Genomic DNA, 288,358 nt, shown 5'->3' with positions numbered 1-288,358 from the left:
GTACACACTGGCATTCTGTGTCAGGCTGTTGATGCCTGAGACAATAGGCCTCCCTTTTAGGGGAGAGGTCCCCTTATGTACCTTGGGGAGGGAGTAGAAGGTGGCCGTGCTGGATTTTTGTGAACACATGAAGTCAAACTCATTCTTTGATATGAGTCTTTCACTCAGTGCCTGATTAAGGATGAATGTAAGTTCCTGTCTAAACACATCTGTTGGATTGACTGACAGTTTTCTATAGCATTGTTGGTCACTCAGGATCTTCATACACATGTCCACATATTGATCTCTATCCAGCACGACCACATTCCCCCCTTTATCTGATGGCTTAATCACAATTGCCGACTCATTTTTGAGCTGAGTGAGCGCCTCTTGTTCATCCCTCGTAAGGTTGTATCGAGGGGGGATGGATTAATCAGATTTTTAAGTTGGTAAGTAACCACTTCCAAAAATACGTCAATGGGTGAACAATCTCCTACAGGGGCTGATTTTATTGATTTGGGTTTATGTTCAGTAAAGGGACCCTCACCCGGGGTTCTTTCAGACTCTTGTAACAGGGCTGTCAGATTATCAAAATCTGGTATGTCCGCTTCATCTAATCCCAGTTCCTCGCATCTCTTTTTGTCATAGAGTTTGAAAAACTTTTTCCATTTCAAACGACGACAGAACAGGTTAATATCTTTGACCCATTCAAATGCATCATATCTCGGAACTGGGACAAATGACAGTCCCTTCATTAGAACCTTTTCCTCAAATTGTGATAGTTCCCTTTTGGATAAGTTTATAATGTGCATATCTGTGGTTGGGGGGTCCGGATTACCGGCTGGATCCCTATATCCTAGGTTTTTTGCTGGTCCTTTTTTCCTCGTAAGAGGTATTCCGTGATTTGGGGACCCTGGGATAAAAAACCTTCCCTCTCAGAGGTCGCTCCTGGAGGGTTTGTGTTCCCCCTACCACCCCTACCACCTCTTCCTCTTCTAGTTCCTCTACCTCTAGGTGCTTTGGGACTTTTTGACTGTCTTCTCTTCTCCTTTGGGTCCCGAGATTGTGAACCCTCAGAGTCAGATTGATCGTATTCAGAGGAAGATTGACCCGTTTCTGTCCCTCCCTGAGCAGGGCCCAGAAATTCCAGGATCCTTCCCTCTTTAAAATCAAGGGTGTCCCTGCGGAACTGAAAGTGCTTTCTTTCTTTGATATGCGCAATAAATCTTTCCACTGTTTGTTGTAATATCGATTCCTTTTTGGTGAAATCAGGATGGTTAGAGAATCTCTTAATGTTCTCTATGCCCTCATTCAGGAGTTTTGTGTTTTCCGCTAGGAGAGTTTTTTCCTCCTCTAATAGTAGCCCCATCAACCTCAGAGATGACTCAATGGATTCCTTCTCCCACTTAACCATAAAGGCAGGGGATCTAATTCTAGCTGCCGGAAATAACCGGGAATCTGGAGACCCAACTATTCAGGAAGCCTACAGCTTCTAATAGCCTTTTGAGGTGGCAGAGCTGGCATCCGACACCCCTCAAGAGAGGAATCCCAAAAGGCCAATATTTGAGGGTTCGCAGGAACTGCTCTGCCATGAATCAATATCTCGAAGCCTCAAGGGACCTCCAGAAACGTTTCCTGGATAAGGGCTATCCATCTGATGTCCTGAGACAAGCCCATCATTACGCCCTGAACCAGAGGAGACACGAACTACTGGTCCCCAAGAAGAGATCTGATGTTGGACAACAGAAAATGAGGATCATAGGGACATATGATGGATGCCAGGATGAAGTGAAAAGGATTCTACGCAACAATTGGAACATCCTGAGGATGGACAAGGATATCGCTGACACCATTGACACGTTCCCCTCTATCACATATAGAAGGGGTCAGAATATAGGGGATAGTGTGGTTCAGAGCCATTTAAAACCCCTGACAGGACAAAGCACTTGGCTCCCAGATAAGCCCAAAGGGACGTTTCGGTGCAGTGGATGCAAGTCATGTCAGTATATCTGCACCGGTAACACCTTTCAGAGCACTAGAACAGGGAGGACTTTCTATATGAAACAGTTCTCCAACTGTACAACGAAAGGAGTGGTGTATCTACTCACGTGTCTGTGCCAGATCCAGTATGTTGGGCAAACAACCCGTGAAGCGAGAAGGAGATTTAGGGAGCACATTAACGACGTCAAGAATAAGAGAGATACGTCTGTCTCGAGACATATCTGGGAATGTCATGAAGGAAACCATAAAATCCTGCGGTTTCAGATCATTGAGGTGGTGGAGCCCTCACCCAGAGGGGGAGACTTTGAAAGGAAGTTATCCCAACGGGAATCGAGATGGATCTTCGACCTCGGGACAGTCCAACCGGATGGGCTTAATGAACATATTGCCTATGCCTGTTTCATTTTGACATAGAGGACCCTAATCCCCCAATATTTATTCATACATGTTTTGCCTGATGACAAGTTGTGACCAAGTAGGTCCGGGTATTACACCATCAACTTTGTCATTAAGTTATATGAGGGTTCCTGTTCACTCTATGTAATCAAAGGACTTTGCAATCTAATGATTGCAAACACTGTATGTAAATAAACACTTTGCTCATTCAATTCTCGACAGAATTTAAATGTTGTAAATAATGTTCTGACATCTGATTACCTCCTACCAGTGACATACCTCTGGGACCTTTGTGATTTGTATGTGACTCTGTTTACCTCTGTATATTTCCCCTCATTATGTTTACACCTCCGTTTCATCCAACCCACAAATGCAGTATATGTTGAGGGTTCATTAGGGACCGCGATCAAGTACCTCAAGAAACTTTATCGCGATGTAGCGAATTCATGAGGAGGGGGTAGGATACTTTACCTGTAGGAATGCATTGGTTGTCACGCTCCCTGGGATCGGTATGGGTACCCCCACGTTCGAACTCTGTGGCCCCTGATTGGGTCCCCGACCTGTGACGTGCGGAGGATCCCATCGATTGTTGTGGGGAGTGTCCGGTGACGTCAAGCACCCTGGGAACCGCCCCCTCTTCCCTCCTCTTGGTGGGCGGTGCTTAATCTTTAAATAGCCCGGGACGCCGGCATCACGCGCGGCCAAACAAACGCCGGCGTATGTCACCATACTAGCGTGACCGATCCCACTGCACTTTAAGTTAGCTAGCAAGCTGATATCAATGCCGAAGGCTAGTTAAGACAGATGCAGGATAGGGGATCACCATCGTAATAGTCCTCTGATGAACCGCTACCTCAATATACATAGCGGGGAAACGCGTCAGGCATCAATTGACGTATGGTCAGAATAGGTGCAGACCCTCATATGCGAACTGAGCCAAATGCCGAGTACGCGGGTCTAGCACCACTTGTATTGTAGATGAATCGCCTCCAACACTCAGTATCATACTGGCGAGTGGGTTGAGTGATGCATAATTGCACAATGCAGCTCAACCATCTAGCATACAGGAATGTTTAATGTGTTGGAGGGTACACTACAATAAGTGTATGTTTGTCCAGTTTATGTGGCCCTATATAACAATATGATTGTAGGCAGCTCCACTTTTTTAAAATACCTTAATAAAATTTATGAATTTTAATGTCCTTTTGAGATAGTTGTTAATTTAAGGAGTTGGGACATAAACCTTTTTCATTGATTTATTTTTGCAATTTACTTTTGTAAAATCCCTGTGAGGTATGGCAGGTTTCCTTTCGAATAAAGTCAACACAGATTGTTGGTTGGATGATGTAAAAGAGGTGTTCTCGGAGGGGGACTTACCGGTGCAGAGTTTAACCATCAGTATTGCATCGGCGTTTAGGAATCTTACTAAGACTTATAAGAACCAAATAAGGTCATTCTGGGAAACCCAAACTCTGGAAACATACCTTCAGCACAAAATAGTACCTAGAGGGCTGAGGATTGGGTTATTTCCGGCAGCTAGAATTAGATCCCCTGCCTTTATGGTTAAGTGGGAGAAGGAATCCATTGAGTCATCTCTGAGGTTGATGGGGCTACTATTAGAGGAGGAAAAAACTCTCCTAGCGGAAAACACAAAACTCCTGAATGAGGGCATAGAGAACATTAAGAGATTCTCTAACCATCCTGATTTCACCAAAAAGGAATCGATATTACAACAAACAGTGGAAAGATTTATTGCGCATATCAAAGAAAGAAAGCACTTTCAGTTCCGCAGGGACACCCTTGATTTTAAAGAGGGAAGGATCCTGGAATTTCTGGGCCCTGCTCAGGGAGGGACAGAAACGGGTCAATCTTCCTCTGAATACGATCAATCTGACTCTGAGGGTTCACAATCTCGGGACCCAAAGGAGAAGAGAAGACAGTCAAAAAGTCCCAAAGCACCTAGAGGTAGAGGAACTAGAAGAGGAAGAGGTGGTAGGGGTGGTAGGGGGAACACAAACCCTCCAGGAGCGACCTCTGAGAGGGAAGGTTTTTTATCCCAGGGTCCCCAAATCACGGAATACCTCTTACGAGGAAAAAAGGACCAGCAAAAAACCTAGGATATAGGGATCCAGCCGGTAATCCGGACCCCCCAACCACAGATATGCACATTATAAACTTATCCAAAAGGGAACTATCACAATTTGAGGAAAAGGTTCTAATGAAGGGACTGTCATTTGTCCCAGTTCCGAGATATGATGCATTTGAATGGGTCAAAGATATTAACCTGTTCTGTCGTCGTTTGAAATGGAAAAAGTTTTTCAAACTCTATGACAAAAAGAGATGCGAGGAACTGGGATTAGATGAAGCGGACATACCAGATTTTGATAATCTGACAGCCCTGTTACAAGAGTCTGAAAGAACCCCGGGTGAGGGTCCCTTTACTGAACATAAACCCAAATCAATAAAATCAGCCCCTGTAGGAGATTGTTCACCCATTGACGTATTTTTGGAAGTGGTTACTTACCAACTTAAAAATCTGATTAATCCATCCCCCCCTCGATACAACCTTACGAGGGATGAACAAGAGGCGCTCACTCAGCTCAAAAATGAGTCGGCAATTGTGATTAAGCCATCAGATAAAGGGGGGAATGTGGTCGTGCTGGATAGAGATCAATATGTGGACATGTGTATGAAGATCCTGAGTGACCAACAATGCTATAGAAAACTGTCAGTCAATCCAACAGATGTGTTTAGACAGGAACTTACATTCATCCTTAATCAGGCACTGAGTGAAAGACTCATATCAAAGAATGAGTTTGACTTCATGTGTTCACAAAAATCCAGCACGGCCACCTTCTACTCCCTCCCCAAGGTACATAAGGGGACCTCTCCCCTAAAAGGGAGGCCTATTGTCTCAGGCATCAACAGCCTGACACAGAATGCCAGTGTGTACCTTGACACAGTGTTGCGTCCGTTTGTAGTATCCCTCCCTTCCTATGTGAGGGATACTATGGATGTTCTCAGGAAGATTGAGGATCTCACGCTTCCATCTGGATCATTTCTGGCCAGTTTGGACGTGGAAGCCCTCTACAGCTCTATCCCCCACCATAAGGGATGCAATGCTGTACATGACTTCCTTAAAACCAGAGGATTACATTTTAAGGCCCCTAACGAATTCGTTATGAGACTTCTCGACTTTGTATTGACGAGGAACTATTTCCTCTTTGAGGGGAAATTCTTCCACCAGCTCAGGGGGGTTGCAATGGGGAGCCCATGTGCTCCCACATTTGCAAACCTCTACCTGGGCTGGTGGGAGAGAGAAGTTGTTTTCCAGGAGGAGATGGACAAGTGGACCTCGGCCGTAATTTTATGGCTGAGGTTCATTGATGATGTCCTTATTCTATGGAATGGACCGGTGGATCTCTTTGTTGAGTTTGTGGCCCATTTGAACATAAACGATCTGGGTCTTTTTTTCACATACGAGATTAACCCCAAAGAGATAGCATTTCTGGACATCAAGATTCTACTTAAAGACTCTGGGAATCTGGAGACCCAACTATTCAGGAAGCCTACAGCTTCTAATAGCCTTTTGAGGTGGCAGAGCTGGCATCCGACACCCCTCAAGAGAGGAATCCCAAAAGGCCAATATTTGAGGGTTCGCAGGAACTGCTCTGCCATGAATCAATATCTCGAAGCCTCAAGGGACCTCCAGAAACGTTTCCTGGATAAGGGCTATCCATCTGATGTCCTGAGACAAGCCCATCATTACGCCCTGAACCAGAGGAGACACGAACTACTGGTCCCCAAGAAGAGATCTGATGTTGGACAACAGAAAATGAGGATCATAGGGACATATGATGGATGCCAGGATGAAGTGAAAAGGATTCTACGCAACAATTGGAACATCCTGAGGATGGACAAGGATATCGCTGACACCATTGACACGTTCCCCTCTATCACATATAGAAGGGGTCAGAATATAGGGGATAGTGTGGTTCAGAGCCATTTAAAACCCCTGACAGGACAAAGCACTTGGCTCCCAGATAAGCCCAAAGGGACGTTTCGGTGCAGTGGATGCAAGTCATGTCAGTATATCTGCACCGGTAACACCTTTCAGAGCACTAGAACAGGGAGGACTTTCTATATGAAACAGTTCTCCAACTGTACAACGAAAGGAGTGGTGTATCTACTCACGTGTCTGTGCCAGATCCAGTATGTTGGGCAAACAACCCGTGAAGCGAGAAGGAGATTTAGGGAGCACATTAACGACGTCAAGAATAAGAGAGATACGTCTGTCTCGAGACATATCTGGGAATGTCATGAAGGAAACCATAAAATCCTGCGGTTTCAGATCATTGAGGTGGTGGAGCCCTCACCCAGAGGGGGAGACTTTGAAAGGAAGTTATCCCAACGGGAATCGAGATGGATCTTCGACCTCGGGACAGTCCAACCGGATGGGCTTAATGAACATATTGCCTATGCCTGTTTCATTTAGACATAGAGGACCCTAATCCCCCAATATTTATTCATACATGTTTTGCCTGATGACAAGTTGTGACCAAGTAGGTCCGGGTATTACACCATCAACTTTGTCATTAAGTTATATGAGGGTTCCTGTTCACTCTATGTAATCAAAGGACTTTGCAATCTAATGATTGCAAACACTGTATGTAAATAAACACTTTGCTCATTCAATTCTCGACAGAATTTAAATGTTGTAAATAATGTTCTGACATCTGATTACCTCCTACCAGTGACATACCTCTGGGACCTTTGTGATTTGTATGTGACTCTGTTTACCTCTGTATATTTCCCCTCATTATGTTTACACCTCCGTTTCATCCAACCCACAAATGCAGTATATGTTGAGGGTTCATTAGGGACCGCGATCAAGTACCTCAAGAAACTTTATCGCGATGTAGCGAATTCATGAGGAGGGGGTAGGATACTTTACCTGTAGGAATGCATTGGTTGTCACGCTCCCTGGGATCGGTATGGGTACCCCCACGTTCGAACTCTGTGGCCCCTGATTGGGTCCCCGACCTGTGACGTGCGGAGGATCCCATCGATTGTTGTGGGGAGTGTCCGGTGACGTCAAGCACCCTGGGAACCGCCCCCTCTTCCCTCCTCTTGGTGGGCGGTGCTTAATCTTTAAATAGCCCGGGACGCCGGCATCACGCGCGGCCAAACAAACGCCGGCGTATGTCACCATACTAGCGTGACCGATCCCACTGCACTTTAAGTTAGCTAGCAAGCTGATATCAATGCCGAAGGCTAGTTAAGACAGATGCAGGATAGGGGATCACCATCGTAATAGTCCTCTGATGAACCGCTACCTCAATATACATAGCGGGGAAACGCGTCAGGCATCAATTGACGTATGGTCAGAATAGGTGCAGACCCTCATATGCGAACTGAGCCAAATGCCGAGTACGCGGGTCTAGCACCACTTGTATTGTAGATGAATCGCCTCCAACACTCAGTATCATACTGGCGAGTGGGTTGAGTGATGCATAATTGCACAATGCAGCTCAACCATCTAGCATACAGGAATGTTTAATGTGTTGGAGGGTACACTACAATAAGTGTATGTTTGTCCAGTTTATGTGGCCCTATATAACAATATGATTGTAGGCAGCTCCACTTTTTTAAAATACCTTAATAAAATTTATGAATTTTAATGTCCTTTTGAGATAGTTGTTAATTTAAGGAGTTGGGACATAAACCTTTTTCATTGATTTATTTTTGCAATTTACTTTTGTAAAATCCCTGTGAGGTATGGCAGGTTTCCTTTCGAATAAAGTCAACACAGATTGTTGGTTGGATGATGTAAAAGAGGTGTTCTCGGAGGGGGACTTACCGGTGCAGAGTTTAACCATCAGTATTGCATCGGCGTTTAGGAATCTTACTAAGACTTATAAGAACCAAATAAGGTCATTCTGGGAAACCCAAACTCTGGAAACATACCTTCAGCACAAAATAGTACCTAGAGGGCTGAGGATTGGATTATTTCCGGCAGCTAGAATTAGATCCCCTGCCTTTATGGTTAAGTGGGAGAAGGAATCCATTGAGTCATCTCTGAGGTTGATGGGGCTACTATTAGAGGAGGAAAAAACTCTCCTAGCGGAAAACACAAAACTCCTGAATGAGGGCATAGAGAACATTAAGAGATTCTCTAACCATCCTGATTTCACCAAAAAGGAATCGATATTACAACAAACAGTGGAAAGATTTATTGCGCATATCAAAGAAAGAAAGCACTTTCAGTTCCGCAGGGACACCCTTGATTTTAAAGAGGGAAGGATCCTGGAATTTCTGGGCCCTGCTCAGGGAGGGACAGAAACGGGTCAATCTTCCTCTGAATACGATCAATCTGACTCTGAGGGTTCACAATCTCGGGACCCAAAGGAGAAGAGAAGACAGTCAAAAAGTCCCAAAGCACCTAGAGGTAGAGGAACTAGAAGAGGAAGAGGTGGTAGGGGTGGTAGGGGGAACACAAACCCTCCAGGAGCGACCTCTGAGAGGGAAGGTTTTTTATCCCAGGGTCCCCAAATCACGGAATACCTCTTACGAGGAAAAAAGGACCAGCAAAAAACCTAGGATATAGGGATCCAGCCGGTAATCCGGACCCCCCAACCACAGATATGCACATTATAAACTTATCCAAAAGGGAACTATCACAATTTGAGGAAAAGGTTCTAATGAAGGGACTGTCATTTGTCCCAGTTCCGAGATATGATGCATTTGAATGGGTCAAAGATATTAACCTGTTCTGTCGTCGTTTGAAATGGAAAAAGTTTTTCAAACTCTATGACAAAAAGAGATGCGAGGAACTGGGATTAGATGAAGCGGACATACCAGATTTTGATAATCTGACAGCCCTGTTACAAGAGTCTGAAAGAACCCCGGGTGAGGGTCCCTTTACTGAACATAAACCCAAATCAATAAAATCAGCCCCTGTAGGAGATTGTTCACCCATTGACGTATTTTTGGAAGTGGTTACTTACCAACTTAAAAATCTGATTAATCCATCCCCCCCTCGATACAACCTTACGAGGGATGAACAAGAGGCGCTCACTCAGCTCAAAAATGAGTCGGCAATTGTGATTAAGCCATCAGATAAAGGGGGGAATGTGGTCGTGCTGGATAGAGATCAATATGTGGACATGTGTATGAAGATCCTGAGTGACCAACAATGCTATAGAAAACTGTCAGTCAATCCAACAGATGTGTTTAGACAGGAACTTACATTCATCCTTAATCAGGCACTGAGTGAAAGACTCATATCAAAGAATGAGTTTGACTTCATGTGTTCACAAAAATCCAGCACGGCCACCTTCTACTCCCTCCCCAAGGTACATAAGGGGACCTCTCCCCTAAAAGGGAGGCCTATTGTCTCAGGCATCAACAGCCTGACACAGAATGCCAGTGTGTACCTTGACACAGTGTTGCGTCCGTTTGTAGTATCCCTCCCTTCCTATGTGAGGGATACTATGGATGTTCTCAGGAAGATTGAGGATCTCACGCTTCCATCTGGATCATTTCTGGCCAGTTTGGACGTGGAAGCCCTCTACAGCTCTATCCCCCACCATAAGGGATGCAATGCTGTACATGACTTCCTTAAAACCAGAGGATTACATTTTAAGGCCCCTAACGAATTCGTTATGAGACTTCTCGACTTTGTATTGACGAGGAACTATTTCCTCTTTGAGGGGAAATTCTTCCACCAGCTCAGGGGGGTTGCAATGGGGAGCCCATGTGCTCCCACATTTGCAAACCTCTACCTGGGCTGGTGGGAGAGAGAAGTTGTTTTCCAGGAGGAGATGGACAAGTGGACCTCGGCCGTAATTTTATGGCTGAGGTTCATTGATGATGTCCTTATTCTATGGAATGGACCGGTGGATCTCTTTGTTGAGTTTGTGGCCCATTTGAACATAAACGATCTGGGTCTTTTTTTCACATACGAGATTAACCCCAAAGAGATAGCATTTCTGGACATCAAGATTCTACTTAAAGACTCTGGGAATCTGGAGACCCAACTATTCAGGAAGCCTACAGCTTCTAATAGCCTTTTGAGGTGGCAGAGCTGGCATCCGACACCCCTCAAGAGAGGAATCCCAAAAGGCCAATATTTGAGGGTTCGCAGGAACTGCTCTGCCATGAATCAATATCTCGAAGCCTCAAGGGACCTCCAGAAACGTTTCCTGGATAAGGGCTATCCATCTGATGTCCTGAGACAAGCCCATCATTACGCCCTGAACCAGAGGAGACACGAACTACTGGTCCCCAAGAAGAGATCTGATGTTGGACAACAGAAAATGAGGATCATAGGGACATATGATGGATGCCAGGATGAAGTGAAAAGGATTCTACGCAACAATTGGAACATCCTGAGGATGGACAAGGATATCGCTGACACCATTGACACGTTCCCCTCTATCACATATAGAAGGGGTCAGAATATAGGGGATAGTGTGGTTCAGAGCCATTTAAAACCCCTGACAGGACAAAGCACTTGGCTCCCAGATAAGCCCAAAGGGACGTTTCGGTGCAGTGGATGCAAGTCATGTCAGTATATCTGCACCGGTAACACCTTTCAGAGCACTAGAACAGGGAGGACTTTCTATATGAAACAGTTCTCCAACTGTACAACGAAAGGAGTGGTGTATCTACTCACGTGTCTGTGCCAGATCCAGTATGTTGGGCAAACAACCCGTGAAGCGAGAAGGAGATTTAGGGAGCACATTAACGACGTCAAGAATAAGAGAGATACGTCTGTCTCGAGACATATCTGGGAATGTCATGAAGGAAACCATAAAATCCTGCGGTTTCAGATCATTGAGGTGGTGGAGCCCTCACCCAGAGGGGGAGACTTTGAAAGGAAGTTATCCCAACGGGAATCGAGATGGATCTTCGACCTCGGGACAGTCCAACCGGATGGGCTTAATGAACATATTGCCTATGCCTGTTTCATTTAGACATAGAGGACCCTAATCCCCCAATATTTATTCATACATGTTTTGCCTGATGACAAGTTGTGACCAAGTAGGTCCGGGTATTACACCATCAACTTTGTCATTAAGTTATATGAGGGTTCCTGTTCACTCTATGTAATCAAAGGACTTTGCAATCTAATGATTGCAAACACTGTATGTAAATAAACACTTTGCTCATTCAATTCTCGACAGAATTTAAATGTTGTAAATAATGTTCTGACATCTGATTACCTCCTACCAGTGACATACCTCTGGGACCTTTGTGATTTGTATGTGACTCTGTTTACCTCTGTATATTTCCCCTCATTATGTTTACACCTCCGTTTCATCCAACCCACAAATGCAGTATATGTTGAGGGTTCATTAGGGACCGCGATCAAGTACCTCAAGAAACTTTATCGCGATGTAGCGAATTCATGAGGAGGGGGTAGGATACTTTACCTGTAGGAATGCATTGGTTGTCACGCTCCCTGGGATCGGTATGGGTACCCCCACGTTCGAACTCTGTGGCCCCTGATTGGGTCCCCGACCTGTGACGTGCGGAGGATCCCATCGATTGTTGTGGGGAGTGTCCGGTGACGTCAAGCACCCTGGGAACCGCCCCCTCTTCCCTCCTCTTGGTGGGCGGTGCTTAATCTTTAAATAGCCCGGGACGCCGGCATCACGCGCGGCCAAACAAACGCCGGCGTATGTCACCATACTAGCGTGACCGATCCCACTGCACTTTAAGTTAGCTAGCAAGCTGATATCAATGCCGAAGGCTAGTTAAGACAGATGCAGGATAGGGGATCACCATCGTAATAGTCCTCTGATGAACCGCTACCTCAATATACATAGCGGGGAAACGCGTCAGGCATCAATTGACGTATGGTCAGAATAGGTGCAGACCCTCATATGCGAACTGAGCCAAATGCCGAGTACGCGGGTCTAGCACCACTTGTATTGTAGATGAATCGCCTCCAACACTCAGTATCATACTGGCGAGTGGGTTGAGTGATGCATAATTGCACAATGCAGCTCAACCATCTAGCATACAGGAATGTTTAATGTGTTGGAGGGTACACTACAATAAGTGTATGTTTGTCCAGTTTATGTGGCCCTATATAACAATATGATTGTAGGCAGCTCCACTTTTTTAAAATACCTTAATAAAATTTATGAATTTTAATGTCCTTTTGAGATAGTTGTTAATTTAAGGAGTTGGGACATAAACCTTTTTCATTGATTTATTTTTGCAATTTACTTTTGTAAAATCCCTGTGAGGTATGGCAGGTTTCCTTTCGAATAAAGTCAACACAGATTGTTGGTTGGATGATGTAAAAGAGGTGTTCTCGGAGGGGGACTTACCGGTGCAGAGTTTAACCATCAGTATTGCATCGGCGTTTAGGAATCTTACTAAGACTTATAAGAACCAAATAAGGTCATTCTGGGAAACCCAAACTCTGGAAACATACCTTCAGCACAAAATAGTACCTAGAGGGCTGAGGATTGGGTTATTTCCGGCAGCTAGAATTAGATCCCCTGCCTTTATGGTTAAGTGGGAGAAGGAATCCACTGAGTCATCTCTGAGGTTGATGGGGCTACTATTAGAGGAGGAAAAAACTCTCCTAGCGGAAAACACAAAACTCCTGAATGAGGGCATAGAGAACATTAAGAGATTCTCTAACCATCCTGATTTCACCAAAAAGGAATCGATATTACAACAAACAGTGGAAAGATTTATTGCGCATATCAAAGAAAGAAAGCACTTTCAGTTCCGCAGGGACACCCTTGATTTTAAAGAGGGAAGGATCCTGGAATTTCTGGGCCCTGCTCAGGGAGGGACAGAAACGGGTCAATCTTCCTCTGAATACGATCAATCTGACTCTGAGGGTTCACAATCTCGGGACCCAAAGGAGAAGAGAAGACAGTCAAAAAGTCCCAAAGCACCTAGAGGTAGAGGAACTAGAAGAGGAAGAGGTGGTAGGGGTGGTAGGGGGAACACAAACCCTCCAGGAGCGACCTCTGAGAGGGAAGGTTTTTTATCCCAGGGTCCCCAAATCACGGAATACCTCTTACGAGGAAAAAAGGACCAGCAAAAAACCTAGGATATAGGGATCCAGCCGGTAATCCGGACCCCCCAACCACAGATATGCACATTATAAACTTATCCAAAAGGGAACTATCACAATTTGAGGAAAAGGTTCTAATGAAGGGACTGTCATTTGTCCCAGTTCCGAGATATGATGCATTTGAATGGGTCAAAGATATTAACCTGTTCTGTCGTCGTTTGAAATGGAAAAAGTTTTTCAAACTCTATGACAAAAAGAGATGCGAGGAACTGGGATTAGATGAAGCGGACATACCAGATTTTGATAATCTGACAGCCCTGTTACAAGAGTCTGAAAGAACCCCGGGTGAGGGTCCCTTTACTGAACATAAACCCAAATCAATAAAATCAGCCCCTGTAGGAGATTGTTCACCCATTGACGTATTTTTGGAAGTGGTTACTTACCAACTTAAAAATCTGATTAATCCATCCCCCCCTCGATACAACCTTACGAGGGATGAACAAGAGGCGCTCACTCAGCTCAAAAATGAGTCGGCAATTGTGATTAAGCCATCAGATAAAGGGGGGAATGTGGTCGTGCTGGATAGAGATCAATATGTGGACATGTGTATGAAGATCCTGAGTGACCAACAATGCTATAGAAAACTGTCAGTCAATCCAACAGATGTGTTTAGACAGGAACTTACATTCATCCTTAATCAGGCACTGAGTGAAAGACTCATATCAAAGAATGAGTTTGACTTCATGTGTTCACAAAAATCCAGCACGGCCACCTTCTACTCCCTCCCCAAGGTACATAAGGGGACCTCTCCCCTAAAAGGGAGGCCTATTGTCTCAGGCATCAACAGCCTGACACAGAATGCCAGTGTGTACCTTGACACAGTGTTGCGTCCGTTTGTAGTATCCCTCCCTTCCTATGTGAGGGATACTATGGATGTTCTCAGGAAGATTGAGGATCTCACGCTTCCATCTGGATCATTTCTGGCCAGTTTGGACGTGGAAGCCCTCTACAGCTCTATCCCCCACCATAAGGGATGCAATGCTGTACATGACTTCCTTAAAACCAGAGGATTACATTTTAAGGCCCATAACGAATTCGTTATGAGACTTCTCGACTTTGTATTGACGAGGAACTATTTCCTCTTTGAGGGGAAATTCTTCCACCAGCTCAGGGGGGTTGCAATGGGGAGCCCATGTGCTCCCACATTTGCAAACCTCTACCTGGGCTGGTGGGAGAGAGAAGTTGTTTTCCAGGAGGAGATGGACAAGTGGACCTCGGCCGTAATTTTATGGCTGAGGTTCATTGATGATGTCCTTATTCTATGGAATGGACCGGTGGATCTCTTTGTTGAGTTTGTGGCCCATTTGAACATAAACGATCTGGGTCTTTTTTTCACATACGAGATTAACCCCAAAGAGATAGCATTTCTGGACATCAAGATTCTACTTAAAGACTCTGGGAATCTGGAGACCCAACTATTCAGGAAGCCTACAGCTTCTAATAGCCTTTTGAGGTGGCAGAGCTGGCATCCGACACCCCTCAAGAGAGGAATCCCAAAAGGCCAATATTTGAGGGTTCGCAGGAACTGCTCTGCCATGAATCAATATCTCGAAGCCTCAAGGGACCTCCAGAAACGTTTCCTGGATAAGGGCTATCCATCTGATGTCCTGAGACAAGCCCATCATTACGCCCTGAACCAGAGGAGACACGAACTACTGGTCCCCAAGAAGAGATCTGATGTTGGACAACAGAAAATGAGGATCATAGGGACATATGATGGATGCCAGGATGAAGTGAAAAGGATTCTACGCAACAATTGGAACATCCTGAGGATGGACAAGGATATCGCTGACACCATTGACACGTTCCCCTCTATCACATATAGAAGGGGTCAGAATATAGGGGATAGTGTGGTTCAGAGCCATTTAAAACCCCTGACAGGACAAAGCACTTGGCTCCCAGATAAGCCCAAAGGGACGTTTCGGTGCAGTGGATGCAAGTCATGTCAGTATATCTGCACCGGTAACACCTTTCAGAGCACTAGAACAGGGAGGACTTTCTATATGAAACAGTTCTCCAACTGTACAACGAAAGGAGTGGTGTATCTACTCACGTGTCTGTGCCAGATCCAGTATGTTGGGCAAACAACCCGTGAAGCGAGAAGGAGATTTAGGGAGCACATTAACGACGTCAAGAATAAGAGAGATACGTCTGTCTCGAGACATATCTGGGAATGTCATGAAGGAAACCATAAAATCCTGCGGTTTCAGATCATTGAGGTGGTGGAGCCCTCACCCAGAGGGGGAGACTTTGAAAGGAAGTTATCCCAACGGGAATCGAGATGGATCTTCGACCTCGGGACAGTCCAACCGGATGGGCTTAATGAACATATTGCCTATGCCTGTTTCATTTAGACATAGAGGACCCTAATCCCCCAATATTTATTCATACATGTTTTGCCTGATGACAAGTTGTGACCAAGTAGGTCCGGGTATTACACCATCAACTTTGTCATTAAGTTATATGAGGGTTCCTGTTCACTCTATGTAATCAAAGGACTTTGCAATCTAATGATTGCAAACACTGTATGTAAATAAACACTTTGCTCATTCAATTCTCGACAGAATTTAAATGTTGTAAATAATGTTCTGACATCTGATTACCTCCTACCAGTGACATACCTCTGGGACCTTTGTGATTTGTATGTGACTCTGTTTACCTCTGTATATTTCCCCTCATTATGTTTACACCTCCGTTTCATCCAACCCACAAATGCAGTATATGTTGAGGGTTCATTAGGGACCGCGATCAAGTACCTCAAGAAACTTTATCGCGATGTAGCGAATTCATGAGGAGGGGGTAGGATACTTTACCTGTAGGAATGCATTGGTTGTCACGCTCCCTGGGATCGGTATGGGTACCCCCACGTTCGAACTCTGTGGCCCCTGATTGGGTCCCCGACCTGTGACGTGCGGAGGATCCCATCGATTGTTGTGGGGAGTGTCCGGTGACGTCAAGCACCCTGGGAACCGCCCCCTCTTCCCTCCTCTTGGTGGGCGGTGCTTAATCTTTAAATAGCCCGGGACGCCGGCATCACGCGCGGCCAAACAAACGCCGGCGTATGTCACCATACTAGCGTGACCGATCCCACTGCACTTTAAGTTAGCTAGCAAGCTGATATCAATGCCGAAGGCTAGTTAAGACAGATGCAGGATAGGGGATCACCATCGTAATAGTCCTCTGATGAACCGCTACCTCAATATACATAGCGGGGAAACGCGTCAGGCATCAATTGACGTATGGTCAGAATAGGTGCAGACCCTCATATGCGAGCTGAGCCAAATGCCGAGTACGCGGGTCTAGCACCACTTGTATTGTAGATGAATCGCCTCCAACACTCAGTATCATACTGGCGAGTGGGTTGAGTGATGCATAATTGCACAATGCAGCTCAACCATCTAGCATACAGGAATGTTTAATGTGTTGGAGGGTACACTACAATAAGTGTATGTTTGTCCAGTTTATGTGGCCCTATATAACAATATGATTGTAGGCAGCTCCACTTTTTTAAAATACCTTAATAAAATTTATGAATTTTAATGTCCTTTTGAGATAGTTGTTAATTTAAGGAGTTGGGACATAAACCTTTTTCATTGATTTATTTTTGCAATTTACTTTTGTAAAATCCCTGTGAGGTATGGCAGGTTTCCTTTCGAATAAAGTCAACACAGATTGTTGGTTGGATGATGTAAAAGAGGTGTTCTCGGAGGGGGACTTACCGGTGCAGAGTTTAACCATCAGTATTGCATCGGCGTTTAGGAATCTTACTAAGACTTATAAGAACCAAATAAGGTCATTCTGGGAAACCCAAACTCTGGAAACATACCTTCAGCACAAAATAGTACCTAGAGGGCTGAGGATTGGGTTATTTCCGGCAGCTAGAATTAGATCCCCTGCCTTTATGGTTAAGTGGGAGAAGGAATCCACTGAGTCATCTCTGAGGTTGATGGGGCTACTATTAGAGGAGGAAAAAACTCTCCTAGCGGAAAACACAAAACTCCTGAATGAGGGCATAGAGAACATTAAGAGATTCTCTAACCATCCTGATTTCACCAAAAAGGAATCGATATTACAACAAACAGTGGAAAGATTTATTGCGCATATCAAAGAAAGAAAGCACTTTCAGTTCCGCAGGGACACCCTTGATTTTAAAGAGGGAAGGATCCTGGAATTTCTGGGCCCTGCTCAGGGAGGGACAGAAACGGGTCAATCTTCCTCTGAATACGATCAATCTGACTCTGAGGGTTCACAATCTCGGGACCCAAAGGAGAAGAGAAGACAGTCAAAAAGTCCCAAAGCACCTAGAGGTAGAGGAACTAGAAGAGGAAGAGGTGGTAGGGGTGGTAGGGGGAACACAAACCCTCCAGGAGCGACCTCTGAGAGGGAAGGTTTTTTATCCCAGGGTCCCCAAATCACGGAATACCTCTTACGAGGAAAAAAGGACCAGCAAAAAACCTAGGATATAGGGATCCAGCCGGTAATCCGGACCCCCCAACCACAGATATGCACATTATAAACTTATCCAAAAGGGAACTATCACAATTTGAGGAAAAGGTTCTAATGAAGGGACTGTCATTTGTCCCAGTTCCGAGATATGATGCATTTGAATGGGTCAAAGATATTAACCTGTTCTGTCGTCGTTTGAAATGGAAAAAGTTTTTCAAACTCTATGACAAAAAGAGATGCGAGGAACTGGGATTAGATGAAGCGGACATACCAGATTTTGATAATCTGACAGCCCTGTTACAAGAGTCTGAAAGAACCCCGGGTGAGGGTCCCTTTACTGAACATAAACCCAAATCAATAAAATCAGCCCCTGTAGGAGATTGTTCACCCATTGACGTATTTTTGGAAGTGGTTACTTACCAACTTAAAAATCTGATTAATCCATCCCCCCCTCGATACAACCTTACGAGGGATGAACAAGAGGCGCTCACTCAGCTCAAAAATGAGTCGGCAATTGTGATTAAGCCATCAGATAAAGGGGGGAATGTGGTCGTGCTGGATAGAGATCAATATGTGGACATGTGTATGAAGATCCTGAGTGACCAACAATGCTATAGAAAACTGTCAGTCAATCCAACAGATGTGTTTAGACAGGAACTTACATTCATCCTTAATCAGGCACTGAGTGAAAGACTCATATCAAAGAATGAGTTTGACTTCATGTGTTCACAAAAATCCAGCACGGCCACCTTCTACTCCCTCCCCAAGGTACATAAGGGGACCTCTCCCCTAAAAGGGAGGCCTATTGTCTCAGGCATCAACAGCCTGACACAGAATGCCAGTGTGTACCTTGACACAGTGTTGCGTCCGTTTGTAGTATCCCTCCCTTCCTATGTGAGGGATACTATGGATGTTCTCAGGAAGATTGAGGATCTCACGCTTCCATCTGGATCATTTCTGGCCAGTTTGGACGTGGAAGCCCTCTACAGCTCTATCCCCCACCATAAGGGATGCAATGCTGTACATGACTTCCTTAAAACCAGAGGATTACATTTTAAGGCCCATAACGAATTCGTTATGAGACTTCTCGACTTTGTATTGACGAGGAACTATTTCCTCTTTGAGGGGAAATTCTTCCACCAGCTCAGGGGGGTTGCAATGGGGAGCCCATGTGCTCCCACATTTGCAAACCTCTACCTGGGCTGGTGGGAGAGAGAAGTTGTTTTCCAGGAGGAGATGGACAAGTGGACCTCGGCCGTAATTTTATGGCTGAGGTTCATTGATGATGTCCTTATTCTATGGAATGGACCGGTGGATCTCTTTGTTGAGTTTGTGGCCCATTTGAACATAAACGATCTGGGTCTTTTTTTCACATACGAGATTAACCCCAAAGAGATAGCATTTCTGGACATCAAGATTCTACTTAAAGACTCTGGGAATCTGGAGACCCAACTATTCAGGAAGCCTACAGCTTCTAATAGCCTTTTGAGGTGGCAGAGCTGGCATCCGACACCCCTCAAGAGAGGAATCCCAAAAGGCCAATATTTGAGGGTTCGCAGGAACTGCTCTGCCATGAATCAATATCTCGAAGCCTCAAGGGACCTCCAGAAACGTTTCCTGGATAAGGGCTATCCATCTGATGTCCTGAGACAAGCCCATCATTACGCCCTGAACCAGAGGAGACACGAACTACTGGTCCCCAAGAAGAGATCTGATGTTGGACAACAGAAAATGAGGATCATAGGGACATATGATGGATGCCAGGATGAAGTGAAAAGGATTCTACGCAACAATTGGAACATCCTGAGGATGGACAAGGATATCGCTGACACCATTGACACGTTCCCCTCTATCACATATAGAAGGGGTCAGAATATAGGGGATAGTGTGGTTCAGAGCCATTTAAAACCCCTGACAGGACAAAGCACTTGGCTCCCAGATAAGCCCAAAGGGACGTTTCGGTGCAGTGGATGCAAGTCATGTCAGTATATCTGCACCGGTAACACCTTTCAGAGCACTAGAACAGGGAGGACTTTCTATATGAAACAGTTCTCCAACTGTACAACGAAAGGAGTGGTGTATCTACTCACGTGTCTGTGCCAGATCCAGTATGTTGGGCAAACAACCCGTGAAGCGAGAAGGAGATTTAGGGAGCACATTAACGACGTCAAGAATAAGAGAGATACGTCTGTCTCGAGACATATCTGGGAATGTCATGAAGGAAACCATAAAATCCTGCGGTTTCAGATCATTGAGGTGGTGGAGCCCTCACCCAGAGGGGGAGACTTTGAAAGGAAGTTATCCCAACGGGAATCGAGATGGATCTTCGACCTCGGGACAGTCCAACCGGATGGGCTTAATGAACATATTGCCTATGCCTGTTTCATTTAGACATAGAGGACCCTAATCCCCCAATATTTATTCATACATGTTTTGCCTGATGACAAGTTGTGACCAAGTAGGTCCGGGTATTACACCATCAACTTTGTCATTAAGTTATATGAGGGTTCCTGTTCACTCTATGTAATCAAAGGACTTTGCAATCTAATGATTGCAAACACTGTATGTAAATAAACACTTTGCTCATTCAATTCTCGACAGAATTTAAATGTTGTAAATAATGTTCTGACATCTGATTACCTCCTACCAGTGACATACCTCTGGGACCTTTGTGATTTGTATGTGACTCTGTTTACCTCTGTATATTTCCCCTCATTATGTTTACACCTCCGTTTCATCCAACCCACAAATGCAGTATATGTTGAGGGTTCATTAGGGACCGCGATCAAGTACCTCAAGAAACTTTATCGCGATGTAGCGAATTCATGAGGAGGGGGTAGGATACTTTACCTGTAGGAATGCATTGGTTGTCACGCTCCCTGGGATCGGTATGGGTACCCCCACGTTCGAACTCTGTGGCCCCTGATTGGGTCCCCGACCTGTGACGTGCGGAGGATCCCATCGATTGTTGTGGGGAGTGTCCGGTGACGTCAAGCACCCTGGGAACCGCCCCCTCTTCCCTCCTCTTGGTGGGCGGTGCTTAATCTTTAAATAGCCCGGGACGCCGGCATCACGCGCGGCCAAACAAACGCCGGCGTATGTCACCATACTAGCGTGACCGATCCCACTGCACTTTAAGTTAGCTAGCAAGCTGATATCAATGCCGAAGGCTAGTTAAGACAGATGCAGGATAGGGGATCACCATCGTAATAGTCCTCTGATGAACCGCTACCTCAATATACATAGCGGGGAAACGCGTCAGGCATCAATTGACGTATGGTCAGAATAGGTGCAGACCCTCATATGCGAGCTGAGCCAAATGCCGAGTACGCGGGTCTAGCACCACTTGTATTGTAGATGAATCGCCTCCAACACTCAGTATCATACTGGCGAGTGGGTTGAGTGATGCATAATTGCACAATGCAGCTCAACCATCTAGCATACAGGAATGTTTAATGTGTTGGAGGGTACACTACAATAAGTGTATGTTTGTCCAGTTTATGTGGCCCTATATAACAATATGATTGTAGGCAGCTCCACTTTTTTAAAATACCTTAATAAAATTTATGAATTTTAATGTCCTTTTGAGATAGTTGTTAATTTAAGGAGTTGGGACATAAACCTTTTTCATTGATTTATTTTTGCAATTTACTTTTGTAAAATCCCTGTGAGGTATGGCAGGTTTCCTTTCGAATAAAGTCAACACAGATTGTTGGTTGGATGATGTAAAAGAGGTGTTCTCGGAGGGGGACTTACCGGTGCAGAGTTTAACCATCAGTATTGCATCGGCGTTTAGGAATCTTACTAAGACTTATAAGAACCAAATAAGGTCATTCTGGGAAACCCAAACTCTGGAAACATACCTTCAGCACAAAATAGTACCTAGAGGGCTGAGGATTGGGTTATTTCCGGCAGCTAGAATTAGATCCCCTGCCTTTATGGTTAAGTGGGAGAAGGAATCCACTGAGTCATCTCTGAGGTTGATGGGGCTACTATTAGAGGAGGAAAAAACTCTCCTAGCGGAAAACACAAAACTCCTGAATGAGGGCATAGAGAACATTAAGAGATTCTCTAACCATCCTGATTTCACCAAAAAGGAATCGATATTACAACAAACAGTGGAAAGATTTATTGCGCATATCAAAGAAAGAAAGCACTTTCAGTTCCGCAGGGACACCCTTGATTTTAAAGAGGGAAGGATCCTGGAATTTCTGGGCCCTGCTCAGGGAGGGACAGAAACGGGTCAATCTTCCTCTGAATACGATCAATCTGACTCTGAGGGTTCACAATCTCGGGACCCAAAGGAGAAGAGAAGACAGTCAAAAAGTCCCAAAGCACCTAGAGGTAGAGGAACTAGAAGAGGAAGAGGTGGTAGGGGTGGTAGGGGGAACACAAACCCTCCAGGAGCGACCTCTGAGAGGGAAGGTTTTTTATCCCAGGGTCCCCAAATCACGGAATACCTCTTACGAGGAAAAAAGGACCAGCAAAAAACCTAGGATATAGGGATCCAGCCGGTAATCCGGACCCCCCAACCACAGATATGCACATTATAAACTTATCCAAAAGGGAACTATCACAATTTGAGGAAAAGGTTCTAATGAAGGGACTGTCATTTGTCCCAGTTCCGAGATATGATGCATTTGAATGGGTCAAAGATATTAACCTGTTCTGTCGTCGTTTGAAATGGAAAAAGTTTTTCAAACTCTATGACAAAAAGAGATGCGAGGAACTGGGATTAGATGAAGCGGACATACCAGATTTTGATAATCTGACAGCCCTGTTACAAGAGTCTGAAAGAACCCCGGGTGAGGGTCCCTTTACTGAACATAAACCCAAATCAATAAAATCAGCCCCTGTAGGAGATTGTTCACCCATTGACGTATTTTTGGAAGTGGTTACTTACCAACTTAAAAATCTGATTAATCCATCCCCCCCTCGATACAACCTTACGAGGGATGAACAAGAGGCGCTCACTCAGCTCAAAAATGAGTCGGCAATTGTGATTAAGCCATCAGATAAAGGGGGGAATGTGGTCGTGCTGGATAGAGATCAATATGTGGACATGTGTATGAAGATCCTGAGTGACCAACAATGCTATAGAAAACTGTCAGTCAATCCAACAGATGTGTTTAGACAGGAACTTACATTCATCCTTAATCAGGCACTGAGTGAAAGACTCATATCAAAGAATGAGTTTGACTTCATGTGTTCACAAAAATCCAGCACGGCCACCTTCTACTCCCTCCCCAAGGTACATAAGGGGACCTCTCCCCTAAAAGGGAGGCCTATTGTCTCAGGCATCAACAGCCTGACACAGAATGCCAGTGTGTACCTTGACACAGTGTTGCGTCCGTTTGTAGTATCCCTCCCTTCCTATGTGAGGGATACTATGGATGTTCTCAGGAAGATTGAGGATCTCACGCTTCCATCTGGATCATTTCTGGCCAGTTTGGACGTGGAAGCCCTCTACAGCTCTATCCCCCACCATAAGGGATGCAATGCTGTACATGACTTCCTTAAAACCAGAGGATTACATTTTAAGGCCCATAACGAATTCGTTATGAGACTTCTCGACTTTGTATTGACGAGGAACTATTTCCTCTTTGAGGGGAAATTCTTCCACCAGCTCAGGGGGGTTGCAATGGGGAGCCCATGTGCTCCCACATTTGCAAACCTCTACCTGGGCTGGTGGGAGAGAGAAGTTGTTTTCCAGGAGGAGATGGACAAGTGGACCTCGGCCGTAATTTTATGGCTGAGGTTCATTGATGATGTCCTTATTCTATGGAATGGACCGGTGGATCTCTTTGTTGAGTTTGTGGCCCATTTGAACATAAACGATCTGGGTCTTTTTTTCACATACGAGATTAACCCCAAAGAGATAGCATTTCTGGACATCAAGATTCTACTTAAAGACTCTGGGAATCTGGAGACCCAACTATTCAGGAAGCCTACAGCTTCTAATAGCCTTTTGAGGTGGCAGAGCTGGCATCCGACACCCCTCAAGAGAGGAATCCCAAAAGGCCAATATTTGAGTGTTCGCAGGAACTGCTCTGCCATGAATCAATATCTCGAAGCCTCAAGGGACCTCCAGAAACGTTTCCTGGATAAGGGCTATCCATCTGATGTCCTGAGACAAGCCCATCATTACGCCCTGAACCAGAGGAGACACGAACTACTGGTCCCCAAGAAGAGATCTGATGTTGGACAACAGAAAATGAGGATCATAGGGACATATGATGGATGCCAGGATGAAGTGAAAAGGATTCTACGCAACAATTGGAACATCCTGAGGATGGACAAGGATATCGCTGACACCATTGACACGTTCCCCTCTATCACATATAGAAGGGGTCAGAATATAGGGGATAGTGTGGTTCAGAGCCATTTAAAACCCCTGACAGGACAAAGCACTTGGCTCCCAGATAAGCCCAAAGGGACGTTTCGGTGCAGTGGATGCAAGTCATGTCAGTATATCTGCACCGGTAACACCTTTCAGAGCACTAGAACAGGGAGGACTTTCTATATGAAACAGTTCTCCAACTGTACAACGAAAGGAGTGGTGTATCTACTCACGTGTCTGTGCCAGATCCAGTATGTTGGGCAAACAACCCGTGAAGCGAGAAGGAGATTTAGGGAGCACATTAACGACGTCAAGAATAAGAGAGATACGTCTGTCTCGAGACATATCTGGGAATGTCATGAAGGAAACCATAAAATCCTGCGGTTTCAGATCATTGAGGTGGTGGAGCCCTCACCCAGAGGGGGAGACTTTGAAAGGAAGTTATCCCAACGGGAATCGAGATGGATCTTCGACCTCGGGACAGTCCAACCGGATGGGCTTAATGAACATATTGCCTATGCCTGTTTCATTTAGACATAGAGGACCCTAATCCCCCAATATTTATTCATACATGTTTTGCCTGATGACAAGTTGTGACCAAGTAGGTCCGGGTATTACACCATCAACTTTGTCATTAAGTTATATGAGGGTTCCTGTTCACTCTATGTAATCAAAGGACTTTGCAATCTAATGATTGCAAACACTGTATGTAAATAAACACTTTGCTCATTCAATTCTCGACAGAATTTAAATGTTGTAAATAATGTTCTGACATCTGATTACCTCCTACCAGTGACATACCTCTGGGACCTTTGTGATTTGTATGTGACTCTGTTTACCTCTGTATATTTCCCCTCATTATGTTTACACCTCCGTTTCATCCAACCCACAAATGCAGTATATGTTGAGGGTTCATTAGGGACCGCGATCAAGTACCTCAAGAAACTTTATCGCGATGTAGCGAATTCATGAGGAGGGGGTAGGATACTTTACCTGTAGGAATGCATTGGTTGTCACGCTCCCTGGGATCGGTATGGGTACCCCCACGTTCGAACTCTGTGGCCCCTGATTGGGTCCCCGACCTGTGACGTGCGGAGGATCCCATCGATTGTTGTGGGGAGTGTCCGGTGACGTCAAGCACCCTGGGAACCGCCCCCTCTTCCCTCCTCTTGGTGGGCGGTGCTTAATCTTTAAATAGCCCGGGACGCCGGCATCACGCGCGGCCAAACAAACGCCGGCGTATGTCACCATACTAGCGTGACCGATCCCACTGCACTTTAAGTTAGCTAGCAAGCTGATATCAATGCCGAAGGCTAGTTAAGACAGATGCAGGATAGGGGATCACCATCGTAATAGTCCTCTGATGAACCGCTACCTCAATATACATAGCGGGGAAACGCGTCAGGCATCAATTGACGTATGGTCAGAATAGGTGCAGACCCTCATATGCGAACTGAGCCAAATGCCGAGTACGCGGGTCTAGCACCACTTGTATTGTAGATGAATCGCCTCCAACACTCAGTATCATACTGGCGAGTGGGTTGAGTGATGCATAATTGCACAATGCAGCTCAACCATCTAGCATACAGGAATGTTTAATGTGTTGGAGGGTACACTACAATAAGTGTATGTTTGTCCAGTTTATGTGGCCCTATATAACAATATGATTGTAGGCAGCTCCACTTTTTTAAAATACCTTAATAAAATTTATGAATTTTAATGTCCTTTTGAGATAGTTGTTAATTTAAGGAGTTGGGACATAAACCTTTTTCATTGATTTATTTTTGCTATATCTATTCTTATATCATTTACCAATGGTTCTAAGGATTGAAGCGTCAGTGGGTGTATAACCCAAAAATCCCTGCTTATACTAGAGTCTATTAAAAAAAATGAACACTGTACTCTCATTTACGATGCACTGCCCCCATCCCCCTTGTTTCCACTGGACTCAAGAACCGAAGGACTCAAAGAAGATCTGAAGCAAGAAGAGGAGGGGGTCATCAGAAAGGTGAGTATAGTGTCAATTTTTTTTTTACTACAGGGGGCTGGCAGGCTATACATTAGGGGACTGGCAGGCTATATACTACAGGGGCTGGCAGGTTATATACTAGGGGGCAGGCAGGCTATATACTACAGGGGCTGGTAGGCTATATACAGGTGGGGCAGGCAGGCTACATACTACAGAGGCTTGCAGACTACCGGGGGGGGTCTGTGACCAATGCATTTCTCACCCTTGGTTTATACTTGAGTCAATAGGGTCGGCTCATATTAGAGTATATACAGTGTGTCATAACAGTTTTAAAAAATATTTAAGAAATTTTCACATGCAACTTTTTCTACAGAAATATGACAGTGTTATAGAGAGGAATTTATTAAGACTGGCACATTGACACAACAGTCTTAATAAGAAGTTCTTAGTTTCAGTACTTGTGCACCAAAATTTAATCCACACCAGGTCTGGCCTGTAGAGCTCAGCTATGTCCAGCACCAGAATCCTGGGACAGGCTTTAGTGAATTTAGAAATCCCTGTGCTCCCCCATGCCCGCTCACAAGCAACATGCAATCAACTCACGTAAATGAAATTTTGCACAGATAAAAAAATACAATAGGTTGTGCATTATTTAAGGACCAGGCCCTTCTTCGTCTTTTTGTTTTCTTCCCACCTTCAAAAATGTATAACTTTTTTATTTTTCCACGTAAAGAGCTGTGTATGGGCTTGTTTTTTGCATAACAAATTACACTTAATAGTGGTGGTATTTAATATCCTATGCCCTGTACTGGGAAGCTGGAAAAAAATTCTGAATGCAGTGAAAATGATGAAAAAACACATTTGCGACATTTCTTGTGGGCTTGGATTTTACGGCTTTCACTGTGCGCCCTAAAAGACATATCTACTTTATTCTTTGGGTCAGTGTGATCATGAGTATAAGAAATTTATATAGGTTTTATAATGTTATAAAATATTCAAAGAGAAAAAGAGGTGTGCCAACAGACAAAATTATGTAAAAAAGTGATAAATCTTTATTTCAACAATAGAAAAACTCCATCAAGGCATGAAGGACAAGTTAAAAATAATTAAAAAACATACATGAGTCAAAATGTTTGGCACAACCAGGTAAGGTTCACCAAACAAACACCTCCTCCATACAGTGGAACCTGGCCCCTAGTATTATGCAAGGTTTCATAATAAGGTCTTATAATGCTTTCATACATTTACAAAAATGAAAACCTCCTGTACAAAAAAAAATTCTTAATCTTCCCGTCTTCTGGCGATAATAACTTTTTCATACTTTGGTGTATAGAGCTGTGAATGGTGTCATTTTTTGTGACTTTTGATTATGTTTTTAATGCTTCTATTCTTAGGACTGTGCGACCTCTTTATCTCTTTTCATAGAATTTTGTATATTTTTCAAAATGGCAAGAAAATACCATTTGCAACTTTGATGAAAAACACATGATGAATCAACCAACTGCTTCTCACAAACCACTGGCTGGGCCGATGGATTGTCAGAAATGACGCCAGAATAAATCTACATTGACTTATGTGGTGAACTAGTTGGTTGGTAGCATATTCTGAATGGAGTTTGCTAATTGGTAGTTGTGAAGTTCCCTCTTCAAACAAAAAATGTTGAACTGATTTTTTTTTGCATTTTTTAAGAAAAACCACCTGTCACAATATAGCTTCTATTGTTCAAATATTATTTTCCCTTTTCATGATTTATAATTATTATTATTATGAATATATTTCATTTTTTAAATTAACCAAACAGAAACTGACTTACTTTGCTAAATACATTAGAGGAACCAAACCCCTTTCTAAATTACAGTTATTAAAATATTTAGTTTTTCCTGCTTTAAAATTTTGACTTTACAAGTATTTTTTACAGTTGCTTGAGTTATCAATAGCAAAAAAGACTAATTTATCTTGTTCATTTACTAAACACAGTCATTAGAATCTAAGTAATATATCCTCATTTATAATAATTTGTATGAGCAGAGAACCTTGTCAGTTGTTCAGATGAGATGGTGGGCTGGAGAACACCTGCAGGGACATATTAACAATTTATTGTTATTTTTTAATGGTTTGCCTAAATGTGTAAATGTTCTGTTTATTAGACAAGTTAGTGGTTAAAAATAACAGAGAAGGCAAAACTTCCTATTTTATTGATTGTTTAGTGAATGTCCACGCTTTGCTTTAGTTTCAGATTTTTCTTCTGTTGCTGGAGGTACAGTCCATAAAAAAAGCAAAACTATTTGGAAACTGTATGTCAGACTCAAACAGTTCTCAAATAATAGGGGTTTAACATTCTGATTACTTTTTTAAGTAAAGTTACAGTAATGAAAGTTAACATGTAGAATTCTTAATTTTCTGTGCTTGAAGAAACATACTTAAAGGGAACCTGTCATCAGCAATTGGCCTAATAAACCACTGCCAGAATATGGTGAAGCAGCATAACACCTTCTTGTCTTTGTTTGTCTTTCATGGCCCAATGTGGTGGAATCATCCAGAAAATCAACTTTGAAGTAAATTGGTTGTATCAAGTCAAGAGGGAGGAGTGTTTAACACTGAATTCATGGTGGGGAGTTCTGAGTGCCTCCTACTCTGTGATTGACATCCTGCATTGGACTTCAGGAGTTCTGGTTAGTGATGTCTCTGGATGCAGGACCATCAATTACAGTGAAGGTGGGGGGGGGGGGGTTCTAAGGAAAAAAAGAGCTTGACTTCACTGTTAAAATCTCCGCCTCTTTGACTTTAAACAACCAATTCACATCTCACTTCATAGTTGATTTTCTGGATGATGCCATGACACTGGGTCATGAAATAAACATGATCTGGAAAGTGTTCAGCTGCTTGACAACATACTGAAAGTGGTTTACTATGTCCCTTTCTGTTGACAAGTTCCCTTTAATAAAATCTACTGATGTAGATTTTGACAGGGTATATGTCATCATAATTTACATTACTGGTTCCACTCACTTTTAAAAGTATATAAAAAGGAATTGCAAAAAAACACATGGTTCTCCATAGTCTAATGGTGTCTAATAAAAAGAAATGGATGGAAAAAAAAGCACTGCTCACCTGATATATATATACGGTAGAAGGATATATGAACGGTGGCTGAAAAGAAACAGCTTGATTTGGCACTCTACTACAGTAACCCTTCAGTGTACAAGTAATTGCACGGGAGAAAGGGAGCAGCTCACTAGCTATGAGAGCTGTGAAAGCTGTAAGCGCTGTGAGGAGATAATGGTGATGATGAGAGAAGGATTCAGATGCCCCTTGACTCCAGCTAGGAGAGTTATCATAGAGCATTAGTGACTGCTCCTTGACCTGTGGCTGAGACTTCCTTGCTGTTGTGGGGAGTGGAGGGGTTTTCAGTGGGCCCCTTTGCAGTGAACTCATGTGACGGCATTAAAAATTCAGAAACTAACTAAAATATTCCCTAGCTTATCTTTCCCAAAAAGCCCTGTCATGGTTATTTTATAAACAGCCCCCTAAAGGTTCAACTATATACAGCCCCCTATAGTTTAATTATATACCGCCCCCCATGGATTCATTATACACATTTCCCTGTTGCTGCCAGGCTTAAGTACGGGGGTTATATACAGAAATACTACAGATGAATTTAATCACCTTAGTGCTTACTGCTGTGGAGCATGTAAGCCTCCACTCTCCGGCCATCAGCGTCCAGAATCTCACAAGAGCTGGCTTTATGTACCTCGACCCCCGACCCGAATCCAAAATTGGCGATGGCACCAATCATGGGTGTGTTATACTTTTCATGCTGTGGGAAAAGCATCATTTTTCCCTCCCATTGTTTTTTGTTGTAAATTATTGTTAGCTTCTTTGTATTTAACTAAGGGTCCAGGTCCGGGTACCCAGGGCACCTGAAATTGGGGGCTTTTAAAATGGGTTACTCATTAACCACCTTTAGTTACATTCTGTATGCAAAGCCACTTTCTGCCTGGGATCTGGTAGCTCTCTGTAACATAATGGGGAGAGACAAGCTTCTTAGAAGAGTGGTGGCAATGGCAGCTAGCAATTTCCCCCCCCGCATGTAATATGACAACATGTAGGTGTTACTGATGAGCACCCTTTCGAAGGACTTTTTGCTAAAGTGGCACCACCTGTCGCTGACGGCTTTTGTCTATTCACAGAGGCCAGTGGTCCAGTCCTGACTAATGCCACATACCTGATATACATTTAAACTGATCCTGTAGCAGGCATAGGATTTTCATTGTTTCTATAGCCCCCTCTGAGACTCATATAGTTTATTTTTTAAATCCCGGTTAAATGATGTTCATAATTGGTCAATTGCAACCAACCTGAGAGAAATATAACACTATGATTGGCTTAATTCCAGAAAAAAAAATTCTCCAGCACTTCGGGGGGAATGAGGTTTATAACAATCTTCTTTTTATTGAATTCCAAATAAAAGCATATTTCTTGGAAAGGTCCATAATCATACAACTCATGGTGTAACAGGAAATGACCTATGTGTTTGCTCATCTGACTTAATCATGGTCTACTTTCACTTTAAATTAACGATCTATGTGATAGTAACTTTGCCTACAGAACTGTCGCGGCTTCATACAAAATATTAAAACCTTATGAAGGAATAAAAGAACATCTTTAAAGGGACTGCCGCGATTCACTAAGCTCGTGCGCCCGAGTTCCTGCCGGAGTTCACCTGCTTCTTCCCGATGCTTGTAAGTGTGTGTCTTGCGGCACAATTCTAAATGCTAAATCCTGCGCATTGTCAGAATCTGTCGGGTTGTCCGGCCTGCCCCCCCCCCCTGATTTGTGTAACGTGCAAGCTGGCGCAGATCGTGTGAGCCAAAATCCCGGGGCAATTCGGCGCAAAACGGAAATCGTCGGGAAACCCGATGAAAATGCGCCCAAAGTAAATGCACCCCTTAGTGAATGCGTCCTAAGTAAATGAGCCCCAATGTATCGTTAATCACAATGTATCATTAATCGTGTATAATGTGCGTAAGGGGTCTACCAACTGGAAAGTGAGCTGGACTTTCTGGATTATTGTGCTGTGATTGGCTTATATGGTCAACACATCCAGTTTTTCTGCTTATGACTGTTGGCCTGTTATCCCACAGACTTCATCCCATAGTGATTAATCTGAGATATAGCTTGAAATGCATAACATGAAAGATAAAATGTGTAGCATAAAAATTAATTTCATAGTCAAAATTGATTGCACTTGTGTATGAGTGATCTCAAGTATGGCTCCGGTGATAAATTAGTAGTTCAGCATGTAAATGAAGCCACTTGTTCCAACAAATAAATAAATTATATTTTTAATCAAAGATAATGCCACTTATGTTAAAGTGGTTACAGCTTTTGCTAGTAAATTATCTAGAGATTTTCTTTAAGCATTTAATTTTCCAGATCATATTTGAAAAATATAGTGCTGTACTTATTCCTCTGTAACAAGCATGACATTTCACAAAGAGGAAGAATAATGAAGAAGTAGTACATGAGTGGTTTTCTTTCGTTAACTCAATTGACTAATGTCTATATTGACATACATAATATAATATTTTTATTTACTTAATTAGATTTTGAAAAATGAGACACTTTCAGTTAAGCCTAGAAATTCAAAATTTATGTTACAAAAGTTCTTACTTTTCTTTTTACTACCCCGTTGAATGTCCACTTGATGGGGTATTCCCATGAAGACAAGATTCTTAAATTAGAATAAGAACACATTCCCTAATTCACTGATATTAACAAAAATACAGCATTTCACTGATATAACTCCAACCTGTCTCTATCAGTCCTGGTTTATACAATTTTGGTTGCCCGGGGATCTGACTGTAAATCTTCTCATGAAAAGCTTCTCATGTCTGCAGAATGCAGTGTAATCTCTGTCCCTCTCCATTACAAGACAAGCTCACACACAGACACTTCCTGCTGGCAAGCAGCAGTGTGCACAGACTTACTCTATAAGCTACAGGCAAGATAATGTCTTTGTAGCAGGGGTAGAAGACATATAGCAGTGATGACTGTGTGTGGTATAGCTGAGATATATTACAGTTGAAAGTGTGTGGTACAGCTGAGATATAGGCCCAGATTTACTATCCTGTCTGTGCCAGAATTCTGACGTAGACTTCACATAAATACATGTCTAAAGCACCAATATACAGATATCTTACTACTACAAAAATATATTATATAAATATAAGTATTTAAAATTATTAGCAATATAATAGAGATATGTATACAAGTGATTGCAATTAATTATAAATACTTGTATATATTCCTGTATGTTTTATAGGGATTTTTATCTCTATTAAAGAAATAACTTTTTGAGAAACTCATTGTGACCTGTAATAGCATATCTGGATATTGGTGCTTTAGATATATTTTTCCTTATCCAAAATGCAAATATTTCAATCAGCAGTTTGGAGCTTGTTGTCGTGATAGAACACACATTGATGTGTCTTTATTCAGGGTCCTCAATTTCTTTTGAGCTTAAATCAGGATGGGTAGATCTAGGGTGCAGATTAAAAACATGTAGACTGCTTCTAAAAGAGTAATTTATTATAGTCAATAACATAAAAGATAAACCGCTTTTTCTGCATGCAGCCCCAGAGCTTGCTCTCCCGACCCAGGGTTTTGCGGGGAAGTTTTGGGGCTTTCCTATCCGGTGTAAGACATCCCCCAAGTTCCTCTTCCCCTCAGTATAACCTGCCCTCCCTTTCTTCAGTGACTCCCCCAACTCCTCAACCCCTCAGTATTACCAACAGCTCCATCTCCTGTATCTCCAATACAATGCTTAGATAAAAAATAGAAAAACGGTTACAAAGAAATATTCGTACAATACAAATGCAAACAGTTCTAAAATAAAAAGAATAAAAATAAATGACCCTCACTGCTGAGATAGAAGACTTATCTGAGCTTTAAGGGTCGGCACAAGAGATTTGGACAGACTGTCCCATTAATATTGATCCCACAAACACTGAGCATTTCCATAACCCGATAATTTATGCTTCATGGATTTTTCCCCTGTCTCCATCTTGTGATGTCACTGAGTGGCGGGGTGTTCACATGCTTATGTGACCCACCTGCCCCTAAGTTAGGTACATTTTAAAATTGGATTCTTATTAAATAGGATAACTCTACACAGAAAATTGTTGCAATGGTGCTGCTGACTCCAATCAACTGGGTACCCCATTCTCTATCACCCCATACCAAACTTGGTGTTACACCAAAAGTTAGAGTTGTTATATGATCTAGTGAGGTTCGTGGAGAGAAGAGAGGTAGGGAGGTCCCCTTGACCCTGTCCTGTTAGTGGGGGCTCACATCTATGGGTTATTCCCTAGTTATTAGGAAATATGTAATATTCCTTTGGCGTCTACATTCTTTGTTCTACTTTTGGTGGGAACAGACTGAGCCACCTTTCATACTAATGAACCTCCCTTTAGATCCAATGTGTGAAATAGTACATTGCCATTTTTGTAATAGCAAATTAAAAAATCTAAATGTGTATGTGAGAGAGTTTTCATATTAATTCCGTAATGACAGAAATTGCAATTATTTCCCCATCCAAGGGAAGTGGACGTGGGTGGGTGTGAAGAGGCATTGCCACTGCACCTGTGTACTAGCTATGCCCTGCACCCATTCAGATGCGATTCTAGGCCGAAGCCTCCTTACACCGGTATATCGGGCGTGTCAGAGGGGCGGGTGGAACGTACAGTATACACAACAACAAAATGAAGGTATAACTACATTTTAAATCTTAAATCAGTCAGTAATGAGGTCCGAAATGTGTCTTTTTATTATGCTCTATAATTACTCAAAGTACTTTAGCAAGGCTAATTTATTCTATTAAGTATTTTAGTTAAGTCTACAATGCCTTAAGCGTGATTCTTTCTTATCTTTTTGTGACTGTTTTAAATGAATGTAAATTAAGTCCCACTTAATTAATTGAATCTTAACTATATCTTAATGGTTCAGAAAGTAAACTAATGACTAAGTAATTAACTTTTTTGGAAAACATTGACCTGTAACTAGATTACAAGGCATTTAGAGCAGGCAATAGCACACATTGCTAAATATATTAAAATATTTACTTTCCAACTTCATTTAATACACTTGTTTTTTTTTTTCTCTAGAGACTTTGTATATACCTTAAGACACATCTTACTTATAGTAAAAAATTTAAAAAATATATAATAATTAGAGATGAGCGGCACTAAAATGCTCGTGTGCTCGTTATTCTAGACAAACTTTTCCTGATGCTCCTAATAAGAGACTCGAGCATTTTTCAAAGGGACCATGGTTCGGGAATAAAATGTGTTATTTAATTGAAAAAGAATGTCTTCTGATAAGTTAGCAGATGTATGCAAACATCTACAATCTTTTCTTCACTGTTCAGCACGTATATTATCTCCCGACAAGTTAGCAGATGTGAAGAACAGTGAAGAATAGAATAAAAACAGTGAACACAGTATAATTTAAGTGAAAAATGCAGTGAACAACACTGTGAAGAATATATTGCAGATGTTTGGCACATCTGCTTACTTGTCGGGAGATACGCTGTCCCGGGATCCGTGCTGCGGCTCCCCGGTGTCTCCTTGCTGCTGCTCCCCAGTGTCTCCGTGCTGCTGCTCCTCGGTGTCTCCGTGCTGCCCCGGTGTCTCCGTTCTACCCCTGCCCCAATGTCTCCGTGCTGCCCGATGTGTCCGTGCTGCCCGATGTGTCCGTGCTGCCCCAGTGTCTCCGTGCTGCCCCAGTGTCTCCGTGCTGCCCCTGCCCCGATGTCTCCGTGCTGCCCGATGTCTCCCTGCTGCCCGATGTCTCCGTGTTGCCCCAGTGTCTCCATGCTGCCCCTGCCCCGATGTCTCTGTGCTGCATGATGTCTCCGTGCTGCACGATGTCTCCGTGCTGCCCCAGTGTCTCCGTTCTGCCCCGATGTCTCCGTGCTGCCCGATGTCTCCGTGCTGCCCCAGTGTCTCCGTGCTGCCCCAGTGTCTCCGTTCTGCCCCTGCCCCGATGACTCCGTGCTGCCCGATGTCTCCGTGCTGCCTGATGTCTCCGTGCTGCCCCAGTGCCTCCGTGCTGCTCCAGTTTCTCCGTGCTGCCCCAGTGTCACCGTTCTGCCCCTGCCCCGATGTCTCCGTGCTGCCCGATGTCTCCGTGCTGCCTGATGTCTCCGTGCTGCCCCAGTGTCTCCGTGCTGCTCCAGTTTCTCCGTGCTGCCCCAGTGTCACCGTTCTGCCCCTGCCCCGATGTCTCCGTGCTGCCCGATGTCTCCGTGTTGCCTGATGTCTCCGTGCTGCCCCAGTGTCTCCGTGCTGCCCCAGTTTCTCCGTGCTGCCCCAGTGTCATCATTCTGCCCATGCCCCAATGTCTCCGTGCTGCCCGATGTCTCCCTGCTGCACGATGTCTCCGTGTTGCCCCAGTGTCTCCGTGCTGCCCCAGTTTCATCGTTCTGCCCCTGCCCCGATGTCTCCGTGCTGCCCGATGTTTCCCTGCTGCCCGATGTCTCCGTGCTGCCCCAGTGTCTCCGTTCTGCCCCTGCGCCAATGTCTCCGTGCTGCCCGATGTGTCCGTGCTACCTCAGTGTCTCCGTGCTGCCCCAGTGTTTCCGTTCTGCCTCTCCCCCGATGTCTCCGTGCTGCCCGATGCTCCGTGCTGCTGCTCCCTGGTGTCTCCGTGCTGCTGCTCCCCCGATGTCTCTGTGCTGCTGTTCCCCCGATCTCTCTGTGCTGCTGATCCCCCGATGTCTCCGTGCTGCTGCTCCCCAGTGTCTCCGTGCTGCTGCTCCCCGGTGTCTCTGTGCTGCTCCCCGGTGTCGCTGTGCTGCTCCCCGTGTTCTTCAATGTGTTCTTCACACATATATATTGTTCTTCACATACTATTTTGTTCGCACCGTTCCGCGCGTATCTCCTGACAAGTAAGCAGATGTGCCGAACATCTGTAATCTATTCTTCACTGTGTTCTTCACTGTGTTTTTCACTTAAATAATCCTGTGTTCACTGTGTTCACTGTTTTTATTCTATTCTTCACTGTTCTTCACTGTGTTTTTTTAATTAAATGCTCGATCTCGAGCAGGGGAAATACTCATCCGAGCAACGAGCCATTTCGAGTACCTTAATACTCAAATGAGCGTCAAGCTCGGACGAGTATACTCGCTCATCTCTTATAATAATATATAATATTTGACAACAATAAAAAATTTTCTAGTGGTGACACACACATCTATTTAATAGCTCCACTACATGCACACAGACATCGCTGGTTCATTCACACCCAGACATGTCTGCTACTTTCGTGCCTATAGATAGCTCTGTTATACTTACTTTTACTTTCATACACACCCTTCCAACCTGACATATACCATAAGCTCTCACCCGCTTATAATAACCAACCCCCCTGCATACCCTCAGCTCTCTGTTCATCATATTTTCTAAATCCCCCCATCATGTGCTCAACCACCCAGTGTACTCCCACACCATCAGCTTTCAACCCATTATAATTAATTCTACCTATCAGCCCTTTCTATCTTCTGTAAAAAAATTCCCCCAGCTGCTCATCCCATCAGTAAAACCTGCCCTCCTCTGCTTATGGGTCTTGTGACTTGAGACTGTCAGGTCCTTCTAAATTACAGACAGGGCAGCAAGATGAGGAAAGGAGAAGTGTAATGGCTCTGTTCTCGCAAAGATTGTGTAAAGCGTTGTCAGTGCTCAGGAGGGTCAGGAGGGTCTGGAGTGGCAGTGCTGAATTCTTCTCACTTCGAACTATGAGAAGCAGTCACTTTCTAGCAAAACTTTTCTTGCTACAAAGTAACTTTTTTTTCCAAAAAATACAACATTTTACTCAGGACACTTAAATATCTATATGTAAATGAAACACCCAGATTATTGGCAACTCATTTAAGATAGTATTTAACACTTTCAGGACAAGTTTTTCCAGGATTTCGCATTTCGCAAGTTTTTCACTAGCGATTTCTTGTTGATTTTTTGTTGATTTTTGTTTTTAAAGATGTTTTAGAAGGAAGGAGGCCATGGATAACAACTATACGATGATCTATGAGTGTCCCTGGTTTATTGTGCTTGGTTTTGATGGTAGATTTCCTTTAATAAAACAGACCAAACACGTCAGAGGTGATGACATATCCTTTAATAAAGTTATCCTTCAATGCAGTTATATTACATTGCAGTCACAACAAATAGACTTATTTTATTCCCCAACTTTCTCTTGAGAGAAACCACAGTACTCTGCTACCATGGAAACAACATTGATGTCACAGTACATTATTTCTATCTGCGTTAGTCAAGACATTGGCCAATACTGTTCATACATTGCTATGGCAGCCCACACTTCATTTGAGCCAATAGCCCTGTTATTGTCTTACACTGACCTTGCTCCATAGCAGTGATATGCATACATGTAATATTCATATGGTTACATAGATTTGTAATCTGTGTTAACAGTAATTGTTATAAAACTAATTTTGGAGGGTGTAGATAAAGAAATAGTAAATATTTTAACCCTTCTCCTGCTATGCTCATGGCAATTAGAGGGGGAAACTATTGCCTAAATAATTTTGTAACCGGCAAGTTTATCATCTAATTGGAGAGGCAAGACTTTATTTTAAACTTGTATAAGAACGCATCCTTTTTCATTTCTATGCACATCCGTTTTCAAATCCTTCAATATTCATAACTTAAAAAATGTTTCGAGAAAAAGTAAAGAAAGAGCGGCACTCCAAACTCCCACACCGGTACTATCCAATAAAAAGCTTTTCTTTATTCACAAAGAGGGGGGTCATCAAATGGAAAACAGCAAGTTGGATTGACGTGTTTTGATGCTACCGCTTCTTAATCATAATCCCCATAAAAACAAATTAAATTCAATTAAACAAATTATACTTCTTTGTGGCTTCATTTATTATTCTGTAAGAGTCCACAATCCCAGTTTAGCTGCCAAGGTATGACACATTTAAGCTCATGCTAATTTTTGGGTTCATAAACTAGACTCAGGGTTATGATAAATCCCCCCCTTAATGTGGAAAAAATGACAAATGAAACAGCTATAACATTTTCTAGAGAAATTTGTTTTTCAAAATGATGCATCCCTTTCATTCTGCGTGTCAGTCAAATTATGATAAATGTATAAAATTGTACCTTATTTTTCAGATTATAAAATGCTGTTTACTTTAAGACACAATCCAGTTTTAGTAATCAAAAAAAATCCTCACAAGCACAGCCCTGTTGCATACACAAACCTCTCCACTACATCCATTAACACAGAAACATGCACAGCTCTGCTACATCCATCCATTCACTCACTCTCACAGCACTGCTACATCCACCCATTCACACACAGTGGGGGTCATTTACTAAGGGCCCGATTTGCGTTTTCCCGACGTGTTACCCGAACATTCCCGACTGGCGCCGATTTCCCCTGACTTGCCCCAGGATTTTGGCGCATGCGATTGGATTGTGGCGCATCGGCGCTGGCATGCACACGACGGAAATCGGGGGGCGTGGCTGAATGAAAAACCCAACGCATTCGGAAAAACCGCCGCATTTAAAAAAAAAAAAGTGTCGCGAGACTCGCACTTACCTTCACTAGGAATAGGCCGGTGAACGTGCATTCCGGAGGGCCTCGGGGAACTTCAGCGCAGCAGCGCCACCTGGTTGACGTCGGAGGAACTACCTTAGTGAATCCTGGCCGGACCCAAATCCTCCGCAGAGAACGCGCTGCTGGATCGCGAATGGACCGGGTAAGTAAATCTGCCCCAGTATTTATACATACCTAGTTGAAGAGGTAGTATAAAGAAAACTTTTTCTCCCGTCCACTGGCTCCACCTTACTTGCAGGAAAAAGTTTATGGAACTTACACTAAAGATGATCAGTCACATGCTTCTGACATCACTTCAAGGTCCTGCAGGTAATATTAATGTTGGGATGCAGAAAAAACGAGGGAGCAGTGCAGAAACTCTGCTCTCCCAGTAACCGGGTGAAGTGCTTTGCCAGTGTTTCACTTAATCTCCATAACAGTGGTCAGGAGGGTCTGGAAGTACTGGATCCTTCTGATTTCGGACTATAGGATGCAGGCACTTTTTACCAAGACTTTTTCTTATAAATCGAAAAATATAATATATAGCTTTGTTAAGTTTAATAACTAAAAAATTCATAACCACCAGAAAAACAAAGTCCTTTGTTTTCAAGGATTCAAATGTATGGAGCTGTATAGGTGGCTTTCATATTTCAAGAACAGTAAAGAAGTTAAACAGATTTATAATTGTCCCCAATAGAATTTGCAGCTGTGAAATGAGCCATTTATGGGGGGAAGAGCTGAGATTTATTGATATGATTTAGGGTACTGAATGACCATTTGATTACATTGGCAAAGATGTGGATATTTAGACATTTTTTTTCTGTTATGAGGTCACCACATACTATAATTATTTTTATATTTTTATAGACCTGACATTTTAGAATCCAGGAAAACCTAACATGTTGATGGTTTTTGTGTGTGTATTATGTATGTTCTAGGGCAGTGATGGCAAACATTTTAGAGCCCAAACTTCAACCAAAAGCCACTTATTTATTGCAAAGTGCCAGCGCAGCAATTTAAGCAGTAATTTATTTCTCCTTGTTCTTTGACAACTTTCAATCCTTCAGCCTCCTAAAGACACTGACGCAGTTGAAAGGAGGAGGGCAAATTTGTCTATCATTGTAGAAAGATTCTGTAGAAAGATTCTTTGAGTACTGTCTGGTGAACTTCATGCTGGGGTGGTGGCCCGGGTGCCCACAGAGAGGGCTCCGAGTTCCGCCTCTGGCACCCGTGCCATACGTTCACCACCACTGTTCTAGGGAGTGGGATGATTTGAACTTTTGAAGTTTTCTTTACATCATTTTATTTTTCTAATCAGCCCCCTAAGGTGCTTGAACCCTAAGGGGTCTGATCACTTATACAATATGCTGTAAAATAGCATCTGGCATACATAGGTGCATGGGCGGCGTCTGGGTGGTTGACAACTCTTTCTGCTTCCTTTTGAGGCAGAGAGAGCCAATGGCAGAGGTAGGGAAGCTAGCCCTCTAGCAGATAATACATGTAAATTGCTGTCTGTCTGCAAGGCACAGTATTGATATCAAGCCATGTCCCTCCATGCCGCCAGCCTGGTACTTAGAGTTACATTTTGTACTGCATACTCAGCCTGCTATTTAGTTGTACGGAGGCTTCTTGCATATTGCCAGCGCCTCCCACAGTAACCTACTGTACAGCCGTCTGCAGTAAGAGCCTCTTAAAGCCCTGCACTGCACTGCAAATATTATGGCTTTTGGAAGGAGGGGAGTGAAAACAGAAATTAAAAGAATTAACCCCTTCGTGTCTATGCCATTTTAGACCTTCAGGACCAGGCCTGATTTTTAAAATTTGCCCTGTGTCATTATAGGAGGTTATAACTTTTTGACACTTTAACATATCCAGGGGATTTTGAGATTGTTTTACCGTCACACATTGTACTTCAAAGTAATATTAAAATTTTGATGATATCTTTTGTGTTTAGTTGTGAAAAAAATTGAAATTTGGCAAAAATTTCTAAAAATTCTTCATTTTCATAGTTCAAAATGTTCTGCTTTTCAGGCAGATAGTCATAGCACCCAAGTAACTTTATAACTAACATTTCCCGAATGTCTGCTTTATATCGGAACAGGGTTTTATGCATCTTCTCTCTTTTCTAGGTTGTTAGGAGGTTCAGAATTTTGGGAGCAATTTTTCTCATTTTTAGGAAAAACGCCAAAACCCTTATTTAGAGGCACATGCTCAGCTCTAACTGACTTTGAGAGGCCTAAACAGCAGTAAAACCCCATGTATCACGCCATTTTAGAAACTACACCCCTCAATGTGTAAAAAAATCAACTTTAAGAAGTATGTTAACCCTTTAGATGCTTCACAGTGGTTAAAACAAAATGGAGGTCTAATTTACAAGCTGTCATTTTTTTTAGACAACATATTAATTTTGGCCAAAAATTAAACCGTCACAAAGTATTACATGACAAAAAACTCCACAAAGTTTGATACCCAACGTCTCCCGAGTCAGAGGATGCCCCATATGTGGTGGTGACTGCTGTACGGCCGCACGGCCGGGCATAGAACGGAAGGAGGCACCATTCAGAGCAGATCTGCAATGTCACATCTTACAGGCTATAAAATGTTTATTTTTTTTGTAATTTGGACATATGGGGGATTATTTTTTTGTGGATGAGATCCACTTTTCAGGTACATAATTTACGGGGGGGCCGAATAGCTAATAATCAGATTTTATTAACTCTTTCTTGGTGGTGGTTAAAAAAAATCATTCTTGTTTATGGTTTTTAGCATTTTTTCCCCCCGACGTTCACCATACCATAAAAATAATGCGTTATCTTTATTCTACGGGTCATCACGATTACGGCGATACCCCATTTATATGGCTTTTTTATGGTTAACTTGTTTTGCAGAATATAGAACTCATTTTGTGAGAAATTTGCTTGTTTTTGTATCGCCATGTAACAATGGGCAGAACATTTATATTTTTTTGTTTACAGCGCTGGTTTAGAGCTTATTTTTTGCGGGACAAGCTGTACTTTTTCTTGGTATCATGTTGGGGTACATTTTACTTTTTTATCACTTTTTATGCACTTTTTATGCGGTCAGATGTGAAAATTTTATAATTTGTGTGAGGTTTTTTTGTGTGTTTTTTTTACGGCGTTCACCGTACGGGTTCAGTGACCATTTTATTTTATTGTACGGGTTGTTACGGACGTTGTGATACCCAATATGTTGTTTTTTTTGGTGATTTTCATTTTTTTTATGTTTTATTTGATTACTGCATGGGACGGGACTTAAGGGGACTTTTATTCTTTTTAGATAATTTTTTTTTAGTTGCACCTTTTTTTTAACGGTTTTATTTTGTCCCAGGGTGGGACATGAACAAGTGATCATTTGATCACTTGTTCATTGTAATATGCTGCAATACTAATGTATTGCAGCATATTACATAGTCAGCCTATGCGAATGCATAGGCTGACAGCTGCACTGTTATATCGTGCACAGTGCACGATCCTAGCAGGCAGCTGCCATAGGCAGCCCAGGGGACCTGATGGGCCTCAGGGTTGCCATGGCAACGATCAGCACCTCCGTGTCCTGCACGGAGGGTGCCGATCGTCGTGCCGATGCACCATAGACGCCGCGGTCACTATGACCGCGGCGTCTATAGGGTTAAACAGTCGGGATCGCGGCTGTTACTGCGGGATCCCAGCTACCGCGTACCGCTGGGATCCCGCGGCGATCGCAAGGGCTCAGCTTCTGAGCCCGGGTGATCGCCATGACGTGATACTACGTCAAGGTGCGGGAACGACCCGCATCCTATGACGTAGTATCACGTCAAGGTGCGGGAAGGGGTTAATAGGGCCATAAGTGTCACAAGAGGCACTAGCATTGTGTTTACAAATACAACCCTAGTGCCTGAGGGCTGCCCTCCAATGTATCGTATTGCATGAAAACAATGCAAGACACAGGGTGCTGGTTACCGATCAGGCCTTTTCCCAGACTACCATTTGTAAATTCAATCCCACGAGGAGAGAAGACACGGCACTCACCGGTATGTACAACGTTGAAATCTTTATTGGGACGGACACAGGACAGGAGTGATGCACGCCACGACTGGGCGATGGGCCGTTTCGCGAACAGAGCGCCTGAGGCTTGAGGAAGCGCTCTGTGCGCGAAACGGCCCGTCGCCCAATCGTGGCGTGCATCACTCCTGTCCTGTGTCCGTCCCAATAAAGATTTCAACGTTGTACATACCGGTGAGTGCCGTGTCTTCTCTCCTCGTGGGATTGTTTGACCTACACTGCATTCACACGTGCACCTCCGGGGAGCAGCGACCTTGATGCCAGTTCACACTCTGGGTCGCCACTTAGCTCGGGTTGTGTGGAGAGGGTGGTGCCGGTCCCACTATCTTTTTTGCTTATGGTACAGATGTACAAGGATTTTATGGTTGAAGGTCCTTCTCAGTTTAAAATTTGGTGGATGGTTTGGGTGACCATGACTCCCCTAGAAAGCTTGGGCCCCAGGCTACCACCCAGATCGCCTATTTTGTAATCCACTATTAACTCTGGTGCATTGCTCATTATATCACAAAGCTCTGATTATCACAAAACCATGGACTGATTTTTAATCGCTGCGAGTCAATAATGAATGACAGCAACAAACAAAATCATAAAAAATTTATACAGAAAGTATATATTATCACATTAGTAGAAACAATACAATTGACAATACAATTAATGGAGAGGTACGGTAACTGTACTTCGTGGTGGTTGGTATATTTGCACACAAAAAATTTAGCAATGGGTCCCAATCAATAACAGTTATGCCCCTGATTGCCAGTATAGTGTATGTTTAACTATCTATGTATCTGTAGATTTCATATTTTAAGAGCACTGTAAAAAATGATGCTGTCAGTATTATAATTATCTCCAATAATGTTGGCATTTGTTTTTAAAAATTGCCAATATTAAAGATAATATTAAAGTGTTTTATTATTTTTGTTATCACATAGCTAAAGCCTAAATTCTTTGGCATATATTTGAATAAAAAACATAACTCTGGAGAATTACATCAGGACCTCAGCTAGGGACAGGAGTGGTGATGGGGTTAGTAGGATTGTTGGTATAGTTTATTTTTCACTATTTTTCCACCAGTCATCCATTCCTGTTTGTACTGCACAGCAGAATTGGGCTACTGGACAATTGTTATGCGATTAATTAGACTTACAATAGCATCAATGTCTTTGATGATGAAGAATTTTTATCTTGCAATTTATATAACAGTTTCAGTATACTAAAAGAAACGGTACAAAAATAGTATTTGGCATATATTTTATTATAACTCACCCTTTCTACTTAGTGTTTGGCTTGATGAATGCCGTAAACGTATATGTTTTCAATGTGATGAGTCGCTAACTTTGCCAGAAATTAATTGAGATGTAGAACAAATGGAGCCTTTCACAAAATAATGACCATTCTCTTGACTTATGTTGGAATAGTAAAGCAAGGTACACCATTAAAGGGAATATATTGATGAGCTAATTAACACACTATCACCTATCAGCCAATGCACTTCTTAAATATTCACACAGGGATCCTGAAAGGAGTAAGGAAATAGTTTACAATCACATGTGTTTATCCTATGCATGTACAGGACGTGTTTACAGCAATGAAAGCATGTAGATATCTTGAAAATGGTGTGGAATTAAAATGTATGGTTTTTAGGTGATATTTCAGCAGAAAGGAAAGCTGTAATGACACTCCAGAGGCAATCTTCCTCCACAAAAAAACAGAAATTTTCATTTGTATTTCATGGCCCAAGTAACATCCATATTTTTGATCTCTTTGATCATCATAAGGCAAATTGGCCACAAGTTGAGTCTGAGTGATGGTGGGCTTTCCCAGAAACTCACTCAATGGCAACAGGCTTTATTAATAAAAGTGCTAAGTGAAAAACTGATCATACTCTTCTTTTTAGGGCCATTAGTATCTATTTTACCTTATCTGTTAAGCACTGAGAGGATAGTTGGATGTGAACTTGTCACGGGTGGTCTCGCAACCCGTGCCTCTGTTCTCCCTGCTGGTGCATCGCCGGCGCTCCTTACCTGTCCAGGCTCCTGTCTCAGCTCCCTCTGCCATGCGCGTGCATTCCCGACTCCTAGGGCGCTCCAGCTTCAGGAGATTTAAAGGGCCAGTGCACCGTTAATTGTTGCTGGCCATTTCCAAAACAACATTTAAGCCTGCCTTTTCCTGCACACTCAGCCGGATCTTCACACTATTGGCTATGAGAAAGCTGCTCCCTACACCTCGTGCTAGTGATTGGATTTCCCGTTGTGATCCCGGACCTGTTCTAGACTTCGCTCCTCCGCTGCCAGCCCTGACCTCTCGCTTTGTCTCTGACTTTGAACCTCTGCCGCCTGCTGCCTGTCCCCGACCATGAGATTGCCTGCTGATTGTGTACCTCGACCTTGGCTACCACCGCGGACAAGTCGCGCCTGTGGATCGACCTGGTGGTACCACGCCGCATCAAGACGTGATATACATTGGACCACAGCACATATTGATTGTCACATCTACTTTAGACCTAGCATTAGACTACAGTATTATTTGGTATATAAGGTGGAAAGATAGAAGGTAGCCAAACCTGACTGAATGGAATTGTGTTTATTTTAGTATTTCACCTTATATTTGATAAAAATTTGAATAGTTAAAAAAATTCAAACTTGTCTTGCAAATCACATACCCTAATGTGGTTAATCGAAAAGGAAAAAAAAAAACAGACAAAGGTTTAAACTGTCAATACGTATCTGATTAATGTGGGCCAAACGGATTTCGGCAGAGATGTCTTCCAATAGCTTGCTGGCTGTGTATGGGTTGAGAGGTGAGACAGCTACCTAATGTGTGTGGCCAGCCTTACTGACATACTTGACAAGAGAATAATTAAGATTATACCTTAGACACTGCTTTTCAAGGTTATGCTAAAAGCAGAACATGATTGAATACACACGGGCCTTGCCTACAGCCCAATGACATGAGTGTTTTATCAGTAGATTATCAGTGACTTCTTTAATTAGAAAAAACAAAGATCCGACAGGTTTTTTACCATGTTTTTTTTTTTTTGCCATGTTTCCTTTGGATTGTGCCTGGCAGCTATATATCTTCCTCTAGACAAATAACATGGTCCCTCCAATCGGATTGTAAGATACGATAAAAAAATTGGCTTATGTATAAGGGTATACTTAATACAGAGATGCATTTATATATATATATATATATATATATATATATATATATATATATATATACCTTGTACTATACAGAAAAGTATCTGTATGTAGAAGTAGAGAAAAAAGTTTTTCTCCCAATGAACAATAGACACATAATACATTGATTTTAATTAACTTCACATCAGCTACAAACTACTGGGCCTGTCATTTCTAAATGAGCTTTCTATAGAATAAAAAATAAATAAAAAGTTAAACATCTTCTTCTAGAACAAAAAAAAATCATCTACTGCCATTTTTCATTATGTAATAGTTCATTACCGCACGGTTAATTACCCGGAAGGGATCAGACCTGTCACGCATCACATTCCCTTCCTATTTTTCTTTTAATTAGCACACAAGGTCTTGCAGAAATTCTACATCTAAATTATTTAGTTACCGATCCAGTTCCAGTATTTTATTCTCGTTGTAACCAATCAGAATTGATCAGCTTTTTCCTGTAGATGTCTAGTCTCATGAATTTAAAGTGCTGAGGTTGGGAATATGTGGAATGAGTGAAGATCATATTGACAGATCTTTTATCGGAAGCACAGGAGGGAAATTAGCGCTTTGACTTGACTACTACCGAGCTCAGAACCAGCCATGAGTAATGGTAGGTAACATACTACAAATTCTTTAGACAAATGTAACAGCAGAAAGGCACTCACTTCTTCAGGAAAATATATAGCAAATACATTTAGGGTAATGGATAGTGAGTCAATATATTTCTTTTGTGAGGCCTTCAATGTACATGCAATCCTGATGAAGGCAGGAATTCATGATATACCTACCCTAACTGTGACCCCATTCTCTCGCTGCTTTACAAAAAGAATACCTTAGGTCAAAGTGATGGTTGATTAGGTTTGACCTTCGTTAGAATGCAACAAATTTATAGCAGCATGGCCCTGCCCTACTGCTGGTAAATGCTAATGTAATTACATGTATGACTCCATCATGTCAAATAAGTGATTTGTGTACAAGCCAGTGAAGCAATATTCTTCATTGTTATTCCGCTGGTGTCCTCTGTGCTAGGAATTCATTCTCCATAAAGGAAAGCAGTTTCTCTTTGCTTTTCCATAGAGGATGATGATTTCACTTTCAAGATTTCTTTCCCTTTTTGCATTATACCTAGTAAAAAATAAAGTATTAAAAAATTGCAGGTTGTGACATTAAATAAATTCTATATTCATATTTAGCAAAGATTAAAAGGTTCTTCCATTTTCACCAGAAAGCCCCTGGAGGAGCAGGGGGGGGATCAAATCATAAACAAATTGGTCATTCTGTCCCTGATTTTCTGTGTACATCACTGGCTGAAGCCGAATTGCAATGGGTCACATGATAGCTACGACCAATCAAAGCCCTCAATGGTCATAGAAGCAGTGGAGAGGGGGGAGGACTGTAGAAAATTATGACCAAAAACTACACTTGATGTTGGGTGTGTGTGTATCGGAAGGGGGTCATGATTATTATTCTAATATGCTTAATTAAGAAATTCTTATTTTGTCAATTTCATGTCAATGGGGAACATTTACTAAGAGTGTTGCAAACTGCACTAAATGCGGTTTGTCTGTGTATAGTGTAAGGGGCGCCTGATTCATGAACAGGCTTCAGAAATCATGAATCTGGCGCTCCCTGCACTAGCCCAACAGAGTTCTCTGACTTTTTTTATGGTGCATCTTTAACATAGGGCCCACAACACAATTCTAACGGATTTGCATGATAAATCTGGCATATGCTCCAACTGAGCACCAGAACGGCCGCTAATTTTGGAAAGGTGTAAACAGAACAAAAATACAACAAGAGAGGACGGCGCCTCGTGTAATACTGTTGGGATCAATGGTTGGTGAGAGAAGAGAGTACTGCTCACCTGAAAGCACCTTGTTACAGTGCAGTTTGTAGCCCACCCTGGGGAAGGGTTCCGGATCGTATGGATAATTAAAGCCAATAGCAGGAGTAGATGGATGGTTTGTTCTAAGCATCTCCCACAGCTCCAAAATACCTGGAGCTTGAATAGAGGCCGGTGTAGACAGTGGAGTAAAAAACGGAAAAAACAAAAAACTGTTTTTCCATTAATAGTTTCCTCAACTGCGGCTCAGACTACGTGATTTATTTGCTCGAATGTACATGTACAATGTATAGGTCGTACCATACAGCCACTCAGAGAGCGCCTAAACAAACACAGATCAAATATCACCAATGGTTTCCTGCTGCATAGTGTGTTGCGACATGCTGCAGTTCATCACAACCGCAATTACAAAGAGTTTAACATCAAACCAATCGAACACATCACTGGCTCCACACCACAACGTCACAACCAACTCAAACAGCGGGAAATGTTTTGGATCTACAAGCTTCAAACCCTGGTACCAGCAGGTCTCAATGAAAGTTTGGAAACCATATATATTCTAACCATATATATGTTGTTTAAGTTGTATTTAAGTTGTATCCACACTTTCATTTACTCCATATGCTCAAAGTATACTCTCTCGTATTAACTCTGTGAATATATATTTAAACCATATACCATATGAATGGATGTTGAAATATATACATATATTATTTATTTTATTATTATTATTATCATTATTATTTTTTTCTTTTAAGGTTTCTTTTAAGGAATATTTTGTATATAGCCTTTTATGGTGTATATTCCGTGATATATTTATTAATTTTACTTCCATTTAGTAAGTTATTTACTTTCTCACATTTTTACATTTATCCTTCTACCTATAATCTAATTATTTTACTAATCTAAGTATTTTATTTATCTATCCTCCTATCCTTGTGTGTATCCTAATTGTATCCCTGCATAATAATCCTAATAAAGAAGGGATATTGAAAAAAAAAAAAAAATTCCTCCTCATATAAGGCAGAGGGCAGACAGCTGGCGGCCCATTCTTTCTATCCTCCAGGCAGCACACTACAGCTACCTAGCTGGACCGTGAGTATATCTCTACATTTGCCTGAATCCTTGCCCCTTTTCTTTCCTAATACACTGTGTATGAGTATATCTCTTTGTTTTCCCCCCCCTGTTTATCTCAACAGATTATCTATATACTTCCTTTGTATCAGTTCCCATACTTAATCATGTAGCAATCTATTCATCTATTATGTAGCGATTCATTTATTTCTATCTAACTAAGTTATCCGTTTTGTGGCTTAGTTTTACTCATTCATTACATTCCTATTTACCTAGTTTATCTATTATTTTATTTATTTATTTATTTATTTATTTATTTTATTTAAAAAAATTAATTTATTATTTTGAGAGTTAGGCTACTTTCACACTGCCGTCGCCCGCCCGTACCGTAGCGGGCAACGGCAGTGCGCAGCTCATCCCCACCCCTCTCTATAGGAAGTTATGGCGCACGGCGCCGTATTACGGGTAAAGATAGGACAGGTCCTATCTTTTTCCCGGGTACTGAGCGGTACGGTGCGTCGGCCGTACATACGTCCTCAATACGTTAGTGTGAATGTAGCCTTATAGAGTATTTGAGACAGTAATTTTATTATACACTAATTTTGTTTACATCTATATGTGATGCTACTCAATGTATTTGCTTATTCCTTATATCATATTGCATTATTCATATAATGTAATTTGTAATTTGTTTTATATAATAAAAGATTTTCAATACAGATTATTTCCAGCTATTTATCAGTATTGTAGATATGATTTCGCCTATTAGCGCCCCACGGTAGCTTCTTTCTCCTGTTTTTTCCGTTTTTTACTTCACAATTTTGGAAAGGAACTTGGAAAGGGAGGGACTGCAGTACCAGCAACTTGGACAGGAGCATCTGTACCAGGAGATGATGTCAAAGACAAACAGCTCCTTTCGGCAGAGGTGCTGGAGCCTTGACTGGCTGAAATGGCATGTGTTCCACTAGGTGCTGCTGCTGTTGCTGCGGTGACAGGATGGACCACCAAATCTGAGTCACGTTTCTCCCAGGCCATTGGATGGTGATGCTGCATGTGTTGACCCAGGGCCGACGTGCCAACGTTAGCTCCCTGGCCACACTTCACTTTCTGCCCGCAGATTCTACATATGCACACGCTCGGCTGCTCTGGTGTCTTAACAAAAAACTTCCACACCGCCGAGGTGGTGATTTTACCGCCAACACTCTAAATGTGACTGATTGACTTCTAACACCGCTGCCTCGCTGAGCCCCTGTGCCACTGCTTACTTGGACCTGCGAAGCTTTTTAAAAAGTGTTTCCTGCCACATATGTGGCTCACGTGACTCATTTGTGTTGCAGCAGCTCTATAACCAACACAACATAAAATTCTGCAGAGAATGGGGTGTTCCAGTGCACAGTCTTGCAGAGTCCGATCGAAATTTGTTGCCCTAAGTTTAAGGTGCACCAAAAAAAATTAGTACACTCTGTCTGAGGAAAGTGCAGGGGGCGCCAGATTTATGCGGAACGGGTGTCACAATTCATGAATCTAGGGCACACTGCACACTACACAGGCAAACTGCATATATTCTCTGACCCTTTATGAAGGTTCATAATGTAAAATGCTGTATAATTAAAGGGGTTGTCCACTTTTAGCAAATAATTGATATTGTTGGTGCAGTGAAAAATTATACAATTTTACAATATACTTTCTGTATCAATTCCTCACATTTTTCTAGATCTCTGCTTACTGTCCTGTTATACAACGCTTCCATGCTTTCTTCCAGTTGATAGAAATCTGTCCATGGTCTTGCCATGGACACAGAGGTGCACAAGCCATTATATCACCGAGAGTAATCTGAGCCATGTGATACTAACTGCCCAGGCACCTGTGTGTCCATCGCATGACCGTGGACAGATTTAATGACTCATGACTGTATTTGTAACTTATCTACTCCTCCTCCTAACCCTTAGCTGCATCATGTGACCAACAATCAGACTGTCCTATGTGTAGACAGGAAGTCTTTTTGTTCAAATGGGAGCATTGATATAAGAGTTAGAGTAATACATAGAGAAATTGACTTCCTGTCCACACGTAAGAGGCCGTTTCAGGTGGAGAGTCTGATTAATGGTCACGTAGTTCTTAATGTAAGCAGTCTTTAAAAACAATTTGAATAATCATCTATCATTAATATCTTCCATCGAGAGATCACTACAGCCATCTATCCACGGCTGGCAGGGGAGGTATCTATCACCTACTATATATTATTAAGTGTGATTTAATAAATTCATAGGGGGAAATTTATCACTTCTTGTACATTTTCTGGCATAGAAGTAGTTAAAGGGAATCTGTCACCAGGAGACCCATTTTAGCACACCCCCCAGTCCCCACAGTATAGTACATACACTGCCAAAGAGTTTTTGTATAAAAAAATAGGTTTTATAGAAAAAAATATATGTTATATAGCACCTTTCAATATTAAGTGCTGTGTGACTAGGCAGGTCACCTGGGAGTGGCTGTAAAGGGGTAGTTTCCCCCCAATCTTTGGGAAACTGCTCCTCTATGTGTCCTTTTCAAATATATTCATATATAGAGGAGAAGATCTACATATGGGCCTGAAAAATTGGGTCTGTGACAAAAGAAATGATCTACTAGCTCAATATGAGGTAATCTAGTTTATAGGAAAACATATAAAAAATAGCACATAATACACTTTTTTGAGATTTTCTCAAGAGTTGGAAGCCGCATAATTACCAAAGCAAACTTTAAAAGGAGTTGTATTGCTCAAACAGAACACTTTAAGTCAATAACTAAGACAACTTTTCTAGCCTTCTCTAGCTAGCGCTGGTGGCCCGTTGAGAGCTTTTTACTGCTTAATGGTTGTCAGGTTGTTAAGGCCAGGTTGACAGTAGCCAATTACTGGCCCCAGGAGTCAACATCAACCATGTCCAAAGTTAGCAAGAGATGAACTATTTGTGTACAGGTAATCACTGAGGCCGGCTTATAATGGACAGTTGTTTTATATTCATCCATCAAAGAATTATTTAAAAAAAGCGAAGAACATAAAGCAAAAATGTCTACATGTAAAGAGTCTTCAACATCGTCAGATTTAGGCTCATTTCACACTACCGTTCTTTCTTTCTGTTCCGTCCCTCCATCAAAGGTAAAGAATAGGAGTTTAACGAAGGTTTAGCGGAGTTTTAATGTATCACTTAAAAATCCCATTGGTATCAATGTAAATTTTATGTCATTGGTTATATTCCGTTTAGTTCAGGGAACCGTTATCCATGCGCTTTTTATACAAAAAGAATGATGGAGGCTGCAATACTTATCCACTAATTGAAAAAAATGCAAGGAAAAAATGCAAGGATAATGGATTCATGACTGACTGACCATATCGGACGACATCACATTTACATGGGTTTTTTTAACTGATACGTTAAAGGGGTATTCTTGTCTGGGCATTCACATTCATTTTCATTAATCTGCCATATATAACCATTTATTCAATCAGATGTTATTAAAAAAAATGTACCTGGGTGAAGATAATTTCTCATAAATGTTGTCATATGGTCCCTTAGAAACGAGATGGCTTCCTCGGATACGGCCACCTCTGCTGCAGTGATTGCACACAGTAACAAAAGGTTTCTTGTTTTTATATTGTCCGGGACTTATTGCATGTCCCACATCAGTCTTGTGGTAATGATTGCAGAATCCAGGTGATCAGGCAGGACTCACTGCTGCCAAAATGTGAGGTGGTCGTATCTGAGGAACAACATGGCTACATTTATGGGAAATCATCTGCACACAGGAACATTTTTTTTAATAACATCCAATTAAAGAAATGTTTACATATGGCAGATGAATTCAATTAAATGTAAATGCCCAGATGGGAATACCCCTTTAAACCTCTGTTAAACCTCCATTCTTCACTTTTTTAAAGGAAGGAAGGAATGGAGAATAGAAACTGTAGTGTGAATTTAGCCTTATTAGTGTCTATTGTTGCATCATTAATTTACACTGCCTAGTGTAATTTCAATTCCATAATCTGGCTTAGTTAATGTTAGAAAATGTGGCAAAAATATCGCATAACATATAATTATTTACCCCATTTTCAATAATCAACAGCTTTTTCTGATATGTCATAACACTATATAAAAATGTAAAAGAGCAACAAAAACGTAAGACAGCATGTAAGAGGATTCTGCTACACATTGCATAGTTGATCCACCCCATAAACAGTGATTATTAGTTATATGTAAATTAGGTTCCCAAAATTATGTTGTTTAAAGTTTCAATTTATGATGAATACTTATCTACTGTAAAATGATTTCTTCTTGTAAAGCTGGGGACCACTGAAACAGAAGTGTAGTATTATATGGTCTATGCTAATGTAAAGTCAACCCATGTAAATCAATCAAGGGTACATAGTTAGCCCAACAGAGCGAATTGCAAAAAAACCTCCCCATCCCTGAGCAATTACAATATATACAATACCCTCAACCAAAATAAAAAAATATATAGATAATTATATTAGTATAATATAGTATATACATTGATTACCCCAAATTAATAATAAGTGATAATTCTACAATTATGTATTTTATAATAGAGTGTTCCAATAAATTATATGATTGCACACAAAAACAGCATCAGAACCAAGCTCAGTATAAAAATGCAGAACCAGTGCCAGGTCAATACATAAAGACAGCCTCACAACATATTCAGTACATAAGAACATAATATCATGAGAACCAAACTTTGTATATGGATACAGAAACAGAACCAAGCTTGATACATAAATACAACACCAGAATCCAGCACAGTATATAAATAGAGCACCAGAACCAAGCTCAGTAATTGTAAAGTGCCAAAACCAAGTTTTGTATATAAGTAAAACTTTAGAATTTAAGACACCTGAGACAATACATTAACTCAACATGTTATATTAGAGCTTGTAGACACTTAATTCTTAAGAACAAAGCAGAGTAAATTATTATACATACCGGTAACTGTAAAATGTAATGCAAAAAATTATGGATAATAAGTAGCATAAAAATAAATTTCTCTAATCTTGCAGAGTTTATCAGACCAGGATGGTTTTAATAATATATAATAATTAATGTGTAGAAAGTATTCAGCTAAGTCTGTAAAGCTCCTTATACTGAGATAATTATACAGTTTGCTAGAAATGTATCCTTTGATTTCCTCTATATTAATTTTAATAGACAAGACTGCAAACTGTGCTTCATCACAGTAAAATACTCAGCTCTGCCTCCGTTTCCTGTTTACATTACATTTTATAGGATTTTCTAATGATGTTGCCTGTTAACTAAATGTCACTTAATCCTCTTCAAACTATAGCCATTTATTTTCACTTACAGAATGTATAGGGGAATTATTTATACAGGCAGTCCCCGAATTACATACAAGATAGGTTCCATAGGGTTGTTCTTAAGTTGAATTTGTATGTACCTCCAAACTGTATATTTAGTTGAATATATTTTAATTGTAATTCCAGACAAAATTTGTTTTTGTCCAGGTGACAATTGGAGTTTCAAAATTCTTTGCTGTAATGGGACCAAGGATTAACAATAAACCTCTCCGGCACACGCGCGCCTGTGCAATTTAGCGCAGCCTGTTTCCCCGTGCTAAGTTGCGCAGGCGCGCGTGTGCCGGACAGCTCAGTGACGTCACCGGCTCTCCAGCACTTCAGAATCCGGCGCACGCATGGGCGCGCGGATGGTGCTCCGTGCCCTAGTGCGGTGCGCCGAGATATAAGTTAATATAACTTATAAATTGGCGAGAGGGGCTTTATTCTACTAATAAAAATATGCTCCGGCACCAGCTCACCCTGAGCTGGTGCCATGTATATATGTGTAAAAACAACCAATTTTAAATGGTAGGTTTCCTTTAAGACTGAAGTACTGAACACCAGTCTTAATCCCTTTCTCCATCTTCTCACTGAAGGGCTGGATATTTTAAGAGTCTCTGGCCAGGTTTGACCAGGTGAAGATTTCAGCTATAGGCCACAGATCTGTCCCAGTAGCTGCAGACAAGTTGGGCAGAAGTAAAGATGTCATCCCGTTGTCACCTGTCCCAACATTTCTTTTCTGTGCTTCGAGCTCAGGTGCGTACTGTGAAGATGTGCACTGTTATATACATAGTGGGCCAGATTTACTATTAGTACTAATCTGTTAATTAGTACTAATTACTAATGTGCAGCAGGCGACACGTTCATGATCTCATTCTTCATGAATGTGCCTGGATACGCCAGAAGTGCATGGAGTGTGTGTACCAGATTTTTTCTGGTGCACTCAGTTCAAGGGTCGTGCAGAGTCGTCCGCTGGACTTGCTGACATAAATTTGTCGGCCGGTGCGAATACACCACTTTCTGTGCACAGGATTGTGTTGCAGCGTGCATAGTGTAGCCATGACACAATACTAGCTCAAACACTTTTTGCAATTATATTTATGTGCAGAATTCTGGCGCAGACTGCATAGTAAATCTGGCCCATTAAGCTGTTCAATGTGCTGCATAATATTTATATAATATTGCACCTCATCCATATTTTAGTGTGTCAGGTGGAAGGGCCACCTGACACTGTGGGCCCTGTAGCAGCTGCTATGGCTGCTACCCTTGTAGTCATGCCCCTGCTTTCTAAAATAAGAAATACTTAGAATACTTTTAAACATGAATAAATTATTTGACTCATCGTCATTTCAAATGAGATTTATTAAATTACATGACATGTAAAGAATCACTATTACCCCAGAATTCCTGCAGCTCTTGGCATTCTGTACTCTATGAAAAGGGCAAATTATCAAGCAACGCTTGTAGATGAATTTTAATGTCATATTTCATTACAAAAAAGAGACATCACCCTGTACCCTTGCTTATTGAATACCTTATAGGCACTTTACTTCATGAAAGATAAAAAATGAGCCTTAAATTAAAATACATGGATTCAATGTTGAATTAGTCCATTCACAATCCACAAGGTGACATTGAGTCATAGACACTGAAAGCCAACACGAGTCTACAGTAATAGACTTCATCTGACAAAGGAAGGTTGATCCAGCTGCACAAGGCCCATTCAGTCCCTTGTGAACCGGTTTTCTCTACAATTACATGGAGAAAGATAATTCTACATGCAGTACATTCAGCTCATTACATGTGCAGATTAAATCCCCAACATATAGAAATCTGAACAAATTGGAGAAATGCTGATGTCAATAGTCTTGGGTTATCAGCCACCTGCTGGCAGCATGTATGACCGAGCGCCGATACCAAAACGTTTCAGAAGACATTAGAATATTCCCCAGATATTAATTACAGTAAGTCATGTCTGTGTATTAAGGGATGTTCTGCAATACTTACTTATGAATAACCTGCCAAGTCTGGAGTGCAGAGATGATGAGCTATTTATTTGCTCCTTGGTTGCTTTCTAACTCAGCTCCATTAGTAGCGAATGGAAACCTACGACTACGGTTTAAAGAGGAGCTGTCACCTCTTCTGACATATCTGTTCTGCTAAATAATTACTTGTGTTCCCCATGAAATGACAAGTCCAAATTGTTTTTTTTTATAACTAGTGCAGTATTGTCCTTTGTTACTTCCTACACATATATAAATAAACTGACAAGTAGGTGTTACCAATGATGTGTCCCTACATATGGAGAGTAACTTTCCAACAGTGCACATTTGCTACTGGCCGATCCATGCAACAGGGGTACAACGGACCCCCATCCTTGTGATCTGTAGGGTTACATCACTGAGGCCCCCACCAATCAGCAAGTTATCCCCTATCCTCGTTGTCAATGAACAACTCCTTAAAGGGGTTGTCCGAGTTCTGAAAAAAAAACTAAGGGAGGCCGGGAGGGCGCTGCTTAAAAAAATAAAGTCCTACTTACCTTCCGGTGCCCTCTGGTATCTAGTGCTGCTGTCGCTCCGGGTGCCATGTAAACAAACATGGCCGCCGGAGCAGCGCTGGACTCAGCTTCCGGCCACACCCGACAACCTTCTGGCCCCCATAAACAATGCTGTGTATAGGGACAGATAGGCGTGCCCGGCCACAGCCGGCCGGAAGCTGAATCCAGCGCTCCTCCGGCGGCCATGTTTGTTTACATGGCGCCCGGAGTGGAGCGACAGCAGCGCTGGATACTGGAGGGCACCGGAAGGTAAGTAGGACTTTATTTTTTTTAGCAGCGCCCTCCCTGCCTCTCTTAGTTTTTTTTTTCAGAACTCGGACAACCCCTTTAAAGGACATGAAGATGTCAATTCTATTGCTAAACAAGGATAACTCAAGTGCATTGAACTTCTCCGGTAGTTAGCAAAAAAAGCATAAATCCGAAACTGCGTAAAAAAAACTTGCAAACATTTGAGAAAAAGGAAAGACAAAAATATAATCACCCCTGTAGTCTGACAATAGATGCACTGATCGGTTATTGTGTGCAAACTACAAACACCACAAAATTAACATGCAAATATCTTTTTAATCTCAAATTTCTAGCTGAAATAAAGGGAACAAAACAGAGTTCAAATAATATTTTTTTTAGTATACAGTACTATAGAAAATATAGGTACCGTATATACTTATATAAGTATAAGCCAGGTTTTGCAGCACAAAAAATATGCTGAAAAACCCTAACTCGGCTTATACTCGAGCAAAAAAACAAAACAAAAGAGTACTCACCAAATCCCCCCCCCCCCCAACATCGGCTCAGTGTCCCGGCGAGGTCCGGCGCAGGCATAGTGACGTCAGCAGCACCATGACGTTCTAATGTGTCATCGGCATCAGCACACACTATGATGTCAGCGAGCGGCTGATGTCACGATGCCCGCGACGGACCGCACGGGAAGCAAAACTGATACCAGGGCCGCGATATATAGAAGAGGACCTGTGGGGGGGGGGGGGCTCGGAAGGTGAATACACTTTTAGTTTTTTTCCTACAGGATTTATATTGGGGGCAGGGGCTGCGGGCTATAGACTGGGCGGGGCAAATGCTGCAGACTATATACTGGGGGGCAGGGGCTGGCAGGCTATACATTACAGGGGCTGGCAAGCTATATTCTACAGGGGCTGGCAGGCTATAAACTACATGGCCTGGCAGGCTATATACTACAGCCCCCGGGGAGACCAATAATATCAGGTATTAACTCTTTAACTTCCAACCCTTCTCACTATACCGATATTTTTTTGCAGAAATATGTTAGAGGTCTCAAATCCTTTTTATTAGATACTTCGGATTTGGTAAGATATGTTAGAAAGGAGTTATGGGCAGACAACTATCTATTCATAACCATGGACATCTCTTCCCTTTATACCAAAATCCCTCATGACTTAGGCATCCACGCCGTATCCCATTTTCTGCAGAATGATGCATCCATCCCTGCAGTCCAGTCTAATTTCCTATTGAGAGCAATTTCTTTTATTTTGAAACATAATTATTTTTCTTTTCTCCATAAAATTTTTGTACAGAAAAGGGGTACCACGATGGGTAGCAAATTTGCACCCAGCTTCGCCAATTTATATGTAGGGCTCTTTGAGGAAGAGTTCATTTATCCACACAATGCTTTTGGTAAGTGCCTTCTCTATAAGAGATTCATAGACGATATTTTTATAATTTGAAAGGGTAGCAAAGAGGAAGCACTGGAGTTCGTGAGAGATATAAATGAAAACGAGTGGGGCCTTGAATTCACGTGTGAAATTACATCCAATAATGCTGAATTCCTAGACGTTATTGTCTTCCATACACCTGATGGCCAGATTAAAACCAAGACGTTCTTTAAGAAGGTCGATAGCAATAGCTATCTAGACTTCTCCAGCAGCCACTTCAAAAAATGGCTAACTAATGTCCTGTATGGACAATATAAAAGAATAAAGCGGAACTGTACTGAGGATGGAGACTTTATATCCCAAAGTGAAGTTTTAACAGACCGGTTTAGGGCCAAGGGCTATCCCCCCAACCTTCTAGCTACAGCGCAAGCAAGAGCAGGCTCTTTGAGCCAAGAAGCCTGCCTTCAACCAAGGTTGAAAACAACTACAGATGATATAGAGATTAGAGGGATCAATTTCATCTCTACCTATTCTTCTGATAGTTCAGAAATTCGGAGCATTATTAATAAACATTGGGGGATGCTATTACATGACCCGTTTTTGAAAGGAATTATTCCCGAAAGACCTAAACTGACATTTAGGAGGTCACGTACCATCAAAAGCATCTTGGCTCTTAGCCGTCTTCGCCCCGAATCTGGTAAAATACACCCTAGTTTCTTTCCCAAAGTGCTAGGCAGTTATAGGTGCGGCCATAACAGGTGTAAATGCTGCATGAGTATCAAACATAGACAGTCAAGTTTCATTTCTCATGCTAGAGGAGAATCCTTTGAAATTAAGAGCTTTATGAACTGCAGCTCGTGCTATGTCATTTACCTCATAGAATGTACCTATAAACTTCAGTACATTGGTAGGACCATCCAACCCCTGAGGGAACGCTTCAACAAGCATAGGTCCAATATAGAGCACGGTTTTGCTTTACATAGCATATCCCGACATGCTGCTACTCATCACAATAAGTGTTTTAGAGATTTTAGTTTAACCCCGATAGAATTTATTGATGCATCTGCCCCACAGAGATTCAACCATCTCAAAAGGAGGGAGATGTTTTGGATTTTCAAGCTCCAATGTCTTACTCCCATTGGTTTGAATGAGAGCCTGGAAGGTGTATATTGATTTAATATTAACCCTCAGTAAACACAGATACATCATTTATTTTATTATTTTAGTGTTACTGGGTGTTTATTTTACTTAATTTACTTCATAGTCTTCATCAGTATACCTTATTCCAGGTTATTCTATTGTATACTCTCTTCTGACGAATTGCACGGCTTTTGAGCTCACTCTGCGCATGCGCAGGTCCACACGCATCCGCAGTGATGGACTGAATCCTTGCGCACGCGCATTGGGTTGAGTGACGTCACTTCCGTGAGTCACTTCCGGTTCCGCGCCATTTACACCGCCGGTCACTTCCGGTCCTACTCTATTGATGCTGCTTCTAACAACCAATTAGACTTACAGGTATGTTTCCCTAAATGTATTTATTCCACTGTTTTAATAACTACAATATTGCATTACTGTCCGTAATTTTGATAAAGGGTCATAGTACCCGAAACGTGTTAATTGGACATTTTATACTTATATACTTATTTTATTTGGCATTTTATTGTATTTGATGCCTTGATATTTTATGCTTATTTAAGAATAAATTGCTTCTTTCTTGGACACATCAATTGTTCCTGGAATACTTTTAGCGCCCCACTAGTGCTCAGAGAATTTTTTGTCTCTAATTTTCTATTGTCAACGGTTATCACCATTTGATAACCGGTATTCTGAGCCCTGGGAGCTGCCTCTTGTATCCTGGATACTAGTGTCTGCTAACATCTACTCTGGACTACTCCAGCCGGACCCCGGGTTGGGCTACACTCGCGCTAATTGAAGGATTCACAAGGTGAGCACCTCTTTGGCATTTTCACATACTACTTCACCCAACCATATCACCCGAGGCGCCGTCTCCTGTGCCTTTTTTCCCTATTTATATACTACAGGAGGCTGGCGGGGTATATACTACAGGGAATGGCCGGCTATATACTACAGGGACTAGCCGGCTATATATTACAGGGGCTGGCAGGCTACATACTACAGGGGGCTGGCTATACAATACAGGGGGCTGGCAGGCTTTATGCTACAGGGGCTGGCAGGCTATATACTACAGGGGGGCTGGCTGGCTATATACACAGGGGTTGGATATATACTAAAGGGGTTGGCAGGCTATATACTGGCAGGCTGGGACTAATGCATTTCCTACCATCAGCTTATACTCGAGTCATTAGGTTTTTCCACAAGGGTTCTAACGGGCATTACCAGAGCCCCTCTGTGCTATAGCATGGAGAAAAAGATGGGCTTTGCTTGTACCCAACATAAAACACAAAAAAGCCTCATTCATTTCAGTGTTTATGACCTGAAAGGCCTTGTATTAGTCTTTTAGGCTAGATAAACCAAACAGATTAAGAAACCGATATACCAGCAGTGTTTAGTAAACTGTTTATGACGTAAAAAAAAGATTTCAACATGAAATTGTCTAAATGGTTTTAGCATGATTTTATACACTTTATGTAACAGTACACGACAGGTTTCTGAATGCCCCAGTTCTAAATATAAAAAGGAGATTTCTTTGTCTATTTGCCTTTTTTATCTTTTATGATAATGACCAGCCATGAATAATTGTCATATCTTTTGTTGCTTATAATTTTTATGACAAAGCAACCAACAGAGGCATAACCCACAGCCCTGAGAATAAAAAGCCCTGATATTTTATTCCTCACTGTGCATACTGAATATAGTAACTCCAGTAGTATATTCCGAACATGTAATGCTGCCACTGAAGCTTCTTTATTGTGCAGTCGTAAAACTCATTCTTACCAATGATTGAAAAATGGCAATGCAATGGCAACCACAGACCGAAAAGTACACTTACTGCTAAAGGTATAATATAAAATGATAATTTTCATTAATATAGCACCAACATATTTCCCAGCATTTTACAAATCAATGGGGTTAATTTATCATTAGGCCATTTCCTTGTGACATGTCTGTCCCTGTCTATGGAGCTCCGCTGTTGTCAGATTCGTTAAAGTGACTTTGGTTCCTTGATAAATTTATTGGCAGTGTTCTTATGCTATGTGGGTTGTTTGCGACAGATGCATAAAAAATTGTAAAAAAAAACACCAAAAATCACAGTGCATAGACCAGGGTGGGGACTGGAATCAATTTGCAGCAAAAATTGTGCCTAAATGAAAAGTCACAGTACATGAAGTCAGTCCTAATGTGAAAACTTGATTTTGTAAGTCTGATGAATTTGTTGCTAGCAGGGTCCATGTCTTATGTTCATTTGGCACCAGGGAAAGTTACAAAACAGCAATTGCAACACAACTGTGCCAAAAACCCACCACACAAAGACAAACAAATCAATGATACATCACCCATCAAAGAGCTGACCCATAGACTAATTCACATATTACATATTACAAACTGATGAACAATTAAAGTAAAGGGCCCTGGGAGGAAGAGCTTACAATCGGGTCATGGTTCAGGCATCTTTTATTAAATGGTAGTACAGCAGACATTTGTGAGAGTGCAAAATGTATAACTTATAGATGGAATGGAGAAGAGTATAGAGACATTTTGATTGATTTCAGCAACAGGTTTTTGCTTTTGCATTTTTCACTCCCCTTCTTCTAGAAGTCAAATCTTTTAGTTTTTTCTATATACAGAGCCATATGAGGACTTTTTAACAGAGGGCGAATTATACCTTCTAATGGCACCATTCAATATTCTGTGGAAAGCACTGAGAAGATGGCAAAAACATCCAAATAGGGTGGAATTGGCAAAGAAAACGTAGTCCTTTGTTGATATAGCGCACACAGATTACCGACTGCTGCACAGAGATTGCCAAATCAGTCCCTGTCTCCATGGGGACCTACCAGCATGTTTTGAAGTGTGGGAAGAAACTGGAGGACCCGGAGGAAATCCCAGGTAAGAGATAACCATTTTAATATTTTGACAAATCAGACATTTTATTGCACCGGAGAGAAAAGAAAGACATTTTCAGATGTTGGGATAAGCCAAGGCCCCTAATTTTACCACACATAACTGGAAAAAAGGGAGATGCAATGTAATGCCCAGTAGCCTACCTCGGTAATGAAATGCCTTCCCCGCCCCCCCCCCTTTAATGAAATGCCCTACATCAACCATGTAATAATGAAATGCCCTGCAGCAGCCCCCCTAGTAATAAAATGCCCTGCAGCAGATTCCTAATAATGAAATGCCTGGTGCAGCCCCCCAAATAATGACATTCCCTGCAGCCCCCCTAATAATGAAATATCCTGTAGTCTCCCAACTAATGAAATGTCCTGTAGTCTCCCGACTAACGAAATGCCCTGTAGTCTCCCGACTAATGAAATGCTCTGCAAGTTTCATAACCTGAGTTGGGATTTTTCATTATATTCTTTGTCAGCCTATACACAAGTAAATAAGGTATAATATTATAGGGGATGGAATTTATTTCCTTTTTTTTTTTTTACTATTACTTCAGTCCCTTTAGGATGCTTAAAGGACATCTACCACGAGGATGAAAGACCGTATGCAAACGAGCCTGAGGGGCTTCAGGCTCCATTAGCACCTAAGTAGCCTGGAATCCCTCAGGCTCATTTGCATACAGTCCTTCAGCCTGGTGGTAGATGCCCTTTTAACAATATACTGTAATACAATGGTATTGTAGTATATAGTGAATATACTGCCCCCCTGGCAGACTGTAATAGAAACTGCCGATTTCCAGGCCTGAAACCCTCCTATAGGCTCCTAGCTGTCATGACAACTGATCGCCGCCAACCACTGACGTCATATGGAGTATACCAGTATTGTTGGCCCTCTCTACATACATACCTTGACGACCAATCTACTTAATGTTACGTTGATCGTTTGTGAGAGGGTTAATTTAACATTAACCTTTTCAGATACAGTAAAGACCCCTATCTTTAAATTCCATCATGTATATATATCTATCTATTCTATCATGCCTAAATATCATATTTTGAAATATAATTGATCTTCTTACATTTATTATGTTCTTCTCCGTTATTGCATTGAGCTCTCTGGGGAATATGCAGGGAACAGATGCCAGGCAAAAATATTTTATTGAGTTCTTGGAGCAAATAAGTAACACATATAAAAAGGATAATATCAGAGTAAGTACTGTATGTCAAATATCAAAAAATGTTCAATTTTATTTTAGAAATAAAGAGTGGTCCATTGTCACATTAGACATTTTAGTTTGAATATTAATCCATATGTTTATATGATATAAAATAAGATTTATTACAATGGTCTCTTTTTTAAATGGAATGGAACATTTCCCCCAAAAGCCTCTGGGGGAAATTTAACATGTAAAAAGCTCATTTGCCAACATTTCTGTCGGTTCTCCACCATGTAATCCACTTTGGGCTTGACGAGGCGAAGAACAGGGTGGGCAGGGACTTGAATGCCCCCAGAAAAGAGACCCCTTCTAAAGTCTCTATCTGGTTTCATTCCGGTGGTGCACTGGAGACCAGATACCCTCGAAGGCCATAGAATTCAATATGCCAATCTTAATAAGTCCCATTCCCCGATGTGTCTATACCTAGATCCATTCCTGGTGATGCAGCATTCCCAGATATTCCTTTTTTTTTACATTTACAAAATCCTTCACCGTAGCAATCACACGAGCATTGCCCCACTCCCCATGGGTTGCCAAAATCTTTATAGACAAATTAAAAACAAAAGAACTATACATATACCAAGAAAGAAATGTCCTCAGTACCAGGGGTGAACCTAAACTCTCTGCAGTTTGAGACAGACTATAGAATGGCGCCCCCTCTTCCCCATCCAGTACTAATATATAAGGTTATTTTTTGGTGAGTTAGGTCTCCATGTAGTGCCTCATACCCATGCTGATGTTAGATAAGAAGAGACATTATTTGTAAGTGTCACGTCCTGCTTTGAAGCAGGTGACTGTGCCCTGATGCTGCCCCCTATTAATATGATGCAGGTGGTGCTGCCTGAGGCAAGAAGCTCAACTCGCCTCATGACTGGTGCACCCCTGCTTAGTACAGAATAAATAAATATATTAATTTAGAATATTTCAACTCAGCCCTATATTTTATATGTACTGTACTGTATTCTACCTGATTCTTACACTTGGCCCAACACCAAATTTGAAGGCCATATTTTCCTTTTATTTTTTATAATTGGTGATTTTTAATATCTTGTATTTATTTTTGGGGTGACCAATACTTTTTATTGTTACCATTAAGGTATACATACAATTTTTGACCTGCCATTAAAATATTTTTTTTTTCTGTTTAGATTTTAAGTATTCACCTGGATAAATAAGCAATGGAAGGAAATCGGAGCAGCACAGGTTGCTTTTGAGTGCAAAGCCGTAGATCCTTGGGCAAGGGTCTTAATGATAAGTCCAGGTAAAAGGCAGCACTCTGTGGTACATGAAAAACGGGTGTACCTTTACTCCATAACTGCAACGTTTCGGTGTGATTCCACACCTTTTTCAAGCTTAATTGGGTATTCCCCCGAAGACAAGTTTATTAAATATGTTCAGGATAACAAAATAACACATTATCTAATTCACTGTTATTAACAAAAATACAGCATTTCACAGATATAAGTCCAACCTGTCTCTATCAGTCCTGGTGTACACAATTTCAATTGCCCCTGGTTTCCGACTCTGGATCTTCTGACTTTAGGGTCGGCAGACATTTTGCTCCCCGCAGAAAAGAGTTCTTTATCCGTGGTAAGGGAGGGAGGCACATCAAATCTGAGAGCAGAGATGTAACAAAGCTGACTTTGTCATTGTGTGTAATATGCATCTCATGGATCTCATTATCTTTCCTCTCTGATCTCTCTTTCTATGTGTCAAACACTAGTACAATGTTCAGAAGGTAAAAGAAAGTGTATATTAACCCTGTACCTTGATAATATAACCACATTTTTAGCACACTGTATCTCACAGCAAACAGGGATCACTGTGTCTGCTTAAAGAGTCCCCACCACACTCTGGAATCGTATACTGACCATCACTGAATGATAGGAGCTAAAACAGCAATAAAACTGAGTAAAATTGTAAAGTAAGGGTTTAAAAATGATCTTTATTGTGTAAACATTACTATGGCATTGAAATTTGAGAATTTTCTTTCTCATTTTAAAGGGAGCCTGTCAGACACATCCAGTCTCCCCAATAAATGTCCTACCTCATTTTCTTTAGTGAGTTTGCATGATGATATTGAAATGAGTCAGCATCTTCTGTGAATTAGAATATGAACCCCTGCATTCTGCTGGGTGTTCCTGAGCTGTCCTGGGTCAGGTTGCATCACCACTTCCTTCCTTGCACAGCATTAAAAATAATAATTCTTTATTTATATAGCACACACAGATTACGTAGCGCTGCACAAAGCATGACAAATTGGTCCCTGTCCCCATGGGGCTCACAATCTAAACAACCTACCAGTATGTTTTGGAGTGTGGGAGGAAACCGGAGGACCTGGAGGAAACCCACACAAACTCGGAGAGAACATACAAACTCTTTACAGATGTTGACCTGGGTAGGAATAGAACCCAGGACTCCAGCACTGCAAGGCAGAAGTGGTACCCACTTGGCCACCATGCCGCATTACAATACAGACTGGGGGGTAAATTTTATAATTCACAGGAGCAACTCACTACAGTAAATGAGGTAGGACCCTTGGTTTGGGGGGATAGATGTTCCGGACAGGTTCTCTTTAATGACTATCATAGTCAGATAGCAATAACTTTTCCTTTCAATGTCCTCCGTCACTGGTAACACTTAGGGTCAGAGACACTCATGAGGATCGTAACAGCAACACCACCAACATTTAAATAGCACTGCTTTTGACTTTTTTCCGACGTCATTTAAGGAGTTAACACACATGATCGGTTTCCGTGCCTTAAGGTTCGGTTCCCATTCCAGTATCGAGAGGGGGGGGGGGGTTGTTAAGCCGATGAGTGAACCCGAACTTCTGGCTGAAGTCTGAGTTTGGAGACACGAACCTGCATTGTTTGGTCAGCTCATCACTATTTGTTGGAGCTTGTGTTTACTGGATGGGGGGCAAGTTGTGATTTCTATTGATAACATATGGGAGTACATGTAATATTTTATACAAAAAAAATACAATAAAGAAAAAAAATAAGAACTTCATGCACAGTGCTATAATGATTTAAAAAATGTCAGCATTCAGAATAATTTCAGTACTTTATAAAACTTTGTTTCACATTACCTGGCTTCCTGTCATTTGGGGGGGGGGGGAGCAGCTGCAGCAGCCTGAGTGCCTGTGTCCATCTCATTTCCTCCAAACTCATCCAACTCCCTTCCCCCATCTAAGATGAACCCCGCTTCCCGGGACTCACTACATGCTACTGGCAGGGGGCCAGCTAGAGTGAAATAAAGTTTTATAGAGTATTTAAATGATTCGGAATGCTAACAAAACAAAAGGATTTTTAAAATCAGTACAGCATAGGCTATTGGAACTTGTCACCAGTTAAAAACGAAGATTTGTGTTAAGCTTCATGTACACTTATCCACTGCCTAATTGTGGACCAATACAGGACTTTTTGGCCACAATGACCCTTCATTTGAACGGAGCATGCATGGTACTAATTAATGAAATGCTTATTATACTATCAAAAATCTTTGCCATCTCCATCTCTCCAATATTGTTTAATGTGGGAGCAACCTTTATGCTCAACCATTGCTCTAGTCATGAGGGCATAGTTATTGCAGGGATACCCTGCCACAGGGAAAGGACACTTATTACCTATTATCTTTTTAAACAAATCATTATTTTTCTTATTAATTGTGTACATAAAATATTTCCAAGTATTAGATTTCATTGAAATGTAGAAAATTGCAGTAAAAAAATCCATTAATTATGAATTTTCTGGTTATTTACTTTGAAGTCAACACAACATCGACTTGTTAATTTGATTTTATAGCCATGAGAATGAATCATCACAATAGTAGATATAACAATAATGAAATTCAAATAGTGTAATTGCTTGTTCCTCTACAAAATGTGGAGAAATATAAAAATGCCACAGATTTATTTGCTTTCTAGAGAACTATAAAAAGTAACATGATATAGTTTGATAAAGTTTCAGCACAGTTTTCATAGCTGTGTCTTTTAATGAGCAGGCAGTGGGTTTTGGCAGAATCGTAACTTCTGAGACTTTTATGAGCTGTGAGGATATTTGATACCGGCCTGATGGGCAACATGAAGAGGAGCATGCCACCATGGTGTAATCTGCAGCATCATATTGTACAGCAGGAGGAGAGTAGATTGAAATTCAGTTTTTTGGGGAAAGCACCACATTTTTGTAATTTATGTCTTTGCTCAGATGACTGCATCTCTGTTAACCCTTCAGTCTGGAAGTAACAGTTCTCCTTAGAGAGACTGCCTATCAAGGGCACCTTGTGGGAGTGTGGAGACTTGTAGCCATTGATGCTGCACTATGGGATTCTGGGGAAATTCTTTTTCCAGGATGGGATAAAGACAACCATAAGAAAACATGAGTAAGAACATGAATTTTTTTGGCCGAAACGCGTAGGTCGTCTAAGTGCTTCTATTCTGTATTCCATGGATACATACGCGTATTGCCATTATGCATTTTAACCTGGTTTACTGATATTTTTAATTTTTGGATGAAATAAAGGAATTAACTTTTTTTATATATCACGAGTGGTGGATCCTTCATCATATGCTGTCTACTATTTCCATACCAAAGTTGGCACGGCCATTCTTGTATCTCGGGCACCATTCACACTGAAGGAGGACGCGTGGAGTGATAAAACCCTCTTGACATCGAGTATGGCCTTCAGCTTCCTGACAGCTAATGACATGATGCGAGATTAAAACCAAACCAGTATATCTATTCCAGAAGGAACAGATTCCCAACTGTGACAACAGTGTTTCAACCTGATTGGGTCTCTTCAGTACAGTGTAGAGAACTGGTTTGGCTGAGTGAGAGTGACTAGGGTCGGGAAGTAAGAGTTTTCCTTAACCTTCAGTTAACCCTTGGCAAAAGACCACACTACTGCTATGGAATATGGGCTTCTCATAAATATGTTGGACCTTCCAAAAGCCAGGTTTGTACTGCCATAAAACTTAGATGCCACTGATTTGGAGAGCCATGTTCTTGACAGATTTTTAAGACACAGGTGGTTCGACTATGTCATGGCGTGGTTTGGGAGTTTCCACAGTAGCCATCCACAGAAGGAGTTTTTAATAATTTATAATTCGACACATTCAAGAGGTATAGTAAGGGAGGGGCTAAATATAAATTGATAAGGTGGGCACTGTATTTAAAATAATGAGGGGCAGGGCATCTAAATTGATGAAGGGGCACTACATCTGTCATGAGTGCTCCACCATGGCCCTCCATGGGCCTCCCGTGGCCCTCCATGTCCCCCAGTCTCCCGTGGCATCTGCTTACCTGTCCCCGCTCCTGTCTCCACTACCTAGACCGTGCGTGTGCGTACCTGGCTGTTAGGGTGCAGAAGAAGATTTAAAGGGGCAGCGAGCTGTTAATTGGTGCCATTTCCTACTATATCATTTAAGCCTTTCTCTCCCTGCACACCCTGCCGGATCTATGTGCTATATGCCTCTGAGAAAGCTTGTATTTTTGCCCTGTGCCTGTTTAGTGATTTCCCGTTGTGACCCCAGGCCTGTGCCCTGACCTCCTGCCTGTCCCCGACCATGAACCTGCCTTCCATTTTTGTACCTCACCTTGGATGCCACTGCGGACAAGCCACACCTGTGGAATGACCTGGTGGTACCACACTGCAGCAAGACCAACCCGCTTTCAAGTGGGCTCTGGGGAAAACCGGGTGCCACTTACATTCCGGTCCCAGGTGTCCGCTTACATCATCATCCACTGTGGTCAGTGGGTCCTCTACCCTGGAGCCTGACAACCTCTAAATTCATGCGTGGGGCTATATCTGAATTCATAGAGGGGCACGGTATGTAAAGAATGAAAGCAATGTATCTATAGTTGTTAAGGGAGTGTATATGCATAGATTAAGGGGGCACAGTGTATAATTATTTAGACGGGCAAAAGCTTAATTGTGCTAAGTGGCCACAAGATTTCTATGTATGCCCTGGTAGTTAAAATGGTCGCATGGGTTTAAATAAAAATATATAAACAATCAGAAGGGGGCTAAGAAAACAAAAAATAAGTTAGGTGGAATTTACACGAACATATGCCCACTGGGCCGCATCCCTGCGAGCATACGTCCAGTGAACTCTCCATAGAAATGCACAGTGTACGGGCAGTACTAATGGGGAAAGATAAGACATGTCTAGAGATGAGCGAGCACTAAAATGCTTGAGTGCTCGTTATTCGAGACAAACTTTTGCCGATGCTCGAGTGCTCGTTTCAAATAACGAGCCCCATTGAAGTCAATGGGAGACTCGAGCATTTTTCAATGTGTCATTTTATTGAGAAACAATGGGGGTCATTTACTAAGGGCCCGATTCACGTTTTCCCGACGTGTTACCTGAATATTTCCGATTTGCACCGATTTCCCCTGATTTGCCCCGGGATTTTGGCGCACGCGATCGGATTATGGCACATCGGCGCCAGCATGCATGCAACGAAAATCAGGGGGCGTGGCCGAATGAAAACTCGACGGATTCGGAAAAAACGCCGCATTTTAAAAAAAATGTGTCGCGGAGCTTGCACTTACCTTCACTCAGCCCGGCTCGGTGTATTCCAGTGCGTTCTGGGGAACTTCAGCGCAGCAGCGCGACCTGGTGGACATCGGAGGAACTGCCTCAATAAATCCCGGCCGGACCCGAATCCAGCGCAGAGAACGCGCCGCTGGATCGCGAATGGACCGGGTAAGTAAATCTGCCCAAATGTCTTCTGATAAGTTAGCAGATGTATGGAAACATCTGCAATGTGTTCTTCACTGATGTTTCCGTACATCTGCTAACTTATCAGAAGACATTAGCGCAGAAAGATGTTCTTCACAATCGTATGTGAAGAACAATATGTGTGAAGAGTCTTCACACATATTGTTCTTCACATACTATTGAGAAGAACACAGTTCTGCACTCGTTTCTTCTGATAAGTTCAGTGAAGAACACATTGCAGATGTTTCCATACATCTGCTAACTTATCAGAAGACAATTTGCATTGACTCAAGCAGTTCTCGAGCGGGCGGAATACTCATCTGAACAACGAGCCGTTTCAAGTATGCTAATACTCGAACAAGCATCAAGCTTGGACGAGTATGCGCGCTCATCTCTAGACATGTCCTATTTTTTTACGTATCCCAGTATCCCCGTATCCCCGTACTGCTCTGCGTGGCAATTGCCTTCTATGGGGGACGTCATGTGAATGCGGTCTTATACTTATCCCACCAATGTTCCCATTGTCCCGAACCATCTGCCCGACCACTGCCACACAGGGTCAATTCTGTAGCAAGTGACCAGAAGTTGTCAGATCGAAGCTCCTGCCTCTGTAAATAAACAGAGACACGGCACTAACAGGAGACAACAACGGCGAAGGTAAGTATAACTTATATACCCCTTTAAGTAAGTAGGGTAGTCATAGTTTTTTTAATGATTAAAATGTGCATAGAGTGACAAACCGTCAGACACTAATAGACCCCCCCCATTGACTCAAAAACTTTCTAAGCTCTCTTTCTTTTCTATAATATGTTAGTTTTCAGAGCAATAGATTTTATTTTTAAATCCACAGTTCCTCACTGTGATCTATGAGCATATACTGGGACTGTAACTTTATACAAATATATGTCAGCTTAGAAGCAACATTTTTTAAATATACAATCTATATTTTTTTACATATATATATATATATATATATATATATATATATATATATATATATATTCTTTCCAGTAAAAAATACACGTCGCTCCTCTCACTCTGTGGGGTCCAATTCCTCTGTTTCTTCCAAGAAATTGTTACCAGTTTAGCATGTGTGCCCTTGTACTGTATAATAGATCCTGCAGATACATATCTGTAACCAGTAGATAACTAACAGTTGGGTATTCAGGCATTGGATGTCAAAAGTTCACTTCTAAAACAGCCATATATGAGAAGGTGTCAATATATATAACTTTTCCTATTGTAGTTTGGATATTTAGGAGGTGCTTACAACCCTATTGACGCCCATTTTCCTTAAGAAAATGGCTTAGGTTCACGGCCATTTACTAGGAAAAATTTATTAAAAATCATACATAAAATGTATTTGTGGAAACAACATGTTTTATGCTTTAGCTTATTAAAAATTCTGTAAAATTAATGTAAACACTACTCTTTTGCGTATCCTTTCAGTCCCTGATAAAGGACCTTTTTTGATCTTCCACGGTATCTGTAGAAAATATACAACGGGTTATTCTTGGTAATGTAGTGTACTTCCCCCTAATTGGTCCCTGTTAGCTTCCATAGGACCTGTGAAGCAAAGGATTTCATAGCACATCCACTTCCTGTAATAAAAAGAGGTTAAATAGCATGATATTGTGATCCATACATGGAGAACCATAAGAATTGCTTAGTTCTTGTGTGAAACATGTTGTTCCCACATATATAGTTTTTTTGTTATTTTTAATAAATTGTTCATAGTTAACTACCACAAACTTCCAGCACCTCCTTATTGCTCAAACTCCAAGGGGAATAGTCATATATCGACATCTTATATTACGGTATTGCACCTTTGAACCTCCTATCTGATTAATAACATCAAGGACCAGACATGGCTGCCAACTCAACATTACCTTAGAGATAATCTACAGAGTTGTGCCGGTTCTGCATTACTCGCGGAGGTGAGCAGAAAATTTCACCTAATCACATATAACTTGTCTCTTGACGTTTTACACTAGAGTTGCATCCATTTGTCTTCTTGTTTTTTCCATGTATTTTTCTGACAATATGGGGCACATTTACTAAGGGTCCGAATCGCGCTTTTCCGTCGGGTTTTCCGAATGTTACCATTTTGCGCCGAATTGCCCCAGGTTTTTGGCGCACGTGAACGGATTGTGTCACATCGGTGCCGGCATGCATGGGACGGACATTGGGGGCGTGGCCGTCGGAAAGACCGACGGATTGGGAAAAACCTCTGTATTTTAAAAAAATTGTGCTGCTTGACACGGACTTACAAGCACCAGGAAGAAGATGGTGAACTCCGGCGGACCTCGTTGCAGCAGTGACACCTGGTGGATATCGGGCGCACGACCTTAGTGAGGATGCGGATCCACGTCGAACAATGGACCGCGGGATCATGAATGGACCGGATAAGTAAATGTACCCCTGTATGTTAATAATGGAATGCTGCCTGTCATTCTTCCTTAAAGTTTGTTGACTCCAGAGATAATTCTTTGGCTTCTAAATGGAAATCTGTTCACTCCTTGTGAATACATTGGACTCAGTCTGAATTTCTTCTAATTGTCAAAACAAGTCTAAAGGCAAACAGCACAACCATTATGTTCCTATAATATGAGAACAAATGCAAGTAGAAAACTACTGGAAAGAGTGGAAGCAGTACCCTATCATTAGTGCTTACATTCTATATGTTAATATATCAACATTTTCTCAAAATATTTTTGAATCCATTTTTTTAATAAACATTTCATATACTGAAGGAATATATTGATATCTAGATATCTAAATATAAAAATATGACATTTTCAAGAATTAAATGGTTTGTAAGAATGTCTTGCTCCAGGCACACTATATTACCATGTTTCTCTTAACTCTGGAAAGCAATCAGAGAAAAAAAAACTTTAAAAAAACTTGCCTTGCTTTTATTATAAGTCCATCCAGAACATTGTGGAAGGTATTGTTGGCCTTTGTGACACCTGAAGGATTAATTCATAGCTTTCAGCAATTTGTCACAGAAGGATAACTGTAACTCCGAGTCAATGGAATAAAATTATTATCTCAAAAAGCAGAATGTGAAAAAAATGAATTCCACATTAATATTTTATTATTTTATAATATATTTAATACATTATACATTAGTGTACAGGCAGGTGAACTTTTCATCTGTCTAGTTTTTTTTTTTTGCTAGAGCAAAATATATTTGCAATATTTATAACCAGAATGTTTGAAAGGAAGCCATTTTGTTTTTTTAATCTTCACAAAGCAAATTTTTGTATTGAAATTTTATTTCTAGATAAAGTATTCCTTCATATGATTGTCAGGTAGAGAAATGAAGAGCTTGTTATTTGCCTAAAGGATATCAAGTACAGTTAGGGCCAGAAATATTTGGACAGTGACACAATTTTGGCAAGTTGGTCTCTGCATGCCACCACATTGGATTTGAAATGAAACCTCTACAATAGAATTCAAGTGCAGATTGTAACGTTTAATTTGAAGGGTTGAACAAAAATATCTGATAGAAAATGTAGGAATTGTACACATTTCTTTACAAACACTCCACATTTTAGGAGCTCAAAAGTAATTGGACAAATAAACATAACTCAAACAAAATATTTTTATTTTCAATATTGTGTTGCAAATCCTTTGGAGGCAATCACTGCCTTAATTCTGGAACCCGTGGACATCACCAAACGCTGGGTTTCCTCCTTCTTAATGCTTTGCCAGGCCTTTACAGCCGCAGCCTTCAGGTCTTGCTTGCTTGTGGGTCTTTCCGTCTTAAGTCTGGATTTGAGCAAGTGAAATGCATGCTAAATTGGGTTAAGATCTGGTGATTGACTTGGCCATTGCAGAATGTTCCACTTTTTTGCACTCATGAACTCCTGAGTAGCTTTGGCTGTATGCTTGGGGGTCATTGTCCATCTGTACTATGAAGCGCCGTCCGATCAACTTTGCAGCATTTGGCTGAATCTGGGCTGAAAGTATATCCCGGTATACTTCAGAATTCATCCGGCTACTCTTGTCTGCCGTTATGTCCTCAATAAACACAAGTGACCCAGTGCCATTGAAAGCCATCCATGCCCATGCCATCACGTTGCCTCCACCATGTTTTACAGAGGATGTGGTGTGCCTTGGATCATGTGCCGTTCCCTTTCTTCTACAAACTTTTTTCTTCCCTTCATTCTGGTACAGGTTGATCTTTGTCTCATCTGTCCATAGAATACTTTTCCAGAACTGAGCTGGCTTCTTGAAGTGTTTTTCGGCAAATTTAACTCTGGCTTGTCTATTTTTGGAATTGATGAATGGTTTGCATCTAGATGTGAACCCTTTGTATTTACTTTCATGGAGTCTTCTCTTTACTGTTGACTTAGAGACAGATACACCTACTTCACTGAGAGTGTTCTGGACTTCAGTTGATGTTGTGAACGGGTTCTTCTTCACCAAAGAAAGTATGCGGTGATCATCCACCACTGTTGTCATCCGTGGACGCCCAGGCCTTTTTGAGTTCCCAAGCTCACCAGTCAATTCCTTTTTTCTCAGAATGTACCCGGCTGTTGATTTTGCTACTCCAAGCATGTCTGCTATCTCTCTGATGGATTTTTTTCTTTTTTTTCAGCCTCAGGATGTTCTTCTTCACCTCAATTGAGAGTTCCTTTGACCGCATGTTGTCTGGTCACAGCAACAGCTTCCAAATGCAAAACCACACACCTGGAATCAACCCCAGACCTTTTAACTACTTCATTGATTACGGGTTAACAAGGGAGACGCCTTCAGAGTTAATTGCAGCCATTAGAGTCCATTGTACAATTACTTTTGGTCCCTTGAAAAAGGGGAGGCTATGCATTACAGAGCTATGATTCCTAAACCCTTTCTCTGATTTGGATGTGGAAACTCTCATATTGCAATATATAATTGTATTTCTGAACATGTAAACAGCTAAAATAACAAAACTTGTGTCACTGTCCAAATATTTCTGGCCCTAACTGTATGTCTGCATACCTTACCTTTACTTTCGGGTCAACACGACCCCAGATTTGTGGTGCAAGATAAAGAGTTTATTAAACATAACACATGATTTTGCAATGTTCTATATATTCAGCCACTCAGTAGTCAAGTGTTTTGTGATAACATTAGTGCTAATACAAGGCACAACTGCACATAAACCAAACATGACATATAAATATATACAGGCAAACAATACATGTGTCCTTATAGAGAGACTTGGTTGTAACGTGTAAACCCAAAGTAGAGCTTGCAGCTGGTGGTTGTTGGCCGGGCCAGGGGTGCCCGATTCTGGCATATGAAGGCACAGGTTATAGCGCAGTGTCTGGCTTAATATTATTCAAGGCCAGAGTGTAATGAGGGTTCCAGACTTGGGAAAGACAAACAGGACAGTGAGCCCTACACTGAGCCCTCCAAACCTGCCACTTGCCTACTTACCTCTGCATATCCGAAATAATAGGGGACAACTGTGAATACAATCACTCCATTTGTCACTGTGCAGACATAAAAAAAAGATAAACAAGAAAACAGAAAACACAATAAGGTATGGTCAGAGGTCCGAGTCACAGCAGAGATGGCAGATAAGCACAAAAATGCAGAAAAATAGCCAAAAATCAGAAAACCAGAAGGATTGTAGAATGCAAAGCAAAATGAGTAACTAAAAGGGTACAAAGCAGGTCAAGCAAAACTACAACTGTCACTGGTTTGAAAGAGAAGCAAACACATATAGGAGAGTGCTCCAGGCGATTAGAGCAGAAGTCTGACAGTCAAAACATTAACTGTTGCTGAACAGAGCTAACTGTAGGAGGATAAGGGTGAGGTGCAAACAACTACAAATCAGCCAGCAAGTTAAGCGTGTGTTCACACAAGTAACAAGTGCAAAACAAAGACAAATTAATGCTTCCTCAGCCCTATACCACAGAGAGAGGATGGCTCCAGCATGGATGTTACACTTTGTATATCTGGCTGTGTTGGACGGCAAGAACATCAAGCATACATGATGGTAGTACTTGAAAAATTCCAGCTTTTATTGTTTGTTAAGTTTTTGGACAAAAAAAAAGAAAATTGTGTAGATCTCAGTTATGTAATTGCCTTCTGTTGTTTAAATTAAATATCGATTAAATAATAGTGTTTCAAAAGGGTACAGTGTAGTTCTTAAAGAGAAAGAACTCCAGCACTTCCAAGAAAGAAAATTCTGTTCTTTATTATCTTCGTTAAAAGTCCATTACAAAGCGGTATAAATTGCACCCATTCACAGTGGTTAAAACCAATGCGTTTCGTCTAAATAGGACATAAAAATCCTTTTATTAAATCCTTTTATTAAATAGAACCTATCAAAAGAAAAAAATGAAACCTATGCAGTATTGACATAGGGGGATATTTATCCTACGCCGGTGGTTGTCTGCCGGCGTATGAAAGCCCCACTACTGCTCTTTCGCAGCCCGATACATCAAGAGGCCGGAGCCTCTTGATGTATCCACCAGGGTTCTGTACAGCGTTTATTTCCTGGCATATTTTCCTGGTGCCTGGCATAGAAATACAACAAACAACAGTAGAGTTTACGTTTAATGACCAATGTGACTGGGTTTCAGCAAAATTCGGTTAAATAAAAAGAAAAATCTGTCCTATGGGGACATCAACGCCCATTTGTCACTTAAAAATTTAATTTTAATTTAAATATATCAAAGATGGATATTGGATCATCCAACGATACAGTGTGTATTAAAAAATAACAGTCAGTGATACACAGCGATTTTCTAAGTGGTAGCACAGGGTAGTCAGTAGTAGCTTCAATCAGTAAGGGTAGGTCTGTTCATGCATAGCTCCAATATTCTGATCTCGAGTAGCTGACTGTTTAGCCGGGACAAAAACTTATTCCTCAAACTGAGGGACCAGTCAGTAGTCGGATTCCTTCGAACTCCCTATCATTAACCCACAGATTTAGCATTCGGAGACACAGAGGATCGTCACTCTCCCTAACATCCAGCCTCAACAAGGGGAGGATTCCTATGCATTGCCCTACGCCTGATATTCCATCACTATTCCCATTAGATAAAATCTCTATTGTATTCCCTAATGTGGTAGCTTGTGTATACCGCTGAATCTAAAAGCGTAAAGAAGTAGCCCACCTGACATGTTTCGCCACTAGACGTGGCGTCCTCAGGGGCACTATGGTCCCAGTACCCCTGAGGACGTTACGTCTAGTGGCGAAACATGTTGGGGGGGGGGGATGCTTTGTTCTTTACGCTTTTAGACTCAGCAGTATACACAAGCTACCACATTTGGGAATAAAATAGAGATTCTATTTAATGGGAATAGTGATGGAATGACTATCAGTCATAGGGCAATGCATAGGAATCCTCCCTTCCCCCCTCTGTGTCTCTAAATGCTACATTTGTGGGTTAATTAAAGGGAATCCAACTACTGATTGATCGCTCAGTCTGAGGAATAGGTGTTGGTCTTGGCTAAACAGTCAGCTACTCGAGACCAGAAAATCGGAGCTATGCATGAACAGACCTACCCTTACTGATTGAAGCTACTACTGACTACCCTGTGCTACCTCTTAGAAAATCGCTGTGTATCACTGACTGTTATTTTTTAATACACACTGTATCGATGGACAAATGGGCATTGATGTCCCCATAGGACAGGTTTTTCTGGCATAGAAATAAGCGTAGTCGGCGTGAAGGGGGTGGATTGGGGAAAATATTTGCAAGTGCTAGGAATAAGCTAGCATTTGCGATTATTTCAGGGCTTTGACGCCACTGACATGGCACAGAGGTCCAGATAAATATCCCCCAGAGTGTACTTTGGTGGTTTCACTAAATGAATGTGCAGGTCCCAAGTGCTATGGACCAAGACAAGTATAAGTGTATATTTTATAGAAGCTCCAGACAGATAATATAAAGAGCGATTTGGAATACTAAACCACCTGTCCATACCAAGGGTGCACCAGCCATGAGGCGAGTTAAGCCTCTCGCCTCAGGCAGCACCACCTGCCACAAGGTAATGGACAGCATCAGGGGTGCTACAAAGCAGGTCCTGACACTTAAAAATAGTTTTTTTCACACCCAATATAAATACATGCGTAAGACGCTACATGGAGTACCCATCTACTAAAATAAAAAACTGATATATTTTTACTACATGAGTGGAGCGGGACACTATTATAGCGTGCCACAGGTTCACCCCTGGTGCACACCTTTTGGAAGATCCTCCATACAACTACATTGGCTCTTAGTTTCAAATAGAGAATTGCTATTTTCTCCAGCTCTTCACTTTGACAAGACATATTTTTCTAAGGAACATAAAACATGATCACAGTTTTTCCTTCTCTCTTTGCAGGTTACGTTGTATTTAAACATAGATCCATGTGGACATATTGTTAAACTGTACCCTTGCCATTCAGTACATTTGTTTTATAACCATTAGGTCATGTATCAAACATATTGGACGTGGAACACATATGACTTTCATTTTAAGGTGTGTTAACCTATGCCCTGTCCTACATTTGGGACTACACTGTTATGAGGGGTAACTTCTCATTCTCAGTAAAACTGTCATTCATGTGAAATATTTATTTAGGTCATATAAGTTACGATAAATGTCTGTAATGCTACAACCTGTATGAGATCCTCTCTGCCCCAGATCTGATGCTTCATATATGCGCACCACTATAAAATTATCTGTTTAGACATTGATATTTCTCCAGCTGTGTATTACATGTCACACATTTGCTCACATATTTTACTCCAAAATTACACATTTTGTGACACAGGGGTCATTTACTAAGCGCCCGATTCATATTTTCCCGAAGTGTTACCCGAATATTTCCGTTTTGCGCCGATTTTTCCTGTATTGGGGCACGCGATCGGATTGTGGCGCATTGGCGCCGGCATGCACGTGACGGAAATCGGGAGGTGTGGCCATACAAAAACTCAACGGATTCGGAGAAACCGCCGCATTAAAAAAAAAAAGTGTTGCACTTACCTTCACCAAGTATAGGATTGTGCACTCCGTCGGGCCTCGGCGGACATCAGCGCAGCAGCGACACCTGGTGGACGTCGGAGGAACTGCCTTAGTGAATCGCCGGAAGACCCGAATCCACCGCAGAGAACACGCCGCTGGATCGCGAATGGACCGGGTAAGTAAATCTGTCCCACAATGTTACATCTTCCTCATTACTGTAAGCATCAGTCTAGTATAGCTTAAAGACATATCTCATATGTGGACTTGGTGGATTTTTTATTTGTTTTAATTCACTCCAGAAGCCCCTTTCTTGGGCTCTAATAGCAGCAAGAACTATGATTCCGATATCATTGTAAAGAAGAGAATTTTATCTTTTTTAAAGCATGGATAGTGTCTTTATGAAAACAATGGAGCAAACACGGGCTGATTCTCTTCATGATCAAGAGTTAGGAACATGCATTCAGTCGTTATGGCAGAGAGTTGCAAATGTACAAAACATAATATTATTCCCAATCACACTTCTTTTTAAATATTTTGGTGTAATTCATCCAATTCTCAGTTACTGCTGTAAAATGGCAGCACAATTATCTTAGAGAAGTCTGAGAAACTGATGACCATTCCATACATATAAAGGGGGGCAGATATTGGAGAAACACTGTCAGAATGATAAAAAGGTACAAGGGAGGGAGCAGAGAGGCTGTTGCACTGCTTCCCCCTTCCTAATCTTACAGCAGCACATACCCTTCGCTGCCACAAGATTGGGGAGGGAGGAGAGAAGAGAGAGCAGGGAGGTAGGTCACAAGTACTTTGGAGGGAGTGTTACAGCCAGAGACCTCTGAGCCCAGGGGGCTCTGATGATGCCTCCCAAAGCACTTGTGCTTCATTTGAATAAAGATAAGGTTAACTTTATAAGTACAGTACAGAAGATCCTTATAAACATATATGGGCACATTCGTCAAAACTTGTACGCCTGAAAACTGGAATACAGGCCCTGAAATAGGCACAATAGCTAATAATTGGGCCTATTTACCCCCTTATGCCACATGCATGCCAAGTTTGTGTGAAGGGGTGTGAAAGGGGGTGTATCCAGCAGCAATAAAGCCTATGAGACGCAGGAGAGCACAAGGCCAGGCTTGGCACAGTGGATGGACTTGTCACACAACTGCCCCGCCGCTGCCGCACAGTGCTGCCATCCGCCAGATTTATCAGGGGCCGAGGGGAAAAATTATACATTTGATAAATGTATCCTCTAGTTCTAATCACACACCTGGGAGATACCAAGCAGAATTAGTGGTTAATAAAGTCATGGGGGAGGCACGGTGTCCGACAGATGCCCCTATTTCATTCACCTCTGTTTAAAGGAAAGGATCCTTTAAATCTTCACTGCATGATACATGCACACTAAAAGGAGGAAATAATTGAATTACCTCTTCTTTGCCTTTGATTTAATTATAAAATTAGTAACACTACACGCGCATATCTCAATGAATTCATATTCTATTAAAACATTAACTACGGCAGGTTCTTAATGTTGGTGAAACCCGCAGATAGCCGGAGGGTTGCATCTCCTTCAAAAGAAAATGTGGGGATGTAGTTGTAAAATCCATTTTATAGTTTTATTCTAACGTCTTTACGGGGAACACTACTTTACCTTGATTTGTTTTACATGTAAGGAAACAACTAAGGAAATAGAGATACAACATTTTACTACAGGGGAAGTGGTGGGAATAATAAATTACAAGCACTTTGGAACCTGAATAGTTGATTTGATATTTTAATTGCTTCTATCCCTGTGGTACAGACAACTATTACTATTAGACTCCCTACTGATGTTAGCAGTAAAATGACATTAGTGCAAATCATTCCCAGTGCTATGTCCCCGCTGCTACAGGTTATTCTTAGGCAATGCATTGTCTGTAATAAGTGTGCTACGTTTTCTCAAGGAAGGAAGACATCTGTTTTATCATAGAAATCATCAAAACAGAATATAATCAGGACATTGTATGTGTATGGTCCTAATGGTATGTAGCACAAAGATGATCCAATTTGTATCAAAGGGCAGTAAGATTACAATAATTGATTCTGAATACTTAAGACTATTGAACGAGTGTTCTGCCTTTTCATTGTTGTATTGATGCACTATACCCCTAGTAAACTGCAGTGTAGCATAGGAATGGCTATCGTACTATGTATGTAACTGATACATGAAATGATTCCAATTCAATTCAGATCCAGTAAAACCTCTTCAAGTGGAAATTACATTTTTGCCATGTGGTCTGTTTCTTGGAAAACAGTCATACAAATTGCAGGACTGAATTTCTCCTGGATAATTGGAAAAATATAATTAAATATGAACTCATATTGGGGCTCATTTACTAAGGGCTCTGCAGCCGCACATTCGTCGGGTTTTGGCGCAATCGCACCAGCATTCACGCGGGGGGGCATGGGGACATGGCCATCGGAAAACCTGATGGATTTGGAAAAACCGCAGAGTTTAAAAAACGAATTGTGGCGCAAAATCAATCACTCACATGCACCAGGAATAGGTTGGTGAACTCCGGCGGACCTCGGCGCAGCAGCGACACCTGGTAGACATCGGACGCATGACCTTAGTGAATCGCCGGTTGACCCAAATCCTCGTTGGAGAACGCGCCGCTGGAAACCGACAGGACCTGGTGCCCATGGGAACCCATTATCGCCTTTCAAACAGAAAACTGGCAGAATATTTTTCCACCTTTGCTGCCCCTCTTGTGCTTTATTTATTAAGTGTCAGCTCCCCAATTTTGGTGGTTTTCCAACACTCGCAACTTGATTTATTTTTGAGCACAAAATTTTGGCAAATTTTCGCAGTTTGTGAATCCACCAGTTTTCTGGATCTTCTATTTTCCCAACAAGTTTTTTGGTGCTTTTTGTGGTGTTATAATAGCCCAGCTAAAAACTGGTCTAAGGAGTTCTATCTCCACCATGAGTCAAAATTAATGGATGCCCCTCATTGTTTTCTATGCTTTTCTGTTTGTTGCTGGCATTTTAACACCACATTCTGGATTTGTCCCTGGATTTTAAGTCCGACGACCATCCCCTAATCTCTGCAGCAAAATCAGCCATTAAAAAATAAGCATCCAACGCTGCCTCTTATCTATCTAGTAAAATGTTGCATGGGCATGAAGAGCTGCGTAATGTACAGTCATCCAGAATTACAGTCTTCACTTTACATCAAGAAAGAGGAGCAGAACATTTAATAGAAATATAAATTGGTAAATTACCCAATATCCCGCCCCCCCGCCCACATTTACACACACATGACAAAAACACGAGGTAAAGTGGCCAACCCCTTTAATAGCTTATAGCCATAAAATAACAACATTTATTATCATAATTATTAGTAATAGTAGCAGTATAAGTTACTAGATAAATACTGAAATAACATGAATGAGATAATTCTTACCATCTCTCATAGTTTTACTAAAATAGTCACCTTGTGTACATGACCAGAGCGTAATGCAGACATTCTGTGACTTTATATGATACCGTCCCAATTCAGTTTACATTAAGACCACAAATGTTGGTTACAATCCAGTAAATCCACTAAGGGAATTGCTTTGCATGTTTGTGATGGGCAGCCATTAATCTGCTTTCCATTCTTATGAAGTGTATAATATATTAAGGGCTTTATGTTGCTGCTCATTTATGTAAAGTGGACATAAAAGTCAGGTTATTGCTATGCCTACTCGTCTACATGGTACCTGTATAATATCTAAGAGTAATTTTTATACTACACTTTCAAGATCAGTTGTATCTCCTCTGCTCTTGTGGGAACACTGACAAAAATACCTGTATTTTTACAATTTTCATTTTTTGTCTTTAAGTTTTTCTGAATATTGTTGAATTTGCAGCGTTACCCAACTGGGGCCTGACCGAAGTGTGGGTGCAGCTGGATTCCCAGGCACCAGGGTGGCTCGCTGTAGGATGTGTCACAGTGGCTTGGTCCACAGGAACAGTGCTCATCCATGCCCTGAACGGCCAGCAGGGAGATTCAAGTAAGGAATGTAGAAATGGAATCCCCTACTCTTGGTACTCTAGGTTTGTTAATGGGTCTCTGGGCAGATAGTAAAGGGGAGACAATTCGGTCATCCAATCACAGGAGTTGATTATGGAATTTAAGAGAATCAATCATCAGCTTGAACCATACTAAGCTGCAGACAGTGTTAGGTATTGACCCTGGAGATTAGTGTTACCATAACATGTGTTAAATTAATGGCAGCCATACCGTGAAAAATGCATTTCTACTTTGGATTGTAGCTGGACTTGGAATACTCTGCTGCACTGTTGTGTGAGATCTCTTCACTGTTTATGCTCTGTGACATTTGGATTTTAAAACTTTTGAGTTGTCATAAGAACCAGGATTAACAATAAAGCTTCATTGGAGACACCTTTTATAACTCCTACAGCTGATCACTGTAGCCTGGGGCTAAAGTACAGTAAATTACCAACATCCAGAGGTCCGTATGTAACTAGGAGTCGTCTGTAAGTCGGGTGTTCTTAAGTAAGGAACCGCCTGTACTGCTCCACAGCTCTCCCCTGTAATATCCTACAACAAGCCTGCTAGCAGAGGTGAGCTCTATTCAGTGTTCAGTAAGCTCATGTGCTCCAAATTCTGCTTAATTGTGGAATATTGTACAATCATGGTGCTAGTAAAAACATGCATAAAAATATGATTTTACAGGAATAGTACCTAACATTTTTTTTAAGACATTAATAATAATAATAATTCTTTATTTATATAGCGCACACAGATTACGCAGCGCTGCACAATGCATGACAAATTGGTCCCTGTCCCCCTAACAGTATGTTTTGGAGTGTGGGAGGAAACCCACACAAACACGGATAGAACATACAAACTCTTTACAGATGTTGACCTGGGTGGGGTTCGAACCCAGGATCCCAGTGCTGTAAGGCAGAAGTGCTACTCACTCAGCCACCGTGTAGTTGATTTATGGGGATGATGGTAAACCACTGAAATGTATTAGTTACTATTGACTTGGGTAAAAAAGGTGGTAAATGACCATGACATGATTCTTGCATCTAAAGGAACCATATATAATATATACTCGTGTATAAGCCGAGTTTTTCAGCACAAAAAAATCTGCTGAAAGACCCCACCTCGGCTTATACACGAGTGAATGTAAAAATAAACTTACTTAGTTCTGATGCTCCATGCGGCTCCTCCTGCTTCTTCTCTTCACTCGTAGCAGAGCATTCAGATCCGCGTCCATGCACTCTGCCTGCCGGTGCACACTGTGACGTTTCATTACTAGGGGGGCTGCTGCAGGGCATTTCATTACTAGGGGGCTGCTGCAGGGCATTTCATTACTGGGGTAGGCTGCTGGGCATTTCATTAATGGGGTGGGTGGTGGGCATTTGATTACTGGGGCAGGCTGCAGGGAACTACCTCACTGGGGGAGGCAGCTGGGGATTACATTACTGGGGGAGACAGCTGGGCATCACATTTCTGGGGGAGGCTGCTGGCATTACATTACTGGGGGAGACAGCTGGACATCACATTTCTGGGGGAGGCTGCTGGCATTACATTACTGGGGGAGGCTGAAGGGCATTACGTTACTGGGGGAGGCTGCTGAGCATTACAATACTGGGAGAGGCTGCAGGGCATTACATTACTGGGGGAGGTTGCTGGGCATTACATTACTGGGGGAGACTGCTGGGCATTACATTACTGGGGAGGCTGCTGGGCATTACATTACTGGGGTAGGCTGCTGCACATTACATTACTGGGGAGGCTGCTGGGTGTTACATTACTGGGGGAGGCTGCTGGGCATTACATTACTGGGGGAGGCTGCTGCGCATTACATTACTGGGGGAGGCTGTGACCAATGTTTTTCCATGCTAGGCTTATACTCGAGTCAATACATTTTCCGAGTTATTTGTAGTAAAATTTAAGGCTTGGTTTACACTCTGGTATAAACAATGAAGCGAGAATGCCTACATGTTTCTGACAAGTAGATTGTCCTTAGTCATGACATGTACAGCATGTAACACGTGAAGTGATTTCAACCACTTCACCTTTTCCTCACAAGGACTCCCCCAGTAGGTAATGTATCCCCCAATGTTGGAGTAATGGAGAGAAAATAAACCTTCTGACAGGTTCCCCTTTAAGCTGTAGCTTCTGCTGTGACTGTAGTAGATTTTTCAGTATGACAATGATGGACAATGATACTATAGATCACATGAAATGAAACCGGCTCCAGAATCTTTTCCTCTAATGTCCATGTGAGTATAATGTAATGAAACTGCTTCTGCCCATCTGAGATCTGCAGCCAAGATCCACATTTTACTGCAAGGAGAGAGTGACATCTTGTGGCAAACAGCGGATTTATAGCATCTTTCCCAGATCATTTTTCAGCATGAGCATTGGGAATAGGACAGGATGAGAGTCTTTCTTTGGACTTTTTATCAAGCTATTTTACAATGTCATCATTGAAGGATCAACGGAACCTGGAATTCACGGCCGGACTCCCTTGCTGGTCCTTGCTAGACCTGAAGCTGCATTGCTGCTGCGATGTGATGGGAGCAATCTCATGATGCCATAACATGTGCATCATGAGACGTGTCCTATCTTTTCCCCGGGTACGGAATGGTACGGTGCCACTCCGTGCAGCACCGTGTGCCCATTGCAGGCCTATGGGGGACGTTATATGAATCGGCCGTATATACTTCACCCAACGGCCGTATGAATGAAACCTTAGGAATGACTTACAGGATGGGCATAGGACCCCCTACATTACCTGCAGATACATCATTACATAATTTGGCATCATACAGTAACACCTTTTAGAGATCATTGCAAAGCAGAATTTTACTGTGGGTCATCAATGTAATTTTAAGATTTTCGAGGTTAGTCGAACTGTAAGTCTCCCTACACGCACCGCTATCCATCTTTTACTTATCCATATTTCATTATAATCTAATCCATTCTCTGCTGTGCAGTTATCCAGCAATTCTGTGCACTGATGAAATATTGATTGAAAAATCTATTTTATACCTATCACACCAAACAGCAGTGTTAGTAGCCTGTGTGCAGTTTTATAAACTCCAATGTGTCTCAGCCCTTGCTTTTCCATCTATGTTCCCTTGTTCTACAAATTGATATCCTCTGTCCACAAATAAAGCCCCTGCGCCAGTTTTCTGTCTGACATTTTAGTGCAATCTGCTTGCACGTGTATTTATAAAGTGTCCGTGGCTGCACTATACGCAATGCTACACAAAATTCTGCACATAAAGGGGCGTTCCGGTGCTCAGCTGGACCATGTGCCACATTTATTATAGGGTCTGACAGAATTGTGTTGCACACTCTGGGGCAGATTTACTTACCTGGTCCATTCGCGATCCAGCAACGCGTTCTCTGCAGTGGATTCGGGTCTTCCATCGATTCACTAAGGCAGTTCCTCCGACGTCCACCAGGTGTCGCTGCTGCGCTAAAGTCCTCCGAGGTCCGCCGGAGTTCACGATCCATTGCTGGGTGAAGGTAAGCGCGTGTCCAGCGACCCTTTTTTTTTTCATTCGGCCACGCCCCCCGATTTCCATCGCGTGCATGCCGGCACTGATGCTGATGCTCAATCCGATCGCGTGCACCAAAATCCCGGGACAATTCAGGAAAAATCTTTGCAAATTGGAAATATTCGGGTAACACGTCGGGAAAATGCGAATCGGGCCCTTAGTAAATGACCCCCATTATGTTAAAGGTGCACAAAATACAAAGTTGGTGCACTCTGTCAGTTCCCTGACTTGAGTTTGCCTTGACACTTCTGCTTCCTGGTATTAAGACACTGGCTAGTGCAGCTCTGCAGAAGCTGCACTCTCCTCTTGCTGCTTTGCTGGCAAGAGCTCCAAGATGGAGTCTCTCACACTGACTGACTCTACAGATCTAAGACCATGTTCTCCCGTCTACCCGGGGATTTTATACTCCCTTGGTCAGATGGTAGCACTCTCCAATTGCTTTATAGTATCACAAGACATATCATTGGACAAGAACATTTCACAGTGATAATTCTTGCCTCACCAGGCAGTGGCTAAAGCTGCAATTTCTAAGTTCTCCTAGCAGTAGCTTTTGGATGAGTTGCACGGGCTCACCAAATAAATCCTGACAAGAAGAAGGTGCTATTCGCAACAACCACCTTGCCAATGCATTGGCAGGGGTGTTGCATGGGCCTGTGTGTTCCCAGTCCTCCTCCCTATCTGTATATGATCACATCCATAAATCACTTTTTCAATGGAGGACTGGACACTGGATTCTGGACCCACCAGCAGCTGCTGACCCAAAAGGAAAACTCCAAAATTCCAAATGTTTTGATCTCACTTATTTATATAGAAGTCTCTGACCTACAGCATTTGAGTCAAATGTAGCAAATATAGCCCCTGTTTCAAACACACAAGTTAATGTGTAGATTAAAACATTTTCCAGAACCAGTATCACAGAATATCCAAGCTTCAGACATCAGATGAGATGCCAAAATCAGTTATACCCAAACCAGACCCAGGCACCGTAACCACAGGCCCCTGATTTCCCAGATTTATGAAATCCATCATCACAATCCAAACCGGCTCCTTTCAATGGGGTATTCTAATCTGGGAATTCACATTAAAATTTTATTCATCTGTCATATATAAACATTTCTTCAATTGGATGTTATTTAAAAAAAATACATTTGTTAAGAACATTTCCCATAAATATATCCATGTAGTCCTTTACAAATAAGATTGTTGTCTTTAAATACAACCACCGCTGCTGGAATTACTGCAGAAAGAAACAAATAGTTTTCTCAATAGCGCATGTGTGGCCACTCCTGGAAGAGTGCGGGGAAGGCAGTATTCAAGGACAACCATCTCATTTGTAATGGAAAATGTGGCTACATTTATGGGAAATTATCTTCACACAGATACACTTATTTAAAATAAGGTTACTGAAGAAATGTATATACAGGCGGTCCCCTACTTAAGAACACTCGACTTACATACGACCCCTAGTTACAAACGGACCTCCGGATATTGGTAATTTATTGTACTTTAGTCCTAGGTTACAATTATCAGCTATAACAGATATCACATGTGTCTGTAATGAAGCTTTAGTGTTAATATTGATTCTAATTACAACCCAACATTTTTAAAATCCAATTTTCACAGAGACCAAAAAAGTTCTGGCTGGGATTACAATGATAAAATATACAGTTCCGACTTACATACAAATTCAACTTAAGAACAAACCTACAGACCCTATCTTGTATGTAACCCGGGGACTGCCTGTATATGGCAGATGAATAAAATTAAATGTGAATGTCCAGATGAGAATACAAACTCCAAACTAGTCACCACTGTACCTTTATCATTACATTAATATACTTTTCACTTTGCAGGAAGCCTTTGGGGAGCATTCATTATTCAGTTCCCGCCAGTTTCCGAAGTGTCGATGCCACAATATTTCTCCTTTTTCCGACACTCATGCCTATTCTTTTGGCCATTAAATTTAGGAGCAGCTTAGTAACGAGCCAGGTGAGTTAAAGGCTGGTCTACCAAGTTCTATTTCACCTTGAATTCCCCCATGAATGTGGATTCTGGGAAAACAGTTTTCCAGGATGGGCTAAGGAAAACCACGCCTCTTTTAGCTACCATGTAAGGAAGCTCCCTTGACATCAGGCATGACCTACACAAGGATTGCCGGATTAAATAGCAGACCCGGATTTGGCCAGTGGCAATCACCTGTGCACTGTCCCTTTAAATCTCTGAGTGCCAGCGCACGCGCCCTAGGGAGTGGGAACGCGCGCGGGTCCTAGGCCAGACGGGAGCGTGAAGAGGTAAGTTCGGAGAGGGAGCAGGGGCGGCGCCACAGATAGGGGCGTGGGTGTGCCCACGATCCGTGACATGGATTGCGGGGGAACCCGTGACACTGTTCCACAGACTCACATTCAATCCTATTCAGCCTTCTGCGAGCTTCAGGCAAGCCCTTACTAAAACTTTCCACTGAAAAGACCTTCACTTGGGCAGGATAATAAAAAGTAGAAGCCAGCAGTGTAATCTTTACTTTTCTGAGAATATAATACATAATGTAGATAGTTTCTATTCCTAGAGAAAAACTAAGAAAGAACAGCACTAAATAAAAGTTCACAATACAGAGGTGCATCCCGGTCTGTGTAACTAGTTAGGGATCCGAATCAATACAAGAAAGGTAATAGAAACCTCTGCTCTGCACAAGTGCAAGTGATAAACCACAGAGTATTTTGTATTCACCACAAGCCTTGTCCTTTATCACCTGAACTCGTGCAGTGCTGTGGTTTCTACTACTCTATTCCTCATAGTATTCTTGCTCACAGTGCTGTACAGACCTGTATTTGAAGCTGAAGTGCATGCTGTGAATGTCCTCCTACACCTTCCACATCCTGACACCTGAAATTCTAGTTCACTATATTGATAGTATATTTTCAGACGATTTGAGCTCATTGGAAGACGCAGTAGATTTACCTGGTTAATTCTAATTGGATTGGATGCACGGCTGAGCTCCTTCATAAGAAAACAGAAGGCATCATGGGAATTAAGGGCAGTGTGCAGTGTATAAGCAATATAACTCGTCTATGAAGCTTCAACCAATAAATTCAACTATTTTCCCCAATCTTTATTTAATTTATATAATCATCTTGATCTGTATTTCCTATATTTCCTATATTGTGTGGTGCCTGACTACACAATACCATTTTACTTTCTTGGGGTGATTGCCCTATACAATGGGTACAGAAAGTATTAAGACCATTTTTAACTCTTCATTTCACTGCTGCCAATTGGTAAGATCAAAAAAGTTCTTTTTTTGCTCATTACTGTACACTCTGCCCCCCATCTTGACAGAAAAAAACAGAAATGTAGATATTTTTGCTAATTTATTAAATAAAAAAAACTAAAATATCACATGGTTATAATTATTCAGACCTGTTGTTGTGACATTCATATTCATAACTCACATACTCATGCTGTCCATTTCCTTCTGATCAGCCTTGAGATGGTTCTACTCCTTCATTGGAGTCCAGCTGTGTTTAATTAAACTGATTGTACTTGATTAGGAAAGGCACACACCTGTCTATATAAGACTTCACAGCTCACAGTGCATGTCAGATCACATGACAAACAGTTGAGCTGCAATACCCGTACAAACCATGGTCAAGGGTGAAGCTGTTTTTCTGCTTCAATCATTTTTATTAGTTTAACAGATTAAAATCACAAAATTCCAGTACATTAAAGCAGGTACATAGTAATGAACAATTACAAGCGTACATCTTATGTCTTAAATTTCAATTATTTAACGCTACTTGTTCTCATATTAGGAGTTGTATACATATACTGGTTGTCTGTAGAAGTTATTTAGTCATTTTAGAGATATAATCAAATGGTTAAACAAAATAAACTGTATAAAACCAAATAAAAAAACACTTGAAGGAGATGATCTGGATGCTGGAGTTTCTTCCACAAAGTGGAAAAGAGAGTTCTTACAGTCCAACGTGGGAGAAATCAGTTTAATCAACAAATCATGGAGAAGACATCCAAGGCTTGAAGGGGTTATGGGATCTGAGGAATCCATATGCAAATGCTGCTTCATAAGAGTATATCTGGTTCATCTCAGGACTAGATCTGGGAATAGATGAAGATTTCCATCTCCTAGTTATTAGAATCTTTGCGATTCTCGAATTTTGGTTGCCAACATTTTATTAGTAAAACACAATGGCAGATCTATCAACAGCAGGAATGTCTTGGGAGTTGCAGGTAGCCTGCATAGAAATGTATCGCTCAGTAATTGAGATATGCTGTACCTACAGTGAGATATACCAGGACATGACCACTAAATATGATAGAGGGTTCCTCTAACTCCACAACCCCTCCAGCAAAGGTGAGAAGCGCTTGGATGCATGTGGCTAAGGCCGTCTGGGGTATAATACCAGTTTAATATAGTTTTAATATAATGGCAGCGGCAAACTGTGAGCAACTTTTCAAAGACTTATGAACTAAAAAAACAAATTGATGTTGGGAGATGGCTGTGTTTTTCCCTGGGTGCAATATTGAGAAAACCATATTATTAGTAATGACAGAGTATATTATTTTTATTATCCCATGGTAGGGGGTCACTAAAGAACCTTTCCACAATAGCATATTGGAAATCAGAAATGGGAATGGCATATTTAGTAATCTGTGGCTGTGGAGCTGTTTTTAACACTGAACTTAACCTCAGCTGGAAGGTAAAGATGGTTTACTTTGAACATTACCCTGAACACTTCATCCCACAGTGAAGTGGTGGTAGCATTATGCTGATGCTTTGCTGCAACAGGGACTGCGAAGCTGGTCAGAGTTGATGGATAGAGCTTAAAGGACATTTAGCATCAGATTATGGGTGGTAGACTCTCCTACTATGTACCTATAGGGGATGATTGAACCTGTTCCAGCTAAATCCAGGGCCCCCATAGTAGCGAGAATAATTATGCACGCCCCGCCGCCTGCTTAATATTCACCACTCCGTCTCCTTGCATGGTCGCAATAGTAACGTGCTGGATGCACAAGGTACAAGTTCTCCAGACAGCCGGATGATGTTACCCGGAGAGCTGCACAGAGCGATGGCTGGCAATGGCTGCACAGAGCGATACAGTGACACACACATGCGACACTGCACTGCGCCGTACACAGGGAAAAGATAGGACATGTCCTATCTTACCCCGGGTTACGGCGGCATGCGCCGTGTATCTCTGTTGAATGTGGAGGGGTCACCCCTCCTCCTCCCCATCGAGGCGAACATAAGCCCGCAAGGCATACGTTCGTGTGAATGCTGCCTTAAATGGAGGCCGACCACTTCTGACAGGATAACACAAATTATCACAGCTGAGACCTAAAAAACTCAGCAGGTAATGCAGAAACACCAATAACAAAAAGACAGGTATAAACAAGCTTGCCACATAATACAGTGGTAGAGAACCAACTAGAAAGGCCACAGGAGGGCGGTTCAAATCCTGACACATGGAAGTCCTGCATAGGTCTTTAAATCACAGATTGAAACAGAAGGGGTGCATCCCCATTCCCATAGAGTTAGATTTTTTACCATATTTGACAGTGAATTCCAGGGTCCGTGGCACTCTTAATCTGCCACTGGCAAAACTGACTGCTGCTACGGGGCCCGCACAGAGGGGGACCCAGCAAGCTGCTCACCGGCTGTGTACTCCTTCTGAATGCAAAGATAGTGGACAAGCAGAGGTGAAGAGTGTGAAGCAGATAGTGGGACAAATTTACTAAGAATGTAGGAAACTGCACTAAAACTGTTTTCCCCTTGTATAATGCTGGTGTGACAGATTCATTAAGAACGTAAAATATCATGAATCTGGCGCTTCCCTGCACTGACCCGAGTTCACCAACGTTTTTGTGGTGCACCTTTAACATAGGGCGTGCAACAGACTGTGGATGATAAATTTGGTGCACTGTCCGACCGAGCACCGGAACACCCCTAATTTGGAAAATCCTATTGAATCGAGTATAAGCCGAGGGTGGGAAATACATTATGCAGAGACCACCAGTATATAGCCTGCCAGCCCCCTGTAGTATATAGCCTGCCAGTCCCTGTAGTATATAGCCTGCCAGCCCCCTGTAGTATATAGCCTGCCAATCCCTGTAGTATATAGTCTGCCAGCCCCCTCTAGTACATAGCCTGCCAGCCCCTGTAGTAGATAGCCTGCAAGCCCCTGTAGTATATAGCCGACCAGCCCCTGTAGTATATCGCCTGGCAGCTCTTGTAGTATATAGCCTGCCAGCCCCCTCTAGTGTATAGCCTTCCAGCCCCCTCTGGTGTATAGCCTGCCACCTCCTTTAGTATATAGCCTACCAGCCCCTGTAGTATATAGCCTGCCAGCCCCTGTAGTATATAGTCTGCCAGTCCCTGTAGTATATAGTCTGCCAGCCCCTTCTAGTACACAGCCTGCAAGACCTTGTAGTATATAGCCTGCCAGCCCCTGTAGTATATAGCCTGCCAGCTCCCTCTGGTGTATAGCCTGCCACCTCCTTTTGTATATAGCCTACAAGCCCCTGTAGTATATAGCCTGCCAGCCCCTGTAGTATATAGCCTGCCAGTCCCTGTAGTATATAGCCTGCCAGCCCCTGTAGTATATAGCCTGCCAGCCACTATGGAAGAGGACCTGCCAGGGGACGTCGGAAGGTGAGCACACTTTTTGCTTTGGACTTTCATCTTTATATGAATTTGCTTGGGAGAATGCATTTTGGAGCAACTTTCTGGTGCCAAAGTTTACACCAGAACGGTAAAGATGTACAGAGATAGACATGACAGTCTTACACTACAACAGATTTATCATCCAGCTGAGAGATCTAGTGTGGTAGAAGACTGTCTAACCATGTACTTTGAGACACTTTTAATAAATCTGCCCATAGGGCATACACTTACAGATTATGTTAATTGATACATATGCAACATCCCCCACTGGGGCCTAGCCTTTTACTTGGGGCCTGGAGGCAACAACTGGGGCCCAGAATACCAGAGTGACTGGCTAATGCGGCCTGGGGCACGGTGTGGTCACAGTGCTTGGTATGGGGACCGGAGAGATGACCTACAGCCTGGCAGGTCTCCAGCAGGTTCTGTGTTCAAGAAACATGGAGGGAGGGGCTGATGCAATGGTTTCTGGGGCAACCCCTGAGGTGTCTGTAGGATGAGTCATTGGGTGATGGATGGGAGAGCCCGTGGTGGTAGACAGCCATATCCAGGGATCAGACGTAAGCAACGCTCTGAAAATCAACTCACGGTTCTTTATTGAACAGCAGGCAATGGGCAAAACAATTAACAGCAGATTCGTGGATACTGGAGTGATCATGCAGAGCTGGGCCTCAGGAAAGTGCACACAGCCTCATAGTAGAAGCAGGCTGGTCTGGTTCAGGTGAAACTGAGTCCAAGGGGTGGAAGCTGAAGTTCTGACCTTAAGTCTCGAGATTTACCCTGTGTGCCAGGCAGTAGGTCTGAGGCTCTATAACTTCCTCGGATTGATGGTTGTTGCAGCTTTGAAGGTGTGCTGCTCACTCTGTCTCCTGACTGACCTTAGACCAAGAACATGATCTCTCACCCAGCAGGGGTTTTTATACTCCCCCTGGTCAAGTGGTAGCACTTCTCCAATCACCTTCCAGCTTTCATAACAGACACATCATTAGATAATTACATACACCAGTTAAATGTTGCCTTGCCAGGCAGCACTACAGTTGCAATTACACAATGCGTCCGCATTTCCGTCGGATTTTACGGCATTTTCAGGGATCGCGCCGCTGGGACAGGGATTTAGAAGGGGATTGTGTCTCAAACAATCGGATTTTAGCGCATCGGCGCCGGCTTTCGCGCTACATAAATCGGGAGCAGGCCGTCGGACGATCCGGCTGATTCGGACTGAGCTCAGGATTTAACTTTAGAATTGTGTCGCAAGCCATGCACTTACATGCACCAGGAAGAAGATGGTGAACTCCGGCGGACCTAAGCGGGGAAGCAACACATGCAGGATATCGGGCGCATGATGTAAATAAATCGCGTCAGAGTTCATTCTCGTTGGACACTCCGGATCGGGGAAAGCGCAGGACCGGGTAAGTAAATGTGTCCCAATATCTCAGTTCTAGAAACTTCCTAGAGGGTTAATGACTCCCCCTAACAGCTCCTGATCAGGAGAGGGCGCTATTCGCAACTACCAGCCTGGCAATGTGTTGGCAAGGGTGTTGCACATAAGTATGAATGTCTGGGTATTTGGTGGTCCCAATTTTTTCTGAGGCTAGTTTGCGTCCTTTGGAGAATTTAGCGAATTTTAAGATGTATTTTTACCTTTGAAATTCTCAATTTTCTCTTTCACCAGTATATAATTAATCATTAGTTTCACATTGTGCAGATTAGAAAAGGCTCTGTTTGCTGTGGTATTCATTCATTACACTGAAGAATCTGACTATTGCTATCATATGTTTATTTTATGTGTATTTTAGAAGATCTTTCATAATAATCTGATGCTTTAAAAAGATTCTCGGTGTTGGATTAGGAATAATCTAATATTATTTTATCCTTAACTTTTTTATTTTAAAGCTTAATCTCCTATAAAATGAATGGAAATTATATTAAAATTACTCCAAGCTTTACCTCTCAGCAAAATATTTAGCAGCTAAGCTGTCATACACAGACAACCCACCAGATGTCAGCAGAGAGCTGCTTATCATTTGTAATCTGCTGATTCCCCCATCTCACTGCATTATAATTATGGGAAAAAAAGATAATTGCTTCATACTTTGTTAATACATCTAGTAACTTGTTACACGTTCACTAGTAAATCTTTTTCACTTCTGTTTAGTTCTCACAAAACCTTAAACTGGAAAGTAAACAAAACCACATTATATGCAGCATGCGGTTAAATCAATAGAGAGCTCTTAAAGGCCACGTGTTCACTCAATATTGATCGTTTGTCTGTCATCTAATGGTCAATCAATAATCCAGTAAAAAAAACACCTCTAGTGGTGAAGAGACGTGTCTGATTCTAAAAAGAATTTCTCACCAATTACAGCAAATATCACTTCCAGTACTTTATTTCCCTGCCCTTTTTATTAATGTGCCGATTATTTAGGGTTCTTGGCGTTGGTGCTCAGCTACAGTTGTGCATCCTTTGTGTTTTGTCTCCATTTCTTTTGTTTTGTCTCTGTGTCCGCAAAAAAAAACCCTAAAGTTTTAACATTGCTTTGAAAACATCACTCCTGGTTTTTTAGCCTCATCAGTACAAAAACAAATGTTTAATCAGTTTTTTTTGCAGACCCTTAGACTTCTATTGCCTTCCACGATCTGGATCTCTGAAAAAAAATAGGATATGTTTTATAATTTTTTTCCACAAACAACGGATCGGTGAAAATACAAGCCAATGTGAAAACACTCATAGGAATAAATGTGAGGCATCCGTGGAAATCACTGCACCACGGACGTGAAAAACAACGCCTAAATGTGTCCTATTGATATATGATATTGACTAGGACCAATTAACCAATTACCTTCAGGTGTTCTATAAAAATATCCAATACTGCCCTACACTTTAGAGCTTGCACCCTTGGACATGACTCAAGAGACCATAAGATTCTCAAAACAACAATGTTTAGTAATAAACTTCCATTAACACCTTAACCAGTGTCGTATCACTATGTCGTCACATCATAGTGATGCGTCCAGGCCGGAAGACGAAGAAGACAGAGCCGCGGGAAAGAGGAGAAGATGGAGCCTCGGGGCTGGGGAGAAGACGTCGGAAGGTGAGTAAAGCTTTTTTCAATTTTTTTTTAAGAGATCCCAGCTGTGGACATAACAGTAATGGTGGAGGGAGCATCTGGAGTAGACATTTCATTAAAGGGGGGCATCAGGAGTGGAGATTTCAGTAAAGGGGACCCTTCCGGTGGACATTTCAGTAAAGGGGGACCCTGCCAGTGGACATTACTGAGACAGTGGCCCAGATTTATTAATGCCCCTGCACCAGTTTTTTGTCTAACTTTGGACATCCTTTTTAGTGTCCATGACACATTTGTGTTGTGGCTGCACTGTGTCCGGTACAAGACAAAATTCTTAACTGATAGGGATGATCTGGTGCAGCGTCGGACCGGGTGCCACATTTATCAAGCAGTATCCAACAGAATTGTGTCGCATGTGAAAGGTGCAAGAAAAAAAGTTGGTGCACTATGTCGGAGCAGTGCGGGGGGGGGGGGGGTGGTGCAAGATTCATGAAGAACGCGCAACACGTTGCATGAATCTGGCGCACCCTGCACATTACACAGCCACATAGTGCAGTTTGCACTGTTTTGATAAATATGGGCCACTGGGTAGCCACTGGGTCACTGATGGTATTGTACCACTGAGAGTATCCTGTGTCTTCTGGTCCCGACAGTAAATCATTTAGGTCCTATAAGTAATGAGGTGGGACCCTCAGGGATGACCTGTATTATAAGCAATTCAACAGATACTTGATCAAATATAATTCCAGGGAACTTAAAGGTCAAGTCAACACATTGAATTTTTCATCATTTTCAGCAAACCATTCCTGGGCTATTGTTACAGTGCTTCAGAGTATGTTATCCTGCTGAAAGAGGTCACTAGAATGACATTATGGGATCTACTTGGTCTGCAACATGATGTTTAGGTTCTTTCCAATGTCCCCACAGACTTCTTCTCATGGTGAATCCTGCTGCCTTTAGTATACACACACCTGGTTGTCTACATGATGTAACAGTGTAATTAGTGGCAGAGACTGCTGGGCATTTCTTTAGGGAGGGGAGGCTACTAGGAATTTCAATAGTGACGGGAGGCTGCTGGGTATTTCATTTGTGAGGGAAGGCTTATGGACATTTCATTAATGAGGGGAGGCTGCTGGGCATTTTATTAGTGAGGGGAGGCTTCTGTTTTTCCTGGACGTTATTCAAGTGTATATTTGTTATATAGATTTTCTTATTTAGCTTTACTTTATACTATTGATTTGCTTTGATTTTTAGTATGGATTTTAACGTAAATTATGTTTTAAGAACATCCACCATCAAAATTTAGCGCAATAAACCACTTTCTCATAGATACAGGAAATGTGACAGTAATAATCTTTTACTTGTTATCCATGGCCTCCTGCCTCCTAAAATGTTTAAATGATGCTAATGAGCCTGAGGTGTTTCCAGAGCCCCTGCTGCAGCATCACAGGCTATTACAATTAGCAAAACATGTCTCACCCTCCCCCTGCCCTCCTCCCTCTGTCTGTGTAATCTAGCAGCAGTAGGAAGTGCAGAAGGGGAGACCTGCTCTGCTCATTGTAAAACCAGTGACAATACATCATTAAGGGGCTCTGGAAACCCACCAGAGCCCCTCCGATTAATTACCGTAATTTTTAATGTTTATTTCAGAAGGAAGTAGGCCAGCGATAACAAATATAAGAAGATTACCACAGTCACAGTGTCTGGATCTAGCAGTAATTGTCCCTGGTTTATCATGATGAATTTTGACAGTAGATTTTAACCTGAACAAGAAAGAAACTAATAAAAAGTATTATGTTTGTACATTGGGAAATATTCAAATATGTGTTTCAGAATGGGATAAGGAAAATATCCTGATGTTAAGGGGCTGCCTTACAAAGTAGTCAAAAGAGTAGCAATGATTTCCTTATCCCATTCCTGAAAAATGATTCGCAAATTTCACAGAATACCCCAGTGGAGTATAAATGGCTGTAAGTCTCCACACACCTGCAAGGCGGCCATAAGGCAACTAATCTGTTAGGTTAGCTGTTACTTCCATACCCTATTTTTTACAGTGATATTCTTGCATTTAATAGTAAGTGTTTACCTCAAAGATATCATCTTCTTGAAATCTGGTTGCTTCTTCATCCTTCCATATTTTAGTTTGGCATAGCTCACACAAGCACAAGACTGATGCAATCCAAAAGACAAGATTGTTATCTTTAATTGGACACCAAATGCATGTTTGTAGGTAGTAGAGAAGATAGGGGTGTCTGAAGTTAAGTTACCTTCCATGTGTGTCAGTATTTAAACCACCGTCCTGTGGCCTTTCTGGTCAGTTCTCTACCACTGTGCTATGTAGCATGATTGTTTATACCTGTCTTTTTGTTGATGGTGTTTCTTCATTACCTGCTGGGGGTTTTTAGTCTCAGCTGTGGTAATATGTATTATCCTTTCATTTAATGCTGGTTTTGTTATTCAGTATTTTCTAGGCATTGTTGTATCTGCAGCTTATCCCTGGCTCTGTTATGTAGAGATAACTATACTTACTAAGTGACTTATTTCTTTGACTGTGGTGAGAGACTCTGTGAAGTTTGTCTGTTCTCTTGTATTCACTCATCACTTTCCTGTCTGTTCCCCTTTGTCTGTGTTTATTTTCTAGTGAGTGTATTTGGACCTGCTCCTTTGTTACCCATTATTCCTGTCTGCTCTATTGCCTGTCCTTCCGCATTCAATCTCGGTTGTGTGTTTTATCTACTTCAGTCTTTGTGTTCAGACCGGGAGAAGTTGTAGAGCATGGTGGTAGCTGGCAAGCTAACCATCATCTGCAGGCAGGGACTAGCTTAGCCTTTGAGTAAGGGATAGTTTTCCTTTCCCTGTTAGCCTAGTTCTTGGTACTCTCTTTATACGGTTTCCTAATTCCTTTTAAAGTGTATGCTGTTTATTTTAAAATAACATTGTGGAAGATTATTTTGTAGGTTAGCCGCTGAGAATGAAAATTCATAAGCTGTTTGAGTTTATCTAGTGACAGGTCCCCTTTTGCCTCCAAAACCAAAAATAGGGAACTCTGCTTTTATTCATAGTATCCCGGAGCCCCAAAAAGACATATTAGACTACATCTAACTCATCTCTGTGATTTATATGGGCCTAAAGACTATGACAAAAATCCTGGGCACTCTACTGTGCCGTTTCTGGCTGAATATACACATAGGGGGATATTTATCATACGCAGGCGTATGAAAACCCTGCAACTGCATTTTTGCAGCACAATACATCAAGAGGTTTCAGCCTCTTGATATATTAGGCAGGGTGCTGTGTAGAGTTTATTCAATGCCAGGCCCTGCCTGCGACTATTCACAGTGAGTGCACAGGTGTGGGGACAGTAATAACTGCGCCCCCCTCCCTTCATGTCCCATCACGCCTCAGTGGCATGAAGGTGGTGGATTAGGGCAAATAATCACAAGGGCTAGTAATAAGCTAGCATTTGCAATTATTGTCAATAAATGTCTCTGACAAGGCTACTTCAGATAGGTTACTCTACAGATGGATGTTGCTTTCAACGTTATGGACAGGAGGGCCCGTTCTTCCATATGTGGTGGATCTGCCCAAAAGTTGTTTGGGATCTTATATGCAACATGAAGGGAGTGACAGCACCAAACACTTTTCAATTAAACTATGCCTGAGATTCCTATGGGCAAGTGTAAATTTATCCAATATGTTTTCTTGGCTGTGAAAATAGCCATTGAGCCTTCTGGCTAATTAGCTTAATTTTGAATCTGGATTTTAGAAGGAAGTAGGCCATTTATAACAGATGTCAGAATATTACCACAGTCACAGTTTCTGGATTTACCTTGATGCTTAATTTTTATGGTAGATTTCCTTTAATATATTGAATAATATATGTGTCTGTATTCTATGTGTTTTTGACAGTATTTTTCGGTCTATAAGGTGCACCGGAGTATAAGGCGCACCATCAATAAATGCCTGCTAAAACGCCGAGGTTCATATATAAGGCGCACCGGATTGTAAGGCGCACCTGATTATAAGTAAATGACCAGCACATGGCAGACCTGTGCACAGTTCAAGGCAGCTGTTGTCTGTAAGTAGGTTCATATATAAGGCGTACTGGACTATAAGGCGCACCTGATTATAAGGATGAGTGACCAGCACGTGGCAGACCTGTGCACAGTTCAAGGCAGTTATTGTCTGTAAGTACGGTTCATATATAAGGCGCACTGGACTATAAAGTGCACCTATAATTTTCTATAAATCAAAGGATTTTTTGTGCGCCATATAGTCCGAAAAATAGGGTATTACAGAAATCCACATTTAAATAAGAATCAGTGTTTTCTATGTTTAAATGCTGGAATGTAGATCTTAAACCTGTAAAGAAAAACATATGTCAAGATGTTACATTAAGTCTAAATTTACCGCAAGTCGCAATTAGTTATTTCAAGGATTTGTTTTCAATACAAAAATGACATTGATTGACATCTCCAATGGTGTCATTGTGCAAAAGAAACAAGCGGTGACTACCAGTAAATACACAAAGTACACAAGTGTGTTTATTACATTTTGCAAGCACTTTGTTCTACATTTCAAAAACGCCACCATGAAGCTGTTGGCACATTTATGTACAAAACAGATTAATTATAATGCCTGCTACAAAGCATTCTTTGTGAAAATACAAACTCTAATACCAGAGGAAAGCCAAAAAGCATCAACATTATTACACATTGATCCATAGGACATTGGTTTAAAAATCACAAACTGTTTGAGACACAAAACTGAAACACTACAATATAGAATTTGAAAGAATTTTAGAAGAATATTTTTGAAAAGATATCTTTCTTTAATACTGCACAAATTGGAGAACTGTTGACGGACGTGTCAAAAAAAGAAAATCGAACTACCACTACTAGATGTTCAAGCATGCAACGAGTAACTACATAAGCAGTATGCTTAGCGAATGTCTTTACAAAAATTCCCATGATGGATGAGTAATAGTAGATAAAAAATGTTTTCTTGGGGAAAAAATAAAATTTTGAATTTTTTCATACAAGTTCTTTTTCTGTGGTTTATAAACAGGTCAAAACACACAAAAATTTCCTGTGCAGTATGAAAAATGGTGTGATGTGAAATTGAATTGAAATCTTAAAGAATGATATTAACATGAATTTATTCAATTATTTTTAGGGATTTATTGCCAAAATGTAGGCAATAAATGATCGAAATCATACACTTAAAAACTGTTACTCTGTGGTGCATGGCCACTCTAGACCTCCAACTACTCTTGCTTACTTTTCAATTGCTGCCCTGGAGGAGCTTTCATCTGCAGCTGCTGATGAAATTTTATACTTTTTAGAATTTTTTCATGCAAGACCTTCCATATACAAATTATGGGTCCTCTAGAATTAGAGCGACCAGGCAAAAACAAGCCTAGCGGGAGTCCAAATCTTTTTTTTTTACTGATAATACAATTGTGACATCAACACAATTGGCCCAATTCTGTCCACTTTGCATTGGCCTATAATGGTACCGCAGGTCTTGTTTTTTCTTCATTCCTCTATATTTATAGCAGACAACACTTGTGTCAAACCATAAATACCCAACTCGTCCCAGGAACATCACAACGAGCGATTCATTTAACAGGATGATCAATGTAGGAAAAAAGTGTCATGAGTTGGCCATGGGGCAGTAAGAAACTTGAACGTTTTTCTATGATCGTAGCTTAATAATGGTACAAATTACTAGTCAAAAGACTGACTACATTCTGATGCTTTTAGTTGTACTGTGTCTCTATTATAAGTCTATGGTATCATCTCCAATACCACCTGCATCATCAAGATTGTAAAACTTATTATATAAAGGGAAACTCTTGAGCAATCTAGGCACTCTCTCAATGTTGAGTCCAGGTTTAGAAAAGAAGGGCCAGCTATGTATTGAACACAACTATTGTTTCATCTCATTAGTTGAAGATGGCACACTGAGAAAACATCCTTAAAGGGGGGCATTTATTTTAATGAGCTAGGTCAATGAGAAAAACTACCTAGAACTAAGTACTAAAACAACCAAGTAACAGATTATCCTATAGCATGCACTATTTCATCCTCTAATGTGAAGCTAAATTGGTCAAGTCCGATAGACACTGTAAGAAAGCTGGATGTTCTCTTGTGTAGAACGATGAATATGTTACACACCGCTAAATATCACAAGTGTTTGTTGTCACACCTATCTCTGCTTGTTTATGAGTATTTCAGTACAAATCATAGCATCTACATGGTCACTTACATGAATAGGGATAAAACTCCATGTGTAGAATGCAACACCCCATAGTCCAATATTGTCACTTACTAAATTTCCACCAACAACTACTCCATTACTATAAGTGCAAAATACCAAAAAATTGTCAATGCAAGCCAAAATAAAAAAAAAAGAAAAAAAAAAAGAAAGTGGCGAATAAACCCCCAAGAGCTATCAAAATGTGCAATGCACTAACACTAAACGGCCACAAGACTCATCAAAAAAGTGCACAAAACAATATGTGATTTCGGTTTACCATTGACAAAATTCTTGCCTAAATGTTATAAAGATACTTCACAGCATTCCCAGAGCATTCCAAGAGGCAGGACTGATGGAAACAACAAATTTGGTCCAATAACACTGTTATGTTAAAACCCTATAGAGAGTTTCACCGAAAAATAAAAACTTGTACAGTACATTGTTTGCTGGAATGATCTCAAAGTAGAACTACGTATACAGGTCCACGGCTGAGAAGGGATAGGATACTGTCAACCCGGGAATATTTCACATTTTCGACAATTGATGAAATAATATGTGAGAGAATTGAGTTGATAGCATGACATTTATTTTACAACAAATATAAAAAGGCAAGGGTTAAAGAATAGCTAGATGCCTACATATGATTTTCAGCTATAGATTATCTGTTGGTTAAACACCACTTACATGTTTGAGTAAACTGGGCATAAGATGTCCTTTAAATGGGGCGTGCCCATGCACTATCCTTACAATATGCATGCTCACACGTTATACAGATGGCTAGGTCACTGTCGTTGCCAGAACTTGAAAACCGAGGTTCTAATAGCATACATTACTACTGATACATAACACCGATAAAGAAGCACCTCTAAAACCGAAATTATACCTATGACTACTCTCATAGGGCCAAAACACTACTAAGAAGCCGGAACAGTCCATGCATGGTTTAGAACTGAGAGCAGTAAGCATATTATTCTACATGCTTTCTGTACAACGATCCCTTTTGACGTTTACCTGTAGGTAAAAGTAGTTTTTGAAACTCAAAACTAAAAAGTATAAAAAGCTTTCTCTTAAAAACATAGGAAACAATGCAAAATGTTTTATGCAAAACACATAGAAAGTGGTTAAAAAAGGAAACAAACATCTTTATTTAACAGTTAATTTTCTTTTATCTAAGAAACCAGTCACCTTTTATGACAATTTAGGAAAGACTATAAGGGTGTTCCATATTATATGACATTGTCACACAGACCACTGTGAAGATGCCAAGTGCTGGTCAATCAAGGTTATGGAGATAGGTGGCATTTAACCCATCTTTAGGAAAAGCACTTCATTTTCATTTTACAATGGAAGGGAGGCTGTTAGTTGAAACAACAAAGAACTGAAATGTTACAAAGATGTGGGAGGTTAGTTTTATGTGTAAGCGTTGAGTCGCTCTTTGGAGCGGGTTGAGTGGATGTCATGCAGTTCCTGTTCTTCCTTGGATTTGATGTCCTCATATTTCTGCATTCGGCATGCGTCTTTCACATAGGCCCAGTTAGCAGATAGCACCATCAGGTAGTGGACCTGGAAGAAAAAAGAGAAAGGAAAGTGAACATTAAACATTCAGAACGTTTCAGATTAAATTTGCCAAATTCATACATCCTTTATTAGATACTGCTCCACCAATGCTAGCGAATTTCTCACCATTCCTGAGTTATTTGCTATTTTGGACCAGTATTGTGAATTGGGCTATCCTGAGCCAAAATTGACAGTCTGGTACCACCCACCTGACAGTAGAGAGTCCAATTAGTAAGGATTGATTGCTTGAAAATGCAAGGAACAGATTCATTAATGTGCCTAAGACTACGACAGTGGAGAGCTGGTCGCCACTGGTCTTATGCTACACCAGATTCATCATTGTGATAATGAATCCAGACGGTCCAGTTCTACTTTTAGACCTGCTTTTAGCTGGTCTAAACTGTGTACCACATTTTGGCGCAACCTCTGTAATTTTTAGACACACGGGCTAATTTCCGTAAGGCCGAAACCATGCCTTTCGTTTGCATTTTCGGGTGCAGAGGATCAACCAAGATTTCCCCCCCATTGTCTTGACATCTAGACAAGCATTACTTATAGTCATTACATTTTGGCACTGAATAAGAAAGGAAATCCAATGTTTCTGGGTGTGTGAGGGGTGCAAATCTAAGATTGGTTTCCATTATTATTTTGTCTTAAAAATACCATATTTTTCGGACTATAATGCGCACCATCAATAAATGCCTGCTAAAACGTCTAGGTTCATATATAAGGCACACCGGATTATAAGGCACACCTGATTATAAGGATGAATGACCAGCAGGTGGCAGACCTGTTCACAGTTCAAGACAGCTATTGTCTGTAAGTACGATTCATATATAAGGTGCACTGGACTATAAGGCATACCTTATAGTCCGAAAAATACGGTAAATAATTAGTAACTTTAAATTATTTTTTGCACACTTGAAAATCTTATTTGTGTATTTTAATGAATAGATATATAGATAATACTGCATATACAAAGAGACAAATATGGTTATGTTACTGGCTGCAGAGTCACATGTGCTTGAAGCCACAGTCGTTGTCATCCTTTCATGTTATCAATCACTGGTTTTGGGTATTAAGTAGACATGAAATGGTGCATTGCCTAAATCTGTGCAGTGTATTCATAGCTGTCTGTTATTTTTACAGGAATCAGAGACATCCTCCGGCAAGATTACCATAGAAACACAATGGTAGGCGCACACTGTGGAGATACTATAACTGATTAGTCATACTGCTTCAAAACATGACATATATTTAAGGTAGTATTTGTGGTTTAAAGGGTTTTTTTGTCCCTTTCCTCCTTGATTATTCTTAGGGCATCACAGGTAATTCCACTGTTAGACTCAGCAATAATCAGAAGGTGAAGACTCCGTATGTAAGTGAATGGGAGATGAGATGCATTTTCTGTCTCGTGACAATACAATGGATGGACCCTTCTGTTTCTGGCTCTATAAAGTGTATGGGCTGGCCATCAGAAATGACTAATTGGTTAAGATGCCCCAACAATTGGTACCTCACTGATTGATGTGGGATTCAACCAATTGACTACTAATGATTTACTATGAATAGAAAACAGTATGAAAAATCAAGGGTGGGGGGGTCTCAATTTAGCCCACCCCCGATTTGTGTCGCGTGAAAGCTGGCGTGATTTCATCACCGGCGAGATCCCCGAAAAGTCATGAAAACCGACGAAAATGAGGCCGCGGGACCCTTAGTAAATAAGCCCCATTATCTTGATCATCTAGCTAGTATCACCAGTCACCATGGGGGTTTTATCTATGCATACAAACATATTAGCCATAAAAGATCATAAAAACATTTTCTGGTTAGGGATTGCTTCTATCCGACATCCTTGATCTCTATGTAATAACAACCTCAGATGAGACTTATTAATACTGGGAATAACAGTTATCAAGTGAACTGAGCAGCAGATTGTGCAGTCCTGTTCTATAGATGTCATATAGGTGCACCTTGTGTTAGTGAGTTTCTATTCACCAAGCACATATTTTTTCTAAAGTATCTATGATCTCATTACATTACAGCTTACCATAGCAATAACCGCAGCTCCAGCTCCAGCCAAGGCAACAATAAAGAGATGGAAGGTCATGTTTAGCTGTAAAATAAACAAAAGAAGAACAAGATAAGAAAATTAAGTGAATAATCTACAGTGATGTACAGTCAGTAATTTGAAAAAAAATATCATAATGATAATAGTATTTTAACATATGTCTATAATGCGACTTTAAGTAAATGTTCACTCTTTACGCAGAATATCAGCATTTTTAGTAAATAATAAGCAATTGGGCAATGTCCCACACCTGGCATCTTCACCAATTACCTGCTTAAAATGATGACAGATAAATCTAAGGCTTCCCCAGTCTACCAAGTACAGTGCCATAATATTTATTGTGGCGGAGTTTGGTATTGCAGCTCGGCATCATTGACCTAAATGAAAGGGAACTACAAACCAGCCATGTGACCATTCAATGTTATAACACAGGCCGGAGAAGTGGAAGCAGCACTCAAACAGGTGATTGGTGACGGTCGACAGGTGTCAGACCCACAGCTTTCTGATGGTAATGCCCAGTTCTAGGGATGATTTTAAAAAATCCTATAATCTCTATATACATTGGGGGATATTTAGTTTTGCCCAGTGGCGAGCGCCTGTGTATGATAAATCTTCCCCATTATTATTCATGTCTAAGCAGGTCAAATTGGTGTCATTTAGTTTATGAATTCAAATGATTAGTCTTGAACTAAATAATGAAATACAGTAAGCCTTCTGTTACCTGTAGAGGGAGCTAAGGAGTATGCTGTTCTCTCATGGTTAATTTGAATAATATATATACCAACATTTATAAGGGCTGTTTGCATTGCACAATGTTGCACAGATAAAAGAGCAGAGCATACTGCATTATTATATATGGAAGATAACTGGTGTGAGCCTTGCTTTACTTTATTGCTACTCAATGTTACTTCAGTTGCTCTGGGACTTGGTATCAGAAAAGGATCCTGAAATGTTACTACATTCAGAGACCTACAAACAATGTGGACGTATGTATATCAAAGACTGAGCCAATGGCAGCTTAAGGCTACTTTCACAGAGCCATAGCGGACTCCATTATGTGTCCCCATTACAAAAATCCGGAAAAATGTTAGACATCTGAAGACAGGAGTTATACAAAACTTTATAGTCAATAGGAGCTTTTGGTTTCTGCTAGTGACTATGATGTCTCTTATGCAGAACATCAGAAATAAATGGCAGCAGTGTGAACATTCCCTGACGAATTGCTGTCACCCAATTAATTACCTGACTTCTGATTTTTTCACAGATTGGACACAAGTTTATTTTTACAGACCCAACCCATTGGTCCATAAAAAAAGAATATGTGATCCTACAAAAGATCCAAATTGGCTGTGCAAGGCATTATTGTGTCTAAGAGAGCTACTTTAGCTGGTGGAAGCAAAGGAGAGCTCCAAAAACAAGCCAAGTAGCCATTTTTACGTGTTTTAAGGTGGTTCTAAGTAGTATGCCATAACCAAACATTATTTCTACAGTTCTGATATTATTATTACCATCACATTCTCTGCCCACAATTAGTCTCTAAACCAGATCGTCACATATGATCTAGAATGTCCAACTGAGGAAGAGTACGAACATGTGTGATTTTTTCCCATACCATCGTATATACTTAAAGTTAATTACAGTTCTTATCTCCATTACAGTTATTATAAGTGTTGTCCAAGACCAGCAATAGAAAAATACATTTTTATTGTATTTCCTATTTTAGCACCCCTCCACTGGAACAATTTCTAACGATTTGGCACAGGCAAAAAAGTAGCTGGGTTGGGATACTGACTGAATTGTATATGGTTCGTGTATCATGTTTTGACTTTTAATGGGACAATAAAGTAATCGATTTCTGAGTGGTGCAGAGAAATTTCCTTGTATTTGTTTTATCCTCACCAACATGACAGGGTTTTTCTATAGCAACCCCTCCGTTCCTCCTTCTTGTACTCTCATGATTCATATCCAGTGAGCAACTTGTAGTTCTTGTACCTAAAGAGTAACTCACCCCTCTCTATGTGATAAGAGGGAGCTCCAATAAGCTGTGATGAACTTACCCCCAAAATAAAATGCATTTTATGCCTGCGTATAACCCATTAATCCAGCATATTGCTAGATCTATTATAGTCATTCTAACTAATTACATGCTATGATGAATCCTATGAAATATCAATTTCTGGGGTGCAGCACGTAGCCATTTACTGTCGGCTGCTGTTATTCAGCACCATTGCCCTTGTAAGAACAGAATCAGGTGTAAGATTCATGTGCGTGGGATTGTATAACTCACATCAGTAGATTCACACATCCTAAGGAAGGCTTCAGACGGGGTGCACAATTTCTTCTCCTCACCAATGGTAACAATACCTAACAAAACAATGAACATTGTCAATAAGCTTAAAAATACATAATAAATGAAAAATTTACTTTTTAATAGTCCTATAAAACATACCCCTTACACATATAAACTCTACAATGTCAGCCAGTATACGCTATTATATACAATACTTAATTAAGTCCCCTTTACAAAAACTACAAAAAACCTTACATGTTGTTATTCCATATTCTTTTAGTTTAGGGAAACACTAGGATGAGGTCACCATGAAGTGGTTGGTTGGTCAAAATGTATACCAAGAATACTAAGATCAATGTACAGGGTGTGTCCAAAGTCAGAGGACAACCTTTTATTTCAGAAACAAAAGGGTAAATGACATATCTGAATACCCCAGTAGGTAATGAATGAGGAAGCATATCTTCAAAGCTATGATTGGAATAAAAGTCGCCATGTTGGTTTTAGGGCAATTTTCTTTTCCATTGGAAAACTTGGCAAGTAGCATATCGGAGAAGATTGGAATTGTCTCAATCAATTTCCACTAATAGTAATAGTACCAAAAGTAGAAATAGAACCGTCATGCACAGATATGTGTTGCCCATGGTGCTGGATAAATTCATGGATCTAATTGTTATGAACCCCAATGAGTATTTATAGACAATCTCTTTGTGAAAGGGGTTGTCCTTTTTATGTTAATTTTTTTTCACCCTCTGTGCCAATTTTACCTGTTATGTACACATTCCATCCTTCCCAAACGTTCTCTTATCTTATATTTATTTCTTTTTACCTTTTTGCACAAATTGCTCTGCTCATATTTAATAAGATGGCCGCCCTGCGCTTCCATGGGACTTCACGTCCCATCATCCTCTCCTTCAAAGTTGCTTATTCGTGTCCAGCGATGGGCTGTGTGCCGCGAATCACATACGTGCATAACTACAATCGTGCACATCAATATTCTCCCCCGTGCCCTTCATATGCGGGCACGCTCCCATTAGATGCAGGGAAACAAGAAGCTATGCAGCGAGAGAAACTTGCACGCATGCGCGACAGAAGACAATGGCAGGACAACAAGTCATTTCCGAGGGGATAAGGGGGTAAACGAATGAAGGTATGGTGATATAAATTATTTTGATTGCTAGATAACGGGCACAAAATTTAAATTTCGTTAAATTATGGACTTGTATGAAATACGGAGAAAAAGCTTAGGTGCTCCAGTTTTTTGGACTGGTGCCTTAGTTTTCTAAGCAGAAGATCTGCATTCTTTCTTTCTTCAGGTTTCCCAGGATGCTTCAAATATTTTCCAACAATTCTGTTCAGCTTGACACTGATGCCAAGGGATCCGTTGGTTCTATCTCTGTGTTAGCGCCAATAGTTTTAGTGGTCTTGTCCACTGGGAAACAGACTTCTATATCCAGTGGAGTCATTCTGTTGTGACTTTCTCTTGGAAATGTGAAGTATAATCCCATGAGGCTCCACAATATATAAAGCACATTACTTATTCCAGAATGATGTATGTGACAAGTATAATGCTTTGTACCCTGCCCTGCTATGATATACTATGGTGCAGCAAGTCTCGCCATAAAAATCTATCTCTTACAAGTATGTGTAATCATCTGTTAGTAATAAAATCCATCTATATCTGAAGCGAACAAAAGGAGCTATAATAATGTTCACAGGAACTCCTGACCTTAAAACTAAATCAACAAAGACAACTGCAGTCAAACTCTGGAGGAAAGAAATATGTTTCTGCTCTTACCAAGGGACACCGGTCTGTGCGCCAGAAAAGAGAAAGCGCGGATGTGACCGAACTCATAACAAAGACGTAAAAAAGAAAAGTGGTGTGGAAAATTAGCTGTTGATACCGTGGGTTGCAAAAGTATTCAGTCTCCATGAACTTTTCCTCATTTTCAAATATATTTCCAAATATATTAGGTATGATAAACCAGGGGCACATACTTATAGGCCCTATGCTGACAAATGTATGGGGGCTGTTGCTAGGGGCGCACAACTTATGGCCGCATCATGGCCCCCATAGGTGTCTATGGCACCCGGTCAAGGTGCAGTGAACACACGCTGTCTCTCCAGGTCGTGACCAAGCCAAGAAACTTCACAGAACAATATAGGACATTATGGCACAGCCACTCAGCTTAAAATGGACTGGGAAGAGGCGAGGAGAACTCACCCCTCCTCTCTCCTGCCATGGCAAGGGTGAGCACACGTTTGTATGGAAGAGGCCATAGTTCCAGGCACTGTGACTGTGGTAATCTTCTTATATTTGTTATCCATGGCCTCCTTCCTTTTAAAGCTACAACATGAAAAGGCTCTGGTGATTCCCCCAAAACCCTTCTGGTTCACTAGCATAATTTTAAAAGTTCATTATAGAAGGAAGGAGACCATGGATAACAAATATAAGAAGATGACCACAGTCACAGTCCTGGATCTATGAGTTAGTGCCCCTGGTTTATCATGATGGATTTTGATAGTAGATTTCCTTTAAAATGTCCTATTAGATTGTACTTTATTAAGCTCCATCCACCTGTCCATGGTAAATCTTAGCAATGCGACAGTATTATGCTATTACCACCAGGCTTCAGAATAGGAATGGTGTGTTTCTGGTTATTTGCAGTGTTGTCTTTCCTCCACACATATCATTTGCCAGTTAGGCAAAAAGTTCCACTTTCTTGTGACCAGACCAACTTCTTCCACATGCTTGATGTGTCCCCTAAATAGCAAATAGGGCTACTTATGGCTTACTGCCACTTCTCCTTTTTAGTTTAGGTGGATGGTCATGTCTTGGTAGATTAGCAGTTGTGCCATATTACTGCTCCGTTAGACATTTAGAGCTAAAGTTATATTTTTAAAGCCTTGCCCTGCAGTACAATTTTCAACAACTTTATCAGTGTTCCTTTCTAGATATGATAGGTTGTTCACTAATGTTCTCTAGCAGCTCTCTGAGGTCCTCACAAACAATATAGACATAACTTTATACTTTGGGGGTTGGTTTTAGGAAAGGTTCTGAAGGACATGTGAGTAGTTGGCAGATTTACTGCAAAAATGTCATATGTGAGTATTCTGATCAAGCATTTTGGGAGGAATGGGTTACACCCTGTATGAGGTTTGAATATTGTTATAGAAAGTTTTCCTGTGGTATCTATTCTTGGATGCCAATCCTCACTACTGCTTATCTCCGCACTCGGGGAAGCATATGTTAGGCATTGACTCTGGTAACCTGATCCGGTACCGAGTCATCACGTGCTTGATATCCCCTGATGAACCCCGTAAGAAACGGGGGGAAACGCGTTGGGATTTAAAAACAACTGACAACTGCCTGAAAGGCCCTTCAACACCTTATGGACATTTAGGGACAGCATAGACACCAGGGCAAGTTTGGGACCGCCCTTGTCAGGGCGGGAGCAAAGGGGTGACAGGAGAAGTTGAGACTAGGGCTATTTCTCCATTGGAGCCACCGGTCCCGTGTCATCCCAACACCACAATTGAGCCATTATCCATCAAGCTGCATGACTGGGTGAGACCATTCCATTTTTCTCATTTTTCTTTTTTGTGTCATTTGTGGTTATATATGTAAGGCTCTTGTGATTCACTCTTTGTAGTTTAAGAGCCTCGTGTAACAAATTGTTCTCTGAAACTACTTATTCAAACTGTGCCCTATATGTATGCTACTCCTGCTCTGACTATACATAATTGGTTTTGTCATACACGACCATAAGTCTAATAGTAGTGTCTAATGGCTGGTCCAGTTATGTCCGGTGCATAAGAGTACTAATCCCTGTGACTCTTGTTTTGGCTACACATGATAATATTCCATCTAGTAATGGTAGTCTATGGCTGAGCGGCGTCATTCAATGTTATTTGTGTGTGTTATCTGTACGTCCTATTTTTTATTGGTTGACCTATTAAAAGTTATATTTTAACATAGCCACTTTCTGCTTATCAATATTTGTTAAATAGGGATTCAAAATATGACCTTAATAAGGCCATTCGGTTGGAGGTCTATAGTTGCAGTTGTTGTACAAACAATCCCAAAAATTACTGCAAGAATTCTGCCAACACAACCTTACATATTAGTCTAATTGTGTTAAACTGGTATTGGCCTACATTATTTATCTCTTGTCCCCTCAGCGCACAACTCTCCCCACATGAACCCTAGACCCAGCAATTTCTTCCAAACATCTTATGAGAGTTCACAACATTAATATTTTTATGAATATTAATTAGAGCTTTCTTTCTGCTGAAGACAAGTGCCAAGCACATAGTAACTGGCAGGAGGGCTACCAGCCTGATTAGGCATTGGCAGTAATTACTGTGAAATTTATTAGGATGGAAATTACATGCATAAAAAATTCATTTTTTGTAACGGACACAAAAAAATTTCATGTCCATGATTACTTTTTTCTACACGACTAGTACTTCAGAATATGATATGCTGTCCAGCAGAAAAGATACTCCAGTCTGTGTATAGTAATCCTATACCTGGGTCTTGATTTTCCACTCAATAAAGGTTTGCACACATGGTTGGGGGGGCCTTATTATGGCCTTTGAAACGGAAAACTGGCAGTGTTTTTTTTTCCTCTCTGCACCTAAATTTATGAAGTATCGGTGATTAATATTGGTGTTTTGCGACACCCTCCACTTTATTTCTGGGCGCAAAATTTTGTGAATCGCCACTTGTAAATCCACCAGTTTTCTGCTTCTATATTCCGACACATTTTTGGTGCTTTTTGTGGCGCAGAAATAGCCCAGCTAAGAGCTAGTCAAGGGAGTTCTAAACCTTTCAGTCTGTGTGCCAATTAATTCCTTGCGCCACAAACTTATATCCCATTGAATAATATAGGGTTCTTGCACCACCCTGCACCAAAAGTAATAAATGCCCCTCATGGTGTCTCTCACTGGAAATAAATATAATAAAATAACTTACCAAACTGACGAAGATCCAAACAAAAGTTAGCTTCATTGACTAATGTAGCGTTTCGGCAAACAGTCCAAATATTGAAGTACATGTAGACTGGTAGGGAGGTGAAGGCTGTGACACCGAGCCAGGCTAGCATGAAGAGGTATGTCAGCATAATAAACTAAAATATAAATAGTTGCATTAATATAATTTCATATATAATAGTAACAAGGACAAATTAGATAAGGGGAAATCTTAACCACTAAATACACACCATTGTGGTTCCACATGAAGTTGTTGTTTTTTCCAATATAAGACTTTTGAGGTAAAGTCATACAGCATCTGTTCCCAGAGGCCATTTTAGTCTATTAACTCTGATCCATTAATTCTGATTAATTTCAGATGACAAGAAAAATACAAACAACCCGTTGCACAGACAATAAATGAGATGGCTCGAAAATGGTTATCCTCAGGTTGGAGTTTAAAAATGAAAAAAATTGCTAACCAATGTTATAATAATATATTTATTGTATATTACAAATTAACATTACTGATTTAAATTCTTTAAAATAATCCTTATGTGTGACAAGAAATATTATTAAAGGGGCAATACTACATATACTTGAGTTTTTATCCCACTTGGTTTAACCTTGAGTATAAAAAAAGAATAAAATTAGTACTCACCTCTCGGCTTCCTATGTACCAGTGCGGGTAGAGGCGGTATCACGCACACTGCCCTGCACACACTATGGTCATGGTGTTGCTGACTGACGATGTCATGGACCTATCTCTACCCACACTGCTACACAGGAAGCCAAAAGAGAATGGGTACTGCATTGAGCACCAGAGGAAAGAATTGAGTTTATTTTTTTTATATATATAATGAGAGGCAGGCAATGGGCATTTCATTAGTGAGGGGAAGATGCTGAGCATTTAATTAATGGGGGAAGGCTGCTGGGCATTTCATTAATGAGGGAAGGTGCTGGGCATTTCATTAATGGAGAAACTGCTGGGCATTTCATTAGTGGGTAGGCTGCCGGGCATTTTATTATGAGTGGAGGCTGCTGCACATTTCATTAGTGGAAAGGCTGCTGGACATTTCTTTAGTGGGGGAGGCTGCTGGGCATTTTTATTATGAGGGGGGCTACTGGGCATTTCAGTAGTGAGAAGAGGCTGGTAGACATTTAATTAGTGAGGGGAGGTTGCTGGGCATTTTATTAGTGAGGGGAGGCTGCGGGGCATTTCATTAGGGGGAAGGCTGCTGGGCATTTCATTAGTGATGGGAGGCGGCTGAGAATTTTATTAGTGAGGAGGCGGCTGGGTATTACATTGGCAAGAAGTGGCTGCTGGCTATTTGATTACTGGGGAAAGCTGCTGGGCATTTCATCAGTCTGGAGGCTGTTGGGCATTTTATTAGTGATGGGAGGCGGCTGAGAATTTTATTAGTGAGGAGGCGGCTGGGTATTATATTGGCAAGAAGTGGCTGCTGGGTATTTGATTACTGGGGAAAGCTGCTGGGCATTTCAACAGTCTGGAGGCTGTTGGGCATTTTATTAGTGAGGGGAGGCGGTGACAAATTAATTCCCTACCCTAGGCTCATACTGAAGTCAATTCATTTTCCCAGTTTTTTTTTGTGTTAAAATTAGGTGCCTCTGCTTATATTCAAGTCAGCTTATACTACTAGAATATTACTAGTGCTCAGCCCCCAGTCATCATTGTGATAAATCACTGGCTGTAATGGATAAGGACATCATATCTGCACCGTAATAAAGAATGTTGTCAAACCAGGCTACACCGAGAATGGAAAATAGGAAATCCACAAGTAAAATGTGCAGAGTATTTTAATGTTTTTTTTTTACAAGAATGCTTTAATGGACTTTTATTTTATTGGATAACTCTCACTTAAGATTCTTGTAGAATGAACAGGTGGGAATTGTGAAACAGTATGAGAAATCATAAAAACACAAAAAATAAAACAAAAAAATGCAGCCGAACAGCCAACATTGTGAATGATTTGTGTTGTAACTGGAGAGTGCTTAGTTGAAGCGGTCACTGTGTTGTGTCTCAAGACTACAGAGAGACCACAATACAAGAGGTGGAAAATGATCCTGGCTTATTTCTAGGAATCCACTGAGCTTCAGTATTGTATACCAAGAGCTATTCATATTCATAGAATGTATCCATCAAATGTCTTTCTACCATTCAAACTAGTGATGAATTAAGAAGAATCCACACTAGTAACTACTTTATGTACATGCTGTATGTCACTGACTATAACTTTAGGGACAAATCATGCATTATCACATGGAGTAAAGAAGCCAAATGGATTGTATACGGGTTATTTCCTGTGTTCCATCTGTCCTCCTGCTAATTAGAATCTGCTGCCTATCGGCTGACAGTACTTGGCACCAATTACTATGGTGTTAATAAAAACCCTTCGCACTTTATTAGTGAAGAATTCTTCATTCGCATTAACTCCTAGGAGCTGCTTGACTCTACACCAGAAAAATCTATTAGGTAAATGATAACGTTCACAAAACATTTATGTGGGTAAATGACAGCACTGATCAATGACAGACATGTTGTAACTCCAGCGTAAACAAGGCAGATGATTGATGCAAAGTGTCATCTCCACTGTTTTTCCTATTCTAATTCCTTCAGCAATTTTACTATAGTTTTGTGATACAAAAATGGGTTTACTTTTGGGAATTTTTTAGATTATCTTGAATGGTTTACAAATTTAGACCTGGTAAATCTGTTACCAAGTTTCTCCAAATCTCCTGATGTTTGTTTCTGTTCTCCCTCTACCTTTCCCCTGCTCTCCTGTAGGACCTCTCATTTTCTAACTCTGTACTCTAAAAGAATGGCAAACTAGAAAGAGCAGAAGTGGATATGCTCATCTCAGAGGCAGCAGTACAGCCAGCTATGTAAAGGAGTTGAACAGAGCTACGGCAGCAAAAATGTAGAAAAAAAAGGGTTATCAGGGCTCCAATGTTGTGGTGTACAAGCCCTAAAATGAAAGCAATACCTTACAAACCAGCAGGCATTGCGATTATTATCCCCTTAAAGCTACGCACTTTCACACTCCCTACAAATTACGCTGCTACAGACTTGTAAATATTTGCCTTGTAGGGCCTGGTGTAGGTTTGTACACCGTGCAGTACGGCCACCAGATATATCAAATGATTTACAATTACGGGCCCTGTGTGCTGTAGAATTGTGTTATGATCTGCAAATGTTTGGTCCGACTGTTTTCAAAATTCTGCAGGCTGGGGAGAGATGTTTAAAAAAACAAAGGTGTACTCACCTCCTCTGTTGCCCCAGTTTCCCACGCCACTGTCTATTTGTTTACAGGGGCTTAGCAGAGTTCAGCTTCAGACGGCACACCCACCTGTCCCTATTCCCGATGCTGTAGAAGGCGCCGAGGTGTGGGCGGCCACTTTGGCTGTCCACAAGCTGAACTCAGTTCATCTTTTGAGCCCTTGTAAACAAACAGGGGGACGGCCTGTACATCAGGAGTGCCAAAGGAAGTAAGTACACGTTTGGTTTTTTAAAAAAAATCCCTCCCCAGCCTGCCTGCTGAATAAAAACAGACAACCCCTTTTAACATTCAAAAGTTATACCTAGTGTGCAGTCACGGGGCCCACTGCACGCCCCCGCCCCCTTCATACCCATTTGCCATAACAAATGATTGCAATTACTGAAAAAAATCAATGGAATAAGTGCCTAAAGGCCATAGATGAAGGTCTGGGTACAGGGGAGATTTCTGACATTATCACACAAAAGGCAAATCTTTACCTTACACTAGAACAACAAAGTTTATATAGAACGATTTTACAGAAATAGTATAGTAACATACCCATGCGCTCACACATCTACCACAAGTTGTGATTTTGAAATCCCCATAGAGATCCTTAATGGCACCAGTTGTAAAGAATCCTTCTACCATCAGCAAAATACCATAGACGAAGAAGGCAGCTGCAATCCCGTAGATGACATACTTGAAAATATCAATCCTAAGGAGAAGAAGGAGAAGAGATTTGTGAATAATTTCTAATGTTAGTGTATAACTAATGCTTTTATCTTAATGGCATATACAATTAGGCTGCGCAGTATGCAGTGCCAGTATATGAAGAAGTTAATTATGAATTAAGCCAATAAAGCAAAAGAAAGCGATAAAGGGATCTTAATGATTCAAGACAACATAGAAAGCCATTAGAAGATTATATTAACGTTATAAGCCACCAAGCATTAAATCCTTAGAGCAATATCACATAAATGCATTACATTTCTTCCATATATTCCTCGTATATGGGTTATGTGTAATATGTGAGTTCTAATATACAGTTTCTAACTGTATACGTTCTAAGACCATATATACCATTTCCTCTTGGACAGACACTGGATAGTCATGTCCTGATTTGTGGTGACTAGACAATCGAAGTGGGGGTTACTTATCACTAGGCAGTTCCTTGGGACAGTTCTATGTCTATTTTTGGTCTACTTTCTATCTGGGATTTTAATTTCAAAAAGTCCCCAAAAAGTCTCAAAATGCATAAAAAGTCCCAGCACATACACCAGTAGGGGATTGGAGTAACTATGAGACTATTTATGGGACTTTTTGCAAAAGTCCCAAGTCATGAATGTGACTGTGTAGGGTGTTGCAATAGCAGTTCTATGTTTACTCAAGATTAATGAGGTGGCCGAAATAGCCCAGTGAGATTTTTTAGCAGTGAGAAGTCTTGAAAAACGTCAATTCAATTTTTTTACACCACAAAAGTCCTGGATAACCAATGATAAATAACCTCCATTTTTTTGCACTGTATTGGGGGAGATTTATGAAGCTTTCTGCACCAGAGTTCTGCATTAATTTTCCCCAATGTCTCCACATCTGGCAGCACGGTGACTTAGTGGTTAGCATTAGAGCCTTGTAGTGTTGGCGACCTGGGTTCAACATCTGCAAAGAGTTTTTTATGTTCTCTCCATGTTAACCTGGGTTTCCTCCGGATCCTCCGGTTTCCTCCCACAGGTTAATTGGATTGTGAGCCCAATTGGGGACAGAGATCGATTTGGCAAGCTCTGTGCAGCGCTGCGTAATCTGTGTGCGCTATAGAAATAAAGGAATTATTATTATTATTTGTCATTAAAGTGTAGGGAATTGGTTTAGCTGAGTGAAAGGCTTTTGACTAGGGTCAGCTATAACCAGGCAGAGGAAACAAAGTCTGCTACAACCAAAGTCTGTCTGTGTTTTCAAAATTAAATCTAACTAAAAGTAGATTTAAGACATAGCATAATACTAGAGTAATTGTTATTGGTTTATTCGCTAAAAAAACAAATTCTTGGGGGCCCCAAAGTCTTTAGTGTGAATGAACAAGCTGGGTACTTGCATGATCACTGCTCCAGAAATTTCTAGAAAAATGAGCGAGAAACCCATGACAGCACTCGACCAGTGTCATGAAAGTGAGCATGGCCTTGAAGGCGCACTATTACTTCATTCACTCAGATAACCTGTGGAGCCACAATTTCAAGGTAACTGAGATTCCAGTGGTTAGACCTTTGTAATTGTGCACTTTGGGGCACATTTACTAATGCCCCTGCACCAGTTTTCTGTTGGACTTTGCCTTTTCTTTTCAGTGCAAACTGCTTACACAGGCATTTAATAAGTGTCTGAGACACATTTCTGGCACATGCAACACAATTGTTGCACACGCTGCCCTATTCTTCATGTGCACAAATTTCTGCACTGAAGGGGCCACAGTCAAATCAAACCACATTTATCATGCAAAGTTGGACAGAATTGTGTTGCAAGCCCTATGTCAAAGGTGCACCAAAAAAAAAGTGGTGCACTCTTTCAGGGCAGTGCAGGGAGCACCAGATCCATGAAGAACTGTCGCCACAATTCATGAATCTGGCGCCCTCTGCACACTACACAGGAAACTACACATAGCAGCAATGTTATTAGTAAATGTGCCCCATTTTGTTTTTGTAAAAAAAACTTTTTAAAAAATTCCTGTGCATACAACCACTAATATGAAATGGACAAGTGTCACATATCCTTTATATTCCCTTAATTTCCACAAAGGCGAAAATTCATGTTACACACAACTCAGAACCCAGGCGGAGCTTGTGACCTCCTTCTAGACTCAGCCTGAAACCAATTCCACTGTCTGCACTTTCTGTACAGCATCATAACATGACAACTGTTCTAGAGGATCACAATAATCATATGTGACAGCTACAAAAACGGTTAGAAGGGGATAACAGAAGAAATCTGATATATAGTTGGAACTGAGAAAATGATTTAACAATTCACAGTTTTAATGTACAGGTGGTCCCCTACTTAAGGACACCCGACTTACAGACAACCCATAGTTACAGACAGACCCCTCTGACCTCTGGTGAAGCTCTCTGGATGCTTTACTATAGTCCCAGATTGCAATAATCAGCTGTAAAGTGTCTGTATTGATAATCCTTGGTCCCATTACAGCAAAAAAATGTTTAAACTCCAATTGTCACTGGGGCTGAAATTTTTTTGTCTGGATCTACAATTATAAAATATACAGTTTCGACTTACATACAAAATCAACTTAAGAACAAACCTCCAGACCCTATGTTGTACGTAACCCGGGGACTGCCTGTATTGAATTATTTTATATTTCATTGTACTGAAATATAGTACAGCTGTAGTACATAACTATCAATTTTATTTACTATAATTACTCCCTAAGTTAGCCTTCTGTGAACTATGGACTATTCAAAGGATCATTCAGGAAAATTAGATGGTGATCATGAAAATTAGATGGATGGAGTCCAGCCCCTCAAGTCATTGGAAGACTCCATTTAAGCAAGTGCTGCAACCCCTTTATTAACAGGACTGTGTGTTATGTAGTGGCTATGCCTAGAAGTTTCTTTATCCATTCAATTATGATAAAATGTACAGCACTGTACCCCACAAACAATGAAGAGGTTGGTCTAAGAACTGGAAATCAGAACAATCTGAAAATGATGATCTTTCCTAAAGTCAATAGAAAACCTCTATATCTAGTTACTCTGAGTTCTGCTGCTTAATTTACATCAGCCCAAAAAGGTTAGTTACATAAATAAAGATTTAGCTCTAAGACAATCATTTTTAATATTCTCATGAGAAGTATCTGGCTTTACATAGTCTACATTTATTTTCTTGTATTTTATTAAAGCATAACGAATAGGAATTCTGACAATGCAGACTAATAGATAAAGCACTTATTACTAGGGGTGTGTAATAAAAGAATACACTAGAATTTGTGGGGGAGGTTATTTCTTGAACATCAAATCCTTAACAAATATTAGTCTTTAGACTGCATCGAATCTACATGAAATCTCTGGATCTGCCAATGATCTCCCAATAATGTACTGATAATAAAACATGGATGCCACAAATGAATTTAAATTTACTTATTTTAGCATTTAATCTATTGGTAAATTTCACATAAACTATAGTACTATACAAGTGAATCTTTATTTATAAGCATATGAAAGTTTTAGTGCATCATGGGCATAGCTGTGAGATCCGGTGCACCTTTTACTGCCTAGTTTCAGTGCCCTACGGCTCCTATTGGAATTGACAGTGCCCGGCTACCCCTGTAAAACTGGGCAAGTATCTGTACATCACACCTCATATCCACATCAACGGGACATTAAAATACTAATTTCCACATAAAAAGATAAAATGATTTTCCCACATTCCGGCCATAGATTTTCTCAAAAAAGTTTGTACAGTTCACCTATGAGGCCATATGTTTAGTTTTTATGTGCCAAGGAGTTGGAAGGTTCCCTTTAAATACTTATTCTTCTTCCTGTCATCCTCACTCCTCCCGCTATGCTTCCAGTCCATATCTAAAACTCCAGAAGTAAGAATGATTTCCAACCACTCGTCTCAGGAGTGTTAGTAATGCATATACTGTGGTACATTTTAAGAGAAAACACTAAGCATCCATTCTCTTAATTCCAACATATAACCTCTAGGGAGTGAGCTCATTTACACAAGTGGTAAGATAAAAATGGAAAACTGCTTGATAGCACTTGCACTTTCATGTTACATTTAGTTTTTAGAACACATATTCTTGTGAGAAGTCACAAACTCTTACATCATACATTATAGATGAAATATTAAACAAATGATAAGCTGCACAAATAAAAATTTAGAAACATTTTACATCAAAGATGCAGTTTATTAAGTACATTCTGTAAGATGAGTTTATTTAAGGGCAGCAGGTCCGTAGGGCTTTTACTTTCGGCAAAGTTTGTTTTTAACATGAGTCAAATTTACAGCACGAATCTTATAAATCTGTAATAGCCTGTGCCTCATAAAAATCACTACTTCCTGGTAAATTTCCCATTAAGGTAATACAAACTCTCTTTTCCTTAGAGGGGTTTTCCAGGCAGCTGTTGTACAAGGTTAGCAAACAAACACATCCACACCTCTATGGAGGGGCCCTCTCTAGTCTCCTGGACATCTGGCTTTACCAACCTGGCACAAATATAATCACATTCATCTATAATGTGACAACTGAGCTAACTGAACGAGGATTTTGAGCTGCCCAAAAATAATCAAAAGAGAAGGAAAGAAAATAGGCACCAAGTTCTAAAAGAAATGTTTCAATAATATGTAAAAATCTACTGGATTGGGAATCTTTCCTAGATCATTAGGATTGAACAAGATAACATCCAACCAGAAGATCAGGAAATTGGATCCGATCTTGTGATAAATTGGGGTCTCAAAACTGAATCATAACAAACAACATATTCTGTAACATTTAAATCAGAAAGTCTAAAACGGTGCCATATTTATTACAGTGGCTTCGGTCCAGATCTTAATTTAATCAGTCTGAACCATTGTGGCTCCAGTTGTCCTCGAAATTGGTATAAAACCCCACTAGTCCTCTTAAACAGTATCCCCAACTAATTAGCATATTTAATTCCCTTGGCGCCCCGTTCATCTATATTCAAAACATCACTCTCCTCATGACGTTGGCTCAATGCACAAGTAAACCTTGTGCTTGCGCGGTGAGCCTCCTATCTCTGTCCTGCACAGTGAGGAGCGAGATTGCTGCTCACTGCGCATGCGTCATTACGCTGTGTAACTAGGCAGAATGGAGTATGCAAACTGCCTAGTTACACAGAGTAGTAATGGGACGCATGACAGAGAAGGCTCACCGCACAAGGTTTGCTTGTTCAGAGAGCCGACGCCAAAAGGGGGAGGCATGGGGCGTCATGAGGGGGGGTGGTGTTTTGAATATAGATTAACGGGGTGTTGAGGGAACGATATATGTAAATTAGAAATTTAGAAATCCATCTGCCCCCAGGACTTTCAGGAAGATGCTTGCATGGAGCCATGTAAAGTTTAAGAAGGTTTATTAAACGATCAACTGATGACTAAGGTATAATAAAAGCATGTCTGCCATGCACTTACTAGTGTGTATAAGAACCTGTACCCAGTGAAATATAGCACTCCCTTTAGTGGAACTATTTTGTTGTACCAAAATTCTGGCTAATGCATTTTATGCAGTTCCTTTTTCCGCAAAAGACCCAACTATTAGATATCTAAGCTCCACCTCTTGTATAGCTATTTACATGTACAAAATCTCATAAACCTACATGCAACCTTTTTTCACCAAAATGGACCAAAATAGAACAACAAATTACAGAATTCTCAACAATAATTAAAAGAAAAGAACTGTCTTTCTGAATTGGGAAGATTACAACCTCACTTCTTCACGTTGGTGACAGGAATGTAGATAATGCTGCATGAATCAGTCACAGATATAAAGTGCAAAGTGATGTGACAAGGGTAACAAGTTGAGGACATAGAAGATAGTAATGGAAATTAGGTATTTGAGACGGGGACAAATTGTGTATAAGGCACAGACATTGTTGGACTGAGAAGCTAGGGCCCACAAGTAAAGTTAAAATTCCTGGGGCCCTCAAGCTCTCTCTTCCTTAGAAAGCCCCCTTCACTGTAATTGAAGGTCCTAGATCAGTGGTGGCGAACCTATGGCACGCGTGCCAGATGGGGCACGCAGAGCCCTCTCTGCTGGCACGCATGCCATCATCCTCCACCGTATGCAGAGGCCCTCAGGTCCTCAGTTTAGAAGAACAGCATCTGCCCCTTGCGCTCATATACAGAGCAGACAGGTCACACTGCAAGGGGTAGATGCAGTTCTTCTACACTGAGGACCTGCGGGCCCCTCAGATGCAGCACTTGGCCGGGTGCAGGACAATGTCTGTGCTCCTGTCAGAGGAGCCTCTAAATGTTTATTAGAAGTTCCCAGTGCAGCGCTGGGAGAAGGAAGCAGCACCTCCCCCTCCTACTAGAAGACCTGAAGTGGAGCCGAAGAAGAGTGAAGAAATCAGGCGATACCTTTTTGAGGCTAACTGAGTATATTTAATGGTGGAGCCGGACAGAGAGAGAGGGAGGGGGATGCTGTGACCCGGAACATCCAGAGGCTGCTGTGTGCCTTCCTCATAGATAACTGTAAGTTGTACAGTGTCTAAAATTTGTTTATACAGTTCACATACATATATACCTGTGCTATGCATATATGTTTGTTTATATGTGACATTTACACACATATGCATAACACAGATATATAATATGTCTTTGTCATGCACGTGTGTATGTGTGTATGTCTGTGTTATGTGTATATAAGTATATGTGTGTGTCTGTATCTGTGCTGTGCGTATATGTGTATATATATGTGCCATGCATACTGTATATATGTGTGTACTGTATATGTCTGTTATGCATACTGTATATATGTGTGTACTGTATGTCTGTGTTATGCATACTGTATATATGTGCACTGTATATGTCTGTGTTATGCATACTGTATATATGTGCACTGTATATGTCTGTGTTGTGCATACTGTATATATGTGTGCACTGTATATGTCTGTGTTATGCATACTGTATATAGGTGTGTACTGTATATGTCTGTGTTATGCATACTGTATATGTGTGCACTGTATATGTCTGTGTTATGTATACTGTATATATGTGTGCACTGTATATGTCTGTGTTATGTATACTGTATATATGTGTGCACTGTATATGTCTGTGTTATGCATACTGTATATATGCGTGCACTGTATATGTCTGTGTTATGCATACTGTATATATGTGTGCGCTGTATATGTCTGTGTTATGCATACTGTATATATGTGTGCACTGTATATGTCTGTGTTATGCATACTGTATATTTGTGTGCACTGTATATGTCTGTGTTATGCATACTGTATATATATTTATGCATACTTTATATGTCTGTTTCATGCATACTGTATACATGTGTGCACTGTATATGTCTGTGTTATGCATACTAATAGTGGTGGTAAACATGTGGCAGTATTATTTGGCCCTTATGTAGGTAAATTACCATGTTGGCACTTTGCGGTAGATAAGTGGGTTTTGGCTTGCAGTCTGGGCACTCGATCGCTAAAAGGTTCGCCATCACTGTCCTAGATCCTAGATCTATCCTAGATATTCAGTGACATTACTGAATATCCTGAAGTCTGATGCATGATGTTAATCCCAGAGGAGGAGGTGTTTAGAGCTCCCCATCTTGACTTTAGTGTTAAACCCTCCATGACTTTATGCAACCAATTTACATCTCTTTTCAAAGTTGATTTTCTGGATGATGCCACCACACTGAACCATGGAAGGAACAAAAACTAGAAGGTGTTACGCTGTTTGACAACATAGTGCTAGTGGTTTATTAGGTAGACAGATGCTTGGTTCTTGTACCATATCTAGGAAGTAAATGTCAAACCATTAAAAAAATGTTTTCATACAGCCCAGGACACATGAAAATCTCAAGCAACCTGTGCTGGGAAGCAGGAGTCCTGCCCAGGTTTTAAATGGATATTTATTCTAGTTAAGATGCTCTTTGCTCTATGTATGTGGGACTGTGCCATTCACCAATCATACAAAAAAAGTTATATGAGATTTAAAGAACTTTATGGACTTTATGTAGGAAAGCCTTGAATACATTAACCATTTATTTAAATGGGTGGAAGGAGAAATATCTTTTAGTGGTAGAGCACTGTTAGTCTAAGTGTTGGAAAGTAACATTGTAGTCCATTTATATATTCAACATATTCAAGACATTTCGACCAACCTATCATCTAGACATCTAGTTCTAGTGTCTAACCAACCAGTATCCTTTCCCCCTTGTACCAAACTTCTTAATCCTGAGGCCTGTTGCTATGTTGGCATTTATGATTGGCATACATAGATAAGAGGGGCTCAAATGCAAGGTAAGAGCCAGTCAGCAGATTATGGACAGGTCTCCCAGGACTATAACAGTCCAAGACATGGGCTATGATGCAAGCTTCTACTAAAAGAAACATAGATTTTATAAGTATCTGTGTTATATAGGAGGAGCTCATAAGCTCTAACAGGGGAGGTTTACATGACATTAAAAATGGTTGCTTCTACTGTACAAATGTTGGCATTTGTTTCCATTTACCGTAACATCTTAATTAAAGGTGAATGGAAAGAAGTCACAATGTGACATACATCCCATAGTCAAGAGTGGCGCTCTTTGTGGAAAACAACAGCTGTTTTTTAGTCATTTCATTCAACCTCATATACAGTACAGTAAAATTCAAAAATGACTATTATGAGGGGTGGGGATAGACAGAATGAAAAAAGTTATTAAAAATAAATTACGAGGGCTAAGTTAACATTGTATATTGTTAAAAGAGAACAATGTGCTGATCGGTAGGGGTCCTATAAATCACCAGAACGTAGGTTGGTTATAACCTCAATGAATAGATAAGCTGGTTGTACTAACTGCTTTATTCTCTGCTATGTCTCTATGGCACTGATAAATGTAGCTTAAAAGGAACCTGTCACCAGGGACCTCATTTTCACTAAAGACAGGTTACAGAAACCCAGCACACCTGCATTTCACATATGCCATTTGCATTACAATATAATTGTGTGTTATAACTTACCTTGCACCCTGACAGAATCATCTGTGTAGTCACAGGGGTTGGCATTTGCATTACAATATAATTGTGTGTTATAACTTACTTTGCACCCTGACAGAATCATCTGTGTAGTCAAAGTGGTTGGGCTTTGGTTTGGTTGCATTTCAAAAAACAAAATGTGACTTGACTGTGCTGTAGACTGCTCAGCTCACAGCCGCCACCGTTGTGCTTCTGTACAGCTTCTCCCTCTCCCCGTGATGTCATATCACGAGGCTGTGAAGGAGCAGGAGGGAGGAGCACAAAGGTAAGGGCTGAGAGCTGACGAGTGAGTAGCACAGACAAGTCACATGTTGTTTTTTGAAATGCATCCAAACCAAAGACCAACGCCTAAGACTACGCAGAGGATTCTGTCAGTGTTCATTGTAAGTTATATATTGTAATGCAAATGTTTAGAAAATGCAGAAAGGCAGATGTTGTGATGGGCGTGATGGGCTCCTGCAATCTGTCTTTAGTGAAAATGAGGGTCCTGGTGACAGGTTCCATTTAATGCAGTACTTGGCTACTTCCGTCAGTGCCATACACAGTTAATAGAGTGACTATATATGATTCTATTCCGGTGTAGCCCTAGAGAACATACAAAATGGTTGAGGAACACACACAGGGTCAGTGAACACACACAGGGTCAGTGCAATAAATAATACCCAGTATGCGATAATATCAGAGACATAAGACATGTAGACACAAGCATCCACTTGGTTTATTAAACTAATCTGTACATTTATTATACTTCTGCAGATACATATGTTATATTTGGATACTATGACTCACATGGTAAAGACGTCAAGTGTGTCCCCGGCACTTCTTGCCATTTCAAAATAGGTCTGCAGAATGTTGACAGTGCCCGATAGAGCCTCGTGACCACAGCCACAGAACAGTGCAACCCCGGCATAGAGCAAGATAGTGGCAATCAATGATGCATACGGAATACCCCCAAGGCATTTTATGCAGCATTCGAAGCAACCTTCAAATAAAACAGATACAGAGATACAAGGTGAAACTGACAGGAAGGAAAATCCTTAATCTAGAAAAACATTAAAAAGTAAATATCACAGTTAAAGGAAATGTCTAATTGATATTTATTTTGACCTTTTTTGACATCATTAAGTTAAAGTACAAAGCAAAAAGAAAACATTTGAGTTTAACATTAGAAATGTTTTTGGTTAATATATACAGACATAATAATATTATCTTTAAGCATGCAGTCACTAACATTCTAAAATAGTGTATGAATCATATTTTGTTTTCTATGTTTGTTTCAGTTCATATGTATAACATTTACACCGTTACCTTACCATATGTATTGCATATGCAAGGAGTCAATGGAGCACATTTACTTACTAAGATCATGAGCCCAGCACGCCCCCCCCCCCCAATTTGTGCCGCATGGAAGCCAGCGCCAAAAACCGATCGTGTGTGACACAATCCCAGCGCAGACACTTGCTAAATACCTGTCCAAGCAGTCCAATTCCCAAAAACGGTGCACAGTCCGATGAAAGTGTGATCTGCAATCCTAAATAAGCCCCAATATGTTCACTCTATCATGATGACACATGAAATTTAAAATAGCTGTCTGAGTGCAGGCATGGGGACCACATCCAGATACAAATTAGTAACACCCACTGGGACCGATTTTGGGGAGGGTCGTCGCTCTCCCTTGACGTGATGGGAAGTGACGACCCTCCCCAAAATGCGGCGAGGGCATGGCCATAAGTGATTTAAATTCTGCTGGTGACTTTGCCAGAGGCAATGAAAGAGTTACCACCCTCAATTAATTCCAGAAACTATCACAAGCATTAATCCAAGGATGGGGGTTGAGCTTAAACGGGCCACACTTTGCGCTATCACACTAATCACTACTGAACAATATCAGAATCAATAAATATCAGATTATGATGTTTTTAATAACATCTATCGATCTGTTGATCTAAAACGTGATAGATATGATGCTGGAGCTAACACAGGGCTTTCAGTGATAATGTGAATAGACCCTTAAGTGTAATTTCCACTGTGGTGCATTTACTACAGGGTTAAGGCCTATTTCAGACAGTTTTTGTCTGATAAAAGGGCGTGACCTTTGGGGAAAGGGGCATGGCTTAGTTTGGCGCGCCATAAAAATTTATCCGTGCACCACAAAATTCTGGCATAAACTAGACCATCTAATAGCTGACTTAGTCCACAGTCTTACACTCCACCAGGTAAATCATCCAGCTTGATTTATCCGGGGCAGAATTATGGTGTACTGGTCTTTTCACCGACAGTTTTAATAAATTTTCTCCCATGTTTCAGACATACAAGACTTTAAATAATCATAATTCTTGGAGCATGACCAGGAATTGGGATTATTTTCTGACTTATGACACTTTGGCATAGAGAGACATAAGTGGGCATAGAGGGACGTGAAGGGGGCCATGTCAGACAGCAGATTGGGCAGCACAGGGAAGAAATGTCCACTCAGACCCACGTAATGGCGCAATTCTACAACCGGCATGGCCAGACATACAACTGCCTGGAAGTGCAGTCACTGACCGGAATTATCAGATAATTAACCTAGTATATCAGGTGCGGAGAGAGCGGCAAGGTATGACAGGGTGTGTTAAATCCCCCCTATATGTTTGCTTATTTGTACATACATTCTAGAGATTAGCAAATTTAATTGTTGATTCGTTGATTTAGTATGAATTCGGGTGAATTCTTTGTAAATCGGAGGCTAGCTACAGGTTAGGATGGGTGCGGGAAAATGAAAGGATTTGTAAAAAATTAATAACACAATTTTATTTTGGTAATTCACTAATTTGTGATACAAACAGTATATCCCTTTTACGACACCGCATCTATGAAGGGGTCGGTTATGTATGCTACTTTTCTGGACTACTAAAATCCTGACCAACATAAATAACAAGATCAACAACAAATAAAAAGAATAAGGCAAAATGTTCAATGCCTTAAATTATGGTGCAAATATTCCTGCTATTGCTTGCAGAAAAAGTTGTTAAGTCAGTAAAATGAGGACATCTTAGGAGATCTTCACTAGATTTTTGTAGATATTGCAAGATTACAATGATTAAACAAGAAAATGTCATCAGAGAAAATGAAAAGTAAAGAAAATGAAAAGAAAAGAAAAACAAGAAAATGTCATCAGATTGTAACTACAGTTACTTTGACATGCCTTTAGCATCCAATGTTACTAACTACATAGAGCACATGCTCACCTAGGAAGTGATTACATGTTCCTGGAATCTACATTTATCCAAAACTGTATCCCAAGCCAAATGCAACAGCTGCAGAGCTATGCTGCTCAGTGTAGTACAAAACATTCGGAGATGGCCAGATGGCGTAGGGTGGGCACACAATGATTTCATCACACTGCTTTCACCTACTGTATTCAGATAGTAATATGACAAGATGAGACTTATTAGAGTCTTCTCTTATCTCAACCCTAAGTGTGATGAATGGTGGAGTTTCTGAAAGATAAATGAAATTCCTATACTACTATATACTACAATATCAGCCATATAGTGATCAAAGGTCTTATCTGCACTAAATACAGATAAACACCAGCTAGTTATCTAAAATCAAAAATGACTGAATGACCAGGTCTAAAAAACCCAACTATCTATTACATAAGAACATTCAAAATCTTTAATATTATTAATTAATACAGGCAGTCCCTAACAGACAACAGGCGACTCCTAGTTACAGATGCACCTCTCTGCCCTCTGTGACCTCTAGTGAAGCTCTCTGGATGCTTTACTTTAGTCCCAAGCGCCAATGATCAGCTGTAAGGTGTCTAAAATGAAACTTTATCGATAATCCTTGTTCCCATGACAGCATAAAATTTTAAAAATCCAATTGTCGCAAGGACAAAAAAATTGGTCTGGAGCTACAATTATAAAATATACCTGTTCTTATTTGCATACAAATTCAACTTAAGTACAAACCTAAAGAGCCTATCTTGTACGTAACCCGTGGACTGACTGTATATGGCTCTTTATTCCACAAATATATAAACAAGACAATGATCAGAAATAAATGTACTTTCAGCAATATAAAAGGACCTTAAAATGAATTTCTGTCTGATATTTTAATGGAAGAGCGTGATCATTCCCCCTCCTTAGAACATTTCTCCTTAGGGTGCAGACACACGACCATCTGGGGGGACGTTTAAGCGGTGCTGACCTCTCCTCCTCTCCACCGTGCATGCGGTATGCCCAGCCGGCTACGGCATACGTGGGCATACGTGTGTGAATGTACCCGGATGTAAACGGAAGACTTTCCATTTTTATCTATTTTCATTGACTTCAATGTTTAAAAAAAGACGGCCCCGTTCTGTCTTCTGTGTGTAATTTTGAAACTGATAATCTACATTAGACATACCAAAAGAAGGTAATCACCATAATATACCATTATATAGAGGTGCCATATTCAACTGCACGCAGAAGGAGAGTCAAGCAGCTCCGTGGGATGTAAGTCCCAAAAAACATAGTACTCCAGCATTGAAATATGATATTATTCTTAATAGAAAAAATGTAGAAAACCATAAAAACTAACTTTTAAGAGGCATGTTAAAAAGTCATGTGCACATAGTAAAACATAGTAAAAAGGAGAAAAGGCTTTAAGGTTAATCCTTAGTCGTATTAACGAAATGCGTCACAGGCTTTTTCGCCTTTTTACCATGTCTTTTTAACATGCCTCATTAAAAGTTAGTTTTTTAATTTTTTTTTTCTATTAACAATATCATCATCAATGCTGGAGCACTCCTATTTTCCATTAGACATACATTAGGCTCCTTCTACCTCGCTCTATTCCTTCTTCTCCTCTTTCATACTGACAGCAGTGATGATTACCATTGTGCTAGGACAAGATGAACAGAAGTTCATATAAAAATCTATATAGAGAAGATGGGGAGTAGAAGATAGGAGCAAAGAGAAGAAAATCTAGTTTGTACCCACAATCTCTGGTTGCCTGTAATGTGGCAAACCTTTAAAAAATAAGGCGGCTCTCAAGTCAGATGACGTCCATAAATAGTGTTATTTCTCCACAACCTCAACATACTATTGATTTTCGGAATGCAGTTTGTTAAAAGGTAAGGTACCCATTAAATATGTAGTAATAAATAGTAGGGTAATACATTGGAGAACTGAAATGGACAACCTAAAACCTTCATCAAAGAATTTCATAAAACAAGATGCTCATAACTCAAGACATTATATGTAAAGAGTTATGGAAATGATCCCAGAGGCAATTAGGTTATCAATATATGTGTGTTGTTCAATAAGTTACATCCATAAAAGACAGGCTCGTATTCACCGCTCCAATCCCTAGGTGGAAGATGGTGGTGCTGATATATTACTATAATGTGATTGATATCATGTACAATATTGATTCTCTGTCTAAAGAAAAATGTATGTTATGTATAAAACATTTACAGGGAAATATTTGCCTTTCTAATGATTCTATGGGTCAGATGAGTCCACATGACCAGTGTATGAGATTGTTTGTTTTATTGCAAATTTTATCTTCCGATTTTTTTATCCAAAATTTTTATGACAGTCAGATCTCCACTTTTGTTATATCCTGCCCAATTTTAACTTAAAGGATTCTTCTACTTTATTCACGAAGGAATGAAGGGTCAATATCAGATTGGTGGCTACTGCTGCAACATACAAAGCCCTAAGCAGAAATACACTCGAATGGGTGGTGAACTGCTGTAACTAGGAACATCCCCTAAACAATAGGGTTAGCTAATGCTTCCTCTGTGATATCAAGGGTTCCACTCTCCCCCCAAGGTTGGTCACCTAATCAATAGAAAACACTTTCCGTCTAGAATCATCATACTATACAAAAGAAGGATGAATTTTACAATAAAAGAAAACACTACAAAGAAAACTCAAAAAACAAAGCTAACTCTGAGATACTATGGAAAAACCCCAGTCAATCATTAATAATTGAAAGAATTTTGCACAACCGGAAAGAGCATCAAGGTGACCTACGACATCTCAGGAGGAGTTACAAGTATCCATGGCGGAGATGGAAGAAAAAGTGATTATGAGACTTTTGAATAAAGTAGATACTAGTAGTTACTGCTGAGAAAAAAGAACAAGAGTTTAAAAGAAAATTTATAAGACACTGACCCTAAAATAAACCAAAAGTTACATAGCAATTTCAATTTCCTATTTTGGGGGAGATTTATCATAAGTAGGATTTTGAGCAGTTGTATATGTGTTAGACTGGCAGGTTTCCACCATTGTGCTCTATGGGAATAAACTGCACCAATTTTAGCAAAAACTTCCCCCCGTAGTAGCAACGGACCCACATACACCACTTTTTATGTGGTGTAGTTTTGCGATTAAATTTGCGTTCTTTTGAAAATTTTCAGTTGATAAATGTGGTGTTGCCCGGTGTTGTGCACTCTGTGGTGTATTTTTTCCCCCATTGCCTGACTTTAGAGTTGCGTTTCCTTCTCACTACCCTGCTGACACCCTGCTGATATGTCATATTTGGAAGTGAAGTAGGGTGTAAGGTTTGCGCTCCATCCCAGACTCGTCAAGTGGATATGACGATATGGGAGGAGGCGTTTTGAATCAGAAGCACATGATCGAGCCATTATGGGGTGATACGACATAACACAAGCATAGTAAGTACATCCCCTCCCTTCTTGGAGAAGGACAAATACAGCTGATTGGTTTCATTTTGCCTCCACCCTTTGTGCCATTATAGCCCGGCTCATTACCAAGCCCCACAGTGCCCCTTGAGAAAGCGACGTAGAAACATGTGTCAGGGTTCTGTGGTGGTGTGGTAACTTGTGGGTCCTCGATCCGATATGCAGTCTGGTTGGTAACTGTTTATGAATTGTTAATATGCACTAGAACTGTCACTTTATGTGGGTACTATATCAGCTGATTGCTTTTTCTATGATGTAATATACATTGAATACTTTATTATTATATTTGGAGGACCTCTTTCCACACATTTTATATTCTACTCTTGATTTTATGGGTGTTTTTAGTCCTAATGACCATGATTACTGTTTTTAAGAACTAATAAAATATGAGTTTGGAATGTAATGCTACGTTCTTGGTATTTCTTTATATACTTGTTGAATAGGACATGTGTAGGTATTTATGTCATATTTGGAGCAAGTATTTTATCTGTTCATGATAAAATGATATACATGGGGCATCGAGCTAGAGAGGAGGAGGGGTGAGTGCTGCCAACCCCTCTCCTCTCCATAGCAGACCACAATGCCAGGCTATAAATACAGGGTGCCTAGAGCCGTGAATGGGGATGTATATTCGATATATGTCACCAAAGCATGTGTGAAAGGGGCCTTAGAAACGTTCTACCGATATTTTCTGCAATTTTAGATTTTAGACTTAGAATTTAGATTTCAGCTGGTCACATGACTTTTTGTAGACCTTTTGAACCCTACTGATTTGACGCATTAAGAGAAATGTCATTGTTTTAATGGACTATTACAGATGCATGATGCTATTAAAGTCTTTAGAGGGACAAATAACAAAATGAAATTTCTATAGTATGGATGACACCAGATTAACCGTCTGGTTCACAGATTAGATTAAATTCAGGAAAGTATACTAACACACACATAGCACACAGTGTTTCTAGTAAACCATGTTTCTAATAATTAAACCCAATTCTATTTTTAATTTAGTCCTGTTCCATTCATTTTATAGCATTCCACATGTTTTGGGGGTGTACATATGACATGTGAACCGTTCTTGCAAAGCAACTCAAAGTATGTTCTTCATATCCAACGTAACATATACTGTACATTCCCTTTCATCAAAATGATAGATTCTCAGCTCTAAGTAACAGATACAATTGTCTTTGTGGATAACTAAACGCACTAAATGAACAAGATGATAACTATAAGTAGGTACTTACTGCATGTTGATCAAATATGAAAAAATAGCCCTGCACAAATGTAATTTTCTTCTTATGGATCCTATAATGATGACCATTCTGCTGATTGTACAAGAGTTACCAGATACTGGATGTCTTATTGGATTACCAGTGCAGGAGCGGCCGATCATCACTTGTTTATAATGTACCACACACTTGTTCTGCTCCGCAAATTTACAAAAACACTGTATGCATGTTCATTATCTTGCCGGTATTTGGGAATTATGTACAAAGCTGTGAATGTCTTTCATTATGGACTGAAGGAGAAATTTATCAGATGTGTCTGAGAGCAAAACTGTTCTAGTTGCTTATGGCAGCCAATCAGAGCTCAGCTCTCATTTCCCCAGAGCAGTTTTAAAATAAAAGTTAAGCTCTTACTGGTTCCCAACTGGAGCTTTTTTGCTCTCAAGCACTTCTTCCCACCTTAGATTTTAAAATGTAACTTACATAGCTACACAATGGGGTATTTATGAATGTGTCTCGACTCCGACAGTGCAGATCTTGACAACACCAGTCTAGTGCTGCGCCAACATGATGATGAATTCTGCTGCACTTTAAGACTGTCGGGTTCTATTTTAGATCTGCTAAAATCGGAAAGGGGGGAAATGGTCTAAAAGCCTTTACAAATGTGTCAGAAGGTGCTTTTTGGAGCAGACTGAAATTCCCCAATGAATTTCATGATTTTATAGAAACCATATAAAAAAGTGAATTGCAACCCTCATACAGGCATTGTGAATGTGTATACTATTAAAAACACACTTACTCATAGGGACACTTACTGTTTACAGATTTACTTACCCGGTCCTGTCGCGATCCAGCTTCAGCGGAAATTCACTAAGGTAGTACACCCGATGTCCACCAGGTGTCGCTGCTGCGCTGAAGTCTGTCGGAGTTCACTGGAGTTCACCTTCCGTTGCTGGGTGCAGGTAAGCCCGTGTCAAGCGACACATTTTTTTAAAAAAATTCCGTGGGTTTTCTGAATCTGTCGTGTCTTCCGGCGGCCATGCTCCCCCATTTCTGTTGCGTGCATGCCAGCACCGACGCGCCACAATCCGATCGCATGCGCCATAACCAGGGGCAGTTTGGCGCAAATTGGAAAAATTCGGGGGAACCCGACGAAAAAAAGCGATTCAGGCCCTTAGTAAATGACTCCCAATGTGTTAATCTTCCTAGATTTGTTATCCATGGCTTCCTTCCTTCTAAAATCAACTTTTATAATTTCGCTAATGAGCCACAAGAGCTACCCACACCCCTCTCACTCCTCAGCACTAACCTCACAGAAGCCGAGGAATTTTCTGCACACGGTATGAGGGGGAAAGTGCTCCTGAACAGGTAACGACATGCATAGCTAAAGCACAGAGAGGCTCTGGCGACATCCCAGAAAAAGCAGACAAAGGGGGCATGAAAGTGTTCTTAGTTTACAATCCTTTACCCTTGTGATAGATTTCCTTTAACTATTCATTTAATTACTAAAGCATTGAAGATTTTTTCTTAATACTAACACCAGGGGTGTTGCTGGGGTGGAAAAAGATCAGGGGCACGGGCCCCAATGCATGTGTATTGCACTTTCAGTAATGCCCCCACCTGTACATAACCCCCTCACATTTGGTTGTGCCAATAACAACTTTACTGAGGGTATGTACAGCTACAGAAACACCAGAGAAATCCCTACTTGTTACATCCAGTGACTGCTGGTGACATGTCCACTTCACTATTAGGGTGGTGGCACACGTGCCGTTTTGAACCCGCTGTCCGCTTTTATTCATGCGTTTTCAGTCCATTACTTAAAAACGGGCCTAAAACACCACGTGTAACATCACCCTAAGGTTGCGCGCACACGATTGCATTTAAACAAATACAAGACACCAGGCGCTCGTTATCCATCCCACGCATTTCACTGGAGACTCATGTGAGATCAAACCTAGGCTCTTCCTACTGCCACGTGTGAACACACAGCCCCCCAGTAATGTCCTTGCACAACCCCCAGTAACGTCTCCCACACAGTCCCTCTGTAATGTCCCCCACACTGCCCCCAGTAATGTCCCCACACATCCATCCTGTAATATCACACACAGCCCCCTTGTAATCTCCCTCAGTAATGTGCCCCACACATCCCCCACTGTAATGTCCCCCAGTAATGTGCCCCACACATCCCCCCCTGTAATGTCCCCCAGTAATGTGCCCCACACACAGCCCCCCTGTAATGTGCCTCCCACAGATCCCCTTGTAAAGTGCGCCACATAGATCCCCCTGTAATGTGCCCCATACAGATCCCCCTGTAAGGAGCCCCATACAGATCCCCCTGTAATGTGCCCCACACAGATACCCCCTGTAATGTGCCCCACACAGACACCCCCTGTAATGTGCCCCACACAGATCCCCCTGTAATGTGCCCCACACAGATACCCCCTGTAATGTGCCCCACACAGATACCCCCTGTAATGTGCCCCACACAGATACCCCCTGTAATGTGCCCCATACAGATCGCCCTGTAATGTGCCACATACAGATCCCCCTGTAATGTGCGCCACATAGATTCCCCTGTAATGTGCCCCATACAGATCCCCCCTGTAAGGAGCCCCATACAGATCACCCTGTAATGTCCCCCATACAGATCCCCCTGTAATGTCCCCCATACAGATCCCCCTGTAATGTGCCCCATACAGATCCCCCTGTAATGTCCCCCATACAGATCCCCCTGTAATGTGCCCCACACAGATCCCCCTGTAATGTGCCCCACACAGATCTCCCTGTAATGTGCCCCACACAGATCCCCCTGTAATGTGCCCCACACACATCCCCCTGTAATTTGCCCCGCACAGATCCCCCTGTAATGTGCCCCATATATATCCCCCTGCTATGTGCCCCATATAGATCTCCCTGTAATGTGCCCCATATATATCCTCCTGCTATGTGCCCCATATAGATCTCCCTGTAATGTGCCCCATATATATCCCCCTGCTATGTGCCCATATAGATCTTCCTATGTTCTCCCTCTCACCTCACTCACTCCTGCAGCTCCGTGCACTGCTTCCCCCTGCAAGTCATGTGATTGTGACATCATCACAGGTCCTGCAGGGAAAGCAGTGAACACTGTGCTTGTCTCATCTATGTCCAGAGGACTTGGATCGTGAAGAGAGAGAGAGGAGATCCGGGGCACCGGCCAAAAGATTGGGGGCGCGGGCCCCGGATCTTTTGACCTAGCAACGCCCCTGACTAACACCCCTTGCAGTTATGAGCTTTCCCTTACAATTAGGAATCAGCAGACTCAATTGGGCTTGTTCAAACCTTGAAAAAATCTTTGTTTTGGGTAAACCCCTTTAGGCAGCAGTAAAAATCATGTTGATCAAGATGTAGATAATGTAGAACTGTTACATACAGATACGGAAGAGTCCACTTTATCATTGACCTGTTTATGACTGTAATGTGATTTATTGCTATAGTAAGTTAGTATAATTTGGAAGACTATGGAAATGACATAACCTCACCTTGGGACAAGTTATAAATTCCGTTACATCTGCAATGTCTAAATCTGTATGTATGACTGTAGCTAACCAAGAAAGTAATGCTCAGCACAAATAGTTTCAGCTAAACATCTGGATGTTATTATTAAGAATCCTTAACCAAAATTATAATCCAACTTCTAATAGATACATTGGGAGAGATTCATTATTGCTTCTCTGTTAGTTTTCTGGCGAGGGGAAACCACATGCCCTGCCAGTTTCGATCATTCTCCGACCCCCACGCCACCATGTTATTTAAGAGTGGCGCATGTTCTTCAATAATCAATTCTTTTTCAGGTGCACTTAGTAAACGGGCCTGCGCCACAATTACATCAGCACTTCCGATGTGGTGGCCGGTGTGAATCTTGTACAGGTACGCCCCTTTAGGGGCACAGTTTTGTGTTGCAGCATACAGTGCAGCTTTCACATAAAACTGGTGTGGGATGCTTTATAGGCAAATCCCTGCAGGGAAAAGTTTGACCTTTAGAATTGTCCAAATGGGATTTCTAAGCTGGGAACCCTGCTAGTTATCACTTTATTACTCTGTCTCCAAATAAGCCATTCATTTATTCATACAATTCTCTATGAAAACCCAGACCTAATGTAGTACATAAGTATGTAGTAGTCTAGTGTATGTAATATATAATAGTATAGTGGAGTAAGATAAACCCTACAAATCAATATAGGTTTTTGCACTGGTTTCCATTGCTTTACACTTCTACTTGACCTACAGTACAGTGGGGCAGATTTACTTACCCGGTCCATTCGCGATCCAGTGGCACGTTCTCTGCGGAGGATTTGGGTTCTGTCGGGATTCACTAAGGCAGTTCCTCCGACCTCCACCAGGTGTCACTGCTGCCCTGAAGTTCCTCGGAATGCACTGAACTTCACCAAGCCGGGCCAAGTGCAGGTAAGCGCGTGTCCAGTGACACTCTTTTTTTTTAAAAATGCAGCGGTTTTTCCGAATCCGTCGGGTTTTCGTACGGCCAGGCCCCCCCGACTTCCATCACGTGCATGCCGGCGCCGATGCGCCACAATTCGATCGTGTGCACCAAAATCCCGGGGCAATACAGGGAAAATCGGCGCAAAACTGAAAAATTTGCGCAACCCGCCAGAAAAGCGCGATTCGGGCCCTTAGTAAATGACCCCCAGTATGTTCATTATGCACACTCCAGAGAAAAAACTCTTAATAAAATCTGCAAAAGAGTGATGTTCTCCGCATACAAATAATTTATGGCCATATGTTTAAACACCCACTTAAATAAAAATAAGCTGTACTTACAAATGGAGTACATTATATGCCTTGAGGTTAACATGCTTATCTGCTCTGAGCATATGTAGGAAAAAAATCTCTAAATTAGAATGTCTCCACTATATGGTTTTTTAAATAACTTTTCGGTTATTTTTTTTTAAACATCAACATAGCATAACATAAAACCATTTACAAATATATACGTGTTACAGTGTAATCTGTAATTTTTATTGAAAAATATTATTCATATATTTTCCATAAAATACATTATTAGCTTAACTAAAGGAAACAATCAATAGGGTATTGGAAATCCTCTAAAGTTTAATGTAGATGTGTTTTGTATATTCATTTTTACACTTCAATTATCCATATAAAAACTATGTTACTTCTTACAAAACGTAGAAACTGTATTGAATATTTGAAATGTCCAGGGTGTGGGTTAAGATGAGATATACAAGTCCATTCTCCAGTGAATAATTTTTTTATAAATCCTCCATAGGAATGAAAACATATGCTTGTATTTAATTTGTAATCTCCATTATTGAATTTGTTCAATCACTGCTGGAGAATAGAAAATCTAATTTGTTCGCACAAAGAAAAAACAATTTAGCTGGTCATGCCATGAGTACAATTGTATTTGTAATTTACAACATTTTGTAGAAAAAAAGACTGCTACAATTTACATTCATATTGTCAGACTGCAGTATAACACGTAGTAGACTAGATCAGATTGGAACAGAATTTCCTACAGATGTGAAATAGGTTCCACTTCTTTGAAAGGAAGCATTTGGGGTGGGTTCATACAATGCAGTTTGTTACCAAAATTTCTGCAGCTCCCCCACCCATCTCATTCAGGGGATTACATTTTTCAGTGATAGATATTTCTGCAATAAAATCCCCCCTAGGGTAATCGTAGGGGTCTATTCACTTATTAAACAACTAATAATTCCAATAATAATACTACTACTAATAATAATATTAATAGGGTCTTGCCTGTCATATAAACCAGTCAACACTCCCCCCCCTCCCCCAATGACACCCATGTGGCATTAGTGCCGCCATTGCATTTGATGGGGTTAACACTAATCCCAGGTCTCCACCATGGTATAAGCTGTTTAATGTAGCTAACACCTGCTGCTTATGGAGCAGGCTCAGCCTTAAAGGGGATGTCCACTTTCATCAAATAATTGATGTAATTTGTGTAATGAAAAGTTAGGCAATTTTAGAATATGCTTTCTTTATCAATTTCTTATGGTTTCCTAGATCTCTGCTTGCTGTCCTGCAATAGAAAGCTTCCATGTTTACTTCCTCTTGGTAGAAATCTGTCCAGGGTCATGTGATGGACATGCACGAGCCGTTAGTATCACATGGCTCTGATTACTCTCTGTGATAATAACGGCTTGTGCACCTGGAAGAAAAGCCCTACAACCCCTTCAACTGACTTGTGATTACAAGTGTTGTCTGTGCGACAAGAGCCTGGAGGGCTCCCTGGAGAACTTGCAGGTTATTAGTAAATTTTTAAAAATCCCTTTTTTAGGATAAGAAGACCATAAAAAGGCCAGATCCTGCATCATGGTACACTTTATATAGGGAAGTGTCCCTTACAATTCTTTTTTGTTCTTCTTTCTCACAATTTTCTATCTATGAGATAATTACTATATTTTTCGGACTATAAGGTGCACCGGATTATAAGGCACACCATCAATAAATGCCTGCTAAAACATCTAGGTTCATATATAAGGCACACCTGATTATAAGGATGAATAACCAGCAGGTGGCAGACCTGTGCACAGTTCAAGGCACCTGTTGTCTGTAAGTATGTTTCATATATAATGCGCACTGGACTATAAGGTGCACCTTGGATTTCTGAGAAAATCAAAGGATTTTTTGTGAGCCTTATAGTCTGAAAAATATGGTAGCTGCATAAGGAGCCTCATCCCATTGCTATAGTTTTCCAGAAAATGAAACTCTCACTCTTAGTATTCCTAAGAGTAGGGTCAGTTAAGACTTTGCTCATTTTTTGTAATCCATATCTACAACTGGGGTCCTCCATGGCATGGCAGTAATGGTCCCATGGCGATAGATAAACATGGCACCTCCAGACTAAAGAAAAACTATTTTGTGGTTCCTGTTAAATAATGTAACAAAATCCTCATAAGATTTTCCTAAATCTCTAAATGACTGCACCAGCTGAACTCAAACAAAGATGTCTTAAACACAAGTACAGTTCCGAGTCCCTTAGGACATCTTTGCCCTTCTCATTAATCACATCTTCAGCTCATCGCTGTCTGTTCCGGCAACATCTCTTAATAGAATGTTTTCAGATCTAGTGTAGGCTCAGAAATTACTATAGCAATTAAATCTTCCCTGTGGTTTCTATCTAGATATAACAGACACCCCTTACAGTGAAACTTCACTTGAATGTTTGCAATGTTTGCAGACAAGGAGAATATTAGTGGATAAAATATTTCCAAAATGAATATTTTATATTTAAACAATCGTATTACTCAGACAGAAGAGATGTAGTCACTTGTTGACAACCTCTCCAGGTTTTACATAATACGAGAGGCTTTTATAAGCTGGCATACATGTGAATCAGTGAATGTTCTACTTCTACACCCACTCCTATCCATTGATTGCGTCTACAAACCAAACCCCCTAAAGCACCGAAAACTGCAGTCAAAAATGCTTAAATTGATTTCGCACCAAAGTAAACTGTCCAACTCAATCCAAAATGATGTCACACAAAATCCACTCATCTGGAGTATAAAGCAACATAGGAACATTAGAGAAACTAAATGACAACTCTGGAAGGACGTTTATGCAAACTTGTATGAAAAAATGCTTTATAAGATTGTAAAGCATAAATACATAAATAGACAATATGTAACCAAAATACCTTTCATACCTACGACGGATTGTAGATAACCAGATAACTTTTCAAAAACATGTGGCTTGTCTGTGTTACTCACTCCACAGAGCTTGGCCCCCTACTTTGTGCTCCTGTACAGCTGAGGAGCTGTACAGGAGCACAAAGATGGAGGCAGCCTGCAGCTCAGACAAGTCACATGTTGTTTTTTTGAAATGCATCCAAACCAAAGCCCAACCCCTGTGACTACCCCAGGATTTTGTCAGGATGCAAGGTAAGTTATAACACACAATTATATTGTAATGCCAATGCTTAGAAAAGGCAGAGAGGCATTTTTGCACTGCAGGTGTCATGGGCTTTTATAATCTGTCTTTAGTGAAAATGAGGTCCCTGGTGACAGGTTCCCTTTAAGAGCCAAAAGCTATAACAGGGTATAAGGACATGGGGATAATCATGCAGAAGATGTATGTTTGACAAGCAATCTAACTTTAACAATGAATTGTATGTAGAAGTGGGTCAAACTGTTCTTAAATAGTACAGACACAATTCTCTTTATAAGGACATAGTTTTGTCCTTATAGAAATCCCTGGTCAGACCACACATGGAATATTGTGCACAGTTTTGGGTACCAGTGTATAAAAAGGAACATCGTAGAACTGGAACTGGTGCAGAGGAGAGCAAGAAAGATTATTTGGGGAATAGGGGGACTAGAATACAATGACATATTACAACATTTGGGGTTATTCCGATTAGAAAAAAGACGACTGAGGGGAGACCTCATTAAAATATACAAATACCTGAACAGGCACTACATGGATCTCTCCAGAGATCTTTTTATACCTAGGCCTGAGACCAGGACAAGGGGGCATCCTCTACGCCTAGAGGAGTGGTGGTTCTACCATCACCATAGACAGGGACATCCTCTACACCTAGGGGAGAGGAGGTTCTACCATCACCATAGACAGGGGGCATCCTCTACACCTAGAGGAGAAGATGTTCTACCATCACCATAGACAGGGGGCATCCTCTACACCAAGAGGAGAGGTGGTTTTACCATCACCATAGACAGGGGGCATCCTCTACACCTAGAGGAAAGGTGATTCTACCATCACCATATACAGGGGGCATCCTCTATGTCTATATGAGAGGAGGTTCTACCATCACCATAGACAGGGGGCATCCTCTATACCTAGAGGAGAAGATGTTCTACCATCACCATAGACAGGGACATCCTCTACACCTAGAAGAGAATATGTTCTACCATCACCATAGACAGGGGGCATCCTCTACACCTAGAGGAGAGGCAATTCTACCATCACCATAGACAGGGGACATCCTCTACACCAAGAGGAGAGGTGGTTTTACCATCACCATAGACAGGGGGCATCCTCTACCCCTAGAGGAGAGGTGGTTCTACCATGACCATAGACAGGGGCATCCTCTACACCTAGAGGAAAGGTGATTCTACCATCACCATAGACAGGGGGCATCCTCTATGCCTATATGAGAGGTGGTTTTATCATCTCCATAGACTGGGGGCATCCTCTATACCTAGAGGACAGGTGGTTCTACCACCACCATAGACAGGGGGCACCCTCTACACCTAGAGGAGAGGAAGTTCTACCATTGCCATAGAGACAGGTCATCCTCTACACCAAGAAGAGTGGCAATGCTACAATAACTATAGTTAGGGGGCATATTCTACGCCTAGAGGGGAGGTGATTTTACCATTTCCATATACAAAGATTCTTTACTGAGACTGAGACTATGGGACTCTCTGCCGCAGGAGGTTGTTATGGTGGACTCTATGTACGTGTTTATGAGAGGCCTGGATGTGTTTCAGTATGAGCCCAAAGACTCTGTTGAATTACTGGAGTTGTCAGGTGACAAAAAGAAAATTGATATATGCCTAGGGGGCTTAAGAAAAAAAAATACTAATACTCACCTTCATTAGAGCTCCCTTTATACCTTCCCCACCCTCTTTTTGTTTACATAGGCCTGCAGAGCCGTCCCAACTACAGCCACATGCCAGCTACTGAATTTCTGTTGTAGCAGGTTGGAGTCAGAGGAGAGCAGGTGCACCAATGGAGGTGAATACCAATGGAGGTTTATCGTCCCCAGACAATCCCTTTTAAAGTTAGCAAATGAAAAAAAAATATGTTGGTGTGCATTGAACCTTATATTTGCCTGTGTGGCAATTCAGAGGAATCAGCTAATGTCAAGAGGATCCCTTTATACTTTGAAATGTAGAAGAAAAATTGTAGAAAAATGCAAATTATTTTGGCTTTTCATCCATATTACCAGGTTTCTTAATAGACAGCAAATGTTTTTTGCTTTCCCACGGAGCATCAATGTAATCCACTCTTACTCTGTCTGCAATACCTTCCCCACCCTCTTTTTGTTTACATAGGCCTGCAGAGCCGTCCCAACTACAGCCACATGCCAGCTACTGAATTTCTGTTGTAGCAGGTTGGAGTCAGAGGAGAGCAGGTGCACCAATGGAGGTGAATACCAATGGAGGTTTATCGTCCCCAGACAATCCCTTTTAAAGTTAGCAAATGAAAAAAAAATATGTTGGTGTGCATTGAACCTTATATTTGCCTGTGTGGCAATTCAGAGGAATCAGCTAATGTCAAGAGGATCCCTTTATACTTTGAAATGTAGAAGAAAAATTGTAGAAAAATGCAAATTATTTTGGCTTTTCATCCATATTACCAGGTTTCTTAATAGACAGCAAATGTTTTTTGCTTTCCCACGGAGCATCAATGTAATCCACTCTTACTCTGTCTGCAATTGAATTTCCTAAACCACCTCTGCTGGAAGCCAGCTCCATGGATCAATATCACACAGAGTAGCATTTGTTTATTCCATCCACTTCCTCAATGTGGCATACATTTAGTACAATACACTATAGTATATAATTTCTTCTCTATTAAACTCAAAATTAAAGAGACAAAAGTTCCATTTCTAAGATATTTTTGAGTAATGAGCCTTTATACAATTATGACTAATCCAAACTCTAAACTGCTATTATAGCTTTTTTATGTAACGTCTACGAAAAAACGGTGCACAGATTGCTTATAGACTAGTAACTATGAACTATAAAGGGCACCACAGAGTAAGCATAGCTCAAGCTGCACCGCACAATGGCATGCCCTGCATTCAATCCCAGCCTCGAGTACACACATTCATCCTCTCATGAGGTTACCAGGGCTGCAAAATAATGACTCTACTAATAGACTTCTTAGCTCACACTAGTTTCTACTCAAGCAGCATATGGGCTGATAAGATCGGAAACAATGAGATTCCTGGTGGGAAGTAACTATGTGCCAAAATTTGTTCATAAATGTTATTGTTTGCGGCTATAACCTGTCTGACAGGAAACATAAATATAGAATCAAAAAGGTTTCAAAGTTTTTGTATTATGTTTCATATTTTCAATTGTTATATATATTGTTTTCATGCAGTAAATTTTATAGTAAAGGACAAAAAGGAAACACAAGAACACACAAAAGAAAATAACGCAGACAGTGTAGTCATTTTACAAACAGGTTGTTCTTATGAATATTTGTTATTACTCTCACTGGATTAAGCATTGACAACGTTTGTGATTGATTTGTTTCCATTGGGTGCAGCTAACTCGATCTTCCACGGTCAAGTGAAGAGACTTAATATTTTCATTGAAATCAATATATTTATTGCACTGATTGCACCATCTTCAAGCTCAAAATAAGTTGTTTAGTCTTTGTTATGTTGGGTTGGAGATTCTTTTAAAAATTGTGGTATTTATGATGATATTAGTCTAGTCTGCAACTTAGACCATAATATTGATCCTTACAATTGAGGTTATCTCATATAATTGTATGTTCCACCTACAAACTTCTACAATTCCATTAAATTACATCTACCATCAGGTGTACCGATGGTAGACTAGTCCTACTTACAAGGTTGTGCAGAATCTTTTTTTCTTAAAACTTCTTTTATTATAACCCTGTACACCCCGATGAGTTATCAGTCTGGGGAGTTCCTTCTTACTTCACCAGAGCACCTTGTCTTATAATTTATTCACTCCCCCATTACTCTTCCAGTCCCTTGGCATGATATGGTGTGTGGACTGTCTTTTGCTGTAAGAACGGCCCGACAGCAGACCTCCCTATGGAGAGCAGAAATCATGAAGAAGAAATATCCAGCTGGACGTAAAGAGTTGGTACAAAACCACATGAGTTTTAACAAAAATGAAATACATTTTGTTTTTTATTCAGACAATATGGGACTCTGGTTTGCAATATGAAAATACAAAAAGTTTAACGATTTAGGAAAATTTGTTTCAGATCCCCACCCCTTTTTGGTTTAATGATTTTTTTCAATTCCCTTACACCTAAGAACACTATAATCACCCGCATGGCAGTCTGTGATGTGTTTCCAAACCACTGAGATTTCAACGGCATTGTCTGTATCAGCATCACATAGGTGACTTCTGATGTGCGTTTTAAGACTATTGGTAGTGCACCCGATATAATCAATGCAACAAGAGGTGCACCGAATTTGATATACCACGTACTTGGTGCTACAATTGATGAAATGTTTAATTTCATATTGTATGTTAGTAGTATTAGATGAAAAGTTTTTACTCGAGACCGCAATAGAGCTAGATATTTCTTCTTCGTGATTTCTGCTCTGTGTGCATCGGTGGCCAAGGTTGTCCGTGCTGAAGCTTTTGGAGTCGGGAAACTGAGGACTGTCTGGACAATGTGGTGATCCGAAAGTACATATTTCTTTCGTTGAATTGTTTCCCTAAGGAGAGGACACCTCTATGTGTCCAGCCCCGGGCGTAGCATACGTTTGTGTGTAAGGAGCCCAAGGGGAAGACTTATTGATGCTTTTACACCAAATTATGGCTTAGAAGCACTGAAATAATCACAATTTCTTGTGCACTTCAAGAATTTGTGATTATTCTTGCAACTACGCCACCAGAGGACCAGCTTGGGGTGTTCTGGCATCCCTTTCTAAAAACCTATGAACATTCTTGGAAGTTTTGTACTCAAAACTACACTAGGTCAGACCTGGCGTAGTTTTGTCCATCAACACAACACGGTCGGCAAATACATAATGAGGTCTAAGCCTCATGATGTATACGCCACGCAGGGTGAGTTTTTATCAAATGCAGGTGCATGGAGCTATATATGTATGTGCAGTATATTTTCTCAGGTAAAAATTTATGTGTGTGGCATATTCACTGCTGGTAGATATCCATATGTGCAGTATATTCATGTATGTTATATATGTATAGCATGAATTATTCATTGCTGGTATATTTCTGTAACGCTGGCAATGGGTTCTGCCCCTTGTCACATTCCCATTGCAGGCTTACCTTCAGCCGCCGTGTCCAGCCATATTTCAGCTACCTTAGGGCGCAGGTGGTGCCTCTCAACCCTTCTTAAAAGGAACAGGGCGATTCCCAGATAGGCTGTCCCAGCATCCTATCAGCACCGCCCATCATATAGTCCAGCATGCCCTACTCTCCACACCTGAGCAAGGTTGTTAGCTAGTCTAACTTGCTGTATGGTGTTTGGATCTGCTTGTCTTCCCTTTGTGTGAACCCAGCTCATCCTCTGACCCTGGCTTGTATTCTGAACCTGTGCTGCCTGCCACGACTCTCTGCTTGTCTACGTTTTTGCTTGTATGCTGTCTACCTTGACTTGGACTGACTATTGACACCCATGGTTGCAGCCCTTGCAATTGGTTACCAGTCATCCATATGATAGTTAGGCCATAGGTCTTCTCCTATAGTCCCAGGACTAGTATCGATAATGAGGCATTCAATTCCAAGATCTACATTAAATGGCATTACCAAAATAACAATGTTTTGCTATAGAATAACCAAATACTGCATATTTTAATAGAACAACTAAGTAAGAATACCCGAGAGGCTCTCGATAAAATAAAATGATATTGGTTCCATTTATTAATTTAAGTATCTTTCATGATCAGGATTTTAATACTCCCACACACAGCCCATATTCATCTGATAGAGAGACCTATTTTAGAATTCATTTTCATGAATATTTCAGATATTGCAGGGTTTCACAAAGATCTGTGAAAATAAACTTTCAATCTTGTCTTTTCTTCAAAGCTCTAAATATAGAGGTAATTCAGCGTTACCATGGTAACAGAATCACATAGCTCACAAGTCCCAGACTTGCAATTTCACAAAGGAAAGGCAGTATAGTATAGACATCATTTTCATCAGGGACTGGCAACATGATGCTCATAGTCTCCAATAAATGAAAATATACTGTATATGTGATGTCGGCAGCTACATAAACCTTCCCTATTTGGTTATAGTTCTGCTTCAGGAGGTGACATTGGCATTTAACAAAATAATTTGTATAGTAAATATGTGTGCTCACTGCAGCCAGCGACTTTCTACATGTGACAAGTCGTCGATTGCATTTATTTCTATGCCAGGCCACAGCGCAGCACACCATCGGCTTCAGCCTCTTGATGTATCACACTGAAAAAAAACAGCGACGGGGCTATCATACGCGCATGCACGATCGCCGGCGTAGGATAAATATCATCTCCTCTGACATTTCTTGTCTGAGCTGTACATTGTGCATCATAATATGTATGGAAAGGCACACATCTTCCATTCTTCAGTGTGTCAGGATGAATGCAGGGGCCCCCTGACAATGTGGCCCCATAGCAGCTGCTATGGCTGCTACCACTGTAGTTACTCCCCTGGTTCTTTGCTTCATGGTCTACCTTGCAACACCCCTAATCTGTGGTTGGCTAAGCACCCATTCCTAGATGGAACCAAGATGTAGACACAAGCAGGGATCCAAAAAAACAAAAAAAACAAAACAGGATCAGAGGGCTATCAGTAAGGTGAGCGACAATCCTTTTCTATCTCACTATGAGCCATTTTTTTTTAAATGCAATGCTGAGCCTCTTTCAAAAGTTTTGCAATATAGAGACATATCAGAGGTCCAAATCAAAGGAAACCTATGAGATGAGGATTCCCACAAATCACTGCTCCCTCGATCAAGATTCCAAGAGATACACTCTTAAGGTTTTGGTACAATGTCTGTACTTTTCCATGCCACAACAGAAGTAGTTTTTAAATAACTAGATGTTTTTTAAGGACTTGTTTTCACTCAGCCAACACATACTTAAAGGGAACAGAAATTGACCTAATAAATCAACATGTTGTCACCTTCCATGTTTCTTTCATGGCACAGCGTGATGGCCTCCAACTTTGTAATGAAATGTAAATTGTTTGTATAAAGTCAAAGGTGGAGAGCTCAGTGCTGAAGTCAAGCTCTCCCTGTTTAATTATGCCCCCTCTGCTATGATTGACCTAGTTCATGCAACTTCAGGAGAGCCTTATAGTGGAGTCCCAGGATGCTGAGATGTCAATTACGTTGATGTGGGTGTTCTGAGATGCAGAGAGTTTGACATCATCCATAACTTTATACAATCAATTTACATCTCACTTCAAAGTAGAATTTCTGGAGAAGACTGACACGCCATGAATGAAACAAACATGATCTGGAAGATGTTGATCTGCTTTACAACATATTGGTGTTAGTGGAGGTCAATTTCTAATGACTGGTTCTTTTCAAGGATAACTTTCCTCTTGGAGTCTACACAATGTTAAAATAAGTTCTTCATACTATAGGAGCAGAGAACTGCAGACATTTTGAATTTAGTCAAGTCAGCCATTTTGAATTTATGAAGTCTTCTGGTCACATCGCCCCACCAACAACAATAACTTCATATGAGCATTTACACTTTTTGTAGCATAATGTTTAGCCATCTACAACAAACCATGTATGATAAACCATATACATGCTAAAATGATAAGAACACAAATCTCTCTTCACAGCCTTCAATAAAAATAGCTTTTAAGCACAAAACAGAAAATTGGTCAAAATTTACGATTAAAATAGAACAGACAAATTTACTGATGCATCTTTCTGCTAGAAAATTCTTATAAATAGCTGGAAATATATTGGAATCTGTGTGTAATATAGAATGTGACAGATACAATATAAATACTAAGCTGGATTTTGCTTAAGGCATATTGTACTGTAGGCAATTCTTTTAATCCATTGATTTTTTTTTTGTATTTTGCTGGCTGAACGTTACTATAGTTATCTAGTCATGAGTACAATCATTGATGTCATGAAGAGTATAAAAAATTAGGGCTGCTTTCTACTGATGAGCTAAAGTCCTCAATCTAATAAGAAGAACCGTACATTATCTGAGGATGGAGTCAACTCTAAATCAAGAGTGAATTACCAGTACCGGTAATTTCTTGAATAAAATATATACTGTCAACGAATAGAATAGATTGATATGACCTGCATTTAAATCATTGAGTGTATAGTAGATCAAAAGTAAAGAACATGATAAGAAGAAAAGTATCAAGACGACATTCAGATGGCCAGGCACTCACCAGGACCAAATCTCGAGCGAGCAAAGAGCTGGGAGGAGGGGTGAGCATTCTGCACCCCTCCTCCCTAGTTAGGTACACACTCAGCCGTGACATGTCATACACTTTGAGGCGTGGCTGCCTCACTCGGTTATGGTATGGAGACACACAGTGGGGCACATTTACTTACCTGGTAATCTCCGAGGCGCGTTGTCCGACAAGGATGAAGTCTTCTGCAATTTAACAAGATTATGCACCCAAGATCCTGCAAGTGTCGCTTCCCCACTCAGGTCCGCAAGAGTTCACCTTCTTCTTCCCAGTGAATGTGAGTGCATGTCTTGCGACACAATTTGACTTGTTAAATCCCGCACGTTGTCCGAATCCGTCAGATCGTCCGTCGGCCCGCCCACGATTTGTGTTGCGTGAAAGCCGGCACGATTGCAACACAATCCAATCGCGCGTGACGCAATCCTCGGCACGATCCCTGAAAACACCGGAAAACCCAAGGGAAATGCGGCCGCAGGACCTTAGTAAATAAGCCCCAGTGGGCTCACTGCACCATCATCAGGACCCACAGAAGCCTATGGGTGCCGTGATCTAACCGTAAATTATGCAACTAGCTCCCAGTCCCCATAACAGCAATCTAAGTGAGCCCTAAGAATAAGGAATTATACTGTATCTAACTACGGAAAATAAATATATTGTAGATGCCTTGTTTATAGTGAATAAAACAGTAGACACAATCTAGGTCAGAATGCAAGTGTATTCCAACTTGTCTGAAGGAATTGCTTTTAGTTGTGATTCACAAATCCTATTATTTACTGTATATCTACAGGGCATCAATTTTTGAGTGCAAGTTCTCTTTCTGGATAGACAGTCAAAACCTCTTTAATGTATTAGCTGTTTCACCTAATCATCATAAACCATCCTCCAATACTTCTAACGAACTGGTAGACGGTTTACGGTTTTGAAATGAACTAATGGTTAGAATGTTTTTTAAAGGTAATAACTTACTACATCACAAAACCTTAACAAAACATAGTAAAATGTATGAGCAACTTGTGAGCCCAGCCTCATTGACATCTCATCATCTCCAATGATTGAATGGATTTAACAGAGAAGATCAATGAGAAGTCACAGCTTTTAACTAATTGTATCTGTTCAGAAAAGTTCTCGAAAAATCTCATGTCTTGTCAATTCTTTGTACACTATGATGGTTGCAGTTTCTTTAGAAATCACAAAGTTTGTTCAAAACATGAAGCTTTCGACAACTGCAACAGATTGACCAGCAAGTCTATACCGCTGTGTGTGAAAGCATCCAGACTCTTATTCTACTTATTCTAAAGATGTTTCACTCTTAACTGCTGGCCTACATGGTGGTTTATTGACACTTAACAGTTTATTGACTGATGGCTTCACATTAAGAAGAATTTTTCAAGTCAGTTTTGCTGGAGTCTGAATAGCCATGATGTGCACCAAATATATCAAAAAAAGAACATTTAACACTACCTGTACATGAAGAAGTTTTTATGAGCTGCAAACCATGGGCCTGTGGTCTGTTGTTTGCTGCCCGTGTGCCATCAGTTTGTGAGGTCTGCTGGCATGCCGACAGCAGGAGAAGAAACTCTATAAGCTGCACACTCACAAATAGGACCTGCTCTAGTTTTGGATCTCGAGCTGACTTACACACGCGGCCACAGAGACAACAGCCATGTACACTCACCGGCCACTTTATTAGGTACACCATGCTAGTAACGGGTTGGACCCCCTTTTGCCTTCAGAACTGCCTCAATTCTTCGTGGCATAGATTCAACAAGGTGCTGGAAGCAGTCCTCAGAGATTTTGGTCCATATTGACATGATGGCATCACACAGTTGCCGCAGATTTGTCGGCTGCACATCCATGATGCGAATCTCCCATTCCACCACATCCCAAAGATGCTCTATTGGATTGAGATCTGGTAACTGTGGAGGCCATTTGAGTACAGTGAACTCATTGTCATGTTCAAGAAACCAGTCTGAGATGATTCCAGCTTTATGACATGGCGCTTATCCTGCTGAAAGTAGCCATCAGATGTTGGGTACATTGTGGTCATAAAGGGATGGACATGGTCAGCAACAATACTCAGGTAGGCTGTGGCGTTGCAACGATGCTCAATTGGTACCAAGGGGCACAAAGAGTGCCAAGAAAATATTCTCCACACCATAACACCACCACCACCAGCCTGAACCGTTGATACAAGGCAGGATGGATCCATGCTTTCATGTTGTTGATGCCAAATTCTGACCCTACCATCCCAATGTCGCAGCAGAAATCGAGACTCATCAGACCAGGAAACGTTTTTCCAATCTTCTACTGTCCAATTTCGATGAGCTTGTGCAAATTGTAGCCTCAGTTTCCTGTTCTTAGCTGAAAGGAGTGGCAGCCGGTGTGGTCTTCTGCTGCTGTAGCCCATCTGCCTCACAGTTCGACGTACTGTGCATTCAGAGATGCTCTTCTGCCTACCTTGGTTGTAACGGGTGGCGATTTGAGTCACTGTTGCCTTTCTATCAGCTCGAACCAGTCTGCCCATTCTCCTCTGATCTCTGGCATCAACAAGGCATTTCCACCCACAGAACTGCCGCTCACTGGATGTTTTTTCTTTTTTGGACCATTCTCTGTAAACCCTAGAGATGGTTGTGCATGAAAATCCCAGTAGATCAGAAGTTTCTGAAATACTCAGACCAGCCCTTCTGGCACCAACAACCATGCCACCACGTTCAAAGGCACGCAAATCACCTTTCTTCCCCATACTGATGCTTGGTTTGAACTGCAGGAGATTGTCTTGACCATGTCTACATGCCTAAATGCACGCCATGTGATTGGCTGATTAGAAATTAAGTGTTAACGAGCAGTTGGACAGGTGTACCTAATAAAGTGGCCGGTGAGTGTATATGAGCCCATAGAAATACATGGGAGGAAACAATAGCACATGCCGGTGCAGGAGGCCTGGTTGCCCACAAGTGAGTTTGGGTCGAGAAGCTCACTCCCATCCTCTCCACATCTCAAACATCTACGGTTTCATGTTATGCACCAGTTGCCTAGAGTGAGTGAATTTTTTTGATGTATGGCAGATATAAAAATACACAACTGGCTAACTACACTCACTTTCCTACCTACTTTTCAAATTGTAAAAAAAAAGTTTTGCATCTTATGATATGTTACTGAATATTGTCCAGTAGACCTTGATAATATTGATGTAAGTTTAGGGTTTACATATGTCTTCTAAAGGCTCTTTTCTAAGATCACAATATTGACAACCTTCGCTATAGAATGAAGACTCTGTGTCTGTGAAACTCTCAGAACCCCCACAATCAGCTATTTAAAAGAGTCAAAGCACTTGGGCAAGTGATATGGCCTCTTCATTGTGTATCTTGGTCCATACATCTGTATGCTGTGTATTTCAAAGTTGCATTAAAGCTTTTTTAGGTTCTACAGCAAGACAGCTACAATCAAACATGGAATGGAATTCTCCTATTATTACACAATAAAGCTATTTCAATAATACATGACTTAGCCATGACGTTCCTGGATTCACGGCAATTATTAGTCCTCCTCAGGATATATACTTTTATCGTAACTGAAATGTTATTAAACACAACATTTCCTCTCCATTGTCATATCGCAGTATCAAGATCAGTCATTAAAATGTCATTTTTAGCTAGAGACAGGTTCCGAATAGGATCCTATGCTTTGTTACTTTTAAAAATGCCTTTGTCAGCATTCTGAATAGTGCCACTACTTTATAAAAAATTATTTCACATTACCTGGCTCCCTGTGTGCCTGTGTCTCGGTCTCCTCATGAATTCTTCCTCTCCTCCTCACTCATCCAGCTCCCTCCACCTCTTCCCTCATCCTGTCATATGCATTTTTCAACTAGAGGAGGGACGGTGATAGTGTGGCGAAGAGGAAGAATGCATCAAGGAGACTGAGACACAGGCGCACAGGCTGCTGCAGCTTCCCTTCCCCCCGCGACTCATCACACGCTGCTGGCAGGGAGAAATAAAGTTTTATAAAGTTGTGGAAGAATTCAGAATGCTGATTATGGCATTTTTAAAATCAGCATAGCATAGGCTATTGGGACCAACTAAAAATCACATTCCTGGTGACAGATTCAGTTTAAAGTGTAACCATCATTTGAGATAATTTTTTAAATTGTGTGTAGAGGTGGGATGTGGTGAACATTTTTCTAATATACTTCATTAAGAAATTCTACTTATTTTGTAAAAAAAAGAAATAAAAAAGCTACTCCCTCCCATAGAGATGCACATTCCAGCCTGTACATTATGTGTTTATGGAGGCTGCATGAGCTCACATCTTATCTCTATGTTGGGTTAAACAGCTCTGAGAAGGGAGGATTAATCCATTTAGTTTCAACTTGATGTTTGAAAATACTGCATATTACATACTACAGCGAGGGTGGGAGCATAAACGGTTAACATTTACAACTGTGTGACCGAAAAAAGAATGGAGAGAGACCCGTCTTTAATCGGATAGACCCATTTGACATAGCAGTGTTGAAGTAGCATTGTAACTAGTGGCGTAACTTGAAGCTGTCAGCCCTCAAAATGTGTGGCAGGCCCCCAATTATAATGTTGTGCCTAATTTTGAACTAGTGTTCTTATAAAGGAAAAGTACACAATGTGGACCCCCTAGACCTCTTGGGTCCGGTTGAAACTGTACCCTATGCACACCCTCAGGTAACGTCCCCGATGGTCACTAAGGGGCACTTTAAGGGCGGTCTGTTTCTTTATAAACTTAGCAGAATTTATTAATGAAGTATATTAGAAATATGTTCACAACACTCTTATCCCCACACAATGTCCAAAATTATCTGAAATGAAGGCTACTCTTTAAGGACTATTGTTTGATGTTTTTCTCCTAGAATTTTCTTGTCCCTTTATGGCTCGTCCATTAGCTCTAATACTACAGTAAGGACTATTGATTTCAGCGTACAGTAACCATTATATAATGAAGAATATTCCATGAGTACATTCCATCCATTGTAGTCGTAGTTCTTTATACTGTAGATAATTCAAGGAGATTTAAAAAACAACTTTAGATGGCAAAGGTAGTGTTTTCCGTATTACCATAGTAATACATATTAAAGTGCTATAATTTAAAGCTCAAAACAATAGAATTACTATTAGGCTAAATTGGTTTCATTAGTAATGAAGGGTTAGTAAGGGTTTTCATTGTATATTGTAACATAATTAACAGTTTCAGCCAGACACAAAAAGTTCAAGCAGTCAGTGAAGTAAGGTAATTACTTACCAAAGAGCAAGATCTATGTGACACTATTTGTGCGGAAAGAAAGTAAGAAATAAAACAGGATATACACATATAGATAAATATATGGATAGGCTGACTCTTACATATAATGAAAATGTATGTACTGGATTTGTATATAAAGAGAAATTACAATCCTAAAGGTCCCCCTATATTACTAATGGCCTATTCATAGAATAGGTCATCAATGGGTAAAATCTTCTAGGCAGTGCAACTGCCAATACAATACAGAGGGATCTATGGTTTTCTGTACAACAGCTAAAAAGCGAAAGGGGGGTGCAGAGTGTTACATACCCACTGAGCAACTTTTTTTTCATTTCTCAACTGGGTAGCTGGAGATGTTATATTACTGGGGAGCTGGAGATGGTATATTACTGGGGAGCTGAAGATGGTATATTACTGGGGAGCTGGACATGTGTGTATTACTGGGGAGCTGGAGATGGTATATTACTGGGGAGCTGGACATGTGTGTATTACTGGGGAGCTGGAGAGGGTATATTACTGGGGAGCTGAAGATGGTATATTAATGGGGAGCTGGACATGTGTGTATTACTGGGGGGCTGGAGATGGTATATTACTGGGGAGCTGGAGATGGTATATTACTGGGGAGCTGGAGATGGTATATTACTGGGGAGCTGGACATGTGTGTATTACTGGGGAGCTGGAGAGGGTATATTACTGGGGATCTGGAGATGGTATATTACTGGGGAGCTGGAGATGGTATATTACTGGGGAGCTGGAGATGCTATATTAATGGGGAGCTGGACATGTGTGTATTACTGGGGGGCTGGAGATGGTATATTACTGGGTAGCTGGAGATGGTATATTACTGGGGAGCTGGAGATGGTATATTACTGGGGAGCTGGACATGTGTGTATTACTGGGGAGCTGGACATGTGTGTATTACTGGGGAGCTGGACATGTGTGTATTACTGGGGAGCTGGAGATGCTATATTAATGGGGAGCTGGACATGTGTGTATTACTGGGGAGCTGGAGAGGGTATATTACTGGGGAGCTGAAGATGCTATATTACTGGGGAGCTGGAGATGGTATATTACTGGGGAGCTGAAGATGGTATATTACTGGGGAGCTGGACATGTGTGTATTACTGGGGAGCTGGAGATGGTATATTACTGGGGAGCTGGAGATGGTATATTACTGGGGAGCTGGACATGTGTGTATTACTGGGGAGCTGGAGAGGGTATATTACTGGGGAGCTGAAGATGCTATATTAATGGGGAGCTGGACATGTGTGTATTACTGGGGGGCTGGAGATGGTATATTACTGGGTAGCTGGAGATGGTATATTACTGGGTAGCTGGAGATGGTATATTACTGGGGAGCTGGAGATGGTATATTACTGGGGAGCTGGAGATGGTATATTACTGGGGAGCTGGAGATGGTATATTACTGGGGAGCTGGACATGTGTGTATTACTGGGGAGCTGGAGAGGGTATATTACTGGGGAGCTGGAGATGGTATATTACTGGGGAGCTGGAGATGGTATATTACTGGGGAGCTGGAGATGCTATATTAATGGGGAGCTGGACATGTGTGTATTACTGGGGGGCTGGAGATGGTATATTACTGGGTAGCTGGAGATGGTATATTACTGGGGAGCTGGAGATGGTATATTACTGGGGAGCTGGACATGTGTGTATTACTGGGGAGCTGGACATGTGTGTATTACTGGGGAGCTGGACATGTGTGTATTACTGGGGAGCTGGAGATGCTATATTAATGGGGAGCTGGACATGTGTGTATTACTGGGGGGCTGGAGATGGAAAATAATAAGCTGGAATCGTGATCACAGACACTTTAAGATGTTAAGGAGTGCAATCTTCTACCATTTGCAATGGTAGATGCGTTTCGGGCACACATGCCCTTCATCAAGTACTCAAAATAAATACATTTTTAATTTTGGATACTTGATGATGGACCTGTGTGTCCAAAATGTGTCTACCATTGGAATTAAAGACTTCTTAAAGACTTTTCCTTTGGTGGTCCCCACGCTTTCAGACCTCTACCCTTTTTTTCAGTGTCCCATTATATTTTATGGATGCTCCCACACTATGAGAAGACCATCATTTATTGATTGGGCTTCTCAAAGAGGTTTCACTGTACAGGAATATATATATATATATTTAGAGGCAAGAAGCAAATGCCTGAATGGTATATTCCTCTTTCTAGTGCATAAGACAAGCTTGTAAATATATATATTTGAACAAACACACACATGCACAGCCCAGGCTACAGGACCTCCAGCATTTATGAAGGAAAGGCATATATATATATGTGTGTGTGTATTATATATATGGAACCCAGCTCCTATAAATGCAATAATAGTCATGATAAAGATCTTGGTCACTAGACTGTATGTGCCTCAAGGTGAGAGAATGAGCTGTGCATTGACCTGAGCTATGCGTGCATTCACAACCTTTACTGGATAGAATTTGCATAAATCGAAAATCACTTTAGCTTCTTTCATAGAACTGCAAGGATCAGCACAGTCCAACCTCTGCATGTACAAGGCTTGTCTATTGTCTATTGTCATTGGCCCTGCTCAGCTAGCTCCACATGATATGTCTGCAACATGCAGCAGCCCCTCTCACCATAGCCTATACAGGTACTTAAGTAAGGGAACTAAAGAGTTAATACTGGGCTCATAAGTGTAGGCTGGGTAATTTATGTATAAATCAGATTATCAGTCACAGAAACTACTGCGACAAACCAGCTGGGTGTGTCTATACCCATAAAAAGGTGTATTTTACTGAAATAGAAAGAACAGATTAATAGAACACGGTGTATAAGTCTATATTTATATATAGTATAGTACATAACAAATATCAAAATGTGTTACCATGGTTGTAACTATATCGGGTGCAACTGCTACCTGAGCCATAGTGCCCTCTACCAACATTATAAATAGCATTGAAAAATGTGAGATGCTGTGGTTGTTCTTTCAGAATTTGCAGGACCATTTAGAGCTTGAGATTTCTGACTGCCTGAGAGAGGAGAAGAGTCAAAACCAGGAGACAAGAGTCAGAAAAGCTAATTTGCATATCAGAAAAACATCTGTAATTAAGGTACAGAGTCCCACTGGTAGCTAATTGTAGGTCATATGGGGAGGACTTGTAACCCTTTATCAGCAGGCATAGTTAGTCAGTGGAGGTCAATAGCTGGTGACAGGTCCTCTTTAAGGAATACTCCAGTCAAAGCTAATTAATTGAATAACTTATGGTGCAGGGCATGAACAGACCAGCTAGATTTCTAGAACCTTGCTAGATCCTAGGGTCATGCTCCTCCCTTCAAGCCCTGCACAAAGTATAATTCAATGAATAAACTGTGACTGGAGTGTCCCTTTAAATAAAGACAATACTTTATATAATCTGAAATGTTTTCCACATGATTGTAAAATACTAAATTCACATTCAGTCTTCACACAGATGGCCAAGTAATATTGATATTGCATCAACACGGAGGTCTGGAGAATAGTATAATGTTCCCCCATAGAAAAGTCAACTTTATTATGTTAATCCATCCGAAAGAAAACCTAGGCCCTCGGCCATGCTTTCAGGTTGTTGATTAATCTCTTAAATTTCAGTCTGTAATTAGTTGGCTTTTACTCTGTTGGAGGCCATGCAACATTAATTTTTAGGTACAGCGTATGTTTTCTGTGTAACCCAGAAGGCGAGAAATTCTAAAGACATGCTTTATTTCTAATTGAGTTTTTGCATTTAGCACAGTCAACTTCAGCAAATTACTAAATCGCCTGTTGAAAAATTAAAAAATGTAATTAATTCCCTCAGGTGTCACCATCAGGATGTTCAGAAAGGACACAGATCCACTAGACATCAGGCCTCTATAGTATACACCGGGGCTTAAGATGGTTGTCCTGTGAGAGCAACTCTTGCCATATAAGAGTAGATGCACATGGGTGGGATTTCTCTCACTCTAAGGCCTCATGGACACAAAAGTGAAATAGCGGCGTGTTGTAAATGTTTTTTCAGTGGCTAGTATGTGTCTCCATTTACTCCGTAGGGCTCATGCAAGTGGCTACTGATTCTACAGCCTTGGCCATGAGTGAACTGCCCGAGCGATGAAAGACAGAGCAGGTCCTATTCCTGCCCAAGTTTTTGGCACAGGCTTTTTTCTTCTAGTGTCACTGATGCATGTCATCAGTGCAAAGCCCGTAAAATAAATATCCCCTAGTGTTTTTTGAAACCGCAACACTATGGGGCACATTTACTAAGAATGTAGGAAACTGCACTAAAAGTGCTCTGCCCATGTATAATGGTCGGTGTGCCAGAAATCATGAATCTGGGGAAGTGCGCTTCCCTGCACAGGCCCGACAGAGTTCACCTTACTTTTGTGGTGCACCTTTAACATCGGACACGTGACAGACTTTGCATGTCTGACTACGCACCAGAATGACCCCTAATTTGTGTAGCATGATGTCTAATGCAGCTGCACCACAAAACCGTAGCGTGCGACACATATGTGGTGCAGACACTTCTTAAATACCTGTGCAAGAAGTTTGCACTAGAAAGAACATGTAAAGTCCGACAGATAACTGGCGCAAAGCACTTAGTAAATGTGCCACTATAAGTTTTTGATGTTGTTTCTTGACCCTAAGCCATTAATAAATGTGAATATCTGTAGAAAAATATAAGACTTATGGAAATATGTAAGTCAATCCTTTATAGTTCCCATACTTTTCGAAAAAAAATCCTAAATTTGCTAAAAGAAAAGCTACATGAAAAGTGACCCAAAAAAACATAAGACTATGGGGAGAATTTATGCTGGTGTAGGAAGGAGGCCACACCACCCCCTCTCCTGGCGTATACAACAAGTGGCTTAGACGTCCATTGCGGCAGCACCATCGAGCAAAGGTACACCAGGTCTGGCACGGTATAGTTTTGCCTAAAAAGAGTGCACAGACAGGAGCTGGAATGCCCAGTGCCAGAATACTCCACCACCAGCCGCGCCTCTCCATGCCCACATGGTGTGGAGGTGGCATAATTGCAAAATAATCAGAATTTCTTGCAGTGGGCAAGAAATTACAATTATTTCTGTGCTTCTATGCCAGAAAACTAGCGTAGAAGCTCTAATAAATCTCCCCCTATAATTAAAAATATCCTCTAGCTCAAAGTCTTGAGCCCCATTCTGTAACTTGGCAAAGCAAAAATATTCATAGTTTTATCATAGTTCTCTTTCTTCTTGTTTTTTGTGGTCTATCATTAATAAAAATGTTTTTTTTACTGTGTTAAATTTGTGCCAATTCACTTTTCTGTTCCTGCCTTTTTATCTCCTTGCATGTAAGAAACGCCAAGGTGTTGCTGGTTTTGCGCAAGATTTTGCGCAATTCGGCCGATGCAAATCAAACAAGCACAGCTGCCCTGCTAAGATAATGGCACAAACCTGAGGATGCACAAAAATGCACAAAAAAGATATAAATTAGGCAAAAAAAAAACACACCCAAAAAGTATGCAGTCAAAAGATAAATAACCCCCGCTGCATCTAAACTTGTTTTTATACATTCAGAATTTTTTATTCAGAAAATGTTTGAAAAATATTGACCTTTATTCTGCAAGAGAAATGGTGTAACACCTCATCCAAGGATATGTCAGATCTTGGCCTTTTGCTGATGTTTCTGACCGTACAGTGTTTAACAGCCTCACATTTGGGAATATTGAACCATGCAAAACTCAGTTATTTTCTGGCTAACATAACAAAGTCACCATTGCAATGCCATCTGCCCAGGGATCCAGAGGCTTCTTTACAGTAATCAATTGTAAAGGAGGCCCCGGGAGACTTAATGAAGCTCATAGTGTAGACGAAAGAAAGAAAGAAAGAAAGAAAGAACTGCTGCAAAAGAAATGGACTGTTAACATATCCAAAAATACACTTTACATGAACCTGCACAGCTGAATTAAAGGGGCTGTCCAGTTTTGACAAGTTATGTGCATAGAGGATAGCGACTAACTTGCAGACCAACAAAGGTCTCAGTGGTGGGACACCCACAGATCACAAGAACGGAGGTCTAATGTACCCCAAATTAACAGAGAAGCCGGTCCAACATGCACCCTGCTGCTCTATTCATCTCTATGGCACTGATGGAGAAAACTGAGTACCGCACTGAGCTACAGTTGGGGGTATTATCGAAAGTGTATGAGAGCAGAACTGTTCTAGTTGCACATGGCAACAAATCAGAGCTCAGCTTTCACTTTCCCACAGCTGTTTACAAAATTAAAGCAGAGCTTTGATTGGTTTCCATGGGCAACTAAAACAGCTTTATCTCACACGCTTTTGGTAAATCTCCCCCGGTATCTCCGTCAGTTCCATAGACAGTGATTGGAGAGACCTACCATTCCTTTCTTTTGGGGTGCAACCGTGGATCTATCCTGTGGATAGTTGCTAATTTGTTCTGATTGGACAACTCTTTAATACTAAGCCTTTTTTGTTGGTCCTGGCAACCAATTAGAACCCTGCAGTTTTTATTATTGATACAATTACTCTTGTAGTGAACTGCCCCAAGTTTGCAATAGTTGGCCTCTGCAAACACCTTTTACATATTGTTAAGAATCAAGTTTTGACCATAAAGCTTTTTTTCTGCATAATGATTGGATAAATACATTGGCCAAAGCAGATCTGTCAGTTCTGAGGGCTGCATAAGCTTCCGGCAGAGACAATCGGGGAGATTTATCAGCAGTGTCTGAGAGATTGGACTGATGACGTGCTCGGTACGAGCCACGAAACACGTCTCCACATTTAACATTCAAATGTTAATATGTTTTAAAATGTTTTCACTGTGCATGTGCACATTTTTTATGGAAAAATAGTATTTCTATACATTTTGGGCGTCTAACAGAATTTTTCTTTTATCTTTTGGACGGTGGGATTACCAAGGGTTGCCCCATGGATCACCATAAAAATGCTGAAACAGTTAGTTGTGACTAATACACAAGCTTGAAAGGTGAGCAAACAACCATCACTGCTAAGAATAATCTAGTAACCTGAAAATACTACACTGTTTGCGCTTTCCTTTCATTTTTTGTTTTTCTTTCCTTTGTATTTCCATTGTCTTTGATCAAACTCTTCTTATTGCTCAGGGAAACCATTCAGAGATCGGCTTTAAATTTATTAACAGTTGTGGGAAAATGATAGCTGAGCTCTGATTGGTTTCCATAGGCAACTAGAACATTTCTGCTCTCAGACAAGTCTTTTAAATTTCCCCCAAGAGCCTAAAAACATTTATTTATCTATTGTATGATTCAGTATTGTGAAAACCTTTGATGCAAGGACTCGGGGTGGAGAGAGTGTGAGCCCTGCATCTGTCACCCACACACCATGTACAGGGAAAGATGTAAGTCAGGCTGTTCTAGTAAGCCATGCAGTAAGCTCAGCTTTGATTTTACAAACATCTGTGGAAAAATTAAAGCTGAGCTCTGATTGGTTGCCATGGTTAACTCGAACAGTTCTGCTCTCAGATACTTCTCATAAATCTCCCCCATATACTATACATGAGTCCATACAGCAAGAGCTTATAGATGACAATGCTGAATAAAATAATAGAAATCTACATATTCCTGCCCACCCACAGACAGGGAAGCGTCAAAACAAAAAAATCTACTGTCTGCGATTGTTTTTCCACAATGTGGTTTTCATAGGTTCACTACAAAAAATGCACCCATTAGGGCAAGGAAGGACACAGGTTACAGCGATGGCCACATCCCCCACTGCATCGGAAGCTCCACCCACTAGTAGTGGTGAATGAGTAATCAATGTTATGTACACAGTGGAGGCGTTATCTGTTTCAGTATGTGACCTTTGCTTAGTGGCACTTCGTAGCCACCTACAATGTGAGGTCTCCAATATGTACTGCTAACCAAGAAAATAATTGATGATGTTACAAAATATTAAAAATCCATCCCCAACAAATACCTTTATTTATGATTACACATTTAGTGGCATAACAATAACTGTACTATGAATGTTCCACGTTCCTAAATTGAATAACACAGAGCTGAGAAGCCAAGAGAATGACAGCGGCTATGTGGAGCCAATACATAATTATAGTCATTCATTTAATTGTTCAATTCTCCAAACATAAAACAGAAATCTAAAAACATAATTAGTGATGCAGTCATTCAATGTTTCAGTCATCTGCACGGTGTTTCATTTGGATGGTTGTCAAAAGATTGAGAAGTGGATGATTTTGTGTACCATGACACTAGCACCTGGCAAGGGGTTGGGTTGTTGTTGTAAGTTCCTATCAAAAGTGGGTGATGGGTGAAGTGAAGGCACCTTGATGTAGTATGGTAAGTAGCCAAGCTGGTGGAGACAATGGGGCACATTTACTAAGGGTCAGAAGAACGCATTTCCGTCGGGTTTCCAGAATTTTTTCATTTTGCACCGCATTTTACTGGGGTTTTTGGCGCACACGATCGGATTTTGATTTTGTGTCGCTTTCATCAGGGGTCAAATCAGGGGTCGGGCCACCGAACGATCCGATGGATTTGTACAATGTGTGGGATTTAACATCTCAAATTGTGTTGCAAGCCATGCACTCACATACACCGGGAAGAAGAAGGTGAAACCCGGCGGACCTGGGAAGCGACACATGCAGGATCTCGGGATCTTCGTCGGACCGTCCGGATCGGTGATCGCGACAGGACCATGTAAGTAAATGGGTCCCAATGTGATGCTCTGGGAATTGTTCTTCTTGGAAGTTGGGTCTTCACATTCATGTAGATGTGGGCTTGACATGTGCTACTTATAACTAAACAGTGGTAGAACCAGTGGCCTATCCTGGCTCAACACCATTATAGTGCTAGATAATAGTCTCACCAAAAACAATAGACTATAACTAAAATAGTCTAAAGACTAAAGTCTCTAAAAAACTAAAGACTAAAGTCTCTGAATGGAGCAGGCTGCAGCAGAATTAACTAATGATGACATGGGATGGGCCATGGACCATTTCAGGCTCCCTTTAGTCACTGTAGCTAACATTAGAAATTCTGTGTATTATGAGCATGGAAAAATCACAGCAAATTGAAGACTGTCGGCAACTATATAAATTGCACAATGCAATACTAGTTACTGTAAGGAAATCACAGTCATGTAGAGCAGAATATATTCATCATATGGCTAGAAACAGTATGAGGCTACATTCACATGGCCGACGTATATACGGCGTTTGTACGTCCCCCATAGACGGAAATGGGCGCACGGCGTCGTATGTGTGTGGCACCGTACCGTAACCAAGGGAAAGAAAGGACATGTCCATGAGCCACATATCTCTCCCCGGCACCGCCGTGTGCCCGCCGTGCTACGGTATGGCGGGCATACGTGTGTGCGAATTTAGCCTTAGAGTCATTTCGGTGACAGATGCACATTCTTGAAAATGTTAGGAAGTAAATATTTAGGACGCTGATGATAAGCATGCTTCAAATGTATCTAGGTGATCACACCTAATCCTGTATTTTTGTTGATGTTACATCAGGGCATGTATGTTAGTTTTCTGCAGTAAAGGCCCTGAAATAATCCAAATTTTGGCGCAACACCACAAATTGTGATTATTTTCACCTCCATGCTAAGGGAGCACAGAAAGTTATGAAGGAGAGCGCAGCCGGTGTGGGACTGGGTCGCATACTTCCTATACTCTGCTGGTGAATTATAAGGCACAACTGTACACCAGGCAGTTGCATTGGGAATGGTTGATGTTACCAAAGAATTTTTTTTGCCCCATTCCATTGATTATATATAATTACAGGCAATCCCCAGGTTACATACAAGATAGGTTCCATAGGTTTGTTTTTCGTAGAATTTGTATGTAAGTCGAAACTGTATATTTTATAATTGTAACCCCAGACAAAAAATGTTTTGCCCCAATGACAATCGGAGTTTAAAATTTTTTTGCTGTAATGGGACCAAGAATTATCACTAAAACTTCACTACAGACACCTTACAGCTGATCATTGCAGCCTGGGACTTTAGTAAAGCATCCAGAGAGCTTCACCAGAGGTCACAGGTGGCAGAGGGGTCCGTCTGTAACTAGGGGTCGTCTGTAAGTCGGGCGTCCTTAACTAGGGGACCACCTGTATTTTCTTTCGTCGGTTTCTTACAAGGAGAGATTCTCATGGTGTGGCCACCATCTTCCCCTGACATCGACCCTATAGAGAACCGTTGGAGTATCATCAAGCATAAGATCTATGAGGGTGAGAGGCAGTTCACATCATAACAGCAGCTCTGAGAGGCGATTCTGACATCATGCAAAGAAATTCAAGCAGAAACTCTCGAAAAACTTCCAAGTTCAAGGGATGCAGGAAGGTGATATCGATGAAGGATTCCCATGTTACATGTAACTTGGCCTGTTAGGATGTTTTGGATTGAATGAGCTTTTGATTTCAGTGCATGTGACCTCCTAATGCTGCAAATACAACAAATGACCATTTTCAGTTCCTTTCAACCTACAAAATGTTTTGAAACTTTGCTGTACATAAACTGTGCTTTTTTTTTCATTTTGAAGAATATAGTGTTATCATTGAGAGGTTTGTTAAATGAAATTCGATTTATACTCTTATACTTGCATCAACCATTTAGGAAAATCTGAGAAAAATATAATTTGCATAATAATTTGGAACATGGTGTATACAGTTTTATGGATATATATTAGTAAATATAACTGAATAAACATACTGTAAATCTCTCCTTGCAGTTTGCTGTCAATTTTTGAGTTATATGTGAATGTGTTTTTTGGGAAACCCTTTTTGCGTCCATTGGCTTGCTATGGTTATACTATATGGGAATCCAGGCAGAAGAGACACAATCCAGTACAGGGGGTCCCCTACTTAAGAACACCTGACTTACAGACGATCCTTTGTTACAAACAGACCACTGGATGTTGGTAATTTACTGTACTTTAGCCCCAGGATACAATAAAAAGCTGTAACAGTTATCAAATGTGTCTGTAATTAAGATTTATTGGCAATCCTGGTTCTTATGACAACCCAACATTTTTAAAATCCAATTGTCACAGAGACCAAAAAAATTTGGCTGAGGTTAGAATTATAAAATAATATGTTTGTTCTGAAGTTGAATTTGTATATAAGCCTAAACTGTATACCATATATACTCGTTTATAAGCCGAGTTTTTCAGCACATGTTTTTCTTCCAGGCGGTGCCTAGTATGATGTCAGCAGAGGCGCCGTCCGGGGGAGAACAATGGCGGCGCCCAGCACGAAGTTAGAGACGCAAGAAGACGGGCGCAGAAGCCAGAAGAGGACCCGCGCGGAGGGTGAGTATATAAGTTTTTTTTTTTTTAACGCTGGGCAGGCTGTATACTACTGTGGGCAGGCTATATACTACTGTGGGCAGGCTGTATACTACTGGGGGCAGGCTGGGCTGTGCTGTATACTACTGGGGGCAGGCTGGGCTGTGCTGTATACTACTGGGGGCTGTATACTACTGGGGGCTGTGCTGTTTACTACTGGGGGCAGTGCTGTATACTACTGGGGGCTGTGCTGTATACTACTGGGGGCTGTGCTGTATACTACTGGGGGCAGGCTGGCTACATACTGGGGGGGTCTGTGACCAATGCATTTACCTACCTCGGCTTATACTCGAGTCAATAGGTTTTCACAGTTTTTGATGGTAAAATTAGGGGCCATCTGTAAGTTGGGTGTCCTTAAGTAGGGGACCTCCTGTATACAGTTCTGACTTGCATACAAATTCAACTTAACACCAAACCAACACATCTTGTACGTAACCTGGGGACTGCCAGTACTTAATGCTGTCATGCATATCCATCATATCCCAGCGTCAGCCATGTCATTCCCCGCATGGAGTAATAACCCGGCAATGCACCTTTTGTCTACAGCAGACACTTGTGCGATGCAGAGTACACTAACTCTCGCCTGCCCATCTGTTAGATTTCAGGCACAACCGTCCCTAATCCTCATGAGACAATCATTCCTAATTATCTGAAGATTACAATGTCTAGAAGGAGAAAGGCCCTCGCTCGGTGCAGGTGCTGGGAACAAAGAGGCGCTGACATGGTACACAACAATGCGTCCTTCAGCCTCCTCTGGAGCCAGCGCTGGGGCTTTTCTTCTCAGTTATGACAAAATCCTTCTCTCAGAATCTCAATTTACATTTCCTGATTTTCACGATTAAAGCCTCTAGAGCGGGAGATGGCGATTTCTGTACAAACATTATAAATAACCGTAGGCTTATGTTATATTGGATATTACATATTAGTATGTGCATGATGCAAACATTGTGTCATTGCCTCTACAGTTCCTTTCTTCTCTATGGCAGAAGCACTTGTTAACTCCCGGCTTCAACCTGATCTGCGCATGTTTAATCGACCACCATGGTTGTCATGCCAACAAGGAAGAAGAACTCGCAGCTTATAGTAGGCATTTCAATGCAGTGACCCAATTACTGTCCGTCAACAAATTCACAGGGACAATAGAGACTAACACATTATCACGACTAAATCTTACAGGGAAATATCAAGATGCAGAAAAGGAAATCTGTAGCACTACAAAAATTTATTGGAGGACGCTGATCTCTGGATCTTGGAAAGAGGACTCTGACCGGAAACGGATTCTATCTAAGCTGGCCTATAAAGAGATGTGTGCTAAATCTAATACCAAAAATGCAGATATGAAGATAGTATAAGTAATATTATGTTATGAAACATTATCATATGTTTTAAGCAATAAAACTAAATATTTAACATTTATTATGTATTTTATAATATTTTTCACATTATTTTTTTCTTGTTATAGGGAGATTATCCAGACATTTGTTTTGTTATTTTCCCTTTTTAACAAAAAGCTATGAAATCAGAGGTAAGATTAACAGGTTATCTGTTTCTATTACCTAGGCAATACTCCCTGGAACCCCTATGGCCTGTGTTCACATTCAGTGATGATATATCAACACTGACTGCAGAACGGATCTTCAGAGAGGATGACAAACCAGTGATAGATGCAGAGGTCACATATCATGTTGACATGCTATCACTGTATTGGGCTGAACAGAGACCCCTGAGGTCCAAATAGAACTGGTTATTTCTCTTACTATATAATATTGTAGTTTGTTAGGCTAAGTTCACACTGCCATCAGGATTTCCATTTATTTACCTCCATTACAAAAAGATAACGGATGGTAAATAAATGGTAATACAACTGAACATAATGGATGACAGTGTCCGTTAACAGTACAAACACTTTTACTTACCCTTTCAAGACATTGATCTATAACTTCTATATCTGTATATCTATCTTTGTATCTATCCATCCCTCAAATCTGTCTATCTATCCATCTATCTTTCCCTCAAATCTATCTGTTTATCTATCCATCTATCTTTCCCTCAAATCTATCTGTCATCTATCTATCCCTCATAAATGTCAAGACATTGATCTATAGCTATATCCCTCAAATCTATCTATCTATTCAATTCAAAGAAGCTTTATTGACAGGACCAAATACAAGTTAGCATTGCCAAAGCATTTATAAAATATGAGATTGGGGAAAATTAGGTGGATTGCAGGGTCATGGGGAACAGGATGAAGGGGACATGGGGTGTGGGGGGTAGTTATAGCCCATATGTCTCAGTCCATGGTACATCACACATCTCTGGCAGGCAGTGACAAATTGTGCCACTATGGATGGAGATCTTCTCTAGCTTCTCCATCAAGCAGAACCTGGGAGAAGATCTGAGAGTCTCCTGAAGTGAGTGCTGAGTATTTGGAGCAGTGTAGTAGGAAGTGAACCACATCCTCAGTGGCCTCTTGGTACTGGCACTGTTGGCACAATCCGCTCCCCCTGGGAACATATGTCTGTATGTGCCACCCGGACTCCATGACCAGGTTGTGGGCGCTCAGTCTGTAGCAACTCAGGATCTGACGGTCTTTGGGGTCCAGTAGGTTCTTAAGGTAGGGGGACAGTCTGTGGTCTCTCTGTAGACTCTGGTAGACAGTCATAGCTTCTATGGTGGTCCTCCAGTCACTGACATGTTCCTCCTGGGCCTTGTTTATTGTCACCATGATTTTAGCTTTGGTCAGCTGAGACTATCCATGTTTGTGTCTGGTTGAGTTTGGGTTCCTAGATTGCCAGGGACCCCTGCTGCTGCCAGGCTTTATGGCTATCTATCCCTCATAGATGTCATTGATAGCTATCTCATTTCTACCTATCGATCGATCTTGCTTTTCTATCTATCTACCTACCTATTGATCTTTGATTTCTATCTGCCTACCTATCTTTCTCTCTATACCTCACATTTATCTATAATCTATCCATCACCTATTTTTCTATCTATATATTAACAATTTCTGTCTATCGATATCTGTCTATTTCTTCATCTTAAAAAAACGGTAAAAATTGACACTTACTATCTGTCCCCTTTTTCCGTAAAAATGTACTACAAACTCTATCATTTTTTCCATCAACAAAACTGAAGAAAAACGGATGGGTGTCAGATGACGTTAAAAATGGCATTTACTTCAATGGGATTTATGCCGAATCAGTTCAATTTCAGTTTCTTACTTTTTTAAGCGGAAGCTAGAAATCTGAATGGTAGCGTGAACTGAGCCTTAATGCGGTTTTTCAGGAATCTTATTAAACCCCACAGGGGTCAAGCAAGGTGTAAGCAGAACAAGTGCACCTACCTTGCTCTAACATCACACTAGTGCTCTGTTATCTGTCACTGCCAGCTATTGGGGTTCAAAGTGGCTTAAGTTTTTCATGTGATCCTACCAGATCCCACCAGAGTGTCAGAGGGTCTTCCAATGGCCCAGCCTTAAACAATATTTGTCAAAGAGGCCCAACAGAAGATGTATTGGGCACTAGCGCGCTTCATAATAGAGATGGTTGGGTGTAGTGGGCTCTAGCGCACTTCATAGTAGAGATGGTTGGGTGTATTGGCACTTCACAGTAGGGATGTTGGGTGTAGTGGGCTTTAGCGTACTTCACAGTAGAGATGGTTGGGTGTATTGGGCTCTAGTGTACTTCAGAGTAGAGATGGTTAGGTGTAGTGGGCTCTAGCTCTCTTCACAGTAGAGATGGTTGGGTGTAGTGGGCTCTAGCGTACATCACACTAGAGATAGTCAAATGCATTGGCACTTCACAGTACAGATGGTTTGGTGTAGTGGGCTCTACCATACTTCACAGTAGAGATGGGTGTAGTGGGCTCTAGCACACTTCAGAGTAGAGATGGTTGGGTGTAGTGGGCTCTAGCGCTCTTCGGAGTAGAGATGGTTGAGTGTATTGGGCTCTAGTGCACTTCACAGTAGAGATAGTTGGGTGTAGTGGGCTCTAGCGCTCTTCACAGCAGAGATAGTTGGGTGCATTGGGTTCTAGCGTACTTCACAGTAGAGATGGTTGGGTGTAGTGGGCTCTAGCACACTTCACAGTAGAGACGGTTGGGTGTATTGGGCTCTAGTGAACTTCACATTAGAGCTGGTCTATGAAGCACTACCCTAAATGAATCTTACCCTACACTGTCCTTCCATATCCCTACACCTACAGTTCCCCCCAATGCCATTAACCTTATACACAAGAATCAAATATATAAAAAAAGTAATTGAAATAAATATCTTTATGTATAAAAATAATATATGTTGCGAGATTTATACTTCCGTTCTTTGTGGAGGAAATCTTTTCACAACTTGGGAAAGTTTGACTATTAATAAACTTGTGTTTAGAAAAAAAGTGTAAACCTATTAGTTTTCATTTTCTATTGAAATGTAAAATTGCATGTTTTATTCTAAAGAATCTCCCACATCAGCAAGCAGGCAGGCGAATGGTTTATTCAGCTTGTCTCCCTGCTCCCTGGGACAATCGCTGAAATGAAATGCATATTTCTTTATTTTATCAGAGGCATAAAGGAAGTGCTGATCCTGTTTCTACTCACAGCTTGATAGCCTGATAAATAATGATGATGTTTCCCCCAGACATAGCTCCATTGTCCCTATATTGTGATATTAGACATTTCACATGCAATTATTAGTTACCAAATCTGGAAATGCTGGGTACTTAAGATTTTTTGGATTAATTCTTACTTTATGACTTTGTCAGGCAATATCAATAAGCCTGACATATGATATGTGAAGACCAAAAAGTCTAAAAAAAACTACCAACAGGACATGAGATGCATTCAAGAACTTCCTGAACTGAAGATTATAGACTCAGCCGCACCATATGCCAAGCGCCATCTGTACTGTTATCTGTAGTTTTCTCTGCCTTCAACAAGGGCAACACGGGGCCTTTCAAATTTAGTTTTCAAATTTAGTTAATTTTTTTTTTTATTTAGCTTTAATAGTAGTTTTTTTACTTGATTTTTTTTATAATCAAGTAAAAGTACATAACGAAAGTTATTTAAACCAGTCAACAATAGACTACATTCTGTCTTAGCCACAGTCATAACCGTAGCCGAAAAACTCAAGTTAAATAGGCAAAAGTGTATATTTGGAACATGTGGGACCTTATGTAAACAGCTGAATGCAGCTATTTAACATAAGAGTTTTACATAACAATTTTCATATCTCCCAAAAAGATTTTCGGAAACAGTATATATAGGAAAACTCTATTCTTTTCCCTTAACTTTATCTCTTTCAGTAAATTCCAACATCCTGCATGAAGGAGAAGACAGGGCTATAGCTCCCATCTCCAGTATTAGTGAAATGAACTTTTACTTCACACGCAAGATCTTGTAAAGAGTTTCCATGTGAATAATATTATACAGGCTGTTCCTGGATTACGTACAAGATAGGTTCTTTTGGTTTGTATGCATTTGAGTTGAATTTGTATGTAAGTCGGAACAGGTATACTTTATAATTGTAATTCCCAAAAAAAAGAAGGATTATCAATAAAACTCCATTACAGACACCTTACAGCTGATCATTGCAGCCTGGGACTAAAGTAACATCCAGAGAGCTTCACTAGAGGTCACAGGGGGCAGAGAGGTGCATCTGTAACTAGGGGCGTCTGTAAGTCCGGTGTCCTTAAATCGGGGACCGCCTGTAGTACACATCTGTACAGCATCACTCATAGAAGAATTCTCCTATATTTACCATTTTTGAATACATGTACCTTATATATATATATTTATACATGTGTTCACATTTGTTTGTTCCCTTCCGTTGTCAGTAAATGTAAGGAGACTAATAAGTATGAAAATTTACTACAAATCCTATGGTCAATAAAGCCTTTTAAAGGCTTTGTCAGAAAGGGGTTAAGGAGAAACACTCATTGGGGCACATTTACTTACCTGTCTGATAAAGTTCCCTGAAAGTACATTGTCCGACGATAATGCACTGTGCCGCGATTCACTGAGATCGTGCGCCCGATTTCCTACATGTGTCACTTCCCCGCTCACGTCCGCCAGAGTTCACCTTCTTCTTCCTGGTGTATGTAAGTGCATTGTCTTGCAAAACAATTTGAAAGTTAAATCCTGCGCTCAGTCCGAATCAGTCGGATCGTCCGATGTCACTCCTCCTAAACTGTGTCGCGTAAAAGCTGGCGCAGCTGTTCCAAAAAACGATCGCATGCGATACAATCCCAGCACAAACCCCTGTCAATTTTTTATACAAAGCGTGAGAAGCATTGTCACTATCACATAATGTCTGCATACAGGTAGACTGACAATGCCATGTACCTGAATCCTTTGTATGGGAATTTAATATTATAATATTATTATAACTATGTACATTACTGAAGCATTTAATATGATAAAATATATTGCATAAAACAAATCAAAGTCGCCAGTGATCTCCTCAACTCTGAACTTGCCGAAAAATGACACTAATTGCTCCAATTTTCTTCTTAACCACAATATGACATTTAAATAGATCGGTACAAACAGCTCATTAGTTTCTATGGCAACCATCTTCACAATCACACTCCAACCTGTTTTTACCATTCCAAAAAATGTAACATGTTTCAAACGCACAAACAAGTCAAACAGCGCTCCATCAGCTGCTCTAGGGGCAGACACGGGCACGTCATTTCTAGCCAAAAACTGGCTCCGCTCTGTGAGTCCACTCCAAATCAAAAAAAGTTCTTGAAAACATTCAATATCCTTTATCCATCAACTGCACAGATGATAATACCAGCTTAGTATTTTTGTAGTAGAACTGACTTGGAGACTGGTGAGTGAAGCTCATACTGGCTCCCTGGTGGGAGTGTAACTATAAAGGTTGACAAGGTTGGAGTCAAAACCATTCCAGCCCATTCATAAAAATAATTGTTAGTATAATAAACAATATTGTTAGTATAATGAAAAGTTATACAATATACTTTCTGTATCAATTCCTCAATGTTTTCTAGATATCTAATTATCATCACTCTACAGGAAGTTCAACTGTTTACTTCCTGTATATAAAAACTGGTCCCTGGTCATACAGGTGCATGCAGGTCATACAGCTCATGATACTAACAGGTCGCGCACCTGTGTGACATGACCATCGTTTTTTATCCACAGGAAGTAACAATGGACCTTCCTGTAGAATATCAGCCTGTGATGTCACACAGCATGTGATGTCATGTGATGTCACACAGGCGTACAACTCGTGGAACAGTGAGGATTTAATACTGAAAGCATTTTGGAAATATATTTGGTGTTTGTTTAATAAATCTGCTCACCCAAAATGTTGTATATCCTTTATATCAAGAGAATAGACACAATTAGTTCTATGTAATGTTCCTGTCAAGCTAAGCACTTGGCCTCCTAAAAAAATCACAGGTGTGAATCACAACATAAAGCTATGAGAAACTGTCCCCAATGTCTGCATCCCTGGAATACTGTGCTTCTTTCATATGTTTCATATTTTGACAATTTTTTTCCTGTACTCAGACTGTTTTGAATTACATTTCCATGGATTTAAGAATTACAACTAACAAAAGGCATTTTTTTTTTGTCTGACCGTCTTAAAGCTCTAAAAATATAACTCACAGATGTTACTGTGTTTTTGTAGAAAAGATCATAGATGGAACAGATTGTCCTTATAAAAAACAACTGTCTTGCAATGAAGTCAGAGATTTCACAATCACAGACTGTTACTTTGTGTCTTTGCCCCAAAAAATAAATCTGTGATCTTCCAGGTAAGAGATGCATAAAGTTTTTTTAAGTTTTCAAAAAAGTTTTATTTAGAAATATAAGTAGTTGTACAGAAGGAGAGAAAATTGACAACTGTACATTATATATCTGGTGTTGCACAACGAAGCTCTGTGAACAATTGTCATTACATATCAGAGCTACATAAAGTTTATGTTAGGGATTTACCTATCCAGTTACTACAGGAAACACTTGACCATCCGATCATAACCAACAGGGTGCAAGGAGGTGTAACTTCTCTGTATTTGACTAGTATGACCCCGGGACCTAATCACTGGTGTAATCTGCATTAGACTTACATGCATTGTTGGTTTAAAGAGGACCTGTCACCCTTAAAAACGGCACTAGGAGCTGCTTACTAAAGTAAGCAGCTCCTAGTGCTACAACAGAGACAGCAGTGTTTCACTGTCAGCTTTATCCAAAACCTCCGATAACGCTATCTAACACCGCCACGATGTACACTGGAAACGCCGGCTGCCTTTCCCCGGACTGCCCCGCCCACTTCATAGGCTGGTGGTAACTGCCGAGCGTCATGTGGCAGTCACTGCCCCTAGCCCCGCCCCCTCATGAATACACCGGACAGCTTTGAGAGCAGTCCAGCATTTCTAGTGTACATTGCGGAATTTGTAGTACTAGGAGCTGCTTACTTTAGTAAACAGCTCCTAGTCCTGTTTTTAAGGGTGATAGGTCCTCTTTAAAGCATTTACTAGATTAGTTATAGTAAGGACCTACCTTAGAATATTAATGCAACCTGAACACAGTTACTCGGCCTAGCTACAACATACTACTCCTCCAGTATGCCACACAATGGAGGGATTCAACAACATGTCTCTGGTTCCGCCAGTTTCTAGCTGGAAAACAGCCAGAATACTGAGCCAGATTACTCAAGGTAATAATACATTCTTTTTTTATTGTTAATAGAATATAGAAAATACTTCACAAATACATAAATTTCGACCCCTCTTGGGTGTCTACTTATATAAATATACAAATTAGCATCAAATACAGATACATCAATCCAATAAATATTTATTCTATCATTTCATCCCTTCCAGCTCCACCCCCCATCCCTTCTTATATTCTGCTCTGGTGTCTAGAAATCACTAAAACGTTTCACTACAATCTTCCCTACTAAATTATATCAAAGAAAACAGCCCTTTCTTCCTGGGAAAAGATGTGATTTACAATTGGCAACCGGTTACGTTTCCACTTAATCTCAGTCTCTCTTTTGTACCTCCTATTTTTACTCAACCATTGAATGTAACTTAAATACTGCTCCGCCATACTCCATAATTTCCTAACTGCTGGACATTGCCATAAGCAGTGTATTCATTTTGTATTAATTTCTCCACACTTAGGACATTCGTTCTTGTAACCTAAGATATTTTTTCCATATGGGATATTAATTGCCCGATATGCCCTAAATGATATTTTCCATTGAATTTCCCTTAATATTTCTGGTGCAGGATAAGACTGTCAGTTTCTACTTTAGACCTACTTCTAGTTGGTGTAAACTGTGTTCCAGAATTTTGGACGCACGGGCAAATTTTTTTACAGTAACACACTTTTTGTGGTGACTGTCCTTTTTTGTAAGTAAAATGAAGCTGGGGTGCAGCTCTATAGTTCTTCATTGAAGAGCTGTGATGACGCAAGGAGCACGAGAGATGGGTCCGATGCGCCTCATCGGACTCATCTCTAGATAAAGTGTTTTTTTTTTCATCACAGCCATGGAGGTACTTAGTAAAGGGCTCCATAAGGTTGTGTGGGCGATTTAGAGGCCCCAATCACCCTGACAGGTCCTCTTTAAAGAATTACTAAAAAAAAAATATGTAACACAGCTGTAGAAAAATCTAGGTATTTATTTCTATAGGTGCCATTAGAAGGCTACATACACTGTATAGTATCTATTATATGGTTGTGTGCATTTCTCCTATGAGTGTAGTGTTCCAGTAATGTGTAGTAATATCCCACACCTTGTACATCTCCTTGTATGTAGCCTTTCCTAGCACAACGCTATAAAGACATCACAGCATATAGAATCTAGAGAACAATAAATCTCTAAAATGATATTAGAATTAAGTAGATAAGACTGCACAAAAAAATGCCACCATAAGTGATAATAGTCAGTATTATCAGACTAATGAATATTTTGGCACCAAGTAGAGCTTGAATTTTTGGCAAAGACATACAAAAATAATTAAAAGAATACAGCAGCAGGCTGCGCTCAGCACTGAGGAATAAGAGGCATCAAGAGCTGTGAACCATAATTAAAAAGTGTTGGAGGAAGAAAAAAAGTGCACTATTAAATTCTGGGTCACGTAACTCAGAGATAACGCTGCAGTACATGCTAGCTGCCAGGTCACAATGCCATTATTTCATCCGTTGTAAGGGTGCCTATTTATCATGTGATGAAAACTCCGCCCCTCGGCTGCACCAATTATCAGGCTCCTTTCCATCACCCCCGGATATGAGCAATAATCAGTAACAAAGCATTCACTGCCAAATCCATCTTATGAAACAAAGACAAACTCCTGGGTAAAATGGGCACATACTTTCCACAGATGGCACTAAAAAACTTAAAGGAAATCTATCAATAAAATCCATCTTGATAAAACAAAGGGCAATTACTCATAGATCAAGCCACTGTGACTGTGGTAATCTTCTTATGTTTGCTAACTATTCTACTACAATCAACTTTTAAATTTATGCTACAAAGCTTGAAGATTTTCAGGGGCTGTTACCAGAGCCCCTCCATGCTACAGATTCAAAGGCTGTAACACTGTCTTCCCCTCTGATCCCAGTAGTGTGTTCTCACTGGAGCAGAGGACGTGCCAGAAAAGAGTGGGAGGGGAAAGTGCTCCTGCTCAGTGTAACAGCCTGTGCATCTGCATCAGGTGTGGTAACACCCTTCTCATTAACATATTTGTTTAGTTGAGTTTAGAAGGAAGGAGGCCATGGATAACAAATATAACAAGATTGTCACAGATTTGTCAGGTGCCCCTTTAAGTTTAACTACCTGTACCTCAAAACTGTCTTGATTCTTTGATTTCTTGTCTTGATTTAATATGACTTCATAGCTTGTATATATGTACTATAGAACTGAGGATCTGGGCATCTGAATTGACCCTCCCCCTGCAGCCTATTAAATAACTCATGCCATGCAAATATGACTCTTCTCTGCTCGTTTTCACATGAATTTATAGGCAATTTAATGTCACATTTTATCCAAAATACACGTCAGGTTTTCCAACAAAGATTTTGACACACATGTCCTCAAATGTTAGCAGAATACACTAGCGTAAAAATTCATCATCGGCCTCCAATTGAAAGATTTACTCATCTAGTTACACTGGCCTCCATAACTATGAGTGTGGATACTATACTAGAATATATTAGACCAGCCATGTATGGTGTAATAGCAACACAATTGTGAAAAAACATTTCTATACATTATATTACATTGTCGTAGTATTATACACCATTGTTCATTCCAAATCATCATTTTACACAATGTAGCAATAAATAATTCTAACTTTACACTTATTGGCATAGACAAATCTTTAATTACAGGTTACCCCATGCTCCACTTCCAGAGCACTATTCCATATGTCTAATTATCATCCATGTAGGTCTTCACTGAAGCAGCTGCTACCGCAGTCTAGGACCCCATTATTTCATGTATTACCAGATGATGTATAAATATAGGGATCTACATGAAGTTGACCTATATTATTAATATTCATTTTCAGACAGTTGGTGGATAAAATTCAGCAAAAACTAAAAACCTAAAGGAATATCTAAAAAACCTACTTAACATTCTGTACCCTTCCTTCTAAATCCCATTATGCATCTTTACAAGTTCCAGGTTGCAAGCAGTCTTGACTGATCATCCTTGAACGGGTCGGACACTTTACCTCATGTTTTTGTATGGGGTAGGGGGGGGGGGACCATGATATTAGGTAATTTTTCATACATCTATTGCTCCGCTTTCTTGATATGTAAAGTGAAGCCTCCTGTCTTTTACCTCATGAGTCAGACATTCCTGACCATAAAATGGCCGCAGACGGAGGGTCATGTGACCTCTATCCGTCCATGATCCGTCCTGGCAGGGTGATTGTTGGACAGTTAGAGATCACATGACCCTCCGTCTGAAGACATTTTATGATCAGGAATGTCTGACTCATGAGGTAAAAACTGGGAAAAATGAAATTATGTTTTCCAAGGTGGAAAATGAAAAACAATGCCTCCCTTTGCTACCTTACACCAATCATAACCTTCAAGAAGTCTGTGGGATGATGTAGGATTAAGCCAAACCAGTATATCTATTCCAGAAGGAGCAGATCCCCAACTGGAATAGATATACTGGTTTGTCAAGTCATACTTGGTGTTAAGCCTCTCAAGATAGCGAAAGGAGGCATTGTTTTCCATTTAACACCTCGGAAAACATATTTGCATATTTCCCAGAATTCCCTAGCGGAGCATCAATGACTTCAAGTCTTCACAGGCCTGTAAGGCGACCTTAATTGGCAATCTCTCCATAAGGAGAACTCTTACTTCCAGGCCCTGAAGTAAAAAAACAGGAGTCTTCACTTTACATGTGAAGAAACTGGTGCAGAAGTTTCAATAGATGTATTCTGGAAAATTACCTAAAATCCTGCCCCCACACTTACACACACATTACAAAAACATGAGTTAAAGTGGCCAACCCCTTTTAACTGCAGAATCTGACATAAGATGAAACTTGGTTCTGGAACTGTATGTAGTACAGTAAATTTAAAATGAATAAAAACATTAGGTAGATGACAATTTTTGTACAATCCAGGGCCAATGGTAGAATGAATCCACCCCTGGTGGTCACCTCTTGTACCCTCAGGTCCTGCCCAGAAAATAATGCCTGTTCCCTGGGAAGTGTTTAAGCGTGCTTGAAGTTGACGATGCCCAATATTAACTTGTGACTTTGGGGAACATGGATACCTCCACTATGGGAAATAATCTTGATTGCCAATTTACACAAGGAAATCTTGGAATATATTAAAGGATCTAATCCACTGTCTTTTTTTATTTTAATGGTTTACATTCATCATACAAAATACCGCCACAAATAAATAGCCGTAAGCAACTGGAATGTACCACCAAAATTACAGTACCAAACAATTGCCGCATCTATTTACAGGCGACATGAAATATCAGCCTCATATACACAATTATAGTTAATATATTCTGTTTCTATAATGTATTCAGTATTCTCTGAAAGACAGATGGCGATGGCCTCATTATCATATGTCTACACTCTCCCTGGCTTCGCCTGGCTAAGCTGACGGCACGGAGACACATACTGCAAGAAAACAGGTGGCTTTCAAGTAAGTCAGTGCGCGCTCAGCCTACCCCCAAATGTAAGGTAGCTTCCCTGCATAGGTTACAGCGAACCTACCCTTTTACTAATAATTCTATATCATCTATCATTTTTATACATTTTCTTATTCATTCACTGTTGGTTTTAATTTTAGGAAGTCCCAACATCTAGCACAATTTCTGTGTAGATACCAGAAAACCATCAAGCAGTAGGTCATAAGGTCCTTATTCTGGGCCAGATTATGGAGAGGGCCCCTACTTTACTCAAAAGGGGGCCCCACCAGCAATGTCGGACAGTCACAACACGGCTCCCTTGCAGTATGCCTCTCCATTCAATAGCACTTCAATAGAACAGCACTTGTCAGTCCTACAAATTTTTGAAAAGAACAACAACCACTCCAAGAGAGATAACAGGAGTCCTATTGTTGTGATCAGTCCTATGTACAAGTGATAAATCGTAAGGGGATATGTTGTGATATAATCTTATGGGAGACATCTGAATGATAGTTTCATGATATTTTTCTACAAATAGTTGAATGACCTTAAAATCTGTAAAGAGGTTGTTAAATAAATAAATTCTCAATACAGGGTATTTACTTGCAGCTTTTTATTTTGTGTCCTTCTTGTTTTATTGATTCCTGGCCTAGGGTAGCTGGCCGGTGTTATTTGTTAAAAAGCCAATAGTATTGAGAAATTTTCAGAAATGATACCCAAAAGACGCAGATTTTTTTGACAAATTTCATCTAATATTAAAAGTTTTCGTCTTTGGGTCAAACACTTTTAGAAATAAATTAATAAATCCTTCCTAATTTATACTGAATATTAGTCAAAGGGATATTAAAGGACATCTACCACCAGGATAAAACACTGTATGCAAATGAGTCTGAGGGGCTCCAGGCTCCATTAACACCCATGGAGCCCCTCAGGATCATTTGCATACAGTCCTTCATCCTGGTGGTAAATGCCCTTTAAAGAGTTAGGTAAAAAAAATAAACAAATTGTCTATATAACCCCAGTTCCAGTAATGGTGCTCCACTCCTAAGTGTTTCTGATCCCTTCAAACCAGAATTTGGAGATGCCACGTCAATTATGCGTGTGATGTCATTCACACATGATGTCACCCTTATTCTGGGATCACATGCACAACTACCCTGACATCACCACCTAACGATCATACGGGACTCAAGGCCGCAAGGACTGGAGTGAGTTTACATTTTACACATCTTTCTATCTTTTTTTTTAGAGTGCAACTTTAAGATACTTATATTAATTCAGAAGGGGTCCAACAATTCCATGCTGATCAGCTATTCCCAGCATACAGAGAGTGAAGAAGAAGTCCAGGAATTGCAGCTCAGCTTCTATTGATGGTAATAGTGCGGTACTTTTATTCATATGGAAAAAGGGTCAGTGCATAGTCACTCCATTAAATGGGATACATGGGACTTCTTTTCTTGCAACTGATGTTTTTTCAATCTTTCCTTTTGGTAGATGATATCTAAGCAGCCCGATGTTAAAGGAAATCTACCACCAGGATGAAGGATTGTAAACCAAGCACACTGACATATTGGTGTGGGCCCCACTGGTAGGATTCACTCATGTATTAGCTTCCTATTCCCTTGTTTTTTACAGAAAAAAGGCTTTAGAAATATGCAAATGAGTCTGAGGGGCTCCAGGTTCCATTAACATCTATCTGAGGAGCCCATCAGGCTCATGTGCATACTTTTTAAAGCCTTTTTTTAAATAAAGGGTTTCAGAAGTTAAAAGTGGATCATGTCAGAGGTGACACCCCAGTTTGTCAGTGGGCTTGGTTTACAATCCTTCATCCTGGTGGTAGATTTCCTTTAACATTAGCCTGCTTGGATACCACCTACCGAAAGGAAAAAATTTACAATAAATCAGTCACAAGAAAAGAAGTCCCATGTATCCCATTTAATGGAGTTACCATGCACTGACCCTTTTCCATATCAATAAAAATACCACACTATTACCTTCAATTCCTTTAAGGTTTTACGCCAAAGATATATTATTGTAGTTGTCTTTGGTAAAAGCAAAGGTTAGAGTTGCTATACGCGTTTGTCACCATATTCCAAATCTACATCTCCTAGTAAAAACTTAATGGGATTCTATATAAGACCTGGAAAGATCTTTCCAAATAATACAATTAATTAAAATGTGACACTATTTTCCTAATTTTTGTCTAAAATTTCCAAAGGCAATGTGCTCAGGGTTACGTCTCTACGCTAGGGCTTTGTTCCGATGAAAAGTCACATGATTCACATTGAGTTGTCAGGCAGCACAGCTATTATTATTATAAAGAAAATGTCAATCCTTTATCTAGTGGAATATAATTAATTGTTTGGCAGTGACTGAGATTGCGCTGATGTATGCCAGCGAGACATGGAATGAAAATCTATAGCCCAGGTATTCATAATCACTACTCAGCAACTGGTCTGGAATAGCCGTCATGCTAATAAATGTAATTTGTACAATATGTTGCCAAATCCTAAGAGAGATCCGCGTCATTAATTAATGAATGTTATACAAAGCTTATAACATATGCAATAAGGCACAGTCTATTAGATGCTGTTACCCCAGAGACCAAGCCTACGTAGACTCTACAAATCTGTCCAAAACAATCTATACCCAGGAACTTAAAGGGGTATTCCAGTAAGAGTCAATTATTAAGAACAGATATAGATACTTCAATTTGATACCAAATGTGTTAAATACATTGGCAGGCATTTCAAGCTAGTCTTGACAGACTCTTGCCCCGTATAGTATTCACCTAATATTTGACATGACCTTACCATATATTTGGTGCACAGCTCGCTACTATTGACTCCAGTAGAGGACAGGAGTCAATTATAGCAATTTTCCCCAATGAAAGTTGTTAATTCTAGCGGAGCCTGTTTGGTCCATCTTTTCGCCACCTCCTTTTGTGGAACTGGCTATGGTAGCAAAAAACTTAATTTGAGCAAAAATTTTTGAGCAAACTGAGAGTTTGTTCCATTTTCTATGTATGATGTCTTATGAAACCACAATTGTGAGCTTCATTTTCTTTGCTGTCACTTGTTGGGAAGCATTAATCAAAAAAGGGCCCAGAGCACAATTGGTTTACAGCATTGTGGCTCAGATGTTAGAACTATAGCCTTGCAGCGCTGGGGTCCTGAGTTCAAGTCCAATCCAGGTCAACATCTGCAAAGAGTTTGTATGTTCTCTCTCTGTTTAGGTGGGTTTTCTTTCACACTCCAAAACATACTGGTAGGTTGATAAGATTGTCCCATGGGGACAGGGACTCTTTTGGCAAGCTCTGTGTAGTGCTGCGGAATCTAAGATCACTATATAAATAAAGAATTTTTTTTAATCAATTAATTACCCTTAGGTCAGTTCAATCTGGTAAGATAAATGCCTACACAGATTTGCATTAATTACAGGAAACAAATCACACCCTATGTTCCCAGTCTTAGCCAAACAACTAACTGTTGGACAGAGAGGTTTCTTAACTCACATTATGTCCATTTCCTTCTGATCCACCCTGAGATGCTTCTACTCCTTCATTGGAATTCCGCTGTGTTCAATCAAACTGGTTAGACTTGATTAGGAAAGGCTCACACCTGTCTATATAAGATCTCACAGCTCACAGTGCATGTTAGAGCACATCCGAATCATGAGGTCTAAGGAACTGCCCAAGAAACTCAAAGACAGTATTGTGGGAAGGCACAGATCTGGATTTGGCCATCTGGGACGACCAAAACTCTTCCTCCAAGATCACCTCGGCTGAGCTCCAGAGATATTAGTAGGGAGATCTGAGAAAGTTCACTGCAGCACTCCACCAGACCAGTCGGGACTTTATTGCTGAGTGTGCCGATGAAAGACTCTCCTCAGTGCAAGACCGCATATAGTTTGCAAAAAAAACACATGAAGGACTATGAGAAATATGATTCTCTGATCTGACGAAAATTGAACTTTTTGGTGTTAATTCTAAGTGGTATGTGTGTAGAAAACCTGGCACTACTCATCACCTGCCAAATACAATCCCAACAATGACACGTGGTGGCAGCATCATGCTATGGGGACAGGGACGGATGACTGGTTGTAATTGAAGGAAAGATGAATGCGTCCAATTACAGGGATATCCTGGATGAGACTGGGCTGCAGGTTCACCTTCCAACAAGACAATGACCCTAAGCACACAGCTACAAAAACAAAGCAGTGGCTTCAGAACATCTCTGTGACCATTCCTGACAGGCCCAGCCAGAGCCCAGACCTTAACACAATTGAGCATCCCTGGAGAGACTTGAAAATGGCTTCCAGCAATGTTCACCATCCAACCTGAGGGAACTGGAAAGGATCTGTAAGGAAGAGGCAGAGGCTCCCCAAATCCAAGTGTGAAAAACTTGTTCCATCATTCCCAAGAAGACTCATGGCTCAAAAGGTGCTTCTACTCAATACTGAGCAAAGGGGCAGAATACGTATAACTATTTGATATTACAGTTTTCTTGTTTAATAAATTGGCAAGAATATCTATTTTGGGTTTTTTTCTGTGATGGGGTGCAGAATGTATAGTACAGTGCGAAAAACTTTTTTGATCCTACCAATCCGACCAATGGTGCAATGAGTGAAAAAGTTAAAGGGGTCTAAATACTTTCTGTACCCACTGTATATAGTAATTAGATCCTAGTTGCTGCTAAATTGTATATTTGCTAGACTTCTGGTGCCTATTATTGTATAACAGGTGTTGGATCACAGAAGAGGAAAAGTCAATAAAAGAATGGACTAATCTGGTCCGTATAAGTGTGGCAGATATTTGGTTGTGAGCTATGACAGTACTATGGCATAAACAGTGCCCATGGGCAAAATAATATTTAGATTGATATCTGGCTGTGGAGACCAATGCAATGGTTCTGAGTTGCTTATTAGGGAACTTAAAAATATTACATAAAAACACAAAACCCCATTCCTGTTTCATTACAAATGATGAAGACTTTAGAAAAATCCAGCCATAAGCTATGAACTGCAAACACATCTGTAACGTTTTAGAAGGAGCTCTGCAGCACCTGTACTTGGATATTGTTGAAGCTCTGTGGGAAAATATCAGATATAAAGAACACAGAAGAGGACCTGAGATCATGCCTCACTTATAGGAAAACATCTGTAAGGATGAAAACATGAAATCCACCAGCCGTAGATAAGGTACGCAGCACCGCCTGCCAAACACTGACAAAAGATCTTTGTCTATTAAATTATTGCATTTCTTGTAACATTATTACTTTCAGTGAAGACGTTTTTTATACAACAAATCAATTCCATCAGGAATAAACTAGGATATCTAGAGGATGTTAGACATCGGAAAACTAATGGACTTTACATTTGGATTATTTCAGTTACAATATATATCGATACCTGCTTGTAAGGCAAGTTGGAAGCGGGGCATCTATTCCTACCTATTGTTTAGATAATGTATAGTTTAGCCCATTGTAATAATACTATCTACGGTACCTTTGTTCTCTAGTTACTTTCTTTGCTGTCTGTTTTTTGTTCCACTATTGTATCTACATATGTTCACACTTTGTCTTTGTTGTACCGTTTTGTTAAAGTGCTTGTTCTGTTTTCCAGAACGATTTGTCAGTGCCAACGGTAAATAGTGAGTGGGGCTTGTATTCTGTATGAGCTTTATTAACTCTGTCCAAATGGTGGACAAAAGAGTAGGTTTTTCATCTACATTGCAAAAGGTGAAATCCATAATGTAAACCTGCAAACAAAAATGGAGTAACTAAACACTACAAGATATCTTTACTACAGGTTTTCAGAAAAATCTTATCCACCCTACTGGAACTATAAATTACTGCTACTGGAAAATTCACTGCTAGTGTTCCAATCCTACGGGAAAGTATCACGTTAGTCCACCTAATATTAGGGGAAATGTCCTTGTCCCTGTAGGTATTTTGTGTTAAGCACAGTGTTTACCGAAGGCAAGCCACGATCTGAGCCTTCCAACAACTGAGAGGATGAACCAAACATGGATCAAGACTGAGGCTTTAGTTCATACACAATACTAGTAATCGCCTTATTCCTATTTAATGTATTTGATATAGAGGACAAGGAAAACAACAACATTTTGATGATAGCCAAACATTGGATTTCTCAAACAATGCCGACAAACAAAGAATTCATGGTTGTGATAAAAAAAATACTTAGCGGCAGATAGAACAGAGTCTAAAAAACCCAAGGACACGAAAACGAAATCATTTTTCCAAAAATAGAGAAAATGTACTATGTATCTCACATTTAACACAGACTGAAATCTAATGGAAAAACTCTAAACATACCATTTTTTATTATACTAAACAACTTAAAGGAACCCTAGGTAGACTACAGGTTACGCATACTGGCCCAGGAAAGAGAAATAGGGGCGTCCCCCAATAAGCCCACAATCCATAAGGGCCAATATTTAGTTAATACTGCAATCTAGAGAAATATACACAGTGGGGAAGATTTATGCCTAAGAGTGAGAGTAAGGATCTATGACAGGTGAATGTTACTGTCATGCTGTGAAATTTAAAAAAAACAAAGGTTTGGGCAGAAACGCGTTGAACGCTGTACTTGTGCTCCTTCATGAAGTTTTTAAGTGACAATAAAGTAGAGCACTAACAACTCCTAGACTGACGGGCTGGATGATTCCTTTTTTCTCCTACATAGATCATAGATTATGGAAAGGTTGTTTGTTTGGGGATTTTTTTTGGTGAATGCACTCACCTGACACTCAATGGTCAATCCAATTTTTAATTTCTTTAATAGAAATCATTGAAAGGATCTTTTACCAACTACAACTCCTTACATACTTCAATTGCTGTATCATTGAGGATTCCGCAGCAGTTGGAATAATTTCTCTATCCCCACCATTCCTGAGCAATGAGCATCAGACATACTAATGCTCTCTATTGTCAGGTGGGCGGCCCTGGGCTGGTACCTCCCACCTGACAGTGTCAAGTATAATTGGCATAGTGATAACTGCTAAAAATAATGACACTGTGCTGCGCAGAAATGGTAACCTGGAAGCTGTGGTGGGCACTAAAGAAAAAATTCTAACTGTATGAGCATTGAAAGGTGAAAGGTCCTCTTTAAAGTTGATAAGAAAAAAGGTTACTGGGGTAACCCAGAAAAATTCAGTTAGCAGAGGTTGAGGCATGGGGGAGGGAGGGAGAGAGATCCGTCTGTTTTTCTCTTTTTGTTTTTTTTTTTTTTTTGTTTTTGTTTGGGGGAGAGCAAAGTGAAGGCCTTTGTAGAGTGATATGAGTTTGGCTGAGCGGGAGGTTTTTAGTTGAGGACGGGCGGGAGGGGGTAAAGCTATTATGTGATATAATCTTTCCTGTATTGCTATTCATTAAAAAATTGTGAAGTGTAAGTGTTTATGTATATTTTTGTATTGTACATTTTGTACAATAAAAATTTAAATTAAAAGTAGATAATGACATTATTTGGTAACTTTTTAATATTTAAAAGGCAGATTTGCTTTGGTGTTAGGATTTGTTTTAATTGGTGCTTTATTCGGGACCTTTAATGAACATGTAATTTATGCTAAGCTTTTTTCATACATCCTGTAATAAGCTAAATGATCATAAAATAACAATAAACTTCAAAAGTCACATTAAGAAGATAAGTACAGTAATACAAAATCTTCAAAAGCGTATTAGTTGCTAAGCATTTAGATTACATACAAAAAAGATTGTAGTTGATGGTCCTGCATACAGAGACATCACTAACCAGACCTCCTGAAGTTCAGTAAATGATTTCAATCACAGAGGAGGAGGCATTCAGAGCTCCCTACCTTGACTTCAGTGTTGAAATCTCCACCTCCCTGACTTTATAAAACCAATTTACATCTCACTTCAAAGTAGATCTTCAGGATGATGCCACCACACTGGGCCACGAAAGAAACAGAAGGTGTTACTCTGCTTGACATTATACTGGTAGTGGTTTATTAGGCCAATTGATGATGACATGTTCCCTTTAAATACCTTTTGAGGGCCTTCAAAGGTCCTGGAAGGGCTCCGATATGCAAGTGGTGGAATTGGGCTTCCTAAAATCTTGGGTCATAGGCTGCCACCCAAACTGCCTATATTATAATCCACTACTGTGTATCCATAATACAGGAAACAAACTGTTGCAGTGACCGAACTCACTCAATTGTTCCTGCAGTTTTCTGAAAGGGGTCAGATTTCAGGATTCTTTGCTTGTAGTCACATCAAAGGCTGCAAATCTGGGAGCATTGTTTGACAGCTGCCTTTAAGAGTCAGTTCCCTTGGCTGAGCTGGGTGTGTGATCCTCTGGAAAGCTAGGTGGTGTCATCAGAACCTGTGTGTTAGTATCACTTCTGACTTGAGTGATGGACAACTGAACAGTTGGCTGTTAGGGGCGGCGTCCAGGTAGTCCATAAATATTGGCCCAGCTCTTATTGTAGTTTCTGGTTATTGCAGTCCTTTTACACTTTGTATCTATAGCTTTGCTATTCTGTGTATCTGACCCCTGATAACTTTATTTGCCCATTCTTTTGCTAATTGATTCTGTGCCTCACCACCATCTTGGATTTGACCTGATTCTGCCTGACTTTGCATGTCTGTCTATTATCTGTTGTTTGTCCCGCTGAGTCTTATCATCTCTTTTGGCGGGACCCCACTGACTTGTATTCCATTATTGCTCTGACATTTTTTTGACACCTGGTCTGTACACTAGTTTCGAGTCTAGTCTAGACTATGACTAAGAGCGTTTAGCTCAAAACGCGTCCTTACGTTAATGTGACTTGTATTTGGATTTTATGCCTCTGATAAAATAACCATTTGCAAGAAACGAGGTGCCAGTGGATTCTTTTGTATGCTTCTAAATGAACATCTCTCCAGTGAGACTACCGTGCACAAGTTTCCTGAGTTTCCTGAGTTGATTTTGAGTCAGCATTGGAGGTATTGCTGCTGATGTTGTCTGGTCTGTATACTTTCCATTACCTGTCCGCTCAGCTGCCAGACAAAGTAAGTTTTCCCTTTCACCTTGCTGGGCCTATTAGCATGTGTCTGACGGTTTTGACATGTCACCCTAATGTACACTCCGAATGGCATCTATTGCTCCCTGCTCTGCCATAGCTTTACATTGTATTGGTGTCCTGTTGATGTGGACACAGTTTAAAGCAAGTGATTAGGATGCAGGTCAATCTTGCGCTTCTTCAAGTTTACTGTTTTTAATCAGCTGCATCCCCAAAAAAAGTCTATGGCATATAAGTATCCCACGTTTTAAATAAGGGATTTATTATATCTTTTTTCAGCATGGTCCAGGTACAGGGACCACCCATTTTCCCAAATGTAATGCCACAGGAGGAGTGACGTCCTATGTACTGTATATTGTAGAGTAGGGGAACAAACAGAGTAGCAAGCTTTAGTAGAGGAGACATTGTGGAAAGTCATGGTGGAGTGTACTTTGTACTAAAGTTTGGGGAAAAACTGAACCTGAGGTTGGAGGGTATCATTTTAGGGATAGGGAGAGAATAATGAATCATGGAAAATGTTACTTTTGCCTGGAAGCACCAAAGCAAGACCAACAAGGACAACATGAGGGAATAGAAAATATCATGAATTACGAAAAATAAAAGGACTAGGAGTATTTATCTTTGTAAGATGTTTTATCTGAGAACCTAATGAGGTCGGATAAACCCTTTAATTATAATAATGCTTTAGCAATAAATTACAATACATTAGGAGAATGCGCACACTCCTGTGTGAAATAAGATCACTAGCCTCCTACAGAGCTAAGATAACCTATAAAACAAATGTGCAGGTATACAACCTCTACCTCTTGCTGCTAACAAATAGCAAATCCCAAGTCCCTGCTGTGCAGCCTTTACTGGAAAAACACCAACTTCAATCCGCTACATGAACAGCAATATCCCAGCAATTGTAAGATTAGCCATTCAATGTAAGGAAATGTCATGAAGGACGTTTTACCTTATGCTATACACCTCACATGTGATAGGTAGGTCTGATACATACAGATACACTCTAACTCTATAAGAAAATATAAGATCTACAGTACATAGAGCCTGTTACAAGCGGTCCCTTACTTAAGGACACTCGACTTACAGATGACCCCTAGTTACAGACGGACCTCCATGTACACTGTGGCCTCTGGTTAAGCTCTCTGGATGCTTGCCTTTAGTCCCAGACTGCAATGATCAGCTGTAAAGTGTCTGAAATGAAGTTTTATTGATAATCCTTGGTCCCATGTGAGCAAAAATTTTGGAAACTCAAATTGTCAGTGGGGCAAAAAAAATTTTTTTGTATGGATTTACAATTATAAAATATACACTTTCGCCTTACATACAAATTCAACTTAAGAACAAACCTCCGGAACCTATCATGTACATAACCCAGGGACCACCTGTATATCAATTATGTGTTCAGATATAATATTATCAATATATCATTATGAATGACCCCAACCCCCATTCCATTCCCTCCTGCACCCAGGTTAATAGATGTGTTTTAAGAAATATGGCGCCCAATTCCAGTTACAGCTGCAGTTACAGTTCCCTGTCATTGGACATTTGGATATTAGCTGATCTTTTCGATGCCCATGCCAAACAGCTGGTGGATGGTCCTGATAATCAGCCCCCATGATGAAATATTGATGACATATTATGAGGATAGGCATCAACATAAGCCCCTTCAAGTGCTTTAAGAAATCTTTATGGATTATTGTTCATTATATAGATACATATAGATACACTTTTCTATTTGTTGTTCATCATATGTTTGTATGTTGTAGCAATCTTTTGAGCCATGACCATAATGAAATGGAAAACCTCAATGTGGGCCATATATCAATTTTGGCACAGGGTACATGTTTTTCATGTACAAATTGTGCTAAAATGTTCACTGAGATGTTAGATTGTGGTGCAAGGGGGTTAATGAATTGGCGCAGGACTAAAAAGGGTTAGAACTGTCATAAAGGTGAAATAGAACTCCAAAGACCAGTTTTTTACACCAAAAACTGCATCAACAACAGTGTTGGGAAACTAAAAGTGAAGGAAAAGTCCCAGGATGGAACAGCTTTGCCCAAATTGTACACCAAAGGAAATAAAAATTTGTGAGTGTCCGAAAAGCACCAATATTGTGATGCCGACACTTCATAAACAAGGCGCATCAAGTTTGAATTGAGGGCATGTTTAGACACTGTTGTGTTTAAGTTACCTACTCATAAGACTACACTTAAAGTGGAATTTTGGAGTAAGGTGCTTAATTTATGCTACGGAGTCCGAAGGGCTCCTGGGGGTGTTACCAGAGCCCAACCTTGCTACAAATTCACAGGCTGTTACACTGTGCAGGATCACTTCCCCCTCCCACTGTGAGCTCTGCTGCAGTTAATATTACATCAGGCAGCGGGAGGAGGAAGTGCTGAGGGGACTTGGGCAGGATACAGAAGGTTTCTGGTACACCCCCAGGAGCTATTCTGACCCATAATTTTAAAAGTTAATTTTAGAAACAACGAGGCCATGATGGTAGATTTCCTTTAAGTCACACTATTCCCAGCGAGTCATGCCTTATCCCATAAACATGTGATACAAGCCACTAATCCTGTCTAAAGTATCTAAAGTTTCTCATGAGGGATTTTGTAAGGAATTTTTCCCTACTTTGGGCCGATTGGTATCAGCATTTTAGGGTTTTGTGCCTTCTTCTGAATCAACACTTTATGATTTATAGTTTAATTTATATTAATTCTACTAATTAATTTACAATTGTGACATCTTAGACTATGTGAGCCAAGGTTACCTCAATGGATAGTAGAGTAGTCAAAATTTATTGCACACTTGTAACATTGTCAACACTGGTTTACTAAAGTTTTGTTCCAATTTGGAACATCGATAGGATTTTGCTGGCCAAAAATGCTGTTGAATGATCCTTACAATAGGTCATCACTACCAGATTGGTGGGGTCAGACACTTTCAACCCAAATAATTAGCAGTCATTATCAGTCATTACACAAATAAAGGAATAGCAAATAATCAGCCCCATTCCAGTGGTGAGAGTTGGTTATTGCAGATTACCTCCCATTCACCATCTAGGTGTCACGTTCCACTAATCTGATATTGTTGTTAAGATTGGTCATTATTATTTTTTAGCAAATAATGCTCCTTTAAGCCACACCTCTTTACTACAAGCCACACCCCATTTTCCTCAAGTTAGGTGAAAAAAGTGGTAAACCCCCCCCCTCCCCCCCAGAACTTAATAAAGTGGTACACAGCATATGTGCCAGAATTGTGGATAAGGTTACCGGCACACAAACATTTCAAAAGACCCATGGCCATGAATGTTTTCACAGATCCTTGTGGGGGCTGTAGAAAACTCAGAGTAGGTCCTATTCCTGCCCCAGTTCATGGCCCAGGCCGTGGGAATACATAAACAGCGGATGGCATTTGAAGATCAGTTTAAATTGGGACAACCTAGTGACATCATTTCCATCTTTTTGGAAATCCACAAATAAGGACGACCCGGCTTTCTTTTTCAAACATAGGGCTTGCCAACCTAGCACAAACACGGACCACGGATCTGTAGTGTGAGATTTAATTGTGATGTGTTTTGATGTAAATCCTTGCTATAATTATTGGTGTAGGGATACTTTTTCGGTGTTTAATAAAATTATTGTTTGTATACTAAAACATTTTATACATTTCTAAAGTCTAAAAGGAGTATATGAAATATATCAATAACAATGATTATCCTCTTAATTAATATTGCACCGTCACCTACTGTACCCCCTGCAGGCCTTGCACCCCTAATGTGGTTTACACAAGATCGTCCTGCCTAGGGACCAGTGACAGGTCTGAGACGTGAGGCATAAAATCGTGAACAATTAGTGTCTATCCTAAACTTCACTGCCTCTTCACAATTACGCAGCTACCACAGGATGTCAGTGTTGTAGAAATCACTGGATCTGTAAGTCTTCATTCCATGCATTTTAGGCAACGTAGAACGTATAAAGTATAAAAGACAAAGCCTTAATGTTATCCTTGCTATAAGCTCACAAACGTAAAACAGAGCAAAATAGTAAAAACATAAAACATTGACAATATATTAGCATAGACAGTAAAGATCAGGGACACACATATATGAAACACATAGCACGTCTACATAGAAAATGAACAACAACAAATAATATAGCAAAGAAACGTTGTCCACCATGTCGATCATGATGTGTTGGGTGCCTTGATGACATATCACATGGTCTCATGGGATCGAAACAATAATACACTGTACAAGGTGAAGTAAACAATACATCAACATGGCCACCAAAATAACAAAAAAGAAAAAAAAATATGACTGCTTGTGCCTAAATAATCCTGGTGTCTTTATTATTTTATAAGAACCCCCCCCCCACACACACACACACACACACACACACACTTAATTTTTTTTTTTACAAAAAAACACATTGATCAGCTTTCCGATCCTTTATCATTATGTCTTCTATCCCAAACCCTGGTAAAATCTGATGAATGAAATATATACCTGCTGGAAACAGGTTATCGTCAGCAAGATCCCTTTTAATTTCATGCACAAAGACGTCGAAAAACAAGTCAGCATAAAAAAGAAAAACCCCAGGATTCATTTAGCGTAAGTAGGTCAGGTCTAATGAGAGAGTGCAACAACACAGATGAAAGATGTGGCAAATAAAAACCCACCGACCACTTTGCATAATTCCCTAACACGCCGCATGAGCTACTCAATATATAATCATTGAAAGGCAAAAAAAAAAGCAGATTATTATAGAATAACGCCGATTCTGCAGAAGCAGAATTTTGTGGATCTGATGGTAAACAAACATACAGCACTATTGTAATACGCAGTTACACTGTATAGTAATACACAATAGACTAATACGTGTCTGGTGTAACCCTGGCACAGAGCAGAGACTCATCGCCTTCACCCCTCCAGCTCTATGTAAATCTTTATCCCAATTCTTGTGCTCCATTGAATCAGGGAATTAATGGCTACATTGACTTCTTTGTCAGCCCTGCTACCTATACATATTGTCAGTGTCTGTTGCACAGTTCACTCCGAGGTTCCTAATTTTTCCCAGCAAGGCAAGCGTGAAAGGCTAAAATAAATGAAGATTAGTGTTCTACGGATGGGAACAGGTTCACAGCCCTCTCCATAGCCCCCATTGCAGGGCTACGTCTCTATGCGCCTGCATTGCCAAGAAAGAAAAAAAAAGGAATAAGAGGGTTTTCGCTAATCCTGGCAGCACATATTGCAAGGCAAGAGGATATGTAGTAATCACATAAACACATTACCTTTCTGTGTCTGTCCTTCTTCCATGTTTTCCTCCATGTCCACCTCTCTCTCTGGCTGGAAAGAAACTAATAAAGATCTGTGGTGAGATGTAGCTACAGTGTATATGTGGCTGTGCGGAGCCCTCTGTGCTGCACACACTCCCTCACTGCCTGCCTTTTGCTTGGAGACAGCCTGTCAAGAGGAATCTCATTCAAATTACTCTTCCATGAAGATTATCAATTTCGCTGCTCAAAGCTTCCCATTGTACACCAGTACAAGCAGGTAGTGCAACTGCCTCGCATTCACTTCTATGGGGGAAAGGTAGTATCCCTGTCTGCAGCTACAATGGCACATACAGCCTACAAGCTAAGGGTTGTATTCTGAGCCTGAAATTGGGAACAGGCTGCAGCGAGAACAGATGAAGGGGCGTATCTCTACAGAAAACAAGACCACCAACTGCAAATACCCCCTTACTCGCTGGCAAAGTGGAAAAGCCCAAATGTCTGTGGGCTCTGTCTGCTGCAGTAAGGGCTGTTCTCCCAATTAGACCCATTACAAATTACATGCTTTGCTGGTTCTATGTGTTGCTTTTATTCATCATTGTTGCTATTTACAACCCCCCCCCCCCCCATGCCGGATTGTGATGCACAGTGAATGGGAGAAGAGAATAGGTGTACAACACCAGCATGATGTCACGGAGAGATAGGAATACAGCCAGGCACACTTGTTTCATATATACACTGCCAATGAAGGGACGGATTCCTTTGTCTATACACCACGGGGATGGATGTAGGGTGGCACTGCCATTTTGAGGGAGATTTTGGGAGCTTGGCAGCCTGATTTGAAATGCAAATCACAATCTGCAGTCTGAGAAGAAGAACCGCCTGCGTCTGAGTGACAAGCTCTTCCACAATCTAGAACATTTCTCAGGTGGCGGGAGAATTCTGCACGACGCTCTCCGTGTGCTTGTTTACAGCATCCATCATATAGTGCAGTTCACACTGAATCCCCTCCATGACACACACATGGCAGGCAGATAGAAAATTACCAATAATGCCTTTAGTGAAGCAAGTTCCTACACGGCACCACAACACAGCAGAGGATGGCGAGGGTGTAGGAGACATATTAGGGGAGGATACTTCAAAGAAAAAATTCTGTAAGACCGTGGGTTACATTTTTCAGGCAGATGTTCTTTGAACCAATAATATATTATTTGCTTTTAGCTATTGTTTGTAATGGAAAATATTTCCAAAATGTGTTTTTTCCTGTAGCTGAAAAGAAATCCTGGAAAGCATCCGAAATAGACTACTTCTAATTAAAAAGGCAGCATGTCCCTGCTAGTTAGGACCATGTGTTTTTGGATGTAACACCAAAGTGAACACTGTACAAGAGGATCTACTGTTGCCATCTGAGCTTTGCTACACATGGACTACATTTTGGACATGTTACCTGGACTCAACGTTGCTCCAAGACCTGGACTCAAATCATCACAGTCATTTATGAATCCTTCCCATAGAACTACTGCCCCCCTCCCCCCATTGTGCACATGTATACGGGTCCCATGGGGGTAAATATGATGCCGTGAATCTTGGGCGCATTGGTCTTACAATATGAGTGACATGCTAAGGGAGATTTATCACTTCTTATACACCAGTTTTCTGGCGTAGAAGCATAACCGCAATTGATTACAATAGGCCACTTCCACACCATGATGCCTGCGGCGCCCTCCGGATACATCAAGAGGGGGGGGGGGGCAAGGCTGCAATTATATATGGGTGGTTCTACACTGGCGTATGATAAGTCTCTCCCACTAACTTTATTTTACAGACTGAATGCTTCTAGGTAAAGCTGTCCTTAAAACTGTGTGTAACATGTTGACCAGGTGATTAGTGTTCCTTAACAATCAATGTCCAGAGTAAACATGTTCCTCAAGTTCCAAAAATGTTCATTGGATTGAGAGAAGGAAAAAGTAGCGGAGGAGAGTATTGGGTCTACTTGCAGGTGATACAAAATAATGTACTATAGGTTCCTTGTGACTACTGGTTGACGTGACAGTCCCTGGGCTGGGGAATATGGGTAATCTCCCCTGTAAGCTATCCAAATATATACAGGCAGTCCCCAGGTTACGTACAAGATATGTCCATTAGGTTTATACTTAAGTTGAATTTGTATGTAAGTCGGAACTGGCATGTCTTATAATTGTAATTCCAGGAAAAAAAATTTGTCCGATTCACAATTGGATTTTCAAAATTTTATGCTGTCATGGGAACAAGGTTTATCAATAAAGCTTAATTACAGACACCTCACTGCTTATTAATGCAGCCTAGGATTAAAGTAAAGCCTCCAGAGAGCTTCATAAGTGGTCACAGGGGGCAGAGAGGTCCGTCTGTAACTAATGGTCGTCTGTAAGTGGGGTGTCCTTAAGTCAAGGACAGCCTCTATAAGTACCAACAGGGCTACCAGCTGTATAGAACAGTGGTTGGGGGTTGCTGATTCTCTTAGTTGGCAAAGACCTTTTGTTTGAATCAACAGATAGGGCTAGACATCTCAACATCAGAACAGCATCTTCATCATGTAAAGTAACTGCCAGTAGGGACAAAACTGGACGGTGTATGACAGGCAAGTTGTAAATGGGGTGTGCTTCCAACAAATATTGAGACTCTATATGAGGCAGAGCTTCAGCAGACTGTGTAATAACCAACCTCAAACCAAATCTACTCCCAATAATTGAATAATAACTAATCAACTTTCTCTATCGGTGATCTGTATTGGTTACAAGTGGAGATGAGTGGACACGACATTCTGGTTCGGGATTTGGGCATTCAACCTGCATGTATTGCTGAACAGCCAGTCTGGCAAATTAACGTCCCTAACAACTAGCCCACAGTTATGATTGGCCAGGGGTACACCAATAATAGCCAATCGTAGCCAAGGCTAATATTTAGGTGGCTGTTTGGCCACCAAACCGGCAATACGTTCAGGTCACTTTGCCAAACCCGAACCTGAATGTTGTGTCCAATGATCTCTAGTTACGAACAATTCAGCTTCCAGTAAAAAAATACTGTAAAGTATATGAATAAAACCAGAGAAGTAAACCTCTGCAACTAATAATTGTATAAAACGTCAATTTATTTGATATACGGGCAAAAATGATAAGGTTATTGTAATCCAGGGTGTCCCCTGTTCTGTTATGGAAGTTTTTGTGGCTGCTCACTCCTCTATAGGAAAGCTTACTGTAAGTTACAAGAAAGTCTCCTTCCAAGTGCCCAAAATTTAAACATTAGGGTTGAAGGGGGGCGTCTTGACTATGCACGTCTAAAGTATAGTTACATTTTGATTATCTGGGTGGAGGATTGCTCAAAAAAGCTGTATCTTCCAATCCTCATGTTCTTCCAATCCTCATGTTCTTCCAGTCCTCAAGTTCTTCCCGTCCTCATGTTCTCCCAATCCTCATGTTCTCCCAATCCTCATGTTCTCCCAATCCTCATGTTCTCCCAATCCTCATGTTCTCCCAATCCTTGTGCCTGTAGAGTGTAGGCAGCCTTTTTGACAGCAGTCTTATTGCGAAGAGAAATACGATGGCAATTATGTTATTGTTTGACCCAATTGTGTGTTATAACACAATAAATATAGATAAAAATCTTTGATTTGTTTCTAGCTCTATCACAACTCCTGTAGCTGCAGCAGGAGCATCCCCTTCCCCCGTAAAAGATTACTCAATCATTTTCTATTTCAAAATGAAGGAGATCAACAAGAACGTAAAGGGAACCTGTCAGAGATCACATCATTAAAATACCAGGCCCCTCAGGTAAGGTGTGAAATGTTCTTTCCAGAATTTTCCTTGCCTCTATGAAATCTTGCCTTTTATCTATAAAAAAAAAAATCTCAAAAGTAATTTTTAAAAAAAGTAGAGACAAATCATGCATTGCCAGAGATGAGTCAAGTTTAGAGGCTTTAGGGAGAGCATCAGTTCCGAAGTTCCTATCTTTAGTTCTATAGTACCTAGAGACATGTTTTTGGTGCCATATTAGCTAATAATCAGGTCTTTCAGATAACTTCAGGCTTTTGTTCTGTGATGATCTGCAGCTCCAGAGATACAGGGAGCTAAAGACATAGTTGGAAACGCTTGCATTTCAAATTGTACTAAAGTGTCTGTATCTCCTGTTCTGTGGCTCATAGAATCACATGCCTGATCTGATCTAAAATATGACATTCTTGTCTGTAATAAGACATGTTTCTAGTGACACCCCACCTGCAGCCTCTGAACTTGACTCATCTCAGGTAAATATGACTATTCTCATTTTCACTTGAATTTGGAGGAGATTTTTATAGGTAAACGGAGCGAGCATTCACATAAAAGAGGAAATTCTAGAAAGGACATTTCATACACTGAAGTTGCTAGTAGCTTAATGTGGTAAAATCTATTGACAGGTTCCCTTTAACCTGTGCTCTCTATAATGTCAACAAGATTTTTTGTGGAACACAATACAGAGGAAAAGCTTAAATCCTGGTAACATGTATCTATCATTTATACGTCTTAGACATAATAATTCTTCTGAGACAATTACAGTGTGAAAATTCAGTTTGTGAGTAGACAAATTTTTTTCTTTATAATCTTGCCCTTTCCTTGTATTGTGTGGGACAGGAGGTATAGATATAGTAAGGGTTAATAGAACCCGGAATGCAATAGCATCAGAAATATTACTAATGGAAAAAACAATATCAGAATTGAAAATGGAGCTGGACATAAGTCTGATGACTCAGGATCTTGAGAATTATAATTCATATATAAAGTCAAGGGTGGAGAACAGTGTTAATCAGATCAAGGGAAGTGATTTGACTGCCCTTGTAGGTTCAGGAAGTCCTGTTGTATGTCTTTATGTGAGGTGACATGAGGTGAGGATAGACTTATTTTCATCCTCTGGCTTAAGAAGCAAGATTTAAAGAAAGTTAAAGGAAATCTAACATAAAAATCCAGCTTGATAAACCCGGGACACTTACACGCTGTGGCTTCCCCTGTAACTGTGTGAGATTACACGAGTATGGAGGGAGCAGGGATAAGGGGGAGACAGTGTAACAGCCTGTGAAACTTCAGCACAGAGGGGCTTTGGTATGTCTCTGGAGTCCTTCTGAAATACAAGTTACGGGTCAAAATCAGAGTCAGATGGATGTTATTAAAGTCTCTTTCAAACAAACGCGTACTTGCCAAGGTGGTAGCCCGTGCGCATGCAGCCGTGTGCTGGAGAAGGTGGACCCTGCTCACCCCTCCCCTCTCCACAGAGAGGAGTGCAGCATGGCCGAACTTAAGGAAAAGATAGAGAAAGTTCTTTTTCCCTTGTACTATATGGTAAAGAGGGCAATATGTCCATTCAAATGGATGAATGAAATGCACGTGTACCAAAACGGTAGAGTACGGGTAGCATTAAACCAGAAAATAAACGTTTATGTGAAAGGGGACTAATATCAGGTTACTCCATCATCAGCAGAGCTGATCCAGAATGAGAATCAAAGTCTAAGAATAGAGCCACGGTCATGACACAGATGTCCACATATAATAGACACAGCATACCTTCACAAGGAACTCAAGAACCACAGAGCTCAAGCAACTCCATAGGCAATCCACGCCTGTCAGGGCCAACAGGGAGATGCACAGTATAGATAAGGGATCCCCCTGGGACACTCATAGTCTGGGAGTGGTAACAGATCCCCGGGCAGATGGTGAACGGAAGGCCCATGGTGTTAGTGGTAGTAGTGGTCAGGGATCACACCGAACAATGAAAATCTTGAAATAACTCACAATCTCTTTAATGGCAGACACAGTCTACTCAGAAGCAGGTAACAGGCTGGTAACAGTCCTTCCTGCAGGCACAAATGAGGCGGTGAATTGGTTGGCTATAAGAATTTAGGATTACCAGCCTTGATCCAGTGGTCAGAAGGCTGGCAAGTAGGAGCCAGGTTGGCTCTGCTGATTGGGCAGCAATCTGGATGCAGAGAGATATCTCTGAAGGAAGCTCAAGATAAAATACTAAAAGACTTACTTGATCCTATCTCCCAAAAGGAGCTCAGAGAAAGACCCAGAACCTTGGAATGAGCTTCTATATTTATAGATTATTGCAGAGCTCATTCCAATGCATGCTGAGCTACCAACTAATCACCACCTGGGATTCTGCAGGAAAGATAGCAATTGTTTCAAACACAACATAAATATCACATTTTAACCCTTCAGTAAAAGGGATGATATACTGCACGTGTCAACACTACATTTGAGCAGTCGATGGCCAGCTTTAGCAAGTATAATTATAAAACTATGAGGGAAATTCAAGCCTTAAAGATGAAGAAAGTTTAAAGGTGGAATGAGAGAGCTGGCCAAACCCTCTTCAGCTGATCATGAAACTAACTGGAGCTAAATTTAGTGATGACCCGTCCGGCGGGACATTACTCCAGCTAGAATAAGCAGTCAGCATGCTGCAATAAAGGAAAACCGCCATTACCCTGTCTAATATTACAGGAAATGTCCCTAACCATGTGATGCCTCATCCGATTAAAAGAACCAGACCCCACACTTTTCTATCATACTGATGGCCTATTTGGACACCCCCTATAAGGTGATAGAGTTAATAGTGTAATAAGATGGTGTAGAACTAGCTCAACCATCTTCTATTATTTTCATCCTCTCATCCAGTTTGCTGTTCCCAATATTTCCAGTAAGCTAACCAAGCTGAGGAGTTTGCGTCATGGCCCTGAGAGAAAATCAGACAAAGAGAGGTGAGAATAATGGAAAACATATTTATTTCAGAGTCTAATTGTTGTTTGGCCAGATTTTCTTACATTTCACCTGAGACTGAAACTCACCTGGGACTATACTATGGTGTTATGTTATAACCCAAGACATGCCTTCATTATACAGTAGATTACTATTATTGCAGACATAGATCACATCAATGATATAGTTAGAAACAGCCAGAGGCAGATTAAGACTGAATCAAGTATCCACAGTGCAAAGGAAAATGTTCCTAGAAGATACTCCTGCTTGTAATTGCTCTGGGTGTACATGCAACTTGTTGATCCAAGGCATAGGGCAGAATGTCAGACTTCCATTAAATCATCTACATTTTGAGATATCCATTAAGAGCAACACTTGTACAAACGTATTAGTCTCATGCAGTCGAACAGTGTGGTTTACGATGAATAAGATCCGCACATTTTGAACCGTGTACGTCTGACTGCATGAGACCAATACGTCTGCACATGTTTGGCTTTTAATGGAAAACTAAGTAAAGATCTTGCTCATTTTAAAGGGGTTGTCTGAGGGTATAAGAAAACCCTTGGGTGGCCGGGATGGGGCGGGTTAAACTTTATTGTTGAAAAATGTAATAAAAATACAATAAAAAAAAAAAAAATAGACAGTTGCTTACCTCTGCGGTCCCTCCCAGCCTCCAGCGCTGAAATCTCTGCAGTCCGTGCCCCATGTAAACAAACAGGGGCACGGAAGCCACGCTGCGCTCAGTTTCTGGACGGGCACACCCACATGTCCCGCATCATACAGTGCTGGGAATAGGGATGGGTGGGCATGGCTGAATGCAGTGCGGCTTCCTTTCCCATCTTTGTTTACATGGGATACAGACCAGAGAGATTGAAGTGCTGGGCGCTGGGAGGGTGCCGGGAGGTAAGTGCATGTTTGTTTGTTTTTTAACCCGCCCCATCCTGGCCACCCAAGGGTTTTTTACACCCTCGGCCAACCCCTTTAAAGGAAGTTCCGCAACATCTACTGTTTTTTACAGATTGAGACTACTATGGGTCTAGGGCTCTATGAAGATTTGGAGCCTGCCACCAGAATAAAGTTTTAAATGATCTAACGCACTCTGCATAGATACAGTACCAGACTAGGCCCAAGCGTACATCATGGATACATTAAAGGAAATCCACCATTAACTTTTATGTTAATATTAACCATTAATACTGTAAATGAAGCACACATGTTACAGGGAGAATTACCAGAGCATCCAGGGTCCTGGCTTTTTCAAGCCCCCAAAAACACTGATAACATACCAACTTGCCAGTACTGGATTATATTATAGGTGGTTTTGGGCAGTAGCCTTCTAGAGGGCTCATGGCCACCTAAACCACCCACCTAATTTTATACTGAGGGGAACCTTCACATCCGTTCATGCTCTCAATACACATGTACACAGGAGCTATTTCAGGACCTTTGAAGCTTCTCCAAAGGCCCTGAAACCATAAATTGAAATCAGGCAGAAGGGACACATCTACCAATCGTAATCCTTGCTTCTTGGACGCTCCCCCTCTCACCGCAGCACAGAGCTGATACTTACCACTGCTGCAAGACTGGCTGGAGGGGGAGTGCCAAGGGAGCAGGGAGGCAGGTTACAAGTACTTTTAGGGGGGGTGTAATAGCCATAGACCCTGGAGGGACTCTGGTAACACCCCAAAGAACTTGTGCTTCATTTACATAAAGATATCATTTCATTTTTATAATATAATATACTAGAGCAAAGCTGTATAAAAATATATGTCTACAATCACAAACGTGGTAGCAAACGTGGTTTCCTACCATGTGATGCTTTGCCAGGTTTTTACTGCAGCTGTCTACGGTTGTTGCATGTTTTTTGGTATAACTGCCTTAAAGGGGTATTCACATCTGAGAACTCACATTTTTTAGATAAATCTGACAAGTACATACAGTTCTTCAATTAGATGTTATTAAAAAAAATTACCTAAAATATTTCCCATAAATGTAGCCATGTTGTTGCTTAGAAATGAAATAGTTCTCCTTGGATACGACGTCCACTGCACACGTTTGCCACACATGCACTATTGTGCCCTGTCTGACCTCTTGGTGAGGACTGTGAAACATGCAGTACCTCCCGGCCATTTCATATGCAAAAAACAGTGGGCCACATTTATTAAAGCCCCTGGGCCAGTTTTCTGTCTGACTTTGTACGTTCTTTTCAGTGCAAACTGCTTGTACATGTATTTATAAAGTGTCCATGGCACATTTTTGTCGCCGCTGCACTATACCCGACGCAACAAAAAAAATTGCACTGAAAGAGGTGATCTGGTGCACAGTCGGCCCATACGCCATATCTATCAGGCAGTGTCTGACAGAATTGTACCGCAGGCTCTATGTTAAAGCCGCACCAAAAAAAATTGTTGCACTCTGTTGGAGCAGTGCAGGGGGCGCCAGATTCTGGATGAATCTGGCGACCTCTGCACTCTACACAGGAAACTGCACATAGTATAGACTGCACTGTTTTGATAAATGAAGGCCACAGTGTTTCTTTGTGCAATCACTCCAGCGGAGGTGGATACATTTATGGGAAATTATCTTCACACAAGTACATTTAATATCCAATTGAAGAAATATATGTATATGGTAGATGAATTAAACTAAATGTCAATGCCCAGATGAGAATACCCCTTTAGGTTTTGTCTTTAGCAAGGTAGAATACATGCTTGTTATGTTTGAGATCTGGTGATTAACTCTGCTATTGTAGAATATTTCATTTCTTTGCCTGAAAAACTCCTTGGTCGCTTTCAATATATTTTTGGTCATTTTCCATCTGTAATGTAAAGCACTGTCCAATTATCCTTACGGCATAATTTCCCTGTACAATTCAGAATTCATCCATCTTCTTCTGTCACATCATCAATAAACACCAGTGCATGTCCATCACACCATTTATTTTTCCCATCATTTAGATTCAAGTTAATCTCAGTTTCTCCATAGAATACTGGTTTACTGGCTAGCTATGTACTACAGGGGGCTGGCTGTATAGTAGAGGGGGCTGGCTATATACTATAGGGCGTGGCTGGCTATATACTACAAGTAGCTAGCTATATACTACAGCTGGCTGGCTATATACTATAGGTGTATATCTATATACTACAGGGGGCTAGCTATATACTACAGGGGGCTAGCTGGCTATGTACTACAGGAGGCTTGATAGCTATATACTACAGGGGGCTGACTGGCTATATACTAAAGGAGGCTGGCTATATACTACAGGGAGCTGGCTATATACTACAGGTGGATATCTATATACTACAGGGGGCTAGCTAAATACTACAGGGGCTGGGTGGCTATATACTACAGGGGGCTGGATGGCTATATACTACAGGGGCTAGATATATACTACAGGGGGCTGGCTGTATACTACAGGGGACTGGCTATATACTACAGGGGGCTGGCTATATACTGGCTGGCAAGGGGGCTGGCTGGCAATATACAACAGGGGGCTGGAAGGCTATATACTACCGGGGCTAGCTATATACTACAGGGGGCTGGCTATATATTATAGGGGGTGGCTGGCTATATACTACAGGTTGCTAGCTATATACTACTGGAGGCTGGATATATACTACTGGGGGCTTGCTGACTATGTACAGGGGAGACTGTGACCAATGCATTTCTCACCCTAGGCTTATACTTGAGTCAGTAGGTTTTCCCAGTTTTTGGTTGTAAAATTAGGTGCCTCGGCTTATACTCGAGTATATACATATATATTTGTATATTTGTTTATATTTGTAAAGTGAGATGATAGAGAACTACTAGCTTCGCCATCTACCATCATTTCCATCATCTCATCTAGTTTGCTGGGCTTGATATATTGATATATCAAGCCTGATATACCTGTATATGTTTCAAACTCCAGGGAGCTAACCAAGCTGAGGAGTCTACCTGTAAGCCCTGAGAGAAAATCAAACAAAAAAAATAAGAATAAGAGAAAAATATATTTATTTCAGAGTGTTATTGTTGTCTGGCCAGATTTTGTTACACTACTCTGAAGACCTAAACTCGCCTGGAACGATACTATGGTATTATGTTATTACCCAAGACATGTCTTCATTATATTATATTTTGCAGTGTTAATGTTAAACATGCAGATCAGATTTTATGATATTGTTATATACAGTTCCTATCACGTTTAGTTTGGTCTCCCATATCTGGGGATGCCCCGTAACATCCTCCAGATGATTGTATTGTGTAGCATTACTAGTAGGAGGGGCTTAAGAAAGGGGATATGGGTGTTTCGGTAGGGGTGGGGTTTTTTCCTCTCTTTCTGCTTTCTAAATGATGGGAAGTATAAATCCCATTAGCATAACCATCAACTTTTCTCCCTGCCACTATCAGGTGGTTACACCCTCATGGTGGAAAATCTTTGCTTTATATTTCTAAGGATGCTAAGTCAACTTTGCCCCAAGATCTGGTAAATATACTATTGTATTTATGAAACTGATCCAATGGCATTATAATGACAATGACATAATGAGCAATTGCTTATAAAAGAAGACGGGGTCTGTTCTCCCTTTATTTATTTGACACCATGGGTAAGTGTGCACCTTTTACCCCAAAGTTACTTTTGGGACCCTTAAGACATATAAATACAAATTTAACATCCGAGACATGAGAGATAAACAGTATTTCGTATACTATGTATATGCTCTGTGGCACATGTATTTCTCTCACTCTCTGGTCACCAGTATTACAGGATGGCTCTAAACCAAAAACTAAAAATCCTAATATATAAAGTAGCCAACACTGAATTGATATTAAAAATATACATGTTATTAAATGTATCAATTAAAATAGTAAAACATAGACAATCAGGGGTTGAGTGTGCACAATACCACAGTCAAGAAACCCCCGGAGCCATAAGCAAAGGGGGACATGACTTTGGCATGGGGGGACCTAGAACGCTGGAAGTTTTTATGTAGATGTATTCATTTAATATAGGTGGACTCTGCTTTGAGAGGGCAGAGTGTAGGGTAGGGTGGTACTATGAGAGGGCAGAGTGTAGGGTAGGGTGGTACTATGAGAGGGGTGGGACCCAGCAGTAGATATCACTTCCTGTCCTGGGTCTCTCTTCCTCTTTCTCTCACCAGAAGACCAGTGGATTATTATTGCAGTCATTACTATATAGTCGTTACATTTTGTTGAGTTGGGCTATGCTATTTTAATTGGACATTTCCTCGCTAGTTTTGAAAAAACATCTCTGAGAACTAGAGTTTATTGGCTTTGTGGGGGGTCGAGTCAATTTGAGGTGTCAAACGGCCTCTTCTGTGGCGGTGGAGGAGTTGGGTGGAAGTTGCAGGTGTTAAACCTCATGGTGGTGAACAGGCTGAGCTTTGGAAGTGGCCAGCCTGAAGGATGTCTTAATGGTAATGTCATCCAGGGGCGGGCACGGTGGTGAAGCACAGGAGTGAGGATCTTCACAAGGGTCATTGGTGCCCTTAAAGTGGACTGACTCTGCTAGAATGGCAAGCCAGAGCATGCCGCCCCTTTATTGCTGCCTGGCCGGTGGGCTGTACGTCAGGCAGCTGGGGATCTCACAGTATAGGTGAATCCCATTCCTAGCAATTCACCCAACTCCTCCTTTAACTATTTTAGTCTTGTGATTTAAATAAAGCTGTGGCCTATTTGACACCATACAATCAAGTGTTTTGTGTTTATTTGTACCCGACACAATGTTCCCCCGTTTCTTTTGAGCTGTTATGACGAAGTGAGGGTCCATCCCATATCCAAAAGTCAAGAAACCCCCGGAGCCATTAGCAAAGGGGGACATGACATTGGCATGGGGGGACCTAGAACGCTGGAAGTTTTTATGTAGATGTGTTCATTTAATATAGGTGGGCTCTGCTTTGAGAGGCCAGAGTGTGGGGTAGGGTGGTACTATGAGAGGGGTGGGACCCAGCAGTAGATATCACTTCCTGTCCTGGGTCTCTCTTCCTCTTTCTCTCACCAGAAGACCATGGAGAAACATGTCCCTCCCACCCGCCCTGTACCATTAATACTCTACAACTGTTTACCTACTTTATGTATAATTAAGAAAACTTTATTGTACATTATTTGTTGGATCCTGACATTGTGTATCTTGTACCATGTAATATTGCTATTTACTGCATAATGATGAGATAAAGTTGGTTTTATCCTTCTAAGCCCAGAGGAAGGGCGATCCTTCAGCCATGGGTTCCCTAGAGGTTTCCTCCACAGGGGGTTTTTCCTCTCCTGAGTGCTGTGGGATGACTCTTTGTGAGTCGGAGGTTGGCCAGATTTTATGGTTGCCTGGACATTAATTCATAATGTATATGTTCATGGCTTTAGTTTAAAAAAGAAACATGCAAATGGAAACATATTTATATAAAAAAATAAATAAAAATGGGAGTCAATTTTAAGTAATAAAGAATAGCAGGTTTTGCTATCTGTCACAGCTTTGGAGTTGGATGGAAGTTGCAGGTGGACTTAATTTTAACTAATAGAGGATGTTAAACCTCATGGTGGTGAACAGGCTGAGCTTTGGAAGTGGCCAGCCTGAAGGATGTCTTAATGGTAATGTCATCCAGGGGCGGGCATGGTGGTGAAGCACAGGAGTGAGGATCTTCACAAGGGTTGGTGACCTTAAAGTGGACTGGCTCTGCTAGAATGGCAAGCCAGAGCGTGCCGCCCCTTTATTGCTGCCTGGCCGGTGGGCTGTACGTCAGGCAGCTGGGGATCTCACAGTATAGGTGAATCCCATTCCTAGCAATTCACCCAACTCCTCCTTTAACTGTTTTAGTCTTGTGATTTAAATAAAGCTGTGGCCTATTTGACACCATGCAATCAAGTGTTTTGTGTTTATTTATACCCGACACAATGTTCCCCCTTTTCTTTTGAGCTGTTATGACGAAGTGAGGGTCCATCCCATATCCAAAAGTCATGGAGAACAGACAGAGACATAATCCCAGACAACCAACATACGAACTAAACATAAAGGCCCTCATCTACTATGGTCCTTGTGCCAGTTTTCTGTCGGACAGGCGAGCTGCACATAGTACAGACTGCACTGTTTTAGTAATATCACACAGGTATATTGGAGAGACAATAAATGAAGTTGATATATGAGAATATTTTTAGGTGCAGAAGCAAGCAGCATATCAGAGTTAGCTGCCTCAAGGATGTAATGCAGTGTGGCCGTATTTATCTTTCTAGCCCAGATGTTTGATCAACCTGTGAGACTTTTGGGGTGCACATTCATGACAGGCTTGAATGGAGGACCAATATCGACTGGTTATGCAAAAAGGCCATAACCAGGTTGCACTTGTTGAGGAAGCTGAGGTCATTCCAAATCTCCACCCTAATATTGAAAATATTTTACCAAACGATGATGGCGAGCGTATTGTTCTATGCTGTTGTCTGTTGGGGAGGAGGCTTAAACAGTAGAGAAAAGAACTGGTTCAACAAGGTCATCCGGAGAGCCCAGAGCACTATTGGGGAGACGCTGCATCCGCTAGAGGAAGTCTGGCAAACCAAATGCCTTCTGTAATTTGACGCCATTTTGAAAAACGGCACCCACCCACAACCGGACACACTACTGCAGCAACGGAGCATCAGAAGTTAGCGCTACCGCCAGGTGTATTGCCGAACCACAAGGTTCCACAACTCCTTCATCCCGAAGGCAATAGAACTATAATGTTATTTGTGTTGTTTATTATGTGAAACGCTGGTCATGCCTTGTCTTGAGTAATGATGCACAAAACAATTTCCCAACGGGCTTAATAAAGTTTTATTCTGTTCTATTTGGGACTAAAAAGTTGCACATCACAAAAAGTTGCTAAAGTGAACCTAAGCAGGCAACTCATCACATGCATCATTAAGGGAAAAAATTTCAAAATACAGTGCACTGATTAAAAAGACTAGAAAAAGTGGCAGCCGCAAAACTATGATAAATGTGTAAAAAGGTGACCAAAATATTGTCAATGCCTGTGCAAAAGCAAGTGCTCAAGTCACTGTACGTTTCAGCAGGACTGCCTTTTTATCATCAATACAGTGTTGGCTAGTTTATATACAGTATTAGGATTTTCGCCCCTTAAGATGTAGTAGACTTCATTATAGTAAAAAGCTTATGCATTATACCAATTAGTGACCAGTTTTTCTAACACAGATATACAGTTGGTAAATTGGTTCTAAATGGCTGCAAAATCTCTGTAATGCAGACAAAGTTACACAGAGAACTGAACACTTTCCTCTGTTCCCAGCATAACACGTACAATATAGAGTGTCCTCCTATTCCTGCAGTTATATTAGAGCCCATTATCTGACAAAAGATACAAATTGATAGGATGAATGGGGATAGATAAGGAACTAATCTGCTATTGGCCTAAACTTATAGAGTTGGAGCCAATCTGACCATCCTTTCCCAGTAACAAAAGGTATGCACATTGAGAAGCCTATGTATGTATGTACCGCTGTAAATAAGAGACACACAAGACAGTTTAGAGAAACTTGCAGATGAAAGGAAGGAATGCAAGCTGTCATGCCAGCAGAGAAACAGACCTTGAAGTTGCAGTTATATAACAGAGCTTTCTAATTAGGGAAAACTTCTAACAATCCAATGAAGAAATTAGGGCAAAGTCACATCCGACAATCAGGTGACTAAATACCTTAATGTGTAGAATCAAGAAATGTCGATCTACATTCAGAACAGTGATGGTCCTGCTGTCAGTATGGTGTATAACAGTCACGGTTGTTACATACAATGTTTGCATTATCAGTGCAACAAGAAATATAAGCAACTTTGTAAAGATTAAAGATGCTTCTCTGCATCTTTTCTAATTCCTCCCTGTCAAAGGGGGCGCACCAAACATGAGGCAAGTTGAGCATCTGGCCTCGGGTGGCGCCCCCTGATGGACAATGTGGGGGTGGCAGGACTCAGTCATTACACACTGTGGCCAGGCAGGCGGTAAGTGTAAGCCAGGCATGCAGGACATGCAGCTGTGGAATTACTGCAACTGTGCTGTGAGAGCAGGGCTGCAGCCGGAGCATACGCTGCCCTGCTGCACTCACTGTTGCACAGCACAGTAAAATCTACTTCTAGAGTGGAGGCTTACCTTGTGACATCAATTTTGTCGGGTCAAAGGTGTATGTCACGTGTGCCAGCACCAAGTGTCCCCTGTGTCTCATTTACCCCTCAGCTCTATCCATAGTGGACAGATGTAGCTGTAGAAGAACTGTGAGCTGGACAGATGTAGCAGTGTTGAGGTAGACACTGATGGGTGTCAGCGGCGGGTAAATGCTGAGGCATGCGGGCACCGCAATTTTGGATCAATTCAGTGCTCACCGTGACATCATCACCCCATAACAGAAAATAGCGCCTAAATATCTGAAATGCCAAATTTTTGCCACTTTGTAACACATAAAAATTTAATGATAAGTGATCAAAGGTCATACATTCTCCAAAATGGTACCAATTGAAACGTCATCTTACAAAAGATCCCACCTTGCACAGGTCCATACACCAAAGTATGAAAAAAGTATTTGTGTCAGAATAGGGCAGAATTTTTTTTTGTACAAAAAGGTTTTACATTTTTAAAAACCTATTGAAACATAATAAAACCTATATCAATTTGGTACTGACCCAAGGAATAGAGGTGTCATTTGGAGTGCACAGTAGAAGAGCTTAGCAGCACCTAGGTCAGTGATGGCTAACCTATGGCACTGGTGCCAGAGGTGGCACTCAGAGCCCTTTCTGTGGGCACTCAGGCCATCACCAGAGATGACTCCAGGTATCTTCCTGTAGTCCCAGACATCCCAGGACTTGCTGTGCACAGAGCTATTTAGCTGTACTATATTCTGCTTTATTGGTGTCCTCAGGGTGCTGGTATCAATGAAAACAGTGACAGAGAAGGGAGTATAGATCACAAATTACATTTCTGTGTTGGCACTTTGCAATAAATAAGCGGGTCTTTGTTGTAGTTTGGGCACTCGGCCTCTAAAAGGTTCGCCATCACTGCCCTAGGTAATTTATAAAATCTCAAGTCTATTACAAACTTTCTAAAAATTAGCAACTACTCACTAAGGAGCGAGATGCGTTATGTCTTCTTATTTGACACCGCTAATTTACAGTGTCAAACAGATACATACAGACAAAACGAGTGAACAAAATACGGCTAACAACAAAACAGGTATGTATATATGGGCACAAAAATGCTAGGTGGCAGATAATGTAATCGTGAAGAGTTTAACGGCCTCAGGTTGGCTGACAATATACCTTCAACTGATATATGTTGTTTCTTACCTTACCAGCATACGATACCCGAGGATGATGTAGGGCTGGGTGGGAGCCTATCGTCATTACAGACAGGAAGGTGTAGGGTTCTAAACAGTCTAACCCTATTACCCCATGACTCCCGCCCTTACAAGGGCAGTACCAAAAACTGTCCCTTGTACTAAAACACGTATCACACCTCCCTGACGCGTTTCGACAGAGGTCTCATCAGAGGGAGAATATATACCAACACAGAAGTAGCCCATACAGCTAATGCCTCCAAGTCTGGTTAGCTTGAAGTGGGAGGGGGAAGGAGCGCCTTCATCCCTCGGTAGAGCCGTGTGTTCACACAAGGTGTTGACCAAGGTGTCACACCTTGGTCAACACCTTGTGTGAACACTCGGCTCTAAGCTGCTAGCTGCTAAGCTATGAATTGTTGATGGTAAATACATTTGTGTATACTTTTGAATTGTTGGCTGCTATTGCACAGTAGAAGACACAATTGTGAAATTGTGAAATTGAAATTGGCGCAAATATGTTTTTTTTCTACAATTTCAAAGCATTTGGAAATATTTTCCAGCTTCCCAGGAACTGGCCTGGAATATAGACAACGAGCATGTCCCACATCCCACTAGACAACAAGCATGTCCCCCACCCCCTAGACAAGGAGCACATTTTTCTCCCCCGTTGCAAATGAGCATGTCACCCACATCCCTTTAGCAATGAGCATGTTTCCCCTTAGACAACGAGCATGTCCCACATCCCCCTTGGCCATTAACTCTTTTTCCTGGACCCTGCTGCTGTGCACTACTTTGGATTTGACAAATAATATGGTCAACAAGGGTGTGCCTGAATTTTGATTTCAATATAGTTTTTTGTAAAAAAAAAAAGGGTGTTTTTTTCACATCACATCGTATAATTTGCCATAGTGGTGCTGTCTAGTTGACAGTCCTCATTACTAAGGTCTGGCCTTAGTGTACAATAGCCAAAAAAAGATGGCAAACACTAATGCCTCTCCCATGTGCCAGGAAGAGCTGGGTACGGACCGTCTACAGATGGTCAGGTACTGGGGCGGCTGTAGACTGTTATTATTGGACTGGAGTAGTCCCCTAATAATGGGCTTTCCCAGCTCAGTAAGGCAGGCTGCTGCTGTTTTTTGTATGTGGAAGTTTTTGTTGATCCCACATCTTTTTTTTTCAGTTTTTGGACAGAAATGAAAAGAAAATATGAAGTGAAGTTTCCCTTATTTTCAAAATCAGCAGCTACTAAAAAACAGCAGCAGCCTGTCATTACTGAGCTGGGATAGCCCACTGTTAGGGGGCTTTTCCAGTGCAAAAATAGCAGCCTACAGCCGCCACTGGTTTGTAAACCTGGTGGTGATGGGTACCAGGGTAATGGAATCAGCATTAGCGTAAAATTGCCAAAAAAAGATGGTAAACACTAAGGCCAGTCCTTACTAATGAGCACTGTCAACTTGACAGCAACACCACCCTAGCCCCCCATGATCTGACATTACGGTCTGTTACACTGGTAGGCTTTTGCCAGTTTTTTTCTTTTCCCTTGCTGTGCCTTGTGCGCTATATTTATTACATTTTGGCACCACAATATAGCTCGTTTTCCAAAACTCACTTATAAATGCACTTGTGCCTCAATTCTGGTAGTTTTGTGCCACAAACCCTGTCTAAAATGCCTTGTGCCATAGTTATCAAGGCTTATGGGCGTGGCTTGAGGGAAATCGTCCATGCACCCAAAATTCTGGCTCACAGTTTAGACCAACTAAAATTAGGCCTGAAGTTCAGAACAGTGATAAATCTGGCGCAGCAAAAGACTAGTGTTTTCCAGCTAGAAACTGATGGAACCTGAGACGCATTGGTAAATCACCTCCCCCCATTGTCTTTTTTTCAGTTGCTCAATATAGTCGCAGACCTCAATCTCAATCTCAACACTTTCTCTGGGCTTCTCGGCTTCCAACACATATTGAAGCACAATTAGAGCAGCTATGAAGTTCTATATCACACGCCAATTCATTAAGACCTTGCCCCAAAAACTATCATCCCACGCAAAATTATTTCACAATTTGTACACCACAATAACGGACCATGCGACATTAATACAGGCTATTCCATGTATAAAAAAACTACAATTTTATTGCCCTGGCTTGTCCTAATGATGTATCACATTATTTTGGTGTATATGTTTTGTTCGCTCAGCTGTTCATTTGTAAAGTTTAAAATTTTTTATGGTTAGGCAATAAAGATATCAATCCTTCAAGACTTTTGTATTTTTTACTCCAAGGTATTTAACATAAAAACTATTGGCCTGTTGAAGTGTACACAGAAGAATAAAAATCTCATCAATAAACTAAAACTCACAGGAAATAAGCCCTTATATGTCCAAATTTCAAATAAAATAAATAAAAATTGTATAGCATTTAAAAAGTACCAATGCAAATCTGCTTGGAATGGCTTCACTTCAATTCCCTGGCGTGTGCCCATACAGCAGTTTTTACCACCACACATCGGTTATTGCAAAAATAAGGGCTCCATCGGCTTATAATTATTCACGCCTCTTACTGGCGCTTATTCTGTCCTCCTCCCTCCCATTCCATTGCCCGAGACTATGTGACATCAGGGTAGAGGAGGGAATAAGCAGCAGCAAGAGGCATGAATAAGTAGATGGAGCGCCGAGCGGCTTGGGTTGCGCTGACAGGGGGCGGAGCATCATTTACTTATTTTTATATAGCGATTTTCTTCAAGTTGAAGCATTTCCAGCAATAATGAAAAGAAGATCCTGCTCCAGCATCATCACGCTGACAAGTAAGTGTGATTGCTTTAAAACACACAATATAATGGTCAATTTCCTTTAAATCTCATAGCAGAGTTTTATTAACTTTAATAATAAATAATAAAAAATCTATAGCAGAATCATATTCTGCAGAGCTTTACAAATCATGGGGTACATACTGTATAACATAGTCATATGAAATAAATGGAATGAGGGCCCTGCTCACAAGAGCTAACTATCTATAATGGTCCAGCCATTCTTTATAAGGTATTAGAATAAATAAAATAATGAAATAAATAATGCTGCTGCTTATACCGTTCAACAGCTGCCATCTTATATAAAGAATTCAAGGTGAATAGGACTGCAGGAAAGCCCGTATGTTAGAATCTAGTGTTTGCTGGATAACAGATGGTGGGAGAACATAAGATGGGTTAGTAAAAAGAGAGTTAAAGTTACATGCAGTTAGGGAAAGTGATAGTTCTACCTGAAGAGTTGGGTTTTAAGAGTACATTTGTAGCTAAGGTAGTTAGATTTTAATCTGATAGTCCAGCATAGGGCATTCCAGAGAATTGGTGCAGCTTGAGAGAAGTTCTAGAGATATGAGCGACAGGTTCAAATTAAAGAAGAAAATAATATTAAATCATACATATACATAGTACACCTGCATCTAAAAGTGCATCTAGAAAGTACGGTAAATCTGTTGGACCCTTTGAAAAAATATTAGATGGGTAAGGGGGCCCACAATTGTCATACAACCCATGTCCCATGGCAAAAGCCTTGTCTCTGATAACACCTCATATGCAATGTATGACAAACATCATTAGTCATGGCATCTCGTATCTACCCAGTAGCTCAGGGAAACTGTGAATCAGAACACATAGATGAAAAAACTGGGGGCAAAACAATCATATAATTCATGAATTTATTCTGAACAGTCACATGAAATGGCAGGTAGTGCTTGATGCTTACTACTTTAGGTGCAACTAAAATTCATTCAATACAGTATTTTGCATCCATTATTGTGAGGAAAAAGCAACAGTGGAGACAAGACAGAGATAAGATACATTGGTTTTAGCTCAGAACAACTGATGCTAAAAGATGATGAAATGAGAGAAATGTGAACTGGCCTTCACTAGTATTGTAATTAATGTACTGAGCATAGATAAAAGGAACCTGCAACATCCCCCATGGGGGCCTAACCTTTTCTTGGGGCCTGGAGGCAGCCGGGGCCCAGAATATCGGAGTGGCTGGGGGTTGCGGCCTAGGGCGCGCTGATGTCACGGTGCTTGGTATAGGGACCGGAGGGCTGTCCTACAGTCTGGCAGGTCTCCAGCAGGTGGTGTGTGCAAGAAATAAGGAGTGAGAAGCTGATGCAATGGTTTCTCCCTGGGGTAACCCCTGAGTGACTGTAGGATGAATTCCTTGGTAATGGGAGGGAAGCCTGTGGTGATAAGCAGCCGTATCCAGGGATCAGATGGAAGCAATGTTGTGCAAATCAACTTAGAGTTCTTTATTGAACTTCAAATAGCAGGCAACGGCCTTAACATCAGCAAACTTCTTCTGAAAGGAGATATCTGGTTGGATCTGATTTCTCAGGATGATGGGCTCACAGTCTGGCAAGGTGGCTTCAGGCTGGAGGATGGTGGGCTGCTACAGCAGCAGGGTGGAGGCAGATATCTGGTGATGGAGGTCTGCAGGCCTCAAGGCTGCAGGCCATGTGCTGAGGAGTTCTGTACCTCAGCAATATCTCAGCTCTCCCTGGAGAGACCTCAGGGGAAAGAGACCAGAACCTTCGGGTGTGTCAAGCTCAGGTGGATCATCCAATCAGCTTACTCCTCCCTTACAGCAAATACTAAGCATATCATTGGCTAACAACATTCACATTGTTAACTGTGGCCATGTCAGACAGTTACTACAGCTGCAATTACACAATGCCCAGGTTCTAGAACCTTCATAGAAAGGTGATCAGTCTCCCTAACTGCTCCTGACCTGGAGAGGGTGCTATTCACAACTTCCCACCTGCCTATGCATTGGCAGGAGTGTTGCAAACCTGAAGCTACATGAAGCTGTTATGAAGCTTATGGCATCATAAGTCACATGGAATATGATTTCCATTATGGACATGGAAGCGTGTGAGAAGCCTCACTCTGTGTCCAGCTCTGTCGTCCCTTCAGTGTAGATGTTGGGGTCCTAGCTCTAGATTTTACAAATGTAATATACTTTAAAAGTCAGAGAAGACCTCTAATTACGGTCAATGAACTCTAATGCACTAGATCCTCCAGCATCCAGCAGCTTCCAGGATACCATTAGTTTTTGGACTATTATCTATAAAGAAGTTATTAAAGCGCAGAAATGAAGACATACAGACAGTCATGCAGTAATCACTGTGCAAATTAACTTCCCAAACCTTGTGTCAAACGGCTGTTCCGATCTGTTCTCTTCCCTCCACATCCCTGTCTCTCTTTTGTTCTGTTTTGATGGTCTTTTGTTCCTGTCTCTTAACTAAATGGTCATATAATAATGTAAAATAAAGCTTACAGTTTCATTAACTTTCTCATAATTGTTTTTCAATACCGCTTTCCAGCTAGGCAAATGTGAGTGTTTTTTATCTTGGTGAATCGATGCTGAGAAGCTTAACCCATTCCTTGCCATCTTACTACTAGTCTACTTCATACATAATACAGTATACAAAGTGTATTGGTATATATACACTTCCATACATCTATATAAGCAGTAATATATTATGTATTATTTTTACAGTTTTCCCTTTATTTATGACATGTCAATCCTATGTGTCCAAAAAGTTAGACTGGTAAGGAGAAAACAACAAGTTATCGCCTATCCACAGCTGATCGGTGGGACAACCAAGGGTAATGAGAACAGGGATCCATTGTATAGCTTTACTAGTATCACCAATAGTAGTGAAAGTCCTTTTCTGTATAGGAGTGGAACTTTTTGTTTCCCATTCTACTTATTGCTGGACATCAGTCATGCTCTGCCACCAATACATTAAAAGACATCAGCCACCAGGATGAAAGACTGTATGCAAATGAGCCTGAGGGGCTCCAGGCTCGACTAACACCTATGGAGCCTGGAGCCCCTCAGGCTCATTTGCATACAGTCCTTCATCCTGGTCGTAGATGTCCTTTAAAGTTCGATTGCCAAGAACTTCCTAGCAATAATGGTTGTTAACTAAGTCTTAAAACAACTTACACTAGGGTGAACACAATGGGGCAGATTTACTTACCCGGTCCATACGCGATCCAGCGGCGCGTTCCCTGCGGCGGATTCGGGTCTTCCGACGATTCACTAAGGCAGTTCCTCCGACGTTCACCAGGTGTCGCTGCTGCGCTGAAGTCCGCCGAGGTCCGCCGGAGTTCACGATCCGTTGCTGGGTGCAGCAACACTTTTTTTTTAAAATGCGGTGGTTTCTCAGAATCCGTTAGGTTTTCATTCGCCCACGCCCCGCGATTTCCGTCGTGTGCATGCCGGCGCCGATGCGCCACAATCTGGTTGCGTGCGCCAAAAACCTTGGGCAATACAGGGATAATCGGTGCAAATCGGAAAAATTTGGGTAACCCGCCGTAAAAACGCGATTCAGGCCCTTAGTAAATGACCCCCTGTGTCTAGAATAAATACACAAATCACTTTAATTAATGGGTAAAAATGGCCACAACATTATTATATAGGACTAAAATATTCTTTGTACCAAAAGTTGAGTCTTCAGTTTTATCTATTGTTGGATTACTCTCAAATTTGGAGATCTGTTTAACCATACTTGTGCATGAAGTAAGTAGCAGCAGGACTGTGCAAAATGCATTTTTATTACAGAATTTTAGCTTTTCCAAGTACACCTTGGTTAGGTCCTTTGCAGTGCTCTTAATGATATGCTTTGAGTTGCTCTGTAGTCCCTGAGGGGAGGAAGACGTTTAACATAGAGAGCTAAGAGCACATCAGTGTGGGGACATACCTCCAGTACACACACACACATACACATATATATATATATATATATATATATATATATATATATATATATATATAGTCACGAACCCGACTCACCGTAGTTCACACACTGGGATAACTACTCTATGGAGTCCCAGAATTTAGCCCTTAAGCGCCGCCCACTTCCACAAAAAGGCGTCCTTACGCTAAATTTACTCCACAGAATCCACACTGCCACCACCCAAGAGTTACTTACGCAAAGAAGGCCGTAGGCACCTCAACCACACAGACAATGCACCCTGATGATAACTCAGCACATGCACTCACTACTTACACGATATTACAATTATAAATTCACACAGAACATGCAATCGCTTACTACATGGACTATGCTAATAATGACCTCAGGTAACGTGATTCCCTTCAGATTCTTTAAGGCTACAAGCAGAGGCTTATTAAAAAGTTTTAATTTACATAAAAATGCAGTACACTCAAAGAATTAAATTGTCAGATAAAATGAAAAAAGGATTAAAAACAATACACATACAATACTTACAAACAGTTATGGAAGAAGAAACAAAAAATTCTTGCTAGTGGAATAGGAAGAAATTCTTTGGCCCGAGGACAGGGCATAAGCATCGATCCAGCCTTCTATTGTGATAGAATCCTCAGTCTGAACACTACTGTGTCGCTGCTTCATTAATTTAAGCCCAGGTGATTTTTTGACCCCCACCCCTGGCTGTGATGTCACTGTGAGGGGGATTTTTCTATCCCCCTCCCATCAGTGAGCTACTTTTTGGGTCTGGGTTTTTATCAGAACCCCATAACTTTTGATTGGGAGATGGCACAATTGTGCCATGGCTTCCAACAAAACGGGCATGTTATTCCCATTAACCCCATACCAAACTCGGGGTGTCTTAGCCTAATATCAGGGGTGTTCTGCTATTGGCTGCCTTCCATTGCAGCTAACGTTCTGATTTTCGGTCCAGGAGTGTGTCTAGACCCCATAACTGTCCTGTGTAACTTGGGACCTATAATTATGAATTATGTCCCAGTTATGGACAGCTATTATATTCCCTTTGTCTGAATTTGGAGGGAAGAACATGCAGTCTGTGGCTTCTTTTCATCCCCCACTAGCTAGACTACTCTGGCCGAAAGGTGTTAGTTTTACCACTTAGGAAGACCATGCTTCTCTGATCAAACATAGACTCCCTGGGGAGTTATAAACACCCTGCTAGGCTCATCTTCTGGCTGGTCTTAAACAAATGGAGCCTAATGATTTATAACAGGCAGAATGAAACACAAAGAAAGAAAAATAAAAAAAAACATATAACAAACAAACTGTGGAGGAGTAATATAATTATCACATATATATATATATATTAGCTGTAGCTCCCGGCGTTGTCCGAGACTGATTTGAGCTTCAACAAATTAGAATGGGTTAACAAAAAATATTTTATAAGTATCTACAGACTGTCTCAGACCGTCTCTTTCAGTGAATGTCTGTCGCTGGCAGTCTCTTTCAGTTACTGTCTGTCACCAGCAGTCTCTTTCAGTTACTGTCTGTCACCGTCACTCTCATTCCAGCGACTGTCTGGCATCGGCACTCTCATTCCAGTGATTGTCACTTTGCCTACGGGGGGATTGATTAGAAGTGTCTGAGAGCAGAACTGCTCTAGTTGCCTATGGAAACCAATCAGAGTTCAAGTGTCCTATTTGTCCAGCTGTTTATAACATTACAGCTGATCTCTGATTGGTTTCCATGGGCAATTGCAACAGATTTACCTCAGACATTTCTGATAAATCTCCCTCAACTCTGTATCTCTATCCATCTTCATAAGTATAAGCATCTTATACTTATTGCCTATAGTAACCAATCACAGCTCAGAGCCTATATTAATGACCTGTGGCATCATAGCAACCAATCACAGCTCAGAGCTCATATTTATGACCTGTGTCAGCATAGCAACCAATCAAAGCTCAGGTTCCACTGCAACAGCAGCAGCAGACAATAGCTGATGTATATGGTGGGTAATTAGCGGATTTTGGAGTCTATGACATTCCCTGAGCCACAGGCAACAACTATGCCATGGTGGTTATAAATGCAATGGTGCAGATTCCTTTAGCAGACGTACATACACACACATACACATATTAGATATATAAAGTTATGGTTACACCGGACCAATACCCCAAACTTCTGACAGATCTAGGCATGCCGCATGCTGAGCAGACTCTAGAGTGTAAAGGTCTGCAGGATATTCCTGTACAAAGCACAGAAGTCCTTTGTGGGTGTCCACCTCTGATCTGTACATCTGCTTCACAGACTGTCCTCATGTCACCATTCTATCTGCGCCTAATAGTGATCTTATGCCTGATAAAATGAAATATAACTTATTTTAATGTAAAAAAAATGGCAAGGTGAATTTATTTTAAGTATTTAAATATCACTTTCATTTTGTCCTTTACCACTTTTGATTTTCCCGAAGCCTTAGGCAAAATTTCACATCAGAGGCGGCTTCTTCCGCCCATGTAAAAATATGCATGCTCCTACTTCCTACAAGTTAATAGTAAATCCTTCTGGGCATAGTCTCAGTTTTCTTTAGCCTTAGGCAATGACCGACATAACAAAATAAGGGGAAAGAAAGCTCTGCCCGTATGAAACACCTTTGCTCTTTCCTTTCATGTTATTAGAAAATCCTTTTGGGCATAGCGATAGAACAAAAGGCTTTGGGAGAAAGGATTGATGGTCTTAAAACAGAAGGATGACTGTTCAAATCTAGCTTAAAAGATAGAGAACCTATAAAAAGCTGAGGAAAAGCAGCAAATCTACATCGCCATGACAACAGATGCTACGAGGAAAGCGAGCCAGTAGATTTCAATAGGGCCTGCTTACAATGCTGCTCTGGGAGAGTATAACATAACAACAGCCACACATAACTATATAAAGGCTTCTGCTGTAGGAGCTCAATACTAAATAAAGATTTATCCTACACCCCAGGTGCCCCTCTACCAATAGACACAAGGGGCAGTCATACCCCACAGCTTTAGCGAGTAAGGCACTCCCTTATTACGATCAGATATGCCCCAAGCTCTCATACACTCTTTATCAAATTTATCAAATTAGAAAATGAGCAAATTAGCAAAATTATGTTCCATTTTAAAAAAAACAAGTACAATTATGTTTCTATTAAATATTGAAAGAAAATGATAATTTATAAAAAAAAATTTAATAACTACAAATCTAACCAAGAATTCTGTCTCGATTCTGCTGCAAATTCTAGAAAAGATTTTGCAGCCCAAAATTGACAAATTCTGAAATCATCATTTTAATGCAAAAATATTCTGCACCGATTACAAAGGTATTGTATTCCACAGTGGATTTTCTCCAGGCAACTCTATGTTGTATCCGCTGTACAGGGGTCCTTGGTTAGCCTCTACATGGTATGGCCCAAGGAATGCACTCATCTCTGGACTTCACCTATAAAGGTTGGCCCAAAAATCCAAATCCAGGTTTAGCATATAAAGGAGTCAAATCAAATGAGAAGCTTTGGAAGATAAATCTTTCAAAATGGTGGCTAGCTACTGCAATCTTTCATCCCAGAGCTTAGGAAGGGGTGATGGGTAGGGTAAAATTTAAAAAAGTTTAAAAGCAATTCACAAAACATAAAGTAGCTTTTAATGAAAAAATCAATGTTTTAGAGGAATAATGGGGGTTTTATACCAGATTCCAGGACACATGGAGAAACATTGGTTTAGATTGATGCGATTCAGACCCAATTCATATTTTTGGAAAAATGTGATGTAGCTACTATTAATCATATTTTGCATGGTTAGCTCATCTCTACTGGAAAGGTTTGGACGTCCCATAACTGTGTGACCCTCTGTTATTCCAACTGGAAATGTATTATTAAATTATTTTGATTAAGGAAGCAATAATTAATATCAGAGATAGGGTGTCCAGCTAATATGTACTCACGAATCTTATTAGACACATTAGATGGCATTTACAAAGGAGAAAACAACCAACAAAATAAGGATTGGGAAAGGATGGGTTTTATGGGTGGTTGGAAAGGATTTTCATTTTTCTAGTCCATTGCAGGCTCTATACAACCTTTGAACATAATCCACCATTTCTGTAGTCTGTGAAACTGGTCATGCTGAAGTCTGGGTAAGAAATATGCATGTGTTGATAGGAAACTATGATTTACTGCTTCCTTAAACAAGGCCCTATACATTGATATCTGACCTTCATGAAGCTTTATTCTTTAACCAGAATCTCCATGGCCCTTAAGACTCTATACACTGGCAAAGACAATCTCCATAATGGGATTTAATTCCTTCTCAATTTATGCCAATGGCTTTTCACCAAGCCAAACCAGTTCCCTATACTGTTCTAATGAGATGTAATAACATTGAAACAGCCTAAAAAGGTGCGTGCAATAAGAAGAATTGACCCACATCTACTGTTTGGGAATGTCTATGCAGCAACATCCACTGTAGTAGTTGTATCCAGTGGTCAACTTACTTCAACTTCACAAAATATGTTTTTGGAAGAGATAATTTGAATAGACATGTCAGGAGAGGAGACAGGTTCTTTTTAAGGTTCTTCAGCAACAACTTCTTGCAAGTCTGGAGCCTAGTCAAGAATATTGCGAAGCAGACAGCAGAGCAGACAACCCCTTTGAAATGTCACAGTAAGTTATATCCTCAGTTTCCTCATTCTGTGTTATTAAATCGCTTCTACTAATTAGAGTCCTCAGTGACACATAAGCAGTAGCGTAGTAGTCTCATTAAAGCTTAGGCTCCTCTTTATGTCTTAGACACACCTAGACTGCTGGTAATAGCATTTGCTCTGTAGCCTTTTTGGTGACCTCTTAAATCTTTATGATCTGTGGCTTATTGGGCCTTGGTCATTAACTATTTTGTTGCCTGTTAACCTGTTAGTGGCCATAACTACATTTGCTCAATGTAACGGCAATACACTATCTGTTAGTGATTGCAGCAATTGTGTCCCAAGAGAATCTCTATGGCAGATCTGTACCGGTCCCTGGGCCAGAAGAACATAGTGAGCAGCTTGCAATACCTTAGTATTATATGTAATCCCTTCACTCAGTAGCTCAGGGCAATTTCGATATAGCAATTTTTAACTTCAAGTTACATTTGTTTTCAATTAAACTGAGGTGTAACCATGGTCATACACATCTGGCCAACATGATCCTTCAAGAATGACTATTCTTGCACTAAAAGACAACTAATCCTGAGACTACCTGCAAATTATAAGAAAAATGGAATGTGACAATGGATTACATATCTCTTAATCCTCTGTCATTTTCAAATGCCTTTTCTTTCCTAGGAAGTTCTCATTTTCTCAAGTACAATATTATTAAAGATTGCGGGAAAACTAAGTGGTTACTATTGCTGAAGTGTTATGTGTTTTCTTGTTTTCTTATTCTTTTGCCCTTTATATTTTTAGTTTACTAGATGTATTAAGTTAAACACACTCCAATACTGTTTGAGTTCCAAAACTGTTCTACGTGCTGTGCTTTACATTTATTATGTGTTTTAGAAACTTTTATCAACTTGTTTGTGGGCCAGAATAAAATAGTTTTGGTTTGAATAATGGGGCATCAATGTTTCCGATAAACACAAATATATCCTAGGTTTGTGATAAAATAAACTTAGAATAGGCCAGTCACAACACGTTATAGCCTAGACCAGTGATGGCGAACCTTTTAGAGACCGAGTGCCCAAACTACAACCAAGTCCCACTTATTAATCACAAAGTGCCAACACAGAAATATAATTTGTGATTTATACCCCCTGTTCTGTCACAGCTTTCATTCATATCAGCACCCTGAGAACACCAATTAAACAGAAGCTAGAAGAAATTTGAATGATCATTGTAGCTTCCCTCCAGGGTCCCATAAACAGGAAGGATTGTCAGGGCCGGAGCAGGAGCTACATAATGATAATCCAGATCTGTCCACACCTTCCCACTCCTCCAGTAGTCCCAGTTAGCACTGTCATTTTAAAATAGCTCTGTGCAAAGCAAGTCCTGGGCTGTTTGGGACTGTAGGAAGATACCTGGAGTCCTCTCTGGTGATGGCCTGTGTGCCCACAGAAAGGGCTCTGAGTGCCACCTCTGGCACGCGTGCCATAGGTTCGCCACCACTGGCCTAGACAGTGAAAATAGCGGCAGGTCACATGTCGGAACTGCTGCTCCTTACTTTTGGGGTGTGATAGGGGTATAATAATCCCCCAATCAATGAACCACGAATGCCACATACAGGGATGTCACTTTTGCCAAAAAATTTAAGTAGACTCCTCAGTGCGATTTGGGACACTAAACCACCCAAAAATCCTTAACAATTGGTGGTTTAGTGTCCATTTGTGTTTCCTGCTTAAATACAAATATAAATATATACTTACCTTGGTCTGGAACTCCTGGGCGCCTGTGCAGTCCCGCAATGAAGGTGCCGTAGTACACTCTGGCTTCACTGTGCATGTGCCGTAGGCATAGGTATGGTGCGTGCACAATGGGGCTGGGGTGTACTACTCCAGCTTCATTGAAAACTGTACAGGCGAGGAGAGCACCAGAGATGAGTCCAGTGTGCCTTTTAGACTAATCTGTAGGGAAGCATAAAGGTTTTATTTTTTTAAATGCACCCACAGGGAGAGTAACTGGGTAATTTGAGACACTAAATGGCAGATCCACAAGGACCTGAAATAGTGTTCCAAATTGCCCCTACAGGTTCCCTTTAAGTTGCCAATAGCACAAAGAGAAACAAAAGCTGTAGTGTGATTGGTTGCTATGAACAAGTAAAACTGCATTCATGTACGTGCGCCGTTGTCCCTTTCCTACAAATGTACTGAATGTATCATCCATTACTGCCATACACATGATAGTTCCTGATTACATAATGAGTAGATATTTCCCATTTACTGGTGAAATAGATTAATGTATCTTTAGCAAATGTATAATAAAGTCAAATGCGCCAGAGAGACATCAAGGAACATTACAATTAAGGTTAGATTTCCTCATATGGTAATTGTGAAAATTGCATTTTACATGATAAAAGTCCCTGTAGTACAGTGTATGCTGAGAAGAGATACACAGCTAAGGCCACAGGAATACAATGCATATAAAATAATGCACAGAAGAACTTTGACATAAGAAAAGGCTGGAATTGTTTATGAGGAGCTTACAGTCAGGTATTTCCTATAGGGGGTCATGGACGTATGATTGCGTTCAAGCCAGCAAACTTACATTTACAGGCCTTGGAAATGTACAGCCTCCATAATAGATGCGTTGAAAATACTGAGTTGAAAACTAAGAGTATGTCTACTCTCAGAAAGTCCTGTGAGTAGAGCCAGAGAAGTGGTTAGGTTTTCATCGCCCCTATAACACCTCAGTCTGCGGTCACCTATGAAAAACATTTATACTTAGTAGCCACAAAAAACATCAGACTCATATGTGGTAATGTGAGGTGCCTCTAAATGCTTGAGTAGTAGGTTTATAGCGCAAGCGCAGGACCTACAGCACATGTGCAATGAAGCCAGGGTGAACTAAGAGCTACGGGTGTCCACAGATGGAGGACCTTCCAGGACCTTAATCTTATATTCATGAACCCTCTCATAAGATCACATGACCCTCCATCTGCCGCCATTTTATGGACAGGAATGTCCGGCTGATAAGTAAAAGACCAGAGGCTTTGCAGATGTTTTAATAGAGTAAGTCGACACCTGGGAACAGAGTCTAAGTGGCACCCGGTATTCACCAGAGCCCGCAACAAAGCGAGTTGGGCTTGCTGCGGCGGGATACCACCAGGTCGCTCCACAAGCACGACTTGCTAGCGGTAGTGGCCAAAGCAAGGTACAGAAATGGCAGGCAGAATCAGAGTCATGGTCAGGCAGGAGGTCAGGACAGGCAGCACAGGATCGGAGTCAGGGACGTAGCAAAAGGTCAAGAAAGGTGGCAGAGAATCGAGGTCAGGAAACGAAAGCAGAAGTCACAATGGGAAATCACAAGAGTTACAATAACAAGCTTTCTCAAAGGCAACAGGGCACAAAGATGTCACAGGGAAGAGGCAGGACAATATATCAGGACAGCGATCGGCAGGAGCCCTCGCTGGAGCGCAGAAAGGTAAGAGTGACTGCCACGCTGGGGTGTCGCTACACGGGGCACAATATTGGTAATTTACCTAATATTCTGCCCCCCTAGACTTGCACACACATTACAAAAAACATGAGGTAAAGTGGCCAACCCCTTTAACATGGCCTAAGTATTTATACATCCCAATCAATGGTATAGGGCATGTGACTGCTGAGGCTCCTGATTGGCTGCAGTGGTGCAATATGAACGGACATCTCACCATTGCAGCCATATAAGCAGAATGATTGAAGATGAATAGATAGATAGATAGATAGATAGATAGATAGATAGATACATAGATACATAGATACATAGATAGATAGATACATAGATACATAGATGGAAGCAATTCTAAAATGAGGCTGTATGTCTATTTTCAGCCTTGTGTTTTTATATGTAATTGAAAATCTTTGCTCTTACACTATTACAGTTTCCTCTTCATATATGTTGAAAGAAAAATATATATTTTTCTCAAATTATCTTTGAATAACTTACAGTCTTATTGATGTGTGACAGAAGGGAGAATGTTGCCAGTTATAAGATTTATTTGAAAGGAAAACATCTTCCCCGTCTTGTCTGGCTGTACAGTACATGAAAGCCTCAGTATCTCGCCTGCATTTCCTCAGCCCAGCAATTTATTCTGTGAGTGGGCAGGCTCTGAAAAACATCACAGAGCCAAGATGATGAGAACACACAGAAAATTTCTTCTATTGTGCATGGCAGTATTCAGCAAGGGATCAGTTTATTTCTATGCCATAAAATTGTTGTAATTTCAATGGATTCAGTAAATAAAAGGCAGGTGTGGATATGTGAACGCGGGTTATATTCTGAGTTATCATGCAGGCGGCATTGTGTGTGGTGGTGGTTATAGGAATGACATAATGTCCCCCACAATTACCCACCACTCTCAAGTGGCTACGGTTATCAGACATCTTGATCTGCTAGAAAGTGCACCTCTATGTGCCGTGTCTCATCCGTAGTATATGTCACTGTTAAAGGACTTCTACCATCAATTTAGTGATGCAGATGTGTCCTAGTAAGAATTTCCTGAGGAACATTGTTGACAAATTAGCTGGAGGTGCTCAGGCTACACCCCAAAGCACTTCAGGGAGCCTCGTATTTTAATGTATGCGCACCCCCAGTAGCACTAGCGGCCCTGCCCTACACCTCTCTCCCCGATCGCATGGATAGGTGATGGGCGAGGCTGCTAGCGCTACATAGGTATGCAACATTAAAATACTAGGCTCGAGGAACAAGGTTCCACAGGATATTCTTAATAGGACACTAATGTCCTTTAAGAAGATAGCAACACAGCAATAAGTTTATTATGATAGATCGTATAAACCAGGAAAGCTCCCATTTTTTACGGTGAGCATATACATAGACATATACTGGCAGATGGAGGCATGTTAGAAAAATATAACAAACCATGTCTACAATATCCCCCCACTGGGGCCTCAATAGGTGTTAGGTTCCCCATGTAGATGGTAGAGGAGAGGCCCGTGATGGTATACGGCCTCCAGGGATCACACTTTGGATGTCAACATCAAAGGGGTATTCCGGGAATATGAACGTCCGACACAAAGACCCATGATGATATAAATAAATGAGTACAACATTACTCAATGTCATTAGTCACAATACAGAGCTTAAATAGTTTGATTTTATGATTTACAAAGTTTATGGCCTCTCTAAAGTAGGTGGAGTTATCACTAAGATGGCCGCCACTGGAAACTACGAGTTCCATGATCCTTTAGTTCTCAGTAACTCCTCCTTCCTCTTATGCTCTGCTCCCAGTGATGATATAACAGGTTTTCTTGCTCTGTTGCCATAGTAATGATGTGTAACTGCCATCACCACAACACTGGCCATACTGGATGCACTGCAACCAACCGACTACAGCCAAACGTAGTGGTGATCACATGACCTGCCCAGGCAGGTGCAGGACATGTGATGTGGACATGTGACCAGCGGCCATCTTGTGTCCTGTGTATGCTCTGCAACGGACCGCCCAGAGGAAATTAACGGACTGATTAAAGGGCCAGTAGCATTTTAATTCTTTATTACAGTCTATGTCACCAGCATTTTCTGCTAAGAGGAGCAAAATTTTAAATAACAACTAATTACATATTAGCTTATATTTTGAGTACCCATTTCTATATATGAATTATGCTTATTCCTGGAATACCCCTTTAACTCCCAGTTCCTTTATTCCAGTACATGGCACAGGCGATAGGCCAAGATAACATTTTAACTGTAGATCCAAGTTGCTGCGCCGAGGTCCGCCGGCATTCACCTGCTTCTTCCTGGTGCATGTGAGTGCTTGATCTTGCGACACAAAACCTTTTTTAAATTCTGCGGTTTGTCCGAATCAGTTGGGTTGTCCTACGGCCCGCCCCCCGATTTCTGTCGCGTGCAAGCCGGTGCCGATGCGGCAAAATCCGATCGCGCGTGCCAAAATCCCGGGGCAATTCGGCGCAAAACAGAAATATATTCGGGAAACTCAAACAGTTCTGCTCTCAGACACCTTTGATAAATCCCCCCCAATGTGTTTCAAGTTAGTAAACAGAACAGAATTTAACAGAATTTGGGTTACACAGTAGTACATAGAAAACCCCCTGGACCACCACAGACAATGACACAAGCCGACCAGAATCTAAGCGGCACCCGGTCTTCACCAGAGCCCGCTGCAAAGCATGTTGGTCTTGCTGCGGTGTGGTACCACCAGGTCGTTCCACAGGTGAGACTTGTCCGCGGTCGCAGTTAAGGTTGAGGTACAGGAATGGCAGGCAATCTCATAGTCGGGGACAGGCAGGAGGTCAGGACAGGCAGCACGGGATCAGAGTCTGGGACGTAACAATAGGTCAAGGCAGACAGCGGAAGAGTGTAGTCAGGAACGGAACCAAGGTCACAACGGGAAATCACAATAACAGCGCAGGGCATCACACAAAGCTTTCTCTAAGGCACAAGGCACAAAGATCCAGCAGGGTGTGCAGGGAGAGGTAGGATTAAATAGAATTCTGGGTACGGCGCGCTAGCCCTTTAAATACTGTAGAGCCCCCTATCCCCGTGACAGTACCCCTTCAGCCTCGCCTTCTTCCTGGGCTGGAGGAATCTCTGCAGGAGATCATGGTCCAGAATATTGTCTTGGTAGGATCCATCAGGAGACTTTTGTTGGAGATAATATAGCCAAGGAAAGGAAGACTCGCTAGTGAAACTGTCACTTTTCAAGTTTGGCATAGAGGTGATTAGTCCATAGTTGACTGAGGACTTGCCGTACGCGAGACTGGTGAGATTCGAGATCCGGAGAAAACAGCAGAATGTCGTCAAGATAGACCACTACACATGTATATAGTAGGTCCCTGAAGATGTTGGTGCCTGGAAAACGGCAGGGGCATTGCAAAGTCCGAACGACATCACCCAAATAATCGATGTAGCAGAAGTCGCAGGAGCAGTTGCAGGAATCTGACACTTATGCTGAGTGGCAAGCAGCTGTTGCAGCATGGTGGTGTTCTCCTTTCGCGGGTCTGCTGGTACACAATACTGGTAAGATCAACCAGGCTTGGATGTGGAAACTTAGCGGGGTCCATGGCCAGATCTTACTGTCAAGGCTCGCGGTAGGTGAACCCCCTGGACCAGCGGCGACGATAACACAAGCCAACACCTGGGACCAGAATCTAAGTGGCACCCGGTCTTCAACAGTGCGTGGTACCACCAGGTCGTTTCACAGATGCGACTTGTCCGCGGTGGCAGCCAAGGTTGAGGTAAAGGAACGGCGGGCAATCTCATAGTCAGGGAGAGGCAGGGGGTCAGGACGGGCAGCATGGGATCAGAGTTGGGGACATAGGTCAAGGCAGGAAGCAGAGGAAGTTAGTCAGGGCATCAAGCAAAGTTTTTTCTAAGGTGCAAGGAATGAAGATCCGGCAGGGTGTGCAGGGAGAGGCAGGATTAAATAGAATTCTGGGTAAGGCCAGCGGCACTTAATGGCGTACTGGCCCTTTTAATCATCTGAAGCCAGCACGCACACGCCCTAGGGGGCAGGGACGCGCATGCACGGCCAGGAATGAGGACGGGTGAGTAGCGTCTGCACGGAGCGGAGGCGCACGGGCAGTTTATCTGTTATGAAAGGAGATATGCACATCACATCTATGTATGCCAGCCAAATACATGCCCAATTCTAATAATGACCGGAAGCACTCAGCCCACTAACAGAGTTGTTGTTTTTAGACTACCCTCTATTGCCTTTGTTATCTACTGGATTAGAGCATATGGGTAGCAGTAATCCAAAAAAATAAAACCCATTGCAGGTGGGTCCAACTTTCCCTTTATTTGTCTGCTCAGCAAATCTATCTGCCCAGCTATCCTGCTGAGACCTTTGCTGCTCTTTGCTGCCACCTATTGTCCTGAGTGGGAATATTGTGTGCAATATGAGTATGTATGTTTGAGACCTGAAAGGGTTGGCTGTGATTAGCTGGTCCTTTTTTTTCTTTAGTTCTGTGTCTCCAACTTGAGACATATTTCCACAAAACTTCTGTATTGCTATTCTGTCCTTCTGATGTAGCAGAGTTGAGATACCGGTCCTGGCTGAGATACTTCTATTTTGTGCCTGCTTTATGAGGACTTTCTTCTGCCAAGCCTGCTAACTGAAAGCCTTGCTAGTGCAACATTCCCCGATGGGGCTTAACCTTTTTTGTGGCTTGGGGGAAGCCCTGGGTACCTAAGTGGCTGGCTGAGTGGGCCTAGCGCTTGTCGGTGGTCAACAGCAGTAACATCAACTGGGTTGAGATGGCTGGTTGGATATAATTCCACAAGAAGTGCTCACAGCCTGGTAAAGGTAGCTTCAGGCTAAAGAGGAAAGTTAGAATGAAAACCTGTAGACCGCACTCAATCTGTTGGATAACTCCTATTGGGGAGTGTGCTCTTGTGTGAATGGGAGCAGTTTTAAATACCAGTTCAAATCCAAGATGCACATAGCTATTGAGGAAGGGGTGAGACACCCGAAACGCGTCTAGCATTATTGATAGGCACATCTCACCTCATTGTTGATCCATTTTTAACACATCTCGGAGAACCTGTGGATGCGGCAAATTGAAGGAGTGACAACCCCTAGAGAGGAAGCCGGCTTCCACCACGCCAAGACTCCAACCTTAGGACCCAGAGGAATCCAGATGTATGCTCCAACAGGCATGGGGTTTACTTTGAAGCGAGAGTACGAGCGAGAGCACGAGGGTACAGCGTTCCAGGTCCGCATTGGAGACAGTGTTACCGCAGTATAACAAAGGAATTGTGGCATTCAGGAATCGATACCAGTTAAGGATATTATCCATCTGGAACCATTGCGACCAATTTTATGCTGGAAGGCTCAATATCAGGTTCAATGAGATAACTTATTCAAGATAACATATGTTTGTTCAACGATTTGGTACAATCTTCAACGAACTGATGTGCTATTAGAATAAGTCCCATATCCTGGTCTGGAACAATATGATTTAGTGACTAATCATATGTTTTTTTCCTTTTTTTGCATGCATAATTTTAAAAGGTTTTTTATAGGGTGACACACAGGGGGTCATTTACTAAGGGCCCGATTCGCGTTTTCCCGACGTGTTACCCGAATATTTCCGATTTGCGCCGATTGTACCTGAATTGCCCCGGGATTTTGGCGCACGCGATCGGATTGTGGCGCATCGGCGCCGGCTTTCACGCGACAGAAACCGGGGGTGTGGTCGCCAGACAAGCCGATGGATTAGGAAAAACCGCGGAATTTAAAAAAGAATTTGTGTTGCAAGATCAGCACTTACATGCAGCAGGACGAAGATATCGGGCGCACGGAGCTTAGTGAATCCTGGGAGACCCGAATCAGCGTCGGACAAAACGCAAAGTGTTCACATGCTGCATCATTTGAGGTGACACTGCTGCAGTAACTAAAACTACCGTTGGTGTAGGTTGCAACCTAATATTATACAATAGAATTCAATGTTAATGTTAATAACATCGTAAAATATTTAGCCAATATGTTCTTATTTTATGTTATATAATGTACAATTTGATAATAAATACTTATTGGGTAAAAACAGCCAGCAATTCATTGAGTATATACTGTACATGTTGGGTAAAAACAAGTGCATGGTACAAATTCTAATTCCATTTAAAGAGGAAAGTTGGCTGCTTCAGCAGCAGGGTAAGACAGACTCCTGCAGGTGGATGTCCACTTGGGCCTGGTCTCCAGACGGACCTAGTGTGTCAGGACAGCATGCTACAACCATGTGTGCTTCTAGGAAGCTGACTTCTTCTCCTAGACTGACCTCCTCTCCTGGACTGACCTAGAACTTTCCAGCCACAAGGGTTTTAGAAACTCCCCTGGTGAGGTGGCAAACCTGTTCATCCAACCAGCATTCTCTTTGCATTGCAGCAATAACAGTACATCTGATTGGTCAACATTAACACATTCCTTCTCAGCCAGAGAAAATAATAAATATATAAGGACCAGTCTGATGCAGGAACATTCAAAACACATCCCTATGATAAAGAGCTGTGATGGCTTCAGCTCTTAGTAACCTGTAAGTGTGAGAGCAAGGAAGAGCAGCATTTCCATCAGTGCGCCTCCAGTGGTGACAGACAGGAGTGACAGCACATACATGGTTGTGATATTAGTCGATCAGTTGCTATGGAATATAGGTGTGTGCAGCGCAGAAAATAGCAATCTCATTGTTACATGACTGTCTTACAGGGAGCTGCGCACTACTAAAGCAAAGCTGCTGCTCTGCTTAAATCTCCTATTGTGTTTGTATGACACAGAATTACTATTATTTCTGACTAGCATAAGCTATGAGGCTTCGCCCTAACACCTGCAGTCTCTACAGCAGCCTTATTTACCCCATTCCAGCAGACAATTTTTGCTTTGAATTAATGATGACATTTTTACAATATTCCACATAATGTATATAGCTATGAATACACCTACTGTTTTCTGCATAGAAAGGATTTATTACAATTTGCTTTCCATTGTCCAGATAACTTGAGACATTGGAGTACCTTAGTACATTACACATACCAACATATTAATAAGTGGTACTGTACTCATCATTCAGATCAATGATGAGGAAGGAAACATGGGAAGGAAATGATGTTGTCTTCGTATGATTACTGGGAGTCCCCGGATTAAGTACAAGATAGGTTCTTTAGCAGTGGCGTAACTAGGAGAGTCAGGGCCCCATAGCAGATTTCACTTTTATATACTTGCACACACATACATACGTATACATATACACTCATATGCACACATTATGTACTCATATATACATTTATACACTAATACATGCAGTATATACAAACTTATACTGCATATACATACAGAATATATGCATCAAAGTTGCATAGAAACTGTTTATATACATACATATAGCATACATACATTATATTCTTTAACATACAGTATACACCCACTGTGTAAACACATACATACAGTATAAAAACACGCTACACACATAATGCATATACATACAGCATACACACATGCATACACTATATACATACATACATACATACATTATATACACACATACATACAGTATATACAACAGATACACACATATACCAGATGCATATAAAATAATATTTATATGCATGTGTCTACATACAGCATATAACCACACATACAGTATATAAAGCATATACACATACACAGAGTATATAGTGTTTACACATTTGCATATACATGCAGTATATGCACACATACATATGGTATATACAGCATATACACACATACATATGGTATATACAGCATGTACACACATACACATACAGCATATACACACATACATACAGTATATACACACACATACAGCAAATACAGCATATACTGTACAGCATATACACACATACATACAGTATATACTGTACAGCATATACACACATACATGCAGCATATACCGCATATACATCGCGGATGGGGGCGGGAGTTTCCGCGGACGCCCATGGTCGGAGTAGGCCGTCCGTGGACGGAGTGGGATGGCCGGGCAGACGTAGTAGGCCGGCCGTGAATGGAGGCCGAACAGACTGGACCAGGCAGCAGGTTGGGACAGAGTGGGACGGCCGCAGAAGGACTAGACTGGCCGAGCGGGGGCGGACAGTGTGAGCCAGGTGGCCGGACACAGACAGGGGGACGGCACAGGGGCCGTATTTCTGTTCAAGGGCAGTCCCATCGCCCCAGTATGCATTTGTAAATTTTGTCTCTGCTGTTCATCCAGGCCCCTGTGACGCCCGGGCCCCGTAGCAACCGCTACGGCTGCTACGGCTGCTACGGCTGTTGTTACGCCACTGTTCTTTAGGTTTTTTCTTAAGTTGAATTTCTACGTAAGTCGGAACTGTATAGTTTATAATTGTACCTCCAGACGATTTTTTTTTTTGTCCCACTGACAATTGGATTTTCAAATTTTTGGAACAAGGAGTATCAATTAAATGTCATTACAGACAGCTTAAAGCTTCAAAAAGATGGCATTTGCTGCCTGGGACTAAAATAAAGCATCCAGAAATCTTCACCAGAGGTCACATTGGGCAGAGAGCTTGGTCTGTAAGTTGGGTGTCTTTAAGTAGGGGACTGCCTGTATAGCCAGTGGGGGTTCAACTGCTGGGGAACGAATCAAATGAATGAGTGTCCTGTTTCCCTTAATAAATACATTTTTGACCGGCCCCTCTATTCACTTCTATGGGACTGCCAATGATTGGTGAGTACAGGATTTCTCCAGTGGTACCATAGATGGTTAATGGAGCAGCAAGGTACATGCTCAGCCTCCCACCCTATTATTAAGGGGTGAAGAGACCACCATTCTCATCATCACAAGGCTGCAGTATTTTTAGTCCCATCAATCAGCATAGGAATAACTATAATGTGAATATGAAAAACAGAGGCAACCTCTTTAACCTTCATAGCCCTTTTTTGTGTTTGAGTTTCCATTTTTCACTACCTCTCCTTCCAAAAGCCATAACTTTTTTTTAGTTTTCTGTGTACAGCGATGCAGGACAAAGGGGGGAGGGGGATTCATTAAAACTTGTATTTTAAACGGCAGTCTTAAAATTCCCCATCACAGGCACCCGCAGTGCCCATATCAACTAAGAGACTTCAGCCCCTTAGTAATTACCGGTATAAACTTCGCCAGGTCAGACCTGCTTAGACCTGTGCTATAGCCTTCCTCGGTATTCTGGTGGACACTATAGTAAATCAGGAGATCCAGGCGTTCAAACCGACTGCCCTGCTTCCTGCCGGCAACCCGCCCTGCCACGCCCAAAGTGGTATTCAGGTTGGAGAAGCCAAAAGACTGGCAGAGAGGGCGAAATTTATGCGCCTTCTCTGACAGAAAACTGATGGAATAGGCGTAATGAATCTTCCCCAATTAATATTTTATGCAATGTGCTAAGAAGCTGGAAAAAAATTTCTAATGTGGTGAAATTGATGAAAAAAAATTCAATTGTATAGTTTTAGGACCCTCTGTATTGCCATTTTTCCATACTTGTACCTTTTCATACTCTAGTGTACAGTGTTGTGTAAGGCTTACATTTTTTGTTAAAAATTTAATGAGTGGCAAAATGGCAAATAAGCCCAAAATATTTGGAAGTTTTTCCTTACATAGCAGAGAATAATAATTTCATATTATGATAGAGCAGGCATACCTTACATGCTTAGGATTTTGTTTATTCATCTATGCAAGTGTTCTATGGAAATAGGTTTGATGTAAATATTAAAATCGTTAGATGTTTTCCTTACTTTTTTTTCAGGCCTCCTTGGGCAGTGGCGGCGAACCTATGGCACAAGTGCCAGAAGTGGCACTCAGAGCCCTTTCTGTTGGGCCCACTATTCTCTGTGTACAGAGGGACACTGGAAAAAAGCTAAAATGATGCAAATTTTCCATCTTTCTACTGTGTTACTGTCCTCAGGAGGCCAATATGATTGTTGAAGAACAGGGAGCAGTAAGATACTGCTTTAATTTTTGGTTGGCACCTCGCGATAAATAAGGGGGGTTTTGGGCACTCGGCCGCTAAAAGGTTCGCCATCACTGCCCTAGGGTGTCCGAACCTTAGACGGTTTGACAGCTTATACAATGTACTGCAATTGTATTTGCTTCATGCTGTTGCTACACAATTGCGGCAAAGTGCAGTAATAAATGTGGTGCAAACTAGGAATACACGTCAACACGCTCCTTTATGTGCACAGTTTTCAAAAGTGTCTGACAAAATGAAACCGTGACACAATTTTGCCACAAACGCATAATAAGTACAAGTTCCAAAAAACGTTTTATCTTGCAAACTTGTCGCAGACACCATAATATATCTGGGCCACTGTGTGTGCTGCATGTATTGTGGGTGCTGCCTATACTGTGTGTGCTGCCTGTACTGTGTGTGCTGCATGTATTGTGCGTGCTGCCTATACTGTGTGTGCTGCCTGTACTGTGTGTTCTGCCTATACTGTGTGTGCTGCCTGTACTGTGTGTGCTGCCTGTATTGTGTGTGCTGCCTGTACTGTGTGAGCTGCCTGTACTGTGTGAGCTGCCTGTACTGTGTGTGCTACACGTACTGTGTATGCTGCATGTACTGTGTGTGCTGCCTGTACTGTGTGTGCTGCCTGTACTGTGTGTGCTGCATGTACTGTGTGTGCTGCATGTACTGTGTGTGCTGCATGTACTGTGTGAGCTGCCTGTACTGTGTGTGCTGCCTGTACTGTGTGTGCTACATGTACTGTGTGTGCTGCCGGTACTGTGTGTGCTACATGTACTGTGTGTACTGCATGTATTGTGTGTGCTGCAACAGGAACGCAGGAACACGGGAACAACTAGGAATGCAGGAATACTCAGGGATATCGCAGGGGAGCTTTCTCTATGACATAGGCTCAAAGTTCTGGCGGGGGACACAGGAAGGGGCTGGAATTTATCAGGGAAGGCCGCTGGCCAGACGTCAGTTATCGGCGCGCTGGCCCTTTAAATTTTACAGAGATGGCGTGTGTGCACCCTAGGAGACGAGAACGTTGTGGGAACCTCGCTGAAGCTGGGACAGGTAGGTTAGCTGGCAGGCTCTGGGGGAAGAGTATGGCACATGGGTGCGCCTGGGACATGGGGAATGGATCGCAGGGGCACCCGTGGCCGTAACAGCAGGTAATACGCTATGGGGAAAAAAAGAACCCTAAAAGTTGTTGGGCAGGAAAAAAACCCTTGAGTGGTGGGAGTCCCAAAAAGAATTTTGCTTTAGGACCCTCCGTTTCCTAAGTACGTCCCTGTTGAGGGTGCTAGAAGTTTAGTGATTTAATAGAACCGTCAGAATTAAATGACCGGCCTACTTATGCAGTAATAAAATTAAAGAGGTTGCCCAGAACTAGAAATAATTGAACAATGCCACCTCTGTTCATGGCGTAGGTCAGAGCAGACTTCCATTCACTTGAAATATGATGAACTGCAATAAAAGATAAAACTAGCCCTGTACAAAATACAAGCAAACCAATTTTTGCTAATCCTGTTTAATCCTTATACAGAGCCGTGTGCAGATAGCAACACTGGAATACCTAGATGCTACATGTACCTGGTAATATACTACCTATACAGGCAGTCCCCGGGTTACATACAAGAAAGGTTCTGTAGGTTTGTACTTAAGTCGAATTTGTATGTACGTCGGAACCGTATACATTATAATTGTAGCCCCAGCCAAATTTTTTTGGTGTCTTTGACAATTGGATTTTAAAAATGTTGGGTTGTCATAAGAACCATGATTAACAATAAAGCTTCATTACAGACACCTGTGATAACTGTTACAGCTGTTTATTGTACCCGAAGGATAAAGTACAGTAAATTACCAATAACCAGAGGGCCGTTTGTAACTAGGGGTCGTCTGTAAGTCGGGTGTTCTTAAGTAGGGGACCGCCTGTACTGACAAATACAATATCACTGTTTTGTGTTGTATATAACTAAGATTGACTTTAAGTCCATGTACAATGTTAGCAACAACAAGAGGCGGAAGTCTCCATTCACCAAGGGAAACACATCAGGATAATAACATTACATCATTTTCAGCTCTTAAAGAACAAAATCAGTTTCTACCCTTTATAGGGAAAGGTTACGGCGTTCACATCACACAAGTGAGAAATGTTAAGCAGATCTTGAACTTAAGATATTGATTTGTACTTTTTTCGACTTGTTTAGGAGAGAGCGGGATAATGCTCCTTAAACACAATAAACTTTTATAGAATTTTATTTATAAAAATGAATTGTTTAACCCCTTAACGCTCAGCGTCCGATATATCGGACGCTGAGCTCAATGACTTAGCGCTCAGCGTCCGATATATCGGACGCTGAGCCCATGCCGGTTCAGCTCAAGATCTGAGCCGAACCGGCATCGGGAAACACGGGGTGCCGGCTGTAACTAATAGCCGGCACCCCAGTGTAACACCCGCGATCGGAGTTGACTCCGATCGCAGGTGCTTAACCCGTTAAATGCCGCGGTCAGCGCGACCGCGGCATCTAACATGCCTCTGGGGGGTCTTTCCCCCACGATCGGCCCCCCCGAACCTTTTTCGGGGGGCGCCGATCGTTGCTATAGTAACTCTGGGGTCCGATCTGGACCCCAGAGTTAGTTGCTAGAATTGCCAGTAAGATGGCGTCTGTGACGTCATCTTACTGGCACAGTGCCAGCCTATGCAAGTGTATAGGCTGACACTGATAATACTCTGCAATACATGAGTATTGCAGAATATTATCATGAAGAAGCAATCAGAAGATTGCTTCTTCATGTCCCATGGTATAAAAGTAAAAAAGTAAAAAAAAAAATGTTATTCAATAAAAAAATAAAGTAATAAATCACTAAAAATGCCCCAAACCATATAAAGAGACATATAACTAAAAAAAAAGTCTAAATCATAACACAAACCCCACATATATAGTATCACTGCGTCCGTAACAACCCGTAGAATAAAAGTAAATCATTATTGAACCCCCACGATAAACGCCGTAAAAAAAAACTGCTATAAACCTTCCAAAAATTATGATTTTTAGCTATTCAATCCCACAAAAAATGCTATAAAATGCGATCAAAAAACCATGTGTACTCCGACATGATACTGGTGCAAATTACAACATGTCCCGCAAAAAATAAGCCATCAACCAGCTCCGTAGCCAAAAAAGTAACAATGTTATGCCACTTGGAAGACGGCAATACATAAATGATAGATTTTTCCCCACATTAGGGTTTTGTTTGACAAATTTAGTAAAACGTAAGAAAATATATTCATGTCTGGTATCCCCGTAATCGTATCGACCCATAGAATAAAGATAATATGATTATTAGTCTATACGGTGAACACCAAAAAAAAAAAGAGTAAAAAATCCAGTACAGAATTGATGCTTTTCTACTCCTGCCCTCAAAAAAAGTTCCTAAATTTTCAACAATAGGTGATACCAACCCCAAAATGGTAACAATGGAAAAAGCATCTCATCGCGCAAAAAAAATGCCGTCACATGGCCCCAATAACGCAAAAGCGAAAATTTTATAGCCTTCAAAAGGGGCCAATGAGGAAACTAAAATCCTGGCAGCTGCAGGGCGCTCCTTCCCTTCTGCGTCTCGCTGTGCGCCCATAAAACAAGTAACGGCCACATGTGGGGGGTCTTTGTACTCAGGAGAAATTGCAGAACAAATTGTATGGTGGGTTTTCTCTTTTTATATTTTGGAAATGTGTAAATTTTAGGGCTAAATGAACGTATAAGGGAACAATTTGACCATTCTAAATTTCACCTCCATTTTGATTCAATTACTATGAAGATCTCAAGGGGTTAACAATCTTCGTAAAAGCGGTTTCTGATAGCTTGAGGGGTGCAGATTTGAAAATGTTATATAGGGGGTTTTGATGCTAAATATGTAAAATTTCATTCCAAACTGTATTTATCCCCAAAATAGTCAATTCTGAAAATCCGGAAAAGCGATATTCTTTTTGTAAGCCGCGTGACATCAAAATAAATTATCCAGACATTTCAGAAATTATGAAAATGTAAAGTAGACAAATGGGAAATGTTATTCAGCAACTTATTTAGGTGGTAAATCTATCTGTCTGGAAACGCAATGATTTTGAATTTCGAAAATGGCAAATTTTTCAAAAAATTTATCATATTTTCTTTTTTTTTGTAAATAAACGCAAAACTTATCAGCCAAAATTTACCACTAAAATGAAGTACAACATGTGGGGAAAAAACAATCTCAGAATCGTTTTGATAAGTAACAGTGTTCAAAAGTTATAACCATATAAAGCGACGCAGGTCAGAATCCAAAAAATCGGGCTGAGCCTTAACCTACAAAATGGCTGCGTCCTTAAGGGGTTAAAGTCAAGAAAGTTTGAAAATAAAATCCTAGCTCCACCCCTTTTGTGCCAATCTCCTAACTCCCCGTGCCAGTCAGCATAGCTAACTTCTGCCTCAACTACTCTCTATCCTCTTTACTAACATTGCCTACCCTCTATTAACCTTGGTTCTTTTTTCTTGGTCTAAAATCTTCAGTGATCTGAAACTGATGACCTATCTAGAGGCTATATAATAAAATTATAATGTATTGAGTGTACAGTGTATATTGTATACACAGGTTACAGCAAGGTCATTTGTGTTATAAGGGGTGTATATAATTTAGGAGCACAGTGTGGGACATGGTTGTCACCGAGTAGACACTATGGGGCACATTTACTAGGGGTCTGGGAACCGCATTTCTGACGGGTTTCCCAACTTTTTCCGTTTAGAGCTTGGGTTTTTGGCGCGCGGTAATCGCGCCGACTTTAATGCGACACAAATCAGGGGCATAGCCAACGGACAACCCGACTGATTTGGACTAAGTGCGGGATTTAACATTCAAAATTGTGTTGCAAGCCATGTGCAACACCCTCGCCGATGCAATAGGCGAGTGGGTGCTTGCGAATAAGCCCCATAACATGTCACCACATCACTAAGGGGAAATTGCAGTGGTTAATCCTGCCTGGCAAGGCAGAAGTTAAATCTGTATATGATGTAAAAGTCCAGTATCCAATGATCTGTGTTACATCCTGTCTCTGTGAACTGAGAGGTAATTGGAGGAGCAGCCACCACCTGACCAAAGGGAGGTAATAAAACCCCCTGGCCAGGAATGTTCTAGAGAACACTCCGAGAGAAGTCTCTCTCAGGAGAGAGAGGAGAGCAGTCTCTCCCAGAAGGGAGAAGAGACCGGTCCTAGTCAGGCCCTCTGGGTCTGCAGGACGCAAGCAGAGAGTAGTTAGCTGAGCAGTAGCTCAGAGTCTCTAGCACACCAGACCAGTGCAGGAAGAGCCTAGCCCCTGCCTGAAGTGGAGAACAAGACTAGAGTTAGTGTAGTGAGGAAAGGGGTATCATCCTACCTTCAAGGGTGATACCTGAAGAGATCCAGGACCGAGCTGAAGCCTCCTCTAAGGACACAGCTGGCTCCCAGCCTGCTCTTTCATCCAGGCTGGTGAACTACATCCTGTGGCTCCCTCCAAATACCTCTCCAGTACTCCACCATCTTGTTAAAGGCACGTTTGCTGATGTTCCTGTCGGTTCCAATAAAGAACTGTAAGTTGTTTTCTTCAACCTCTGCCTCCATCTGGTCCCTGCTACTACCCCTGCCTCCATCCCCGGCACCCTGTCCATCACCCAGAGACTCACACTCGGGACATTAAGGGGTTGCCCCAGGGAGATCCGCTATAGCAGCCGCTCCCTCATCTTTTCTTGCCAACACCACCCTGCTGGAGACCTGCCAGGCTGTAGGACAGCCCTCCGGTTCCCCCGTACCAAGCACCGTGACCATAGCGTGCTTAGGCCGCAACCGCCAGCCACTCTGGTACCGCGGGCCCCGGCTGTCTCCAGGCCTCACCTCAAGGGCTAGGCCCCGGTGGGGGATGTTGCAAGTGGCGTCACGAACAGGATATATACTTCTGTGCCTTATCCTGGCACTAAAGACTTTCCTTTATTGAAAAAGACTGTGCTGCCTAACCCTGCTGCCATCCGGGTTTAGGCCCAAGTATTTGTGTGCTTCTGGAATGAACTGTGTTGTACTGCTGCCACGTGCTGTCGAGCGCCGCTCCAGCACTCCAGAGGTTAATCCTGGCAAGAACTGTACCAGCGCTGCTACATCCGGCGCTGCCGCGCCTGAAGATTTTTACCTCAGAAACTGTGGCGCAGCAAATAATTCAAGCCCGCCAAACCCTTCACTGGCGGGAAACCCAGATGACGCATCAAGCTCCACCCACGCGCGAAGGGCGCGAACCCCGCCTCCTGTGGCGCAGGAAAAATTAGAGCCCGCCACAGCTCTTGGCGGGAAGGACTTGGACTCCTCCCACTGGCTCGAGGCGGACTTCCTGCCCTGCCTCAGAGAAGCGCCAGAACTTGAGTGGATTTTGGACAGTGAGGACAACACCATGTGGGGTCCTCCGCCCTTCCCTCCTGTGGAGCGTCCTGAATTCTATGAGGTACTAGAGACTATGGTGGTGGTCTCTGCGCAGCCGGTCCGGAGACCCTCCGCTGGACATCGGCTGCACCGAGGATTGACTCGGGCCTTCGTCACCAGAACGTGTTATCAAACAGTGACGCAGTACCAAGTCCCACCCGGGCGGTTCCTCATACCCATCCCGGTTACCATCCCGGTACCGCAGGCCCACGTGGAGGCGCCACGTGGGGAGGCCCCGACTCCTGCCGAGCCAACGCCTGGGCCTACTGCGGCTGTGCCACCTGCTCCGAGGCCTACCATCCCTGCTGTTCGGCCTACCAGCCCTGCTGTGACGGTTCCTGATCCTCCGGCTGCTCCTGTTCCGGCACCTGCCCGACCATCACGGAGATGGTAGCCTGCACCGGAGCCACGAGCCCCAGCACCGGCACCTCTGCAGCCTCGAGGCCGAGGTGAGGCCGCCCGCCAGCGACTCCGGGACGCTGTCTCGGAGCAGCGACGCCGCGAGAAGGAGGCCCAACGCTACATGGCCGGCCGGTCTACAGCTGGAGCCTGGGTGGAGAAGAACCGCACCACCGGCATGGTCCGGTTCTTCGACAAGCAGCGTGGCTATGGCTTCGCCACCCAGGACTACACCAGACGGGAAGTATTTATACCCCGCCGGTCAGTCAAGAGGCCTGATCTGCCGGAGAGCCAGCACAACCTGAAGCCAGGCGAGTGCATTGAATTCTCCCTGCAAGAGGGGCCCCGAGGACCTTGGGCGGCTGGTGTGATCCGGATCCCCGACTCCGATGAGGACCGCTACTACCCGCACGATGACTGGTATGAGGACGACGAGTGGCCGGAATCTCCGAACACCTCTTCCTCCTCGGCTGCGAGTCCCCGGGCAGTGACCCACGTGAATGCCCCATCCACGGTAATCGTGAGTACGGGTCCCATTGCCATTCATGGGCCGGGCATGATACAGGGCGCCACCCCCACTGTCTCCCCTGCCGGGAGTATTGCCAGGTCCCGCGGCTCTTCTGTGGGAGAAGACATCCCGGCTAGCGAACCTTGTCCGGAGGTTCCATCTAGGCCCACATCTCCCCTTGCCGGTTACCGATGGGGTGATGACCCGGCCCCGGAAGAACCGGAGCTGGAAGGAGCCGCGGCTCGGCCGCCGGGCTCTGTTTATTTCTTCTTGGACCCCTCCGTGGTCCCTGGCTCAGTTGAGCCCCCGGCTGGAACAGCCGACACCCCGGGCGACAGCGCTCCTCCCCCTGAAGGTCCGGAGGATGTTGCTGCATCTGCAGTACCTGCTACTGCCACCGGGTGTCCCCAGCCGGCACCTACTCCCGCTGAGGATGCACAGGATTCCCTACTGACTTTGGATCCTGTCCCTGCTGAACCCAGCGAAGGTGCATCTGACTAACCCCTGAAGGGCTGTAGCCCACTTCAGGTACTTTGTACATATGTATATTTCTGTCCTTTCCCTAAAGAGCCAGAGACTTTCCTGAGACTCCTACCCTTATTTATCTCAGTCAAGAGATTATACACTGTCATGTGCTATGATAGCACCCTTCCTCTGCCACAGCAGAGATTTCTTCAAAGGACTCTGTCCCTCTACACATAGAGGAGACCCTTTGCTTCTACTGCACTTTTCCCCCACATCAAGGGCTGTACCCAGAAGATGGACTTTGTCAGTAGAGACCTTCTGTGAGACTTTTGCCAGATACTCCAGGGAAAAGTTGCTATATCTATTGACTATTATTTTGCACTTAATGCCTTCCTTTTTAGGTATGGACATTCTGTTTGCACTTCCATGCCTTTTCTTTGCAGGAAAAGAGACATTTGCTATCGTGCTACCCTGAGTAGCCTATCCACCTCTGTAACGTTTGCAATGTTATAAGATGTGTACCCATTGGGCTGCTAAGCCAATGTGATTTTGCCAAATGTTTGCACACTGTCATATCTGCCAGTAGTCTGCATTAATCCTTTCATAGGCTTTTCAGGTTGTAGTGTGGCTGTGTCGGACCGTCTTTCATGTAAAACACTGACCGCTACCTGATCCCTCAAACTGAGGTTTGCACGTGGGGGTAGTCCGTAAACTGCGGGTCTTTAGGGGACCGGGGGTGTTACCGAGTTAGCACCTGGATGCCACTCATACATGGGTAAGGTTGTCAGTCAGGAGGTACTCGTGTCGCATATGCTAATGCAGTGCATATATACACATTATATAATTGCCGCCAGGGAAGAAGCGTTGATACAACAAATATACAGGCCTTGGTGCAAGGAGTGGATTACAGGACATGACACCACACCTTTCCTACTGTACAGTTCGGTTTAATGGCATCAGCGACCAACTGTCATACAGCTCTTACATATTTTTGTCTTAGTCCGACACCAACCCAGGTGCCTGTCTCCAGGACCATGGGCGGTTTGTCCCTACACCTCCCATAGCCTGCACTTCCTAGAAGTGCCTTTAGCCCCCTCTGTGCCCCAAAACATCTATAGTCGAGCCGAGGGCGGCTCTTTCAATTGCCCCCGGGGTATGCAACACCCTCGCCGATGCAATAGGCGAGTGGGTGCTTGCGAATAAGCCCCATAACATGTCACCACATCACTAAGGGGAAATTGCAGTGGTTAATCCTGCCTGGCAAGGCAGAAGTTAAATCTGTATATGATGTAAAAGTCCAGTATCCAATGATCTGTGTTACATCCTGTCTCTGTGAACTGAGAGGTAATTGGAGGAGCAGCCACCACCTGACCAAAGGGAGGTAATAAAACCCCCTGGCCAGGAATGTTCTAGAGAACACTCCGAGAGAAGTCTCTCTCAGGAGAGAGAGGAGAGCAGTCTCTCCCAGAAGGGAGAAGAGACCGGTCCTAGTCAGGCCCTCTGGGTCTGCAGGACGCAAGCAGAGAGTAGTTAGCTGAGCAGTAGCTCAGAGTCTCTAGCACACCGGAGCAGTGCAGGAAGAGCCTAGCCCCTGCCTGAAGTGGAGAACAAGACTAGAGTTAGTGTAGTGAGGAAAGGGGTATCATCCTACCTTCAAGGATGATACCTGAAGAGATCCAGGACCGAGCTGAAGCATCCTCTAAGGACACAGCTGCCTCCCAGCCTGCTCTTTCATCCAGGCTGGTGAACTACATCCTGTGGCTCCCTCCAAATACCTCTCCAGTACTCCACCATCTTGTTAAAGGCACGTTTGCTGATGTTCCTGTCAGTTCCAATAAAGAACTGTAAGTTGTTTTCTTCAACCTCTGCCTCCGTCTGGTCCCTGCTACTACCCCTGCCTCCATCACCGGCACCCTGTCCATCACCCAGAGACTCACACTCGGGACATTAAGGGGTTGCCCCAGGGAGATCCGCTATAGCAGCCGCTCCCTCATCTTTTCTTGCCAACACCACCCTGCTGGAGACCTGCCAGGCTGTAGGACAGCCCTCCGGTTCCCCCGTACCAAGCACCGTGACCATAGCGTGCTTAGGCCGCAACCGCCAGCCACTCCGGTACCGCGGGCCCCGGCTGTCTCCAGGCCTCACCTCAAGGGCTAGGCCCCGGTGGGGGATGTTGCACATGCACTTACATACACCAGGAAGAAGAAGGTGAACTCCGGGGGACTTCAGCAGGGAAGTGACACATGCATGATATCGGGCGCACGATCTTAGTGAATTGCAGCAGCTTTGAATCCTCGTCGGACAACGCACCTCGGGGATCGCGAGCGAATGGGTAAGTAAATGTGCCCCTATATTGTGAGTGACTGTGGTAATTTTATAGGCACAATGGGGCCTATTTACTAAGGGTCCGCACACCGCATTTTTGTCGGGTTTCTCGACTATTTCCAATTTGCGGCACATTTAACAGGAGTTTTGGGTGCACGCGATCGGATTGTGGCGCAATTGTGCAGACATTCATGCGACACAAATCGGGGGGCGTGGCCGTAGGACAACCCGACTGATTAAGACTGAGCGCGGGATTTAAAAATCAAATTGTGTTGCAAAATCAGCAATCACATGCACCGGGAAGAAGGTGAACTCCGGAGGACCTTAACGGGGAAGAGACACATGCAGGAAATTGGACGCACGAACTGCGTTAATCGGGGCAGCTCCGAATCCTCGTCGGATATTCCAGATCGGCAACGTCAATGGGACGGGTAAGTAAATGTGCCCCTATATTGTGAGTGACTGTGGTAATTTTATAAACACAAGGTGGAGAGGTGCTGCATTAAAGGGGTTATCCCCTTTATGTCCGGGCTGGGGAGGGCTAGTTAAACATAATAAACATGTACTTACCTCCTCTGGTGCTGCCGATGTCCCGCGCCGCGGCCGGTCTTCTCTGTGCGCCGGTTTTATTACACCGGCGCACAGGGAGCTTCCGGCCGGCCGGAAGCTCCCATGCGCACCATGTCTCAGCGCTTACAACGCTGAGAGATAGGGACGCATGGGAGGAGCCGTCCACATCGTGGACCGGAAGCTCCCTGTGCGCGGCTTCCGTGCCCCTGTAAACAAACAGGGGCACGGATCGAAGGGACCGCGGCGCAGGACATCGGCGGCACCGGAGGGGGTAAGTACATGTTTATTATGTTTAACTAGCCTTCCCCAGCCCGGACATAAAAAAAATATTAAACCCGGATAACCCCTTTAAACCAAAGACATCTTGTGGTATCATCTGCAGTGATAGGCCACAGCCACAAGAAGTCATCTTGAAGTAGTGGGACCTAATGAAGATTCATCGCCTGCTATTTGCTAGATTTCCGAAACTAACCCAGATTGTGAGACAACTCTCAATATGTGTAGCGTCGCCAGCACAGCATGTCAGCAAAGTCTGTTTTTCGAATGTGGTCAGCATTTTTTGAAACAATACAAACCCAAAGTCGGAGAGATTGATTGGCTTCTTATGATATTGTAAGATAGATTGGGTAATTACATTGTGATACCCACTGGGGATAGGGACTGATAGCAATCTCTGTACGGTGCTATGGAATATGTCCCTGATGTCAGCAGTGTAATTGTGTTGGTATAGCAGCTGATTTTATACCAAGGTCTATACCGCAAAGATATGATAAGGCTGAACATACTGTATAATCATAGCCTGAACAGTAATGATCTTCCCTTAGCCCTTGATTGAGTGTCAAGGTTTATTTTATATTGTATTTTATGATTCATTCTATTGTACCTTTCCAAGTATTGAGTCTATATGATGGAGAAGAAGCCTTGAAAAACATGGAGTTGAACATGCTGTTTCGTAAATCTGTAACATAATTTATACAATGGCACAAGATGAGCTACAGTATGTGACAGCATTTGACTCCAAGATGTGTCACAATGCGGTGACAAACACCGTGCAGCAAGTTGTTTTTGAATCAGGGATTGAAGTATTAATTTTATGCCAGTGTATAATTAGAAGAGGTTCAGAGCATCACGAATAAACCCGTAACTATGGAAACCAAGCATAATAGAAAGGGTGTAAAAGAAGACAGCCAGGATAAGCAAAACCATCCTCCGCTTATTAACCTGCGACGTTCCCTCACCTTTTCCTTTCTTATATATTTAAAGTAAAACATCACACACACAATGATCTCTGCTTCACTATTCAACATTGTTTAGTGACTTCATCTTTAAGGTTTCTTCAGCTGAAACAATTCTTCTTACTCTTCAGAACAGCATAACATGCTACACAATGCTACCTGGTAGAAGAAACAGAACATGAGATGCAGTGTGAAAGAAATCCACCAAAAGGATGCAGTGCCTCTAACCTGAGCCAGGGAGGGGTGCACCCAAGGGCTGCATTGTCATACCGATACCCTTCAGGGGGCTGCACTATAAACCAAAACCCTAGATGCGCCAAAAACCATAGTACAGCACAAATTCTCCCTAGAAACCACTACTACATAATACTGCATTTGTACAATAGACCCCAGTACTGTGACCTGCCCGCAGCCAGCCAGATATTCATAAAAGAATAAAAAAGAACATAACTACTATAATACTGCCCCCTATGTACAAGAATATAACTACTGTAATACTGCCCCCTATGTACAAGAATATAAGTACAATAATACTGCCCCTATGTACAGGAATATAACTACTATAATACTGCCCCTATGTACAAGAATATAACTACTGTAATACTGCCCTCTATGTACAAGAATATAACTACTGTAATACTGCCCCCTATGTACAAGAATATAACTACTATAATACTGCCCTCTATGTACAAGAATATAACTACTATAATACTGCCCCCTATGTACAGGAATATAACTACTATAATACTGCCCCCTATGTACAAGAATATAACTACTATAATACTACCCCCTATGTACAATAATATAACTACTATAATACTGCCCCTATGTACAAGAATATAACTACTATAATACTGCCTCCTATGTACAAAAATATAACTACTATAATACTGCCCCCTATGTACAAGAATATAACTACTGTAATACTGCCACCTATGTACAAGAATATAACTACTATAATACTGCCCATATGTACAGGAATATAACTACTATAATACTGCCCTCTATGTACAAGAATATAACTACTATAATACTGCCCCCTATGTACAGGAATATAACTACTATAATACTGCCCCCTATGTACAAGAATATAACTACTATAATACTGCCCCCTATGTACAAGAATATAACTACTGTAATACTGCCACCTATGTACAAGAATATAACTACTATAATACTGGCCTCTATGTACAAGAATATAACTACTATGATACTGCCCCCTATGTACAGGAATATAACTACTATAATACTGCCCCCTATGTACAGGAATATAACTACTATAATACTGCCCCTATGTACAAGAATATAACTACTATAATACTGCCTCCTATGTACAAAAATATAACTACTATAATACTGCCCCCTATGTACAAGAATATAACTACTCTAATACTGCCACCTATGTACAAGAATATAACTACTATAATACTGCCCATATGTACAGGAATATAACTACTATAATACTGCCCTCTATGTACAAGAATATAACTACTATAATACTGCCCCCTATGTACAGGAATATAACTACTATAATACTGCCCCCTATGTACAAGAATATAACTACTATAATACTGCCCCCTATGTACAAGAATATAACTACTGTAATACTGCCACCTATGTACAAGAATATAACTACTGTAATACTGCCCCCTATGTACAAGAATATAACTACTGTAATACTGCCCTCTATGTACAAGAATATAACTACTGTAATACTGCCCCCTATGTACAAGAATATAACTACTATAATACTGCCCTCTATGTACAAGAATATAACTACTATAATACTGCCCCCTATGTACAGGAATATAACTACTATAATACTGCCCCCTATGTACAAGAATATAACTACTATAATACTACCCCCTATGTACAATAATATAACTACTATAATACTGCCCCTATGTACAAGAATATAACTACTATAATACTGCCTCCTATGTACAAAAATATAACTACTATAATACTGCCCCCTATGTACAAGAATATAACTACTGTAATACTGCCACCTATGTACAAGAATATAACTACTATAATACTGCCCATATGTACAGGAATATAACTACTATAATACTGCCCTCTATGTACAAGAATATAACTACTATAATACTGCCCCCTATGTACAGGAATATAACTACTATAATACTGCCCCCTATGTACAAGAATATAACTACTATAATACTGCCCCCTATGTACAAGAATATAACTACTGTAATACTGCCACCTATGTACAAGAATATAACTACTATAATACTGGCCTCTATGTACAAGAATATAACTACTATGATACTGCCCCCTATGTACAGGAATATAACTACTATAATACTGCCCCCTATGTACAGGAATATAACTACTATAATACTGCCCCTATGTACAAGAATATAACTACTATAATACTGCCTCCTATGTACAAAAATATAACTACTATAATACTGCCCCCTATGTACAAGAATATAACTACTCTAATACTGCCACCTATGTACAAGAATATAACTACTATAATACTGCCCATATGTACAGGAATATAACTACTATAATACTGCCCTCTATGTACAAGAATATAACTACTATAATACTGCCCCCTATGTACAGGAATATAACTACTATAATACTGCCCCCTATGTACAAGAATATAACTACTATAATACTGCCCCCTATGTACAAGAATATAACTACTGTAATACTGCCACCTATGTACAAGAATATAACTACTGTAATACTGCCCCCTATGTACAAGAATATAACTACTATAATACTGCCCTCTATGTACAAGAATATAACTACTATAATACTGCCCCCTATGTACAGGAATATAACTACTATAATACTGCCCCCTATGTACAAGAATATAACTACTATAATACTACCCCCTATGTACAATAATATAACTACTATAATACTGCCCCTATGTACAAGAATATAACTACTATAATACTGCCTCCTATGTACAAAAATATAACTACTATAATACTGCCCCCTATGTACAAGAATATAACTACTGTAATACTGCCACCTATGTACAAGAATATAACTACTATAATACTGCCCATATGTACAGGAATATAACTACTATAATACTGCCCTCTATGTACAAGAATATAACTACTATAATACTGCCCCCTATGTACAGGAATATAACTACTATAATACTGCCCCCTATGTACAAGAATATAACTACTATAATACTGCCCCCTATGTACAAGAATATAACTACTGTAATACTGCCACCTATGTACAAGAATATAATTACTATAATACTGGCCTCTATGTACAAGAATATAACTACTATAATACTGCCCCCAATGTACAGGAATATAACTACTATAATACTGCCCCCTATGTACAGGAATATAACTACTATAATACTGCCCCTATGTACAAGAATATAACTACTATAATACTGCCTCCTATGTACAAAAATATAACTACTATAATACTGCCCCCTATGTACAAGAATATAACTACTCTAATACTGCCACCTATGTACAAGAATATAACTACTATAATACTGCCCATATGTACAGGAATATAACTACTATAATACTGCCCTCTATGTACAAGAATATAACTACTATAATACTGCCCCCTATGTACAGGAATATAACTACTATAATACTGCCCCCTATGTACAAGAATATAACTACTATAATACTGCCCCCTATGTACAAGAATATAACTACTGTAATACTGCCACCTATGTACAAGAATATAACTACTGTAATACTGCCCCCTATGTACAAGAATATAACTACTATAATACTGCCCTCTATGTACAAGAATATAACTACTATAATACTGCCCCCTATGTACAGGAATATAACTACTATAATACTGCCCCCTATGTTCAAGAATATAACTACTATAATACTACCCCCTATGTACAATAATATAACTACTATAATACTGCCCCTATGTACAAGAATATAACTACTATAATACTGCCTCCTATGTACAAAAATATAACTACTATAATACTGCCCCCTATGTACAAGAATATAACTACTGTAATACTGCCACCTATGTACAAGAATATAACTACTATAATACTGCCCATATGTACAGGAATATAACTACTATAATACTGCCCTCTATGTACAAGAATATAACTACTATAATACTGCCCCCTATGTACAGGAATATAACTACTATAATACTGCCCCCTATGTACAAGAATATAACTACTATAATACTGCCCCCTATGTACAAGAATATAACTACTGTAATACTGCCACCTATGTACAAGAATATAACTACTATAATACTGCCCTCTATGTACAAGAATATAACTACTATAATACTGCCCCCTATGTACAAGAATATAACTACTATAATACTGCCCCCTATGTACAAGAATATAACTACTATAATACTGCCCCCTATGTACAAGAATATAACTACTATAATACTACCCCCTATGTACAATAATATAACTACTATAATACTGCCCCTATGTACAAGAATATAACTACTATAATACTGCCTCCTATGTACAAAAATATAACTACTATAATACTGCCCCCTATGTACAAGAATATAACTACTGTAATACTGCCACCTATGTACAAGAATATAACTACTATAATACTGCCCATATGTACAGGAATATAACTACTATAATACTGCCCTCTATGTACAAGAATATAACTACTATAATACTGCCCCCTATGTACAGGAATATAACTACTATAATACTGCCCCCTATGTACAAGAATATAACTACTATAATACTGCCCCCTATGTACAAGAATATAACTACTGTAATACTGCCACCTATGTACAAGAATATAACTACTATAATACTGGCCTCTATGTACAAGAATATAACTACTATAATACTGCCCCCAATGTACAGGAATATAACTACTATAATACTGCCCCCTATGTACAGGAATATAACTACTATAATACTGCCCCTATGTACAAGAATATAACTACTATAATACTGCCTCCTATGTACAAAAATATAACTACTATAATACTGCCCCCTATGTACAAGAATATAACTACTCTAATACTGCCACCTATGTACAAGAATATAACTACTATAATACTGCCCATATGTACAGGAATATAACTACTATAATACTGCCCTCTATGTACAAGAATATAACTACTATAATACTGCCCCCTATGTACAGGAATATAACTACTATAATACTGCCCCCTATGTACAAGAATATAACTACTATAATACTGCCCCCTATGTACAAGAATATAACTACTGTAATACTGCCACCTATGTACAAGAATATAACTACTGTAATACTGCCCCCTATGTACAAGAATATAACTACTATAATACTGCCCTCTATGTACAAGAATATAACTACTATAATACTGCCCCCTATGTACAGGAATATAACTACTATAATACTGCCCCCTATGTTCAAGAATATAACTACTATAATACTACCCCCTATGTACAATAATATAACTACTATAATACTGCCCCTATGTACAAGAATATAACTACTATAATACTGCCTCCTATGTACAAAAATATAACTACTATAATACTGCCCCCTATGTACAAGAATATAACTACTGTAATACTGCCACCTATGTACAAGAATATAACTACTATAATACTGCCCATATGTACAGGAATATAACTACTATAATACTGCCCTCTATGTACAAGAATATAACTACTATAATACTGCCCCCTATGTACAGGAATATAACTACTATAATACTGCCCCCTATGTACAAGAATATAACTACTATAATACTGCCCCCTATGTACAAGAATATAACTACTGTAATACTGCCACCTATGTACAAGAATATAACTACTATAATACTGCCCTCTATGTACAAGAATATAACTACTATAATACTGCCCCCTATGTACAAGAATATAACTACTATAATACTGCCCCCTATGTACAAGAATATAACTACTATAATACTGCCCCCTATGTACAAGAATATAACTACTATAATACTACCCCCTATGTACAATAATATAACTACTATAATACTGCCCCTATGTACAAGAATATAACTACTGTAATACTGCCACCTATGTACAAGAATATAACTACTATAATACTGCCCATATGTACAGGAATATAACTACTATAATACTGCCCCCTATGTACAAGAATATAACTACTATAATACTGCCCACTATGTACAAGAATATAACTACTATAATACTGCCCCCTATGTACAAGAATATAACTACTATAATACTGCCCCCTATGTACAAGAATATAACTACTATAATACTGCCCCCTATGTACAAGAATATAACTACTATAATACTGCCCCCTAAGTACAAGAATATAACTACTATAATACTGCCCCCTATGTACAAGGGTGCCCAGGATATATTGTAGAAAATCTTGTGTCAAAGTAGAAATATACTGGATATGCAATATATTTCTACTTCGACTATAATACTGCCCTTATGTACAAGAATATAACTACTATAATTTTAAAGACAAAAAGAAAATAAAAAGACAGCTCACCGATAGCAGGTTTGGAATACTGTAAGAGACAGCCGAGTGTTAGAACCCTCCATTTTTCTTGTCTTGTTCCCCCCACCAATACAGACAGCTAGCCCCCCTCTCTTTCTCTCTATCCTCACTTAGGCAGCCCCACTGTGTACTACCCCCTTTTTACACAGCAAACCCACCCATGCTCCCAGGTCTTGCCTTCCCCCTGCCCCCAGGTCTAGTTCCACCCCTCCCTGCCCTCAGGTCTTGCCCCCCCCCCCTCTGCCCCTAGGTCTAGTTTCCCTCTCCCAGCCTCCAGATCTAGTTTTCCAGTTCTTACTGTCAGCAGCCCTGTTCCCCATGTTGTTGCATAGAGGAGAAGCCAGAGGTTCATGTGATGATGACATCTTCAGAGGTCCTTAAGCTTCCCTGCTGTTTTTACAGCAAGGTTCTGCACAGGTCCTACTGCACGCGTTTTATCTCATTTTTGCTGTGAATTGCGGGCTGCATTACCCATGGGCTGCGAGTTGTGCACCCTTTACCTAATCACACTAACTTGCTGGTGTGTGCCCACTGAAAAAGCATCAGTTCTTCATTTATCAGGTAATGGCTTATTTAAATAAATAAATAATTATGCAAATGCGCTTCTGGGGCTGTTGTTTAAGTCACAGGAGCCCCTTCTCACTCCATTGGCTGGTAATTATGCACACCTCCCTTCAGCATCCCTTATGCCCGCCTCTGTCCTCCCTTCTCCAGCCAGAGAGCGCATGCGCGGTCGTCTCATCGTTGTGTCGCCTGCCACACAATGATGAGACTAAAGATGAATGAATCTATTTTAAGTGTAATTATGTTAAGTAATGGTAAAACAGGTATGGGAGCCCGGCCTGACCCCCTCTCGACTTTAATTTTTTTTTTTTTTTTGTGGCGCTGCTTGGGAATCCAACAGTTTTCTGTTGTTTCTATTTTCCATCTCGTTTTAAAGGTGCGATTTGTGGCACAATATTCAAGCAGCTTAAAGGAAGTTTAGGGACTTCTAAACTTTTAGTCTGTGCAACTTCCTCCAAAATGGACTGATAGGAAAATGGACTGTGACTGCATAGAGCTTTGGAATCTCCTGTTTCTCCATTAGGCCAGGGTATCATTTTGGAGAATTACATCTATGCTGTATTTATTCCAGTATGTCCAGTAGTTTAACATATTTAGTGCCAAAATCTGCCCGATGGGGTGTTCCAAACCCCTGTTCCAAAAATATAGCTTTCACCAATGCAAATAAAAGTTAAAAATGATGGTTTAAGCAGAACATAAGCCTCTCTATAAGTGCCCTAACTACCTCTCACAACCTTCACATGCCACTTATACTGCAGGCTTCCAATAATGTGGCAGAGAAGCCATTGATCTCTCAGGGACCTCGGATAACTCCATTCTTCGTCTGGCCTAAAGGGATGCTTTTCAGTCATTAAAGATGGGACTGCGGTGATGAAGGAAGGACGAGAAGATCTGTCTGCCATTAAGGTTCATGTCTAGTGCAGGTAGTTTAGCAGGAGTTAATAGAGGGGAGAAACTGTAGGAACTGAGCTCTTTCGAATTTTCTTCTAAAAGGTAAAGAGCGTCATATACTCATTAGACAAAGTTCAACTCGGCTGTTGAAGCGGCAATGAGGACAAGGATGTGGATTAATTATTTATTTTTGTCAATACTAAGTCGAATCAATACTGACCAAAAAACATCATATTCGTTGTAAAGACTATAAAAATAGACAATATTTTCCATTAACGTTCTGTTAAACACTGGTCTATAGAGGCATCTACTAATGTGCCTATAAGTGGAGTACTCATGGACCCCGATGCTCAGTCACTATTCACACAGCCAGTTCCCTACTTAGTTATTCTCCGTTTCCTGCAGAGCAGCAACTTGAAGTAGCATTTGCTCAGATTTTGGACTACATGTCATGAATGGTATTGTTGAGCTGGTACTTACTTCTTCTCCACAGGAGACCATATGATCCTGGTGGCTTATTCAAGTCTACATTTGTTTCCCTACTAAATGCTTCTAGATCCATTGATCATTCACACCTGCTTTTACAGCAAAGTGGTAGGTTTATCACTTCCCCGATGCTGTGCTATGACGTTGTTTTTAATGTGTTAATCAAAATCAAGATCTGCTTTTTATATGAAGCCAATTCCCTCCCTGGTGCCTAAGAGTTACTTCACAGTGTGTTCCCAGATTATCCATTCCAGTCCTTTGTTCCTGTGTACGCTGCCTTTAGCCACTGTTTGTGTGTTTGATGCCAGATCTGTGTCACTCCTGGTAAACCTAGATGCAATATCACAATATAGGAGTATAACTGTATAGAAGTAGAGATTTGTAAAGTGGGTGGCCAGTGGATAGTCGCGCTGCTCTTTTTGTCAGGATTCAGTGTATCGATAAAACATTATATGCATAGTAACAATTGTTCACTAAATTAAAGACATTTATTTTGCATAAAAACAGTATAGTTTAAGAATTCATCAGTATAAAATTGGACGACGCGTTTCGGGTGGATTAACCCCTTCTTCAGGTCCACAAGGTTCTCTTTGTGTGTCAGAAATCGAATGTACAACTCTTTTTCTGGAAATGAGTACTGTTTTATGGACACTTTAATGCGCTGAGCTGAAATGTGGGCCAGTTGTCATGTATCAGATGGATATGTCAACCTGCGGTGATGGTTGCTTGGTCCGGTTAGATCAGCAGCAGCGGTAAACCCGCTGCTGCTGATCTAACCGGACCAAGCAACCATCACCGCAGGTTGACATATCCATACTGTTTTTATGCAAAATAAATGTCTTTCATTTAGTGAACAATTGTTACTATGCATATAATGTTTTATCGATACACTGAATCCTGACAAAAAGAGCAGCGCGACTATCCACTGGCCACCCACTTTACAAATCTTTATACATCAGGACCTGTTCCTGCAAACCAGAGGACACAGCAGCTAGAAACAATACTCTTTACACAACTCTAATATCTCTTGCACTCCCCTCTACATCCTAGGAGCGCGGTGAAACCCTTCCAATAACCATGTATAGAAGTAGATAATGGCCAAGTGGTATACATATAACAATTACCATATGTTTTGTAGATTGTGTTAATGATTTGTTTCTCCTTACAGAATCTTACAACAGTAAGCACACCCCTTGCATTTTTGGATATGTACATTTATTTCCTGGTCACTGAAAGTTCAACATGGCACCTCACAGCAAAGTGCTCTGTGAGGATATCTACATTAAGATGGTCTAGGCCAGTGGTGGCGAACCTATGGCACGGGTGCTGGAGGCGGCACTCTGAGCCCCTTCTGTGCGCACCCAGCACAGAATTACCAGATAGGACTCAAGGCTTCCTCCTGCAGTCCAAGACAGCCCAGATCAGGCAACGCTCAGTGCTATTTTAAAGTGATACCTACTTGGCTGCCAGTGAGAAGGTGTGGACAGAGATGGGGACCGTTGGAGCTCCTGCTTTGGGTCCCCCAATTCTTCCTCTTTAGGAGACCCTTGAGGGAAGCTACCATCCAATACGATTGAAACTTGTGATACAGCAGAGATCAATAAGTTACTGCTCAAATTGTCATGTTGGCACTTTGCGACATAAAAGTGAGTTTTGGTTGTAGTTCGGGCACTGTGCATCTAAAAGGTTCGCCATCACTGGTCCAGGCTGTAAGATTTCCAACACCCTGAAACAAGTTATACAAGACGGAGGACATGGATTACTGGAACCAAGTTCTGTGGTCTGATGAGAACAAGATAAACTTATTTGGTTCTGATGGTGTCAAACGTGTGTGATTGCAACAAGGTGAAGGACTACAAAGATAAATGTATTGTCCACGGTCCATCATCGTGTTAGGTGTGTCATGGTTGGTGGCTCCATGGCGCTATAGTTCTTTGAAGGAACCGCAAAAGTCAACATTCTTTGTGAAATACTCAAGCAGAGCATGATCCCCTCCTTGCTGAAGAAACTGTGGCTTGCTGGATGAGCATGTCTCCAAACCTATACCCTATTGAGAATTGTTGGCACATATTCAACAGAAGGTCCATTGATCTGTGATGTTGTCATGGAGGAGTGGAAGAGGATTCCAGTAGCAACCTATGGATCTCTAGTAGACTTCATGCCCAAGAGTGTTAGGTTAGCTGGAAAATAATGGTGGGCACACAAAAAATTGACAGTTGACCATTGGCACAATTTGGCCATTTTCACTCCAGTTATTTTGAGTTATTTTGAGATCACACTCAGATCACAGGTCATACAACCTGTACACTGGCTACCTTATATTATGTCATATCTTCAGTGTTCATCCATAAGAAGATATTATAAAATATTTCCATACATGTGAGGGGTGCACTCACTTTTGTGATATACCCTATATAGAAAATTATTACTGAAAATCTATAAAGCAAGGTGTTTTACCTCTCTTAATTTTTCATATACCATTTAGAACCTGGCACTTGATTTGACTATACTGTTAGTCTATTGTCCGTGTACTAAACAGAAAACATACAAGGTCCCTTCGTTATCTTTCCAGTCTATAGATTCTCCTTAAGGCTTTGAAGGTTTTTCACATAACAATGCTGATTCCAAGCCTTTATAGTCTTAGCAGTAACAAGGCTATACAGTACACATTCAAGTAACAGAGATGTGACCGGAGAGCTGAGGCTCCCCAGACGACTAGTGAGAGATACAATCCATTTTGCCTTGTAATTCTTAATATTTAAAACAAGCATATCCAGTCACTAGGCGCGATACATATTTAACCAATTTGGGCAGTAAGATGTGCTGGTCTATGTCTAACCCATCACACGTGTGTAATATCTGCAAATCTGTGGATCTATTAAATGTGTACACCAGGACGTTACTTGAATATAAGATCATTTAATAATATTTCAAAATAATATAAGTGATGTGTCCCAAGGTTCAGCCCTCTAATATTTATCATATTTATTAACCCCTTCCAACGTGTGACGTCCTGTCCATCACAGCCAGCAAAGCTGCCTCAGGAGTGAAAATGCATTGAATTTGCCCAAAAAACGTGCAGGAAAAACTGAGACACTGAAGAAACTCTGATTGAAAACGGATTGAACTCTGATGCAAAATGTCAGTTTTTCACTGACCAAATCCTATGACACTATTAAATATATGTATGTCCACTACAAAAATGTGGTGAAAAGTTGTTCCATGGAAAATCCCTTCAAACGACAAGAGAGAAAACACAATCTTCAGAGACAACATGGCTTCTTTACCACAAGAGACATAAATCTGTGGAATAGACTGCCTAAGGAGCTTTCTAAATTAAAAAAAAAATTCCCCCACTAAACTACTAGGCCACTCAGGAAGGGGATGAAAAGTCCTTTCCAGAATACCCTCTTTTATGTAAAATCTCACCCATTTACCTATAAAAAAAAATCTCCTTCAAAATTAGGCAAATATGACCCCTTTCATCTCATTTTCACATGAGATGAGTCAAGTTTAGAGGCTGCATGTGGAGTGTAACTTTATAGGTCCCTATCTCCTGTTCTATAGCACCTAGAAACAGCACCTACATATCAGATTAAATGATATACATTTAAATATATTAAATGTTTCTTTGAGTTAAAGAACTGGACATACACTTAAAAAATAGATCTCTATCTACAGCTTAAATTTCCAAGTTTGTTTTTATCTGCATGTATCTTTGTTTCTGTAGCTAACGAAGCCATAAAAAAGTGATCTAAAAGATTATATTCTTATCTTTAATGTGACACAAAAACGCTTGTTTCTAGATGCTACAGAACAGAAGATTGGGCCGTCTGAAGTAACTCTTCCCCTGCAACCATTAAACTTGACTTTTCTCAAGTGAAAATGAGGAGAGTTATATTTGTCTGTGTTTGGTGGATATTTTTTTATAGATAAATGGGTGAGATTTCACATAAAAGAGGGACTTCTAGAAAGGACATTTCATACTCTATTTAAAGGAGCTGGTAGTTTAGTGGGGTAAAACATGGTGGCAGGTTCATTTTAAAGGAAGGCTTTAATGCCATTATACAGGAAACAAACCTCTGTAATCGCATCACGTTTTTGTTTTTTAAACTTATTTCCTTTGGTTAAGTTGTTTTTCATCCCTTGGTTGAGCTTGAGGGACTTGTAAGCAACCATACGTACAATGAGTCCTGTACATGTAGCTAAGGGGGTGGCAGTATGAATCATATGAAGGAGAAAGGCATAATAAAAGTTAGCATTGGATTTGGATTGGTCTGTGCAGTGACAGTAAGGGTTAGGAATAATTGTTATTTAAGTAATTGGGGTTTTTATCATTATGTTTTCTGGATTCTTGTACTACTTTTGAGTCTTTTTTCTGTTGCAGTCAAGTTAAGACAAAAGTCTAAAAAATTAGTACAAAAACAGACAATGTAGTTATTAATCTCTACCCCATTGTCTCTCTCATTTTCCTGGATCTTCCAATGAAAGTAAAAACACAAAAAAAACCATGTGTCACCCCTGCACAGGCTTGATCATAATAGAATTGGGCCGTAGTTCCCATATTCTCCCTTGAAAGGTGCTGCGCTCCATTTACAGACTGTGGTGCTGAATGAAGATCACTGAATTTATAAAGGTCCAGTATTAGAGCCCAGAATCATTACACATTTATTATCTGTCCCATGGGAAAGTCCTCAATAATGAAACATCTCAGACGTCGCAGTCCCAGACGTATTGTTATCTGACCACAAAATATTTTCTATCATTATCAAATAAATGCCGTACTTTGCAGCAGAAAAACAATTTGATTTTGGCAATAACCATGATACATTGTCCCTGGAACTATATAGACAAAGTACTTCAATCAGAATCTGGAATACAATGTTGAAAGAAATCAACTGCTGTGAACTGGACTGAAGTAAAATAATTACACAAATGTACGGCGTGCCCTTGCCAAGAAGTTAAAAAGGCCCTTAGCAAGACAGCGCTGAGTATTTCTCACTAAAAGGAACGGCGATTAGAATCCGTGAGGAGCCAAGAGCTTAGATATGAGTTAATAAACATTTCATAAACCAAGCAGGATGTACAAAGGAAAGGAAAAAGTGCAGAGAAAAGACTCACACCATCCAAAACTCAACAAACTGTAATGGTCATTTTGCTACAAATGAAAAGAAATACTTCTGTTTGCAGATTCATCCGAAAACTTGAATTCAGAGTGGATTGGCTTCCCTTTCCCCTTCCAAATTTTCCTTACATGGTGCTTCCAAACATCCAATAAATTTAATGGAATCTGTAGATAGTCACAATGGGGGCATTTATTGTTGACTTTACACTGACTTTTTTTCCCACCTTGCTGAGCTTTATTTATGAAGTGTCGGCGTCTCAATATTTGTCCTTTTCCAACAATCGCTTTTGGGCGCAGCTTTAAGATCCTGACACCTTTCCTTCTAATTTACCGCACAATTAGAACAACTAAAAGCTGGTCTATGGAGTTCTATTTGTGGAATAGGGAGACAGTTCTAAATCTTTTTTGGTCCTGGGCCAATTGATTAACCGCTTGCACCACAATCTAACATCCCAGTGTAAATGACATCATGATTTATATTTCAAAAAAATGGGACCCTGTACCAAAATTGAAAAATTCCCACATTTATATCTACTGACACTTCCTTTGCCTTAGTTTTTGTTATGTTATGTTTTGTCTACTATGCCTTATGTCTGTGCACCATCCTCCATACATTTTAGAAGTTTAGCAGGTCCTGAGCAGGCAGCAGCAGTGAGCAAGTGGAGGGAGAGGGAAAGTCTAAGACAATATGGTCAGAGAGGCAGCTAGACACTAAGGTCTCTGAGATGAAACTGTACAGGAGAACGTTCCCCTCATACTAATGGCCTGGCATTGCAGGCACTAACTTCTGCCAACTCAATCTCCAAACCGACTAAGCTGAGTCACATTGCACATACTACAGAATGAAGCTCTACCTATGTTCTCACTGCAGGACAGCTTCCTGTTGTGAGGAGGAACAGGGGGCTGCTGGGTACTTTTAAGAAGGCACAGACATTTTAGGCAACAGCACAAGTTACAGAAGCTAAAAAATGCAGCAGACTTTAATTATTATGCTTATGCTGCCCATTTATTTAATGCACCCTGTTGTCCTGAGGCCACAGCCTCAACTAGCCTCTGCAAAATTCCTAAAGTCACTATCCATATTTAGAAGAAAACCAGGGGTGTCACTAGGAGAGAGAAGGCCTTCCTACCCCCTCAAAAATATACATATTTGTATACTCACACATTTATATACTCAAAACTTTCACATATCTGTCCCAGTAGCTGCTGACCACATGGGGAAAGTACACAGCAGAAATCAGAGATGTTCCCTGCCCTGACATCTGAGTGGCCGCTTCATGCTGTGTACTGTGGAAGATGTGCACGCATATGTATAAAATGGTGTACATCTTCTATTCTTCAGTATGTCAGTTTGAATGCCGGGCCCCCCGGAAACTATGGGCCCCATAACAGCTGCTGTAGTTACACCTCTGAAGACCATAATGCTAAGAGAGAAAATTAAAAGCTTCCAAGCCCAGTACTAACTCTTTGTCTTCAAGAAACTAAAAAATAATAAAATTGGATGACATGTTTCATATCTGCTTTGCATTTTTTCTAGAATCTTAATTATCTTTTTAAAAACTGAATGATGCTTATAGACAACCATTTATTCTTCATAAAAAAAGATTAATATTGCTCAAAGTATGTAATGTGCACTGGTTATAATCCACATATTGTATAGCAGTAAAATAGAAGAAAAAAGACCTACAAATTCACTACAACACCCTCACATCTGAGACCTCCTATTTATGATACTTGCATCTTAGGATGCGTCCACGCATTCAGTTTTTCAGATGCAGTTTTTAATGCCAAAACCAGGAGTTGAGTGAAAATAGAGGAGGAGTAGCACTTCTTAATGATAGTCCTCACCCATTATGGTCCACACCTGATTTTGGCTTCAAAAACTGCATCTGAAAAACTAAACGTGTGGATGCACCCTTATACCTAAGAGAATGTCTAAGTGATTATCTGTATTTCGAAATATAGATAGGATTAACTAAACACTTAACACATGAGATCCACTCCTGGAAAAAAGTTGAACTTCTCTTTTTCATACCACCTAATCCACAGCAGAAAGTGGCAATAGGGTGACTCTGGACCCCGTCATACCTTAGTCTAAATGTATCTCCCTCCCTGGTCATGTCAAACTTTGTTACATCTATACTGCAACATTTTACTTGGATCAGACAGAAGCTTTCCAAACTCTCCATTTGCTCTAAACCTGGTCAGATCTAATCGTATTACTGCCGGCTACTTTTCTGCTGATGCCTATAAAGGACAATCAGTGAATATAGTAGAATATTTCTTTACTGATACATAAATCTACATGGATAAGGACTGTATCCCACTGCTCAAGTAACATATATGTATCCAATACATTTTCTGGCAATAAACTGGCACTATAGCTTCACAAACAAGGCAAAAACATGCTATTCCTGGGATATAGTTGCATTGATAAGACTATATAGTAAGGGCGATATGTGTTACTCACCCATTCTGGTGTTTCTCACTCAGTTCAGCAATGCAGCTGGAGTGTCAGGGGATGCAGAAGTATTTCCTATTCAGTTTGCCTTTGCCTCAATATTCTGCACATGTCCTCTATTTATTCCAAATTACAAGCCTTCTTTTGAGAAGTCTGTCTCCTGTTGTAAGAAGAGATGTGTATGGCTTAGCTTTATAGAGCTTACAAGCATTGAAGAGTCAAATGCAGTTTCTTTTCCAGCAGAAGCTTCCCAGGAAGTGCTTGTCAGCATGAAGCCTCTGGACTAGAAACATCCAGAGGGAGGAGGTCTTTGTAATGTTTTTACATCTGATAGTTTAGCTGGTTCACCCTAGTTCCATATAATTGGCCTAAATGTCAGATGTCAGCAGGTAAGAGTCACAAAAATCTAATTATTCCCAAAATTGTGCATACCGTAGGATCTGAACACTAACTTTGTCCCAGGTATGGGTGTCATCGATATTTACGAGTACAGAAGTATTCATCCCACTTTTCAACTGATATTGATCCTCTAATGTAACCTACATTTCTTGCAATGTCTCTGGTTTAGCAGATTTTCATCAGGTCAGATGCAGCAAGTTCTGTGACACAAATCACCTATGGCCCAGTTCACAGCTGTGTTTGGACCTCCATTATTATTTTCAATCACTAAAATGATAATAAAAAAAAGGTCATTGATTTCATTGGCCTTTTAAAGGAAAACTACCACCAGGATGAAAGATTGTAAATTTGTTTAATTAACATATTAACTCATATAGAGTCAAATAAGGCCCCTTTACGAACCCATAAATTCATAAAATTGTTGTGTTAACTGCATAGAAGAAAAAATACAGCATCAGAACCAAGATCAGTAGAAAAATAGAGCACCAGAACCTACTCCATGAACCGCTTCATGACGGCATCTGGGGCAATAAGCCAGGTAGATTTTTAAACTTTATTTTATTCTCAAAGGTGCAAGAGAGTTTATTACATGTTTGTTTTGTGGGGCTCAGAAACTACAGGAACCTGTCACTAGGTTTCTAGGTCAATCTTTAAAGTAGTTAGGTAAAGTATTTATTACACACAAAAACCAAATCTTGAACCTTACCTATTGGGAAAATTGGGGTACATGCTTTATATTATTTGTCATTTTACATCTTCCCTTTTATCTACTGTACAGACACTTAAGTCAAATGATGTCCATGCTAGGGCAACCTAAGGGAGTAATAGTGGCAAGAAAAGTCAGCTTCATGCTTCGAAGCAGGGTGCGAAACGCGCATTGGGGTGTCGGACTGTGTGATTCTAGCAGGGTATCATGGCGTCTGGTGGGTATTTGCTTGTTGCATTGAGGTAGTCATAATTCGATGGTCCAGAGACTTATGTTTGGAGTCATTAGCATTTACAGCTTGATACTGTGTCTTATTACCTGGTCTTTCATCTGGTTTATGGCCTGAGGTATTAAAGGATTGTCACCAGCGCCTTTATTTATATGTATATAATGCCCTCCTAGTAATTCACATTGTCCGTGTTCTTTGTTATTTGTTTTTATATGTCCTTTTTAACCCCTTCCCGCTCACCGTCCAATAGTGACTTAGCGTTCAGCGTCCGATATATCAGACGCAGAGCTGATGCCGGTTCAGCTCAAGATCTAAGCCGAACCGGCATCAGGAAACACGGGGTGCCAGCTGTAACATATAGCCGGCACCCCAGTGTAACACCCACGGTCGAAGTGAGCCCCGATCGTGGGTGTCTAACCCGTTAAATGCCGCAATCAGCACGCAAAAAAAGTTCCTAAATTTCCAACAATAGGTGATACCAACCCCAAAATGGTAACACTGGAAAAAGCATCTCATCCCGCAAAAAAATGCCATCACATGACCCCAATAATGAAAAAGCTAAAATTTTATAGCCTGCAAAAGGGGCCAATGAGGAAACTAAAATCCTGGCAGCTGCAGGGCGCTCCTTCCCTTCTGCGCCTCGCTGTGCACCCATGAAACAAGTAACGGCCACTTGTGGGGGGGGGGGGGGGGTCTCTGTACTCGGGGGAGAAATTGCAGAACAAATTTTATGGTAGGTTTTCTCTTTTTATCTTTTTAGAAATGTGTCAATTTTAGGGCTAAATGAGCATATAACCGACAAATTTTGACCATTCTAAATGTCACCTCCATTGTGATTCAATTACTATGAAGATCTGAAGGGGTTAACAATCTTCCTAAAAGCTGTTTCTGATAGTTTGAGGGCTGCAGATTTGAAAATGGGTTGGTTATATAGGGGGTTGTGATGCTAAATATGTAAAATTTCATTCAAAACGGTATTAATCCCCAAAAGAGTAAATTCTGGAAATCTGGAAAAGCGATATTCGATTTGTAAGCTGTGCGACATCAAAATAAATTATCCAGACATTTCAAAAATTATGAAAATGTAAAGTAGACAAATGGGAAATGTTATTCAGCAACTTATTTAGGTGGCAAATCTATCTGCCTGAAAACGCAATGATTTCAAATTTCGAAAATGGCAAATTTTTCAAAAAACTCATCATTTTTTCTTTTTTTTTTTTTGTAAATAAACACAAAACTTATCAGCCAAAATTTACCACTAACATGAAGTGGAACATGTGGGGAAAAAACAATCTCAGAATCGCTTTGATAAGAAACATTGTTTAAAAGTTATAACCATATAAAGTGACGCAAGTCAGAATCCAAAAAATGGGACTGAGCCTTAACCTACAAAATGGTTAATGAAATTTTTTTTAATTGTACGTTTTGATGTAATACAAAGATGTGATACTTTCTTTGAATTAGTTTACATGTGTGCTCTCTTATGGAGGTTTAGTAGGGATTCAAGCTGAAGGCCAAGTCTGGAATGTGGAGATATATACACCTGCAAGCACAAAGCCAATTTTTGCCAAAAATATATGAAATCTTTATTACATAATAAATTTCATTAATAAAACACAAATTCCACAGAGGGGGGAACACAAACGGTTAGTGAGGATATCACACAGGAACATTAAAAGCATGAGCCACAGGGAGAGTAAAAATAGTCAATAATCAAGGGTCATATCGCATGAGTTTGAGGGTGATCATACAATTAATGCAAAGAATATATAGCAAAAAATATAACAAAAATATAGCAAAAAAAGTGCACCAAATGCTGGCGGTATTGTCCAGGATGCCAATACATCCTTTTTAACACATAAAGTGCTCAGTGCATGTGCAAATAATGCGATATTAACATACCCATATTCGTATTATGCCTCCCGTCTGCCATGGGTGAATTCCCCGACGCGCGTTTCGGCGCTAGCCTTCGTCTGGGGGTGTTGATGTGGAGATATACTGAATATGATAATTACTTAGACGTGTAAAAGAAAGAACAAAAATAGAGTATACCTCAAAACTCCTGTTCTTTGTGCCCGAAAACAGATTGCGGTTCACTACTCTATACTGCTACCCTTGAAACGAAGATTATTAAGTCCAAATCCTGTTTTATGAATTTTTTTATAATATTTTAATGGTATTTATAATAAAGTAATCAACAATCAGTCCAGATTCTGCTGCTGCATGTTATCAGACTCATAAGACTGCACATTTTAAAAAGTAAACACAAAATAATTTTAGGGGAGAAAACTTTCATACTTTCTCATGTAGTGAACATGAACATATGATAAGTTATATGGAGGCATATTATAGTCCTATAATTCTCTAGGGCAGTGATGGCAAACCTTTTAGAGACCGAGTGCCCAAACTACAACCAAGATACGCTTATTTATCGCAAAGTGCCAACACAGAGATTTAATTTGTGGTTTATACTCTCTGCTCAGTCACAGTTTTCATTGATACCAGCACCTGAGGACACCAATAAAGCAGAAAATAGTCCCAGTTACAGCTTTCACTTTAAAATATCTCTGTGCACAGCAAGTCCTGGGCTGTCTGGGACTGCAGGAAGATACCTGGAGTCATCTCTGGTGATGGCCTGAGTGCCCACAGAAAGGGCTCTGAGTGCCACCTCTGGCACCAGTGCCATAGGTTAGCCATCACTGCTCTAGGGGTTCTATGTTATAGATCTGTGCAGCACGGACCCATAGTACATTATCCTTAGTTTAATTATTGTGTTAATAATACCCAGAACAGAAGAACTCAATAAGACATGAATAACTGATGCTTGTTAAAAAAAATTCATAAATTATTGAGAAGGAATAATTATAATATATATTAATCATTTATAAACTTTCATATATAGTAATTTGGACAGGAGTCTTATAATGATCTAATCACACTTTAGAAACATATGCATTTTTTTCTAGTGCATCTGTTTTCTTCAGCGCCACCCCATTGCACAATGATTGGAATCCATTAGAGAAAGAAGGTGTAGAAAGAACTGAGAAGGTCATTTTCATGAAGATAAAACTGGGATGTTCTTTAAAATGAGAGACCACTAGGAAACAGAAACATCTGAAAATCGTATAAAGTGCCCTACACAGTGCTGTTTGTAGATCATCTGTTCAGGCAAGGGCTCAGTGGGAGAATGAGGTTCCCAAACTAATGACATATATGCATCATGGACCTACATGACTATGGCTAGTGTTAGCAGGTTTCATCCACATTTTAAAAATGTGCTGAGACCTCAGTCTCCTTTCTTCACTCACTTTCTAACACTCCTAGTGTTAGAGGATTTTGGATGCAATTCCGTTAAGTCCCAGATGACCACAAAGTGTGCCTTCTACTGGTGAACCCCGGATGAGTTTCAGTGCACAGCGGAGCATGCTCTCTTCACTTAGACCCTTTACTGCGCCAAAAAAGTGTGGCAAAATTCTAAGCGTTTACCGACTCAACGCTTCTCCATGAGTCCTTACTTCCCTTCCCCAATGGCTGTTTATCCATATAAATCCAACTGTCCCATATTGCATTGAATTCCACACAATAAGGGTCAGTTGGGTGCAATTTTTATTTATTATTTTATTAGGTTTTGGCTCATTGTTTACTTTACTGCACAACTGACCTCTGAATCCTGTGGCCTCAGTTGTAATTGTATTTATTAAGTTTCACAGCTATAGAGATATGTCTTTTCATTCATTATTACTTTCCTAAACTTTTATTTTCTGTACCCACTCGCCTTACCAGGTCCTGTGTGACCATCCTGTGTGTTCCCTCTTCTGTACCATAATCTATCTCTAAATGTGAGAGAATCTGTAGAATCAACAGCAAAAATGGGACAAAACTCAGCGGTGAATCCACCAAAAAGAAATTTGGTGATAATAATAATTCCTTTCTTTATATAGCGCACACAAATTATGCACTGCTGCACAGAGCTTGCCAACCTTTCCCCAATGGGGCTCACAATCTAATCAACCTACCAGTAGGTTTTGGAGTGTGGGATGAAACCAGAGGATCCGGAGGAAATCCCACGCAAACACAGAGAGAACATTCAAACTCTTTGCAGATGTTGATTCTGGGACTTGAACCCAGGTCCCCAGCAGTGCAGGGCTGTAATGTTAACCACTAAGCCACCATGCTGCCCTGGTTGATAAAAATCCCTTTATCGTTACTTTAAATAAACATAATCCAGAACATATTACAACACTAAGAAAACACAAAAATATTTCCATTAAAAAAATGGTCAAAAATGTTTTGGAAGTGCATTCACAAATAGGATGAATTAGCGTAAAAGTGTCGGCGTTGTGGTCCTGGATACAATCCTATTGATTCCTTCCACTCTTTTACTCTACAGTATTTTTCTTTGGGAACAGCTATTCATTGCTTTATTACTTTTCCAATACATTTTAAGCTGATTTATTACGTAATTATACCGGAATTCATCACCTGGCACCCAATTATTTTCACATCTCCAGTTTGTTTTTAACGTACAGTATTCTGTCATGTTCACTGTTTTACGATGCAGACTGAAAATAAATTATGCATAGAGAAAAGACAGTGACCCAGCGATAGATGGGATGCAAAGTAACCAGCTCACACCTCTTCCCTGTCAAGGGGCTGAATAAATCGAGCACTGATATATTAACTCCACTATTCCTTACAGGTTGTGGATTGAAAATGGGTGAGGGAAGGGACTAGTGCCCCCAGTATTGTATGGGTGTGACTAAACACTGTAACACTATGGAGATTGCGACTTAGTCTTCACCAATAGACAATTAGAAATAAACACGTTTGATAAAATAATAAAACACACATAATAAATCTCTGTGTATTATACCAGTATTTCCTTTATATCTGGAGAAACAAAGAAGTGGAGCCCAGCGGGGACATAGGCAGCATCTACACTGGAGCAGCAAGGGGTTGGGGAGAGGTAAGTGATGGTGGAAATTAGCCTACTAACAAGTTCCCTTTAAAGAGAACCTGTTAGCAGTTATGGGGCCCACTGAACACCACTGATTATCTTATTACAATATGTATTTTTTAAAGGGTAGAGTATACAGTAAAAGGGCATCGTCATACAGTGCAGCAACCACTTACATCTGAAACCCTGCCCTCCTGTGTAACCACCAGGATTTATTTTATTAATGGTCATATGCTTTATACAGTGGGCAATCATGTAATAATTTAAGGTGGTTGAGGAGGTGGTTTAAGGTGATACGAGGAACCTTACATAATTAAATAGATTAGGAAGTGAGTTTATGGGGGCCTGTTTATACTTAAAATGGGCAGGGGAGTCTGCATGTGTTATCAAACTCAGTGGTCTGCATCTGGTGACTGTATATAATTAAATTGTGGGGCTGTACATGGGGCCTGTAAATAAATTAAAGAGTGGGGGCTGTATATAAATAAATAATAGGGGGCTATATATCATTTAATTATGTAGCTCTATAAAAATATATTAGGAGGTAAATATATTAGGGAGCTATATATAATCTTTATTTCTATAGCGCCATCCAGTGTCGGACTGGCCCACCAAAATAGCAGAGGATCCTCCGGTGGGCCCTTGCTCAACCCAATACTGAACCCCAGATATCCAGTAATATGGATATCTGTAATAGTGATATCTTAAAACGACAGTGCTGCCTGAGACTACAGGAGGAATGGGAAGGGGTGGGCAGATCTGAAAATTGTTCCTATTCAGGGGAACCTGAATTTGTCACCCTTTCTTTCTACTGTATTGGTGTTGTTAGGATACTGATACTAAATCTATGACAGAGAAGAGAGCAAGAAGTTACTGCTTAAATTGCTCTTAAATGTTGTTATTGGGATAAATAAGTGGGTTTTGGTTGTAGTTTGTGCACTCACTGTCTAAAAGGTTCGCCATTATTGCCTTAGGGTCATTCTCTTGTCCAGAGCAGGGGAAGGGGTTGTCATCCAGAATATCTATGTACTTGGTTGCATTCATCTTCCCTTCAATTCTAACCAGTTGCCCTGTCCCTGCATCTGAAGCACCCCCCTATAGCATGATGCTGCCACCACCATGTGTCACTGTTGGGATTGTATTTGGCAGGTGATGAGCAACATCTGGTGTTCTACGCCACTTAACGCCAAAAAGTTCAACCTTCATTTCATCAGAGCAGAAAATCTTATTTCTCATAATCTGAGAGTCCAACTGTTTGTGGCTTTCATATGAGGAGAGACCTCCGTCAGAACATTCTGCAATAAAGCCCCGACTGGTGGAGGCTGCAGCGATAACTTTCTCTTTGTGGAACTTTCTCCCTACTGCATCTCTAGAGCTCAGCCACAGTGATCATGGGGTTCTTCTTTACCTCTCTCCCAAGAATATTCTCCAACCATTGCTTAGTTTGGCTGGATGGCCAGATCAAGGAAGAGTTATGGTCATCCAAAACTATTTTAGGATTATGGAGATCACTGTGTTCTTAGAAACCTTGAGTGCTGTAGAAATTCTTTTGTAACCTTGGCCAGATCTTTGCCTTGCCACAAATCGCACATTGTAATACATGGTGTGAAACGAGACAGCCTTGGGTCTTTGGGTGACCCGAGGCTGTCAAACCAACGGGGAGCAACGATCTAAGCCAACATGGCGGCACCCACGCTTTTTAATGCAGCTGGCAGCTCTGCCAATGAGATGCAACTTTTCCATGTACCACCCATCTAAACTGTTTTGAAGACCAAGTACACCCCTGGGGGTATCTCTAGATAACCAAATATTATGGTCACAAAAGGGGTTAACTAATGCAATGTGTCACAGTTCGGTGGGGGGCGAACTGTCTGAGAGTCTCTTAGGGAAGAGTCTGTGGACCCCCTGGACCACCGCCGGAGGTAATGGAGCTAGCCGCAACCCAGGACCGGAGTCTGAGTGGCACCTGGTATTCGCCAGAGCCTGGTCCAAAGCGGGATGGTCGTTTCGCGGTAGCAGCCAAGGTAGTACGGCAGAAAATGCAGGAAACAGTCCAAACCTAAGATGACAGCAGGAAACACGAAGGGACACTGGTTATGCTGGCACACAGAGCAACACTGGTAACGCTGGCACGGACTGAAGATTCTGCTGGACAGGAACCCTGGATGGCACAGCAGGACAGGAACCCTGGAAGGCAAAGCAGGTCACAGGAATGGTAGCAATGGTAGGATCTCTGGAAACGCAGGAACACAGAGGTACACTGGAAACACAGGGAACACAGGGAACACAGGAGGGCTTTCACTTAGCAGGAAATGATGCTGAAGATCCGGTGAGGCAGGAAGGAAGGCGCCAAATTATAAGGGCAAGCCGGATTAACAAGCTCCAATCAGGAGGACGCAGGCCCTTTAAGTCCAGGAGAGCTGGCGTACGCCCCCTAGGACCCGAAGCTCGCGGCCTAGCAGTAGTACAGCCAGGAGCGTGGAGAGTTGAGTCCAGGCCGGGGAGCGGGACAACGGCAGCGGGGACCACGGCACATAGACGTGCACGGGTGTGCCACAAGGATCGCGACAAGGTGGGTGCATCTGTGACACAATGTATATAGAGACATATGCCGTAGACAGTTTTGGTTTGGCACCTTTAGTTTCATATGCTGCTGCTATATTGGGTTTATTTTGCTCTTGCCTTTAGCACATTTGTTATGATCAAAGAGCAGGACTAAGCGCAGTCTTCCTGGCATTAGAACTCTCCGAGCACTGATGCATTATTCACTCTTATTACACTGCTTGGACTCAGTTCTTTAATTCCATGTAAACTATGGGGATGGGGAGGGCTGCAGCTTCGCTCCCTTATATCACACAGCTCCTGCCACATTGGTTGTAGATAGTACATGGCACATATAAAAAATACATTTTAGGATATACAGTATCCTTAAAATAATCTGTGCAGCTGCATCTGAAAACCAGGTTATACTAAAATGCAAGTGGCGACATTGAGATGAATGAATGCAGATCATGCAGTAGTAGCAATCGTGTTATACATTACAAAACTGCACATATCATACACGTCCATTTGTTGCCTCCATATCTTCATCATGCATACTGGAATTTTGCACCTGTTTTATGGATATTCACATTAGAATCATCTATAGATTATCATTGTCTGTTATCTGCTGCTCAGTTATAGAAAGAGAATTGGTACGTAAGAATACACATAATGGTGGATCAGTAGGGGGGTTTCAATTTTCAACATGCGAAACAAAAGAATCAGTAGGAAGCGGATCGTGAAGGAGATATATGAGGATGGTGCCCCCTGCTGGACATGTGTGTACTGTCACGTTTCTTCTGTATTTATTAGCCATCTGTATACAATTTGTTGCTGTCTTGCAGGAAAACTGGAAATTTTGTTTTACTTTTTTTTTTTTCATTTTATAGTAGTTGTCCATGTGTATGATATTAGTAATCATTTATTTTAGGCTTATTTTGGGTCTTGATGGTTTCACAAATGGTTCATTTAATGAGGTATATTCAGGCACATATACAATTATAAGTCAGGAGAGCCTGCAGCATGCGTTATACAGTGACAGTTCTCGGGGCGGATTAAGTCCGGAATTCACTTCATACATATGGTACTAGAATCAAGCTTCTTGGGAATGGGGGATGTGTGCTTTGGACTTTTGGAGGATGTTCAAGGGTCCTGAAATGGTTCTTTAGTACATATGTATCGAGAGCAGAAACAGATGTTTGAGGACTTCATGGGTGAAAGGAAACCTACCATGAAGCAATCAGAAGTAGATCTGATTGTAGATTCCCTACTGAATTTGCCCTAATCTATAATTTAATAATCCTGGAACCTAACCTAACTTGTTAAAAACTTTATTTTAGTAATTTGTAAATTACCTGCAAAGCCTACTGGGGTGTGTACTAGTCTTAGCTGACAGTGCCCGACCAGGTAAGTACAGGCCCCAGTAGCCTCTGCAGGTAATTTACATATTACTAAAATAATGTTTTGGTTCCAGGATTATTAAATTAGAGATTAGGGCAGAGGCAGGGAGGAGGACTCTACCATCAGATCTACTTCTAAAAGTAAATTCCTCAAGGTAGGTTTACTTGAAGGAAAATTCGGTGGGTGGTTTGGGTGGCCGTGGGCTCCCTAGAAGGCTTGGTACCCGGGCTACTGCCCTAACTGCTTATATTGTAGTACACTACTGACAGTTTCTACTGAACCATTCGCTTGAACAGGACAGACCCATTTGCTTGATCTGAAAATGTACAAAAACAAATAAAATATGACAAATAAAAATAAAAACAAATATAATAAAGTAAAAGGCCATTTTCATCTGGATAAAACTGTGTACTAGACCATTCTGCTCATCACACACTACATAAAACATAAAACTGACAAGATGAATACTATTATATTTTTCAGTAAAAACAAATGATCCTAAGATTTTGAAAACATAAACCTCAATAATTCAGTAAAAACAAATGATCCTAAGATTTTGAAAACATAAACCTCAATAATAGCTTCAATGTCCTCTTAGTGGCATTGATAACATGGCATAACAAGACTCCAGTGGGCCCCGATGCCAAATTTGTGTCAGGACCCCATATTCCAAAACCATTTGCATCCCGCACACATATACCATATATATCCAAAACACACTATAAGATACAAGTTGTGGAGCAGCACAATGAGTATCAGGGATCACAGTCTCATATGCAGAGCCCCCTCACTAATTCATATGCAGTGCCAGCACCCCCTCACTAATTCATATGTGGTACTAGCACTCTGCTCATTAATTCATATGTGGTACAAACCACTGCTCTTTTATTGTTATGCAAAGCCAGCACCTTTTCACAAATACGTATGTAGCACCAGCACCCCACTCACCCCACTACATTTATATGCAGCACTCCACTCACTATTTCATATGCTGCTTCAACATCCTGGTCATTAATTCATATGAAGTCCCAAAACCTTCCCTCTCTAATTTATATGCAACAGCCCGTTAATTAATTCATATGCTTTGCCAACCCCCTCATTTGCAGCACTAGCACCCCACTCACCATTTCATATGCAGTACTCCACTCACTAATTCATATGCAACACCCCCCTCATGATTTCATATGCCGTTTCAGCACCCCACTTATTTATTCATATGCAGCACCTCTCCAAAAATCCATATACAGTACCCCTACCAATTTTTATGCAGCAACTTCCACTAATTCATATACAGCACTCCCTCACTTATTCATATAGAGTACTCCCCACTAATTCATCTGCAGCACGCCCCACTAATTCATATGCAGCACTCCCCACTAATTCATATGCAGCACTCCCTCACTTTTTCATATGCAGCACTCCCTCACTTTTTCATATGCAGATACCCCCACTAATTCATATGCTTCACCAGCACCCCACTCCTTAATTCATATGCTGCACCCCCCACTAATTCATATGAAGCAACCTCTACTAATTCATCTGCAGCACTCCCCACTAACTCATCTGCAGCACTCCCCACTAACTCATATGCAGCACTCCCCATTAACTCATATGCAGCACTCCCCACTAATTCATATGCAGCACTCCCCACTAATTCATATGCAGCACTCCCCACTAACTCATATGCAGCACTCCCCACTAACTCATATGCAGCACTCCCCACTAACTCATATGCAGCACTCCCCACTAATTCACATGCAGCACTCCCCACTAATTCATATGCAGCCACAACCCCGCTCATTAATTCATACTGAGTACCAGCAGGCCCTCCACCACACACTAATATGCAATGCCAGCACCACCCTCATTACTTATGTCACAGCTTCCTCTTCTGCCAGGGCTTCTACTTGGAGACGCTGGTGGGCGTGTTACCATCATCATGCACACCAAGTCATAGGGAGGAATCTCTCTCACATCATTAATATTAAAAATAATAATTCCTTTATTTATATAGCGCACACAGATTATGCAGCACTGTGCAGAGCTTGCCAAATCAGTTGCGCCTTCTTAACTGCTGGAAGGGCCCTGCACCTACCAAAGACCCTGCAATCATGATCCATAAGACTCCTGCTCAACCCATCGTAACAAAACATGTATCTGCCTTACTACAAAGTATAATGTTATTTGTATGCAATTCCTTGTACTGCACATATAACAGATGAGCCTATTGAATAGCAGCAATGCTATCTCCAGCCCCTTAGTATGCATGCTATCTACTCTGCATGAATAGAGTATGCCAACGAAAATAAAGCACATTCACATACCAGGGTCAGGTAGAGGCGAGATCCATCCAGTTATAATCCTTACAAGGTAATTTAGTGAGAAAAAATTATAATCCTGTAGCACTGCCACATCCTACATATAATACATCCCATCATATAATCTATATAATACAAGCTGATACATACTCATCATCTGATCCCTGTAATGCAAAGTCTCTAAATGAGACATCTCTTCCCATTTGATAATACACGTTCTCTTTGAAGCCGGCAGCAGCAGATACATTTATAGTCATTGAAGTTACATTTGGAAGCACTATCTGTATAGCCCGTAATAGAGTCAGCTGGGGGATTTATCATCGGCCGCTGCAATGACGCTTGTTTTACTGATAAGCACTTCAAACTTTATATTGACATATGGAGATTAATGGAGTCACTTTGCAAACTGCCTATAGTGACTTCAAATCTCATTTTCTTCATTGCGGCTCGGAGTAAGGAGAGCGGCATTGGGAATGATGTTGTGAGTAGTTAGTAAAGCAGAAGTGGATATTGAAAATGCTATATAACGTATCAATGTACTAGTACAAACATGAAATGCAGCTGGGAGAGTATCATTTCTAGACATAAAAAGTTACATCCATCAATAATTTATCTTTAATTTCTACGTAAAGCTGAGTGATTTTTTTTAAGATACCTTGGTCCACATTTACTTCAACAACAACATTGGGGCAGATTTATCAAGTGTCTGAAAGTCAGAATATTTCCAATTGCCCATGGCAACCAATCACAGCTCCCCTTTAAAATATTCATGAGCACTGGTGAAATGAAAGCTGAGCTGTGATTGGTTGCCATGGGCAACTGGAAATATTCTGACTTTCAGACTGCTTGATAAATCTGCCCCATTGTGTCACATCTGATATTTTCTGCTGTTTCAGGGACTTACAAAGATTTGGGGGCTAACCTACGGCCGGCAGCACACGATCATGTACAGCCCGTGGAGATGAGCCCATATGTTGGTGTGATCCCACGGACAGGACATATTGTACAAGACAAGAGTCCTTGCAACAAACAGAAATATGATGCAAGGCGACACGTGTATCAAATTTTTGGCGTGCCTTTTTCTTAAATTTAACTTTTCACGGTGTAGCTACAGCATTCTCAATGTATATTTGGCTAATAATGAATAAAAGCAAATGGTGGATTTCCTGTCACCAGGGACCTAATTTTCACTAAAGACAGGTTGCAGAAGCCCATGACACCTGCAGTGCAAATCTGCCTTTCTGCCCTATCTAAGCATTTGCATTACAATATAATTGTGTATTATAACTTACCTTGCACCCTGACAGAATCATCTGTGTAGTCCCAGGGGTTGCGCTTTGGTTTGGATGCATTTAAAAAAAAAACATGTGACCTGTCTGTGCTGCTCACTCTTCATCTCTTGGCCCCCACCTTTGTCCTCCTGTACAGGTCCTCCCTTCCCCACTGATATCAGCTCACCAGGCTGTGACCTCTGTGAAGGAGCAGGAGGGAGGAGCTGTGAAGGAGCACAAAGGTGGAGGCTGAGAGCCCAGAAGTCACTTGTTGTTTTTTGAAATGCATCCAAACCAAAGCCCAACCTCTGAGACTTAACAGATGATACTGTCAGGATACCAGGTAAGTTATAACACACAATTATATTGTAATGCAAATGCTTTAGGTCCATGGTGACAGGTTTCCTTAAAATTTGTATTTCTCCTGCTTCCAGATGTTTTCTCTTTATTTAACATTGATTTGTGCCTAAAAGGGTGCATATAAATGTGCACCCAGTCTCAACCATGCATAGGAAAAGCAATTGTTTTAGTTGCTCAAAAATTTGCACCTTTTTTAAAATGTGTACCTAATAAGTCTAAAAAAAAATTGCATTTGAAGTTCTGTTACCTGCTACTAAAAATAGTGAATTGAGATATGCCCCAGAGTGTAGAGATATTGGGGGGCATCTTTTCATAAAGGGGGAGGCAGAGAGGGCAGGGAATAGGCAGGGCAAGAATTTATGAACTGGTGTTAACGCTCACAACAATGAACTTCAGTCCCATGTAAGAATCAACTTTAGCGAGGGATGAGTCTTGTCATAGGCATCCGATACATTGCACAAGGGGTATCAAAACCAGCATAAAAACTGCCTTGATACATCTCCATTTCTAATTCATTTTAGAAATGTTTGTTTTCCACTGTGGAAATCTGAAGCAGAAATAACTGTGGGAAAGAGTATGTTTATCATATGTCTCGGATTATTCCTTGGATTATACCAAGTGCAGTAAAAGATCTTCAGCAAATAGTTAAAGTGATAATTTAATATCCTAATCTTCTGAGATTTTTGACCAAATCTGCTCCTAATGTAGTCTCTGATGCAGATGTGAACAAAACCTTATTGTGGAATTCTCCCATTTCTTTTCGATGTTTAACCTGCATATCAGAACATAGAATCCCCCCCATCCATTTCTTCTGTACATAATTATTTTGATTTTACTGACTGATTTATGCCATTCACGTATTTATTGCATATGCTCTTAATGGTCATAGTATAGCAGTATTGATCCAGATACTTTTTAATGAGCACTGTGATAGGTACATCATACAATAAGGGTGACTGGCATTGTGGTTGGAATTTTCCATTTAGTTAAGAAGTACTGTTTCTGTTTTATAAATGGAAAACTTTTATTTGCAAATGGAAATCAACAAAAATACACAAGGAAAACAACATAAAATTAGAAATTTATAAAAAAAAACAAACATATTGTCCTAATAAGCACAATTGTAGTAATACACTCAAGTCTTCTGGTATAAATCAGCTGAGAAATACGAGAAACACAAGGGGACATCTATCAGGGCTTCTATCTCAGTTTCTGACATAGAAGCACTGAAATAATCCCAAATTCTTGCTCACTGAAAGTATTTGCAATTATCATGGAGACTTCGCCACTCCACGCAATGTGGACGTGGAAGGGATGAAGAGCGGCGTGGCCTCTGTGTCTGCGTATTTGTTAACAAACGTTTGTGCGCAAAACTATGCAAGTTTGGTCCTGGCTTAGTTTTGAAAGTAGGTGCAGGTCGCCGACGTATGATAAATTCCCCCCACAGTGTCCATACCAAATGATATACACTATATTCCATAAATTAAGGCAGAGAATGCAGCGGGTCTGGAAATGAAGGAGCTTGTAACCTAAATGTTAGCCTAAAAGTCCCACTTTTCTCCATAAAAAACATTATTCAATAGAAATATCAGTCCAAGCTCAACCTCTTCCACAATCCTTCACCTTTGTCAAGGATAACGTTAATACATATTTCAGAGATGTTCCTGTTTCCAAAATGACTCAGTGAGGATTAAAATAAGCCTATGTTCACACCAGCGTTTCTCCTCCTTCACCTCGTACCTTTGTGCCAATAATTACTCCGGTCATCAATGTTCCAGGACACTAGAAGGATTTAGGTGGACATAGTGCAGGTAACTACAGTAAGAAATAGCATATTTTAATTAAAATGTACTCACAAGCATGCAGTAAAATCTCACATTTGATATTCAAAAGTCCGGACACCACACCAAATCTGTCAGCCCTAGCATGAGAGACTACCCTAGCCGCTCTGTGATCTGGCTTTACAGACTGTTACACTGTCTTACACTTCCTTACAGCACAAGTGCTGAGGAAGTTAATTTTAGAAGGAAGGAGGCCATGGATAACACATAAGAAGATTACCACAGTCTCGGTGCCTGGATCTATGAGTAAGTGTTCCTGGTTTATCTTGCTGGATTTTGATGGTAGATTTCCATTAAATATAATTGACTATAAGAAACGATTGTAATATATGGAGAAAATGGAAGTCTCTGCTGAATTCCATCTTGCTAGACAAGGGCCTTTTGATAGATAAAGAGTTTCTGAGGGGTACAATTACACAGAAGCTCGATAAAGATGGGAGGGGGTAGTAAGACACAGCAGTCAGGACACCAAGCACAAGATCTCAACTTTTCAAAATTACAAATAGTAAATGTTAATGCAACGTTAACACGGTGCGTTACAAAATGTATTACAAATGGAATGTTAAATCTATGTTATCATGTTGTGTTAGCATCGAATTCACATTTGCGTTTTGTAAATGCAAATGTTACCTCAATGTGTTCTTTAGATTTGTTCTTAAGTTGAATTTGTATGTAAGTTAGAATGTGTTCTTTAGATTTGTTCTTAAGTTGAATTTGTAAGTTAGAACTATATATTTTATAATTGTAGCTGCAGGCAAAACATTTTTTTGTCCCTGTGACAACTGGATTTTCTGTAATGGGAACAAGGTTTATCAATAAAACTTCATTACAGACACCTTACAGTTGATCACTGCAGTCTGGGACTAAAGAGCTTCACCAGAGGTCACAGTGTGCAGAGAGGTTCGTCTTTAACTAGGTGTCACAGGTGCTACCCGTGGCCCCTCTTTGTGACCCAGGGCCCCACACAGTGTCAGACTGGCCCACAAGAGTACCAGAGGATCCTCCGGTGGGCCCTGGCTCAACCCGTGAGGTCCATCAGAAAACACCACAATTTGGACACTGCTAGAGTATATTTCCTGGGTTAAAATGAAGAGTGGGCCCCAAATTGATTTTCTCTGGTGGGCCTAAGGAAACCCAGTCCAGCACTGGACCCACAGCTCCTTCTCGCCCATTCTCGCTCCTGTAAAGGGTTGGCACCCGTGCGCATGTCCCCAGCTCCTAGGGTGCACATGCGTCGGCTTCAGAAGATTTAAAGGGCCAGCGCACCGTTAATTGGCGCTGGCCATTCACAGTGTTCCTTATAATCCAGCCTCTCCCTGCACACCCTGCTGGATCTTCGTGCCTTGTTCCCTAGAGAAAGCTTAGTTCCCATGCCATGTGCTATTGTAGTGATTTCCTGTTGTGACCCCGGTTCCGTTATTGACTTTGATCCCATTCTGCCTGCCTTGACCTATTGCTACGTTCCCAACTCTGTTCACGTGCTGCCCGTCCTGACCTCCTGCTGGTCCCTGACTATGCCTTTGTACCTTGCCTTGGCTGCCACAGCAGACAAAGTCGCACCTGCGGAACGACTTGGTAGTACCATGCCGCAGCAAGTCCAACCCAGGTGCCACTTAGATTTTGGTCCCAGGCGTCCGCTTACGTCATCATCCGTGGTGCTCGAGTGGGTCCACTACCCCTGGAACCTGACACTAGGGGTCGCCTGTAAGTCCGGTGTCCTTAAGTCAGCTATAAAGATCAAAAAGTGTTTAAACCACGATACAGCGGTTCAGGACACTAACGAAAATAAGCTTCGGCACCAGCTCACCCTGAGCTGGTGCTCGGTATTTGCATCTTACACCTACCATCTCATGTGGTAGGTTTCCTTTAATAGCTTAACAATGCACAATTACTAGTAATCACGGCTTAGAGCTATAAAGTGATATCTGCCAAAATGTGAATCTAAACCATGGACCTTATATTAGAGACAGCCGTCTAATAATTTCAGAATAATTCAGTCCAGATCCATCATATTTCTGAAGCCTGTGGTGTCAGCCAGCTAAATACCAATGCAATGGAATATTTGTACATATTTGTCACACACGCATGAACATATTCTTTCTCTGTACAGTGAATTAACCAACAGACTCTTTTTCATCATTTTAGAATACCAGAAGAGTAACATTACCAATAAAATTCTTGGATGCTTTTCTGGCAGCTAGTTGGCTATCAGGCTTAGCCACATGGCAAACAATGCATCTGTATTAGGATCTACTGCCTATATCCCCTAAAACTTGAAAATTTTAACTCCATAGGGTTCTATAGGCTCACAAGATAAGGTAGATTTGGGAGCTTACCCTCCTTTATGCAGCGCTGCGTAATCTGTAGGCACTATATAAATAAAGAATTATTATTAATACCCTCCTTCAACCACTAGAAAATAGTCCCCACTATTACCCAAATTAGGCTCTTTCTGGGGAACTTCTAGAGTCCATTTTTAATTTGGGGCCCTTTGGAGGATATTTTGGCTTTGTTATGGACCAGAACATGTCTGGCTTTATCTGGTTTGGTGCAGGTTGATGGGATGTAATGATATAATTGTGCCCTTCTATCTAGATATGGCACAGATCAGAGCAGCTGTGTCAGAACCACTTTCTGTTCTGGTTCCATTTCTCTATACTTTACACTGATGGATTGAAATCTGCCTATCCTATGGCTGGTTGAACAGTAAGGGGAATAACTGGACTTTAAGAAAGGCTTTGGCCACTACCCCCCTTCCTTCAACCATAGATAGATTGGCTGCCGGTGAGCAGCCTGACCTGCCCCCCCTATGTGTAGGACCGGGGAAGTAGTGGGGAACTTCATGCATGGGAAGGTGATACTGGATAGGGCTTAAATAACTGGAAGCATTATACAAACAGCAACTAAGATGCACTGACTTACCGCTAAGATTGGTAGTACTCCCTGACCCCACTCAAAAGCCTCTAACTCAGCTAAACCAGTTCCCTACACTGTACTGAAGAGAAAAGACCACATTGAAACAGTGCCGTCTACATCTGTTCCTTCAGGAATAGATATACTGGTTTTACCTTAATCTCATATCATGTCATTAGGCTTCCTAAAAGTCATGCTTGATGATGATGGTAAGGGGGCTACCTTACAAGGTAGTAAAGGAAGCATGGTTTTCCTTGTCCCATCTAGGAAAACTTATTTGCATATTTCCAAGATTGGTAGAAGAAGGTGTGCTTCTGTTATTACAGACAGATTCTAGGTGTGACTACGAGAATATTAGTTATATATGTGATATGTGGTTTCAGTGGGTGAATGCACTAACACATTTATAGTGATAGGGAGTGCTGCACTAAGACCAGGCTGCACTGTGACATCACCTGCAAACCTTCTGCTCAGTGAGTGCAGGGAGAATATAGAGACACTGCAAGTGGGTAAAGAAATAACCTACTGCTATGTGGGCAGCTGGCATATTAACAGCACCTAGGCAGGTAATGTTACTGTGGCATAGAAGTATGTGAGCTTCTGCCTGTTTAACTAAAGTCCTCTGTGAATAAATCATGCCCTTATAAAGAGACTTTCAAGAACTTGTCATCTACCGTATATACTCGAGTATAAGCCGACCCAAGTATAAGCCGAGGCCCCTAATTTTACCCCAAAAACCTGGTAAAACCTATATTTTTTTTGCTCGAGTATGAGCCGAGTTTGGGTTTTCAGCACATTTTTTGTATAGGCTTATACTCAAGTATATATGGTATTGCCTAATGTTAGCCTTGTAGATTTGTAACCATAATGCCTGTTGCCTCTTGTAACACTGTAACCATTACTCGTGATGCCATATCAAAACTACGGTTCAGTTTATATGCCCTGGTCACCTGATATTGTGTGCCTTGTGTGGGGTTAGGGATTCCGGGTAAAATCTGACATCCTTTACAGTAAAATTTTAAAGGGGTAATGGTGTGAGGACTGATGCAGTAAATAGGAAATAACTTATACTTACCTTCCTCTGATGCTCTTATCCAGCACAGCGCCTGCTGTCACCAATAGCTCTATTGGTACAAAGTCAGCATTAGGGGGTGACAAACTGGGCTTTTGCCCAGGGCACTTGTCCTAATACCCCTTGGCTGAATGCCCGGGTGAATATACTTATCCTCTATCTCCTGTCTATATATCTATCATTTAACCGTCTAGATATCTATATCCTATCAGTTGTCTATATCTGTCTATCTAACCATTTATCTATCTAGCTTTTTGTCTTTTTATCTATACATCTTTTATCTACCTATTTATCTCCTCTCTATTATCTATACATCTATCAATAGATATTCTATCTCTCTACTACTGTATATACCTCTCTCATATCTGTCTTCAATCATCTATCTAGCTATCGATATATAATCTACTTTATATTTATGCATCTATAAATCTAACTATCATCTATCTGTAAATCTATATCATCTTTGATATTTATTTTCTATCATCCATCTCCCTATCATCGGTCTATCTCCTGGGGCCCCCCTTTTAGTTTTGCTTAGGGCCCCACTGTGTCTAAAACCGGCTCTGTATTAGTATACAGTATGTTGCACAGGTTGCAGTGAGTGGCTTTAGCGCATACGTGCTGTGGTGTGACCGATGAGCCTCTATACACAACAGAGGGCGGCAGTCACAGGAGAAAGGTACAAGAAAGGTACAAGCAGCACCCAGGGCCAGTCCTCAATGTCCTCATACTGCTGCCTGTGGAGAAGTTGTTAGCTCAATGCTGACATCTTGTGGGCAAACTATGTTAGGTGGTGCTGAGAACAGCAACACAGGTGAGCCGAGAAGTACTTTACATATGTATAAAGAGAGGGTGCGGTCACTCGTGGCGCTTGCGGTGCAGAAATGCATGCGTTTTACATGTTACCATGTGTTTGGCTGGTTTGAAAGCGTTTTTCTTCATTGCTAAAAGTGTAAGCACTTGTGTTAATATTTTCACAGCTGCTTACACTTCCAGCAATAAAGAAAAACAATTCCAAACCAGTCAAATGCAGGGAAATGCATGCACTTATAAATGCAAAGCAAACACCACACATGATCGCACTTTAAAAAAGCTTAAAATGAAGGTGTGAGAAGAAGCAATATATCTGATTTACGTAGATATGTACAGGTGGTCCCTGACGACCCTTACTTACAGACAGACGTACCTCTCTGCCCACTGTGACCTCTGGTGATGCTCCATGGATGCTGGTACAAATGAAAACAAGGTTCATGTGCATGTAGGTGTTTACATTATGTTTTGAAATGCAATTCAACAGCTTCAACGCAAAAACAGGTTATGGTAACATTGCATTAACAATGCGTTCAGTAAATGCAACAATTGCATTCAGTTAATGCAACGATTAGGCAAATGTAAACGCCACATGTGACCACACCCCTAGGACCCTTACTCCTGAGGGCGCGTTCAGGGGGCGCAGTTTGGGTCGATCGCATATGCGTTTTGGGTTATTAATCGCATACGTTTCCCAGGAAACGCATATGCGATCGGCCCGAGCCCCGCCCACTGTGCGCTAGCGTCGCGTTATGAACGCGACGATAGCGGAACGTGTGAACGCGCCCTGAATGATTTTATAGTACAAGTGCTGTCACAGTCTACATCCAACAGCATCCTGACAGAACTATCAGGCTACATTCACACAATGTGTGCCCGCCATACCATAGCACGGTACCATGAGCGCGGCTCACCCCTGCCCCTCTCCATAGTGATATATGCACCCATATACTGTCTATGGGGGGCATATATACGCCGTATATACGTCGCTGTATATACGTCCCCCATACGGGCGTGTGAGTGTAGCTATGGTCTGTTGTGCTATACACATTCCATTAATCAGAGAAACATGCAGCATGTTCCTCTGATCTGAGTTGTGTATAGAACTTCACCATTAAAGTCAATAGGTGCTTGAAAAACACTGATAGCGCTAGGAAGCCATCTTAGTGCGGTAAGTTTTTCCACACACGTTTCACTGAAGTAGCTAATATGACACAGCTAGGGTGACACTAGGATTACAAATAAGGTGGCATAGCACTAGGCGTGACCAAATTTGTCTCAAAATCATATGATTTGACACTTGATTCATGGACAACTGGCTTTATATGAAAGGTTTATAAGATACTGACAGGCAGAAGGAAGGTTGTGTTACTAATATATAAAATAATCCAAGGGATAAAGTGTAAGGCTAGTGCCCTATGAGCTGAGTGACATATCCTATGAATTTGGTTTCATTTTAGTCCTAGCGCTTTCCGACCATCCGTTTTTGTAGTCCTAGTGTCATCCAAGTTGAGACAGATTTTCACAGTTACTGCCATGAGACCGTGGGACACATTTACTAAGGGCCCGCGGAATGCATTTCCGTCGGGTTTCCAGAATTTTTCCATTTTGTGCTGCATTAAACTGGGGGTTTTGGCGCACACGATCAGATTTTGGCGCATCAGCGCCGGCTTTCACGCGACACAAATCGGAGGGGGGGCGGTCCGTCAGACGATCCGACATATTCGGACAACGCTCGGGATTTATCTCAAATTGTGTCGCAAGATATGCACTCACATACACCAGGTGAACTCCGGCAGATTTCAGCGGGGAAGCGACACATGCAGGATCTCGGGAGCACGATCTTGCAGAATCGCGCCGGATTTCATCTGCGCCGGACCGCCTGGATCGGGGATCGCGACACGACCGGGGATCGCGACAGGAGCGGGTAAGTAAATGTGCCCCCATGTGTGTTAAAAACTGACTGCACAGAGCTGTCATGCTGGGGCTGATGTAACCCCCCTGTCGGCACCCAGCAGGCTAATGGTCCTGTTTGCTGTAGAATTGCGCTATAACAGGCACAGACTACAGCTCGTTCCTGTTGCATGCCGGCTCATTCCAACACCAGGCACGGCCCTCTTCACCTTTACGCCCCTTTGGGCTCACTTGACACTGAGGTGGTATAAGGGGGAAAATAGTTACAATTCCTGGCTGTGCGTCAGGAATTGTGACTATTTCAAGGCTTATATGCCAAAAAAAGGGAATACAAGCCCTGATAAATCCCTCCATTTGACTTAAAGAGGACCTGTCACCCAAAATTTTGGCACTAGGAGCTGCTTACTAAAGTACTAAAGTAAGCAGCTCCTAGTGCTCGATCAAACGCCCCAGTGTTAGAGTGATAGCGTTACCGGAAACCTCCGGTAACGCTATCTAACACTGTGGCGGGGTACAGTGTAATTGTCGGACAGCTCGCAAAGCTCCTAGTGCTGAAATGATAGGTCCTCTTTAAATGGAGAAGGATCAGAGTAGTGCATGGTGCATTTGTCTTTGATTGGATCGTCTCCACATACCGTAAAAAATAAACCTGATGTGCATAGCACAATA

The 288,358-nt window shown here is 41.2% G+C and overlaps 1 protein-coding gene across 2 annotated transcripts; it reads right to left on the bottom strand.

Moving 5' to 3' along the window:
• Positions 1-102,175: 102,175 nt before the first annotated feature.
• On the bottom strand, positions 102,176-265,159 carry GPM6A (glycoprotein M6A). Of its 2 annotated transcripts, none has more exons than XM_072123747.1 (7): positions 264,967-265,159; positions 127,731-127,923; positions 117,790-117,946; positions 113,958-114,111; positions 108,980-109,056; positions 106,672-106,737; positions 102,176-104,627 (listed from the first exon to the last, which is right to left on the bottom strand). In XM_072123747.1, the coding sequence occupies exons 1-7, from the start codon at positions 264,968-264,970 to the stop codon at positions 104,475-104,477; spliced, it is 804 nt and encodes a 267-aa protein (XP_071979848.1). In that variant the 5' UTR covers positions 264,971-265,159; the 3' UTR covers positions 102,176-104,474. The 2 variants fall into 2 exon arrangements, with proteins under 2 accessions (XP_071979848.1, XP_071979841.1); XM_072123740.1 differs by lacking the exon at positions 264,967-265,159 and adding an exon at positions 195,089-195,487.
• Between the last annotated feature and the right edge of the window lie 23,199 nt (positions 265,160-288,358).

The sequence above is a fragment of the Engystomops pustulosus genome, chromosome 1 (assembly GCF_040894005.1).
Source record: "Engystomops pustulosus chromosome 1, aEngPut4.maternal, whole genome shotgun sequence".
Taxonomy (NCBI): domain Eukaryota; kingdom Metazoa; phylum Chordata; class Amphibia; order Anura; family Leptodactylidae; genus Engystomops; species Engystomops pustulosus.
This window is presented reverse-complemented; position numbering and strand designations above follow the sequence as displayed.

What these genes read in the sequence shown, in the direction of transcription:
- GPM6A (XM_072123740.1), bottom strand. Translation starts at nt 195,125, where the DNA reads ATGGAGGAAAACATGGAAGAAGGACAGACACAGAAAG. An exon ending in AGAAGGACAGACACAGAAAG is followed by an intron (nt 127,924 to 195,088) that starts GTAATGTGTTTA and finishes TTTTATTTGAAG; the next exon opens with GTTGCTTCGAATGCTGCATA. An exon ending in ACACTTGACGTCTTTACCAT is followed by an intron (nt 117,947 to 127,730) that starts GTGAGTCATAGT and finishes TCTTCTCCTTAG; the next exon opens with GATTGATATTTTCAAGTATG.